This window comes from Schistocerca serialis, chromosome 9 (assembly GCF_023864345.2).
Source record: "Schistocerca serialis cubense isolate TAMUIC-IGC-003099 chromosome 9, iqSchSeri2.2, whole genome shotgun sequence".
Lineage (NCBI taxonomy): Eukaryota > Metazoa > Arthropoda > Insecta > Orthoptera > Acrididae > Schistocerca > Schistocerca serialis.
Window position 1 is genome coordinate 307,018,796 of NC_064646.1, and position 288,358 is coordinate 307,307,153.

Below are 288,358 nucleotides of genomic sequence, written 5' to 3' on the forward strand. Positions count from 1 at the left end.
ATGTTGGAACCTGTTACAGTGCGTCAATGTTCCTTCTATGTCAGACACGCTGAGGATATCTTGCATATGTTGTGCGGGTGGCTAGATGCGTAGTCATCATTTTCTTCTGAGCGGGTACTGTAACCTGATCATTGTTAAATTGGCATCGGCCGACAGCTGTCCGCAAACAGTGCGTCGCTATACTGTGTTTATAGATGATGACAGTAATATGACTGCCAACAGTGTATTATGTCTGCTGTGTATGATACTGATCTCATACTGAATGTGTGTGATTAGTTGGACGGTCGACGGGGTAGATCTTCTTTGTGCATTGTGATTAATGGTGCTGTAAGACTGGTCGTCGGCACTAGGTACAGCAGATGTTACTAATACAATAAGCCAAAGTCGTGTCTTGTTTCTAATGTTGAACTATTCCAGGTTGCTCAGTGGTATTTTCTTGTATCTTGCATGTGCTGAGGTAGACTGATGTTCAAGCACCAAGGTACATGTTTATTGGAGGATCGAATGGCAGAGTCCCCTGTATGACGCATGTTCTAGGAGCTAAGGTTTTGACACTATAATATTTGTCTGTCAATGGTTAAATTATTGAAGAAGCCCTGGTACGGTACAGTAACATGTGCCCATCAGAGTTATGGGGGATTAAATAATCAAAAATCATTCTTCTTATTTTAAATAATTTATTTAAAAAACCAATACAGAAACGCCGATTTTTTTCTTGGGTCCAAATATGGGCTATCTTTAAGATGAAGGAAAATAACGTAAAAAGTAGGTTGAAGTACAGGTTTATTTGCAGTAATCACGAATATAAACTCCATTGTCTATCCTTGCACATTCAGTATGCACCCACATGTGGCACCGGGTACACTGAATCCAAATTTGTCCGTTGGCGTCCGCTGAAATGGGCTGTCGCAGAATATGCACAACACATCTGCCCCAGAAGGTGTGCGATCTTCAGAAAGCTCGAAATCACTTTCCTCGTCGTCTAGGATAGGCTCATACTCATTAGATGATTCGTCAGACGAAGATATGTCTACTTTCTTTTTCTTTCGTAGATTTTTGTTTCTTTTTCTAGCCTTCTATATTTGATTTTTGAGCCGCGAGGTGTAGCCGCGCGGTCCTGGGCGCCTTGCCACGGTTCGCGCGGCTCCCCCTTCGGAGGTTCGAGTCCTCCCTCGGGTATGGGTGTGTGTGTTGTCTTTAGTGTAAGTTAGTTTAATTTAAATTAAATAGTGTATAAGCCTAGGGACCGATGACCTCAGCAGTTTGGTCGCATAGGAATTTACCACAAATTTCCGATTTGATTTTTGAATCTGCTTCAAGTTTTGGTCAGGAAAAGTTGCTATTCTTCTACAGTGACTTGTCCAAGCAAGTTATGAGTTCTTTCTTGTACAGTGATTCTGTAATCAAGCAAGCTTTTGCAAATTTCCGACCTCTATTGCTTGCTTTCTTTGGAATTGTAGGTGTCAAAACGGCTAACAGGAGTCCAAGTTTCTGGTTGTGCAAGTGGCGAGGAAGGAATGAGCAAAGGAAATTTAGAAAATGCTCCTGCCTGAGGAGAGGATAACCTGAATTTGTCGGTAAGTTTACCGTTGGAGGTTCTGTGTTATCCGTTCGCGACGATCCTGGCTGAGGGTCGATCGATAGGCGAGATGAATAACGAGTCAGGAAAAGATCTGCCCAGCTTTTACCAGCTGCGTTAGTGGTGAAAGGTATGTTAATGCCATTCCTCTCCGCTAAAACAAACGTCATTCGTTTCAAATCAGATAAAGTATAACCAAAACACCTTTGTTCCATAGTGGACAAGTAAGAAATAAGTCAAGCTCTTCTTCCAGACGTGGTCCTAAAACAGAAGGCCTACCTAGCGTAGTACTGGTAGCAGCAGTTGGGAGTAAGATCCGTTTTCTTACTTAAAGGCTGCAGGGTAGAGCGATATACATCATATACTTCTGCAGCCTGTAGCGCTACCATTTTCTTCACCCTCACAGCAGTGATGGCTTCAACAATCTTCAAAGGGTCCGACGTCTTCATTATGGCCTTTGATTCGTATTTAGACTTGTTACGAGGCATTCTGAAAAACAAATCTTGAGTAGGTTTCAACTAAAATTATAGGAATATAAACTGGTCCAAAAATGGGCTAACCCAGAATTAGACCCTTCAGGTAGCGCATATTTTGACTACACTATGGTTCCTACAAAATGGCCCTAACGGTCATTACGAAATACAGACGGAACAATGAAAACTGGGAAACAGATACTTTAACGTATCAATAATACAATTCTTCGAACAAACTACATGCAGAGGTGAGTCAAATTTTAAAGAAAATGGTTAAGGGCATACCTGTCGATAGAGTGTAGTCCACAGAACCAAGCTTTTTCACGCGCAAAATCTCACTGCAGCCAAACAATGCCAGGTGGCAGCACTTTATGCATTCTAGGCCTCCAAGTCAATATTTAGACCATTGCCCATATTTGGACCTTCTCTTCTATGTTTGGTAAACACTGATTGTTCCGAAGCTGTATAGATGTGATATAAAGTCATGCGGGAGGCATGCGACCATTATTATAGTAATCAGTAACTCTGCATTCAAGCTGACTGGGTCGCAATGCTAGAAGTCAAGCATCAGGCAAGGAATGACTTTATTGTTCATATGACGCGTTTCGGAATTTTTCTATCTCTAGGTATCCAGTAGCGATTGCCACACTTAGATATAGAGTCTCCAGTTGCATGTGAAACAAACATTGCAGACTAAAGCAATAAAGTCGTTCCTTGCGTGGTGCTTGACTTTCACCTTTGCGATCCAGTTAGCCTTAATGCAGAACTACCAATCATTTCTGAAGTTGGTCTGCACCAACTTCTTATCGTGTTTACGTATCATGATTTTAAAGCTGATTTGTGTTTTAGTTAATTCGATTCCTCAGGAAATAACTGACTGTTGTAACAACGTTTTCTCTGCTATAGTATCTATATCAAACATTTGATCGTTAAACTCAGTATAGTTTGAAATTGCTTGAACTAATTTCTCTATTTGTGCTTGTGATTATTTTATTATTGTACTAAATTCATTTAAATTTTATTGGTTTTGAGTTTTTATTAATATTTGATTGCTGTGCTAAATTACGAATTAAATTGTTACGTTGTCAAAAAATGTTCTACTGATAACGCACACTAGTTTAATCTGTTCCACCCTTTTATTGTAAGGGCACTAGCAGCAGGCAGTGTTACGTGGTCGACGTTGCTGTGTCACAAGTCACAATGGAGCAACATCTGTCAGTCAAATGTTGAAGACATTCTCCAGAATGTTTTCAAGAAGAGAAAAGTGTGTGCAAAGCTTGTCCCACACGCCTCGACTCCCGAAGAAAAACAACGTACATGGAGTCCTGCCGCAACTTGATTGAAATGCGAAAAGCGAACAGTTATTTTCTGAGAAAAATCCTCTCGTGTGGCGAGTCTTGGTATTATCAATGTGGACCTACCGCAAAATGATGAAGTGCCGAAATTCACATAAAGGGTCAACGCTTTGACGATATACCTGACGCGCGATTTGAATAACACAAAGGACTTTTACGAAAGTTTCACATGGTATTATGAACGTTCCGTGGATTGCACTCAAGTGGGGAGACTACGTAGAACACGTGAAGCATAAAAGCCGCCATCTTAACTTTCCTCTATCTTCCATTAATCCCGTCTCGTAACTTTTTGGACTGACCGCCCGAATAGTTGAGACTGAAATTATGATATTTAAAGACAAGCTATGTACATAAGGTATGTAAATGCAGGCGTAAGCTAATGTAGTACTCAAAGAGATCTTCTTATGATAAAAAGCAGAAAAATGTGCTTTCTTCCCTAGATCGTAATCCTTTCACTGAAGAGTTAGATCATACATCAGTTGTGTAAACTGAGAGAAAACAAACTGTGGTTGATGAAAGCAACAGACAAGCTGCAGTGAACTTCTTTCTGTTTTATACACTGCGTGTCCTAATGTCTGTAATTCGTTTGTGTCTTTCTTTCTGACAAGGGAAACTCCCCATCACAGAAGCATGAAAACATGAAGAAGGTGTACTGAACTGTGAAAAGAGAAGCAAAATAGGCACAGTGAACGGTCCAATCTCAGGATATGCATCATCGAGCGAATTTCGAGAATCGCGGGGTCGTGGTTGTATTGGACTGCAAAGCGAGAGGTATGTGTTCAAATCTCCCTCGTGCCCCATATTACTATTATTTTTTCACAAAATTACGAACTTTCCGTCCTGTCATTGACTTGTATGTTCTCTTTATGTAGTCTTCGCAATTGTCATACTATACATTGGTTATAGCAGATGAGTCATGTGATAAGTATATATTATCGTGGCAAGTGAATGTGATGAATAGTGAGAGCAGACGAGATGCCTCATAAGCGTTTCACAGAAATAAAACAACAAATAAACGGTGTAAACTATGTTACAACGAATTCAAGAGTCAAAACTTCCAAAACGGAACATAAGAGTCGTAACATGCGGTACGTGATTAAGAACAAATAGGAGAAATGTACATCTTACACCTCGCTGTTCCTAATGGACATTACACCACGACACACACAAATTTTAATACAGCGAACAGAAACGTCGGTTACCGGACAGACAGTTGATAGTATAGTGAGGAAAAAAAAACAATTGACACAAGGAAGATTAGAACATGGAACTCCCGCATGGTAGTCCAATCCAGCCACCACATAACCACAAGCCGGCCGGAGTGGCCGTGCGGTTCTAGGCGCTACAGTCTGGAGCCGAGCGACCGCTACGGTCGCAGGTTCGAAGCCTGCCTTGAGCATGGATGTGTGTGATGTCCTTAGGTTAGTTAGGTTTAATTAGTTCTAAGTTCTAGACGACTGATGACCTCAGAAGTTAAGTCGCATAGTGCTCAGAGCCATTTCAACCAACATAAACACAACGCCTCGGGTATTTTTGATCGCTCGACGTTGCCCATCTTGAAATTGGACCTTCACGGTTTCGATTTTGCTTCTTTTTTCACAGTTCAGTACACCTTTTTTTCCTTTTTCATTCTCGATCTATGTTAAATTTTTGACGAGCTGTCCACTGCGCCGTCTTACCACCAGATGTGAGAGGGGTGCGATGGGGAGTTTGCCTTGTGAGAGTCACCTGACGCAAAGTTTCGTACTCTGTCAAGAAATCTCATGTGTTTGTGATATTTATGGCGTGTTTGTTTCAGTTATTACATTTTAGCACAGAGCACTTTATATTCTAAGAAGCGGGCATTGGACAGCGACAGATTTAAGAGGACACCTCCGTGGGGGACTGTAACAACATTCATCGCATAGCATTGTAATGTGGGTGCTAAAGACCTTAATATGTACGTCCATTCAAAAACTGATTATTACGTTCTTCATTCAGTCTGGTAACGCATCTTCTTGCATTGCTTGTTTACTACTGTACATCAGCAGAATACGTAGAGTATAGGAAATTATGAACTATTCAGTATGCAAACAATGATGTTCATGAACTGCAACGTATTGCATAGGATGGTATGCGGAACAGATTTAGGGTGTCATTGACATCACCAAAGACATGTAAATGAAACCCTTTTAGAAGACTACAAACTTGGCATAATTTGTTAGAGTAAACTAGTAGACTGAGACGGATAATTCGTGTAGTATGCTAAGCAGCGCTTTAGACACTTACGCGACAACACTTTCATGCCTTCTGGACTTTCAGCTGCAGAACAACAGGATCTCTGAAGTGCACATGTTATAAGGAAAAGTGATATAGGAATAACTCAGAAGTGATATAGGAATAACTTAGCCATCAAGCCATGGATTGGTTTGGCACCACAGCGCTTTACTAGGCATTGTCCTATTGGAGGTGGTATCCCCTATCTTCCGTCGACCTTTGAACTAACTTACTTGGTTTCTTTATAGGGGATCTACAGTTTCATGTGGACTCCTGACTACAGTGCGACTCACGTACACTAATTATGCCAGTGATGATAGAAGCGATAATCCTTGGACAGAGTAAGGATCAAACCCCAGAATTATGGATTTAAGGTCTGACACTTACCCACGACCCAACGAGCCACAAGTTTGGTTTTGTTTGACATGAAAAGGGGAGAAATGATCATGCTGCTTTTCACATTTTTGATCCTGTGTTTATGATTAGGTGTCCGCTACACTATTCATCAGTCTCTGGATAAAACTGTCAGTTTCAGAGCCTGCTACAATGATGTCAAATTTCTCTCACTCTGTATACACAGCAAAATTTGAAGCGGATATTTTAGAGGGAATTATTTCTACAGCCTTACACAATAACTCACACAGTGCCATCACTCTGTAAAGCGAATATTTGATATTGTGATGAGCAGTGCATGAACAGGACAAGCAACCATTCGATTTCCAAAATAAAGAAGAGAGTATCCTCCTATACGAGGAGTTTTGGCAGTGGTTTATACACTGTTACCCCAAACAGAAATATCCTCCCCCTCCCCTGCATCTTGCACCTCGCTGAGGTAGGGTGGCTTGCATGCCTCAACACTACAGATAGCCATATCATAGATGTAACTAAAACAGACAGATATCATATTTTAATATGACGAATAGTCAGCCTGTCCAATAGTTCCAGAGACAACAGTATGGATGATTGACTGCGACAGACGTAGAAGTATCTTTGGGTGTTCCCCATGGAAGTGTGTTGGCACTCTTGCTGTTCATGTTATATATCATTGACATTGCAGACAATAGAAATAATGAGCTCCGAATTTTCGCATATGATGCACTTATCTATAATGAAGCGCTGTCTGAGGCTGCACAAATATTCAGCCAGGTATTGACAAGATTTCAAAGTGATGCAAAGATCGGGAACTTGCTTTAAAAGTTCGGAAATATAAAAATATGCACTCCACAGAACGAAAAAATATACACAAATGCCTGGGTGTAATAGTTTGCAGGTATATGAAATTCAACAATTACGTAGGCTGAGTCGTAGGATATCCTAATGACAGACTTCGATTCGTTCACGAAGCAGACTGCTTACAAATCACTCGTGTGACCCATCCTAGAATATCTCTCAAGTTCGCGAGACACATGCTAAGTACGACTAACAGGGGATATTGAACGTACACAGAGAAGAGCAGCATGGACGGTTACAGGTTTGTTTGAAATGTGGGAGAATATGACAGAGATGCTGGAGAATGTGAACTGGCAGACGCCTGAAGTTAGATGGGAACTGCCCCGAAAAAGCCTACCTGTGGAGTTCCAAGACCCACCTTTAAATAGTGAATCTGGAAATATGAGGCGTGACAATAAAGTAATGAGACTGATTTTCTTTGCAAGATGTGGCAACCCTGCAGGCTTGCGTAGGTACAATATCTTTGACTTTGGTCTATAAGCTGATTCTGAGCTGATTGCTCAATCGTGAGTTATGCTGTAATAAATTAACATGTGTTTGTGTCTCACGGAAATGGAACTTCATAATATTGTGCAACGGTATGCCATTTCTGTTTGCATTAAATTGGGTGTAAACGCGACGACAACTTATGGTAAGCTTCAGAAGGCTTTTGGAGATGAGGTTATGTCAAGCGTTCAAGTTTTTCGTTGGCATAAAATGTTTAGTGAAGGCAGAACGAATGTTGAAGAAGAAGACCGCAGTGGACGACCATCAACCTCATGGATGGATATCAAGTTGGCCACGGTGTATGAACTCGCACGATCTGATCGAAGACTATCCATAAAAATGATTGCAGAAGAACTGAAATTTTAGAAAGACTTCGTAAAACAGTACTTCGTGTCCGTGCCAACATTGCTAATAATTGGATTCTGCATCACGATAATCCGCCATCCCATACTGCTCTATCAGTACAGCAATTTTTAACCTCAAAACAAATTTCTGTACTACCACAGCCACCTTATTCACCAGATATCGTTCCGTGCGACTTTTTTCTATTTTCAAGAGTCAAAAGTACGGTCAAGGGACACCATTTTCAAACAACACAAGATATCCAAATAGCTGTGACTAGGGTCTTGGAGGATATTACAGAAGATGAGTTCCAGAAATGTTGCCATTAATGGCAGAAGCGCTGGAAAAAGTTTGTTCAATAAGAAGGGAACTACTTTGAAGGAGACAACATTAAACTTGACTAAAACGGTAAGCAACATTTTTTTTCACATCAGTCTCATTACCTTACTGTCGCACCTCGTGTACTACAACGCCCTACGTATAGTTCCACTACGGATTGTGAGGACAAGATTTAGTTAATTAAAGCACGCAGAGAAGCATTTAAACAGTCATTTGTCCTGCGCTCTGCACGTTAATGGAATGGGAAAAAGTTCCAATAACTAGTACAGTGGGAAATACCCTCTGCAATGCACTTCACAATGGTTTGAAGAGTGCGGATGTAGATGTAGACCTGCTCTTGTAACATAGGTAACACAGCCTTGCTGTGTCAGTACTGCGAACAGCTGAAATCCAGGGGAAACTACTTCCGTTATTTTCCCGAAGGCGTGCAGCACTACTGTATAGCTTAATGATGATGAGATCCTATCTGGCAAAAAGTTTCGGAGATAATATAATGCCACATCTGGATCTCAGATTGGAGACTACTCAGGAGGATGTTTTCATCGCGAAAAACAAAACTAGCGTTCTACAGATCGGAGCATGCTAAGTTAGATCCCGTAATTGGGGAGGTAGGTTAGAGAATTTTAAAAGAGAAATGGATAGGTTGAAGTTGGATATAGTGTGAATCACTGAAGCGTGGTGGCACAAAGAACAGGTCATTTGAGTACAGGGTTACAAATATGAAATCAAATAAGGGTATTTCAGGAGTAATTCTAATCTGTATCCATACTAATATTATAAATGCGAAAGTAACTCTGTGTGTTAGATTTTCACGGCTAAACTGCTGAACTGAGTTAAATGAAATTTAGTATGGAGATAGCTTGAACGCTAAGGAAGAACATAGGCTACTGTATAAAGTGTGTAACACAAGGCATTTATTGATCTGAAGACTATAACACGAAACGTGAAAGAATTATTAACTTACTCTTTGAAAAAGCTTTTTACCCGTTACCATTGAAACTTTATGCTATTTGTGAAAATGCATTTATCGTTTTTTGTGTTCCACATAACACGATTCAACGTAATGAATATAATCCTTATAGAATCACCAGCGTCTTTACTACGTTCTACCATACCAGTACGTCATAAGACCGTCGAATTTTAGTCACTGAGCCTTACGTCTCTTTGTAGCTTCTAAGACGTATGAAGACTCGCAACGACGACGTCATTACATTAGTGTTCGACAGACAGAGATATATCGTGCCTTTCCATCTAGAACGTGGTAGGCTTTTAGTGAGGCTGCATTTGGTTATGATACGCAAGTACTGCAGCGGGTAATAGGCAGACATAGGAGGACATATGACGTTTTTGTACATATAAATATTATAAAATCTACGCTGCACCGAACTAAAAATTATTTATTTCTTTCCTTCCTCAATTTAATGCTGCTTAATAAATTTAAAAAGTCTACATTTTATTTTATTACTGTCAGCGTCACTCATCATAATAAAATTACTGATATAGGTTAACAGCTTGTGGTCTTCTGGTTAACATTGCTGACCTTGGATCACAGTGTCCCGGGTTCCCTTCCTGAGCGGGTTGTCTTTTCTCCAGTCTGGTATGGGTGCGTGTGTTACACTCATTATCATTTTATCATCAGCAACATGCAAGTCGCTGAAGTGCCATCAAATAAAAAGACCTGCACGAAGCGGCCAAACGTCCTGACCGGGGTCTCCCATCCAATAAAGCAATACATGCATTACATGTCATTTTACTGATATACGACGCAGCCACGGGTAACAAACAGCCAGAAAACAAGTCTTGAGGTGCTTAATCCATGCTAACATTATTAAATGCGAAAGTAGATCAGTCGGTTACATTTTCACGATTAAACTACTAAACCAATGTCGATCCCCTGCCCGCAGCTCGTGGTCTAAAGTCTAGCGTTGCTGCCTCTGGATCACAGGGTCTCGGGTTCAATTCCCGGCTGGGTTAGGGATTTTCTCTGCGCGGGGATTGGGTGTTTGTGTTGTTCTCATCACTTCATCATATCATCATTCGTGACAATTTCTAGATTGGGTGGTGGTGTCTCGACCAGAAACTGTCCGCTTTCGCGTCTGCCCCAGTACTCTCTCTCCGCCCGTCTCTGCCCGCGTTTCCCGCCGAATATCGTCGTTCAACTGTCTAGGGCAGTTTCCTTTCCTGAAGCCGTCCATCTGATTGGATACAGCTTATTCTACATTATTTTATATTTTAACATATTTAAATAATCAAAGCTTGACCACTTTCACGTTCTAAATAAAGTAACAATAATATCCATTACATCATAAACGTTAAATTCTTTTACATAAAACCAATACAATTTCCTTCTTCACTTTGAATGTCACGGCCTTGCACCAATGTGCTTTTTGATAAATAAATAAAGAACAAAAGTAACTATTGCACTAAACTTTACAACAAATATTCTATTACGTAATGATTCAATAAGGTGACATGCTGTCGTTCAATGTGTTTTGTGTGGAGCTGATGCTTAACTGAAAATGCTAACAATTTAAATTTACTATATCTTTTAAACAAATGAAGTTACAGAGTTGATATTTACAACGTTTGTCATTTTAATAACACTCTTCTATATGTAATATCGATCGTTAAGATCGACCAAAGTGTACAGACTTAGTATTCAGGGCTTTGTTACAAAACTTGTTAATTTCACTTTTAACAGTAAATCCTAAACTATTATAGATACGATCAACATTCAAGTTTTGTTGGGATCACCTTGGAAATTTATGGACGATGGCAGATTAAAATTACTGTGGTTTGATTCCCTGCAGTACTACAGAATTAAATGGTTTTCATAAGCGTTTCCCTTTATGGCCGATCTTAGGTCCCCCATATTTAACACTGCTACGTCTCCTCGGCCACAAAAGCCTTCTACTGGGTTTGCCTATGACGTAGGTTCTCGTCCGTCTCACTTGCACACTACAGCGCTTAGGCCTCAACAGACAACATTTCCCCATCTCGTGGTGAATCTGCGCACTTTGTGGCACGCGGTCCTGGATGACAGGGTTCGTTTCACAATTTCTGTAGGCTGACTCTTTCGGCCATGTATTTAAATGAGAGCGCAATGCTCGTTAACTTCCACTATCGGTAGTTCCAGGTGGTCGTCCAGAGTCAGGTCTTCTTGCGACCGCACATTCCCGTGACCACCGCTGCCACCAACCATGTACAGTGCTTACATTCCTGCCAAATATTTCTGCGATACCGCTGAAGGAAAATCAAGTTTCTCGTAACCCTATTACGCGACCTCGTTCAAACTCAGTGAGGTACTGGTAATGGCTTCTTCGTCGCCTTAGAGGCATTCTTGACTAACATCAACTCACCACGCTAATATCAAAGGTAACTAACGATAAAAACCGTTACAGTTTGTACTTGAAGGAAACCTGATTTGCTACCAGCGCCACTGTGATGCGAACTGGTGCGAAATTTGAATAGACATTATCTTTCAGATGTAGAAATACGGCTACCAACTTTCCTTATATTGATGTTGTGTGTATTGATTAATGTCATTTCTTAATATCAGTAATTCTCTTTTTTTTAAGAAAACTTTGAATATCTAGCGTGCAAAACTAGGATCGTAAACAACCTGTACGATGAAACTTCCTGGCAGATTAAAACTGTGTGCCCGGACCGAGACTCGAACTCGGGACCTTTGCCTTTCGCGGGCAAGTGCTCTACCATCTGAGCTACCGAAGCACGACTCACGACCGGTCCTCACAGCTTACTTCTACCAGTATCTCGTCTCCTACCTTCCAAACTTTACTGAAGCTCTCCTGGGAGAGCTTCTGTAAAGTTTGGAAGGTAGGAGACGAGATACTGGTAGAAGTAAAGCTGTGAGGACCGGTCGTGAGTCGTGCTTCGGTAGCTCAGATGGCAGAGCACTTGGGAGAGCTTCTGTAAAGTTTGGAAGGTAGGAGACGAGATACTGGTAGAAGTAAGCTGTGAGGACCGGTAGTGAGTCGTGCTTCGGTAGCTCAGATGGTAGAGCACTTGCCCGCGAAAGGCAAAGGTCCCGAGTTCGAGTATCGGTCGGCCACACAGTTTTAATCTGCCAGGAAGTTTCATATCAGCGCACACTCCGCTGCAGAGTGAAAATCTCATTCTGGAAACCTGTACGATGTCTTCAACGAGTTAGCATAAGTACATAAAGGATGATGACGATGATGATTTGCGGTTTAGGGCGCTAAATAGCGACGTCAGCAACTCAGTCAGATACACACAAGTGTTCAGCTTCGTGTCAGAGCATAAATTAATGTAGCGCAGATAATATGGTAGAGTTTACGACCGAATGAAAGAGCTGTCTGTTGGGCAACTCCTTTCATTCCTCCGGCCGGAGTGGCCGAGCGGTTCTAGGCGCTACAGCCTGGAACCGCGCGACCGCTACGGTCGCAGGTTCGAATCCTGCCTCGGGCATGGATGTGTGTGATGTCCTTACTAGGTTTAAGTAGTTCTAAGTCCTTGGGGACTGATGACCTCAGAGGTTAAGTCCCATACTGTTCATAGCCATTTGAACCATTTGAACCTTTCATTCTACTAACGTTGGACAGCATGCTGTAAAAGCGGCGAGAAAGTGTGTTGACTGTAAGACATTGTGGAGAGTTAGAACAGTATATCCAAGGTATTAGGAGTCCATTTCCGTGTTTACCTTCCTCACACTGCCCACAGTCACTACTCTTGTTCTCATACCACCGCAGACACCAGATGGCATGCACAAGATGGCTGATGCAGGAGACAGTTGTAACGGCTATGACTAACATTAGCATTACAGTGAGTGGAGTAAGTACAGAACAAACAAAACCATTGAGAAACGAGTAGTCAACTTCAGTAGGAAGACGGCCGTCAGTTCTCAGAATGGCACATTCTCAACAGGAGGCGAATGGTTCATAAAAAAAAAGAAATCTATGAGTCCCTGCAAAGGTAAACATCTTAATGAAAGTATGGAGTCCCTCCCGTGCCTTTTCAATAGAGAACTAAGTGTCATAGTGAAATGTTTTCACAATGCTCCTAATCCACATACAAACCGAGCGAGGTAGTGCAGTGCTTAGCACACTGTACTCTCATTCGGGAGGACGACGGTTCAGACCAGGGTCCGGTCATCCTGATTTATGTTGTCCGTGATTTCCCCAAATCCCTTCAGGCAAATGCCGGGATGGTTTCTTTGAAAGGCCACGGCCGACTTCCTTCACCATCCTTCCCTAGTCCGATGAAGACCTCCACACACAACTTGAGTTCACACTTACAATAATCGTTCGCAGCATTATCTAACGCGCTCACACATTTTTGTGTAGCATTATTTTGTCGCAAAAGAGGCTGAGTAGCATCGTGGTGTAGTGGTTATGATACTAAACTGTTGCCTGGATACCGGCACGGTAGCTCAGCGTGCTCGGTCAGAGGGGTAGCTACCCTCTGTAATAAAAAACTGAGTGAACGGATCAACGAACAACCTGAAGGGGTGTCATCGGACGTCCGCCCCGAACAAATTCAACGAACAATGTAGAACAAAATGAGATAAAAAAATAGAATGTTGAGAGTTCAAAACTCACTGGAAGTGTACAATTTTAATTTCTATATTCGGTTCGAGTACATTCTAGATGTATCCACAAATGTCAAGCATCATTGTACCGGAATGTCCTGCAGCTGTATATATACTGTATGTGTTCTGGCCGTTCGCTCCGCGCTCTTGTATGTGCAAGTGCTGAATAAACTTTCGTTAGGTGAAGTGTGTTCGTCATTCATCTAATTACACCTTCTTCTACGTGACAATATCGTTTAATGTTTGTATCTATAAACTACACATTGTGATGTTTTCATGAAAAACTCTCTTTTACGACAAAGAACTATGGAGTACTCAACACTGCACAGCAAAAACATCTACTGATTTTGTGTATACAAGCGGAGACACAAAGGGACTCTTTGAAGATAAATCAGGTTCTCCCACATTTAATAGCTGTCCACTTTTAATCTCGCCTTCTCAATACGAACGAAATTGGCAAAAAAAAAAAAAAAATGCACTACTTATCGAGCGCCCTTCATGTAAATATCGGGTCATCAAAAAGTCAGTATAAATTTGAAAACGTAATAAACCACGGAATAATGTAAATAGAAAGGTGAAAATTGACACACATGCTTGGAATGACATGGGATTTTATTAGAACAAAAAAAAAACCAAAGTTCACAAAATGTCCGACAGATGGTGCTGGACAGCAAAACGTCAGTGACTGCTCATGACAATCGTGTATAAAAGAAGCTGTAATGAGAGAGAATCAGATGTGCCAGCAGTTGCAACATGTTGACCTTACCTGAAAAGGCACTTTTAGTGAAGCTGTATTATCAGAATGGGGAATGTGCTAGGTCAGCGTTACGATCCTATCCGCATAGGAAGGGGATTCGAACGGGTAAAGGTCCATTGACAAATGCAGCTGTGGCGAGAATGATTTCGAAGTTCGAAGCCACGGGTTGTTTAGACGATAGACCCCGTAGTGGCCGACCAAGCACAAGGCGTAATTCTGCTGAGACAGTTCAGGAAGAAATGGAGACTGTAACGGGTTCGTCTATGCACGGGAAGTCAGCGTTCGTGCAATCGCACGTCACACCGGCATTCCATATACTATTGTTTGAATGGCACTGAGGCGTACCCTCCGATGCTATCCGTACAAAATCCTTCGGCATCATGAACTGTTACTTGGCGATTTATTGTAGCGGAGGGCATTTGCGGTGTGGGCGTTTCTAAAGATGGCAGAAGATGACGATTGGTTGAGTAACGTGTTGTGGACCGACGAAGCTCATTTCACACTCCGAGGGTCTGTCAACGCCCACAACTGCAGAAATTGGGCTACCGAAAATCCTAGAACTGTCGTGGAAACTCCATTGCACGACGAGAAAGTCACGGTATGGGTTGGATTTACCGTTAACGGGCCTTTTTTCTTCGAAGAAATGCGTGATTCTGGTTTTGTAACTGCTACCGTGACGAGTGAGAGGTACGCAGATATGTTACAGAATCGCATCATACTCAGCCTGGCTGATAAACAGTAGCTGGAACGTGTGATGTTTATGCAGGATGGCGCTCCACCCCATATTGCTAGACGCGTGAAAGATCTCTTGCGCGCGTCGTTTGGTGATGATCGTGTGCTCAGCCGCCACTTTCCTCATGCTTGGCCTCCCAGGTCCCCAGACCTCAGTCCGTGCGATTATTGGCTTTGGGGTTACCTGAAGTCGCACGTGTATCGTGATCGACCGACATCTCTAGGGATGCTGAAAGACAGCATCCGACGCCAATGCCTCACCATAACTCCGGACATGCTTTACAGTGCTGTTCACAACATTATTCCTCGACTACAGCTATTGTTGTGGAATGATGGTGGACATATTGAACATTTCCTGTAAAGAACATCGTCTTTGCTTTGCCTTATTTTGTTATGCTAATTATTGCTATTCTGATCAGGTGAAGTGCCATCTGTCGGATATTTTTTGAACGTTTGTATTTTTTTGGTTCTAATAAAACCCCATGTCATTCCATGCATGTGTGGCAATTTGTACCACTCTATCTACATTATTCCGTGATTTATTCAGTTTTCAAATTTATACTGACTTTTTGATCACCCGGTATTTACCTTCGATAAATCATTTCCCGGTCTTTTTAACAATACAAACTATTAAATAGCTAATACGAGTAGTACTTTACTAATAAGACATTCTCTATAGCAAAATGATCACCAATTCAATATGCAGAACTTATTCGAGCACGTTTTTCCACTCAAGCGATAAAATCATTTGCCACCCTTCTTCGTACACTTCTACCCGTATCTGTTCTCGCTTCTAAGTGTGATACATCCTGTATAAAAATTTTGCACCTGGTCGTCTGTGACACCCCTATCAGCTCATCACCCGGAGTGACCGCTTGTGTCCCTTGGGCCTTAAACCGGCTCTGTCAGAAGATAACTTGCCTGAAACATTAGTGACCCTTACAAGCACCTTGTGTTATGATATCCCACTTTGCGATCAAACAAATGAAGCGACTTTACCAATCGTACTGAGTCTCATCATATTCATGGAGCCTTAATTGAATGGTAGCCTTCATCGTCTACATTACGAAAGTCGACACTTTCAAATGAACTGCTGCAGTGCAACAACGCCGTGAATTTCCTGTCAGGTACACGTTCCTTTGTAATGTGGAACCCCTTATTTATGGATGTTTGTTTGTGAACAGTCCTTAAAAACACATTTTACGGCGCGTAATCTTCTGCTCGCACTCCTGACTGTATTATTAAAAGTAAAAGACTTGCAGCGTTACGTTTATATTCTAATAGCAGCTGCAGGGCCGGAGGTCGTTAAAGTCGTTATGAAATAACGGATGGATTTAACATGCAAATGGAGCGGCCATAATTTCATGGATATGAAAATGGCGTCCCCTGCAGCCGACACCATCTTGCAAGAACAGATGAGAATCAAGTGGTCTGGAGCGCGGCGGCGCTGCAGGCGTCGGAGGGCGGTCGAGGGAAGGGGGTGCTCGACGCCCGAGCGGCGGTGGGGTGTGGGAGAGGGGGGAGGGAGGGAAAGGGAGCAGCCAGTCCTCGTTCCCTCTGTAACTGCTGCGCGTATAAAATACTAATGAACGCCAAATTTATTCTCTCTCCCAACTAATACGCATCAGGCGTCTCCTGCTCCCCTGTATCGAAGTATTCGTTTTATTTTCGAGGAGGAACTTTCTTCAGAAACCCTTAGCAGACGCAACAGCTCTGTATTCTTATCTAATACTACCAGTGTACGACGGAAATGGAAATTTTGTGTTTAGTATCTTCCAGAAACGAACTGTAGGCCGTTCGTCAGTTTGTTTCTTAAAACAAAAATCACTATTGAACTTTGCATCCTTAGGAATCGATTATTAGCGCAGGAAAAGAACTTTCCTTTCCTGTCTGACTACCACGATGTATCTGATGTTCATTTTATGCTGTAGTTATGAAGGTATATACAAACTGATTCTTGTGACGTTGATGGAACTATAGAGATACTCGAGTTCTTTAACCCGTACATTACTATGTGGTAAATCATATAAATGCCCACCGCGTCACTTTTAGCATTCATAATTCTTGTAACACTTTTTTTTTTCAAGTTTTCAAAGACATGAAGCGGTCAGTGTAATGTGTTGCATGGAAGATGGAGTAAAATGTATTTTACACAACTGTTAAACATTTTTTATTTGAAGTGTACAACTGCGCTGGTTAACTGAATGTAATGAAGATCATGCGAACTCTGCACAAGCACCGACGACTGTTTGTTTATGTGTTAACGAGTGTAAACTTAGCCGGGGGAACATAGATGCTGAGGAGTGCTCCAGTATACGGGGTGTCAAGCCTGATTCCAAAATTAAATACATCTAAAGCTAAGATCGATAGACGAGTGCAACTAAAGGTATGTTTATTGTGAAAATTGTAAGGATTTTATACAAAAGTTATAATGAAGTTTCGAAATAGTTCGAAAAGCTGCTAGTAGATGGTCCTCTACGTTGTGCTTCACGTACAGTATCAGCGTCCATAATTAAACTTGGTCTCTGCAAGCAATTTTTCCAGCCACATCACAGTCTATTTGATACTGAAGTGGCGCAAAAGAATGATGTAATTTGCTATCGCATCTTGTAGAGTCTCAACGGAAGTGGATTCAGATCTCAGACAGATCGCCGATTCAAACTCGTTCAGCGTGGTGCTGTGGTCCGTAGACAGTGTCTTTCAGTGTGCCCCATATAAAGTTGTCACAAGGAGTCAGATCGGGCGAATATGGAGGCCAATCCATCTCTTCGCCATTAAATTTACAATAATCCAACACAGTGCTTCTATTCCCGAAGTATTCTTCAAGAAACACGCATCACCTGTTCGGTGCGATGTTTGGCCGCATCGTGCATGAACCACTTCGTGACTGGTCGGTCCTCAACGCTAGCTGTGTGGCGACAAATTGTACCAAAATTACAACGTAACTTTGACTAGTGATCATTCGTCGCACAAAGTTGGACCAGTAATGTCTCTGCTGCACATTGCAGCCCAAATAGTACCTCTGGGAGAATACAGTGATTTAGCTTTACAGAAACGAGGGTTTCTGGAACCCGCACGAGCACCAGTTTTGTTCATCAGCGTTTTCATTCAAGTGGAATTGTGCTTCATCTGTAAAACAGTTGCAGCCAACATCAGATCCTTCATTATCAGTCTTTGCGAGAATCTCGTTTGCAAAGTCACCTCTCTTTCCCACAGTTAGACAGGTGGCTTTGGACTTTGAATGGAAACGTGCGTAGGCTCTGTCTCAGCATTTTCAGTGTGCTGGAACTAATACTTCAAATCTGTCTCTGCTACCATTCTTCGGACTGATTTCCTTGGACTTTGCTGAATAATTCCAGAAACGGCGGCGATATTTGTCAGGAGTAGCTACATTCCGAACTAAATCATCAGCCGTGCTGCCTGTCCGTTGGAATTTGGTTAAGACCTTCAGAATCGTTTTCTCATCAGGTCCTTCAGGAATATAAAGACATGCTTGGAAACTGCATCTTGTAGCTGTAGGGCTGTGTTCTAACCTGTAGTATTCTATGTGGTGTTCAATAGAAAACATGATTTAAACTTCTTCCTTCAGTACGTTAACCTCCATCGACATTTCAAAGGTGGGGCTAAGCGCTCTGAGCCGTGGTGTACTATTTATATAGGCACTACGTGCTGCGATTACAGCGCTATCTTGTAGCAGTTTTTCGTACTATTTCAAAACCTTTGCATAACTTTTGTATAAAATTCTTACAGCTTTCATAACACACATACCGTTCGTTGCACTTATCTATCGGTCTTGTGTGTGTTGTGTATTGAACCGGGGACCCAGAAACGACGGAGAGGCTTCAATCCGTCATAGCCCTCAGTGGTCCACAGCCCCACAACAGGCCACAGTAGTCCAACCGCGCCACCGAATCCAGGGTTACTGTGCGGTTCGGCCCCCAGTGGATTCAATGATTTTGAGAGAAGGTTTCCACTAAATCTTCATTTTAGACAATCGAGTGAGGTAAACTCACGCAGTGTGTGTTGAATTTCACCTTTCACAGGGTCATAATGGAATAGTTGTCGTCACATCGTTGGAGCTTCGGGGATTTACCCTAAACACGTGCGGGTATTTGCCCCATTTCACCATTTTCTGAAAAATGCTCTATTTTGATTTTGGGGATCATCTGAAACAATTACTTTCACGCGAAAGTGAAGCTTAAACGCAGTAGAGTCACCATATTACTTAATGTTCAAGTAAAACATCAGAAAAGTTACTTGTAAGCAGAAAAAAGCCTTACCTTGTTTCCTCACCTCTGTAGCGACCTGCTGGAACGGAATTACATGAAACAGTAAATCCTGAATGGACTACAGTCAGTTCAAAAACTGGGGAACATGTTTTTATCCCATACGTCCTAGTTAGTATTAACGCAGCTATTTTAAATGTGCACATAGCCATTCAGTCCTCTTCATTGGACTTACATTTCGCCTACGGTCCACTGTTGGAGAATGCACTACATGCATGATGCTACACTGGCGCATTTTTCTGCTTATGGAAGACATTTAACGCGCCAATATAATCTAAGATGGATAGGTCAAGCGGAGCCGATGCCTTGGCCCCTAAGATCATCTGACTTCAATCCATTGGACGTTTCTGTCTGGTGTTATATCTAAAGTGAAGGGTAAAGCACCTGCGTTGATAAGGTTGAAGAAACTGCAACGGCGATGTGTACAGCTTTGCTAATATTTACGAGATGATCCGTGTGCGTTTGAAAAACTCCTAACTCACTGCTGAGACGAGTGCATGTGGTATTATACCTTGCCTCCCCATCGCTTCGTCTAACGCGATCCTTTTTTGCAGGCGTGAATCAGTCACTTTCAAAATGGATCAATCGCAGCTAATCATGGGGATGTAGGTGAACAGTGCATTCATAACAACGGGAAGGGTCCAAATTCGAATCCATAATTGAATGGGAATATCGAAAAACCCCAAATGTCCATTTTTTGACAAAACTGAGCTACCTGTTATTTTGCACATTTAACATACAGGCTGATCATGATATAGAGGAACACCATATGTTCTGGCAATTTCTTTGTTGTTATGCAGCCATTGTATCACTTAAATCGTAGAGAAACCCCTACATGTGCAAAAGATACGGATTCTAAAAGTTTTATGTTTTAAACAGAGAGAACATTCGATATGTGCCTGCAAGCGAAAAAAAAGAGATTTCTACGATTCCTACCAAAAAAAGAAATCATCCTGAACTTCTGCAGTGACATTTGTAGTTGATCAACATAAGTCGAAGAGTGAACCATGTATGGAGTGATATCAAAGAGAATGGAAAATAGGCATGATTTGTTTGATTTTTGTCCATATTAGCAATCAAGTAGACCAATGATTTATACTTATTTATTACAAAATATTGAGAAAGTCCACATGTTCACTAAATAAATAAATAAATAAATTTTAACTTAATAAATTTAACTTAATAAATTTTAACTTAACGTCAAGAAAACTTATAATGATTACCTACAGTCACCGGAATTCTTCCAACTAAATTCATTGTAACAAAAATGAGAAGATAACTGGAATTTTGGCATGATTTTAAGATTTGGAATGTTTCTTACCTCCTGAAAAGTTTAGTGTTTCGGACCTGTGGGGTTCCTCAGTATTCCTACTCTAGTGAGATAGCCTGTACTCAGCTTTTCAGATTTTTAAGGTAACATTATAATAATATTAGTCACAGGAACAGGGAGGAATGAGTGTTCAGTATCAAGTATTCGATAACAAGCTCACGTGCTATCGAGCATCAGTTAGAATCAAAGTTCACAACTGCAATCATTGAAACTCCTAGACTAGTGGGAGACAAGAATGCTAGCAGTGAGCAGCGAGGGTGACGCATGATGCCGTCTTACCTAGCCTGTAGACTTCATCATCTCACCGTGTTGTGGCGACGGCAGCGGGCTTTCGTCTACAGCGTCATCCATGATCAACACGCACGCAACGTATTGACTGCTCCAGGACACCGACCACTGTGAGTCCGAGTGAACCAGATGGGTTCTATTTAAAAACCCGGTGTCAGGAAAAAGGTAGGCACTATTTTCTATTGCCACCTAAATGGCCGTTCGAACAAAAGTCTGTGTGTCTTTTCAGCGAGTTCTGAGGGAAATTATCAGATCTGTTATGTTGCCTTTAAATTTAAAGAAAGCATTACGCAGTATGCTTGCCTTTTGTCTAAAGCACTCGAACCTTTAGAAAGTCTCTAAACTGCCTTTATGAGTTATTCTTGGTGCGTTCAAAAATGATTGGCACTAAAATTTTGTTTGTTCACCGGAACCAGTCACTGAACAAACGAATACAGATTATGTTACAGCCTCTGTGCTCTTTTGCCATCGTTCTGGCAGCTTCCGTATATACTCGTACGTAAGAAAACCTTCTTTGCGGGTATCGGCCCTATTCTGGAGTATTGCTGTGTGATGTGGGATCCGCATCAGATGGGCTGACGGATGACATCGAAAAGGTACAAAGAAGGGGAGCTCGTTTTGTACTACCGCGAAGTAGGGGATATAGTGCCACAGACATGGCACGTGAATTTGAGTGGCAATCATTAAAACAAAGGCGGTTTTCGTTGCGACGGGATCTTCTCATGAAATTTCAATCACCAGTTTTCTCCTCCGATTGCGAAAACATTCTGTTGGCACCCACCTACATAGGGAGAAAAGTTCATCACGATAAAATCTGGGCTCGCACAGAAAAATTTAAGTGCTCGATTTTCCCGCGCGCCGTTCGAGGGTGGAACGGTAGAGAGACAGCTTTAAGGTGGTTCATTGAACTCTCTGCCAGGCACTTTATTGTGAATAGTAAAGTAATCACGTAGATTTAGATGTAGATGTATCCCGGCGCCACTGGTGGACAGCTACATGAATTCGTCATTTGTGGCGAACATCTTACCCCTTTGGCGCAGTGGTTAGCACACTGGACTCGCATTCGGGAGGACGACGGTTCAATCCCGCGTCCGGCCATCCTGATTTAGGTCTTCCGCGATTTCCCTAAATCGTTCCAGGCTAATGCCGGGATGGTTCCTTTGAAAGGGCACGACCGACTTCCTTCCCCGTCCTTCCCTCATTAGATGAGACCGTTGACCTCACTGTTTGGTCTCCTCCCCCAACACCAACCCAACTCTTTGAGTCGTAAAGGCATAGCCGCTAGGTGCCAGATCCGAGGATATGGACGATGTGGTAGCACAATAGAACATAGCTCACGCGTCGTGGCAATGGTCTGGCGACTGGCATATGGCCCCGCATTGTCCTGTTGGAGCGGAACACCTCGGCTCAATTTTCTGTGGAGGCATATATAAACCTGGCAGTGACTTCTTGAGACCAGGGCTCCCAGTACCCTTCCATTCCACTGACTGGCATTTCTTTTCTGGAGTATCGTGGAAGAACCATGATTCGTCGACAGTGACCAGACTCTCAGTAAACTCCGCTGGATCTTCACTGTACTGTTGCACCAACTGTTGGTATATCTCCACGTGCTTCTGATTCTACGCAGTGGTGAAGGAATGGAGCACCCATTGTGTACACACCTTCTTCATTTCAAATCCTCGTGGATGATGGTGTGGAGGGTTCCCCGTGATAGACATATTGCCTTCTCTAGTTCATCAAACGTGATTTGCCAGTGCCCCATTATCAACTCATTGACACGCTGGGCATCTTTTGGGCGGCATGCAGTTGCTGGACGCCAAGTGGTTCAGTGTCCACCGTCAGTGTCCACCGTCTAAGAACTTTGACAGGCAACGAAGTACGGGTCTGCGGCTTCCCATCATGTGTTTCCCACACATGGCTACTAACCTCTTGTGGACGTCTGACGCAGTTACTCCTTCCCTCCAGTGAAACCACAATGTCCACCGTTGTCTATGCTTGTCTGCTTCCTATAATGCGCCACCTATGGGAAACAGCGACACCAAATGGTTCAAATGGCTCTAAGCACTATAGGACTTAACATCTAAGGTCATCAGTCCCCTAGACTTAGAAACTTCTTAAACCTAACTAACCTAAGGACATCACAAACATCTATGCCCGAGGCAGGATTCGAACCTGCGACCGTAGCAGCAGCGCGTTTCCGGACTGAAGTGCTCAGAACCGCTCGGCCACAGCGGCCGGCTGCAACGACACCATCTGGTGGTGGTATACGCTACTATAGTCTGTCTTCACGCATGCATCGACACATATTTGAAACTGATACTTTGCAGGAATTATAGAGGGAGTGCCAATCAGTACTGAACGAACCAAAGAGTTTAGTTTCAAAAGGTCTTCTTCTGACGTAACATGTCGGTTTGCACAAGTCAATAGGAGTCCGTGGAACCTTAACCTTGTAAGGATATGTTTAAGAATTCCTATTACTAGAGACAGAATTAGTGATGTAGAACTGCTGCCTAGGGAGAGGTACCTATTTGAAATCTTGTCAGATGTAATAACTGACGAATTGGCGGATAAGGAAGCAAGAGTGATCAAGTTTTAAATTTGTGGTTGCATAAGTACTACAGTTACAGATTTTCGCACTGTTTGTTTTTGAACGCAACTTTAAAGATATGAGAGTACATCGCATTTCATACAGTACTGAAACATATTAAAATGTTACATCCACACACTATGAAAAGAACACTCCCGAACAGCGTATTTCATTATTTCTACCTGATCGTCGTTGGAAGCGACAGCATATCTTGTGTGGTACACAGGCGACTGATGTCCAGAACCGACAATGGTGGGCACCAATAGAAACAAGTGCCTGATGCTAGTTGTTAAGGTTGCGAACAGTTAAACAGAGGCAGAACGTTCTGTGAAAGTTTGTGATTTAATCCACATATTGCAAAATTACCTTACCGTACCATATGCACCGTTTTCCGTTGCAAAGTGAAGCTGTAAATTAAATTACACTGTTTAATTTTCGTGTCCCGATGTTCATTTGTACCGTTTAATACTTCACATAATAATATCATGTTTTGTGGTTGTGACTGGTCCCTGACGACACATTTTAATTTTCATCGATACGCCGAGGTCACTGTGGCTCAGGAATCCTCTGTGGCCTATACCTAGAACGCAAAATTTTTTGTTGCCTAGCTATTTTGTGAGTTAATTGTTTATTTTTACTTGGCATTTAGACCGTTCTCCACTGTTAATCTTAATAAGTATCGTACACTTTTACACGTTCTGTTACATATTCGTTTTTAATGCAGTCCACATGATGACGTTTATATGTAAGTTCCTCTCCAGGCAGTGCTTGTTCATATTCGATAGACGAGAAGCATTTCGTGAGCATATAACATCGTCCATGGATGGAATGTCTGTCTGCCGGCACTGGGTCGTTACACAGAATAGATAGGAGATATGAGAGGGCAAACCCACTGGTACACACAAACATTGATTGGGAAAGAATGCATGGAGGTAAACACAGTTAAATGAACAAGCTATTCGAGCTGGAAGTGAGACACTCCAGATAGCTCAGAATGGTAATTAGCTTAGAGAAATGCTGTCAGAGAACCAAATGACTCAAATCCGAAGCCATTATTGTCAACGATATGAGCAGCATAAGGTCACAGAAAATCAGCCAAACGATACCAAGTTTTGGTATGGAACGTTCAAAGTACTCTGCCCGGAACAAAAAAATGATTCAAATGGCTCTGGGCACTATGGGACTTAACATCTGTGGTCATCCGTCCCCTAGACCTTAGAACTACTTAAACCTAACTAACCTAAGGACATCACACACATCCATGCCCGAGGCAGGATTCGAACCTGCGACCGTAGCGGTCACGCGGTTCCAGACTGAAGCGCCTAGAACCGCACGGCCACAAGGGCCGGCCTGCCCGGAACATGTTACACATCTTTTAATGTATTTCATTTATTTTCGGAAATGGTAGGGTGCGATGTCTGTAATTCGATTCATAAGACGAATCTCAATGAGCTGGGTATGGTGCGGAGAAGTCACCAGCTAGAATTATTTAGGAGGGTATTACCAGTTCCAGCATTTGCCTTCCGTCCGAGAGAAACCTTCGGAAAGCATGGTCGAAACCTGGTGGTGCTGGAGATATTTCTAATTTTTGTTATCAGAGTTTTTCCCGCATAATAAGTACTTTAAAAGTTCTCGTGACCAGAGTCGGATGGTACAGTGGATTTCAACGAAGCAGCTGCTCGTATCACCTTGCTGTGGTGGGTGCGATAAAATGTATAAATCTGAAGCCCTATGGCTTGTTGTGCGTCCAGTCTGAAAGAATGCAAGTAGCGCTGTCCACCAACTCCCAGGAAATGGTGTCAGACGCGACGACATACGCAGATGAAACGTAAGTAGACCTCCGGGGACACTATCTAATTATTGTTGTGTATAACGAATTCTCGCTCTTACAAGTACCTTTGAATTTATTGTTTCTCTTGGCGGCCACAGAGACTACGTAAGGGGTAAATCTGGTGAATGTTGGTGTAACCTGCTGGTCCCAAAATCTTAATCCGAAGGCTACTTTTTTTTCAACCTCAGATCAGTCATAAAATGGAAACCACAGTGAAAATAAAAATAAAAATGTTTTACTTGCAACTTTTAACTATTATATTGTATGTATTGTATGTTAATGGGGGCCTAGAAACAATGGAGAGGCTCCGTCCCCGCCGCGGCCGCTGTGGTCCATAACCACACGACGACTATCGCAGTTCGCTTCACCCCTCCGTCGCTCCACACCGAACCACTCTTTCAGGGTTATTGTGTGGTTCGGCCCCCGGTGGATCCACCTCCCTCCCCCCCGCCCCCCACGGAACGTCTCACACCAGGTGAGTGTAACTCCTATGTTTGCGTGGTAGAGTAATGGTGGTGTACACATACGTGGAGAACTTGCTTGCGCAGCAATCTCCGACATAGTGTAGTTGAGGCAGAATAAGGGGAACCAGCCCGCATTCGCCGAGGCAGATGGAAAACCACCTAAAAATCATGCACAGAGTGGCCGGCTCGCCAGACATCGACACAAGTCTGCCGGGCGGATTCATACCAGGGACTAGTCGCTCCTTCCCAATCCGGAAAGCCGCGCGTTAGACTGCACGACTAACCGGGCGGGTAACGTTTAAATATACTTTCCAGCTAATTCTCTGCATAGTCCCTGCTCCAGTTGAGACATCTGTCTTATAGTGCTACCAACTTTCCAATATCCTCGGCGAAGAAGTCAGCCACCTATCTCTTCCACCAATTCCCTATGCTCGCCTGCAACTCCCTGTCTGTGCCAAAATATTCTCCTGATAGCCAGCGGTTCATGTGAGCGAAGAGATGAAAATCAGAGGGAGTCAAGTTCGGACTCCATGGTGGGTGATCAGACACTTCGCGTCGAAAACGCTGCAGGGGCGTCTTCATTGCCCCTGCAAAGTGCGATCGAGCATCGTCACGAAGAAGGAAGGTCATGGCAGTTACGTTGTGTTGGCTGCATGAAATCAGGCGAAACTCCTCAGGTGACACTTCACACATGTTGGGAGACTATCCTTCTAGGCATCTTTACATGGTCGCTGTGTGCTCAGAACTAAAAAATGCGATACGGCGCAATCGATGGGTATACCAGAGACATTGCGCAACAAGTCTGCACAAAGCTTAGTCGTATTTTCACTGTCGTTTTAATTTCGCGACCAATTGGAGGTTAAAAAAATTGCCCTTACAAATATATATATATATATATATATATATATATATATATATATATATATATATATATATATATATGTGTGTGTGTGTGTGTGTGTGTGTGTGTGTGTGTGTGTGTGTGTGTGTGTGTGTATTCGTAAGGGACTAAACTGCTTAGATCATCGGTCCCTAGACTTAAACACTACTTAAACTAACTTATGCTAAGAACAAAACACGCACCCATACCCGAGGGAGGACTCGAACCTCCGGCGGGAGGGGCCGTTATAAAAATACTTCTCTACTTTTCTTCTTAGGAAATTTATCCAACTCATGTACGCTTTGGACCACTTCCTGCCAGCAAATGTACAAGGCGCACTGTCTAACATAATCCCTATGTAATAAATGGTTGACAAATTGTCAGGCGTTGACTGTTGTGGAAACTACGTGATTGTTTCAACGAGGCCGCTACCTCTTTGAAAAACTGAGCAGTTTCCAAGACAGCATCTAACACAACACCTGAGAACTAATGAACCTATTTTTTAAATTTACTTCTGGAACAATATAAAGGCCTAGTCTGTATTATGTACAGGATCTGATCCAGAGTATTCAGACGCTTACTAGTTGGCATTAATATGGAGCATGTCCACCTTTCGCCTTTATGACAGCTTGAAACCCGCTGGGGTCACTTTCAATGAGATGTCTCAACGTCTGTGGAGAAATGGCAGCCACTTCTTCCCCAAGAGCCGAAACCAGATAAAGTTGTGATGTTGGAAGCTGGGGTTTGCTGAAGCGAAGTAGAATTTCTAACTCATCCCAAAGATGTTCCATTGGATTCGGGTGGGGGACGAATGTTATGGCTCACACACAATTTCCATAAAAATGCTGCTTTACAGAGTGCATTGTGATGCTGATGCATACAGTCGTCATCTCCGAACTGTTCCTCTACTGGACGCGCTACACACACTGACTGTGAAAAACACTCCAACACCGTAGCACCATCTGCTCCATACTAAACAGTTGCCACTACTCATGATCGCAAGTAACGCTCTTCAAGCATTCGCCAAGCCCAAACTCTTCCATCGCACTGCCACAGGGTTTAGCGTGATTCATCACTCGTCACCAGTTATTCGCAATCCTCTGACGCCGATCTTTACACCACCTCAAGCATCGCTTAGCACTGACTACAGAAATATGTGGCTTACGAAGACATGTTCGACCGTTGTACTCCATTCTTTTGAAGTTCCTAAGAACAGTGACTGCAGTAGTTGGACTACAGTTAGCAGTTTGGAATTCGCGGGTGATTTCTCCCACTGATGTGAGATTTTTTACAATCATCCTCCACACTGTTCGACAGTCCCTGTTCGTCAGTAGATGCGGACTGCCTGGTCTGGGCTTAGCTGGAGTAATTCTTTCGCGTTCCCGGTTCACCAACAGTCGCCTAGGCCGCTTTAGAAGGACTAAAATATCTCTAAGGGCTTCGTTACTCGGGCTATACCCAATGGCTAGTCTATTTTCGAAGTCATAGTTCTCCTGGCCAACCCATTCCACTGTTATTGCTTCTCTGCTGACAACACAATACTCCCCATCTTCTTTTGTACTGACTGGCCAGCCTCTCGTGACATCTAGTGGTCAATTCCGCATCACATAGGGATGTCCGGATACTTTTAATCAGACAATATATGCGTATCTGGGCAACAAACGGTCTTACTCGAAGGGTACTGCTATGAGTGTGTGGTAGAGAGGTTGATTGTGGAATTCTCTGATTTTCTGGAGAGGTACGGCTGCATTTTTCAGGGTAAGTGAATTCACAAATGTGCAACAGTTAGTGCAACACGAAGTACTCGACCAATCTTTTTCCGTCAAACCGTAACTTTTGACACGTTTTCGAATGTTATATTGCCTTTCTTTCTGAATCAGTATAGTTCGGTAGGAGTCCGTCGACTTTGGTATCCGACACTGACAACTTCAGAAACTTACGTTGTTGCCATTGAGAAGTACGAGTACTGTTCAGAAAGTTTCGGTTGCGAAATGAAAATCACAGTGAAAATCAAAAATCTTTTGTTCGCAACAGTTAAATGGTTCACATGGCTCTAAGCACTATGGCACTAAACATCTGAGGATATCAGCCCCTAGACATAGAACTACTTAAATCTAACTAACCTAAGGACATCACACACATCCATGCCCGAGGCAGGATTCGAAACTGTGACTGTAGCAGCAGCGCAGTTCAGGACTGAAGCGCCTAGAACCGCTTGGTCACATCGCTCGGCCGCAACAGTTAGCCACACCTTCCAGCTACCTCTCTAGATAGTCGCTACTCCAACTTAGACATTTGTCGTAGCGTTGCGCAAACTTTCCAATACCCTCGTCACAGAAAGCAGCCGCCTGTGCTTTCCATTAATTCTCTACGCTCGTCTCCCTTTCGTTGTTTGTGCCAAAATGTTGTCTTCGCAGCCAGAGGTTCATGTGAGCAGAGATGAACAATGGAGGGAGCCAGTTAAGGGCTATATTGTGGGTGATCAAACACTTCCTATCGAAAACGCTGCAGGAGCGTTTTCATTGCCCCTGCAGACTGCGGCTGAAAATTCTCTTGAAGAAAGAAACGCATGACTTTTATGTTATGTGGACTGCATGGCTTCAGGCGAAATCTCTCACCAGATCCACACATACTTGGAGGGAGACACTGTTGTTTTAGGCATTTCTACGTGATCATTTTGCGCTCTGAACTGAAAAGAACGACGTGAAACGATCGACAAGGACATTAAAGACACTGTCCAACACATCTGTGCAAAGTTCCATCGGATTTTCACAGTGGTTTCCATTTCGCGCCTGTTCGGACATTACTTTCAGAATATGCCTCGTAAATGGCGCGCTGTGATCATTTTATTGTCAGACTGAAAGTTCTAGTACCATTTTTTTATTTTTTTAAAAAATGTCAGATTTTTTGTGAGAACTGGTATGGAATTAAGAGCAAGAAGTAGCACCACCCAGAGCCACTCGGAACATAAATATTTACCAGTGAGTGTGAGCAAGTAATGCTAGTACTGTGTGACGTAAGCGCGACTTATTCTCCCCTCACCGCTCTGGATTCGTCGACAGTCAATGTGGTGAGAGTCGTTGAGCGGAGCTTGCTACCTCTGCGCATCGAACCTCCGTCAGAATTCATCTTATTGAACAAACTATACGTGATACACCCTATAAACGGGGAGGACAAACATATGAAAACACCAGAAACATAACACAACACCCCACCTAACACGGTGTGCGGAAACTGTTGGCTTTACAAAACAGCTGTCAGTCATGTCCAGTATGGTTTTCAAGTTAATCTTATACCACTCTTCCCGCTAAGTCGTGGTAAGTTCAGGTAACGATGCTGGAGGTCTATATTTTTGTCCAACGCCTGTAATTGATTAAAACATCGGTAATGATACATCGATATCTGTCGTAATCGTTTGCATACAAAAATCATATTCCGGTTTAACAATCCTCTATGAAGCGGAATCGATTGATGTACTCCACGATAACATAGTGTCTGAATTCCATTTTGGCATTTTTCTAGTGACTTTTATTTTTGTGTGTTTTTAGCCCTTCCACCCTGTTTCAGTCAAGACATTATAAACACAGTTTGTAAGTGAGTAGACTCAAAAATTTGTGAGAGACTCCCAATGTTATTTGGATGCACTGAATTATGTACATAGTTGTCCACAAACATAGCTTAAAATTACATGACACTTAATTTCATTAATAAGAGACATAAATTATTCTGACCTAGGGCTAATCTGACACCATTGGAATGATGTGACAAGCGTCTAAGAATATAAGCAGGCAACTTAGTAGCAATTGAGTGAACAGTCTTCGCACCTTGTGGTGGGTGTACCAGGCAGAAGCTTTGACAGACAGAGATGTGTTTTTGTTTTCAAGATTGCGCTGTATTACTTTTGCTTAGCACGAACGTAGGAACTCTGATGCTGGGAGATAGCTGAGTGCATCTCACTAGTGTTGTTGTTTCTGCTTCTTAGCCAAGTAAAGAAACATTATCAGAAGTTTTTCTTCATTATTTATAAAGTTAAAAAACCGTCAATCTGCATATGAAGCCGCGGACCTGCAACACTGGCCAACAAACGACTACAAGATAAGGATAACGACGAGAGTTGTGGGTTTGGGATACTGCATTATCGGTGTGGGCTACCATTAATGTCATTCCTAATAAACTATTAACGTGTAGAGTGGGCTAGCTAACTGATCTAAATGTCAAATTTGGAAAGTAACTTGTTTTACTTCAATAGTTATCTCCCACCGGCGCCTATATAGAACTACACTGCGCAACGGAATTAAAGGATCACTTGTTCCAAACCCTGTAATCGCTCCACACCTTCCTGTATAATGGTGCAAAAGCGTGGCGATCTGCAACGACTCCCCTGGCTCCACTAAGCTTCAAACACCAAGATTTCTGTACATGCGAGAAAAGGTCTAAACTCCGAATTAACGTGGCGTGTAAAGTGGGTCGGTGATGTCACATTGACACCAAATTTTACCACAATTTTGACCAACGCCACCACACTGTGGAAAGGTCGTCACAGCCCCACTTACCGACATTTCACCCCTTATTTTGATACCCCTGCAATGGAGGACAGAACAGCGACCCCAAGTGTTGAAATCTTGCGGTTTTCTTATGACTGCCCGAGAAAAACATTCCAGACACAGTATCACTCATAATTTGCAAGAAAAGGCTCGAGGGTTGTCACAAAGAAGGTTGCCAATGAAACCACTCTCTCCCTAGGACGCTGATTCTCACATATTTAGCTGTCGACAACGACAGTTCGTAGTGCGACGGGCAATGGGGAAGACGTCCTTGACATCCTTTGGCATTGCTGACACACTCGGACGTTTCAGTTCTTCTCTAAGGAGACTGTGGGGTTGCATTCCCATTAAAATTGATCGTAGCCCTTTGGAGTGCAGCGCGACCATAATTTTTGCTCTCAAGTAAGGGTTGGAGCACCACTAGGTACCATTCAAAATCATTCGACGAAATTTCAGCGTGATGCTTATGACTTTCCAACCCTCCTGATCCGCTTCCATCTGTGACGTGATTACGGAAGTGTGCAAGTGTGCAGCATTGACACATGCGCGACTAAAAGGAAAAACGATCCCTCTAACACCCCCTCTCCCCTCCCAATCAGTTCAGCAAAACCCTCGGTGACAGGCGCCCACGATTACTGAGAAGCTTAAAAATGAACGTGTGCGGAGATAGCCTGTTAACTAGTCTGAGGTGATTGCAGGCAGGGAACTGGAGTAGCAGAGATGTCAAGGGGTTGCCTACATGCAGGCGCATCGGACTACTTTACAGATTGTTCTACACTTTCACTGTTAAAATTCTCAATAAAGGAGGGCGGCTACCATCGGGGATTTTGACAAAACTGGGGTGTCTTAAACAAAGACCCTCTGCCATTTTATTCACGCATGTGTCAATATCGCATCCTTCTGTGATCACGCCACAGCAGGACACGAAATAGGATGACTGAAAAAGAATAAACTCCCTTTGCTTTTTCAGATCACGTTCAAATTTCGTCGAATGGTTTTGAACGATCCCTAGTGATTCCAGACTGTGCGCAAGAGTAAAAATTTGAGCCGTGCTGCACTCCAAAGGGGTGTTACCAAATTCAAAGGGGATGCAGCCCCACAAAGTCCTTAGAGAAGAGTTGAAAGTGCGAGTGTTTCAGCAGTGTCAAAGGATGCCAAGAACGACTTCCCTGTTGTCCATCGCACTGAGAACTGTCATTTTCGAGCATGAAATGTGTATGAATCAAAGCCCCAGGAAACAGGTGGTTTAACTGAAACCCTTTATGTCACTCCCCGCAGCCTTTTCGACCCCATTCCGAGCGGCAGTAGGTTTGGAATGTTTTCTTCTGCCACTCATAAGAAAATCGCGTGATTTCAACGCTGAGCGTCGCTGTTCTGTACCCCAACGCGGTGGTGCCAAAAGAAGGAGATAAATGTGGATTGCAGGGGCTGTGACGTCCTTCCCATCGTGTGACACGCTCACGGTGGCGTTGGGCAGAATTGTGGTGAAATTTGGTGCCAGTGTGTCATCACTAATCCACCTTACACGTGACATGAACTTCTCAGCTGTCACTTTTTTTTCGCTTATGTCGACACTTTGGTGTTTGAAGCGTCATCGAGCGTGGGATGACTTCGCAGACCTCTACGCTTTTGCACCGTTGCAGAAGAAGGTTGTACGCACCGTTGAGCCCAATTTCAAACTTTTGCTTTGCAATGCGGGGCAATTACGGGGTTTCGAAAAAGTGAGTCTTTAATTCTGTTGAACAGCGTGTATGATTCAAGTGGGAAGTCGTATCCTTTGGAGACAACACATGTTGTCACCGCTAAGTTCCGCAGTAACTGCAGAGTGAACAGATCTGCCAAGGAAGGGTGCTCAACTGCTGTCACACACATCTTGAATCTATTTAATGAACTGAACAGCCAACATCGAAATATGAATAGCATACAAATTACAACTGCTACGAACAAGAAACATAGGAGCTACTATCGGCCAGATATACACTAGGAGTACATATAAAGACAGGGATCCTCTTTGAAACATCATTCTTCTAAACTACACTCGAAACAGTATTCAGAAGTTGTCTGGAATGGTTCTGGATGTTCATCGGTGTAACCACATTCGAAGAAAGGAAATCGCATGATTTGTTTGCATCTATTTGTCGAAAATTGGAAGTGCACGAGTACTTAATGCGAAGAAATTGTTCTCTTTGCCAGGCTTTAACTGTGGATGATATAGCCACTGTACATGCGATGAACCGTACCATAATTCTGAATGGACAGAAAAAGCAAGCGTCTGCTGGTGTGTACCAATCCAGCATATTTTTCAGGGATCAGCTTTATGTGAAATTCAACGTCTGCAGCAACTGTTTCGTTGTACAGACTACCATCTTTATTTGCTGTCCAAGAATCAACCAGAAGAATTCTATCTCTGCTGTGCAAATCCGGCCGTAACACCTGTTCGCCATGTTTGGTGATTTGCTGGTATATCCTCTCACATTGGGCAATTCAAGTGCGATGCTTGCTGGAAATTTCGCTGGGTTCCGAGATATGAACATACGTGTCTGGAACAAAGATGCCATCCATTACAATAACATGCGTTATCATGTATGAACGTGTGGTTATTGCAGCGGAATCCACGGCACAGTAAATCGTCTTTGCTCCCCTAACGGCAAAAATTCTCTCAGACCGTAAGTCTTCAGTAAATCTTGAATTACCTGCATTAATTATCTGCTCTGGTGGAAAATTATACTTTTCGGTAAAACGCGTTACTCTGCTAACAAACTGATGACTTTTCGTTTCTATATCAGCGGCATCACTATCAAACCTGCTGTGCCAACTTTATGCGTGATAATAGGAGAAACAATCTTGTTTTTTCTTTTGATGCGCTACGGTCATGTTTTGGAAGCTTCGAATGTTAAGGTATTGTTTGGATAAATTTTTGGTTTAATAGCCATCGCTCAGATTCATACGTTCTGTCGTGTAAATTTCCACGTTATTTTCGCATTGGGATGAAATGATCACGTACATTGTTATTATTCATTCTTGTAACACTTGCCTGTTGCTAGCATGTCTTCTCAGCGACTTTTCGCAGTTTTTCAAAACTGTTTTCTTTTTATTTAGGTAGGTAGCGAACTTGACTCTAGGTGAAATGTCTAGTACTACTCCAAGAGGGCACCATCGTGGAGGATCATTTCGTCTTAGCTGCTTCGCCTAGATTTTGTATTCATCAGTCAAGTAACCTGGAGGAAATTTTGTTCTTTTCTTTTTTTGGAGGTGATGGATAATATGAAGAACCACAGCTCTGGCCACTGTCACGTCACAATGGGCCGCCTGCTGATGTCGGTTCATTTTCTAGCTGTGCCGCTGGGTCATCGCCATAATGACTTTCGATATACTACTTGGCCTTTCATCCGAAATATCGAAGAAATCCACTAACAACTTACCGACCAGATTTGTTTCGCTGTGTAACAGCCTATGCATACACCACGTCGCATTCACCTTTTTAATACGTAACTAGCAGATCGATTCTTCTCCTTTCTTTGCGCTCGAAACTCCCTTCCTACCGCTTCTAGCTGTCCATAGCACGTCAGATTGAACCAGATGCCTTTCTTGTGTTCTGAAACTTAAATAAACTGGCCGCGTTCAAACGTCACCGGCTACGTTTCCTTGTGAGTTACGCGGCATTTTCGTCAGCTTGTGTATGCTGATCAAGGAACCACTGCTACGCCATCAAGATCTGATTAGGTACCAGATACGGCAGAACAAAAATCTTTCGATTCTGACTACACTTCAAGAAAATACACAGACACTCGAAGGGTAACAGTAAGGCTTCGTGGCTGCTGATCACAAAAGAGTAGCCAGGAGTCGTTCATTACAACAAAAGCTACAGTAACCTCCTTCAGTAGGACGAAAAGTTTATTCTCAAACTCACTATATATCACGAGAGAGCAGTATAACTCTGGTACTTACCTTCTGTAGCACCCTAGAGTGAAACAAAGTAAAACGACAGTCCTGCTGCACTCTAATTTCTAAAAAAAAAAAACTTGGCGTTCAGTTGAAACTGTCTGTTCGCTTTAGGCATGAACTGTAATACTTTTCTTAAGCATATGTGTTTCAAGTTCGATCTACTACTTTTGTTAAGTCTTTATGTTTCAGTAATGATATTTACCTTCTATCAACGGATTTGGGCACCACATTTTTGCAAGGCATCTAGAAACTGGGTCCTCCACTGACGTGTCTTTAAGAAAATGGTGGCCTCCCACAACTTCCATGAAGAATATGTTAAGTATAAGTTAAAGTTCATGGCAACCCGTTGTAAATTTCATCATTTTAAAATTCGTGCAATGCACAGTATTATTAAGAACAGCAACTTTTTGTTTAGTGGTGTGGTCGGTAACACTCATAAAGGATCTAAAACCTTCAGCGTCCGTTTTAGACTGGAATGCTGAGACCATGGCACGTGAGGGTATGGGGCGCATTCCTTCAAGAGCTTCCAGCTTTTATGAACAAACGGGCGTCAGCATAGCCAGTGAGCATTTCTACAGCAATGAAAATTTGAGTTTTGGGCTCCTATTAAAGTGAAAATCAGAGAAATCGATGAGACAGCTTTCCTCAAATGTTCGTATATACAGCATAGGGGTATAACACTGATAAGGCTGTTTCACCGTAAGATCAACAGATATCAGGAGCATGCATACAGCCTACTGTCTCAAAATCGACGAAGATGTGCTTTGGGCCCTTACGGTTCTCAGTGCCTGAATTAGTGTTTCTCCACTGTACCTGTCCGAGAGGGACCAGTTGAGTTAGGTGTAGCGCTCGAGGCCTTGACTTTCAACATTTCTCACCATTGACTCGATTCTTCCCTGGAGCCGGACAAGGATGTAATAGTCATGCATCTCGTCGAATGAATTAAATTCACTGAAATTAATTGAATGGAAGCAACTGGATTGAAATTAATAAAAGACGACGACCACAAACGATATCCGCGGAATTGTTTCCGAAATACTGAACCTACATTGTAAGAAATATGTCATGAGGAATGAAAATCCATGCCAAAGGGAAACATCAGTGACATTAAAGAGTTCTAAATAGCTACTGTGACTACACACGGTACCCATGCAATGCAGGTTCGTATGAGACTCAGCGTGGGTTTTTGTGTGTCACAACATACCACTACCCATAAAAGGCAAATGATTGTAGGGGAAATGTATAGGGTGTTAGGGGTATAGATACAGATATTGTGATTAATAGCATATATCCACTTCAGTGTGTTAGTTGTTTTTCTCTCTGCGTCTAACAGTCTTCAAGCAAGAACATAATAAATTTTACTAAAAAAATGGTTCATATGGCTCTGAGCACTATGGGACTTAACATCTGAGGTCATCAGTCCCATAGACTTAGACCTACTTAAAACTAACTAACCTAAGGACAGCACACACATCCATGACCGAGGCAGGATTCGAACCTGCGACCGTAGCAGCAGCGCGGTTCCCGACTGAAGCGCCTAGAACTGCTCGGTCACAAAGGTCACAAAGGCCGGCATAAATTTTACTACCTGATGTTTTCTGCACAGTCGTAATTGCGGCAGAAAGTGGACTAAATCTGTCAGTATACACTATTCGTTTTTTATTAATGCGTCCACACATCAGTATCTGCCCAGAGAAAGTAAATATCAATGGCTGGCTTGTGCCACTAGTACTTGGAGGTACTGACCAACTTAAAAACATATTAATTGTCTTAGCTACAATTGTTACTCTGCAAATGGAGTAAATACTGATGAAATGTTGTTCAGTATACTGCCCTCAGTCATCAATAGGAGAATCTGGTCTTACACCCTGACACACTGTATATCCACAATCATGCCACACAGGCAAAGATTCATTTAAAACGGCGACTTGACGAATATGTGACGTAAGGAAGCTGGTAACACACTTTCATATATTAAGACGCATTGGAATATTGGTTTTGGAAATGTTATTTAGTAAACTGAAGCCCCTCCATGCCATTTATTTCTGTGTTTTTTTCTCTTTGATTGTTCTTTATTTTCGTCTACATCTACATTGATACTCCGCAAGCCACCCAACGGTGTGTGGCGGAGGGCACTTTACGTGCCACTGTCATTACCTCCCTTTCCTGTTCCAGTCGCGTATGCTTCGCGGGAAGAACGACTGTCTGAAAGCCTCCGTGCGCGCTCTAATCTCTCTAATTTTACATTCGTGATCTCCTCGGGAGGTATAAGTAGGGGGAAGCAATATATTCGATACCTCATCCAGAAACGCACCCTCTCGAAACCTGGCGAGCAAGCTACACCGCGATGCAGAGCGCCTCTCTTGCAGAGTCTGCCACTTGAGTTCATTAAACATCTCCGTAACGCTATCACGGTTACCAAATAACCCGGTGACGAAACGCGCCGCTCTTCTTCGGATCTTCTCTATCTCCTCCGTCAACCCGACCTGGTACGGATCCCACACTGATGAGCAATACTCAAGTATAGGTCGAACGAGTGTTTTGTAAGCCACCTCCTTTGTTGATGGACTACATTTTCTAAGCACTCTCCCAATGAATCTCAACCTGGTACCCGCCTAACCAACAATTAATTTTACATGATCATTCCACTTCAAATCGTTCCGCACGCATACTCCCAGATATTTTACAGACGTAACTGCTACCAGTGTTTGTTCCGCTATCATATAATCATACAATAAAGGATCCTTCTTTCTATGTATTCGCAATACATTACATTTGTCTATGTTAAGGGTCAGTTGCCACTCCCTGCACCAAGTGCCTATCCGCTGCAGATATTCCTACATTTCGCTACAATTTTCTAATGCTGCAACTTCTCTGTATACTACAGCATCATCCGCGAAAAGCCGCATGGAACTTCCGACACTATCTACTAAGTCATTTATATATATTGCGAAAAGCAATCGTCCCATAACACTCCCCTGTGGCACGCCAGAGGTTACTTTAACGTCTGTAGACGTCTCTCCATTGATAACAACATGCTGTGTTCTGTTTGCTAAAAACTCTTCAATCCAGCCACACAGCTGGTCTGATATTCCGTAGGCTCTTACTTTGTTTATCAGGCGACAGTGCGAAACTGTATCGAACGCCTTCCGGAAGTCAAGAAAAATAGCATCTACCTGGGAGCCTGTATCTAATATTTTCTGGGTCTAATGAACAAATAAGGCGAGTTGGGTCTCACACGATCGCTGTTTCCGGAATCCATGTTGATTCTTACATAGTAGATTCTGGGTTTCCAGAAATGACATGATACGCGAGCAAAAAACATGTTCTAAAATTCTACAAGAGATCGACGTAAGACATATAGGTCTATAGTTTTGCGCATCTGCTCGACGACCCTTCTTGAAGACTGGGACTATCTGTGCTCTTTTCCAATCATTTGGAACCCTCCGTTCCTCTAGAGACTTGCGGTACACGGCTGTTAGAAGGGGGGCAAGTTCTTTCGCGTACTCTGTGTAGAATCGAATTGGTATCCCGTCAGGTCCAGTGGACTTTTCTCTATTGAGTGGTTCCAGTTGCTTTTCTATTCCTTGGACACTTATTTCGATGTCAGCCATTTTTTCGTTTGTGCGAGGATTTAGAGAAGGAACTGCAGTGCGGTCTTCCTCTGTGAAACAGCTTTGGAAAAAGGTGTTTAGTATTTCAGCTCTACGCGTGTCATCCTCTGTTTCAATGCCATCATCATCCCGTAGTGTCTGGATATGCTGTTTCGAGCCACTTACTGATTTAACGTAAGACCAGAACTTCCTAGGATTTTCTGTCAAGTCGGTAAATAGAATTTTACTTTCGAATTCAATGAACGCTTCACTCATAGCCCTCCTTACGCTAACTTTGACATCGTTTAGCTTCTGTTTGTCTGAGAGGTTTTGGCTGCGTTTAAACTTGGAGTGGAGCTCTCTTTGCTTTCGCAGTAGTTTCCTAACTTTGTTTTTGTACCACGGTGGGTTTTTCCCGTCCCTCACAGTTTTACTCGGCACGTACCTGTCTAAAACGCATTTTACGATTGCCTTGAATTTTTTCCATAAACACTCAACATTGTCAGTGTCGGAACAGAAATTTTCGTTTTGATCTGTTAGGTAGTCTGAAATCTGCCTTCTATTACTCTTGCTAAACAGATAAACCTTCCTCCCTTTTTTTATATTCCTATTAACTTCCATATTCAGGGATGCTGCAACGGCCTTATGATAACTGATTCCCTGTTCTGTACATACAGAGTCGAAAAGTTCGGGTCTGTTTGTTATCAGTAGGTCCAAGATGTTATCTCCACGAGCCGGTTCTCTGTTTAATTGCTCGAGGTAATTTTCGGATAGTGCACTCAGTATAATGTCACTCGATGCTCTGTCCCTACCACCCGTCCTAAACATCTGAGTGTCTCAGTCTACATCTGGTAAATTGAGATCTCCACCTAAGACTATAACATGCTGAGAAAATTTATGTGAAATGTATTCCAAATTTTCTCTCAGTTGTTCTGCCACTAATGCTGCTGAGTCGGGAGGTCGGTAAAAGGAGCCAATTATTAACCTAGTTCGGTTGTTTAGTGTAACCTCCACCCATAATAATTCACAGGAACTATCCACTTCTACTTCACTACAGGATAAACTACTACTAACAGCGACGAACACTCCACCACCGGTTGCATGCAATCTATCCTTTCTAAACACCGTCTGTACCTTTGTAAAAATTTCGGCAGAATTTATCTCTGGCTTAAGCCAGCTTTCTGTACCTATAACGATTTCAGCTTCGGTGCTTTCTATCAGCACTTGAAGTTCCGGTACTTTACCAACGCAGCTTCGACAGTTGACAATTACAATACCGATTGCTGCTTGGTCCCCGCATGTCCTGACTTTGCCCCGCACCCGTTGAGGCTGTTGCCCTTTCTGTACTTGCCCAAGGCCATCTAACCTAAAAAACCGCCCAGCCCACGCCACACAACCCCTGCTACCCGTGTAGCCGCTTGTTGCGTGTAGTGGACTCCTGACCTATCCAGCGGAACCCGAAACCCCACCACCCTATGGCGCAAGTCGAGGAATCTGCAGCCCACACGGTCGCAGAACCGTCTCAGCCTCTGATTCAGACCCTCCACTCGGCTCTGTAGCAAAGGTCCGCAGTCAGTCCTCTCGACGATGCTGCAGATGGTGAGCTCTGCTTTCATCCCGCTAGCGAGACTGGCAGTCTTCACCAAATCAGATAGCCGCCGGAAGCCAGAGAGGATTTCCTCCGATCCATAGCGACACACATCATTGGTGCCGACATGAGCGACCACCTGCAGATGGGTGCACCCTGTACCCTTCATGGCATCCGGAAGGACCCTTTCCACGTCTGGAGTGACTCCCCCCGGTATGCACACGGAGTGCACATTGGTTTTCTTCCCCTCTCTTGCTGCCATTTCCCTAAGGGGCCCCATTACGCGCCTGACGTTGGAGCTCCCAACTACCAGTAAGCCCACCCTCTGCAACTGCCCGGATCTTGCAGACTGAGGGGCAACCTCTGGAACAGGACAAGCAGCCATGTCAGGCCGAAGATCAGTATCAGCCTGAGACAGAGCCTGAAACCGGTTCATCAGACAAACTGGAGAGGCTTTCCGTTCAGCCCTCCGGAATGTCTTTCGCCCCCTGCCACACCTTGAAACGACCTCCCACTCTACCACAGGTGAGGGATCAGCCTCAATGCGGGCAGTATCCCGGGTAACCACAGTCGTAGTCCGATCAGGGGATGCGTGGGACGAGCTGGCCTTCCCCGACAAACCCCCATCCGGACCCCCACAGTGATGCCCATTGGCAACAGCCTCAAGCTGTGTGGCCGAAGCCAACACTGCCTGAAGCTGGGAGCAATTGTTCTTCCAATTGCTGTCGTGACACAAAAGCTCATCAACAGGTTCTATGAATTCATTACTAATTGTGTTGTTTTCTTTAATGCATGTTCACTGTGACGCTTTTACCCTTATTGGAATTTAATTTTAGGCCTACTGTCCTTTGTTTAGCTGTTCTATTAGTTGCTGAAGTTTATGTGAACTTGAAAGAGACAGTACAATCTCATGAGGAGAACGACGGTGACATCGACATGTTACATTGACACATACCATACACAGAGTGATTTTTTCCACCGAGTACAAACTCTAGGGATTGATTGATGAGAGGCCACGGAACAGAAAAGGTCTAATGAACTTATGTCCATAAATGCACAGTTTCCATGATAGATACCATTTATTCAGTGATACGTTGTTACAGAGACTGCGGTCTAATACGCGTTGTAACATGCACCCACAGTTACATTATGTGTTGAAAATGGTTCCCATGTGCCTCAACGCAGGCGTGTACGCGCCGTAGCATCTTCTGTCTCACACGTTCACATCGGCCAGGCTGCATCCGAACGGTGTCAAAGGCAGTGTGAACACGCTGCTCAAGTGTCTCCACTCCGCATACACGATACTTCTGAGATGGCCCCATAACCAGAAATCTCACGGGTTGTGATCCGGTAAATGAGCAGGTCATGCAACTGGTCCCCCTCGTCCGTCCGTCGACCAGGGAAGATGCGCCAGACATTGACGGCGTAGTGGGCTGGAGCACCATCATGTAGCAGCCACATAACCCTTCGAATCATGAATAGCATTCCTTTCAGCAGGGGAGGCAAAGTCACCGCAAGAAACGTCTATAGTTCCGGCATGTTAGGTGTCGTGGGAGTACGACTGTTTCAAAATACGGTCGTCAATTATCCCGGCGCACATATTTCACCTGCACCGATGCTGATCATTCGCTATAGCTGGGCTGTCTGCATACTGTCCCACAGATGACTGTTACGAAAGTTGAAGATACCACTCCGCACCAATGTGGCCTCATCTGTGCGTAGGATGGTTGCCTGGTGAAGAAACCAGTGACTAAACTACTCCCGATGTGGAAAGTATGTCGCGAGTAAGGCCTGCACATGCTGTAGCTGATAAGGCTGGTAACAGTTGTCTTGGAGAGCGTGCCCACGGTCATCTGGCTTACCCTGTACTGGCGGGCCAACTATCTGGTACTAACATGGCAGTCGCCTTCTACAGTGTTAATCACATTTTCCACCAAGTCTTGGAAATTTGTGGTAAGTTGCTGTGGGACCAAACTGCTGAGGTCATCGGTCCCTAGGCTTACACACTACTTAATCTAACTTAAACTAACTTACGCTAAGGACAAAAGGTACACCGGTGCCCGATGGAGAACTCGAACCTCCGACGGAGGGAGCCGCGCAAGGCAAGGCGCCTTAAACAGCGAGGGGTTACCGAACTTCTCCCATCGCCTCAAAATATGGTGTTTTCTCTTTTTTCCGCGTGGTTTTCTGGACCGCAAATGGCGCCTACGAGTGGACAGTGAGTTTCAGCATTAACATTTGTTTATACGCGGAAGAGCCAGAGAAACTGATACAACTGCCTAATAACGCGTAGAGCCCCCGCGAGCAAGCGGAAGTGTTGCGCCGGCCGGTGTGGCCGAGCCGTTCTAGGCGCTACAGTCTGGAACCGCGGGACCACTACGGTCACAGGTTGGAATCCTGCCTCGGGCATGGATGTGTGTGGTGTCCTTAGGTTAGTTACGTTTAAGTAGTTCTAAGTTCTAGGGGACAGATGACCTTAGAAGTTAAGTTCCGTAGTGCCCAGAGCCATTTGAACCATTTTTAGAAGTGCCGCAACATGATGTGGCATAGATTCGACTAATGTCTGAAGTACTTCTGGAAAGAACTGACACTATGAATCCTGCAGGGCTATCCATAAATCCGTAAGAGTACGAGGGGATGGAGATCTCTTCTGAACAGCACGTTGCAAGGTATCTCAGATTTGCTCAATAATGTTCATGCCTGTGGAGTTTGGTGGCCAACGGAAGTGTTTAAACTCAAAAGAGTGTTTCTGGAGCCACTCTGTAGCAATTCTGGACGTAGCGGGTATCGCATTGTCCTGCTGAAATTGCTCAAGTCCGTCGTAATGCACAATGGACATAAATGGATGCAGGTGATCAGACATGATACTTACGTACGTGTCACCTGTCAGATTCGTAACTAGACGTATCAGGGGTCCCATATCACTCCAGCTGCTCACATCCCACACCATTAGAGAGCCTCCACCAGCTTCAACAGTTCCCTGCTGACATGCAAGGTCCATGGACTCATGAGGTTGTCTGCCTGCCCGTAGATGTCCATCGGCTCGATACAATTTTGAACGAGATTCACCCAACCAGGCAACATATTTCCAGTCATCAACAGTCCAATGTCGGTGTTGACGGGCCCAGGCAAGGCGTAAAGCTTTGTGTCGTGCAGTATGAAGGGTATAAGGGTGTTCCCTCGGCACCGAAAATTCGTATCGATGACGTTTCGTTGAATGGTTCGCCCGCTGACACTTGTTGATGACTCAGCATTGAAATCCGCGGAAGGGTTGCAGTTCTGTCACGTTGAACGATTCTCTTCAGTCGTCGTTGGTCCCTTTCTTGCTGGATCTTTTTCTTGTGGCAGCGATGTGTATGAGTGAATTTCTAAGGGACCAAACTGCTGATGTCATCGGTCCCTAGACTTACACACTACTTAGACTAACTTACGCTAAGAACAACACACACATCCATGCCCGAGGGAGGACCCGAACCTCCGACGGGAGTGGCCGCACAGTCAGTGACATGGCGCCTCTAACCGCTCGGCCACTCTGCGCGGCCGCAGCGAAGTCGGAGGCTTGATGTTTTACCTGTTCCTGATATTCACGATACACTCGTGAAATGGTCGTACGGGAAAATCCCCACTTCATTGCTTACCTCGGAGATGCTGTGTCCCATTGCTCGTGCGCCGTATATAACACCGCGTTCAAATTCACTTAAATCTTGAGAACCTGCCGGTGTAGCAGCAGTAACAACTGCGCCAGGCACTTGTTACCTTATGTAGGCGTTGCCGACCGCAGCGCCCCATTGTGCCTGTTTAAAAATGTCTGTATTCGAATACGCATGCCTGTACCAATTTCTTTGGCGCTTCAGTGAAAACAGCTGTTTATCCGGGGGCAATGTGTGCAGAAATCACGAGCTTTATATAACACATTCCAGTCTCAATATCAGCTGCTATGCCACCCGTGAATACCTTTGGCTGAAATATAAAGCAAAGAGAGATAGTAATCACGGGAAAAAATTTAAATTACGGTAATGGGTGGATAAAGGGAGGAAACAATGATGTAACAGTAAGGATACTACAAATCGGTGTGGACTATAATTTATTTTTGCGTAAATATACAACACAAGATTAGATTACACTCTGTAACGACAGTACATCAGCGGCTTTGACAGTGTTTTGCAAGACGATCTTCAGCATATGTATCGCCGAATAGTCGGACCTGTGTCCACGGCCACTACTCGAGGAAGCCTGGATGGCATGCGTAACATTAATACGAGCGCAGGCTTACCTTCATAGTTTATATCCACTTGTACTGGACTTGAAAGCCGGAATAACACAGCAGCTTCTATTATTGCACTTGGTTGTCAGAAGAAGATGACAATGGCGTCATTTTCTTGTATTCATCAATAGACAACTGTTGATAGAAGCATTTGTGTGCTTGTAGTATAATATGTGGGACGGACATTTTAGGGTTTGGTAAAATGTGTCTCTTGGCTACTACGTTTAATAGGTCATTGATACAGTACTCTACTCATAGGTAGTTTCGATGCTGCAGTTTTAAAGCACGGAGATACTGGGACGTATACTGAAATACAGCATCTGGCAGAACTAAAATTCTGAGCCAAAAGTTCCTGGAAATGATTGTAATTGAAAGGTTTAAGCTCCGGATACTCAGTTTCATCGCGATGTGGCCTCCAAATAGTGTTACTGAAGCACATATCGCATGTCGACTAAAAAGAACAGCTTACGATAACTCTCTGTTTATTCCTTCCAAACTCAACTTAGCTTCTCCCACGAGGCTGTGGGGCTAACATACAAGTATATTGTAAAGAGTAGGATAGTCCCATTTGAGTAACATTTTTGGAAATGATTATCTGTAAGACAGAGCGAGCCGCTCTTCATTTAATGCATTGGATACGTCCTTTTGATTCAGTGACTGTTGCGAGTACTTAAAATCAGTTGAATAAATGAGGCATTCCAGAGTTTCTATTATAAATTAGGAGTGTCGGTACATAATGAGAAATCTGACCCGTACATCACATATGTTAGTACCTATAACAAAAATGTGCTTATCACCGAAAATATAAACAGCGTTAAATGATTTATTAACCTACCGGAAGGATCAGGTACAAAAATCAGTAGTATTGGTTCACAGAATTACAAAGAAAGAGTCAATTATCCAATAAATAGTATGAAACAGTCTTTCATTTACTCCTATTTTTGGAAAAAAATGGATTTACAGACAACCGAATTTAATCTAAAACACGGAAATTAGTGATTTGTTTCTTTAAAGAGGCAACCGCCTTTCAACATCCGGGAACACGTGGCCACTTTGTCGCAGAAGATATTTTCAGTACTTTTTCAGGCACACCATTGATTCTGCGAGTCTTAAGAACTCGATCCGTATCGCATCTCCCGGTAAAAAAGTCACTGGTATCGAAGGGGTAATGTCAACCTGAAGCGAAGCACTTGTTTTCAACATTCTATCTGATTGTCCCACTAACGATATTGTGTTAGGAAGCCAGTCTGAAAATAGCACTCGCACATTAACAACTGTTAAATTTCTTCTGTGGCGCTGAATGACGTCAGCAATGGAGTCTCGCGAATGTGGGAAGTGTGGGTCGCGTTCGAGGCCTGCGTGTAAACAAAAGAGAACCATCTACAGTCAACAAATTTGCGTTTGCTCCTGTACGCAGCAACAGTTGCTCCAAAAGGAAAAGTGAACATGAGGAGGATTTCTTGCCTTGTTTCCCTCACGACTCGCTATCTCACTAACAGAACAGTTTCACGTGGATCACGTAGCTTACATATACTGAAAGCTGACCAAGTGTCTATAGCAAGGTGAAACATAGCTTTCAGATCATTTATATATTGTTTCCTCTGGCTTATGTACGTGTCCCTTGGTGATGTGAATGGTTGACACCAGCCTGAATCAGTTCGGGAGAGTGACGTCTATTTTTTTTCTTTATTCCACTGCGAGACCTGTACAGTTCTCGGGTGAACGTGTGCTCGTCTGCAGTCTCGTCAACAGCGCTAATACGTCGATTTCAGGAAAATTGAGATACTAACAGCGTTTTTATTGAGGGCGAGGTGTGTCCGATAGCGCCTCTAGGGCGTTTTGGTGCGCGTGCTGTCCGTGGCGGGCTAAGTTGACGCTCGCTCTTGTCACGTGACGTTGATTTCCTCGTCGTCATCGTCGTCTTCCGGGGGCGTGAGTTCCTCGTCCGGGAGCGGCCTGCTGGCCCCCGGCTGCTGCTGTTGCTGCTGCTGCTGCTGCGGGGGCGGCGGGGGCGGCGACAGGTCGAGGCGGGGGCGGTCGGCCTCGGCGTCACTGAGGTCGGGGTGCGGGTTGTTCTTGTTGGGCAGCGTCTGCTCGCGGGAGCCTCCGCTCGCCAGCAGCTCGCGCTCCTTGGAGTTGCGCCACTTCATGCGCCTGTTCTGGAACCAGATCTTCACCTGCAACACAGCACGGCGCGCGCCCCGTCTCAGCGTGGCTCGACTTTAAGGGGGGGGGGGGGGGGTGTTTAAAAAGGGCAGCTGCCAGCATCCATCAAGCATGACACAAAACAAATTTATTATTACACGTCGATTCTTAAAAAGAGTAAAACGTGGTAAACAGTCACTATTAACCATTCTATTTATTATAGCCAAACAAAGCTGCTACCGGTTTTTAACTCCCTGGTTCTTCATCACATAGTTCTTCTCTTTTACAATTTTATTTTGCTTACGTTGAATGCAATATAAAATTTATAGGTCATACAGCCATGATCGTTTTATTGTTATTCGAAACATATTACATGTTTTAGCTGAAAGCTGATGTCACACAAAACAACTGATGGGTATTTCCGACCGAGGATAGTTGCCACTTGCAGGTTTGGACGCAGCATTACAGTTCGGTGACCTCCTCCTTTAAGCCAATGAGGAAACAGTGGACCATTCTATCCCCTGATTGGCTTATAGAGTACGGCTTGTGCGACAAAACATGTAACTTCAATTAAATTTATTAATTATCCTTTTCCCAGAGATTTTGCCCACATATGCATTTTGACACTTACATTGCATACACCTCCTACTCCCATCACACTTGGTCCATCTCCTCATCCCCCTTCCCCTCTGGCCATCTCCTTTTGCCCTCTGTATGCAAAATTCCTCCTTCTCCCTATGTCTCTCCATTTGCTCCTCTCACCATCTCCTCTTCCCATCTTCTCTGGCCCTCTTCTCATCCCATCTTCTACTCCCTTGTCGCTGTCCGTCTCTTCTTCCCCACTCTCTGCCTATCTCCTCCTAACCCAATGTCTGTCAATCTCCTCCTCTCCCCTGTCTGACCATCAGTTTATTTGTTCATTTCTTCCTACCTTTCTCTGTCCATCTACTTCTACCCCCTCTCACTATACCTCTCCTTCTGTCCCCCTCTCCACATCCATCACCTTCTCCTCTCCTTCTTCCTGACCATTTCCCTGATTGGTTACTGGAGCATTAGGTCCTGTGCAAAAGGTTTATGGAGCAGGCCAATACTATCTCCACAACATAACTGTTGTGCAGGGTAGCCTATACATCAGGGAACTGAAAACGGTTTTTTAATCTTGACTTGTAGCCTGCCCTGCAAAGCCAGTCGATAAGTCATGCGAATACATCTGTTGTGCAGGACTCTGTACATCTCTGGCCTGGGAAACCGTTTGTTGCCGGCCGCTGTGGCCGAGCAGTTCTAGGCACTTCAGTCTGGAACCACGCGATTGCTACGGTTGCAGGTCCGAATCCTGCCTTGGGAATGGATGTGTGTGATGTCCTTAGGTTAGTTAGGTTTAAGTAGTTCTACGTTCTAGGGGACTGATGACCTAAGATGTTAAGTCCCATAGTGCTCAGAGCCATTTGAGCCAAACTGTTTGTTGTGCACTGACATGTAGGCTGCCCTTCAGAGCAGGTAGATACACAGGACGATACTACTATTCCAGAAACACATCTGTCATGCAGGATAACTTATATGGCAGGGGCAGAACAACATGTTTTCCCACATCTCCTTTCTTATTGAAGCAACCAGGACCCCACAATGCTGATTCTCATGAGGTTTACTGTTTGTATGCCTGATTTTGTTGTGACCAATCCAGTGGTTTTAGGGGAGATCTCGACATACATACATATACACATACATGCATACAGTCTGTGATATCAAATAAGAATGTGGAAAAGAGTAAAAAGTCTTTCTTAAATGAACTCATTGGAGTGTACTTATTAAAAAAAATCTACGTATAACTTCTGTAAAATAAGAAAAGATATGAACAGCCTAAATCACTTCATGCATTGATTGTCACAAACAAAGCCCCAGGAAGTGGTACACCATGGCAGTAAGTCCAATCAGTCATGGGGTGAGCACCTTATCAGATGCAATGTATTTGCATGTTAGCATGAGTTTGCAAGCAATGCAGATTAATTACTCAGTAGCAAAGTGATTTATTTTCTCATTGTGCATGAACTGTTTGCAGCAAAGCCCGGACATGCAGCCTCTTCTGATAATGTGGCCCTGTTGTTGCGTAATGATCTTAGCGTAGGTGACATATATAACTTACATTCTGACGTCCCTTCGTAATTCAGTCACCAAACAAGTATGTTACAACACTGGTTCGACGCGTTCTTCATTATTGGTCGTCAGTGTAGAATTCTCAACATACAGATAGAAAAAAAAGAGCTACGGATTTCGTCACAGCTTCGCTTAGTATGCGCGAGAGCGTAGCAAACACGCTCATCAAACTGAGAGGCAGGCGAGAGGCGTCGTAAATCGAGGAGAGGTTTAAGGACAGAATGTCGAGACTGTACGTTCAAGAAGAAGGCAACGTGCTACTTCCTCCCACCTATATCTCAGGAAATGAAAACGACGAGAAATTTCATAAATTACAACACATACAGAGGCACGCCGGTAGTCGACCTTGCCAAGCACCATTAGCGAATGGAGCAGGAAGAGGGATTTGAGGATGATAGTGGTAGCGGAAATACACTGCGCCACACACCATAAGGTGCTTCCGGAGTACAGATGTCGATATTTCCTGGTCAGTTAAAATTTAGTGGTAAGTTCCTATGGGACCAAACTGCTGAGGTTATCGGTCCCTAGGCTTACACACTACTTAATCTAACTTGTACTACGTTACGCTAAGGAGAAAACACACAACCATGCCCGAGGGAAGACTCGAACTTCCATCAGGGAGAACCGCGCAAACCGTGGCAAGGCGCCTCTGACGGCGCGGTGCCGGATTGGGGCTCGAATCTGGAACCTTGTATTTTACTTGCAGTGCTCTTATCGTATGAGATATCGAGGCAAGACACACGGTCCTTCCCCAGCTCCAGAATCCTACCGAGGGCTTGACGAATTCACGTCACGCGTCATCACCAGCGTATTGCGCTCCAAAAATGAACCATCAAGATCTTAAACAGGCCGCCATAATGTTTTGAGTCATCAGAGCACGTCAGCTCTCTGTGGGATCTTGCGGCTAGGAGGCCGCTGCCCGCAGAGCACTTGCCAGTGCGACAGTCAGGTACGAAACGGCACGCCGCAGAAGGTGTCGACCCCGCCTTGATTGATGGGGCCGTGTCGGGAGGGAAGTTGGTGGGTTCCGTCGCCCCCACCTTCTGCCTACTTCGCTGCGAGCGCAGGCCGCTATTGACGTGCGTAGAGGCGCTGCCACACCTGCGCCGTAATACCCCTCCACCTCAACTCAGCTCACCTCACCTCACCTTCAGTCACAACGTATGGTGTCGCAACCCCAACGCCTCCCCTTCCTCTTTCCAACACCCGTCCGTTCTCCGTAACTGTCGCTCTCACTAGACGTCTTCCGCATTACTTGCTACAACAGCAATGATTGCACCTAGTATTCTAAATCGATAGTTTCTTTCCTTTTTAAGTGAAACGCCTTTTTACACTGAGGTGTAAAAAGTCGTGGGATAGCAATATAAACGTATACGGATGGCGGTTGTATCGCATACACGAGATATAAAAGGCAGTGTATTGGTAGAGCTGAATTTGTACTCAGATGATTCATGTGAAACCGTTCCCGACGTGATTATGCCGCAAGACGGGAATTAACAGACTCTGAACGCGGAATGGTAGTTGGAGCTAGACGCTGGGACATTTCATTTCGGCATCGTTAGGGAATTCAATATTCCGAGATCCACAGTGTCAAAGAGTATGCCGAGAATATTTCGGTATTACGTCTCATCACGGACAACGGCCGGCCGCGGTGGTCTCGCGGTTCTAGGCGCTCAGTCCGGAACCGTGCGAGTGCTACGGTCGCAGTTTCGAATCCTGCCTCGGGTGTGGATGTGTGTGATGTCCTTAGATTAGTTAGGTTTAAGTAGTTCTAAGTTCTAGGGGACTGATGACCACAGATGTTAAGTCCCGTAGTGCTCAGAGCCATTTGAACCATTTTTGAACGGACAACGCCGTGGCTGACGGCCTTCACCCAACAACCGACAGCAGCGGTCTTTGAGTAGAGTTGTGAATGCTAGCAGACTGCTTGAAATAACCGCAGAAATCAATGTGGGACGTACGACGAATGTATCCGTTTGGACAGTGTAGAGAAATTTGGTGATAATGAACTATGCCAGCAGACGACCGACGCGAGTGCCTTTGCTAAAAGCACGGCAACGCCTGCAGCGCCTATCCTGAACTCGTGACCAAATCGGTTGGACCCTAGACGACTGCAAAACCGTGGCCTGGCCAGATGAGTCCCGATCTCAGTTGGTAAGAGCCGATGGTAGGGTTCGAGTGTGGTGCACACCCCACGAAGCCATGTACCCAAGTTGTCAACAAGGCAACTTGCAAACTGGTGGTGGTTCCATAATGGTGTGAGCTATGTTTACATGGAATGGAAACGGTTACGTTCCGCTACTTGGAGACCATTTGCAGCCACTCATGGACTTCATGGTCGCAAGCAAAGGTGGAATTTTTATGGATGACCGTGTGCCATGTCACCAGGCCACAATTGGCTTGTCTGAAGAACATTCTGGACAATTCGATGAATTTTCATCGTTAGATGTCCGTAAACAGGGTAAACCTGATATCCACCGACAAAATTTCAGGCGTTGTTCAGGGATATTTTCAGAGTAGTTTGGTATATAGTAGTAGCCGTTGTTGGCTCATAGGTTTCACTGAACCCACTGGAAGAGCTGCCCAATGACGATATGTTCGGCTGTTACGGTAACGACGGCAAGCAAATCACAGTAATTTAGCATATGTATATAGTCTATGTTTTTTATTGTTGTATATTATAGGGTTTTCGTTGTTATGAAGGTATTTTCGCAGAAACAAAGGTAACTGGGATAACACACCGCGTAAATCGTAATTATAATTACCTTATTACTCAGTAATGACCGACTGGAGACTACTGGTGCGTTGTACGAAAATAGTCAGCAAATACCATTAACGCTACGAAATTTTGTCGTCGGAATGTGGGTCCACCCTGAAAATATCGTAATTAATCGAAATTCGCATACGTGATCCAAACCAAAATGGCATTCAAGGATTCCTGTTATGGTGTAATCTTTAATGTTACCAGTAATATGTCCGCCCCCGGTAGCTGAGTGGTCAGCGCGACAGACTGTCAATCCAAAGGGCCCGGGTTCGATTCCCGGCTGGGTCGGAGATTTTCTCCGCTCGGGGAATGGGTATTTTGTTGTCCTAATCATCATCATTTCATCCCCATCGACGCGCAAGTCGCCGAAGTGGCGTCAAATCGGAAGACTTGCACCAGGCGAACGGTCTACCCGACGGGAGGCCCTCGTCACACGACATTTCATTACCAGTAATATGTATGCTGTTACGAATTATGTACTGGTCTCCAATGGCTCAGTTTACTGCCTGAATGAGACATTTTTGTTACTCATTTGGGAAGTAATTAACTACACCACGCAATAGAATTAGAGGGTCACTTTTCGAAAGCGTGCAATTACCTTTCGTTGCGATGTATAAGTTTGAAATTTGGCTCAAAGTTACGTATAACCTGCCTATGTAATGGTGCTCAAGTGTGATGCTCTGCGACGGCACCATCGGGCTCGACGACGCTTGAAGCAGGAAGGTGTCGAGACATGTGAAAAAAGGCCAGATCTCAGACGCTCACGTGTCGTGAAAGAGGGTTAATGATGCCCAATTGGCACCTAATTTCGCCATCACTATTCTGCCCAATGCCGCTATGGACGTATTACACGATGGTAAGGACGTCACATCCAGTTTTAGATACATTTCACCCCTTTTTTTGGAGCCTCTGCAGTGGAGATCAGAACCACGAGTTGGAGTCTCAGTTCAGCACGCAGTTTTAATCTGTTCCATATCAGCACTCACTCTGCTGCAGAGTGAAAATTTCATTCAGGAAGGCATGTGTTTCCTTAGTTCAGTTTTTATCTGATGGACAAAATTGAGGACACCATATGTTTCGAAGTTTCCACGTTGCAGCAATTTGACTGAATTGTAGCTCAGATGGTAGAGCACGTGTCCGCGAAAGGGAAAGGTCCTGAGCTCGAGTATCGGTCCGGCACACAGTTTTAATCTGCCAGGAAGTTTCTCATGCCTATCTACTTGGTTGTTGCCGGCTATAGGGCTGTCGTCACGTACGATGGCCAGCCACTCACCTGTTCAGTTTGTGGCCGGAAAGGTCATGTCCGTTCTGAATGCCTCCGGCGTAGAATGGTTCAGACGCCGATCGGAGACGTCGCTTTTCCTGTGGCACCCACTGTGCTACCTCTGTCTTACACGTCTGCGCCGGTGCTGCCTGCTGCGCCCCCTCTGAATCAGTTGGTACCGGCGTCGACTCCTCTCGACGACGTGATGGACGTTTTTCCTGTCTCTCTTACACCCCTATCGGAGGCAATAAAAATGAACGATGACTGTCATCAGGCACAAACTATCTGTCGGACCACATGGTTGTTGATCATGGAGCTATACCGACCTCCGCTTTTCTGCCACCTGGCCACATGTTGGACGATAGCCGCCCGCCATCCGACACGGAACAGCATGTTAGGAAGCAACGGACGCGCGTGTACACAGGATGACGACCCTGCTATGATGGTGCTCTGTCCTCTGACGCCCTGACACCTGAAGACGCGGTGACCTTTCACGGCTACATCTCCAGTCAGTGTCCACCTCCGCCTGCGTCTGATGCGGTTGCCTCCGCTTCCGTGTCTGATGTTACCTGTGGGCGCACCTCTGATAGTGTTCCACTGAAACGGCCTGGTGAGACGTCTGTCTCCTGGGTGGATGACGTCGATGCTATGGGTGGACATTCTGGAGATGTGGAGGGAGATGTACCCTCCTTGGTAGTGTTGGCTCCCTCCCCGTCACAGTGATGTGCCCTTCGACGGGAGCCTAACAGGGAGTTCTCTGTGTTTCCCCCATGTTAAAATCGCCCATCCTCCTGGCGGTTACAGCTTTCCATATCTATCGCATAGCCACAGTCAATGTCAATACCATTCGTGTATGCCACAAGCTGTCTTTACTGCATGATATGCTGTATGCTTCGGACGTTGACTTTGCTCTCTCCAGCAGGTGCACTCCCCATGGTTTTATGGCACATGTCTCTCATACTTCCCCTACTGGTAGTGGGGTGGCGATCCTCTTGCGTGACAGTATCCTAACTAATGCAGTTGCCTGATGCCAGAGGTATGGCTCTCACGTTTAGTTGCGTCAGGATCGTCAATGTCTGTATGCCATCTGGTTCGGTTCAGCGCCGTGAATATTCTACCTTCTTCTCAGAGACATTTATGCCTCTTTTCATGGGTCGGCAGGATGCATTGACCGTGGGAGTCGATTTCATCAGCACCTAAGCACCCAGAGGCCAAATACCATGTCACTCTCTGTGTCCGGCGGTAGCGACAATTCTCCAGCCCCTCAAACTTGTGGATTCTTGGGAGCATGTTCATGGCTATAATCTGGGATTTACGCATTTCACTAGCCAGTCTTCCATCCGCCTCGACCGAGTTTACATCTCCCGGCATATTGTCACTGGGGTGTCGGCTGCTGAAGTCTGGCCCACTGTGTTCTCTGCCCAAGACGTATATATCCGCGCCATCTATCTCTGTCACCAAAAGATGTGGCGTAGCTGTGGACAATGGAAACTGAACACGATCCACCTTACTTCACCCGACCGCTGGCAGCTCATCGAGACCACGTGGACAGCTTGCCGACGGCTCCGTGGTGCCTATCAGTCTGCGCTGTCTTGGTGGGTGCTCTGTGCAAAGCCTGCCCTCCGCAAGGCTATGATTGGTTACGGAAGGGAGGTTTCGGCGTGGCGGCGAAGGACTCAGGAATTCTATTTAACCATTCTCGATGAATCTACCATGATGCCGCATTTACCAGAGCGCCAGGCGACGGTGAATCGTGCCAAGGCACAGCTCACATCCCTCTCTCGCCGCCACCTTGAAGAAGCTATGGCCAGGGCGCACACACTCAACAGATTAGAGCAGGAGCGCCCATTTTTGTATCATGTCATGGCGGAACGATGCCACCGTTGGAAGTCTTTGACTAAAGTTCTTACAACCGATGATGATCGGAATTTTTATACCCAACGGGATATCGCGTGCCCTCCATACACACTATGTTATGCTGTACTCTGAAAAACGTCACCACCCTGCCAACATTATGGCCATATCCACACTTTCCTCTGGCTCAGGTCCCTTGGATGCGACGATAGATCTGCTTGCTAACGTCACAGAGGATGGGTTCCACGAACAGGTCGCCTGGCCCTGATGGTCTCCCACTGGAGTTTTATCCGACATTTCGTCACCTTATGGCGCCAGTGTGGACAGAAATTAGTCAGGACCGTATGTCACCTTTCGTATCGATTCAAGACGGTTTCCTCGATGGCTTCCTCATTCGCATCCACAAGCCTCGGGGTAAATCACGGATTTGCGATTACCGCCCCTTGACGTTACTCAAGAGTGGCACAAAGATCTTTAGCCGGCTGTTGGCTACACAGTTTAAACAGACGGCTTGGTACGTGGTTTCAGACTTCTCTGGGAGGTGCCAGCAATATCCACACTCCCTTCTGTCGCTATCGAACATAATCGCTCTTGCTCACGCTCGTCGTACGCCTGACGTTTGGCAGCTCTTGATTTCAGCCGAACATTCGATCGGGTCGATCATGACTACCTGAAAGAAGTGCTCTGCAATATACACTCCTGGAAATGGAAAAAAGAACACATTGACACCGGTGTGTCAGACCCACCATACTTGCTCCGGACACTGCGAGAGGGCTGTACAAGCAATGATCACACGCACGGCACAGCGGACACACCAGGAACCGCGGTGTTGGCCGTCGAATGGAGCTAGCTGCGCAGCATTTGTGCACCGCCGCCGTCAGTGTCAGCCAGTTTGCCGTGGCATACGGAGCTCCATCGCAGTCTTTAACATTGGTAGCATGCCGCGACAGCGTGGACGTGAACCGTATGTGCGGTTGACGGACTTTGAGCGAGGGCGTATAGTGGGCATGCGGGAGGTCGGGTGGACGTACCGCCGAATTGCTCAACACGTGGGGCGTGAGGTCTCCACAGTACATCGATGTTGTCGCCAGTGGTCGGCGGAAGGTGCACGTGCCCGTCGACCTGGGACCGGACCGCAGCGACGCACGGATGCACGCCAAGACCGTAGGATCCTACACAGTGCCGTAGGGGACCGCACCGCCACTTCCCAGCAAATTAGGGACACTGTTGCTCCTGGGGTATCGGCGAGGACCATTCGCAACCGTCTCCATGAAGCTGGGCTACGGTCCCGCACACCGTTAGGCCGTCTTCCGCTCACGCCCCAACATCGTGCAGCCCGCCTCCAGTGGTGTCGCGACAGGCGTGAATGGAGGGACGAATGGAGACGTGTCGTCTTCAGCGATGAGAGTCGCTTCTGCCTTGGTGCCAATGATGGTCGTATGCGTGTTTGGCGCCGTGCAGGTGAGCGCCACAATCAGGACTGCATACGACCCAGGCACACAGGGCCAACACCCGGCATCATGGTGTGGGGAGCGATCTCCTACACTGGCCGTACACCACTGGTGATCGTCGAGGGGACACTGAATAGTGCACGGTACATCCAAACCGTCATCGAACCCATCGTTCTACCATTCCTAGACCTGCAAGGGAACATGCTGTTCCAACAGGACAATGCACGTCCGCATGTATCCCGTGCCACCCAACGTGCTCTAGAAGGTGTAAGTCAACTACCCTGGCCAGCAAGATCTCCGGATCTGTCCCCCATTGAACATGTTTGGGACTGGATGAAGCGTCGTCTCACGCGGTCTGCACGTCCAGCACGAACGCTGGTCCAACTGAGGCGCCAGGTGGAAATGGCATGGCAAGCCGTTCCACAGGACTACATCCAGCATCTCTACGATCGTCTCCATGGGAGAATAGCAGCCTGCATTGCTGCGAAAGGTGGATATACACTGTACTAGTGCCGACATTGTGCATGCTCTGTTGCCTGTGTCTATGTGCCTGTGGTTCTGTCAGTGTGATCATGTGATGTATCTGACCCCAGGAATGTGTCAATAAAGTTTCCCCTTCCTGGGACAATGAATTCACGGTGTTCTTATTTCAATTTCCAGGAGTGTAGAAAGCCCTGATACTACGGTCGACATCGTGATCCGCCTCCTTCGTAGAGGTACGTCCGTTATACACTACAATGGCCATCTCACTTCTCCATCTCGATCCGTCGATCAGTGCGTCAACGCTGCTCGCTCTTGCAGTGCTGTGTGCTTTCGCTATGGAACCGTTGCTCTGCGCCTCCATCAGCGCCTCTCTGGGATCTCTGTCGGTGATCACGTATTCAGCTGCACTGCTTATGCAGACGATCTCGTCATCGTTCTTCCCAGAGGTGCTGAGTTCACTGGCATGGGTTACCACCTACGGCGAAGCTTCTGGTAGCTGCCTTAACGTCTGCCATGGCTATAGGTGCGGGTATTCCTGCGGAAAGCGCTACTCCTTTGCATATAGCTGATACTATCCAATGCTTATAACTCGATTTTGCAAGTGATCTGCGGCACGATTGCCTTCAACTGCCGGCGCCTACTTTCCCAACTACGAGCTGGGCTCTTAGATCACCGTTTACGAGCACTCGATCTTCTGCAGCGGACGCAATATGTAAATATATATTTCGCGTCACATATCCCCCACTAAGCACAGACGCTTCTTGTTCCGTCGGCCATGGTCCGCCGCATGCTAGCGGCATTGAGTTCATTTGTTTTCCACGGCTTGCTGTTCAAGACAAAGTACGAGGCCGTCACCCTCCGTCGGTGCAGGGGCGGATTAGGTTTGTATCATGTTCCTGACAGACCGCTAACTCTTTTCGTCGGCTCTCACATGGAGTTGTGGCGCGCTTATCCAACGTGCCTTAACAGCCCACTGCTGGAGGCCCTTGCACCACACTCTGCCTCAGCACCTATCCCGCTTTCGGACCTCCAGCCGCCTTTCTTTTCCTTCCGCCACTCTTCCCTCGACCAGAGCTACGTCCATACTGCGATAATGCCAGCGCACTTGACACCCACCAAAGCGATCTATGTTGTTGTTGTTTTTTTTATGTATAGCAGCGCAGGGCGCAGGTCACCGAACGTGGTGAAGGGGAAGCACCCCGACGTCGACTGGTGTGCCGTTTGGCGATCGGTGTACGCTCCTTATCTTGACACTGACGTCGAGTCTGCATGGTACCCTACTGTCAATGGGAAGCAAGTATGCCGGTCACGCCTTCACGGGATTCATTTCGCAGACACCCCGCTGTGTGTCGCCTGTGATGTCGTGGACACGGACGAGCATCCCTTGGTATGCAGACCAGCAAGAGGTGTTTGGTTATTGGTGCGACAGATGTTGTCCCTAATTACCCATACGACTCCTCATCAGATACCTACTCAACTGCTCCTCTTTCCGGACTTCGAATACTTCCTGCAAAGCGAACTCTGTGAAGTGGATTTGTGGACTCACAGCTCACTACTTGTTTGCTGGTGGCGAGAAAACTGTCGTTGATTTTTGGCAATTCCTTAATGAACGCCATTGTGCAGTTGTCCGCAATCCAAAGTACAGACAATTTTTATCCAATTACCTTTGCAGTGTCTTCCATAACACACCCCATTGCTGGGATGCTTGTGTCATGAAGAGTTGATGCCCGCCTCTTTCATACTTAGAAGCGATATATTCTGTGGTCATCGGAATGTTCTTTTCGGAAAAACTAAACGTCGATGAGTCTGACGTCTTGCTGCGCCCTCCTCCTCACGACGCCAATTTCCTGTTTTCTCGGTGGTATTGACGTGAGGGAGGTTTGAACACGGCCCGCCCGCTTGGTAGTCAAACACCGTAAAATACAGGGCTATTACAAATGATTGAAGCGATTTCATAAATTCACTGTAGCTCCATTAATTGACATATGGTCACGACACACTACAGATACGTAGAAAAACTCATAAAGTTTTGTTCGGCTGAAGCCGCACTTCAGGTTTCTGCAGCCAGAGCGCTCGAGAGCGCAGTGAGACAAAATGGCGACAGGAGCCGAGAAAGCGTATGTCGTGCTTGAAATGCACTCACATCAGTCAGTCATAACAGTGCAACGACACTTCAGGACGAAGTTCAACAAAGATCCACCAACTGCTAACTCCATTCGGCGATGGCATGCGCAGTTTAAAGCTTCTCGATGCCTCTGTAAGGGGAAATCAACGGGTCGGCCTGCAGCGAGCGAAGAAACGGTTGAACGCGTGAGGGCAAGTTTCACACGTAGCCCGTGGAAGTCGACGAATAAAGCAAGCAGGAAGCTAAACGTACCACAGCCGACGGTTTGGAAAATCTTACGGAAAAGGCTAAAGCAGAAGCCTTACCGTTTACAATTGCTACAAGCCCTGACACCCGATGACAAAGTCAAACGCTTTGAATTTTCGGCGCGGTTGCAACAGCTCATGGAAGAGGATGCGTTCAGTGCGAAACTTGTTTTCAGTGATGAAGCAACATTTTTTCTTAATGGTGAAGTGAACAGACACAATGTGCGAATCTGGGCGGTAGAGAATCCTCACGCATTCGTGCAGCAAATTCGCAATTCACCAAAAGTTAACGTGTTTTGTACAAATCTCACGGTTTAAAGTTTACGGCCCCTTTTTCTTCTGCGAAAAAAACATTACAGGACACGTGTATCTGTACATTCTGGAAAATTGGCTCATGCCACAACTGGGGACCGGCAGCGCCGACCTCATCTTTCAACAGGATGGTGCTCCAACGCACTTCCATCATGATGTTCGGCATTTCTTAAACAGGAGATTGGAAAACCGATGGATCGGTCGTGGTGGAGATCATGATCAGCCATTCATGTCATGGCCTCCACGCTCTCCCGACTTAACCCCATGCGATTTCTTTCTGTGGGGTTATGTGAAAGATTCAGTGTTTAAACCTCCTCTACCAAGAAACGTGCCAGAACTGCGAGCTCGCATCAACGATGCTTTCGAACTCATTGATGGGGACATGCTGCGCCGAGTGTGGGAGGAACTTGATTATCGGCTTGATGTCTGCCGAATCACTAAAGGGGCACATATCGAACATTTGTGAATGCCCAAAAAAACTTTTTGAGTTTTTGTATGTGTGTGCAAAGCATTGTGAAAATATCTCAAATAATAAAGTTATTGTAGAGCTGTGAAATCGCTTCAATCATTTGTAATAACCCTGTATATATCGGTTACGGTGTTGGATTGCCAAGCGGGCGAGCCGTGTTCAAACCTCCCTCATGTCAATTTTTTTTCTCCGCTGTTCGCTATATTCAAATTTGTGTCTGAGTCGTGGTGTAACGTCCGTTTGTAACAATGAGGTGTAAGGTAGGGACCTATAATGATTGCAGGCTCCACACAGCTACTCTGTTGCCAGCCGAAGCATAGTAGCTTTCGAATGGGAACCGCAAACGTTTGATGACAGGGTGACAAGTCAACAGAATACTCCGTCCGAAAACACGTCTGGTGTCTCATACACGGCGTTCGTGACAGTACGTGTGTCATATGATAGGAATCTCTTATCAAAATACCTAATTTTTACGCCTAATAAGTGAGTGAGATATGCCCCCTTGCCCGATTTCGGTGTGCGTATGAATGTGAATGTGATCATTCGCAAGGAAATGATGAAAACGTAGCAGTTTGTCATATAAGCTGCAACAAATGAACGCAACGGTTTCACAATCACACAGTTCCCCTGTGCTCTGCCAAAAATAAATGAATAAATAACGTTTTTGAAGTTACGCACCGTTTTAGTAGTTCTGACTCTTGAATTCTTTTGTTGCAACATAGTTCACACTCGTTTCTTTGTTGTTTTCATTTCTGTGAGATGTCTTTGTGGTATCTCACCAACTCTCACTATTCGTCACATTCACTTGCTACAACAACATGTTCTTACCACTCGACTCATGTTCTATAACCAATGTGTAGTATAACAACTGCCAAGACTACAGAAAGAGAACAAACATTTCAATGGCCGCACGGACAGTTCATGATGTCGTGGAAATAAATGAATAAATAAATAAATTGCACGACAGAGTGTTGAACACGGCTCGTCCGGTTCACAGTCCAACACCGAGATTACTTAATCACGTCACCACTGCTCTTAAATACCTCTCGATGTCGTGCTTTTTAAGCCTGGACCGTTCACTGTTTCTACCTCGCTTCTTTTTTCACAGCTCAGCACACCTTTTTCCTATTTTCATGCTTGATCTGTATTCAGTTTTTGACGGGATATCTGCTGGGCCATTTAAACGCTAAATCTATTTTGGATGCGATTGGGAGTTTGATAGAGGCTTATTGACCCAAGAACGCCGGAAACGGAATACAATAGACCACGACCTAACCCAGAAATCATTGAATATGTAGAGAACATAGTACACACAATCCACAAAACAAAAATGTGGCTCTTCGCTAAGTGACCTCGAAGAAGCAAACATCAACATACTAGAGACACATAACAGGAATTTGTCTAATGACAAAATTCAGAAAGTGATCATCAGGGACGGACAAGAAGGAAAATGAAAGCCCTATAATATCGAACATCTCTGGAGCAGAGTTCAGAACTTACCTAACGACTGTCGACGAGGAGCGAAAATACATGCAGCAGGAACTGAAATATTGATTTAACGTGCTCCGTATAAGCGCTGTTCGAATAAATAAGAAAATAAAAAAATAACATAATACAATAAATTACTGTTTTATTCAAAACTTTACATCTCCAAGTACGTGGTTTTTCGTGAAACGGTTCAATGATGAGATGTGGCGTCAAATTAAAAGAAAAGCAGAAAAAAAAAGAAAGAGAACGAAATCAGAGGGAAGCTACTCCCTTGCCACAACTTCTCCCTTCGTGCCTCCCGCAGACATGGAAGTAATTTTCATCGTCGTTTCGCCAGTGTGACATCTCAATGGCAAATATTTCCGCATCTCCCAGCAGGGATATTTCATTCCCTGCGAACTGCCGTCAGGGAGGAGTTGCAGGGTATAGGGGAATCAATTTTATGGTAACGACTTTTCTATTGAAAAAAATGAAAAAATTAAATATATATTCCACGAGATTGAGTGGGTGGTGAGAGAATGAGGGGCGAGAGGAGAGGGGTACGGGTGGGGGAGCTCATGTTTAATGCATGCGTCTCGATTCAGCCCCCCATCCGCGGATAATACGATTGTCTATTCATGGTGGACTAATACTGGAGCGCCATCTTGACGCGAAAAAGAATCAAATAAAGAAAAGGGGAGCCCAGCAGGAGGAAGTCGTGGGCGGGCGCGAATCAAAATGAGGAAACTTACACAGTCGGCTCCTCCGCGTATAATTAAATTTTATTCGGCGCTGGGTGCAGTCGACAGCCGAGATAGGCGGCGGCGGCGGCGGCTCTGGGGAGACGGAGACTCGGGTGGGGCCTGGCGCCGGGCTATCGATGAAAGCTGCCGTCTTGCGGAAGGCCGGGCTCCCAGCCATATTGAAAGCCGCGAGCAGGGAGGAACGCCTGGCGGCTAGCTGCTCCTGCCCTGCTCCTTGCCTGCCACTCGAACTCCAAACTACTCCCCTCCAATGGGCAAGTATGTGGTCTCCGACAGCAATATTCCTCTCCTTCTTTTGCACCGTTGGGACTGCACAGTTGCCTCTTCCGCCTTCAGAATATATACAAGATCCTTTTTCCCATTTCTTCGCTCAGATGTGTATTCGATACATAATTAAACACGCCTCCTTCTCCTCATCTCCGAAAAGACAAACCTCCTTCGAATCTTCATACTACAAAATAATGTTGTTGTTGTTGAGGTCTTCAGTCCTGAGACTGATTTGATGCAGCTCTCCATGCTACTCTATCCTGCGCAAGCTTCTTCATCTCCCAGTACCTACTGCAGGCTACATCCTTCTGAATCTGCTTAGTGTATTCGTCTCTTGGTCTCCCTCTACGATTTTTACCCTCCACGCTGCCCTCCAATACTAAATGGATGATCCCTCGATGTCTCAGAACGTGTCCTACCAACCGATCCCTTCTTCTAGTCAAGTTGTGCCACAAGCTCCTCTTCTCCCCAATTCTATTCAATAACTCCTCATTAGTTATGTGATCTACCCATCTAATCTTCAGCATTCTTCTGTAGCACCACATTTCGAAAGCTTCTATTCTCTTCTTGTCTAAACTATTTATCGTCTACGTTTCACTTCCATACATGGCCACACTCCATACAAATACTTTCAGAAACGACTTCCTGACACTTAAATCTACACTCGATGTTAACAAATTTCTCTTCTTCAGAAAAGCTTTCCTTGCCATTGCCAGTCTACATTTTATATCCTCTCTACTTCGACCATCATCAGTTATTTTGCTCCCCAAATAGCAAAACTCCTTTACTACTTTAGGTGTCTCATTTCCTAATCTAATTCCCTCATCATCACCCAACTTAATTCGACTACATTCCATTATCCTCGTTTTGCTTTTGTTGATGTTCATCTTATACCCACCTTTCAAGACACTGTCCATTCCGTTCAACTGCTCTTCCAAGTCCCTTGTTGTCTCTGACATAATTACAATGTCATCAGCGAACCTCAAAGTTTTTATTTCTTCTCCATGGATTTTAATACCTACTCCGAACTTTTCTTTTGTTTCCTTTATTGCTTGCTCAATATACAGATTGAATAACATCGGGGATAGGCTACAACCCTGTCTCACTCCCTTCCCAACCACTGCTTCCCTTTCATACCCCTCGACTCTTATAACTGCCATCTGCTTTCTGTAAAAAAATTGTAAATAGCCTTTAGCTCCCTGTATTTTACCCCTGCCACCTTAAGAATTTGAAAGAGAGTATTCCATTCAAAACAATAATAATAACAATAATAATCAGAGCAGTGACAGGAACTAATAGTAGACATTCATGCAAACCACTATTCGAAAGCCTGGACTTCATGACAATCCCTTCCATCTTCATATATGAAATACTTCTCTTTGAACAGAAGCACTCGCATCTGTTCGAAGGAAATACATTCACAAATGCCTATGAAACTAGACATAAATTGAAATACATGCTACCTTGTCACAGACTCACACTATATGAGAATACTCCATATTACATGGCTCTGTAGATCAGAAATAAGATAAGGTCAATATTTGGGGAATCCACATTGGAGACCATTGGCATATTCCTAAAACGCGAATGTTATTATAGTCTAGAAGAATTTCTAAATGATTAAAAAGCAAATGTTATAGTTAAGAAGCATTTAAAAATAGGAATAGGGAGTACGGATAGAAGTACAAATGGTATACTCTCGAAGCCATATAGATACAAAGTATACACCTGCACTGTATATTCATGTTTATATATAGAATCATAGGTTGAATGGCGGTTTGTATTCCGTTCAGTACATCCATACTTCATGTAGGTGTATGAAGCCTATGGTAATGATTCGATGAGTTACGAAAAGATTTAAAATATAATGTTGTATTTTTATTAAAATAAGCAATGTATGTATTGCGTATTTCCTGTAGTATATAAAATACTATAACAACTTAGGTTAAAGACTGACAAGTCACCAATGTTCTCAATCGAATGTATAAAAACATGTTATGTGACAATACAGTATCTTATCTTATCACATTGTCCTTCCTCTATCTGTCCACCTCATCCTTCCATCTCTATGCGTCTATTTTCTTCTCCCCACTCTCTCTGTCTCTTCGTCTCCTCCTCCCCTTTTCTTCATCCATTTCATCCTCCCATTTTCTCTATATATTCCTCTTCCCTCCCTCTGACGATATCCTCAACCCCTCCTCTTTTTCCATCTCCACTTCCCCTCTTCCTTTTCCATCTGCCACTACCCCTGTTCATATTCAGCCTCCCTCTCTCAGTCCATTTCCTCCTCCCCCTCACTCTATCCATCCCCTGCTCTGTCCATCTCAACATTTACCCAGCCATGCACATCAGGATGTGTAGCTTCTACAATACAGTTCAATAAAACAGATCAATACTACACCCACAACACACCTCTCACGAAGGGTAAGCTAGACTTCAGGGGCATAGAAATAATTTATTTGCCCCTGAAGTACAGGTTTCCATTCTAAGCAGAACGATTAAGCAGCTGATACTGCTCCAACACAACACATCTGTCATACAGGCCAGTCTTTGTTTCAGGGCCTGGAAAACTGTTTCTTGTCCATGACATGTAGACCACCCCGCAAAGCATTTTACTTGGCAGGCTGATACTGTTCCCACACAACATGCCTGCTGTGCAGGTAGCCTATACGCCAAGGGCTGAAAAAATATGTCTTTGCCCGTATCTCCACTACTATTGGAGATAGGAGGTTATAATCGTGAAGCCTGCTGTTTCTGTGTCAAATTTGATTAAAACCAATTCAGGGGTTTGGGAGGAGATCCAGAACATACACATATACTGGGTAGTCCATTGATCGTGATGGGACCTAATATCTCACGAAATAAGCGTCAAACGAAAAAACTACAAAGAACGAAACTTGTTTAGCTTGAAGGGGGAAACCAGATGGAGCTATGGTTGGCCCACTATATGGCGCTGCCATACGTCAAACGGATATCAACTGCGTTTTTTTAAATAGTAACCCCTATTTTTTATTACATATCCATGTAGTACATAAAGAAATATGAATGTTTTAGTTGGACCACTTGAACAGTTGGTAACAGGTAGGTTTTTTAAATTAAAATACAGAACGTAGGTACGTTTGAACATTTTATTTCGGTTGTTCCATTGTGATACACGTAACTTTGTGAACTTATCATTTTTGAGAACGCTTGCTGTTACAGCATGATTACCTGTAAATACCACATTAATGCAATAAATGCTCAAAATGATGTCCGTCAACCTCAATGTATTTGGCAGTACGTGTAACGACATTACTCTCAACAGCATGTAGTTCGCCTTGCGTAATGTTCGCACATTCATTGACAATGCGCTGACGCATGTTGTCAGGCGTTGTCGGTGGATCTCGATAGCAAATATCTTTCAATTTTCCCCACAGAAAGAAATCCAAGGATGTCAGATCCGGTGAACGCGCGGGCCATGGTATGGTGCTTCGACGACCAATCCACCTATCATGAAATATGCTATTCAATACCGCTTCAATCGCACGCGAACTATGTGCCGGACATCCATCATGTTGGAAGTACATCGCCATTCTGTCATGCAGTGAAACATCTTGTAGTAACATCGGTAGAACATTACGTAAGAAATCAGCATACATTGCACCATTTAGATTACCATCGATAAAATTGGGGTCAATTATCCTTCCCCCCATAATGTCGCACAATACATTAAACTGCCAAGGTCGCTGATGTTCCACTTGTCGCAGCTATCGTGGATTTTCCGTTGCCCAACAGTGCATATTATGCCGGTTTACGTTACCGCTGTTGGTGAATGACGCTTCGTCGCTAAATAGCACATGTGCAAAAAATCTGTCATCGTCCCGTAATTTCTCTTGTGCCCAGTGGCAGAACTGTACACGACGTCCAAAGTCGTCGCCATGCAATTCCTGGTGCATAGAAATATCGTACGGGTGCAATAGATGTTGATGTAGCATTCTCAACACCGACGTTTTTGAGATTCCCGATTCTCGCGCAGTTTGTCTGCTAATGGCGTGTGGAGTAGCGGCGACAGCAGCTAAAACACCTACTTGGGCATCGTCATTTGTTGCAGGTCGTGGTTGACATTTCACACGTGGCTGAATACTTCCTGTTTTCTTAAGTAACGTAACTATCCGGCGAACGGTCCGCACACTTGAATGAACTCGTCCAGGATACGGAGCAGCATACACAGCACACGCCCGTTGGGCATTTTGATCACAATATCCATACATCAACACGATATCGACCTTCTTCGCTGGGGGAATGTTACGTGATACCACGTACTTATACCTTTGTGGCTATTACAGCGCCATCCATCAAAAAAGTGGTCCAACTAAAACATTCATATTTCTTTACGCACTACACCAATATGTAATTAAAAATGGGGTTTATTATTTAAAAAAAAACGCCGTTGATATCCGTTTGACCTATGGCAGCGCTATCTAGCGGGCCAACCATAGCGCAATCTGGTTTTCCCCTTCAAGCTAGACGAGTTTCGTTCTTTGTAGTTTTTTCGTTTGATGTTTATTTCGTGAGACATTTGGCCCTATCAGTATCAGTGGACGACCCTGTATATTCTGCTTTGGTGGGATCAAATGCAATGGGATTTTTTTTTAATTTTGTGAGCTTTATACATCCGATTTTCAATTCTTTTTATCCTGCTGGTACACATGTTCCTGATGTATGTTTCTATTTTTAGCTATTTTGAATATTTAGTTTATTGTTGACAGTCGAAAAGATTATACATACTTTTATTTTCGAGTGATCAGCAAATTTTTATTTTCGAAAAAGATGGATCAAAGAATTTGCATCAAATTTTGCTTGAAAAACTGAATAAAGTGCAGCACTGCATTCTAAATCTTGACTGACGCTTTTGGCGAATTTAGTAACAGTAAGACAAGATTTTAGACTGTAAGAAACATATTAAAGAGGGTGGATAAGACGTTGAAAACGGCGACTGCTCTGGTAGCCCTAGCACATCAAGTACTGATGGCAATGTGGAAGAAGTAAGAAAATGGTTCTGTAAAATCGCCGAATCACCATCTCGACATATCTTTTGGCTCATACCAAACAACTTTTTTATGTTTTGGGTATGAAACGTGTAGCAGCAAAGTTTTTCCGAAGTTGCTGAATTTCGACCAAGAACAAAGTCGCGTACAAACTGCTGAATGACAACAATAAAAAAACTTCTAAACAAGGTTATATCAGGTGACGAAACATGGGTGTACGGGTATGACGCCGAAACCAAGGCCCAGTCGCCCCAATGGAAACTACCGGGAGAACCAAGACCGAAAAAGTTCTACAAGTTTGATCACATGTGAAGGTCCTTCCCACTGTTTTCTTTGATTACAATGGGATAGTGCATCATGAGTTCCTGACTTTTCTTCGTGCGATTAGTATGGATTACTACCTGGAAGTTATGCGCCGGCGATCCAGAAGAACAAAGATGACCACAGCAGTTACGAAAAGACTAAGTAACATCAGTATGACCTTATTGTAATGTTGTTTTTGTAATGCCATTTAGCCTGAAGATGTGGTATAACCCTCGATACATGTCGCAAAATAAATAAGTAATACAATAGTTGACAAAGTTTGTGACTCGTAGCGGCAATTTAAAAAAAAAAAACCTTTACATATTTCTTGAGACAGTCACGGTCGAAAAATAGTGAAAATGGCTTCAAATTCTATGGTACCAATTGATGCTGCCTTATGAGAGGTTATAGCTGAGGACGCAAATATGTCTTACGTACCATTGAGCTTCAAGAATCAATAGCAGAGACGATCTGGGGTCATACGCAATGGCTTCTTATATCATAAGATTAGGAGTAACAGCGCATGCTGCCTGTAACATGACAGGATATGTCCCCTCCCCTGCGAGCGACCACTCCCACATGGACGGTCGGGCAGAACCGAGACTCATCACTGAAAATTCTGTGGCACTGCTCGTCAGCCGCCTACGCGTCCCAGATAAGACACCGTTGTAAACGCAACCGTCTGTACCATGATGTTAACGACAAGCTACACAAGGAACGGCGATTCAGTAACACGCCTGCTGTTAGTCTCCAACTGGTGCGGGACGAAACGTACTGTTGTACTGAGTCCATCACTAATGCGCAGATGGTAGTTGGAGATATGAAGCAGCTGTGACGTGTTCAGTGTACAATAGAATGAACCTTCCTTGGTGTTCATTTAAGAAAGAAATTGGCCAAACAGCCGTGCAGGTCGAGAAGTTCTTTTATTTTCTTTTTGCTATCAGTTTCGACAATCCATTATGCCATCTTCAGGTGCCTTCATAATGAAAAGAATATTCATATAGTTCATATCAAGGTGTACCAGGGAAAGCTTTACAGAAAGTGATGGGTAGTAATGAAAGTACTTAAAAGCTATGAAATGCAAGCAGCATGGTCAAGACAAATCACTGTGTGCATAGAGCACTACAGAGTAGAGTGTGTGTGTCGATTTGTTAGAGCTGAAACTATTTTAACATCACAGATCTGTAAGAGAACATGCCAAAAATAAAAAAAGACCAAACATAGGCAATATACAGTCAGAAGCTCCGCCGAACAAAGCTTGCCAATTTTTTTCCTTTTTTAAATATAAAAATCTAAATAATTCTTTAAGATGAAAAAAACCCTAGTCATAATCGGACCTAACCCCATACAAAATAAAACGTCACACTATAATCTATGAAGAACACAATAATGCGCTTATCTACGGCCTAAGAATTATGATCACTGATGAAATATCATAATTATTCTCAATTTTCACCGCTGTTTGGCCAATTTCTTTGTTCTATATTTGACCGGCCGCTGTTCCACATCCACAATGGATCAACAGAGACTTTGTGGTCAGAATTGGCTTACTGGTACCTTAACGATGCATGTGACTTCTCTCACTTTCGCATTCACTGAATATTGCGCGATTCGACCAGTTGTTTACTGCAGATCACCGATGTGGACATTTTCAAAGTCTAATCAAGTGATGGCATCGTTCTCTCAAACAGGCAATTACTTCACAGTAATCACTAAGCATTTGACATTGCTTACATGCCTTATAGGAGATCTCAGACATGATAACACGATCGTGTACACTATAGCCAGGTATTTAGAGATCGAGACTGTTTACTTGCTGCCACAATCAGCAGAACCACATATGCACAGCATGAAGCGAGCACACCGCAATCGGACGGACATGCGCCATCCTTCACCACGTCACTTCCCATGGCACGGGGCCAATGAGTTATATGAACAATGTGGCGTGGGTCGTAGCACGTGGTTCTACAGGTCTTAGGACTTCTAGCGACCGTTTCATACCACTTTGATACCGGATGGTTATAATTAAACTGAGTGCCGCAGTGGGGACTGTATACACCGGAGGATGCTGAAACTTCGCAGGTATGTTCATTAATCGATGCGCTCACAGAGCATTCTGAAAAAAATAATAGTTCGACTTCCCGCCACCAGGTGAAAATATGGCGCTGTGAGCACTCAGAATGTGAAATGTTTCCTGTTTTGATGTCCGTATGCTGTTCGTTACCAGCTGACACGTGTTGATTTATTTTGTGAAGTGAATATAGGTGTAAAATGCTAACAAGGTTGAAGATATCCATACGAAACGCAATGGCTATTGAAAAGAGAGACCATGCACTGCTGGTAAAAGTGTTTGATCACAACAGCGGTAATAGCAGAGCTTAATTGCAGGAATATCGCCAACAGAAATAGCTGCGAGAGGACCAATGTCAATAAATGTGATAAGGAATAGGATCAGTAAACTTGAAGACACACGAATTAGGTGTTGCAGCAGGGAGAAGGAGGCGGCCGATTCCCATGGCAGTTCCTGATGAGGCTACTGTAACTATAGCCGACCGTGCAGCACATGCTTCATATTTTGCAACCAGTGCTCAGCAGGTGTCACGGGAATTGTCCCACCGCCCTGGTCAATTGTATAGAAGATTTTGTGGCGCATTTTTCACTGGTATCCCTACAACATTCAAAATGTGCACCAAATGAAGCCCCAAGACAGGCTACAACACCGTGACCTGACCATTCGTTTTACGGCGTGCATGGATCTGGATGACATGTGGCCGTGGAATATCCCTTGGACAGATGAAGCATATTTTACTCTGCACAGTGCCGTGTATGCACAAAACCGTCACATATGGGGTTCTACTTCGCCGTGTTTTGTGCAAAAACATCCACTGCAGTCAGGTTATGTGACTGTGTGGTTTGGTTCCACAAGTTTCCTCATTCTCGGTCCATTTTTCTTCTAGGAGATGACACCTCGCGAGCCCGCTAGGTGTACAGTGACATCTGCACGTTGTAAGGGCCTCCTTGTGGAACACTTGATTCCAGATTTACAAGAATACAAACCGAGCGAGGTGGCGCAGAGGTTAGCACACTGGACTCGTATTCGTGAGGACGACGGTTCAAACCCGCGTCCGGTCATCCTGGTTAAGGTTTTCCGTGATTTCCGTAAATAGCTTCAGCAAAATGCCGGGATGGTTTCTTTAAAAGGGCACGGCCGACTTTCTTCCCTAATCCGACGGGACCAATGACCTCGCTGTTTGGTCCCTTCCTCAAAAACGACCAACCAGCAAAGAATACAACTGTGTTCACTTCACTATTTTCGTGCAAGATGGGACGACACCAGATGTCACTTGGCAGGTGAAAGATTTGCTTCAACAAGCCTTTGGCAATGACCTCATCATCTGCAGTCAACTTCAAGATGTTTGGCCTTCCAGAGCACCTGACCTGAATCCATGTGCCTTCTAGTTGTGAGGATATCGGAAGGGATATTAGAACATATGATCTGAAGGATAGCTTACTTCGGATATTCTGTGAGCATCTGGCAACCATGTAGCATGCTGTTAAGTCGGGAGACCATATTGAACATACGTTGTAACTTGTGACCATATCCTAATGAATGTGCATCAACCACCGTCATCGTGTGGTTGATCGTTCCTCCACTTTTCCTGCACCTAATTCTGATTACTTACAGTGCCGTATTTTCACCTGTTGGGCAGAAAGTGGAAGATTTATTTTTTTGATCATACTCAGCAAGAGCACCGATTAATGAACGTAGCTAAGATGCTTCAGGGTCAAAAAATGGTTCAAATGGCTCTGAGCACTATGGGACTTAACATCTGTGGTTATCAGTCCCCTAGAACTTAGAACTACTTAAACCTAACTAACCTAAGGACATCACACACACCCATGCCCGAGGCAGGATTCGAACCTGCGACCGTAGCGGTCACGCGGTTCCAGACTAAAGCGCCTAGAACCGCACAGCCACACAGGCCGGCGATGTCTCAGGGTCCTGCGATATATAAAGCCCACACTACAGCACTCGCAACACCGTCGCATCTGACTTTCCACCTGGCCCCGGATGTAGACGAGCGTTCACAATGTATGTATGCAAAGACAATTAGTTTCACGTCAGAAGTACGTTGCGCTGCCCGTAATTCTCGTGGGCCTCGACATGGCATGATCCGCGGACAACGGGAATACAGGCCCCACAGCGAATTTGTGACGTCACACTAGCTGCCTTCCCTGACATACATCGCTAGTGCTCAGCTGCATCCGAGCCCACTGGAAATGACATGTCAGTGAAAAGGTGCCCATTTTGTCATCTGTTATTGAGGGTTTGGATGTATTTAAATGTGCATTTACGAATGATTTAAGTCGTCTGAAGTAACAACTCGCTTCCCGCTGGAGATGGGCACAGTAACTTGTAAGACATGTAGAGTCACGTGCTGTGACGTGTGCAACAGGGCCCGAACATCTCGTTGGCCACAGCGTAACCCCGTGTCCTCCGGACCGAGCTAAAGCTGGCCACACTGTGACATGAGCCAGACTCGTATTTAGTATACATGCCTACAACATATGCATCTGCTGTCACCTTTTTGAGGAGCCATGCAGAAAACCTTGGACGATATCTGATGATCGACTCTGTGCGGCTGGTCCCGGCGGAGGTTCGAGTCCTCCCTCGGGCATGGGTGTGTGTGTTTGCCCTTAGGATAATTTAGGTTAAGGGGCTCCGGAAAGGCTCAAAATCATGAAAAGTTCAATGTTTACTTTCCTGCGTTTTCTGAATCTGCAGACTATTACCTTTTAATAGATATATAATTTATTCAATTCCGAAGACTACAACTATTTTTAAATTTTTTTTGAAATGTGTTCTACATGGGCGTGACCCACTGTGGCGCTGTTAAACTGCTGTCAAATGGTGTTATTATTAACGTCCGTGTTCATCAGGTACATTTTAGTGATGTGTGATAAAGTACGTGTTGTGGCTAACCTGTGATGGTTCAATATATATCGCTGGTGTGATTGTTGATTGTTTCATGTTTATTTACACTGTCGTTATCTCGAAAATATTCGTAATTAATTCTGTTTCTTGAGTCTCTGTTTTGTTGAAGTATAATAATGAGTAAAAGTAAAGTTATTAGAAATCCTCTGAAGACTTTTAAGAAAAGGAGAAATGTTGGAAAGCCAAAGGTATGTGTTATTACTGTAAACAATAAAGACGATAACCAAGTGAGTGAAACTAACCTCTCAAGTACACCTGCCCATAGCAGTCAAAGTGGGAAAGAAAATACTTCACAGAAGAAGCTTGGTTCAATGAGTGAAAACTATGAATGTTTTATGGGCGAATCGGATGTGAATGAAATATTTGATATGTCGGTTCTCAAAGGAATTTTTTCAAACTGTGTAAGATGTATTCATTGTAGTGAAGTTGGTCTGGAACTCTCCATAATAAAGCACGTAGGACTTGCTAGTGAAATACAACTGAAATGTGATAAGTGTTCATACATGACCGCCTTTTGGAACAGTGTTGCAGTAACTGCAACTGAAGAAAATGGTAGCAAAATCTACGAACACAACAACGAGCGATGCTTGCTTTAGACAAGGAACGCCTTTGGGCTGCAGACAGGGCTGTAAAGAGTCTAAAAATACAAGCAAGAGTAAACAGGAGGAGGAATAAGAGGAAGCTGGAGGAGGAGTTTGCAGAGGATGAAGATAATCCATCCTATGGACCTGGAATGCACTAAAAAGTTAATCCAATCTTTGTCGCTCGATTCCCAAAACTTTTATTTTCTCATACTAATTACATGTTTTCTAAGGGGCTTCCAAACATATTTGTTTCAAACTTTCAGTAAATGTTACACAGTACCTTCTGCATAATTTAACACAGCCTTTTTCCAAAAAACTGTATATTTTTGAATATATAAATAAAAAATTGCAAAAAAATGTTGTGAATTTTCATTACAATTGAAAAAAATCATCTTTAATAACTGAACTAAAATTTTGTAAAATCCCTGTGTTAAGTTGTAGACCATATTCCAATAAATTATCTGTAAAAAGTTCAACTTCCTACCTCAAATACTTTGTAAGGAAAGATGTAATTTATAAGCGTTATTTTAACATTGCAAGTATAGGGCGTTCCGGAGCCCCTTAAGTAGTGTGTAAGCTTAGGGACTGATGACCTTAGCAGTTAAGTCTCATAAGATTTCACACACATTTTTTAACATTTTTTGTAAATACCAGGATTGGAAAAACACATCTTTGAGCTGGGTGCTACACTATACGGCAACCAACTCAAGCTGGTGGTAATGAGGTATGTCAGCGTTCTAGAGGGAGAACGGCCTGACGAATAAATCACAATCAGTTTTCAGTCGTACCATGTATTAGAATGTCTTTGAGAATTCTTGATGAAATATTTCAATTGCTCCAACACAGTCAATCATTTCTGGTATACAAAAGACTGCCTTGACTTCCGGGAAATATTCCGCTTTCAAACAAAACACACTCCATATCAGTATCCTCACTACAACTCGTACGCCGGCTACGTCAAATGCGGGAGGTTTTATTGCTGGACCCAGTAAAAAAACTTTACATACAGGCACTGAACATTAAGTTGTAATGTTTATATACTGATATTTCAATTTTAGAATAAGTAATATGTATGGAACTGTGGTTCGTGATACAGTCAAGCGCATGGACTTACGCATATTACAATCTGTTAAATCCAGCCGTTCGCGGGACTTTGTCAGTTTCATAGCACAATAAAAATGTTCGCATCCATGTTTTGAACCTAACATTGAAATAGTTCTAGCGGCTTCTTTGTGCAGTTGAGGATGCTGATTTTGGGGTGACAGTTTAGAAAATTCTTGTAAATACCAGGGCCACGCGGGATTAGCCGAGCGGTTTGGGCGCTGCAGTCATGGACTGTGCGGCTGGTCCCGGCGGAGGTTCGAGTCCTCCCTCGGGCATGGGTGCGTGTGTTTGCCCTTAGGACAATTTAGGTTAAGTAGTGTGTAAGCTTAGGGACCGATGATCTTAGCAGTTAAGTCCCATAAGATTTCACACACATTTGAACATTTTTTTATGATTGACTGTGGCTGAATTTTTGAAATAAATACAATGGAGTCTCAGTTTTTGACAGTGTTTATTTGTTCCGTAACTGCAGCAAATCACGAGTCTGAGTTGTGCACCGAACTTTCAACCTGGACCGAACTCGTAGCTAGTCATTTTATTGAAATAAAGGGAACAGAAGCTCCGCTTCAACAGCGTGGTGACTGTAATAATGCACTCTGATGGTCGTTGTAGTCGCCACAGTTCACTGAAACTGTAATCATTTTCGTACTCGCTGACGGTATGTTCGTATAGGAGATTATGTCGACAGCGGACCGTTTCTTTCAGGAAGTGAATTTTTATTGGCAGTCAGTGTTCGTGAAGATGGTTGGAACCTTAAGTTTTGAGCCTTTCTGCCTATGACAGGTTTGACGACACTATCAACGTATTTGCCCAGTTCCTGAACCTCTGCCCCACCTCACCTGGTATGGTTTTGAGTGACAATGGCAGAGAATACCGTCCTTTAATTTAGCAGCTTCACGCTGGATTAAACAACAAAGAATAACTAGTTACTAATCAGTATTGCCACCGGTATACATTTTTTAATAAAGCCATCACCGTGAATAACAGGGATACCGCTACGCCTGGACTCACATGAAAATAGAGCAGGGACCGAGGGAGGCAAACAGGGAGGGATAGGAGGGTGGGTGGGGGGGGGGGAAGACTATGTTTAGTCAATTGAAGATAACGAGCGCCGGCGGTTGTGTTGTTTGTGGCCCTGAAATCACATGAGGCTAATCTTGGTGCTGCCACCCCTACCCCGCCCCTTTTTTTTATTTTATTATGCCGGAGCGGCGCTGTTTTATTATCGTACTTGACAGAGGCGATCTCTCTCGCTCGCGCTGTCGGCTGAGCGAGTGCAAATGAAACCCAAAAAAGAAGCTGATATATATTTTTTGGCGGACTAAGCTTTGATACGGCTGCCCGGCGGAGCGAGGCTAACGCGCGCGCGCACGCCCAGAGCCGGGCGCTTTTTCTCTTCCGCGACGTGTCATTTCCATACGGCGGCCCGCGCTGCCTTCCGCAAGCCCTCCTCCCTCCCACCCCTCACTATTAAAAGGAAGCCCGGACCGCGCCCTCGCCACCGCCTCGCAGCTTGTTTTTTGGAAAAAATTATTTTATCATTCCTCTCGCTTTTTTAAAAAAGGGCTCAAATTGTGTCCGTTCCGCTAGACGTATTACACTGCAAAGACCTGAAACGAGCCCGGTATTTTTCCGCATGGCGTACTCACCGACGTAATTCCGAGATGGGCTTTTCAACAGTGGCGGCAGCGTGCGAGCAGAAGCGAGCGGGCAGAAATAAAAGCGTAGAGAGAGAGAGAGAGAGGAAAAAAATAGAGAGAGAGAGAGAGAGAGGAGCCGGGCGTGCACCAAAAAGAGCAGAAGCTATGATATATAAATGCATTTCACTTTAATAAAGTTAACTACACGTGTCATTTTATCCTCTGATAAAATTAATTATCTTTATTTGTTGCGTATCCGTTATCCTTTATTTTGCAGCGATGTCATGCCGTTTCGCGTTGAGGTCGTGCAAAAGAGGAGGGACCAGTAGAGGTGTTCTGTCATTAAAAAAAAATTCTGTCGGCCACGTACGCTTTTATTTAATGAGATAAGTTTGACTCGTATTTTATGACCCGACTTTCACATTAGGGAGGAGGCGGCGTCATGCGAGACTTCTGCAGAGAAGGGAACATTAATTTTATTCAGATTTATGTTCCTTCACCACCCAACCGTCCCCGAGAGATAACCGCACTAATTATGCTCCATTTTTATTTGTTTTGTTTACTCGGAGCGTTGTTCTTGCTTTCAGTATGTGGTACCCTCAAAATAACACTCTATGTCTCGATTGCTGCACAACATTGTTCTTCCGCTTTGCTATTAGCAGGTTGCCCCAAATTTTTGGGCCACGTTGACGATAGTTCTTCAAAATGTGAACTACCAAGTCACTCATTCTTACTCGTGTTCTAAGTAGCAAAGCTGTTGCAAAGGCATTCTGTGCCCGGATTATCGACTCCTAAACATACTAGCCTGGTACAATCAATCATTCCTTGACACTCCGTACATGAGCTCGTCTTGATGAGTAGTGCTCACACAAAACTTGTTCATACACAGCTCACTCACACCGTGCGTCTTATAATTGGTGCCATCTGACCTACACCTACTTTCTGGCTACCCATATTGAGACATGTTCCACCTCCATCTCGGCAGCGAGAAAGTGTATTTGTACGGGTGTAGAAAAAACTACAGAAAAACCCTAACATTCCTCTTCACGAAGACATTTCAAGCAATCAGTACAGGTAGGCTTCGAACTCGTTACACACCGCCGGAAATCGGCAGAACGTTACCTGGAAGGAGTTTTAATATTGATAACTGCTGGAAACAGACGCGGCAGATTAATGCTACGACGGAACAACTTTAGATGCCATGCATGTCGACCGCCCCACCTGACTTTGAATTGCCACGCAAGATCTGGTCGGTTCTCAACCAAATGAGAACCAACACTGGAAGGTATGCCGACTCTCTGTACAAGCCGAAGAAAATAACTTCTCGTAGCTGTGACTGTAGCGCTGACAAGCAGGCTGTTCGCTACGTAATTCAAGAATGTCCTCTGAAAGCCTTCCCTGGCGATCCAATAGTGTTCCTGGTGATGACGGAGTGAGGACTGGAAAGTATTCGTGGCCTGGATATTAATTTGTAGTTCGATACAATGGTAATATTATTGTGAGACCTTAACTTTTTCCGGCGAATTGAATGTTCAAATAATTTACGGGTTTGCTGCCGGTTGACGTCCTCGATCACCGCCGATATTTCGACAGGAGCACACCCTGCCATTCAAATGGCTCTGAGCACTATGGGACTTAACGTCTATGGTCATCAGTCCCCTAGAACTTAGAACTACTTAAACCTAACTAACCTAAGGACATCACACAACACTCAGTCATCACGAGGCAGATAAAATCCCTGACCCCGCCGGGAATCGAACCCGGGCATGGGAAGCGAGAACGCTACGGCCTGACCACGAGCTGTGCTCCTATCGAAATATCGGCGGTGCTCGACGACGTCACCCGGCAGCAAATCCGTAAGTTATTTGAACAGTAAAATTATTATTTGTGATGTAGCCATAGGCTAAATAAAAAATAAATAAAATCTTAGCATGTATACTATGACACATCCTTTCTTCTACACACGTTCTGCCATAAAGCTCTTTCATCACCAAGTCGATGCAATACCTCATCATTACTTATTCCATCCACCCACATAATCTTTAGAAATTCTTCTGTAGCACAACATTTCAAAAGTTTCTACTCTCTTGCCGGCCGAAGTGGCCGTGCGGTTAAAGGCGCTGCAGTCTGGAACCGCAAGACCGCTACGGTCGCAGGTTCGAATCCTGCCTCGGGCATGGATGTTTGTGATGTCCTTAGGTTAGTTAGGTTTAACTAGTTCTAAGTTCTAGGGGACTAATGACCTCAGCAGTTGAGTCCCATAGTGCTCAGAGCCATTTGAACCATTTTCTACTCTCTTTTTATCTGAACTGTGTGTCTTCCACGTTTAAGTTCTGTACAATGTTATGCTCCAGAAAATTTCTTTCAAAAAAACACTTTATAACAAATAAATTTATGTACCGTATTAACGAGTTCTCGTTTTAAGAAATGCTTTTCACTAAATCGACTGTATTTTACATCCTCATTACTTCTCCGGTCGTCAGTTATTTTGCTGCCCAAGTAGAATTAGTAGACTACTTTTATGGTCTCATTTGCTAATGTAGTAAGTCCTCAGCATCATGTCATTTAATTCGATTGTGCTCAATTACCGGTAATTTGCTTTTACTGACGTTCGCCTGACAACAGCTTTTCAAAACACTATCCGTTCCATTCAACTGATCTTCCAAGTCCTTTGCCGCCTGTTACAAATGTTCAGAGATATCCTCCAACACTAAAATTTAATTTCTACTCCACCAACTTTAATTCCCTTTTAAATTGCTCCTTGGCTTCCCTCACAGCTTCCACAACGTACTACTTGAATAACGTCTGGGATAGAGTACGCCCCCGTCACACCCCCTTCTCGATTACTGTGTTCCTTTCACGTCCACTGAGCCTCATAATGCTTGTCTGGCTGTGATAACACACACTCATCGGATAGAAAACCCATGTTATCACATCAAAATTAGATTAGTTAGGGATTAACAAGCCTTCGAAGTTAGCCATTATATTAATTCATTTTGACTAAGGTTTGATTTGTGATTTTGTGTTGCGAGCTAGAATGACAGCTCCAAACAGAAAGTAATGATGCTTTGGTTAAGAGTATTACCCATTATTTGTGTTGGGCGTCATAAGCAATTAATTCAAAAGATAGCAGTTTTTGGCAGTATCTCATTTCTCGTTGTAAGGGAACGCTATGTGCCAAGTTTGAGCGGTCCTTCGCATATGAATACACTAGGGAGGGACCAGACAAGCGTTTATGGCCGTTAGAAGAAGTCAGTGTCTGCAAAGTTAACGCAACTGATCAGTCTGCCCAAAAATGTGCAAGCCAGCCTGACTGTGAGAATACTTAGGTTGGCTATGAAAGAGTAATGTTCCCTGCGGGCGTTGACATTTTCTTCGAAACGCGAGGTTTTAAGTAAGCCTCACAGTAAAGGCTCTGCTTCACTATGACCCGAGTTGGTCTGCCCTCAAGGCCCGTTTCCGTGGCTGGTACAGTCAGTCTCCAGACCACATGGTACGTTTTAGGAATCACACAGAGCCATTTCAACTGACTGCTGCAGACACCAAATGGTCCATAAAAGATTGCCGTCAATCAGAGAAAAGTTAATGATCTTGTTCATCACTAGTTGCCCGCATACCACCGCTAAGGCAATCTGCCACGTTCTACTACCATGTGCAGTCATTATACTGTGTCACTCTCGCTCACCAATTAGGTATTTTATTTCTTGATTTTGCACGTGTCCTCAGATTTCTGAGGTGTGTGATTTTTCTCGATTGACTGAGCGTTGTCTGCCAATCTATTAATAGCTCTTCTGAATTCAGACATCTTTGCCGTTTATTTTAGTGTCTTTTTATCTTCTTCAGTCGTGTGAGCTTCACTTCAATATACGAGGGGGTACTAATTAGTAATTCTTAAAACTTTTTAAATAAAGCAAACGTTATTAACATTCTACATCTTTATTCTTCATGCCAACACATTTATTTCTCAACATAGTCACCGTGGAGGCGAAAGCATTTCTCCCAGCGAGAGACCAGTTTGTTGATACTATCTATCACTGTAGAATGTTTGACTTTGTTGACGAAGCCACAACCTCATATCTGCTTGCACCGCTTTATAATTATGAAAGTGAAGTTCTCGAAGATGTTTTTTAGGTTTGGGGAACAGGTGAAAATCGGATGGGGCCAAGTCCGGACTGTATGGAGCACGACCAGTGACAGTGAACCCAAGGCGTCGGATGGTTTCAGATGTAGCAGCGCCCTTGTCTGGTCTGCCACGATCGTGCTGAAGGGGCGGATGCCCCGTTTGTGGACGTTTTCTGCGGTTATAAGCTCGATTACAGCATGCTGTTTCTGACACACCGACATAATTACGTTACATACCGCCTTGTTACACGCAGAAATTCGGAGCCCTCTAGCGGCACGGGGTGGCAACTTGCATCGACGAAGCAGAAAAGTCGACCGACTAATTTGCACAACATGTAATACCTCAACTGATATTGAGAACAGAACAAAAAATTCAGAGCCATTATTCTTCAGTGCGCCAACATATCTGCAGGTCTTTATCAACAAAGTTGTGCTATCCCCTACACTCTTTGTGGTGAAACAAGAGCTGTATCATTTGAGAGATTGGGGGACGAGCGAGTGTGCCGGGACTCGCCCCGGTTCACTGCCACTAGCGCCACGTCATCATAATGCGCCTGTGCGTAACATACAAGAATTGCGCCGTAATTTAAGAATGAAATTAAAAAGTAAAATAACTTTCGCAATTTTTTTCAACATATCCTTTAGTATATACATTTTAAATTATATATTAATTGTATATTGATGTTTAAATTGTCATTGTCAGAGTGATCAGATGAATATCGTTCCCTAAATACATGGTTTTAAATAAAAATCAAGTGGCGCTAAATAATAAAGCAGAAAGCCAAAAAGTGGTCAGAATGTGCAAATGTATGTCAAAATGAACTGTTACAAGTTTCAACTTGATCGGAACAAAATTTTCGTCAGAATCCACGTTTTTATGAAAAATAAGTGGCGTTAAATAATAAATCTAGAAAGCCAAAAATGTGTGTGAAGCCTCAGTTTGATATAAAAGCAATAATTATGTGACCCTATTAAGCTACCTCTAATAGTATTCGAGTAATTTACTAAAAACTAGATTTGGAACAAAAACGTCGTTATTTGTAATAGATTAAATATCGGTAATATTAATGATAGAAAGTTTTGATTTCAGCACCTGATGAAATGCATTGAATAATAGAGCTATAAAAAGTTTCAAGACTTTGATGCACATACCAAACAATACAATGTCTCACAAAGACGTAGTTCAGAGGTCATGTTCTACTGTCAGTTCAGTTCTAAAAATTCTAGACGGCAAAGTTTAAATGCACGCGAGCTAAATCTTTTTCTGTGATTATAGCCAACTTAATTACATTCATACAAAAAGTACGAAGCTTCTAAATTAAAATGCAACAGTGTTATAAAATATTATGTGACCTAGAAAGTAGCCATTTAGATGCTGCTACTTTGGGATAGAGCGGATGACGGCAGATGTTCCCTTGGCCGTCCGCTGCTCACGTACATAAATACGGATGGAGAGGCAGTGAAAGAAATTCACTTCGCATCCAACTACCGTACGGTCTGAATCAGTCAAACGCCGGTGTACGCGCTGCCTCGGGTGACGTCACAGCCACGCTTCAGCTAAACGCATGATTATGGTACAAATAGGAAGTGAACTTGCGAGGATTGAACACCGTCCTGGATCGCTTAGATTTCGTGGAAGTAACTTTTTCTGTGCCGTCCCCCGTAATGATAACAAAACCGCGTGGCAAGTGGTGACTGTATTTTGCACTTTTGTGGCGAGCAATTAACTTTAATTATCAGAAGTCATGCCGAAAGACCATGTAATGGGATCTTACCGTAGAGGTTGCCTCTGAACTATTCATAGTGCTGATTACGACAGAGATATATTTATTATTATTACTGTTATTATTATTATCAGGAATATTACTATGTTGTGTGTGTGAAAGTTTATCAAATATATCTATCAATTAGAATTCAAAATCTTCATTTATAATCATAGCTCCTGGTCCCGCTGAGTAGAGAATAGAAATATTTCTTTCAGTGGGCTAGACAAGAATGTGAACTTGCAGACTGGAAACCATGGTCAGTATGTTCTCCATCCCTGTCTGGCTGACCACAGAAATAGTTTTCATGCTCTCGTAAAGGACGGCGCCTTGTGATGAGATGGTCAAATCACGCCTGTAGCAGGAGATCGGTTCGATGCTTCTTGCACGGTCACGGCGGGGAGTGGCATAGTGTGTGCTCATTTCCTTTTCCACAACTGGAAACGCAGTTCCGACTTTTAATACAGTTTCTGTAGAGATCGTACTTTCTTCCATTTGATTTTGGATTAAGATCGCTTTCTGTGGAAGGTACGAGGTATGGTGTTATGGCTTTCTGTGTCTATACTGCTGTCTGCATCTCTCTTTTTTTTTTTTTTTAAGGCATGATAACTTCAGAATGTAAAAGAGTCAACACTCTCATCTCAGCTTTTCTTAAAATCTACCAATGTTATAAATGTGAGTTGGCTTACGTTTCTTCTAACAAGGGAACCTCCCCATCGCACCCCCCTCAGATTTAGTTATAAGTTGGCACAGTGGACAGGCCTTGAAAAACTGAATACAGATCAATCGAGAAAACAGGAAGAAGTTGTGTGGAACTACGGAAAAAATAAGTAAAATATACAAACTGAGAAGTCCATGTGCAAGATAAGCAACATAAAGCATACTCTCAATTTAGGAGCGTCGTGGTCCCGTGGTTAGCGTGAACAACTGCGGAACGAGAGGTCCTTGGTTCAAGTCTTCCCTCGGGTGAATATTTTACTTTATTTATTTTCGCAAAGTTATGATCTGTCAGTTCGTTCAATGACGTCTCTGTTCACTGTAATAAGTTTAGTGTCTGTGTTTTGCGAGCGCACCGCAAAACCGTGCGATTAGTAGAGGAAAGTACGTTCCTCTCCAATGGGAACCGAAAACATTTGATCGCAAGGTCATAGGTCAACCGATTCCTCCACAGGAAAACACGTCTGATATATTATATACGACACTGGTGACGGCATGTGCGTCACATGACAGGAATATGTTATCGACCCACCTAACTTGTACACTTGGCGAATGGGTAAAAAGATTCTTCTACCTTGCCCGATTTAGGTTCTCTTGTGCATGTGATAATAACGCCCAAAAAAGTGATGAAAACATAAGAGTTTGTCACATAAACTGCAACAAATGAATGCAACAGTTTCACAGTCACACAGTTTTCCCTGTGCTCTGTCAAAACATATGTTTTTAACGTTTTCCAATTTTTTCCGTGTGTAGACCGTCAAATCCTGCATATGTCCAAGCAAATCTGAACATGTCCTGGAATTTTCGAGAGCGAAGTTGATTGTGTGAGTGCCTGAACTTTGATAATTGACACACGTCAATTGCTAGGAAATAAAAAAGTTAAAATTTTTACTCGAGGGAATACTTGAACCTAGGTCCTCTCGTACCGCAGTTGCTTACGCTAACCAAGAGACCACGGCGCTCCTCAGATCACACTGTCCTTGATGTGGCTTATTTTACACATCGACTACTCAATTTGTATATTTTGCTTATTTTTTTCATAGTTCGACAAAACTTCTTCCTGTTTTCTCGATTGATCTGTGTTCAGTTTTTCAAGGCCTATCCACTGTGCCAACTTATAACTAAATCTGAGGGGGTGCGATGGGGAGGTTCCCTTGTAAGCATCGTCATAACGTGTGAATTGCTCCGCGTGTTCCTACCTTACTTCAGAACGTTGTCTGATCTTCACCCATGTCAGTTTGTACCATTCTTTCCACTCTTCTGCCTGCAATTGGTATTAGTGTTTTAGGAACGTGACCTATAAAACTGAAAGTCAGGGTCTACCTATCCTTGGTACTGGGTATGTTACATTCCTCTAGAAGTATTCGAGCATTTCGCCTGTCTTATTTATCCCGCATGACTAATCGAGGTGTTTTGACGTGGTTGGTCGTTTGAAGAATTTTGATAATACTGTTCATGCATGAAACCTAAGGAATAGGAGAGGGTCCCAAAGAGATATCATAGAAGCTCAGCCCTAAAGGCATTCTTCCATTTGATTGTGGATTAAGATCGCTTTCTGTGGAACGTACGAGGTATGGTGTTACAATTGCCTGCATCTACGCTGCTCGAACCAACTTGCGTTTTGGTGGAGGGTGTCTCCTGTACTACTGTCACTTACGCTCTTGCCTATTCCAGGCTCGAATGCGACAGCTATTGGGAAGCCTGAATTTGAGTTGAAATTTCTCCAATTTTACCATAACGGTCTTTTCGTGAGATGTATGTATCAGGAAGCAAAATAGAGGTTGGCGAGGAACGTACGCAATCGGAATGTTAGTCGCACACACATCGTCATGCGCAACGTCTGTCTTGGAGCGTTTGCCACTGGAATTGGAGTCTTCATTTAGCACAGACATGGGTTACCACCTATATCGAAGCTTCTGGTAGCTGCCTTAACGTCCGCAAATCTAGCGCTATGGCTATAGATGTGGAGCTTCCTGTGGACAGCGCTGATCCATTGCGTGTATCTGCTACTATCCGATGCTTAGGGCACTATTTCGCAAGTGATCTGCGGCGTACGATTGCCCTCAACTGCCTGGTGCACGCTGTCCCAACAAGGAGCTGGTCTACTGTGATCACCGGCCGGTGTGGCCGAGCGGTTCTAGGCGTTACAGTCTGGAACCGCGCGACCGCTACAGTTGCAGGTTCGAATCCTGCCTCGGAGATGGCTGTGCGTGATGTCCTTAGGTTAGTTAGGTTTAAGTAGTTCTAAGTTCTAGGGGACTGATGACCTCAGTAGTTAAGTCTCATAGTGCTCAGAGCCATTTGAACCATCTTCTGTGATCACCATTTATGAGCAGTCGATCTTCTGCAATGGACTTAATATGTAAATGTATATTTGACGTCACGTATCCCCCACATGGCACAGATATTTCTTATTACGCCGTCCCGCCACATGCTAGCAGCATTGGGTTCATACACTGATCAGCCAGAACATTATGACCACCGACCTACTAGCGATATAAACCTGTCCAGGCGATAGCAGCGTCACCTGTCGAGGAATGACAGCTAATCAGAGTGCCCCGTTCATCAAAAAACAACATTTTTGGATACGTTTATTAGTTTCAGAAATATAGACTTGCCAATTCGGATGATTCTTTTTGATACACCCTGTAGTATCAGTTAGATTGCTGCCCATGTGTAAAATGGGGAAGGCACGCAATCTATCTGAGTTTGACCAAGAGCAGATTGTGAAGGTCCAGAGGATCGACACGAGCATTTCGGAAACTGCACAACTTGTTGGGTGTTCGAGGAGTGCTGTGGTGAGTGTCTTCAACACCTGACGAAACCAAGGCGAAACCACATCTAGAAGTTGTAGGGTTGGGCGGCAACCCGTCATCGCAGATGTCGCACGCTGTAGGCAAGGCAGAATGGTAAAACAGGACAATCGGTGAACTGTGGTGGAACTTTAATTCTGGGCAGAATATATGTTTGTGAACACACAGTTCGCTAAACACTGCTAACAATGGGTCCCCGCAATCAACGACCCATGAATGTGCAAATGCAACTATGACTGAAATGGGCACGTGATCATTGGAACTGGATGTTGGCGCAGTGACAGAGGGCTACATGGTCTGATGACTCCAGATATCATCATGCCAATGGGAGAGCGCGAATCTGTGTCTTCCAGGGCTACGCTTCTTGACACCTGTACTGCAGGATATAGACAAGCTGGCGGCTGCTCCCTTATGCTCTGGGGAACATTCTCGTGGACATCCATGGGTCCAGCGGAACTTGTGCAAGACACTATGATGGCCGAGAAGAATCTTACAGTGGTTTCAGACCACGTACAGCCCTTCATGACGATAATGTTTCCTAGTGACAGTGGCACTTTTCAACAAGATAATGCGCCATTGCACAAGGCTAGAAGTGTGATGGAGCAGTTCGATGAACACAGTGGAGAGTTCCACTTGATGTGCTGGTCTTCCAAGTCGCGAGATCTGAACCCGATCGAACAATTTGGGACGTGACTGAACGCAGCATCACATCTCATTATCCCCTTTCTCGGAATTTACGGGAATTAGGTGACTTGTGCGTTCAGATGTGGTACCATCTCCTTCCAGCTACCTAGCAGAGCCTCATTGCTTCCTTGGCGCAATGGGTCGCCGCTGTTAATCGTGCCAAAGGTGGATATACCGGCTGTTAGGTGGGTATGTATATATGCATTGAACCGAGGACCTAGAAACGACAGAGAGGCTTCGTCCCGCCGTAGCCCTCAGTGGTTCACAGCCCCACAACAGGCCACAGTAGTCCACCTATCCCACCGCCGCCCCACATCGAACCCAGGGCTATTGTGCGGTTCGGCTCCCAGTGGACCCACCAGGGCCATACTAGACGAGTGAAACCGCAAATGTTTGCATGGTGGTGTAATTATGGTGTACGCATACGTGGAAAATGTGTTTGCGCAGCAATCGCCGACACAGTGTAACTGAGGCGGAGTAATGGGAACCAGCTTGCATTCGCCGAGGTAGATGGAAAACCGCCTCAAAAACCTCGGCGCAAACCCGCAGGGAGGATTCGTGCCAGTGAGCAGCACGCCTTCCCGCTCGGAAAGCAGCGCGTTAGAGAGCGCGGCTAGCTGGGCGGGCTTGTAGGTGGGTGGTCATAATGTTCTGGCTGATCAGTGTATGTTTGCCACGGCTTGTCGTTCAAGATAAGGTACGAGACCCTCATCCTCCCCTGGTACAGTGGCGGTTTAGATATCTATCACGTCCCTGATAGAGTGATATCCCTTTTCAAAAATGGTTCAAATTGCTCTGAGCACTATGGGACTTAACATCTGTGGTCATCAGTCCCCTGAGAACTACTTAAACCTAACTAACCTAAGGACATCACACACATCCATGTCCAAGGCAGCATTCGAACCTGCGACCGTAGTAGTCGAGCGGTTCCGGACTGAGCGCCTAAAACCTTTCGGCCACCGCGGCCGGCTATCCCTCTTCATCAGCTCTCAAATGGTGCAGTGGTGCCATTGTCCTACGGCCCTTACCAGCTTGCTACTGGAGGCGCTTGATCTCTCTTAGCTCCTACACAGCTTTCGGACATCCCGGTGCCCTTCTTACACTGCCACCGTTTTTTTCTCGAACAGAGCTACGCCCGTACTCCGATACTGCCAACGCTCTTGCATCCGCAAAGGCGATCTACAGCTGTCTTCAGCAACACAGATCAGCAAATGTAGTTGAGGGGAAGTATCCTCACGGCGACTGGCGTGCCGTCTGGTGATCGTTAATTATCTTGCCACTGACTTCCAGTCTGCACGGTAACTTCCAGTCAATGCGAAGCATGTATATCGGTCACGCCTTCTCGGGATTCGCCTCGCAGACACCCCGTTATGTATCGCCTCTCATGTTCTGAACACAGACGAGCATCGCCTGGTGTGCGGATCAGTGATAAGTATCTCATTCTTGGTGCGACAGATGCTGGTCTCAATTACCCGTACAACACCTCATCAGGTACCTCCTCAAATGCTCCTCTTTTTGGACTCGTGATACTTCCCTCAAGCGAAGAGGAGCTCCGTGAATTGGACTTGTGATCACAAAGTTCACTACTTGTTTGCTGACAGTGAGAAAACTGTCCTTAATTTTTGGAACTTTCTTAATGAACGCTTTTCTGCAGTTGTCCATAATCCCAAATACAGACTCATTTTCTCCAGTTTCCTTCGTAGTGTCTTTCTTAACATAAACGAACCAGTATATTCTCTGGTCATCGGAATGTTGTTCTCTGAAAAACTATGCATCGACAGCTTCAATGAGTCTGGTGACTCGCCGCCAACTCCTCCTCGCGATATCAGTTACCTGCTATTCTTGGTGGCAATAATAATAATCTAAAAAGGAAATAAATAAATTATTGAAGTTCTTTGTACCTCTTATTCCACATTCCATACCGCTTTCCTTGGTTCTTAGGGGGTGGGAACGGGTCATGGTGGGCAGGCCTCTGGTTGCAAACCCTGCTCACTTTGCCCCAGCTGCTCTCTTTTGGTGCTAGGAAGGTTTTTATGAGGAAAGAAAAAAAGTTGTCAGAGGAACTGCGTAGGAGACTACGGTTCGAATCGTGGTCTGGCACAAATTTCCTATTGCTTCCATTGATTGACATCGAGGCCAACTTGCAGCCAATGTCTGTAATTCATTAGTATCTTATCTCTGGAGAACAACCACTCTCTGCACTTACTCAGTTACAGAGTCAACAAATTGGATCATTGCTAGTAGTTTTTGGGAGACTGATGGAAGCACAACATTCTCAGCAAAGAAAGACGAGTGAAGCGCAGAATGCCAGTGGCAGATGCCGCCTTGTCCACCATCCCGCTCTTTTGATGCAAAGCAAGAGGAATGGACAGAACACCGCCTGCAGCGAGAGCAACACTTCGCTGCGTACAACTTGTCAGGTGGATCACTACGCGCTTTCTTTCTTTCGTGGGTAGAAGCGTACATTTTCCGATTGCGTGGGAGTGTATGTTTTCCAATTGTGTCTCAAGCTGTTTCCTCCGTTAGAGCCCCATACCCTGCCTTATGAAGACATTATCTGAGCATTAAATGACTTGTTCGATGCGCACATTGATTTAACTGCAGGTGGTTTAAAACTTTATCGTACCTGTCGTCATAATAATCAATCTTACAAAGCACTAATTGTTGAACTCAAGGGCCGGCCGCGGTGGCCGAGCGGTTCTAGACGCTACAGTCTGGAACCGCGCGACCGCTACGGTCGCAGGTTCGAATCCTGCCTCGGGCATGGATGTGTGTGATGTCCTTAGGTTAGTTAGGTTTAAGTAGTTCTATGTCTAGGGGACTGATGGCCTCAGAAGTTAAGTCCCATAGTGCTCAGAGCCATTTGAACCATTTTTTTAAACTCAAGGCATGACTAGGAGCTGTAAATTTCACAGTTCTTATGGAGCCTTATTTTAAGAGGAAATGCTTGACGATGCTGTTATTCAGAACGTTGCTGATAACAGGATACAGGCTGAGATTCTGTACCAGGCCTGACCAAGCAGCGGTCGTCGAGCGCGAACGTTCCGGCCGCGCTCCTGCATAGCGCTCCGAGCGCAGCGGCGAGTGGGGCTGAAGGGCGGAGAGAAACTGGAACAGGCTGCAGATGGAGCGAGGCAACCGGCGTCGCACAGTCCGCCAACAATACCAAGTGTGTTAAATTAGATTACGTTCTGGTATACGAGTAACATGTGGTCTATGCACTTATCCAAAAAAAGAAAAAGTGGAGAACACATATCATACAATGCTGAACTGGATTTCTTTACTTTGCATATAGTTTGAATGGCATGCAAAGTCCTTTATAAACTATTGCACAACTACGAGCTGTAAAAACATTCACTGGAACATCATTAGGAAACCAGCCACGAAGACGATATGATGCACTTGGCTTTCTGACAAACGAGAGTGTACGAGGTGCGGCTAGAAAAAAACCGGACTGATGCTGGAAAAAACATTTATTTACAATTATTTACAATTACATGTTACCTCCTTCAATGTACTCTCCTCCTCGGTCTCTACACCGCTCCATACGAATTTTCCACTGTTCATAGCAATGCTGCAGATCATTTTCGGTGAGTCCATACATTACTTCGTCGCTATTTCTTTTACTGCTTCAACAGTCTCAAATCTAGTTCCTTTCAAAGCTGACTTGACTTTAGGGAAAAGAAAAAAGTCACAGGGGGCCAAATCAGGTGAGAAGGGTGGATGATCTAAGATGGGAATGTTGTGTTTTGCCAAAAACGTCTTCACTGACAACGCACTGTGAGCTGGGGCATTGTCTTGGTGAAGGATCCATGACTTTTTTCTCCACAAATCGTTCCGTTTTCTCCGTACTCGCTCACGTAGGGTAGCCAGGACGCTAATGTAGTAATGCTGATTCACTGTTTGTCCCTCTGGTACCCAATCAATGTGCACAATCCCTTTGATGTAAAAAAAAACAATCATCATTGCCTTGAATTTCGATTTTGACATTCGTGCTTTTTTTTGTCGTGGAGAGCCAGGGGTTTTCCAATGCATCGATTGGCGTTTAGTTTCGGGATCGTAAGTAAAAAAACCACGATTCATCGCAAGTAATAACATTTTGTAAGAAAGTGGGATCACTTTCAATGTTTTCCAGGATGTCAGAACAAATCATTCTTCGGCGTTCCTTCTGTTCAATTGTGAGACTCTTTGGAACCATTTTTGAACACACTTTGTTCATGTTGAAACTTTCATGAAGAATCTGCCTAACACTTTCCTTGTCAACTCCTGTTAACTCAGACACTGCTCTGATTGTTAAACGGCGATCTTGTCGAACAAGTTTACCGATTTTTTCAATGTTTGCATCATTTTTTGCTGACAATGGCCTGCCAGTGCGAGTGTCATCACTGGTGTCTTCGCGGCCATCTTTAAATCGTTTAAACCACTCAAACACTTGTGTTCGCGATAAACAATCATCGCCGTACACTTGTTGTAACATTACAAACGTTTCACTTGCAGATTTTCCTAGTTTGAAACAAAATTTGATGTTAACACGCTGTTCTTGCTGTACACTCAACATTTTCCGACGCACAGACAAAACGTCAACTACTTAAAACAGACGCCACGGGCAGACTGAGTGCAGGAGGTAGATGAAACTCGAGCAGTAGGCGGAGCGAGAGTCACGTGACAGGCCACGCGACTTTCAGCCTTATTGCATTCGTTTTATTGTTTCACCAGTACTAGTCCGGCTTTTTCTAGCCACACCTAGTATGCTGGCTGAACTTGTGGCGGTCATTAGGCAAAAAAAAGTTATGGGCAAATAGAGCAGTCAGATAATCTTTTATAGCGTACGTCACCTATTGTTTGATTACATTAAGTCTTGTAACGGAAGGGGAGAATCATCAGATATGATGGAAAAGATTCATATTATCAAATACAAATTACATCTACGGAAACATCACCATCAGCTTCATGACCTGAAGAATTTACCGGAATTTAACGCAGTCATTTGTGTACCAGACACGACTGAATATGTTACAATAGCTGAAACATTTTATCGCGAGTTTTCAGAGATGTTCCAAGACTTTGCACGCTGAAGACTGATTTCGATTTATTTGTCAAATACTGGTTCAAATGGTTGAAATGGCTCTGAGCACTATGGGACTTAACTTCTGAGGACGTCAGTCCCCTAGAACTTAGAACTACTGAAACCTAACTGACCTAAGGACATCACATACATCCATGCCCGAGGCAGGATTCGAACCTGCGAACGTAGCGGTTCCGTGGTTCCACACTGAAGCGCCTAGAACCACTCGGCCACTCCGGCCGGCTCACGATAGTTCAGTCACGTTCTAGTCTCAATATTTTGGCATGGATAATTTTTATTTATTTAGATATTCAGGAAAGTGCGCATGCGGATGTTGCACAGTTTTTCCATGCCGGTATTCAGCAGCTGACTGAAAAATATGGGCATTTGTTCAATAGCATACTGGGACAGGCGAAGAATTTTCCTACCCTTATCACGAGCAAATACAATGAAAAACTAAGTTTTACCGTGCCCGTCCGGTGTCCAATGCCATTCGCGATGAAGCTGCATCCGAACTCAACAGATTATACCAAATCGGTTTTGAAACCCATTCCTATAGGTCAGTGGGCTTCTCCAATTGCCATCACAAGAAAAGCGAACAGGAAGATGAGACTTCGTGCTAACTTTCAAGCTACGGTTACCACTCAAACAGTGATTGGTTTCCACTTCTACGTATTGACGAGCTAATGGATCGCCTAGCAACTGGACCATTCTTTGTAGAAGTTGATTAATCCGATGCTTATGTTCAACTCCCTTGCATGAGGACAGAAATACATTTATGGTGTTTAACACGCACACCCGGCGTGTATCAACATCAGCGCCTAGGCGACAGCGCTTCTGGCTCGGAGCTGTCCTTGAAGTAATCGATTTGTAGCAGTTCGTTGTGTCACTGTTGTGCTACCTGCAGCTCAAATTGCAGATACATACGCCAGACTGATACGCCGAACACGATGGCCTTGCTTTTCAGTAGTACCACATGGCCCTCCAGAACCCGGTCTTCTTTCGACTGTACATTCACGTGACCACCGCTTCTAGCAATCATTCCCGCCAAGTCTTTCTGCAATATCGCAGAATGAACTTCCAGCTTCTCATAGCCCTATTACACTATGTCAGTGAGGTGAAGATAATGGCGTCTTTGTGGCCTTATAGGCATTCTTGATTAACATCAACTCACTGCGTCCAGTTTGAAAGGTAATTAACGCTCAAAATTGTTACAGTGTGTATTTAAAGCAAACCTTATTTCCATCCTTGTAGTGGCGCTACTAGCGCCGTGCTTTTGCGAATGGTGCGAAATTTTACTAGACATCATTTCTCAGATGTAGAAACATGCCTACCAATTTTCGCTTATGTCATACAACTCCTTTCTATCTGTCAGTTCATATCCTCACTCAGTTTCTCGACAGTTCATCGCTTCCGCTTTCTAGGGGAATCTAATAAGAGGCTGATCGCTTACGTAAGCAAAGCGATCGAGATCAGGTAACGCCCGGAAGGTATGCAACACACCTAACGTTCACGTAATACGGGTACGGCCTTAACTGGCCAAAGCTACTAGGAAAAGTTTCGTAGTGTATGCTAACTTACGATTGTCTATGGTAGCCTACGGTAGTTTTACAAAGCTAATCCCACCACACAGCTGGTCTGATATTCATTAGGTCGTACTGTCCTCATTAGGTGACAGTGCAGACTGCACAGAACGCCTTTCTGAAGTAAGGGAGCGCGGTAGGTACCTGGGTGCCAGTATATTCCGCCCTGACACTGGGGAGGTGATAGAAAGCCTACGCGCTGGCGCGGCGTCGCAGACTCGCAAACAACACGCTGTCTGCCGGATATTAATTACAAACACTCGACGCCGCCGCTGGGGTGCGACGACGGTTGAGGGTGTAGGAGGCCGGGTTGGCCCCATAAATTGGGCTCAAACGCCGCCGGCGGGAGCTGACGGCCGTCCCGAGACAAATGAAAAGCGGGAAGGCTTCGCGCCGCTCCGCACCGCAGAATGCCGGCATATGCTTTGGCCCTCCCCTCCCTCCCGTGATAATTGCGTTATGAGCGTAAGCGCCGGGGCTGCCCCCTCGTTCCCCCGCCCTCCCTTGATAGCTGCGTCCCCCGCGCGGACCCGGCCGGCTGGGTGAGGAGGAATTAGTCGAGCCTGGCCGCACTCTCGGCGGGCTCTAAAAACAAATCGCCGACCCCTTCTCCGTGGCACAAAGCCGGCGGGGGGGCCCGGCTAATTCAGGCGCGCCTTCCCACAGATAACACTCATTAGCCCCCAGTGGGCGCCGCCCGAATGGGGCCACGCTATCGTCCAACTTGGGGACGTCTGACCTATTGTGACGCACAAATACGAGTTCCAATCGTGGTCAGTAAACGTCTCAACAAACTGGTGGGAATTTAACGCGGCGATCATTACAACACTATTCAAGATTCTGTATTGGCTGAGGTTGTGATATTCAGAGAGTAAGCTGTGATGATGACTCGTACTTTCTGGTGAAGGTATAAATATGAGAACGATGAAAGCTGGCTATGTTGCGTGAATGTACTGTAATAAACATTCATCGCCCTAACGTTCCCCCCACCAACAATACTTCATCAACTATAAGTAGACGAAATCTTTGTTGAAGCGAAGAGCCTCTCGTAGGATCGATATTTTTGAAGTAGGAAACTCTTTGGGCCCAAGTTCGTCAGAGAATGTAACGGAAGTTCGCGATTGCGCTGAAGTCTATACAGATGATAAAAATGGATGTACATACGTATGTATTTTCCACGTCTCTTCCTGAACCACTGGACCGATTTCAATCTAGCTTGGTACCTCGTATCATTTATTGTCTGGAGAGAGTCACTGTGGGTGTAAGACCCACCTACCTATTAAAGAGGTGGAGGTGAAAACGCAGCGTAGCCCACGACACGACAATACCTATACTTCAGTCATCCAGTACTTAAATATGAGATCACTTAGAGACTTGCAACAAACTTTACACATAATTTCAAATTTTTAAGGCACTTTCTCTCACTGACGACCTCCAGAAAATGATCAAAGGAAAAAAAATTATCGTTTACTACATTTTCGCTATTCATGCAGTAAAGCTATCACCTGAACCATAAGCCACTGGATGTACCTGCAAAAGTGTATCATTATACAGTATGAGGTTCAGGAGACATGACGTCATAAACATTGTGGTAGGTGAAAACGAAACTACAGAGCGAAATTCGCTAGACATGTAGGTGAAATATGTGTACAAATCTGTGTGAAATATGTTAAATATGTGTGAAATGTATTTGAAATGTGTGTATATGAGCAAAACCACAGGTAAAAACCGCACCTAAACCCTAGAAAGATTACATTGAAATTTCGTACATGTATATAAAAAAGTACTGTAGTGGTAAGAACCACCAGCCTCCTATTGAGTGAATGTGAGGACGTGGAGAGAGATAGATAAATAGTGAGGGAAGGAGGAAACAGGCACAGGTAGAAGAACGAGAAGTAGATGGAGAGAGATCAGAGGGATAGGCAGAGAGAGGACAGGAGACGGACAGAGAAAGAAAAGAGGACATGGAGAGAGAAAGGGGGGGAAGAGATACGCAGAGTGATGGGAGAGGGGAAGATGAACACAGAGAGAGGGTGAGGAGGAAATAGACAGAGAGAAGAGTGGGAAGAGATGGTCAGAGAATGGGGCATGGAGGATGTGGACAGATAGAAGGGTGGTCCAGTACGCCTTAGATAAGTTCGTACCGACTAAGGTCCAAAGCGAGGGGAAAGATCCACCGTGGTATAACAATCATGTACGAAAGGTACTACGGAAACAAAGAAAGCTTCATCATAGGTTTAAGAGTAGTCGAATCATAGCTGATAAGGAAAAGCTGAACGAAGCGAAAAAGAGCGTAAAGAGAGCAATGAGAGAAGCATTCAACGAATTCGAACATAAAACATTGGCAAACAATCTAAACAAGAACCCTAAAAAGTTTTGGTCATATGTAAGATCGGTAAGCGGATCTAAATCCCCTATTCAGTCACTCGTTGACCACGATGGCACCGAAACAGAGGACGACCGAAGAAAGGCAGAAATACTGAATTCAGTGTTCCGAAACTGTTTCACTGCGGAAAATCGTAACACGGTCCCTGACTTCAGCCGTCGCACGGACGCCAAAATGGAAAATATTGAAATAAACGATATCGGAATTGAAAAACAACTGCTATCACTTAGTAGCGGAAAAGCATCCGGACCAGACGAGATAACCTTAAGATTCTACAGTGATTATGCTAAAGAACTTGCCCCCTTTCTATCAGCAATTTATCGTAGATCGCTGGAAGAACGTAAAGTACCTAGCGACTGGAAGAAAGCGCAGGTCGTTCCCATTTTCAAGAAGGGTCATAAATCAGATGCGAATAATTATAGGCCTATTTCGCTTACGTCAATCTGTTGTAGAATAATGGAACATGTTTTGTGTTCTCGTATTATGACGTTCTTAGATAATACAAATCTCCTTCATCATAACCAACATGGATTCCGCAAACAGAGATCATGTGAAACTCAGCTCGCCCTACTTGCCCAAGAAATTCACAGTGCCGTAGACACTGGCGAGCAGATTGATGCCGTATTCCTGGACTTCAGGAAGGCATTTGATACGGTTCCGCACTTACGTTTAGTGAAAAAAATACGAGCTTACGGAATATCGGACCAGGTTTGTGATTGGATTCAGGATTTCCTAGAAGAAAGAACACAACATGTCATTCTTAACGGTTCAAAATCTGCAGATGTAGAGGTAATTTCGGGAGTACCGCAGGGAAGCGTGATAGGACCTTTATTGTTTACAATATACATAAATGACTTAGTTGACAACATCGGTAGCTCCGTGAGGCTATTTGCAGATGACACGGTTGTCTACAAGAAAGTAGCAACATCAGAAGACTCGTACGTACTCCAGGAGGACCTGCAGAGGATTAATGCATGGTGCGACAGCTGGCAGCTTTCCCTAAACGTAGATAAATGTAATATAATGCGCATACATAGGGGCAGAAATCCATTCCAGTACGATTATGCCATAGGTGGTAAATCATTGGAAGCGGTAACGACCGTAAAATACTTAGGAGTTACTATCCGGAGCGATCTGAAGTGGAATGATCACATAAAACAAATAGTGGGAAAAGCAGGCGCCAGGTTGAGATTCATAGGAAGAATTCTAAGAAAATGTGACTCATCGACGAAAGAAGTAGCTTACAAAACGCTTGTTCGTCCGATTCTTGAGTATTGCTCATCAGTATGGGACCCTTACCAGGTTGGATTAATAGAAGATATAGACATGATCCAGCGAAAAGCAGCGCGATTCGTCATGGGGACATTTAGTCAGCGCGAGAGCGTTACGGAGATGCTGAACAAGCTCCAGTGGCGGACACTTCAAGAAAGGCGTTACGCAATACGGAGAGGTTTATTATCGAAATTACGAGAGAGCACATTCCGGGAAGAGATGGGCAACATATTACTACCGCCCACATATATCTCGCGTAATGATCACAACGAAAAGATCCGAGAAATTCGAGCAAATACGGAGACTTACAAGCAGTCGTTCTTCCCACGCACAATTCGTGAATGGAACAGGGAAGGGGGGATCAGATAGTGGTACAATAAGTACCCTCCGCCACACACCGTAAGGTGGCTCGCGGAGTATAGATGTAGAGTAGATGTAGAGTAGAGTGGATATGGGCAGAGAGAGGGTGAAGGAAGAGCTGAACCAATAGAAGAATGGAGTGAATACATGCATGGAGAAGTCTGGGTACACAGCCAGTGCAAATATAACTTTCTGTGTGGCCTCGTACTTCCTTGGAGACGGAGTTACAAGAGTGGAGCTATCCCGAACGGGCTATGGTGTAACGAAACCTCTATTGTTCTTATTCATGTTTCTCGAAAGTCCTTTGATCATTTCTATAATATGTGCAACCCATTGAAATCAAGACCATATTCTAAACGTATTGTGGTCGTAAAATCTCGATTAGTTGGTTCGCGACAGTATGCTGACTCACGGCATTTTTCTAGACAATGGTCAGATAGAAACAATTAGCGTGTACCCTGTTGCTATGGACCATCTGATCATGATGCACAATTAAGGGAATTCACAATATGGAACCTTACAGCCCTGAGGCAGGTTCATAAAAAGAATTGAGGCTTATTAATGAGAACAGGATACAATGTTTTTAAGAGTAAGTTAAAAGATGTGGTGTGGCATGAGGTGTATGTAGAAAGAGATGCTAATGTCGAATTCAATTCATTCCATAGTAAATTTGTGTCTATATTTGAAAGCTGATTCCCTAAATCTTATTCAGAAGACCTATGAAAAAACAAACGAAAATAAAGGAACTGAAATTTCATGTAAGAGGAAGAGGGAAATTTATACAAAGGCCAAAATAAGCCAAGAGCTGACATTATATCCATACTACCAAAAAATACTATAAAGTTTAAGGAAATTCACTGAAAAGTCCAGAAGTATGCACCTCCTGACAGAAATAAGTAATGGCAGATAATAAGGTTAAAACTTAATGCTATATTGTCAAATAGGAGATAGGAGAGCCAGTTAGTGCACAACATACCATAACAATTAAATTAAATGATAATGTTATGACTGATAATTCACAAGATGTGAGTACTTTTAACAGTCAATTTCTAAACGTAGCAGCAAAAATAGGATTCAATTGTTCAGTTTAAGAGGCAAAAGAATATGTTAAAAATGCCATTCGACAAAACTCTAATCAACTAGAAGTAGCACCATCATCCTTCACTGGTATTAAGAGAAGTATAAAAATTATAAGAAACAAAAGCTCATATAATGTTGATGGGATTTCGGACAGAATTCTGAAGAGTTGTCTCAACTTAAGTAGTTTTCTTAGTGATGTGTGCAATGCATCACTGACACAGGGAACTTTACCAGGAAGGTTAAAATACGCAATTGTTAATCCTCTTCATAAGGAAGGTGACAAGAGAGACTTAAACAATTATTGCCCAGTTTCCTTAATGACATATTTTTTCCAAAATAATCGAGAAGTTACATACTCAAGAGTAAACTCACACTTAAGTAGAAACAGTTTGCTTAGCATATTAAGCTTGGATTCCAGAATGGTCACTCGATCGAGAATGCTGCGTATACTTTCACTCAACAAATAGTAAAAGCTTTAAATAATAAAATGTCAGTTCGTATTTTTTTTATCTTTCCACGGCATTCGATTATGTAGATCATGGTACTCTCGTAGAAAAATTCAATCTTTATGGAACTGTCATTTTTACACTCAGCTGGTTTGAATCATACTTAACAAATAGAATGCAAAAGGGCGTGCAGGGTAATTCAAACCATTTCTAAAGCGTAAAAATTTTAATGACTGGGAAGAAACCATAAAGGGAGTCCCACAGGGTTCATTCTTGGGTCCACTCCTATACCTTATATACGCGAATGGCCTGCCACTTAACAATCAACAAGGAGAATTAGGCATTTTTGCGGATGATTCTAGTGTTACGATAAATCACAACACAGAGAAAGCAACAGAAGAGCTTATAAACAATGTTTTCCAAAGAACTGTTAAATGGGTCTCAGCAAATTTTGAAAAAAACACTACATTCAGTTCTGTACAACCAACAGAGTCATATCAACAACTGATGCAGCAAATGAGCAGGAATCAGAAAGAAGGGCAGAATCTCCAAGTTTTTGGGTGGGCGTATTGAAGAAAATTTGAAGTGGAAGAAGTGTATTACTGAGCTTCTCAAACAATCAAGTTCAGCTACTTTTGCCCGTTGTATAATTCCTAATCTTGGAAACAAACGAATTAAGCTCGTGACATTTTTGCATATTTCCACTCAATAATGTCATAAAGAATAATTTTCTGGGGCAACGTATCACTTAGAAAGAAGGTATTGATTGCACAAAAGCGAGCAGCGAGAGTAACATGTAGCGTTCATCCACTATAGCCACGTTTGTACCTCTTCAAGGAGCTACGCGTTTTAAATGCGCTGTCACAATACAAGTATTCGCTAAAGAAATTCGTTGTAAATAATCCGTCACAACTTGAGAGGAACAGTTATGTCCATAACAATAACACTAAAGGGAAAAATGACATTTATTACCCAACACTTAAGCTGTCAGTGGCTCATACAGGAGTTCAAAACGCGGCAACAAAAATTTTTAATTATTTCTCCAGTACCATAAAATGTCTGACACGTAGCAAAACAAGTTTTAAATATAACTTAAAATCATTTTTCCTGGACAACTCCTTCTAGTCCACTGACCAGATTCTGTTTTTATGTAAAAAGAGAACATTGGTTTTAGGTGTAGTTGCATGAAAAAAAAATATGTTCATTGATGTTAACACTAATCACACTTCCATATCCTGTAAACTGTCTAGTTCCACATCATTTCAGTATAAGAAACGTTCAAATTATCTATGGTGCATACTCGTACAACTAATTCTTAACGTGCATACCGATCAACCGGTAATTCGACACGTATTCTGGGCCACATGGGTGCTCTTGCTTTCCATATTCTTTATTTGTATTCTCTTATGTCCATTCTCAGTGTCTTTTTAGAACCATAATTATTATAAGAGTTCGTAAGGTTTGCTCTTTCGTTAACAAGCGGTCACACATTATATGCTTTCAGTGTTTGGTCCTCTGTATGCTTACACTGTGATGGAACCCGCATTGTTTTCGTTGTTTTGTATTACAACCACTGCTACTCAGTATATTCATTGCTTAATGAAATATGTTGCAAGCAATATATCTCTGTGTCCAAGCATTAGCTCAATACATAGTATCAATACTACCAATAAGAACAATCTACATAAAGACCTAAAATCACTTGACTTAGTCCAAAAAGGGGTCCAATATTCATGAACACACATTTTCAATAAACTGCCAGCAACCATTAGAAACTTGGTTTCAGATAATGTACGGTTTAAACAGAGTTTGGAAGACTTTTCGATAGGCAAATCCTTCTACTCTATTGATGAATATCTTAACAGAGACTGTCAGCCAGCTTAAGTAAAAATGTCTGTTACATTTTCAATTTTGACAGCACTTTGTCACAACAATCAAGATAGGTGTTTTGTGTATGATAAATTTATTAATAGTGCATAACAATGTTTCATTCTGACAGCGTATTAATTCCGTAAATATTAGCTGTTCCAGTTTTACTGTATTGTATTCACCTATTTTGACAATCTTCTTACAAATGATCAGGGTAGTAAGTATTATATTCAAATGTTTTATGTTTTTTTATGTTATACTTGCTGACGTGCTACACACCCACGAGAATCATCTAATTTTATGGGTCTATGGAACGAAAACTGAATCTAATCTAATCTAATCTCTGTTCGACTCAGTAGAGATTTAAGCGAAACTGTTGTTACTGACTAAACACATCCTCTACCTAATCTTCCGTAATCCACGGCCTGCCTTTTCCATGGTCACAATTCCACATTTTATAACAGACTGAGCAATGTACATTACACCCAGGAAGATGAATGTTCTCTTTCTGCTTATGTTTGATGTTGAGATGAGACCTGGACACTTTGAAAGAACCTGAGGTTGTCGAGAGTTTCTGAGGTAGCATTAGGCAACGACTGACAAGGACAGAGGAATAGAAGATGAAAAGGAAGATCAGAGAGATAAAGCAGTGAAGGCAGCAGAAAGTCAAAAAGGTTAAAAGAAAAGACCTAATAGAAATCCTTGGACAACATAGAAGGTATTGAATTTAACTGACAAAAGAAGAAAATACGAAAATGCAACGAATGAAGCAGGCGGAAGGGAATACAGACGTCTATAGACGTGACCGACGGGACGTGTAAAATGACTCGGCAGGAATGGCTAAGGGACAAATGAAAGGATTTAGAAGCATATATCACCAGGGGAAACATAGATACCGCCTACAGGAAAGTTAAAGAGGCCTTTGGTGAAAAGAGAAGCAGCTATGTGAGTATCAAGACCCTGACCAGTCCTAAGCAAAAAAGAGAAAGCTGAAAGTTGGAAGGAGAATATAGAAGTCCTATACAACGGAGATTTACTTGAAGTTAATATTATAAAAATGGAAGAGAGCGTAGATGAACATGAGATGGAACGAGGATACTGAGAGAAGAATTTGACAGGGCACTGAAGACCTAACTCGAAATAAGCCTCCGGGAGTAGACGGCATTCCGTCAGAGCTACTAATAGCCACTGGAGGGCCAGTTACGACAAAACTCTTCCATCTGGTGAGCAAGATGTATGAGACAGGCGAAATACCCTCGTACATTGAAAAGAGTATAATAATTCCGATTCTAAAGAAAGCAGGTGCTGACAGGGATGAAGATTACTCAACTATCAGTTTAATAAGTCATGGATGAAAAATGCTAACACGAATTTTATACAGAAGAATGGAAAGACTGGTAGAAGCCGACTTCGGGGAACAGCAGTTCGGATTAGGGAGAATTGTAGGAACACGCGGGGCAATACTGGATCCACGATATCTCTTAAATGATCGGTTAAGAGAAGGCAAACCTACATTTACAGCATTTGTAGACTTAGGGAAAGCTTTTGAAAATGCTGACTGGAGTACTCTCTAGCAGAGATAAAAAAAAAAAAAAAAAAAAAAAAACAGGGGACAAAGGCTATTTACAACTTGTGCAGAAACCAGACGGAAGTTATAAGAGTCGAGCGGTATGAAACGGAAACAGTGGCTGAGAAGTGAGTAAGAGAGGGTTCTATCTTATATCAGATGTTATTCAGACTGTACACTTAGCAAGCAGTAAAGCATACCAAAGAAAAATATGGATTATAAATTAAAGTTCAGTTGAGATTTCAAATGTTCAAATGTGTGTGAATTCCTAAGGGACCAAACTGCTTAGGTCATGGTCCCTAGACATACACACTACTTAAACTAACCTATGCTAAGAACAACACACACACCCATGCCCGAGGGAGGACTCGAACCTCCGGCGGGAGTGGCCGCGCAATCCGTGACATGGCGCCTCTATCCGCGCGGCCACTCCACGCGGCCCAGTTAAATGTTAGGAAGTCTATACTGAATCTATTTGTCAGGAGAGTAGCCATGCATGGAAGGGATACATGGATGATAAACAGTTTAGACAAGGAGAGAATAGAGGCTGTTGAAATTTGGTGCCACAGAAGACTGTTGAAATTTGGATGAGTAGATCACGTGAGTAATGAGGAAATACTAAACAGAATTGGGCAGACAAGAAATTTCTGGCACAATCTGACTAGAAAAAGGGATCGGTTGATAGGACACATTCTGAGATCACCAGTGTAGTATTAGAGGGCAGTATGGGGGAGGGAGAGGGGGTAAAAGTCGTTGAGGGAGACCAGGAGATGAATACAGTAAGCTGATTCGGATGGATGTAGGTTGCTGTACTTATTCGGAGGTACAGAGGTTTATACGAGATAGAGTAGCATGATGAGCTGCAGCAACCAGTCCACGAACTGAAGACCATAACAGTAACAACTAAAGACGGTCCAAACGATTCTTTAAAAGACCGCAACAACAACAACAACAACAACAAAAGATGGTCCAAGCGATTTGCTAAAAGAATGTTTATAATTGTTATACACTGCTAAATACAAACAAAGCAGGAAACTCGAACGTAAAAAGTAGTGTTACCTCGCCATCCTCCACTTAAGCCACGCGACGAGAAACTAATAAACACGTAATTTTGAAAGAATCCGTGATTATAAATCAAAAGAATTTGATAAGTTGATTTGTGAAATGGTTGCCATTCAACGCCCCTTGTTTAATCTCGTGGACGGACTCGGATTTCAACTCTTAATGCAATTTTTATGCCTGATTCAGTTAACGGGACGCCTTTTCTTTTTCTTTTCAATATGCGTATTTGCATTGCATTTTGTAGTCATTACTTACGTAAGACGTTTGCGATAAAGTAATTTTGTTATATACCTAAATAAACTGAATATCTGAATAGCTCTGTTGATATGCAGAAAGGATTATTACGTAAATACTACGCTCGCCTCCGAATCCGACTCCGGCAGAACGACTCATGATCAGGAGGGTGGTGGTTCAGATCCCCGTCGGGAAATCCAGGCTTAAGTTTTCCGTGATTTCCCCAAAATCGCTTAAGGGGCTCCGGAACGCCCTATACTTGCAATGATAAAATAACGCTTATAAATTACATCTTTCCTCACAAAGTATTTGAGGTAGGAAGTTGAACTTTTTACAGATTATTTATTGGAATATGGGCTACAACTTAACACAGGGATTTTACAAAATTTTAGTTCAGTTATTAAAGATGATTGTTTTTCAATTGTAATGAAAATTCACAACATTTTTTTCCAATTTTTTATTTATATATTCAAAAATATACAGTTTTTTTGGAAAAAGGCTGTGTTAAATTATGCAGAAGGTACTGTGTAACATTTACTGAAAGTTTGAAACAAATATGTTAGGAAGATCCTTAGAAAACATGTAATTAGTATGAGAAAATAAAAGTTTTGGGAATCGAGCGACAAAGATTGGATTAACTTTTTAGTGCATTCCAGGTCCATAGGATGGATTATCTTCATCCTCTGCAAACTCCTCCTCCAGCTTCCTCTTGTTCCTCCTCCTGTTTACTCTTGCTTGTATTTCTAGACTCTTTACAGCCCTGTCTGCAGCCCGAAGGCGTTCCTTGTCTAAAACAAGCATCGCTCGTTATTGTGTTCGTAGATTTTGCTACCATTTTCTTCAGTTGCAGTTACTGCAACACTGTTCCAAAAGGTGGTCATGTATGAACACTTATCACATTTCAGTTGTATTTCACTAGCAAGTCCTACGTGCTTTATTATGGAGAGTTCCAGACCAACTTCACTACAATGAATACATCTTACACAGTTTGAAAAAATTCCTTTGAGAACCGACATATCAAATATTTCATTCACATCCGATTCGCCCATAAAACATTCATAGTTTTCACTCATTGAACCAAGCTTCTTCTGTGAAGTATTTTCTTTCCCACTTTGACTGCTATGGGCAGGTGTACTTGAGAGGTTAGGTTCACTCACTTGGTTATCGTCTTTATTGTTTACAGTAATAACACATACCTTTGGCTTTCCAACATTTCTCCTTTTCTTAAAAGCCTTCAGAGGATTTCTAATAACTTTACTTTTACTCATTATTATACTTCTACAAAACAGAGACTCAAGAAACAGAATTAATTACGAATATTTTCGAGATAACGACAGAGTAAATAAACATGAAACAATCGACAATCACACCAGCGATATACGAGTATATTGAACCATCACAGGTTAGCCACAACACATACTTTATCTCACGTCACTAAAATGTACCTGATGAACACGGACGTTAATAATAACACCATTTGACAGCAGTTTAACAGCGCCACAGTAGGTCACGCCCATGTAGAACACATTTCAAAAAAAATTTAAAAATAGTTGTAGTCTTCGGAATTGAATAAATTATATATCTATTAAAAGATAATAGTCTGCAGATTCAGAAAACGCAAAAAAGTAAAAATTGAACTTTTCATGATTTTGAGCCTTTTCAGAGCCCCTTAAGACAAATTCAGGAAATATTTGTCTTCGGATGCTGAAGCCCATGCGGTGTATTTGCCTCCACTATAGGTCGTGTGTGAACTGTTAGCTGTTTGCACGTTTCAGTTAGGTGATGGAATCACAGAATTTTTCTGGAAGTGGTATAGCAGCAGTGACAATTTTTGGCCCGTCTCATAGGTCAACCACATTTAAAGTGTTTTTAAAAGTGTAGAAAATTAAAGCAGACCCGCTACAGCTGTTTCTGAGTAAATCTCCGAAATGTACGTCACGCTTAGGTGTTGGACAAAAATATGGAAAGACCGTGAGAAATTGCATGCTTGAACATATGCTACGCAAGCCTGCAGATCGCGCTGTTGTATTTGACCAGGAACGGCACTTGTGCAGTGCCCTCAATACGGTCTAAGTGTCGGTTGTGGTCAGAACAGTGCTCTGTGTAGTTCTGAGTTCATTACGTCGTAGCTAAGTGACAACATGGGAAAATTGTTGGCGGGCGTACGGTGGGTGTTTAATGCAATCAAGGTAGTAGAGGCGTTTGGTGTTTAATGAGGCACCGTATCAAAGATTTATATCTCATACAGGGAAAGCTAAGTCGCAACGCGGACCAAAGGGCTTGTTGAGTGATGTTCAAATGTGTGTGAATTCCTAAGGGACCAAACTGCTGAGGTCATCGGTCCCTAGACTTACACACAACTTAAACTAACTTATGCTAAGAACAACACACACACCCATGCCCGAGGGAGGACTCGAACCTCCGGCGGGAGGGGCCGCGCAAAAAGTGACATGGCGTCGTATTGAGTGATCGTGACACACGATCTTGGAAGAGGACAGTGACGAGCGATTACAGGATGACAGCTGCAAAAGTCAGTGCATAGCTGAATGTCCCACTCACTTGCCACTATTTTGCAGGAAGTATGGTACGAGATTCCTTATAAAATCACATAGGGCTTGTATTTATCCATTCCGCAACGACTGGAAGCTCTTTTGAATGCCAACCGCTTTCGACCACCGTATTAAGCGTGGTACTATGTTGTGTTTGTGATGTTCACAAATGGTTCAAATGGCTCTGAGCACTATGGGACTCAACTTCTGAGGTCATTAGTCCCCTAGAACTTAGAACTAGTTAAACCTAACGAACCTAAGGACATCACATACATCCATGCCCGAGGCAGGATTCGAACCTGCGACCGTAGCGGTCTCGCGGTTCCAGACTGCAGCGCCTAGAGCCGCACGGCCATTTCGGCCGGCTTGTGATGTTCACATACTTTTGTAAACTGCCTCTTTAAGGGATAGTTTTCTCACGTTAGGGCAAGTTAGGTTTGGTTTGCATTCGTATAACGATTTCCATAAAGAACACACACCTAACAATGGCCGCGCAGGGTAGCCGCCTGGTCAGGGACGCCTTGCCACGGTTCGCACGACTCCCCCGTCGCAGGCTCGAGAGCTCCCTCGGGCATGGGTATGTGTGTTGTCCTGAGCGTAAGTTAGTTTAAGTTAGATTAAGTGGTGTGTAAGCCTAGGGACCGATGACCTCAGCAGTTTGGTCCCACAGGAACTTACCACAAATTTTCAAATTTCCTTACTAGGCTCTAGTAAACAATATCCTAACAGAAAGTCACAGATCCTTATGTCGGCCCAGTACGTAGGATTTGGACACAACACTTTTAGAATGATCAGAGATAGGCAGGTCGCTTATCTCGAAGTTTGATAAAAGCCCTATCCGAAAGATACCGGAAAGCAGTCCTGGCGACCAGAATAGTCAACAGTAGGAGCTTGAGGAGACAGCCAGAAATGATATTTTATTCGGCGTACCTTGGAAACACAATAATACTCGCTGGAAGAACCCAGAAGAGATGGCTTGATGATATCAAGTGAATTGCTGGAATACGCCGATACCTGATGACAAAAGTCGGAGTTTAGTCGAAGAACAGTGATGAGAGAACCGATGGCCTTTGTAGTCTAGTACCTTCAACCCCCACAAACCAACCAACCAGTAGTGATGAGCCGTTCACTCAGCAGTGTATGGACAGTGTCTAAAGGAGAAGGAGAGAACTATTGATGAAGCACAGAAAACGCTGTGTTAGTGCTCTCCCAAGGGGCAACATGCCCGGAATGACAGTAGGATGAGTGAGGGCCTGGCAAGCGGCGGAGCACGTGCTGCGAGGAGCCGGCGTGACAGCCGCCGGCGGTGTTTGCCCCCGAGGGCCGCCTGCGACCGCTCAGCTGCGGCCAGACAGCTGCCCCCGGCCGGCCCTTGTGTACCTCCGCTAATTCGCCGCCCGCCTGACGCCGCAGCGGCAAACACTGCACGGGCCCCTATCCAATTTCCGCAAACGGTTAGAGACTGGCGGAGTCGTCCACTTCTTTCCACCGCTTACCGTGGCCGGGGCACCGCGGGGAGTGGCAGGGAGTACCAAAAGAACTGTATTGACTACTGATTATTATGATTATAGTAAAACACTATCGAACCCGACAACGATTCGAAATTGTTAAGTATATATCCAAATTGGATATTCATCCTAATCTCCTCCTCCCTCCTCTCTCTGAACTTGATGAAGATGAGGTCCCATACTCAGAGGACCGTAGGGAACGATGTGGGAGACCCACTCCGCCGACTAGGCAAGGTCGTAGCGGAGGTGGTTTGCCACTGCCTTCCTCCGACCGTAATGGGGATGAATGATGACGATGAAGACAACACAAAAACATCCAGTCATCTCGTAGCAGGGAAAATCCCTGACACAGCCGGGAATAGAACCCGGGACCCCGTGCGCAGGAAGCGAGAACGCTTCCGCAAGACCACGAGCTGCGGACTCCCTGAACTTGAGCCTCACTACTTATTTTTATTGCTTCGTATTCCATAGTACCATTCTGATCATAAGCCATGTACACTGTAAGTAGGCTATTTAGGTTCTTATATTGGTAACGCCACGTAGCGCTCTGAAAATCACTGGCTGTGCTGTGTGCAGTCTGTGGCTGGTTTGCATTGTTGTCTGCCATTGTAGTGTTGGGCAGCGGCTGCTGGATGCGAACAGCGCTTAGCGTTGCGCAGTTGGAGGTGAGCCGCCAGCAGTGGTGGATGTGGGGAGAGAGATGGCGGAGATTTGTAATTTGTCATGAACTGCTATATTTATATATGATGATATCAAGGTAAATACATTGTTTGTTCTCTATTAATAATCTTTCATTTGCTAACTATCCCTATCAGTAGTTAGTGCCTTCCATAGTTTGATTCTTTTATTTAGCTGGCAGTAGTGGCGCTCGCTGTATTGCAGTAGCTTGAGCAGCGAAGATTTTTGTGAGGTAAGTGATTTGTGAAAGGTATAGTTTAATGTTAGTCAGGGCCATTCTTTAGTAGGGAATTTTGAAAGTCAGATTGCGTTGCGCTAAAAATATTGTGTGTCAGTTTAAGCACAGTCACGTATAATTGTTCAAAGGGGACGTTTCATATGTCGACCCTTAGCCTAGGATACCTCACTGGAATCTTCTGATTTTTCTTGTAGTTTGTGTAATTAGTGTAGATTTTGTTTATTGCTAGCGCGTAATTGTAGAGAAAATCTCCTTTGTAGTTGCAGTCTTTCATTGTTGTACAGTAAAACAGTTGTGGCATGCATGTAGATTTGCACCAAGTATTTCGCAGCTGCAATTAACTAGATATTATTTTCAGTGCTATGTTAATGTGTTCTCTTATTTTTGCTCTTCAAATTGTGCTTTTCTGTGTTATCGTGTGAAATATTGTGACAATTATGGCGTGTGAAAAACGTAACACTAGGCTCCAAACTAAACTGAGAAATAATAGTGACGACGAGCGTAGCTTATCAGCGCCGCCGAGTAATGAATTTACTAATGTTCAAAGTAGTAATTTGGTAACTGTGCATAGGGAAATGGAGCGGGCGTCAAACAATGGCGTGGACAGTGAAACAATTAGTGAAGAGGGAAGCATTATCGATCGATCGGTCGGCAATAGCTCGCCTCAGGAAGCCGAAATGACACGACACGATCTCGCAAATACTGTAGATTCAGGTTTTGGATCCTCACCGTTTTCTCAAATAAGTCAAGACACATTTTCTGCTGGTCAAAATGTGAATGTTGCCGGTGCAAATTCACTGCCGAAAAGCACTGAGGAACATGTTTCAGACACCAGTGCATTGTTATTACAATTAATGCAACAAATGGGACAAAAGCTTGAAAAGTTAGACACAATGGAACAACACCAGAGACAAACACAGCAACAGTTAGACGCAATGGAACAAAATCTTCACACCACGCTTGAACAAACACGTGAAGATTTAACTACTGAGTTACATAACATTGAATCGAAATGTCAAAAAGTCTGTAATGATGTAAAAACACAAATTTGTGAGCATTTTCAACCTATTTTTTCGCGGCATGAAAATGCATTACAGAATCACGAAGCAGCCATAAAAGAACTGCAAACCATTGTTCATGAAAATCATGAGACCTTGTGGGCTAAAATTGACTCAGTTGCATCTACCGATTTGGTTACGCAACTTGCAAAAACTCAGGAAAACTTTAAGGACACAGTAGATATTCTGAAACTTGGTTCAGAAAAACACACTGAAGAAATAAGTACACTATCGGAGAAAGTAGCCGAACTTTCGGATCAGGTCACTAACTTATCTACAAAGGTAGATGATGATCTGAATGACACAAGACCCGTAGCCTTCACTGACACAGAAGAGTATGAACAAATCAGAAAATTCAAACAAAATCAGAATCAAATTAATACACAACACCAAAGAGAAATCCGGGAAGTACAAGATCAGCTGACACAGGTAATACAAGAATTACGTATTTCAGAGGACACTCGCGCTCCAACACGGGAAGAGGGACTTAGAAACACGGAAAAGCCGCAAAATAATAACACAGGGCATTTCGGAAGTTATGAAAGAAATTGGCAATGTGCACCGAATTTTGAGATGGAACGGCCGACACGACCTAACAATGACCGATATGCGACTCGCCGACATGACGATTTTGACTATAAGCTGTTCATTACTACACGTAAATTCAAAACATTTAAGAATTCTGGCAACGACATTCATCCACAAGCATGGCTCCATCAATTCTCTCATTGTTTTCCTCCTAACTGGTCGTTGGAACACAGATTAGAATTTATGTGTGGCTACTTAGAGAATGAACCAGCTGTGAGAATGCGATCGGTCATTCACGATTGCCACAGTGAAGGAGAATTTTATCATGCCTTCCTCTCAGCGTATTGGTCTCAAGCCACACAAGACCGCGTAAAACATGGTATCATAATGATGAAACATTTCGAACAATCTGAATTCTCCAGTCTTGTGAAATATTTTGAAGACATGTTGCACAAGAATCAGTACCTGTCAAACCCATACAGCCCCTCAGAACTCATCCGCATTTGCTTAATCAAATTACCTGAACATTTACGGCATATTATTTTAGCAGGACGTTGCAAAGACGACATTGAAGCTTTTCAGGGACTGTTACAAGAACTAGAAATTGACACTGATAATCGCGGAACGCGAAAACAAGGACACAACAATTACAGGTCACATCCGTCACAATTCCGTGACGACAGAAACAATAACCGGACACGACTGGTCTATTCTTACAACGCAAATCGTGACCAAAATAGACACCACCCGTACGACAACCGTTGGCAGAGTAGTAATAATTACAGGGAAAGATCACCTCTCCGCGGTAGTGACTATCACAGAGACAATCAGAGAAACAGACAATATGGGAACCAAAATAATTATTATCAAGGGAGACAGAATAACTTCAGACGCAACAGTTCAGCGCGCAGTTACGATTCAGGGAGAAATTCTCCACCACTTAACCGACAAGAAAGAAACTACAGGAACTACCGACATGACGACAGACGATGTGATCGTAACGACAGACCTGAATTGCATCAGAACTGGCGGGATTCAAACAGAGCAGGGCCCTCTCGAGGAGGTGAATTTGTAGAAGTTAGGTCTCCAAATCCCAATAACGACGCGCGCCAACAAAGAGACAATAGGCAATGACTCACACCACTGGCAGCCACAAAACGTTCTTATGACACTAACGACGCATCTGCCGTAGCTAGTAATTACGTAAAAATGGAAGACATTAGGGACATCTTACTCCAGGAACACGACGTAAAACATAACAACATTGCATATCCTGTGATTCACATTACTGTAAATGACGTAAAATTTACGGCAGTACTTGACTCTGGCAGTCCCATTTCAGTAATCAGTGAAACAGCCTTTAGCAAATGCAACAAATCGAACGATTGCCCCACACTTCCGTTACGTAAGATTAAATTACAAGGTGCAATCTTTGGAAAAAGTGTAGATGTACGCCAACAAACCAATTTAGAATGCTTTTGTCAAAGCCACAGCTTCTCTATGAACTTTCTCATTGTTCCATTATTGTCGACGGAAATTATATTGGGAGTAGACTTTTTGAATGAATACAAAGCAATCTTAAACTTTCACGATGCTGAAATAAGTTTAGAGAAAGAAGGTAAGTCAATAGCTTTGAAATTTGAAGATTGGCTCTCAAACCATGACGAGGAAATTAATCGGCTTTACCTTCTGTTAGACAACAGTTCGGACTTTTCTACGGAACTAGACACTAACAATCACTCTGCAAGTACTGACAGGGATGATATCGACGGCGCATTTGACACTAATGAGTTAATTCAGAATAAAATTCAAACAATTGAGAATTGTAATGACACTGATAGGCAGGACCTTTTTGAGATTTTACAAGCACATTCCACAGTTTTTACTCACAAAACAGGAACAATCAAGGGATTTCAATACCAATTTCGTGTTCGTGAGCATACTAAATTTTGTGTTAGACCATACGTAATTCCGGCGCATTATAGGGACCGTGTTAGAACAGAAATACAATCTATGCTTGACGAGGGCATTATTGAGCCTGCAGTAAGCTCATACAACAATCCGTTACATGTTGTTGAGAAGAAAAATGGATCGATCAGGCTTGTCTTAGATTCGAGACAAATCAATACTATCATTATTCCTGAAACAGACAGGCCGCAGACGATGGAAGAACTTCTTCAAAATTTTAATGGTGTAAAAGTGTTGTCTTCCATTGATCTCAGATCCAGCTTTTATCAGATCGAACTTCATCCAGAATGTAGAAAATACACAGCTTTCCTTTGTTTCGGCGTTTGTTATCAGTTTTGGAAACTTCCCTTTGGTTTGAACATTTCTTCAGCAGTATTCATTCGCGGGCTAAATTCGATATTACCTGAGTTCTTAAAACGTCACATCACCTTATATGTGGACGATATTCTGATAGCAGAAGCTTCATGGGAACAACATAATCGCATCCTCAACAGTTTGTTACGTATTTTTGCAGAATCTGGAATTACAGTTAACTTGGAAAAGTCTGAATTCGGTAGGACAAAGGTGAAGTTTTTGGGTCATATTATTTCTTCTGAAGGGATTCAACCGGATCCTGAAAAGTTAGAAGCAATCAGAGCCATTCCAGTTCCATCCACAAAAAGACAAGTCCGCAGTTTTCTAGGTCTCGTAAATTTTTACCGTCGTTTTCTGAATATGCAAATTCTTGTTACACCAAAACTTTGTTCTCTCACTGGAAAAAATACTATTTGGAACTGGGACGAACAAGCACAGTTGGAATTCAATTCTTTGAAAGAAGCGTTACTTCACGCGCCAATCTTAGCTCATCCAGATCTGTCACAAGATTTCTGCCTTAGCACGGATTCTTCTAAAGTCAGTCTTGGTGCCCATTTATTTCAAGAAGCCATAGAAAATGGCACTACCATTCAGAAAACCATTGCTTTTACTAGCCGAGTGCTAACAAAATCGGAAAAAAATTATTCCGTTACTGAATTAGAAGCTTTAGCTATCGTTTGGGCATTTAACAAATTCCGTTTCCTTCTTTCTGGTAAGCACGTAAAAGTGTACAGTGATCATCGTGCATTACAATTTCTTATGTCTTCAAAATTAAATCATGACAGGTTAAAACGTTGGGCATTGTTTCTGCAAGAATTCCGCTTCACAATAGTCTACATTCCCGGCAAGGAGAACATTGTTGCGGACGCACTGTCACGCGCACCGGCTGGGCTTGAGAAAAGTACCACAGAAGGCAACCTCGAGAAAAATTTCAGTATTCTTTACATTCAGAAAGTCGCCTTTGAAAACTTCATCACCACATCCTTAAAGGACATTGCTCATGAACAAGATAAAGATCCGATTTGGAAAGACATCAAGAGCAAATGGCATGAAAAGACACACACACAGATTCGGCATTATTATCTGGTTAGAAACAACATACTGTTCAAACACTGCACTGTTGATGACAAGCTATGGGTACTTTGCATTCCTGACGATTTTGTTAATAAGCTCATTTGGTACATTCATTTCAGCTACGCACATTTTGGTCCACGAAAATGTTATCATATTCTTCGAACGACTTGTTATTTTAACAATATGGAAAAGAGAATTCGAAGAGTCTTGTCTATTTGTAAACTTTGTCAAAAGGCGAAACCATCTACTGTCTCACATCGTGCTCCATTGTTTCCTATCATTCCTTCTAAATTAAAAGAATTTGCTGCTGTTGATCTCTTGGGACCGCTTGTCAGAACATCTAATGGATTTTCGTACATTCTAGTCGCTGTTGAACTTACTTCAAAATTTGTTTCTTTCACACCGTTACGTAAAGCCACTGGACGGTCTGTATCCAACGCCTTTGTTAAAAATTTCTTACGTGAAGTTGGCCACGTTGCTAAAGTCATTTCAGATAACGGACCGCAATTTAGATCTGCTGTTTGGTCACGCATGCTTCGCAACCATAAAATCAAACCTGTTTTTATTTCATTGTACTCACCACATTGTAACCCCTCCGAACGGATTATGAAAGAAATCAATAAGCTTTGCAGGCTTTATTGTCACAGAAAGCATCAGCATTGGGACAGATATTTACACTTATTTCAAAATGTGCTGAATGAAATGCCTCATGATTCCACTGCTTTACCACCTACTCTTGTACTAAAGAATGAAGAACCACCGAACAGAATCAGAGAGCTTGTACCTTTCCCAAATACACGTAAACTTCGACACAAAGACATAATTGATTTGGCTCTTAAAAATATAAAATCTGCAGCAGACAAAAGGAGAAAACTACACGGTAAAGCAAATGCAAAGAAATTGTATATTGGTCAGAAGGTTCTCATTAAAGCTCATTCATTGTCACATAAGAAGAAACACTTGAGTCACAAATTCTTTCTAGTTTACAATGGACCTTACAGAATCCGACGTATACCACATGATAATTGCGTTGAAGTTGAAACTCTGCGTACTAGGAAGAGTAAAGGTTTACACCACATTTCACAAGTAAAACCGTTTATTGAAAGATAATCTGCTTTTTAACTTAGTCTTTGTCATAAAATTTTTCGCTTCACATTACTAATATGCTTTGTCAGATTTAGAATCTGTTAACATGTAACAATGTTTGAAGTGAAATATCCAGTCAAGAACCAAGAGAACTTATTTAAACAGAAATGACGAATGCATTGTTATAGTGAACAGACGTCACAGTGTTATTGTGTGTGTACATTCTTGCTTGTTTGTTGCACGATTACGTAACGACTATAAGGCTCACATACTTAGAACATTTACCAGTACTGCTAATGAGATTTTAATGCAACATTTTGGTTTATTTGAAAATACATTCTGAATTTAATGTGCTTTCTGAGAGATTTGACTGAAGTGTTATAATGTTATTATTACGACGACGATGTGTATTATGTTGTTGAGGAATGTTTATTATGCTACGTATTTCTCATGATGAAATATTGAAGAAGTGTCGACGAATATGTATATGTATAATGAGGTAAGGAATAATGAGTAGGGGTTAGGGACTCTGATTTATGAAAAGGTTGTTGGAAACCAAGAATCGTACTTTAAGAGTTATGAAATGCGTGTGTATATGCATGAATGTATTACAATGCAGACGAAAATTTTTTGACACTGTTATATCAATAGCATTTTGTTTCTACAGATTTGCAACGCTAATTCTTGACCTGTGAAATATTTTTATGTGAGACTGTCACTGTAGCGGAAACTGCTGCCGTAAATATTTCCGTAAGAAAGTTAAGTGACCACCTGCACGTAATGCGTCGCGGGCACCCACCTGGGCGACAGCCGCCCGAAAAAAAAAAGCCATTAGCCTTTCAGCCGCATAGGTAAAAAAAAAAAAAAAAAGGGGGGGCCATTATACTCGCTACTGACATTTCCTTGTTGAAAGCATACTGTGGAGCTCGTAATTTATGATATTTACTGAAATGCCTAATGAAACGATGAGAAACATTTCACAGCTATTGTCTTGCTAGTTAAGAAAAATGCCATATGGCTTGCTTTATGTATTTATTTACACATTTTGTTTAATATCAAGTTTCTAGCTGCACTGCAGCATTGGTTAAAATAAAATTTAATATATGTACTAATATAAATATTTTATGCCTACAGATCCAGTAAATAATTTTATGATCTATCCAAAACAAATGAGGGAGCACAAAAAGACATTTCCCTTCACAGCAATTGCATAAATAATTTTTTTACGATTTGGTAACTTATCTACTAGCGTAAGTTTTTGTGATGCATCACTCTAATGTTAAGATGTGACATAGGTATTAGACATGGCCATTTTAGTGTAATATTTTTTCTGCTTGCGCTATGTCATGTTTAGGTATAAGTTGCTGCTGTTTGCCAGGCATAGTGTTATTGAATTTGACTTTTGCTCATTTATGCTGCTAGCTTTGCCAATTTGCATTTTTTGCATTGCTGTTTGTGTTGATTTGTTATGTGATGCTGCATTGCCTCGTTCCTTAGTTTAGTATCTGAGCTCAGTAGATTTAAGTTAGCTTAAGAGGAGACTATATAAGAAACTAACTATTATAAATTTATAAGAAATGCATTGAGAAGCTATCAGAAAATGGTCTGGCAAAATAAAAAGGATACTGTACAGTGGAGAAAAACTATTATTGACAGAGGATGTGAACAGAATACAGAAAGCAGAGAGAAAAACTATTTTTGACAGAGGATGTGAACAAAATACAGAAGGCAGGCTTAGATAGGACTTTTGGGAATAATGATGAATGAAGGGAGATCTCCAAGAAGCAAAGAAAGTTTTGTTTGCAAAATACTGCAATGAAACAAACCCTGTCCTTTCCTATTGGTGTTATCCCACTATGTGTGTGTGTACCCTTGTGTATTTGTTTTCTTCCTGTCTCTGTGTAGTTTCATAGAATTTTTTCTTCTTTTAATATTAAGCTACATTCACTATGATGAGGAATACTGTTATCCTCGAATATAATTGGCATTAATAATATGTTATTTACTTTGTAAAGATGTTAGATATTATTAATTCTGTTCTGTTTAATGCTCATGTGTGAAGTTGATGTTTCGAAAGTTACTCTGATCTTTTATGTATGTACCCATGTCATAATTCCACTGATGTATATGTTTATTTCTATTCTTTTGTAAAGCCTGTACTACAAATGTTATCTGTATTATTATGTTTTTAATGATGTATTTTGTACCTTTGTTATTGTATTCTTATGTTATAAAATTGTAATTGTCACCAGTTCATGATATTATTAACTTGTTAGTTACATTTCACTGCACACGTTTCTGTTGGTCATAGTATGTGGACAATATGTGAGAAGTAGGGACTGTTAGTGTTTGCACGTGTGTTGATAATTCAGCAAGGGACTGGATAACAGCATTGCTCGTTCTATGGACAATTCCAAAAAACTTTGTGAGTGCACAAGTGGTGGTTTATGGACTTGCTATATTCTCCGCAAGACTCTTTGATGGTGAATGTGCACCTGCACAATCGCAACAGATGGCTGCTGGCCATCTCTACAAGGACTACAGTGGGTCTGCATCTTTGATGGCCCACCATTACCATTATCTCTACAAGGACTACAGTGGGTCTGCATCTTTGATGGCCCACCATTACCATTATCTCTACAAGGACTACAGTGGGTCTGCACCTCTGGTGGCCCACCAATACCGTAATCTCTACCAGGACTACAGTGGGTCTGCTCTGTGATGACCTACCTACCAATATTCTTCCAAACTTCGAATGACTCTGCTGTGGGTTTGCTCTGTTGTGGCCCATTATCTGTCAGCATGTCAAGAGTCAGCACTGTCTTTCCGTTGGAAGGACAACGCTACTTCTTCAAGACTGCATGGAAATCCACTACTTCTGTGTGCAATTTCTTTTACTAATGAGACTTTGTGAAAAAAACTGTAATTACTATATGATGAATGATTAGGACTATCTTTATGGACTGTGAGAAATTTTTAGCTTTTGACCAACATTGTATCAATAAGTGTGTGCCTTTGATTTCTTTGTTATTGTAATTGTGAAAAAATTTTAACAAATATGTATTGGCCAGTGCCCAAAAAAATTTGCAAAATTTTTTGTGGGGAGCATGGGGGCTATGTAAGTAGGCTGTTTAGGTTCTTATATTGGTAACGCCACGTAGCGCTCTGAAAATCACTGGCTGTGCTGTGTGCAGTCTGTGGCTGGTTTGCATTGTTGTCTGCCATTGTAGTGTTGGGCAGCGGCTGCTGGATGCGAACAGCGCGTAGCGTTGCGCAGTTGGAGGTGAGCCGCCAGCAGTGGTGGATGTGGGGAGAGAGATGGCGGAGATTTGTAATTTGTCATGAACTGCTATATTTATATATGATGATATCAAGGTAAATACATTGTTTGTTCTCTATTAATATCTTTCATTTGCTAACTATCCCTATCAGTAGTTAGTGCCTTCCATAGTTTGATTCTTTTATTTAGCTGGCAGTAGTGGCGCTCGCTGTATTGCAGTAGCTTGAGCAGCGAAGATTTTTGTGAGGTAAGTGATTTGTGAAAGGTATAGTTTAATGTTAGTCAGGGCCATTCTTTAGTAGGGAATTTTGAAAGTCAGATTGCGTTGCGCTAAAAATATTGTGTGTCAGTTTAAGCACAGTCACGTATAATTGTTCAAAGGGGACGTTTCAACACAACCATTCCGGTTTTTTTTTTTTTTTTTTTTTTTTTTTTGAGAAACCAACTGTAAGTTAAGAAAATTGCAGATTATTGTGTACACAATTTTGTAAAATGTATGTATGTAATGAGAAAGAATATATGTGGGAGAAACAATCTGTAAGAAAGAAAACAAAACCTCACATTTTCACAACAGAACACAATACAGGATTTTCTTTCTCGGAGTCAGTTTCAACATAAAACCTGCACACTATTTTTCAGAAATATTTAGCCCACGTCCGTCCGAATGTCTATCAGAATACCGTGTAAAAGTTTAAAGTAAAGCGGTCAATAACTTTTCGAGAATTTTCGCAACAACGTTTCCTGCTTATCTACTACGTATTCACGGCGAACATCAATAAAACCGACTAACTGCAGGGACCAACTCCTCACTGCAAATGGAGGAAGAAAGCTCCTATGAACACGTGTCTGGGAATGGATCGTTGCCAAGGTAGTGGGAGCTAACGAATGAAAGTTTCTCTGACCATCTGACGTGTGTTCCTTGTGTCTTTAAGGCTGTGTGATTGACGCAGCGTGCTGTAAGTAGGAGAATGGTCCGGTATTCGCATAGGGAACAAGCCGAGACGGTGTCAGAATGAGATTTTCACTCTGCAGTGAAGTGTGCGCTGATATGAAACTTCCTGGCAGATTAAAACTGTGTGGCGGGCCGAGACTCGAACTCGGGACCTTTGCCTTTCTCGGGAAAGTGCTCTAACACCTGAGCTACCCAAGCACGACTCACGTCCCTTCCTCACATCTAATTCTGGAAACATCCCCCAGACTGTGGCTAAGCCATGTCTCCGCAATATCCTTTCTTTCAGGAGTGCTAGTTCTGCAAGGTTCGCAGGAGAGATTCTGTAAAGTTTGGAAGGTAGGAGACGAGGTACTGGCAGAAGTAAAACTGTGAGGACGGGGTGTGAGTCGTGCTTGGGTAGCTCAGTTGGTAGAGCACTTGCTCGCGAAAGGCAAACGTCCCGAGTTCGAGTCTCAGTCCGGCACACAGTTTTAATCTGCCAGGAAGTTTCATACGAGACGGTGTCTGTTTACGGCCAAGCAGATGGAAACGGTCGAGAGGCAGCACGGTTATACCAAAACAAGTCTCTCCACAGTCACCAACCGCATCACACAACATTTCAAGCCCTTTCCGAGCCTTTTTTAGGTCATGGGTCCTTGCAGACAGACGAACGTGCAGGGGCGCGGCAATACGACAGGTTATGTGCTGTCTGCATGATGGAGCACCACCCCAATTCTGCATTACAGTTTGCCGACACCTCAATGTCTTCCCCAGGACTCGCACGCTGGGTAGGACGCGGAAGCCTTGTAGCATGGGCTGCCACATCATCGGACTTAAACCCTCTGGATGTTTATCTCTGGGGGCATCTAAAAAGCACTGTGCATGCTGATGTGCACACCCTTCAATACGATGCTTCTGACGCTATTCGGAAACCGGCAGAACATGCGAAAGAGTGCGGAAATCCATGATGCGAGTGTGAAAGGATGCATTACATCCCACAGGGGCCACTTTGAACATATGTTGTGACATGGATGAGCTGCACCTTTGTACTGTTTTCCGATGCGATTTGTTGTCGTTGCACGCACATCATCCATTTCCGGACACATGTTTATAGGACTATTTTTCCTCCATTTCCAACCAGGAATCCGTCCCTGAGGTTTGTCGATTTTATTAATGTCCATCCTGTATATTCATATATCAAAAATATGTAGCCTATATCCATCCGATTGTACATTACAGAATTGTGTAAAAATTTGATGTAAATCGGTCAGAACTTTTCAAGACTTTCGGCAACGAAGTTTCTCCTTTATATACTACATGTGCGTTTATGTATTAAATAAATGTAGACTATGTCTGACCAAATGTTCATTACATTATCCTGTTAAAAACTGAACTAAATTGGCCAAGGAGTTTTGAAGATTTTTGGTAACAACTTTTGCCCTTTGTATATTACGTATATATTAATATATTATATGTATTAAAAATATATGTTCTATGTCAGTGTGAATATGTATTGGAGTTCCGTGTAAAAATTTGAAGTACATCAGCCAAGTAGTTTTCGTGATTTTTGGTAATATATCTCCTTTATATATTGCATACACAGTTACATATTAAAAGATATATAGCCCATATCCGTCCGAACGTTCAGTAGAGTATCACTTACAAATTTGAAATAAAGCAGTCAAAAACTTTTCGAGATTTCTGAGAACTATATTCTCCCTTTATACATTACACGTAGATTTATATATTAGAAATACATAGCCTGTGTCTCTCTGTATGTTTATTAGAATATCGTGAAACAATATGAAGTAAATCGATCAAGAATTTTTCGAGGTTTTTGGCGACAGCTTTGCCCCTTTTTATACTGCATGTGCTTATATAACATATAAATTAAAAATTTTGTGGTATGTGTCTGTGTGATTGCTTTTTAAAGTAGAGCGCAAAAATTTGAATAAATTGGTGAAGAACTCTGGAGATTTTTTGTTACAATCTTTTCCATTTACGTATTATATATACACTGTATATATTTTAGAAAAGTGCAGCCTATGCCTGTCTGCACGTTTATAGAGTATCGTGTAAACATTTGAAGCAGATCGATCTAGAACATGTATTTAAAAAATGTAGCCTATGTCTGTGCGAAGGTTTATTAGAGGATCGTGTGAAAATTTGATTGAAATTAATCGAGCAAGAACTTTCCGAGGTTTTTGTTGATTGATTGACGGAGCGTTCTTGAGACTTTTGGTAAAAACGTTAAACTAGACTTTCCTTTGCATAGTAGTATAGATTTTAAATATTTTATTTTTATTGTGTTTAAAATCCTAGTCATTTACAGCATCCACTACGGTCGCAGGTTCGAATCCTGCCTCGGGCATAGATGTGTGTGATGTCCTTAGGTTAGTTAGGTTTAAGTAGTTCTAAGTTCTAGGGAACTGATGACCTCAGAAGTTAAGTCCCATAGTGATCAGAGCCATTTGAACCATTTACAGCATGTTGAAGGAGATGTAAGTTATACGTAAAAGACAGTGATCCTCCTCTGCCACAACCAAACTCTGGATCTGCGCCTGACCTTGCCCCACTGAGCATTGCAGACGTAAAAATCGTATGGTCGTTTCATTTCCTACTAGTGCCTTGCTGAGACGAGTCATAAGGTTGACGGGACCCTTTAGCATATTGGTGAGGAAAACTTAAGAGTGAAAGTAAGTTTCATATCATCTGTCACTGCCAAGTAGCATAGATGGATGGAACTTGGAGCATACACAGAAAAACTGCTACAGTGTAGTGCAGAAGGTAACAGAAGGAATAACACCATAATACCTGGACCACGAAAACGATTATACTTGATAATGCTGGACGTATCGTCACATGACGACAGACGGGAACGCGTAATGCACATAAGAACAGTGTCGAACATAATCTAAAAACATGCAACAGTCTACATCTCATAAAATATTTCCTTATTTAAGACGACTGGTTTCGACAGACGTTGCTGTCATCTTCAGGTCTTAAAAATGTTTTTGTTGTGAAACATGTTCATTGTACGTTGGACCTCACAACCAAGTTGTCATGTGGATAAAAATTAGGTCCAACGTAAAATGATCACGTTTCACAAGAAAAGGTTTTTAAGGCCTGAAGTCTGTTGAAACCGTTGTCTTAAATAAAGAAATATTTTATGCAATCTAGGCTGTAGTATTTTTTAGTAAGCAAAAAGCGTCGCTCCTTCAGTATTCTGAAAAGGAGAAAATTCAATCGAACGTAAATGTTTTGGTCGTCCAGGTATGTGCATTGGGAGGCCTAACGTTGCAGGTGGCTACTTACCTCCAAATCTTTGAACACGGCAGAGCCTGCGGTCGATGTTATTGTGACACTGTACCCCTTCTTCGTGTGCGTCTTTTCCGTGGTGCATTCGGACCTGGCTTCAAGTTTATGGAGGACAATGTGCGATCGTATAGGACAGTGCAGATTTTGAAGCTCTTGCAACGAGAGTATATTCGGATAATGAACCGGCCTGCCCGTTCCCCGATTTAAATCCCATCGAGCGTTAGTGGGATTCGTTGGGGAGACACATCGCAGAACGTCCACATGTAGCAACGGCCAACCAGCACTTGCCAACTACGCTGGTAGAGGAACGGATCGCCCTACCACAAGAACTCCTTACCGACCTTGGGGCTAAGATGGAAGCACCTTGCAGAGTATGCAACGCCGTGCGGCGTGGCCACACATCCTATTAAGAACCTTTTCCGCCTCATTTAATGTCCAGGGCACCATCATAAATGGCGGTGACTTCAGCGTAATTTTTGTCTTTGAGTGAAAATGTCATTTCTGTTCTTGTTGCGTATTTCTTCCATTTACCTTCTACATGCTTCACAATTCTCTATAATTCCAATCATGCAGAGCGTGGGGAAGGAACGAACACCTATATCTTTCCGTACGAGCTCTGATTTCCCTTATTTTATCGTGGTGATCGTTTCTTCCTATGTACGTGATTGGAATTTTGTGGCACGATTCCTCTGAAACGAAAAACGCCTTTGTTTTAATGATGTCCTGCCCAAATCCTGTATCACTTCAGTGACACTCTCTCCCCTGTATCGCGAAAATACAAAACGTGCTGCCCTTCATTGAACTTTTTCGACGTACTTCGTCAGTCCTGTCTGGTAACGATCCCACACCGCGCAGCACTATTCTAAAAGAGGACAGACAAGCGTAGTGCAGGCAGTCTCTTCAGTAGGTCTCTTAAATTTTCGGAGTGTCGTGCCAATAAAACGCAGTCCTTGGGTAGCCTTTCCCACAACATTTTCTGTGTGTTCCTTCCAATTTAAGTAGTTCGTAATTGTAATACCTAGGTATTTAGTTGAATGTACGGCCTTTAGATTTGACATGATTTACCGTGTAACCGAAGTTTGACGGGTTTCTTTTAGCGCTCATGTGGATAACCTCACACTTTTCGTTATTTTGGGTCAACTGCCAATTTTCGCAACATACATATATCTTTTCTAAATCGTTTTGCAATTTGTTTTGATCTTCTGATGACTTTACTAGTCGATAAACGACAGCGTCATCTGCAAACAACCTAAGACAGCTGCTCAGATTGTCTCCCAAACCGTCTGTATAGATAAGATACAGCAAAGCGCGTATAACACTATCTTACGGAACTCCATAAATCGCTTCTGTTTTAGTCTATGAGTTTCCGTCAGTTACTACGAACTGTGACCTCTCTGATAGGAAATTACAAATCCAGTCACATAACTGGGACGATATTCCACAAGTACGCAATTTCGCTACAAGAGGCTTGTTTGGTACAGTGTCAAAAGCCTTTCGGAGATCCAGGAATTTGGAATCAATTTGAGATGCCTTGTCAGTAGCATTCAACACTTCATGGGAGGACATAGATAGTTGTGTTTCACAAGAACGATGTTTTCTAAATTTGTGTTGACTGTGTATCAATAGACCGTTTTCTTCGAGATAATTCATAATGTTCGAACACAATATATATTCCAAAATCCTGCTGCGTATCGACGTTAATGATACGGGCCTGTAATTTAGTTGATTACTCTTACTACCTTTCTTGAATATTGGTGTGACCTGTGCAACTTTCCAGTCTTTGGGTACGCATCTTTCGTCGAGCGAACGGTTCAATATGATTGTTAAGTACGGAGTTAATGCATCAGCATACTCCGAAAGGTACCTAATTGGTACACAGTCTGGATCAGAAGACTTGCTTTTATTAAGTGATTTAAGTTGCTTCACTACTCCGAGTATATCGACTTCTACGTTACTCAGTTTGGCAGCTATTTTTCATTCGAATTCTGGTATATTTACTTCGTCTTCTTTTGTGAAGACGTTTCGGAAGGCTGTGTTCAGTAACTCTGCTTTGGCAGCACTGTCTTTGACACTATCTCCATTTCTATCGCGCAGAGAAGGCATTGATTGTGTCTCACCGCTAGCAAACTCCACATAAGACCAGAATCTCTTTGGATTTTCTGTCAGGTTTCGAGACAAAGTTTCGTTGTGCAAACTATTATAAGCATCTCGCACTGAAGTCCGCGCTAAATTTCGAGCTTCTATAAAAGATCGCCAATCTTGGGAATTTTTCGTCCTCTTAAATTTGGTGTGTTTTCTTCGTTGTTTCTGCAACAGTGTTCTGACCCGTTTTGTGTACCAATTTATTTGGTATAAATCTCTCAATTGCTGCCGATATTAATTCTTGTCTGCTGTATTGTTGTAATTTTTTCTGCGTATGGTGCAAGTTTCAGCGAGTTATTGGTAGCGGCAACTTGTTCTGAAGGTACTTTAGTTCCTAAGTACTCTACGCCAGTGTACTACACAAGCAGAGGCTTCTTTTAACATGCAGGTTAGAACAGTGGTCGACAAAATCAGTGACCTTAACTAGACACTACTCTGATACCGAGTAACAATGGCCTCACTAAGCAAAGGAAGAGCGCCCACACGTCTCTTCGCATATGCCGCTCAACGGTGATCAGATCCCGTAGATATACAAAAATGCGGAGATGCTGTTCACTACGATTCACCCGCTGTTCCACATACTCTCAGACATGTTCCAGGCCCTATGGGATAAAGGTCGGGTAATTTGAGCAATGAATAATACGTTGGTCCACGTGTGCATCTTATGTAAGCAGTTATTCGGCTTGGCATTGATTAATAGAGTTGTTGGATGTCATCTTGAGGGATATCGTGTCAAGTTCTGTCCAGTTGACACGTTACATCGTCAAAATCCCGAGCTGGTCGGAGGGCCCTGCGCATAATGTCCCAAACATTCTCAATTGTGGAGAGATGCGGCGGCCTTGCTGGTCAAGGTACGATTTGGCAAGCACGAATATAAGCAGTAAAAACTCTAGCCGTGTGCGGGAGGGTATTATCTTGCTGAAATACAAGCCCATGATGGCTTGCTATAAAGGTAACAAAAGGGAGCGTACAATATCGTTGACATACTGCTGTGCTGTAAGAGTGCTAAAAACTAAACTCCTCCCGAACGGGTCCATGAAGGCCCAAAGGTACCGACCGGCCGCCGTGTCATCCTCAGCCCATAGGCGTCACTGGATGCGGATATACAACGGCATGTGGTCAGCACTCCGCTCTCCCGGCCGTATGTCAGTTCCCGGGACCGGAGCCGCTACTTCTCAATCAAGTAGCTCCTCAGTTTGCCTCACACGGGTTGAGTGCACCCCGCTTGTCAACAGCGCTCGGCAGACCGGATAGTCGCCCATCCAAGTGGCTGTAAGAGTGCTGTAGATGACAAGCTAAGGGGTGCTGCTATGAAAGAAATGGCATCACAGCCCCTCACTCCTCGTTATCGAGTCGCATGGCGGGCAACAATCAGGTTGACACTCCACCGCTGTCTGGGGCGAGTCCAGATACGTCTTCGCTGCTCATCAGAGCTCAGTTCGAAGCGGGCCTCATCACTGAAGTTAATTCTACTGACTGTCACCGGCCATGCGGCCTGAAAACCAGCAGTTATGATCCCTGGTGCCATTTCATTTCACAGTAGGACCCTCTTGGTTGTCATTCGCGGCACCCTTCGGCACAGGGCTACGCCGACCATATTGTACGCCCCGTTTTGTTGCCCTTCATAGCAAGCCAACCTGGGCGTACCCGCACACGGTGAGAGTTTCTAACGCTTGTCTTCATGCTTCTCAAACGGTAACTTGACCCGCAAGCTCGCCGGAACTGTCCCCAATTGAGAACATCAAGAGCATTATGGCCAGGGCTCCGCAATTAGTTCAGAATCTTGACTATCCAACGCACCAATAGAACAGAATTTGGTACGATATTCCCTCTGGAGGACACTCAACAACTCTACAAATTAATATCATGCCGAATAACTGCTTTCAGAAAGGAGGTGAACACACAGATTATTGGTTTGCTCAGTTCGTGGCGCTCTTTCTCTTGAGCGAATCATCAAACTTTCTGCAGATTTTATCACTTGTTTGTCTGCTGTACATTTACATCACAAATATCGAGTTCCGACCCATTCTGATAATTTCTTCGTGGTGCGTGTTTTTTTTCTGATTGTATATTCAATTTAAAAGCACCTACCACACCACCCCAACAACTTGGACAGTTCCAGTTTGCAGCAGTTCCAAAATGCTACACCAGGCGGGTGTGAAATGAATGTGGGCAATGGAAAATATTGAACGCGAAAATCAAGATTTGGCCCTGTCTGACAACCCCCTGAAGCAGACCTTAGGATCTCTTAATTGTGATATTATTTCCTCCTTCGTCTCTTTAACATATAAATTACAACCTAAACATAAATGAATAATTAAGGGAACTAGTAACTACTAAATGATAAATGTTGTTTTTGCTTAGACATTTATTTTAGATTAAAACTCCTTTATATATTACAAATTTTTATATTTGTAAATAATAGATTTCAGCTATCAGTCGTCCTTTTTAAATTTTATTGGCAGATCTATATTTCGGCTAGAAACTAGCCACTCTCAATGCACTATCATTTTTCATCAACGCATGTAATGCTTGTTGGTCGGGGTTCGTCCACAGTTCATCGAATACTGTTAATTGCTAGCATTCAATGAACTGTAAACGAAGCCCGACCAACAGGCGTTACATGCATTGATCAAAAATGATAGTGCATTGATAATGGCTAGTTTCTAGCTGAAATCTAGACCTGCCAATAAAATTTAAAAAGAACGACTTATAGTTGAAATCTATTATTTACAAGTCAGAAAACAGTCGCCGTATGCAACAGCCTTCTGAATGGAAGGTAACCTGCCATATATCGATGTCCAATGAGCATAAAGAGATACAAATGAATTTCCTAACTAATCTTACTCATCGATTGCCCAAATCTGTCCCTTTTTATGACTACGCGATCTAATATAAATAATGCGAGATGACTGACATCATCTGCGTACCAAACATTACAAGACACTATTTTCAAAGATGATCTACAGTGGTGTGCAACTTCAGTGGAAATAAAAGTTACGTGATCGCAGCTGTTTAGCTTTATAGCGCTATACGCTGAAGCAATTAGCAATATCACCTTATGAATTGCGTCCGGTGCGTTGGAGTGATGGTTCTCGTACACGCCTGCGACGACGAACGAACTCCAGCCACAAAATATAAAAACATCTCATTCAAACACTAGTACGGCAGAATGTGGTCCTCTGACTAGTGTAATCTAATGCTGTCTTCTCCTCTCTATGTTCTATAGACAAGAAACGCGAACTCCCAGCCACAAGGACCACAAGGACGGAATTCAGATAACGTCTCAACGTGAGTATAGACAGAAGAAGTGCTCTCAATCACTGAACGCTGCACACTCAACGACGACTCCCTAGCCAGAGGCGAAGTCCAGATTCGTGTAAGTTCGCAACAGTAGAATGCCTAACCGTTCTAACTATAAAATCTCCTGAGAACAAAGACCGCAAGTCCGTCTGTACCAACCATACTGAGCGACCGTCAAACTCGGGCCGCTCAAAACGGAAGACCTCATTCTCTCCACCGCTGGCTTCACAGCAAATCTCAGCTCCCCTCCCTAGTAACTGCAGACGGCGAATCATATTCACGAAATCACGTAATACTATCCCTCTCCACAGATTCTTCCGACCAAGCATATTTTAGTCTTTTGTCATTGAGCGCGGAAAGTTTGCGAGGAAATACCTATCCCCATTAATTAGGAATTCAGACAATGGTACGCTTCTCAGAGTAAAAATCCTTGGAAATAACCCAGCCTGCGTGATTTCTGAGGTAACGCTTCCTTGTTGCTCTCTGCTGCGTCCAAGATTGTCAGAGTTTTCGATTACGCTTCCTGCCTAGCTACAATACCGGCCAGCAGCCACCCTATTGTGCTTCAGCGCTCAGGTGCCCCGACCGTCCGGCTAGGGCCACTTCCTGTGTTAAGCAGGACTAACACACCTGTGCGGGCCTTTCCATCCATGGCTTAAGTTACGCCTGCCGTTTCATTTCCGCTGGTTTTCCAACCTCTACTAGTATAAGCAATCATTCATTACGCCGCCGGACACTGAGGACGAGCGATTCTAGGCGCTTCAGTCCGGAACCGCGCTGCTGCTACGGTCGCAGGTTTGAATCCTACGTCGGGCGTCGATGTGTGTGATGTCCTTAGGTTAGTTGAGTTTAAGTAGTTCTAATTCTAGGGGACTGATGGCCTCAGATGTTAAGCCCCAAAGTTCTCACAGCCATTTGAACCATTTGCACCATTCATTACGCCGTTTTGATGGTAAAGACAGTCCATCATCACTTTTCATGCAATCAGCGTTAACAAATATTTACAAGGTGTACGTGACAATGTCAGTCTTCTTTAAATATTCATATATGGGATATACAATCTATCAAATGGTAGCTAATTCCGGTTGTAAATCGCGGCAAAGTGTGCAGATGAGTGCTTGTAAGTTGCGAAATTATAACCACCTTACACAGTATACAGTAAATGACACAATGAAAAGCCACAGCTGCGTCACAACTACAGTGATGCACAGAAGATATGCACTACTGGCCATTAAAATTGTTACACCACGAAGATGATGTGCTTCAGACGCGAAATTTAACCGACAGGAAGAAGATGCTGTGATAGGCAAATGATTAGCTTTTCAGAGCATTCACACAAGATTGGCGCCGGTGGCGACACCTACAACGTGCTGACATGAGGAAAGTTTCCAACCGATTTCTCACACACACACACAGCAGTTCACCGGCGTTGCCTGGTGAAACGTTGTTGTGATGCCTCGTGTAAGGAGGAGATATACGTACCATCACGTTTCCGACTTTGATAAAGGTCGAAATGTAGCCTATCGCGATTGCGCTTTATCGTATCACGTTGGTCAAGCTCCAATGACTGTTAGCAGAATACGGAATCGGTGTGTTCAGGAGGGTAATAGGGAACGTCGTGTTGGATCCCAACGGCCTCGTGTCAGTAGCAGTCGAGATGACAGACATCTTATCCGCATGGCTGTAATGGATCGTGCAGCCACGTCTCGATCTCTGAGTCAACATGTGGGGACGTTTGCAAGACAACAAGCATCGGCACGAACATTTCGACGGCGTTTGCAGCAGCATGGACTATCAGCTCGGAGACGATGGCTGCGGTTACCCTTGACGCTGCATAACAGACAGGAGCGCCTGCGATGGTGTACTCAACGACGAACCTGGGTGCACGAATGGCAAAACGTCATTTTTTCGGTTGAATCCAGGTTGTGTTCACAGCATCGTGATGGTCGCATCCGTGTTTGGCGACATCGCGATGAACGCACATTGGAAGCGTCTATTCGTCATCGCCATATTGGCGTATCACTCGGCGTGATGGAATGGGGTGCCATTGGTTACACGTCTCGGTCACCTCTTGTTCGCATTGACGGCACTTTGAACAGTGGACGTTACATTTCAGATGTGTTACGACCCGTGGCTCTACCCTTCATTCGATCCCTGTGAAACCCTACATTTCAGCATGATAATGCACGACCGCATGTTGCAGGTCCTGTACGGGCCTTTCTGGATACAGAAAATGTTCGACTGCTGCCCTGGCCAGCACATTCTCCCGATCTCTCACCAATTGAAAACGTCTGGTCAATGGTGGCCGAGAAACTGGCTCGTCACAATGCTCCAGTCACTACTCTTGATGAACTGTGGTACCGTGTTGAAGCTGCATGGGCAGCTGTACCTGTGCATGGCATCCAAGCTCTGTTTGACTCAAAGCCCAAGCGTATCAAGGCCGTTATTACGGCCAGAGGTGGTTGTTCTGGGTACTGATTTCTCAGAATCTATGCACCCAAACTGCGTGAAGATGTAATCAAATGTCAGTTCTAGTATAATACATATGTCCAATGAATATCCGTTTATCATCTGCATTCTGCATTTCTTCTTGGTGTAGCAATTTTAATGGCCAGTAGTGTATCTGGATAACTCGTAGCACACGAGTAGGCGTGTGTTCGAAGACGGTGCGCACACATTCATGGGGGAAGGAAGTGGCTCGTCAAGTCGCGCGGCGGCTGATGCGGACGTCGGAGGGAGAGAGGAGGCGGCAGGAGCCGCAGACAGACGGCGGGGGAGGCCCTGCGCCCCCGGATTATCAGCCGCGGCAGCGGGCACGCGCCATCAATTGCAGAAATTGGCTTCCGGCCTGTGGCGGGACTTGCCGACCTATCAACAGCAGCAGGCGGCCGTCGCCCGGCCCGACTGAATAATAAAAGGGGCCCCGCAGCGCGGCGTAGGCGCTACCCTCGCGTTTTACGATCCCGGGCGAGTGCTCCGTGGAACTGCGGGGACGCGGCGTGATGTGCAGGCGCTGTAAGCCGCAAGGGCACGACGCTGAGGTTGGTGGTCAACATTAACTAACAGCTGACGTCCTTCTACTGCTTCGCAAAACGCACCGCCGACTATTCCTCTTTTGCTACTCGCATATCGGCAACACAATGTGTCCGACGCAATGCGAGTGGGCATCGATTTAATTCAATGGACGAAGTTGAAAATATGTGCCGGACTGGGATTCGAACCAGGGTCTCCTGCTTGCTAGGCAGATGCGTTGACCACTACGCCATACAGACATACTGGTCACCACAACCGCACTGACCACCCTAGCACGCCTCCCGTTAGACCCAACTTCTCAACTTACACCCCTGCTCATTAGCCTCATTATTCGCGGCATTTCAATTCACATAAGAGATCGAACTTGGTGTTCATCTGCACTGAATGGATCATTGGCTGTCATCACCCTCATTATATATGTGGTGTCTGTTCTTTCGGACACGTCTTACGGACATAAAATGCTAGGACCAACGCCGGGCCGGCCGATGTGGCCGAGCGGTTCTAGGCGCTTCAGTCTGGAACCGCGTGACCGCTACGGTCGCAGGTTAGAATTTTGCCTCGGGCGTGGATGCCAGTGATGTCCTTAGGTTAGTTGGGTTTAAGTAGTTCTAAGTCTAGGTGACTGATGACCTCAGATGTTCAGTCCCATAGTGCTTAGGGACATTTGAACCATTTTTGCTAGGACCAAAACCGAAAACGACAGCACCGTCACGTAAAATACTCTCCATGTCCTAACCCCATCAACTATGCATTAATGCTCAGTGTATCGTGGATTACCATCGGGCTTCCACTGGCTGAGCACATCTGACCTCTGCGCTGTATTCCTCAGAATCCCTTTTGTCAGTATCATTTCCGCTTCTTCCCATCACCTTATCACACTGCAGGAAGGACGCGAGAAGGAAGTGACCGGATTCCTGTCATCTAAGTATCACGGCCACTAAGCGATATACACTATGTGATCAAAAGTATGCGAACACCGTTATGTAATGTGAAATTGACCGCTAGATGTAATGAGAGGCAGACCCGTCAGTATAAATGAGGCGGGAATGTTACATTGTCAGTGGAGTAGCAGTAACGGCAGAATGGGTCGGTTAGGAGAGCTCGGTGCAGTAGTCACTGTACGTCACGTACGTAACAGATTCACCAGGAACATTTCAACCCTTCTAAAGCTGCCTAAGTCGATTGTTGGTGATGTGGTCGTGAAGTGGAAATGAGAAAAGCAACAACCAGACACACCTCATGTTATGATGGACAGGAACCGTCGAGCGTTGCAGAGGGTGGCTGTAAAAATTCGTAGGAAATCTGCGGAAGAAGTCACTCACGAGTTACAAAGCGCTACCAGGAGTTGGGCCAGCACAATGAGTGCGCATAGGGAGTTAAAAATAATGGGATACAATGGTGGAGGGGCTCTTCATAAGTGACAAATTTCTGCAGTCAGTGCTAAGCGACGCTTGAGCTGATCAACAGAACGACGCCTCTGCGCCATGGATGATTGAAAACGAGTGATTTGGAGTAACGAACCTTGTAGTAATCCGACAGATGTGTGTTTGGCGAATGCCTGGAGAACGCTATCTGCCACCTTTTATACAGCCAAAAGTGAAGAATGGAGGAGGTAGTGCCACAGTATGGGAGCGTTTTCCGTCGTTAGAATGTGATCCCCTCAACGCACTTAATAAAATGCGGAAGAATACGAACAAATTTTTCAGTATTGTACACCGTGTGTAATGGAGGAATAGTTCGGAGATGTTGACAGTTTATATTAGCACGACAATGCACCCTGTCACAAAGCAGCATCTCTAAGGCAATGTTTTGTGGACGATAAAATTCCTGAAGTGGACTGGCCTGTCCAGAATCCCGATCTGAACCCAATGGAACACCTTTGGGATATGTTACAACGTCGACTTGGCTCTACGCCGCAGCGTCCAGCATCACTACCTTCTCTAGAGCGGCGCTTGACGAAGAAGGGGCTGGCATTGCTCCACAGACATTCAGACACTTCATACAAAGGACCCCCTTGCCGTCATGTAAGCCGAGGATGCATTAACAGACGCAGGAGCTTATTTATAGCATTTCTAGTGCGTAAAAAAGCCGTTCCTACGGACGTAGAATGGTGTGACTGTACAATGGCTGATTGGGGTGTCTAACAGTAACGGGATCTTTCAACTGGAGATGGCAACACAGCGTGCCTAGATGACATGCACTTCCAGCTTATCGTCATCTTCCTGACTTTGAGGAACGTCGAAACAATGGCATGACGCACATGGGAGCAGCATACCGGCAGATCACACAGTTCGTTGTAGTGCACTGGCTGTAGAATGAGTAGTGACGTGAAGAACTCAAGACTATAACGTGGGCAGAATAATACGAACGGGCCGTTGCAGAACGACTTCACCGCGAAAAGATCGTGGTGTTCTTCGACGACTAGATGGGCAACGACAGCTAAACATCTAGCAGAGGATACTGGAAAAACGTCTCCACGAACTGTCAGGAACACACACTATCTGTTCAAAGTATCTGGACACCTATTAGATGGAATTAATGACGGATGACCCCACTCTTCACCTTTGTGACGGCTTGGATTGTGCTGAGGATAATCTCCATGAGGTATCTGAGCGTCTGTGGATGAATTGCAGGCCATTCTTCCTCGGGGGTGCAAACCAGAAAACTTAATGATGTCGGAAGCTGGGGTTCGGAGCGATCTCCCAACAGTGAGACGATGTGTGAGGACATTCAAATCATTTTACAGTAGTTCGATTACCTCAAGCTTCATTCTAAAAATATGTATTTTAACGCCAATAAATCTGTTTTCAGTTAACAAAACGACCATCACTGGGCACTTCCTGATTGAAATTAATTCACTTCTCGATTATTAGCATCCTCCCCCACCCCCCACCCCCTGTCCCCACCCGCCTCCATCGACCGCTACGTCAGATATGACAAGGCTTCACTGTATTAATGTTTCCAATGTCTGTCATTTGTTTTGTCACACATTTTATCGAAATAAATCAAAGTAATCGTGACTTGTGTCTCATTTGCTAGTCTTAAGTTTCCTCAGTCATTATTTTGGAGGGCACCCTGATGTTACTGCGGCAACTGTGAGACTTAACTTGCAGTTTTAAAAACGAAGCTACTTAGCACTCACACCTGACTCCAGATGGACCGTACATCTGCCTTTCAGCCTTTAGACGCTTTATACAGTTTGACAGGGTTACAACTGAACCAATAGGGAGCATCATGGCGTATACAGTGGTTAGTGACCAGACGGTCGTTATAGTAAGACTGAATATCGTACATCCAAATCAACCAAAAATAAAAGCAAAGCATATGTATTTAAAAAGCAGATAAAAAATTTGCTTCACGCCTTTCTAAGAGACAGCATCCACTTCCTCCAAACTGTGTAACCATATGCTGGATGTGGCTTAAATTCAAAGAAATTGTTTCATCGGCAGTTGAGAGGTTTATAGCAAATAAATTAATAAAAGTCGGAACTGATCCCCCATGTTATACAAAACAGGTCAGAACATTATTGCAGATAAAAAAAAACACGCCAAATTGAAAAGAATGCAAGTTCTCCAAGACTGACGATGTTTTATTGAAGCTCGAATTTTAGCGCGGACTTCAATGCGAGGTTATTTTAATAGTATCAATAACGAAACTCTGTCTCGATATATGGCAGATGATCCAAAGAGATTGTGATTGTCTGGAAAGTAAAACAGTGGCAAGAAACACTACTATCTTCACTGTGCGATAGCAATGGTAATGTTACCGTTGACAGCACCACTAAAATGGAATTACTAAACAAGATTTTCCGAAATTAATTCACCAAACAAGACGAAGTAAATATTCCACAATTCGGATCAAGAAGAACTGCAAACATGAGAAACTTAGAAGTCGATATCATCCGTGAAAAGAAGAACCTTAAATCATTTAATAAAGGCAAGTCTTTCAGTCCAGATTCTATTCCAGATAGGTTCCTTTCAGAGTGTACTGATAAAATAGCTTCACAGTTATCAATCATACACAACTGAACGGATACAGAAAATATCGTTCTTGTGAAACACAACTGTCTCTTTATTCACATTAAGTAATTAGTGCTATCGACAAGGAATCTCGAACTTATTCCATGGTTTTAGATTTCCATAAGGCGAGCCGGCCGGGGTGGCCGTGCGGTTCTAGGCGCTACAGTCTGGAACCGCGCGACCGCTACGGTCGCAGTTTCGAACGCTGCCTCGGGCATGGATGTGTGTGATGTCCTTAGGTTAGTTAGGTTTAAGTAGTTCTAAGTTCTAGGGAACTGATGACCTCAGAAGTTAAGTACCATAGTGCTCAGAGCGATTTGAACCACTTCCATAAGGCGTTTGACACCATTCCTCACAAGCAGCTACAAATCGAATTGTTTACCTTTGGAGTATCGTCTCAGTTGTGCGACTGTATTCGTAATATCCAGTCAGAAAGATCACAGTTCGTAGCAACTGGCGGAGGACGTCGAAAGATTTCAAAGATGGGCAGCTCGTTTTCTATTAGCGCGAAAGAGGAGGGAGAGAGTCACTGAATGATAAGCGAGATGGTGTGCCAGTCATTGAAACAAGGCGTTTTTCGTTGTGGCGAGATCTTTTTACGAAATTTCAATCACTATCTTTATCCTTCCGGTGCGAAAATATTTCATTTCGCCCACTTACATAGAGAGAAATGATGATCGTAAGAAAATTAGAAAAATCAGAGCTCATACGGAAGATTTAAATGTTCGTTTCGCCCACGCACTCTTCGGAAGTGGGATGGTAGAGAAATTAGTTCGATTAAACCCTCGGCCAGGTAGTTAAGCGTGAATTGCAAAATAGTCTTACAGACGTAGATGTAGACAACAAAACAGTCCAACGCTTCTGGCATTAAAAATCAGAATTGAATCGTCACGCTTGCTTCTTGTCTAGATGCTCTGCTGTGCGCACAGCTCGTGGCTGGCAGAAAGTGCGATGAAACTAGAATTGGCGGGTGAGGATCTGAACCTGGTTCCTTGAGAATACGGCTCAGACCAGTTACGGCGTGCCTCGTCTGTTAATGTTTACGCCTCTGCGGGTAACCCACAGACACCGCAGACGCGTGTGCTGCTTGCTCAACACCAGCAGACACCCCCTCCCCCTCTCCACCACCCCCCCCCCCCCGCACTTACATAGCCGCACCCTGCCAGAGCACTGGAGCGCTAATCCACTGTATGCACTCGAGTGGTTTCCTTAATTGCACACACGACCAGCGCAGGGCTGTTAACGGTGAGCTCAAGCTTACGGTCACCATCCGCTGAAGTCTGTATCCGGTTCCTCACAGTCTCACACTTCTCATGAACGCTACACTTGGCGGATACTACGACATATGTAAAATATTTACATCTATCTCGAACGATATTTCTTCATCTTATAAGCCATCACAGACTCTGGTAATAAAATCTGCTGTCTGAATACAAAATGTGTTTCACTATTAGTTCGTCTATTATTCACGGTCCATTCACATTAACGCGACTACCGCATATATTCGACGCCTACATCTACATGTACATGGTTACTCTGCAATTCACACTTAAGTGCCTGGCAGAGGGTTCATCGAACCATTTTCATACCACTTCTCTACCATTTCACTCTCGAATGGCGCGTGGGAAAAAGGAACTCCTAAATCTTTCCGTTCGAACTCTGATTTCTCTTATTTTATTATGATGATCTTTTCTCCCTACGTAGGTGGGTGATCAATAAAATATTTTCTCATTCTGAAGAGAATGCTGGTGATTGAAATTTCGTGAACAGATCTCGTCGCAAAGAAAACCGCCTTTGTTTCAGTGACTGCCACCCCAACTCGCGTATCATATCAGTGACACTCTCACCCTTACTGCGCGATAACCCGAAACGAGCTGCCCTTCTTTGCACTTTTTCGGTGTCCTCCGTCAATCCTACCTGGTAAGGATTCCACACCGCGCAGCAATATTCCAGCAGAGGACAGAGAAGTGTAATGTAGGCTGTCTCTTTAGTGGGCTTGTCGCATCTTCTAAGTGTTCTGGCAACAAAGCGCAGTCTTTGTTTCGCCTTCCCCACAATATTATCTATGTGGCCTTTCCAATTTAAGTTGCTCGTAATTGTAATTCCTAGGTATTTAGTCGATTTGACAACCCTTAGATTTGTGCAATTATCATATACCCAAAATTTATCGGATTTCTTTTCGTACCCATGTGGATGACCTCGCACTTTTCTTTGTTTAGTGCCAATTGCCACGTCTCGCACCATACAGAAATTCTCTCTAGATCATTTTGTAACTGGAATTGATCGTCTGATGATTTTACTAGACGGCAAATTACAGCGTCATCTGCAAACAATCTAAGGGGATTGCTCAGAATATCACCTAGATTATTTATGTAAATCAGGAACAGCAGACGGCGTATGATACTACCTTGCGGAACCCCAGATATCACTTCTGTTCTACTCGATGATTTACCGTCTGTCACAACGAACTGTGATCTCTCTGAGAGGAAATTACGAATCCAGTTACACAACTGAGACGATACTCCATATGCACGCAATTTGATTAATAGTCGCTCGTGAGGAACGGTGTCAAAAGCCTTCTGGAAATCTAGGAATAAGGAATCGATCTGAGATCCCTTGTCGACAGCACTCATTGCTTCATGGGAATAAAGAGCTAACTGTGTTGCACAAGAACAATATTTTATGAATCGTTGTTGGTTATGTATCAATAAGTCATTTTCTTCAAGGTGATTCATAATGTTCGAGTACAGTATGGGCTCCAAAATCCTACTGCAGATTGAGGTCAGTGATATGGGTCTGTAATTCAATGGGTTACTCTTATTTCCTTTCTTGAATATTGGTGTGACCTGTGCTACTTTCCAGTCTTTAGGAACAGACCTTTCGTCAAGTGAGCGGTTGTATATGATTGCTAAGAAAGTCGCTATTGTGTCTTCATACTCTGAAAGGAACCTGACTGGTATACCATCTGGACCGGAAGACTTACCTTTCTTCAGTGATTTGAGTTGTTTCGCAACACCTAAGGTATCTACTTTTATGTCACTCATGATAACAGCTGTTCTGGTTTCGAATTCTGGAATATTTACTTTGTCTTCTTTCGTGAAGGAATTACGGAAAACTGTATTTAGTAACTCCGCTTTAGCGGCACCGTCATGGGTAACATTTCCATGGCTATCGCGCAACGACGATATTGATTGTTTTTTGCCACTGGTATACTTTACATACGACCTGAATCTCTTTGGGTTTTCTACCATATAACCACTCACAGACGGCAGGTGGCAGCGTAGGCAATGAATGTTATATAAAGCGTGTCACGGGGGCTCGGATAACAGTGCAGTCGTTGTCCTAATGCCGAAATGGAGCTATTAATCTGACGTGCAAAAAGGATTGACCATTGACTTTCGGGCCAAGGACGGGAGCATTTTCGAAACAGCTAAGTTTGTAAAATGTTCGCGCGCCGCCGTGGTTAAAATATACCGTGCATTCTAAAATGGCGCTATCCAAAACTGGCGCTGAGGTAACTGTGGTGCACCACAGGCCATAGGTAACATGGAGGAACAACGGCTGTGGAGATGTGTAAGGACGAATGGACGTGCAACTGTTGAGCAGTTGACCGCTCGTATCAACCAACGAGCGACTAACAGTATCTCCTCAACAACTGTTCAGCGAACGTTATATAATATGGGCGTCCACAGCAGGCACCTGGTTCGTGCACCAACGCTGACTGCTGATCATCGGCGGCGAAGGCTGGAATGTACATGCCAGTACCCCAACTGCTAGACGTCCACTGAGCGGCGACAGGCGGCCGTTCCAGATGACTCATATTTTATGCTCGATTAGGTCTTGTTCGGGCCTGTAACAAGCTTCGGAAGGATCCAGACCGGATAAGTGGGCGTTATGGTCTGGGGAACGTTTTCGTGGCATTCCTGGGTGGTCGTCATTCTGGAAGGCGCAAAAACATCAACAAAAATGTGCATCTACCGTTGAGAATTATGTCCAACAATACAGGCAATTAGTTATTTCCTCGGCATAATGACATCTGCTAGCAGAACAATGTAAGGTGTCACAGAGCTCGCAGTGTCTGTGCGCGGTCCGAAAAGCACCAGGATGAGTTCACCGTGCTCAACTGTCCGCCCCAATAGCTGAGTGGTCAGCGTGACGGATTGCCGTCCAACGGACCCGGCTTCGATTTCCGGCTAGGTCGGCGACTTACCCCGCTCAGGGACTGGGTGTGTTGTCTTCATCATCATTTCATCTCCATCCGGCGCGCCGGTCGCCCAATGTAGCGTCGAATGTAATAATGTAATAAGATCTGCACCAAGGCGGCCGGACGTGCCCCGTAAGGGGCCCCCCGGCCAATGACGCCAAACGCTCATTTCCATTTACCATACTCAACTGGAGCTCCCCGGATTTAAATCCAATCGAGACTATGTGGAACCATCTCGATCGGACTGTTCACGCCATGGATCCTCATCCTAGAAATCTGGCGCAGCTGGCCACAGCACTGGAGTCAGCGTGGCCCCACATGCCTATCAGTTCCTTCCAGTACCTCGCCGATTCTCTTTGAAAACGTCCGCGCTCCTAAAAGTGGTTATTCAGGCTTTTGACAGTGGTCACATTAATGGACTGGGCAGTGTAGATGCAAATGAAAAAGCCGAGCAGAGTACAATGAAACTAATAAACATAGGTCCGGAAACCAACGGCTTCCCCTATACTGCGTATCACAACACAGTTATGTTATGTTAACCGGGGACCCAGAAACGACGGAGTGGCTCCGACTCCGCCGCAGCCGCAGTGGTCCGCAGCCCCACGACGACTACCGCAGTCCACTTCACCCCTCCGCCGCCCCACACCGAACCCAGGGTTATTGTGCGGTTCGGCCCCCGGTGGACCGCCCAGGGAACGTCTCATACCAGACGAGTGTAACCCCTTTGCGCAGCAATCGCCGACATAGTGTAGCTGAGGCGGAATAAGGGGAAGCAGCCCGCATTTGCCGAGGCAGATGGAAAACCGCCTAAAAACTGGGCGGGCCTATCACAACACAGTACATGATCATGTTGCAACAGCTTCTCCAAGGACTCAGACTGAAGATATGCATTTGTGAACAAACACATCATAGGAAGTGTTCCATGTGACCACTGTTCATGTGAAAGCAGTCTTCAACCCGACTCTTCGTCGACGCCCTTACACGTTCAACAATCCCAGGCGTGTTCCGAGTGCATTGACAACCATCCTCAATGTGTTCCCGGAGTTCATCGGCGCCAGCAAGAGGGCTAGAATGCACCAAAGATTTCAAATACCACCTTAGAAAGAAAAAAAACCAACAATTTAAAAAAGGGGTATCTGGGAGGCCATTGTATTGGCGAGCCACGTCCGATATATATACTTGTTGTCAAAACGCCGCTTGCCAGAACTTATGTATCCACAAACAAGATAATATCAAAAGACGGCAGTTTATCACTTGGTAAGTTACGTCTCACTCGCGGCGTCTCGAAATAAACGTGGCCTTATACATTAACAGCATTGTAACATTGCACTTGTCCATGATTGTTATCGGGGAAACAATTGTTTTCCGGACCTGTGTTTATTAGGACTATTTACATGTTTCACTATTCGCTTCTCACCCTTTACGTTGTACCACAACAGTGAGACATCCTCTACAGGGTGATTCACGAAGGTAAGCAAATCTAAAGAAAAAAATCATCGCAAAACTGTACGAGGTTAAAGTAATGCACGATTTCCATTTATTTTGTTGTTATGGGTGTGGTGAATCTAATAAAACATGTCCAGACGTGTACCTGCAGTAGTTTTCCAGAACATCCAGAGAAGCAAATATTATTATACAGGTAAATTTGTTTGCTTTCCATTAAGAACGTAGAAACGTTTATGTCATTGTTGGCATAGTTAGTGACTTGTTTCAGTCGTTTCCTAACCTTGAAACGAGTTAGTTTTCTGTATTGTTCAGTGAAAGAACATAATAACAACAGCGTCTCTAAGTCAAGCCACACAGTAACTGTTGTAGTGTGCAAATTATTTATGAAATAGGGAGCCTTTCAAATTTACGACAGAGGAATACACCGATATGGTGTTTATTTATCCCAAATGTGATGGTAATGCTACGACTGCAGTTAACGAATATTGCGTACGTTATCAAACTCGGAGAGCCGGCCGGTGTGGCCAAGCGGTTAAAGCCGCTTCAGTCTGGAACCGCGAGACCGCTACGGTCGCAGGTTCGAATCCTGCCTCAGGCATGGAAGTGTGTGATGTCCTTAGGTTAGTTAGGCTTAAGTAGTTCTAAGTTCTAGGGGACTGATGACCTCGGATGTTTAGTCCCATAGTGCTCAGAGCCATTTGAACCAACTCGGGGGATTCCGAATGCACGAACCATTAGCGGAGTATTTCTAATGTTAGGGGAGACAGGTTCTCTACCTAGCGTTCATAATCAGTACGAGCGCTCGATACGTGGAGACGATGATGAGGATATTATGGATACTGTTCAACGTAGCCAGAGTACCAGTACACGACGTATCTCTCAACGATTAGGCATTCCACAGCCTATGTTATGGCGTACACGGACGTACAATAATCTGTAACCTTACGACAGACAAAAAGTGGGTCATTTACATACGGGAGATCCTGCTCTTCGCTTGTAGTTGTGCAACTGGTTAAATACTAATCGTCAGTTACACAAATGATTTTCAATTACTCATGAGGCACAGTTTATTCAAGATGGTATAAACAATTTACACAACGAGCACGTATGGTCTGAAGCAAACCCACATGCAACAGCGCAGCGCAATTTCGAGCAGAGATTTACCATGAATGTGTGGTGTGGTATAATCAACATACACTTTATTGGACCATTCATTTTCCCAAGACGTCTAACTGGCGAGACGTACTTACAATTCCTTCAAGAAGGAATGCCCCGCTTGCTTGAAGATGCGATTCCAAATGTATTTTCAACATGACGGCGCGCCTCCACATTTCACCAGCGCGATTACTACACATTTAAATGAACATTTCCCCCAGAAATGGAATGGTCGTGGTGCTACACGTCTGTGGCCACCCCAACCGCCCGATTTAACACCAATGAATTTTTGTGTATGGGGATGGATGACAGACATAGTTTATGATGACAAAGTCAATGCACGTGAGGATTTACTTGAGTGCGTTATGAACGCAATAGACGAAATTAAGACGATGATGATGATGATATTTGGTTTGTGAGGCGCTCAATAGTGCGGTTATCAGCGGCAGTACAAATGCGCAATCTTCACACAGTCCAATCTCGCCACTTTCACAAATGATGATGAAATTATGAGGACAACACAAACACCCAGTTCCGAACGGAGAAAATCCCCAACCCGGCGGGGAATCGAACCCAGGACTCCGTGATCCAAAGGCAGCAACGCTATCCACTAGAAACGAGCTGCAGACATGAAATTAAGAACAACGCTGTGAAACTGAAACGAGCAACAAAATCTGTTCATACACTTGCAGCTAAATGCATTGAACTAGGTGGAGATATTTTTGTACATTTGTTGTGAAAGTATTGTGAAATTGTAACTACACTGTACAACTTCATTAACACTGAGCTTTGTATTTTTCGGTTTAACATGAATTCACCTGTGCTATGGTATTAATAAAGGCAGATTATATGACACAGTTAACGTTATTACCATCATTTTTCCAAAATTAAATTCTCTACAACTTCTGTTGAAAACTTTGTGCAATTGTCTGGAATTTACAAAACGAACTGGGTCAAGTAGTTAATAAATTAAAAATTTTATGAAATTACATCTTTGCTTCTCTGGATCTTCTGGAAATACTGCAGATACGCGTCTGGCACATGTTTTATTAGATTCACCAGATCAACAACAACAAAGTAAATGGAAATCGTGCTTTACTTTAACCTCTCATAGTTTTTCGATGGCTTTATAGTAGGGAAGTTGCTAAATTTCAGGCAAAATCTTTTATCAGCGATAACCCCGTGACTTAACATTTGCGGACCTATGTTTATAAGAACTTTTTTCTTTGGTTTTACTTGTAGGATAACATATTAAAATATTTGCCTATCTTACTGAATTACCCTTCATATGCGTATACCTACGTTGGTCCCTATGCGCAACACCCTATGTACGTGGAGATGGTGCTGACTGAAAATACGGTTACGTAATCTGCATACAGATTCTTCACAGTTTTTATTACAAGCCTCCAAGGATTGAAAAGAGACATAGTAGTTCAAGTTTTGATAAAGGACTTATGTCCGAAAATGCAGCGTTTGGATGTAAAATTGCTTTGAACATGTGATCACTTCCAAATCTCCCACTTCCAGATAAGTAGTGATAACACTTAATCACACAATGATTGAATTCGTCCTCGCATATTTCCAGAAACGTAGCAAATGTGGCAGCGTGCCGTTTTCCTAATCACTGGACAATACTCCAAAGGATAATGAATATGTACAGTGAAAGGCGGCACGAATGCTCACAGCTTTGTTTGACCCGTAGAAAAGTGTCATGTGTCACGAAGATGCAGAAAAAACTGAACTGGCAAACGCTTGAAGATAGGCACAAACTATACTGAGGAAGCCTGCTAACAAATTTTCAAGAAGTAGCTTGAAATGACAAATCCAGCAATATATCACAACTCCTTACTTATCGCTCCCGTACGTATCGCGAGGACAAGGTTACATCGTTTATAGCGCGCACAGAAGCGTTTAAGCGGCCATTCTTCCCGCGCTCCATACATGAATGGAACAGGAAAAAGTCCTAATAACAGGTACAATAGGAAGTACCCTCTGTCTTGCACTTCATAGTGGTTTACAGAGAATTTATGTGCCTGTAAATGCTGTTGTAAGCGATTTCTCTCCTGGATTTGATTGTTTAAACGAGAGGACAATAAAGGAGGTATAAGATATCTATGTTACTACGAACATGTTAACAGTCTTCGTGTCATCAACAGTGATATAAATATCAAGGTACATACCGATTGAGATCGTGTAAGGGTTATGGCGCTGGATTCAGGTTAAAAGCAGTAGGTTTATCTCTGTGCAGCCAACCAAATACAGGGTTATCATTGCTTCCCTAAATCATTGTATAATTCTAGGGTAGTTTTACTTAGGTCGTGATCGATTAAAGATATCGAAGGGAAGTTAATCTGTAACCTCCCTTTTCCGTACACTCCTTATACCTGTAATGTACCTATCACAATTGCTCACACTCTGCATGTATCATTTGCACATTACGTACAGCATTATACGCGCGGATGAGCTTCCAAAACGCGTGAGCCACAAGTAACATTTATTCTCGGCAATTTAATTACTCTCAGGGACGTTCATGTTGCCCATGCTACACCTGGGGGAACAGTGAGCATAATTTGTACAGTAATGTTTAGCATAATCAAAACTCGCGTTATAACAATGTGACAGTGTCTGTTCCAATTGAATAATTTCATTTGTCCGACTAATACAACTTCCTGCATGGTGCCTCATAATATGCCGAGCCTCATCGTCCATTCGATGCTAGCAGGAGATCGCATTTCGATTGCAATAAAGTTTATTACTCTCAGGGATGTCTGAGGCTATACTGAAATGTCAGATTACCGTTTTATGCGGTAATTTTTTTTAGCTTCTGCGGATGAGGTCTGACCTTTATAACTGTGTGATGTATTCATTTGATCACTGCATCACTCACTGTTGAATGTGCTATCTATAATTTCACGGATGGAGTGACTGATTCGGTGGGAATCGATAACCGATAGTCATATCTCTTTCGCCACACCCGTCTCTCACCGTACGTCCATTTAGAGCGGTGTAGCCCGTAAACATTTCTGTTGGGCCCACCGGCCGGGAAGCTGAGTGACGCATGTGATCAGTCTGTTAGGCCTTCAGTGGAACTTCATAACATATTTGAATCTTAATATGGCATCGAAAGTTCATTCTAAACTGTAGAAGTGACATATTGTAACATGCGGAGCTAATGAAAAATTTATTTTTAATTGTAAAACCGGTTTCTGTCAGAGAACTTTTCCCAGTACCTGTTGTACAACGTTATGGATGAAGGGAAAGTTGATTTGCATCTCTATAACATCTCTAATGCATTGTCTTGTCAACTAGCAATACTTGGCCTTTGAAGAGCTTATTTTCTTCATGGTCAAGAAAAAGTTGAGTAATGTTCCTGCAAGGTTACAGTCCGTGGTTAAGTCTTTAACTGGCAAGTAAATGTATTAGGGGCATTATTTAGATAACACGATTATTTTGTTCAATGCAACACGTCATCGGAAATTCAAAGAACTTCACAAAAACATACAATATATCACTGAATATGAAAAAGAGGAGAGCATTAACTTTTAAATGTCATTATCTACAATGTAAATGGAACTCATATTGCATCTAATGTTTTCCGAAAACCAATCACGTTTAATGGGATAATTCATAATACTTATAATACTTCATGTCCTCCTACGACACATAAAAAAAGCGTTTTTTATCATTCCATGACAGATAGAATAACCCGCTCATCACTATCTAATAAGAACACTGATATTAAGTTAAATAAATTGAAACACATAGCCACAGAAAAAGGATACAACCCTGATTCAATTAATAAAATCTATAGCAATAAGAAAAATAAGCGCTATAAGACAGCTAAGCGATATAAAGCCTTAATAAATGAGGAGAAAAAACAGAAACAAAAATATGCAGTTTTTCCAAATATCGGACAAATACCTGACAAAATTCGCTATATATTTCGTATAACAGAAATAAAAAATTGTTTTCGGACTGGTAATACAATGCAATCCAATATAGGACATAAATTTTACTCCATACCCCATTGCGACCCATCTGACATATATAAAATACAGTGTAACAACTACAATAAATTTTACATTGGGCGAACAGGTAGAAAACATGTACACAATATAAATAATGTTGTAACACTGATAAAAGCAATCCATTGACCTAGTCACACAAACGGAGGAAAAGGATGTAGCAGAGAAAACTGAAACCAGTGTTACTATTCTACACAAAATAGAGACAGATAGGTATATAAATGTCATGGAAGAGATTGGAATTTTTTCGCATTATGCTAAAGATTCCAACTTTATTTTAAATGAACAACTTGAATTGAAAAACAAACAAAAATGTCCAAACTTAATTTTAAGCGAACAACTTGAATCGATAAACAAAAAAAGTATTCAAAAATTTCGTCATATTGTACTACGAACAATAATACTACTAAAAAAGTATCGCGGTCCGGCACACAGTTTTAATCTGCCAGGAAGTTTCATATCAGCGCACACTCCGCTGCAGAGTGAAAATCTCATTCCGGAATAATACTATTCATAATAGCAATTCTTTGTCATTTCATTTGATGTATTCTCTGGATGGTTGTGTAATGGACACACTATGCATCTACCACTCCATTACAAAATATTATTTGCAAATGCTACATTCTGACAACTGTTTTATGGGATATATGTAACACCTGTTATTAACAAAGACTGTATATATTCTGTGTATCTTAGTATAGTGTTCAAGTATCTTTTGAGCACTATGCATGTTCTGTATTCATTACGTTGTACAACGGATACTGTAAAATGGTCTCTGACACCAAACCAGTCGTTCAACTAAAAATAAATTGTTCAGCAGCTTCACGTGTTACGATATGAAATTTCTACAATTTAACAAAGCTCAGGAGCAGAAACAACAAAAACTATTTTGACTCTGGACTAATTATTCTTGTGAAGTTGTGCGTTTCACAATTTATATACGCATGTTTGTGAATAGCCTGATTACGAATATACATATTAAACTACTTTTCAGTATGCCAGTATGTGGTCATCCATAAAGTGAAAATGTTCTTGTATATAGTTGCGGCGAATACAATAATCAGCATACACCTCACAACTGAAAGCACAGAAGGCTGTACTTCAGCCTACTATCAGCAATGAAGTCACGAGAGAAGCAGAAGTTTAGATGCAAAAGGATATGCGCTATGAAAGGAATCACCCAGGCAGTCGCCTGGAGTGATTACCGAAAATCTAAATCAGGATTACTCATCAGGAATTTGAAACTCGCTCCTCCTGTATACAAAACGAAGATTTTAATCGCGGCACTATTTCGGACATCTCCAGAACCAACTGTGACCAACTGGTAGGAATGCCTTTAGGCGAAGTAGACTTCAATACCAGGAAAATTCTCTAGATACTGTAAGCAGTTTTCCTCTCTACAAAGGTGATCCACCGATAACTATCTCGCTTGTCCATGTTATTTTTATCTTCACATAACCGTGCCAACTTCTGTTCCTAGACATCGCACACATTAAGAATTCAGTGGCCATAGCCTAGTCTGCCCAGAGTATTTGAAGAGAATATTCAATAGGGCCACGTTTTACATTTTCCCTTGTTATGAGACTATACATGGTGTTCCAGTCTTTGGATCAAACGTGTAAGGGTGACACATCATGTCATGGGAAACAACTTTCGTTTGAGACAAAATGTTCGCTGGCGCTTTCCGGAAGCGCCAGGCGGGCTTTAGTATTCGCCGGTCCTGGAAGACGAGATTTCACCGAAATAGGAGGGTGTACTGACCAGATGTGCAGGATATTACCTATCTCAGTAGATTGAAAGAGTGATTGTTTAACAAGGAAACATAACAACAAGTGTCTGTGAGAGGAGAAAGATATTTTAAAAGCGAATCAGGAACGTTAATTTTGCTATGGCTAGCCTCTTTCATATGGAGCACCTGACTGTATTATAGGCAACGCACAATGCATACGCACGTCGCAGAGTACCTACACCTTGTCGTCCCTCAGGGGCATAACCAATGCAAAAGAACGCCTAACGTCGTTGGTAAGCGTCATCGAACAGTTTGCCTCTAACAGAATTTGCCCCATTGTCAATGTCAATGAAATTCACTGACAGTTGTGTAACTTAAAATGTTATTTTATTTTGAAGTCTACCAGTTTCAGCATTTCACTATGCCATTTTCAGGTTCCTGCAAAATAAAAGAGAAAATATGCTGTGTATATCAGGGTGTACAAAGCAAGTTTACAAAAAGTGACGGGTAATCATAACAGCGCTTAAAGCTACAATTGAATGTAGTGGCGTTAAACCAAATCTCTGTGCACATCCAGCACAATAGACTAAAACATGTGTACACATTTGTTAGTCATAAAGCTATTGAACACCACAGATTTACAAGAGAACATGCAGAAACATTAAAAAGATTAGAACTATCAGGAGCTTCGCTGAAACAAAGCTTGTCTTTTCATAAAATTTTTGTCGACGAGAAAACGCCTAGTATATTTGAGGACCTATCTTCATTTAAAGTAAAATGTCACACAGTAATCTATGAAGGACAATGGTATGCATATTTACGGGTTAGGTACTATCACAACTGGTGATATAATTAGTTATCACAGCATCAAAAAACAACTTGACGCAAAATCCAGCGGCAGTCGACATATTAAGAGAAAAATATGTATACATGTTTTATTCTACTGTGTTGGATGTACGCAGAGATTTGGTTTAACGCCACTACTTTCATTTTTAAGCTTTAAGCGCTGTTGTAATTACCTGTCACTTTCTGTAAGCTTTCATTGTACATCCTGACATACATTACATGTATACTCTTTCATTATGCAGCGGTCTGAAGATGGCATAGTGTACTGAAACTGGTAGCCTTCAAAATAAAATAAAATAACATCTTAAGTTACGTGGCTGTTGGTGAATTTCATTAATATGCCCAAAATGTTCAAATGTGTATGAAATCTAAGGGGACTTAACTGCTAAGCTTATCAGTCTCTAAGCTTACACACTACTTAACCTAAAGTATCCTAAGGACAAACACACACACCCATGTCCGAGGGAGGACTCGAACCTCCACGGGGACCAGCCGCACAGTCCATGACTGCAGCGCCTTAGAGAGTGTCATTAATATTGACAAGCATTTATCCAGTCCATGTCCCCCGTCTATGACGAACCAACAGAGATTTTCCCCATGTCGTGACCTCTCACCCCTAGGTATTTGATGCAAAGTTTTTGAATCACCCTGTATGTCTTTTTAGGCGCTGTCATATACTCTGACAGCCACAACTGTATAAACCATCGATTTTAAGGAGTCCAGACAGTTAACATTTATGTCGTCTAGAACGAGAATTTACTGACTGTCAGAACACAGTACTGAGTTGTAGTTTGCAATGACACAAAACTCCTATACAGCTATATAAACTACAGATGTAAGGAACTTGATTCTTTGCGTTGGGTTTGCTGTGCGCTTGCTAGGGCAGAAGGTGCGGGGGCGTGCTTACAGGACAAAACTATCATGTATACACTCTGAATTCACTGGAACGTGCCCCAGGAGATCTGAATTTTGGCACCGACGGGCATAGGTCAGTGGCTATGACACTTTGTGGTGGTCCCACCCGTGGCTAGGCGAGAGTGCGCGCCAAATCACAAAAACAGATGTAATGAACCATACACTAATTATTACATACAAAGCTTATGAGAGAAAATACACGGATAAGATCGTGAGAAACTTGTCTGACATAAGAAAACAGAAATTTAATATAAGTAAATAGTAAAAGTAGGTTTAGTGTAAGAGATATGTGTTATTACTAGCAACGTATTAAACATGCTGAAGTTGATAATACAGTTCAAATGTTTGCTAAAAGCATTATCAAGGTTTTATTAATAACAACAAATGTAATTAATCACTTGTTGATGTTGGAGTGTTCACACGCCTGCGACCCGATAATGATATACAGGGTGTTTAACAATTCCTATTACAGGCTTCTAAGGATACTAGAGGGGATTTAGTAGGTAAAGTTTTGACAAGGAAACCATGCTCGGAAATGCAAATTTTGTATGTAAAACAATTTTGATGAAAGCATAACTCTTAGTTTCTTACAATGACGTCCTAGCGAAAGCGCTTAAGAGTTACCGGCTCCTACTAGCGCAAGTTGATCTCATAAGCATACTTCTCTGTGCAGCTGCCCAGATCAGAGAGTGTGCGCGAGTCGTCCACCCAGGTTTCAGGTCTGGAGATTTCAGTTCGCCCTATGTCTTCGTGTCGACGTCAGAGAAATTCGAAAGTGAGGCCTATCGCTGTTTACATGATGTTACTCTGGTATGTTGATAGTAATGTCCTTTGTGTTTGAAGTAGTGTGGTCGTTTCCTAACATGGAAAGTCGTGAAAGGAACGCGATGGAGATACTCGCTGAACTTTATAAATCGGAAACCACTTTGTTGTTGTTGTTGTGGTCTTCAGTCCTGAGACTGGTTTGATGCAGCTCTCCATGCTACTCTATCTTGTGCAAGCTTCTTCATCTCCCAGTACCTACTGCAACCTACATCCTTCTGAATCTGCTTACTGTATTCATCTCTTGGTCTCCCTCTACGATTTTTACCCTCCACGCTGCCCTCCAATGCTAAATTTGTGATCCCTTGATGCATCAAAACATGTCCTACCAACCGATCCCTTCTTCTAGTCAAGTTGTGCCACAAACTTCTCTTCTCCCCAATCCTATTCAATACCTCCTCATTAGTTACGTGATCTACCCACCTTATCTTCAGCATTCTTCTGTAGCACCACATTTCGAAAGCTTCTATTCTCTTCTTGTCCAAACTGGTTATCATCCATGTTTCACTTCCATACATGGCTACACTCCATACAAATACTTCCAGAAACGACTTCCTGACACTTAAATCTATACTCGATGTTAACAAATTTCTCTTCTTCAGAAATGATTTCCTTGCCATTGCCAGTGTACATTTTATATCCTCTCTACTTCGACCATCATCAGTTATTTTACTCCCTAAATAGCAAAACTCCTTTACTACTTTAAGTGTCTCATTTCCTAATCTAATCCCCTCAGCATCACCCGATTTAATTTGACTACACTCCATTATCCTCGTTTTGCTTTTGTTGATGTTCATCTTATATCCTCCTTTCAAGACACTGTCCATTCCGTTCATCTGCTCTTCCAAGTCCTTTGCTGTCTCTGACAGAATTACAATGTCATCGGCAAATCTCAAAGTTTTTACTTCTTCTCCATGAATTTTAATACCTACTCCGAATTTTTCTTTTGTTTCCTTTACTGCTTGCTCAATATACAGATTGAATAACATTGGGGAGAGGCTACAACCCTGTATCACTCCTTTCCCAACCACTGCTTCCCTTTCATGCCCCTCGACTCTTATAACTGCCATCTGGTTTCTGTACAAATTGTAAATAGCCTTTCGCTCCCTGTATTTTACCCCTGCCACCTTCAGAATTTGAAAGAGAGTATTCCAGTTAACGTTGTCAAAAGCTTTCTCTAAGTCTACAAATGCTAGAAACATTCCTACTACGGCCAATGCTTTTCCTTCAGTCGAAGCCATTGTCAAGAGAGGTTGAATACATCACAGATGTGTCGTAGCGCCTGTCGGCTACTACATCTTTGCAGGAAAGCTTGATCGAGTGTGAGGTCCTTGACGGCCTTATGATCAGGACTCGTCCTCATTGCAGATCGCCGTGCCCCCATGAACCCAGCGCCTCCATCCCGAACGGTTACCGGTTTCTCTTAGAACCTACTGGAGAAGCAGACCGGAGATATTCTTCATTTGATCTACTCACCTGCTCGACATTCTTCCTCTCTGTCTCCTGCCCTAGATCTTTCCATCCATGATTACATCCTCTAGGTTTCCTCCACTTCTTCCCACAGTATCGCCAAAGAACTAAAGAATTTTTTGATTGACACTAGAGACGAATGTGGATACTGGGTTGCTCAATAATGAACACGTTTCTTCTTCTTTCACTTCATTTTTGAGCAGCATCCTGCACCAGCGCCATAGCTCAAACGCATCAGTACACTGCTTGTCTCTGGCTTTAAAGAACTACGTTTCGCAACCAAAAAGAAGAGGGAAAACACGACTGTTTCAAGAAGCCAAGTCTTTGTGCTGCTCGTTATCCCTCTGTTCCACCAGCCATTCGCCGTAACGTGATGTGTCTTCTTATCTCACCTTCGTAGATTCCCGTGTCACAGACAGTTGACCCAAGACAGATGAAAGAATGCACGATTTCGAGTTCCTCTAATCGACCCGCGCTTTGTGCTGCCCTGAACATATCAAGATTCTGGACTAGCTGAGATTGTTGTCTAATCCATCTAAATAATGCGGTGAGGACAGTGGCAGGAACTTTCACATCCATACCAGTACCTTGACTGTCAGTACTCGCCAATATTGCTCTCCAAATCTAATATGACAATAAGCAGCAACACGTGAATGGATGAAACTCGATAAATCCAGAAATTTATCAATTCGTGAAATATTAAGCAACTTACCACGGATCCAACGAAAATCAAGACACCCACCTTGGGTAAACAATGGCCAACTCTCTGCACAAAGCTGTAATCTAAAAGAGGGATGGAGGACTTCCTTGCATGCTCATAAGAAGTTAGGTAAAATAGATCCGTCCATCCAACACCCGAGAGCGAACCAATCAAGAAAAACATGGGGCTGCCTCAACCGCATCAGAAATCTACTCGCCATGACCAAGAATATCCAACAGTGATGGGAAATGGGTATCTCAACCTCTTTCAGCTACTGCCTGTTCTCCAGCTTTCAATACTACCTGATATATGCGTAAGGAATATATACACAGCCCAACAGAATTAAGGAATAACTTTTTCACACTGCGACACAGAAGCTTTAAATTTGGATCAGAAATGCCTACAACCTTCCTCTGTAACGATTTAAAAGCGTGACGCTCTGCGATGTCATTGTCAGGCTCGACGACGCTTCAAACACCAAGGTGCGAAAAAAAGGCCGGAGCTCAGAAGTTTGTGTGACGTCTAAAGTGGGTTAACGATGTCACATCGGCACCAGATTTCACAAAAAAATTCTGCCAAATCCCACCGTGGACATGTAACATGATGGGAAGGTCGTCACAGTCTCTCTTACCCGTAATTCACCCATTCTTTTTATGCCTCTGCGATGGAGGTCAGAACCATGACGCATGGCATTGAAATCACGCAGTATTCTTGAGAGTAACAGAGGAAAACATTCCAAAGACGCCGCCACTCAGAATCTACACGGAAGCCCTCAGGAGGGGGCATAAAGGGCGTCTATGGAACCACCCCTTTCCTTGGGACGTTGATTCTCAAATATTTAGCGTTCGAGAACGACAGTTTGCAGGGCGGCGAACCATAGGAAAAAGTTCTTGACAATCTTTGACACTGTTGACATCTCCCTGATGCGTCAACGCTTTTCTAAGGACATCGTGGGTTAGCAACACTATTGAACGTGATACAACCTCTTTGGAGTGTAGTGCGACCTCAATTTTTGCTCTGGCGAACATGGCAGAACCACTAGAGACCGTTCAAAACCATTCAACGAAATGCGGACGTGATTCGAAGCAGCGAGAGGTACTATGCTTCTTCAGTGCGCATGTGCCATGCCCACCCTTGGTGTGATCATGGTTGACGTGGCCAGGATGTAGATGGTAATGCCAGTTGCGCAGGAAAACGATAGGTTTCTATTGCCTTCTAGAGCAATTTCAGTGTAGTAATCCATTCCAATATCAGAAAGATCGCGGGGTTGAGGGGAACCAACCCTGTAGAATTTCGATGGCGATATAACGAGATATCGGCGTCGAGAGAAAATAGTCCCAATGGTTTTTAACACTTTAGGTTAAGAAAAATATATTTTAAATGTAATCTAAAGCACATTCCAGCATTCGGTTTAGTCATAATGGTTATCAGATGGAAGAAATCTCAGAGTAATAAACTGCTCCATCGACCCTTATAACTTTCAAGGGTAGTCCTAAGCACCTGTAGGCAGGTACACTATCTGATCAAAAGTATTCGGACACCTCCAAAAACATACGTTTTTCATATTAGGTGCGTTGTGCTGCTACCTACTGCCGGGTACTCCATATTACCGACCTCAGTAGTCATTAGACATTGTGAGAGAGCGGAATGGGGCGCTCCACGGAACTCACAGACTTCGAACGTGGTCAGGTGATTGGGTGTCACTTTTGTCATACGTCTGTACGCGAGATTTGCACACTCCTAAACATCTCTAGGTCCACTGTTTCCGATATGATAGTGGAGTGGAAGCGTGAAGTGACAAGTACAGCACAAAAGCGTACAGGGCGACCTCGTCTGTTGACTGACGGAGACCGCCGACAGTTGAAGAGGGTTGTAATGTGTAATAGGCAGACATCTATCCAGATCATCACACAGGAACTCAAAACTGCATCAGGATCCACTGCAAATACTATGACAGTTAGGCAGGAGATGAGAAAACTTGGATTTCATGGTCGAGCGTCTGCTCATAAGCCGCACATCACGCCGGTAAATCGCTTGGTGTAAGGAGCATAAACATTGGACGATTGAACAGTGGGAAAACGTTATGTGGAGTGACGAATCACGGTACACAATGTGGCGATCCGATGTCAGGGTGTGAGTATGGCCAATGCCCGGTGATCGTCATATGCCAGAGTGTGTAGTGCCGCAGGCTGGAGTGGCCAGCGGTTCTAGGCGCTACAGTCTGGAACCGCGCGACCGCTACGGTCGCAGGTTCGAATCCTGCCAAGGGCATGGACGTGTGTGATGTCCTTAGGTTAGTTTGGTTTAAGTAGTTCTAAGTTCTAGGGGACTGATGACCTCAGATGTTAAGTCCCATAGTGCTCAGAGCCATTTGAACCATTTTTTGTGTAGTGCCAACAGTAAAATTCGGTGGCGGTGGTGTTATGGTGTGGTCGTGTTTTTCATGGAGGGGGCTTGCACCTCTTTTTGTTTTGCGTGGCACTATCACAGCACAGGCCTACATTGATGTTTCAAGGTCTAGGTGCTCAGTCCGGAACCGCGCGACTGCTACGGTCGCAGGTTCGAATCCTGCCTCGGGCATGGATGTGTGTGATGTCCTTAGGTTAGTTAGGTTTAAGTAGTTCTAAGTTCTAGGGGACTGATAACCACAGACGTTAAGTCCCATAGTGCTCAGAGCCATTTGAACCATTTTTTTAATGTTTCAAGCACCTAATTGCTTCCCACTGTTGAAGAGAAATTCGGGGATGGCGATTGCATGTTTCAACACGGTCGAGCACCTGTTCATAATTCACGGCCTGTGGCGGAGTGGTTACACGATAATAACATCCCTGTAATGGACAAGCCTGCACAGACTCATGACCTGAATCCTATAGAACGTCTTTGGCATGTTTTGGAACACCGACTCCATGCCTGGCCTCACCGACCGACATCGATACCTCTCCTCAGTGCAGCACTCCGTGAAGAATGGGCTGTCATTCCCCAAGAAACCTTCCAGCACCTGACAGAAAGTATGTCTGCGAGAGTGGAAGATGTCATTAAGGCTAAGGGTGCGCCAAAACAATATTGAATACCAGCATTACCGATGGAGGGCGCCACGAACTTGTAAGTCATTTTCAGCCAGGTGTTCGGATACTTTTGATCACATAGTGTATCTGGTATCGGGAATGTGTCAAATGGCTGCTTACCTGCAGGCACCTAGGTCTACTTCACATGTTTTCTATGTGCAGGCACACTTTTAAAATTCTGAATAAATGTAGGCAGGTGCCATCGAGGGTTTTGCCAAACTGGGGATCTTAGAGGGAACCTCTGTCGTTTTGCTCACAGTTACCTGTGTCAATGTCGCATCTGTCTATGACCGCGCCACAGGACGACGAGGCACAGAGCAGTGAAAAAACGTAAACAGCCTTTGTCGCTTCGAATAACGTTTAAATGGTTTGGAAACGATCCATAATTGTTCTATGCTCTACGCCAGGGCCAAAATCGAGGTCGCACTGCAGTCCAAATGAGTGAGCTCCATTCAAGGAGAGTTGCTAGCCTATGATGTCCTTAGAGAAGCGTTGGCGCATCAGGAAGATGTAAGCAGTATCAAAGATCGTCAGGTAAGTCTGTTGTTCAGCGTTCTGGAAACCGTTGTTTCCGACCGCGAAATGTGTAGGAATCAGTTTCCCAAGGAAAGTGGTGGTTTCATTAACAATAGTCCATCTCACACACGATTAGAGTAGGAATGGAGAGAAATATGGGGTCTCACGCAGTTTTTTTTTAAATAATAATCTTTACTACAAATTTATAATAATTATACAGTCTTAACTCAAATGATTAGTGGGTCCTAATTTCATCCAACATTAATTGCAGCTAGATACAGATTTTATTAATTAGTGAGCTACAGCTAAGTAGATAACAACTAGTTAAACAAATTTATTTGTTACTATTAATATTAACTTTATATGACCTAGGTTTGACTGAACTCTACTGCCTGCAGCGTCACAGTTGTGTCAGTAGTTTATAAACCCACTTTTTAGAGCCTTGCTCATCGAGCTAATCCCGGTGAGCGTGCCCCTGACACTGGGGAGACCAAGGATGTTATTCGCTGCAGGTTCCTAAATAAATAATTTCCTAAATAACTAATTTCCTAGTCTAACTAGTTCTAATCTAAGTCAAGTCCGGTGCTTTGTCCTGTATTGGTGGTGTCGTACCCCACTTCCCCTAGTCCTGTCCGCGGCTGATTCCAGACTGGGAGGAAAGTCGGCCTGTCCACGCACAGGCGGTAAGGGAATAGGGGGCTAGATTCAGTGTTTGGTGTGTCTCAATTGTTAATTTAATTTATTCTTTTAACACTTTGCGTGATACCTCATCCGCCAATTGGTCAAGAGTTTTCGTCTAAGTGAGTGGTATGCGTCATGGTCAGGTAATTGGTCACGTAATGTGGATGCTACATCATTGAAAAGGGGGCACTCGTTGACCACATGATCGGGCGTACCCTCTGGTATACCTTATTCACACGCGGGTGTGGCCCTTTTCCCGAACCGACATAAATATGTTGGGTATGGCCCATGACCAGTGAGAAAATGGATCAGTCCTCGGGTAGGTTCAAAGTATTTCATGCCCAGTCCTTCCCCGACGTTAGGAAGAAGTTCAAATGTTCTGTGACCTGTTTCTTCTGCTCCCCATAATTCTTGCCACAATTGCTCGCCTCTTCACCTTATCTCACCCTCATCCTCAACTCCAATGCCTAATATATCTTCTATCTTCGCGGTATTCCTTTTTTTAGCCCAAAACCACGCAGCCTGTTCTCGACTTTTAATGTCCAGGGGGCAGAGCCCCATTATTACTAATAGGGCTCCCCTGGGGATGTTCTGTTGGCCCCCACAGATCTCAGTATCATGTTTCTCTGAACCCTTCTCACTGTCATGGCGGGCACAACCCTCGTGAGACTGTGTGCCCAGACTCCCGTGCCGTAACCCGGCTACTTACAGTGCGCCAGGCCTATAAAACTTTGTCCACACCATACACACCTGCACACCATACCGTTGCTCGGCTTCCTCTGGCACGGCTATTTCATAACCGGCAACGTGCGATGCAGCCGTATGGGATTCGCGCACAGGATTACCTCGCTGCGATGTCTATGGCTGGTCTTCGTGTTTTACGTCGCGGTTGGAGCAGATTTCCACCTTGGCTCCTCCGGAGACCCAAACTTTTTTAGATTTGACTACTTTTAAGAAAGATAGCACACCATATTTTAGATTCCAATCTCTGTTTTTTAACATCTTAGATGTGCATCACGGTTTCACCGTCGTTTACACTGATGGCTCCAAAGAGGAGAATTTCCTTGGCTGTTCTGTGGTGTTCCCTGATCATGTTACCCGGCTTCGCCTCCCTGATGAATATACCGTTTTCGCAGCGGAGCTCCACGCGATCCTGAAGGCACTGGAGCAGATGAATCGTATTCGGGGCAACCGATTTCTTCTCTGCTCCGATTCTCTTAGTGCCTTACAATCACTCCAGAATGTGTGCCCAACTGAGGAGATGGTCCAGCTGATATATGACCAACTGTACTTGCTCCAACGGCGGGGTAAGGAGGTGTCCTTCTGCTGGGTGCCTGGTCATGTCGGAATATGGGGCGATGAACAGGCCGATCGGGCTGCCAAGGAGGCCTGCAGAGAGCAGGATGTGGTCCAGTGTCCTATTCCCTTGCAGTCTCTCATCTCTGCACTCCACAGGAAGTGCATGGAGTTGTGGGAGGAAGAATTGCTGGCGATGACGGCCAATAAACTGCGGTTGGTGAAGTCCACAACTCGGCCATGGCGTTCCTCCTGCCGGTTGCTCAGGCGGGAAGAGGTGGCCCTCACACGTCTTCGGATCGGGCACTGTCCTCTCACACATAGCCTTTTATTACGGCGGGAGGATCCTCCGTATTGTGATGCTTGTGGTGTGCCCATTTGTGTCCGACACATTTTAACAGACTGCATTTTATACCGTGACGCAAGGGCAGAAGCACAAGTTGATGAGGATCTGCCTTGTGTTTTAGCTAACGATGAGACGTGTGTGACTAGGGTTTTAAAGTTTTGTGATGTGTGATGTGTCTGGACTTTGGCCTAAACTTTTAGGCTGGAGTTTTAGTGTATTGCAGAGTGGCTGACTCCTCTCTTTTTTCCTTGCGGTCAACCAGCCCCTTCCATCTGCTACATTGTTTTAGCTTCCTCTACCACTTTCTTTCTGTGTTGTCCATGTTTTACTGCTGACGCCCTGCTTCATCCCACGCTTCGGTGTGGGTAGGCACATATTTTTCACAGCTTGTTACCTTTGTTTTATGTTCTGTTCTAAATTACTGTTCTGAGTTTTCTTCTTGACACCCGTCTCACTATGTTACTGAGCGGGCGCTGAAGACCTTGCTGTCGTGCGCCCAAAAAACAACCCTCTTCTACTACTACTACTACTACTACTACTACTACTACTACGGTTGATTTTAGGATACCGTTGTGATATAGTTTTATGAAGTGAGGGGGAAGATAAAATACTTTATGTCCGATGCAGATGAGATTGTTTAGTGTTTGGAGGGCTTTCTGGGTTAAGGTGTCAATGTGTTTCCCGAAGTTCCACCTTTTGTCAATGATGATTCCCATGTAGCGTGTCTCACGTCGCCGAAGAACCGGTGAGCCCTCGATTCTTACAGTTGGGTTTCTAATTAACTGTCCTTTTAGTAATAGGTATGTTGACACGTGAGGCAATACTGACCCTACGACTTATCTTAGAAGAAAGATTAAGGAAAGGCAAACCTACGTTTCTAGCATTTGTAGATTTAGAGAAAGCTTTTGACAATGTTGATTGGAATACTCTCTTTCAAATTCTGAAGGTGGCAGGGGTAAAATACAGGGAGCGAAAGGCTATTTACAATTTGTTCAGAAACCAGACGGCAGTTATAAGAAACGAGGGGTATGAAAGGGAAGAAGTGGTTGGGAAGGGAGTGAGACAGGGTTGTAGCCTATCCCTGATGTTATTAAATCTGTATATTGAGCAAGCAATAAAGGAAACAAAAGAAAAGTTCGGAGTAGGTATTAAAATCCATGGAGAAGAAATAAAAACTTTGAGGTTCGCCGATGACATTGTAATTCTGTCAGAGACAGCAAAGGACTTGGAAGAGCAGCTGAACGGAATGGACAGCGTCTTGAAAGGAGGGTATAAGATGAACATCAACAAAAGCAAAACGAGCATAATGGAATGTAGTCGAATTAAGTTGGGTGATGCTGAGGGAATTAGATTAGGAAATGAGACACTTAAAGTCGTAAAGGATTTTGCTATTTGGGGAGCAAAATAACTGATGACGGTCGAAGTAGAGAGGATATGGCTGGCTCTGAGCACTATGCGACTTAACTTCTGAGGTCATCAGTCGCCTAGAACTTAGAACTAATTAAACCTAATTAACCTAAGGACATCGCACACATCCATGCCCGAGGCAGGATTCGAACCTGCGCCCGTAGCGGTCGCTCGGCTCCAGACTGCAGCGCCTAGAACCGCACGGCCACTCCGGCCGGCTGAGAGGATATAAAATGTAGAATGGCAATGGCAAGGAAAGCGTTTCTGAAGAGGGAATATTTGTTAACATCGAGTATAAATTTAAATGTCAGGAAGTCGTTTCTGAAAGTTCAAATGGTTCAAATGGCTCTGAGCACTATGCGACTTAACAGCTATGGTCATCAGTCCCCTAGAACTTAGAACTACTTAAACCAACTAACCTAAGGACATCACACAACACCCAGTCATCACGAGGCAGAGAAAATCCCTGACCCCGCCGGGAATCGAACCCAGGAACCCGGGCGCGGGAAGCGAGAACGCTACCACACGACCACGAGTTGCGGACGTTTCTGAAAGTATTTGTATGGAGTGTAGCCATGTATTGAAGTGAAACGTGGACGATAAATAGTTTAGACAAGAATGGAAGCTTTCAAAATGTGGAGCTACAGAAGAATGCTGAAGATTAGATGGGTAGATCACATAACTAATGAGGAGGTATTGAATAGAATTAGGGAGAAGAGGAGCTTGTGGCACATCTTGACTAGAAGAAGGAATGAGTAGGTAGGACATGTTCTGAGAAATCGAGGGATCACCAATTTAGTGTTGGAGGGCAGCGTGGAGGGTAAAAATCGTAGAGAGAGACCAAGAGATGAATACACTAAGCAGATTCAGAAGGATGTAGGCTACAGTAGGTACTAGGAGATGAAGCTTGCACAGGATAAAGTAGCGTGGAGAGTTGCATCAAACCAGTCTCAGGACTAAAGACCACAACAACAACAACAACATGTTGACTTACTTGGTGATATTTTCATTTTGGCGTTTTGGCACCATAGTGGCAATTTATTCATTGTCCTTTCTATTTTTGGCTCTACATCCTCGGGACTACGCCCGCCAACCGACAGGAGGAGGTCATCTGCGTAGGCTATCACCTCTAACACTTCTTCACTTTTTATCTGTCTACGACATCGGCGTTCGACCCCGACGTCGTGTAATTGTTTGGCGCCGGCGTGGCGCGGAGGAGTCGCAGAGGGAGGGCGCGGCGACTTGCGGGCCAGGCTGTGTCCAGATGTGGCGTGCGGGTGACAGCGCCGGCGTATCGGCGCCGGGAGCGGCCGCCGCCGTGAATCAGCGCCAGGCCGCGCCGGGCCGGGCCTTTGTGCGACGCCCCGGAAGGAAGGGCTGCCGGCCCCGGCCAGCCACGGCCTCCAAGGCGGCCGCGCCCCGGGGGCGGGCATGACGCTACAGCACAAGCACGGCGGTATACTGTCGCACGTCAACAGCCGTAGTAGTCGTCGTCTATCCGCGAACCGTTTTTCTGACCCATCCGGGACGAGTCTCAGTCAAGGAAAAAGAGGTCACTCCGGTATTCTTTCTCGTTCTCCTAAAGACGGTATTACAGAGCACACCTATAGTACATAAGTCAGCATCAGGCCCCGGGGGTATAATTTTGGATTTGGCAACTTTTTCGTCAGCGCTATAGGTAAGTATGCGATCTAAAATACACTACTGGCCATTAAAATTGCTACACCAAGAAGAAATGAAGGTGATAAACGGGTATTCATTGGACAAATATATTATACTAGAACTGACATGTGATTACATTTTCACGCAATTTGGGTGCATAGATCCTGAGAAATCAGTACCCAGAAGAACCACCTCTGGCTGTAATAACGGCCTTGATACGTCTGGGCATTGAGTCAAACAGAGCTTGGATGGCGTGTACAGGTACAGCTGCCCATGCAGCTTCAACACGATACCACAGTTCATCAAGAGTAGTGACTGGAGCATTGTGACGAGCCAGTTGCTCGGCCACCATTGACAAGACGTTTTCAATTGGTGAGAGCATGTGCTGGCCAGGGCAGCAGCCGAACATTTTCTGTACCCAGAAAAGCCCGTACAGGACCTGCAACATGCGGTCGTGCATTATCCTGCTGAATTGTAGGGTTTCGCAAGGATCGAATGAAGGGTAGAGCCACGGGTCGTAACACTTCTGAAATGTAACGTCCACTGTTCAAAGAGCCGTCAATGCGAACAAGAGATGACCGAGACGAGTAACCAGTGCACCCCATACCATCATGCCGGGTTATACGCCAGTATGGCGATGACGAATACTTGCTTCCAATGTGCGTTCACCGCGATGTAGGCAAACACGGACGCTACCATCATGATGCTGTACATATATCCTGGATTCATCCGAAAAAATGACGTTTTACCATTCGTGCACCCAGGTTGGTCGTTGAGTACACCATCGCAGGCGCTCCTGTCTGTGATGCAGCGTCAAGGGTAACCGCAGCCACTGTCTCCGAGCTGGTAGTTCACGCTGCTGCAAACGTCGTCGAACTGTTGGTGCAGATGGTTGTTGTCTCGCAAACGTCCCCATCTGTTGACTCAGGGATCCAGACGTAGCTGCACGGTCCGTTGCAACCATGGGATAAGATGCCTGTCATCTCGGCTGATAGTGATACGAGGCCGTTGGGATCCAGCAGGGGGTTCCGTATTATCCTCCTGAACCCACCGATTCCATATTCTGCTAACAGTCATTGGATCTCGACCAACGCGAACAGAATTGTCGCAATGCGATAGACCGCAATTGCAATAGGCTACAATCCGACCTTTATCAAAGTCGGAAACGTGATGGTACGCATTTCTCCTCCTTACACGAGGCATCACAACAGCGTTTCACCAGGCAACGCCAGTCAACTGCTGCTTGTGTATGAGAAATCGGTTGGAAACTTTCCTCATGTCAGAACGTTGTAGGTGTCGACACCGTCGCCAACCTTGTGTGAATGCTCTGAAAAGCTAATCATTTGCATATCACAGCATCTTCTTCCTGTCGGTTAAATTTCGCTTCTGTAGCACGTCATCTTCGTGGTGTAGCAATTTTAATAGCCAGTAGTGTATTCGAAAACGCCACTTACAGAAACGGGACTCTTGCGGGGCTCATACCTCGAGCTCTAACGGTGATGAAAATGTAGGCTCAAATGTTTTAGATAGCTCTTGCGTAAGGGACCATACGCGTACCCAACAGAAGTATCGTCTTACTTTAACTATCCCACAGTACAGGGTCAAAGTTTGAATATTACACACTTGCTCCAGCTTAAGCAAATGGAGGAAGTCGGTTGGTTCTTTCTGCATTAGATATGGTCCATGGGACGTCTAAAATGCTTATGGAAACTGATTTAGTTCATGGTTTTTGGCTACCAAAACCGATCCGCGGATTCCAAGACGGCTGGGAACAGAAAATGGCTGTAATTTCTACGATATATTCCTAAGATGCTGATCTCGAACAACCTTGAAAATTTTCTTGATATCTTTATCCGTCTCTGAAGTACACAGGTTCAAATTTACCCTACGTGCACATGTAAAATACGCACGTAAAATCCAGTTTTGTGGGGTTCAAATGGCTCTAAGCACTATGGGACTCAACATCTGAGGTCATCAGGCCCCTAGAACTTAGAACTACTTAAACCTAACCAATCTAAGGACATCACACACATCCATGCCCGAGGCAGGATTCGAACCTCCGACTGAAGCAGTCGCGCTGTTCCGGACTGAAGCGCCTAGAACCGCTCGGCCACCGCGGCCGGCTTTTGTGGGGAAAACGTAGTTTATGAAGTGACCTAGCACGGAGAGGTATGCTGTGAAGGGTCCCCGTCGTCATCAGAAGGATTCTCGAAACCTCATGTTGTAGAACACTGAAGCACATGCAATATTTTTGTGCACATAAAATCCGATTTGAGGTGTAAAATTAGTTTTGCATTACTTCAGTTTCACATAAGAAAACTATCAAAATTTCCCTGACCCATAAAATTTCTTATCATAATGAGCGATATACCCTGCTGTAGCAGGGGAAAGAAGGCAACCAGCGGCAAAATGTTCCTGTCGCAGCAGAAGAAGGACTAATACGCTCCTGTTATAAAAGATTGACTGAAAAGTGGGATACCAGCTGCCACATTCTACTTACCTCAGCACCTCTAAAAACTTCGCTATACATTTTGCAATGCGAATATATTCGCGCGTTTTTAATGTGAGAACGAAGGAGGCAGTTAATTGCTGCCAGTGTTTTCTCTACAAATTCTTTCCAGGTGACCATGCATTTTCACTTTCGGCTGGTGTGCAAAATGTAGTCCAGTGTTTGTCCCGAAAGAGACGGAAAATTAATAAATATCAGGAGACAGTATACCGTGATCGTGTTATAAAAATATAGAACGAGACAATGGCAGTGTGAGAGAAAGAGAGGGGTATAGTGGCAGTGGAACATAATTGACTGTGAGAGAACAGTAATAGAAAAAGAGACAAGTGCCAGTGGAAGAGAGCCAGGAGTAAGTGCGAGTGGGTGAGAACCAGTGATAATGAAAGACAATGTCTATGACAATGACAACGAGGAAGAGAGATATAGCAACAGTGTGAGAAGACATCAGCATTGGGAGGGAATGAATGAGGAAATAGCTGTAAGATAGATCAAAGAGAGACATGAGAGTGAGAGGAAACAGTATTAGTAGGAGAGAGCAAAGGAGATTTTGGCTGTAAGACAGGGTACAGTAACAGAAAGGCGCAAAGAGACAGTAATAATGAGTTGGCTACCCCGCGCGGCAATTACTTTCTTCCATTGCTCCAAAGTCCAGGTTTTATGGCATCGGCATCACGTTCTCCAGTTAATGGCATTTGTATCACTGCTGGGTGTTTTTGGAATTCCAGCTCGCCCTGCAATTCCCTGCTTCTGGAGCTTCCTTGGTGCTGTTTTGTTGGTGACATGGTTAGCGAGTGCGACATTCAGTTCTCCAATGACTTTTCCAGCTGTCATCCTCATATTTTACGTCACAATCGTCTTCAATGACCGTCTGTCATGATCACTGACAACAAACTTCGGTCGCATTGTGACGTAGTGGATGATATTTTTCCACTTTCTCTGTGTGCAGTATAAATCTCTGATGCGGTGCCTCTTGAAACGCACACATACACAAAAAGAAAAACCTTCGGTAACCTTGTTCATGGAAAGAGCCCCCCATACAAGTACCAACAATTTGTTCACGTTCGAATTCACTTACCTGCGACACGATGCACTCGTAACTACGCATACCGAGCGAGGTGGCGCAGTGGCTAGCACACTGGACTCGCATTCGGGACGACGATGGTTCAATCCCGCGTCCGGCCATCCTGATTTAGGTTTTCCTTGATTTCCCTAAATCGCTCCAGGCAAATGCTGGGATGGTTCCTTTGAAACGGCACGGCCAACTTCCTTCCATATCCTTGTCTAATCTGATGAGACTCATGACCTCGCTGTTTGGTCTCCTCCCCCAAACAACCCAACCCAACTCATAACTACGCAGACCACTGCTCTGATCGCATACATTTCCGCTCGAGCCCATGGTTTTCGAGTTATTCAAGAAAAATTTTAGAAATTGGCCTTCAAACACACCTCCACCCATCCATATCCTTCAGCAATCAGTATTTCTAGTATGTTCTTTGTTGTACTCCCTGACTGGTGGGGACCAGGCGTGGAAATGAGGGTATGTTCGAAGCTTCTTTTGTACGTTTTTCCTGAATAACTCGAAAACTACGATGTCTATCGAAAACGTATATCAGAAGAAAATTTAAGCGCATTCAGCGTAAAAATGTGAAGAGCACCGTACCATCAGTCTAATTTCTCATGCAGCTAAAGTCTTGCTGTGAGTGTTGAATAGAAGGTTATATGGCAAGCTGGATAGAGGGATTGCAGAGGAGCAGTTCGGAAAAGGAACAAGAGATGCTATTGGCCTGCTAAGAACTATAGGGGAAAGATATATGGAAAAGGGTAGAGAAATCTTGGCTGTTTTTTATAGATTTAGAAAAGGCTTTTGACAGAGTTCAGTGGAACAAGCTGATGGATATTTTGAAGAGGAAAGGAGTAGATTGGAAAGAGAGACGACTGATACAGAATCTATATTTACCCCAGAAAGTAAGGATAAGGATTGGAACTGAAATGTCAGAAGGAAGCAGCATTGGACGAGGTGTTAGACAAGGTTGTTGCTTTCCCCACCGTTGTTTAACGTATACCTTGAAGAGATTATTGCGAAAAGCTTAGATGGGAAAAGAGGAATATGTATTGGTGGAAAGAGCATAGAATGTATAAAATTTGCTGATGACATGGTATTAGTGGCAGAAAGTGAGCGGACAGTGAATAACATGCTCAAAGATCTGAATGAAGCTCGTGCGGAATATGGAATGCAAATAAACACAGCAAAAACAAAGAGTATGGTCATAAGTACAAGACGCAGACTGTCCAATATTAAAATAGGACAATCTACCATTAGCCAAGTAAGTGAATTTAAATATCTCGGAAGCACAATAACTGAAGACTTGAGATGTCACCAGGAGGTGAAAACTCGAACTGCCATAGCGAAGGAGGCATTCAACAGAAAGAGGAGAGTCTTATGTGGCAAATTAGATAAAAGACTAAGGAAAAGGCTTGGAAAATATTTTGTCTGGAGTGTGGCAGTATATGGAGCAGCAACATGGGCGCTGAGACGAGAGGATGAAAAAAGGTAGAAGCATTTGAGATGTGGATGTGGAGAAGAATGGAGAGAATAAGCTGGATGGAAAAAGTGAGTAATGAAAGAGTATTGGAAAGGGTTGGTCAGAGAAGATGTCTGCTGAAGGTTGTGAGAGAAAGGAAAAAGAACTGGTTGGGACATTCATTGAGAAGGGAGTGCTTGCTAGTAGATGCTTTGGAAGGATTAGTTTGTGGGAGAAGACTGAGAGGAAGAAGGAGATACAAGGTGATAGACGACATAAAGGGAAGAGGAAATTATGCAGACCTGAAGAGGATGGTAGTAGACCAGACAGTCTGGAGAACTACCATGTGAAAACCTGCCTTTAGGCAGAACACTCATGACGATGAGCGTATTGAGGACACTACACAGAAGCTGTTCATCGTCACATACAACAGCGCAACCTGCAGGTTTGGCTAGCATCTTCATTTATGTTCAAGCAAGCATTATTCGCCTTTTTTCCATATTTTTGTCCAACGCCTGCAAGATAAGCTGCGTGGTCCGTTGCATACTTCCATGGTATCACATAAAACTACGTTGCATAGCACTAATGGATTATTCTAGTCACTCGTCTCTATTCCTTCGTATGTACGGATCCAAAGCTGCTATGAATTTCTTGATAGAATTCAGTTTCTATCGTAGTGTTGTATCATTATGAAATAACCAATTGATGTAATATTTTTTCAATTAGCTAATTTTTGTGAGGCTACATCGTGGTAAAAACAGTAACAAAAGTTATAGTAGCTTCAAGAAGAAAACTAAATAAAAACAAAAGACACACTTATCAAAAATTACACGCCTTTGTTACCTACAACACAGTAAAAAAAAAAACATAATACATAGTGTGATACAGCTGCCCCTACCGATGTTGTTTCATGCAACGGGGAGTTTATATCCAATCTTCGAAAACCATGTGCGGTATTTTCATACTCTCTCGCTCGCTACGCGAAAACTGTTAGCCCTACAGAAAAAACAAACAGAACCGTTTTGTAGAAATTTAATGTAAATACGTTTTGTACTCGCATACATTTCCGCTCGAGCCCATGGTTTTCGAGTTATTCAAGAAAAATGTTAGAAACTGGCCGTCAAACACACCTCCACCCATCCACATCCTTCAGCAGTCAGTATTTCTAGTACGTTCTTCGTTGCACTCCCTGACTGGTGGGGACGAGGCGTGGAAATGAGGGTATGTTCGAAGCATTTTTTATACGTTTTTCCTGAATAACTCGAAAACTACGACCTCTATCGAAAACGTATCTCAGAAGAAAATTTAAATTTGCTGCAATAAGATCCTGTTCATTTTTCTCTGTGGGGCGAATAGCTTGTCCGTAGCAAAAATGGTTCAAATGGCTCTGAGCACTATGGGACTCAACTGCTGAGGTCATTAGTCCCCTAGAACTTAGAACTAGTTAAACCTAACTAACCTAAGGACATCACAAACATCCATGCCCGAGGCAGGATTCGAACCTGCGACCGTAGCGGTCTTGCGGTTCCAGACTGCAGCGCCTTTAACCGCATGGCCACTTCGGCCGACGCTTGTCCGTAGCCTCCGAGAGAATATGAAAATATCGCTTGAGGTTTCTGAAGGCTATATGTTGAACTGAGGGTCGCTTAAAATGACACCTGTAGGAGCAGCTAAATCACCTTCGACAGCGTTTGTACTGATAAGGCAAAACATTATGACCACTACCTACCGCAACGTTGGATGCTTCTTGGTGGCGTTGCGGGCCCGTGATGTGATATTAAAAGTATGTAAGCTGAGCAGACACGGACGGGGATCACCCTCGCGAAGATATGGGCTGAAAGTGGATAAATCCATTGAGGTAACCGACTTTGACAAAGGACAGATTATTATTATGTGGAGCCTTTGAACGAGTATCTCGAAAACACCGAATCTAGTCGAAAGTCACGTGCCACTGTCGTAAGCGTCTACGGAAAGATGCAGAAGGACAGTGAAACTACCAATAGGCGCTAAATGGTTGGACGTCCACGACTCTCCACAGAACTTCGGACTTGGAGGTTTGTTTGCTCTGTAAAGTAGGACTGGTGATGTGTGGCATCTCTACCGAAAGAGCACAATGCTCGTGTACGCACAAGTGTTTCGGAGCGGAGCACACCGTTCATCATACATTGTTGAACATGGAACTCCGCACAGACGTCCCCCCTACGTGTTTCCATGTTGAGCCAACGACATCGTCAGTTACGACTGCAATAGGTACGGAACCAACGGCATCAGACCGTCGATAAATGGGAAGGTGTTGGCTCTTCGGGCGAATCACATTTTTGCTGCTTTAGGTCGATGGTCGTCTCCGCAAACGCTGTCACCGAGGTGAGCGGCGGATCAAAACGTTAAGCGCGCCTCAGACGCAAGATGGTGGGAGCAGCATTATGCTATGGGAGACATTCTCCTGCGCTTGTATGGGACCTGTATGGTAGTAATCGAAGACACAGTGACAGCTGCGAACCCCCTGCATTCGTTCATGCTAGATCTCTTCCCCGACGGTGATGTCATCTTTAAGCAGTATAATCGGCCGTGTGTCTGAGCCAAAACCGTACTAAAGTGGTTTGAGCCACATTATAGTGAACTCACGTTGATGTCTCGTCGACCAAATTCACCTGATGTAAATCGTATGTAACCCATTTGGATCGATATCGGGCGCCATCGCAGCATACGTAAATCAGCGACCCGTTATTTACGCGAATTACATGAGCTGTTCGTCGACATCTAATGCCACATACCTCTACAAATCTACCAAAAATCTGTCGGGTACTTGATATACATAGTCAATGATGTATTTCGTTCCAAAGATGGACTTAAAAGCCATTAAGCTGGTGGTCATAATGTTTTGGCTCATCAATGTAAAATCTGACGACCTTAACATTAGTAATAATGAATGTTTCTAAAACGTTTTCATGCTTATTGTCACACAGTCTTCGTACTTCAAGGTTGCTCGTTTTCCATCGTGCAACAAAACCCCGGCCTTTGTAAACAGTTTTTATGTTGCTGAGCAACAGTTATACAATAATTTTTAAATGTACACACCGCCATTTGACTGTTTTGTCGTTTATTTAATTACGACGCAGGTTTCGACATTTTATGCCATTTTAAAGTGACTGAGTTTATGTTATTAACATATATTGCAGGACGTCATGCTCATAATTGGGCATAAATTAGGAAAATAGTCACTCTCCACAAAATGTCAACTGTAAAATCAACATCTTGTAAAAACATCAGTAAATAATAGTGTAACATGCAGTCAATATGCATTCGCAATCAATAGGAATTCGACAATGTTGGCTTTCTACATAATGGCCCACTTAACAATTCTAAATACACTGAAGAGCCAAAGAAACTGGTACACCTGCCTAATATCGTATAGGGCCGCGGAAGCAGGCACAAGTGCTTCAACACGACGTGCCATGGACACGATTAACGTCTGAAGTAGTCCTGGAGGGACACCATGAATCCTGCAGGGTTGTCCATAAATCCGTAAGAGAACGATTGGGTGGAGACCTCTTCCGAACAGCACGTTGCAAGGCATCCCAGATATGCTCAATAATGAACGTGTCTGGGGAGTTTGGTGGCCAGTGAAGGTGTTTAGCCTCAGAAGAGTGTTCCTGGAGCCACTCTATAGCAATTCTGGATGTGTGAGATGTCGCATTGTCCTGCTGGAACTGCCCACGTCCGTCCGAATGCACAGTGTACGTGAATGGATGCAGGAGATCAGACAGGATGCTTACGTAAGTGTCACCTGTCAGAGTCGTATCTAGATGTATCAGGGGTCCCATATCATTCGAACTGCACACGCCTCACATCGTTACAAAGCCTCCACCAGCTTGAACAGCGCTTGCTGACAAGCAGGGTCCATGGATTCATGAGGTTGTCTTCATACCTGTACTCGTCCATGCGCTCCATACAACTTGAAACGAGACTTTTCCTACCAGGCAACATGTTCTCAGTCACCAACAGTCCATTGTCGGTGTTGATATGCCCACACGAGGCATAAAACTTTGTGTCATGTAGTCATCAAGGGTACACGAGTGGGCCTTCAGCTCGGGAAGGCCTTATCGATGATATTTCGTTGAATGGTTTGCACGCTGACACTTGTTGATGTCCCAGCATCAAAATCGGCATGAATTTGCGGAATTGTTGCACTTCTGTCACGTTGAACGATTGTTTTCAGTCGTCGTTGGTTCCGTTCTTGCACAATTTTTTTCCGTCCGCAGCGATGTCGGAGATTTGATATTTTACTGGATTCCTGATAGTCACGGTACACTCGTGACATGGTCGTAAAGAAAAATCGCCACTTCGTCGTTACCTCGGAGATGCTGTGTTTCTTTGGCAGTTCAGTGTATTTGCTGTGTGGAATATAGTACTGTTATCGGAACGATTTCCGATTAGTCCCGGTGCAATGTAGGTGTCCTGCACATAACCATTTACAGTGAAAGTGGTTACTGTCTTGTGGTGTATGAAGAATTTATGGATTTATCTGAGTGCATGTAATGTGCTCAAGAGTTAATTTTGTTGATGTAGCAGGGAGTAACTTCATATAAACGGGTAGTTAGAGTTGTTACTGAGTTACTTTGCACGAGTTGCTTTGACCCAGTAGTAGTGGAGATACATATAAAAATGTGGTCTTTTAAGTCCCTGGTATATATTCTGCCCTGCAGAACATACATATTGTGTGGGAACAGTATTGGCCCACCAACTCAAGATGGTTTGCAGAGCTGTCTACATACCAGGTGTAAGAAACAGTTTTCTGGGTCCTGACATGTTGGCTACCCTGTATGACAGGTGTGTTGTCTTGGAGTAGTTGTCAGCCTGTTTTATCAACCTGCTTTGAATGGAGAGGCAAATAAATGGCTTTCAAACTCCTGACGTGCAGTGTGCCCTGCATAACATGCATGTTGTGGGAGTAGTGCCAACATGCTTTACTGAACTGTATTGCAGGGACTTTACATATTGATGTGTATGTATGGTGGCAGGTTGAGATGGAAAGAGGAGAGGATAGACAGAGGGAGGGAGAGGAGAAAGTCGACAAAGAGACGGGAGGAGGTGGAGTTGCATGAGGCAGGTGGAAGGTGTTGAGGGGTATTGGACATGTGGAGAAGGAAGATTGGAAGGTGGATATGGAAAGAGAGAGTGAGGGGATGGTATAGTCAGAGGGGGCGTTTGAGGAAATGGAATAAAGAGAGGGAAGGAGGAGATGAAGAGAAAGAGAGAGTTGAGATGAGTAGATAGACAGATGGCGGTGGCAGGATGAGGTGTACAGACAAAGGGAGGAAGTGTTTATCACAGAGAAGGGGCAGAAGAGGTAGATTCAGTAAATTTATCGAATGCACATGTGGGTGAAGCCACAGATAAAATGTTAGTAATAATAATAAAATGGATTAACTATTTGGAAAAGTTGATTATAGTCAGAATATAACCAGCTACCTTGCGATTACCAGGACTGGCAGTTGTGTAGACCACTCCGTTAACAGAGGCAAGAAATTTTTTGCAGTTAAATACGAGTGGAAATAAAAATCGAGTTTTTTGGTTATTTTTGAGAAGTTCATCTTCTGGTTGTAGGAAACTTATGCCCGCGATCTGACTACGAGTTCCAGAAATGTGAAGAAAATAGAAGAGGACCAGTGCATAAGTTCTCCTTTTAGGTATCAACTTGAACTCACATGATGGCAGCAAGCTTAGTGAGTCTGTCGCGCATGCGAGCACGTGCAGAGAAGCAGGAGCAGTGTGCGTGCGCGACTGACCTGCGAGTCCTTGAGGCCGAGCTTCTCGGCGAGCTTCTTGCGGTCAGGCTTGGAGATGTACTTCTGGATCTGGAAGCGCTTCTCGAGGCCCTTGCGCTGCAGGTCGGAGAAGACGGCGCGCCGCATCATGCCGCGGCGCGGCTTGCCCCTGGAGCTGTTGGCCCAGGGGAAGGAGCCGGGCAGCGGGAAGACCGCGGTGGGCGCGCCGCCGCCGCCGCCCGCGCCCGCCCCGCCGGCCGTCGACACTGCGGCACACACGGACACACGTGCACTGCTCCTGCGGCCGTCCACACACCAGTCAAACGGGGCACTGGGTAACGAGCGAGCTCTGGGGCTGCCCGACTGCGTCCACGTTTGGATTCTCTTTTTGTTACACAATTCTACTACTCTAAGAGAGTTAAAAATTACTTCTATATCAAATAAGGTGGCAGGGTTAAAATACAGGGAGCGCAAGGCTATTTGCAATTTGTACAGAAACCAGATGGCAGTTATAAGAGTCGAGGGGCGTGAAAGGGAAGCAGTGGTTTGGAAGGGAGTGAGACAGGGTTGTAGCCTCTCCCCGATGTTATTCAATCTGTATATCGAGCAAGCGATAAAGGAAACAAAAGAAAAGTTCGGAGTAGGTATTAAAATCCATGGAGAAGAAATAAAACCTTTGAGGTTCGCCGATGACATTGTAATACGGTCAGAGACAGCAAAGGACTTGGAAGAGCAGTTGAACGGAATGGACAGTGTCTTGAAAGGAGGATATAAGGTGACAATCAACAAAAGCAAAACGAGGATAATGGAATGTAGTTGAATTAAATCGGGTGATTCTGAGGCAATTAGATTAGGAAATGAGACATTTAAAGTAGTAAAGGAGTTTTGCTATTTGGGGAGCAAAATAACTGATGATGGTCGAAGTAGAGAGGATATAAAATGTAGACTGGCAATGCCAAGGAAAGCGTTTCTGAAGAAGAGAGATTTGTTAACATCGAGTATAGATTTACGTCTCAGGCAGTCGTTTCTGAAAGTATTTGTATGGAGTGTAGCCGTGTATGAAAGTGAAACATGGACGATAAATAGTTCGGACAAGAAGAGAATAGAAGACCAAGAGCTGAATACACTAAACAGATTCAGAAGGGTGTAGATTGCAGTAGGTACTGGGAGATGAAGAAGCTTGCACGGGATAGAGTAGTATGGAGAGCTGCATCAAACCAGTCTCAGGACTGAAGACCACAACAACAACAACAACAACATATCTTTATTTATTTCTCTTTTTATTTGATGTTGTTTTTATGGTCTTCAGTCCTGAGACTGGTTTGAGCAGCTCTCCATCTACTCTATCCTGTGCAAGCTTCTTCATCTCCCAGCACCTACTGCAACCTACATCCTTCTGAATCTGCTTAGTGTTTTCATCTCTTGGTCTCCCTCTACGATTCTTACCCTCCACGCTGCCCTCCAATGCCAAATTTGTGATCCCTTGATGCCTCAGAACATGTCCTACCAACCGGTCCCTTCGTCTCGTCAAGTTGCGCCACAAACTCTTCTTCTCCCCAATTCTATTCAATACCTCCTCATTAGTTGTGTGATCTATCCATCTACTCTTCACCATTCATCTGTAGCACCACATTTCGAAAGCTTCTATTCTCTTCTTGTCCAAACTATTTATCGTCCGTGTTTTACTTCCATACATGGCTACACTCCATACTAATACTTTCAGAAACGACTTCCTGACACTTGAATCTATACTCGATGTTAACAAATTTCTCTTCTTTAGAAACGCTTTCCTTGCCATTGCCAGTCTACATTTTATATCCTCTCTACTTCGACCATCATCAGTTATTTTGCTTCCCAAATAGCAAACTCATTTACTACTTTAAGTGTCTCATTTCCTAATCTAATACCCGCAGCATCGCCCGATTTAATTCGACTACATTCCATTAACCTCGTTTTGCTTTTGCTGATGTTCATCTTATATCCTCCTTTCAAGACACTGTCCGCTGCGTTCAACTGCTCTTCCAAGTCTTATGCTGTCTGACAGAATTACAATGTCATCGGCGAACATCAAAGTTTTTATTTCTTCTCTATGGATTTTAATACCCACTCCGAATTTTTCTTTTGTTTCCTTTACTGCTTGCTCAATATACAGAGTGAATAATATCGGGGAGAGGCTACAACCCTGTCCCACTTCCTTCCCAACCACTGCTTCCCTTTCATGCCCCTCAACTCTTATAACTGCCATCTGGTTTCTGTACAAATTGTAAATAGCCTTTCGCTCCCTGTATTTTACCCCTGCCACCTTTAGAATTTGAAAGAGAGTATTCCAGTCAACATTGTCAAAAGCTTTCTTTAAGTCTACAAATGATAGAAGCGTAGGTTTGCCTTTCCTTAATCTTTGAATGGTAAACATTTTACACACCTGTAGTGGGTAAGTATGATATGCCAGATTGGATGTGTGCTTTGCGCACTGCATTCACAAGGGGCATAAATTTGTCATTGCCGAAACAAGGGCAAAAGAAAACGGGAAGAGGGACGCCGAAGTAAGAGGTGGAAAAAGAGCTAGAAATAGACAAAAACAATTATTTGCAAATGAAACTGTCGTTTACTGCCTCATAAAGTCATCACAAGATAAAATCGATTGACAGCATACTTGTGGGGGGGTCTTACATTTTTCTTTACTGCCTGAATCGTCGTGTTTAACTGGCATTTCTACAACTGGTTCTCCTAACTCTTCTTGTAGGTATGATGGTTCAAACGAGAAGACAACTGTGTTCTTAGCATTGTGGAGCACCTGTACAGTTTTCACTAGAAGTGACAGGTTTCTGGAAGACTAGGCACTCAGGACCTTCGATAGTACCTAACGGACATGTAAACTGCCCTGCAAAATCACCCAAACTCAAGTCTCTTCAAATTTATCTCTGTGGGTTCATGAAGTATCAGGAAATCATTTACAGAGAGGAATAACTCGAAACTATTCTAGCCAAGATCAAGCAACTTTATCAACGCGTAGCGGTCCATGATTCGACGGTTTCAGGTAAGCGGTCAAGTCAACGACGTACACGACGATAATTTATTCCAACTGAAAGTCAAGTGGAACCAATCTAATCACATATTAAATAGTTTATAATCGTTATATGCGTATTCCCTAAGCGGGAAGATTCCTTTCGACACCGACCTGCATCCTATGAGTCGAAGATTCCATAATCTTAATGTAATTTTAGTTTGCCGGATATAGACTGGGAGACTCAAACGTTCATAACGGGTGGCAGGGACAAAGATTCCAGTGAAATTTTTTAAGTGCTTTATCTAAAAACTACCTTGAGCAGTTAAAGAGAGAACCGACTCGTGGCGATAACATATTAGACCTTCTGGTAACAAACAGACCCGGACTATTTGAAACAGTTAACGCAGAACAGGAAATCAGCGATCATAAAGCGATTACGGCATCGATGATATCAGCCGTAAATAGAAATATTAAAAAAGGTAGGATGATTTTTCTGTTTAGCAAAAGTGACAAAAAGCAGATTACAGAGTACCTGACGGCTCAACACAAAAGTTTTGTCTCGAGTTAGATAGTGTTGAGGATCAGTGGACAAAGTTCAAAACCATCGTACAATATGCGTTAGATGAGTATGTTCCAAGCAAGATCGTAAGAGATGGAAAAGAGCCACCGTGGTACAACAACCGAGTTAGAAAACTGCTGCGGAAGCAAAGGAAACTTCACAGCAAACATAAACATAGCCAAAGCCTTGCAGACAAAGAAAAATTACGCGAAGCGAAATGTAGTGTGAGGAGGGCTATGCGAGAGGCGTTCAATGAATTCGAAAGTAAAGTTCTATGTACTGACTTGGCAGAAAATCCTAATAAATTTTGGTCTTATGTCAAAGCGGTAGGTGGATCAAAACAAAATGTCCAGACACTCTGTCACCAAAATGGTACTGAAACAGAGGATGACAGACTAAAGGCCAAAATACTAAATGTCTTTTTCCAAAGCTGTTTCACAGAGGAAGACTGCACTGTAGTTCCTTCTCTAGATTGTCGTACAGGTGACAAAATGGTAGATATCGAAATAGACGACAGAGGGATAGAGAAACAATTAAAATCGCTCAAGAGAGGAAAGGCCTCTGGACCTGATGGGATACCAGTACGATTTTACACAGAGTACGCGAAGGAATTTGCCCCTCTTCTTGCAGCGGTGTACCGTAGAACTCTAGAAGAGCGTAGCGTTCCAAAGGAATGGAAAAGGGCACAGGTCATCCCCGTTTTCAAGAAGGGACGTCGAACAGATGTGCAGAACTATAGACCTATATCTCTAGTGTCAATCAGTTGTAGAATTTTGGAACACGTATTATGTTCGAGTATAATGACTTTTCTGGAGACTAGAAATCTACTCTGTAGGAATCAGCATGGGTTTCGAAAAAGGCGGTCGTGTGAAACCCAGCTCGCGCTATTCGTCCACGAGACTCAGAGGGCCATAGACAAGGGTTCACAGGTAGATGCTGTGTTTCTTGACTCCCGCAAGGCGTTCGATAGAGTTCCACACAGTCGCTTAATGAACAAAGTAAGAGCATATGGACTATCAGACCAATTGCGTGATTGGATTGAAGATTTCCTAGATAACAGAACGCAGCATGTCATTCTCAATGGAGAGAAGTCTTCCGAAGTAAGAGTGATTTCAGGTGTGCCACAGGGGAGTGTCATAGGACCGTTGCTATTCACAATATACATAAATGACCTTGTGGATGACATCGGAAGTTCACTGAGGCTTTTAGCGGATGATGCTGTGGTGTATCGAGAGGTTGTAACAATGGAAAATTGTACTGAAATGCAGGAGGATCTGCAGCGAATTGACGCATGGTGCAGGGAATGGCAATTGAATCGCAATGTAGGCGAGTGTAATGTGCTGCGAATACATAGAAAGATAGATCCCTTATCATTTAGCTACAAAATAGCATGTCAGCAACTGGAAGCAGTTAATTCCATAAATTATCTGGGAGTACGCATTAGGAGTGATTTAAAATGGAATGATCATATAAAGTTGATCGTCGGTAAATCAGATGTCAGACTGAGATTCATTGGAAGAATCCTAAGGAAATGCAATCCGAAAACAAAGGAAGTAGGTTACAGTACGCTTGTTCGCCCACTGCTTGAATACTGCTCAGCAGTGTGGGATCTGTACCAGATAGGGTTGATAGAAGAGATAGAGGAGATCCAACGGAGATCAGCGCGCTTCGTTACAGGATCATTTAGCAATCGCGAAAGCGTTACGGAGATGATAGATAAACTCCAGTGGAAGACTCTGCAGGAGAGACACTCAGTAGCTCGGTACGGGCTTTTGTTAAAGTTTCGAGAACATACCTTCACCGAAGAGTCAAGCAGTATATTGCTCCCTCCTACGTATATCTCGCGCAGAGACCATGAGGATAAAATCAGAGAGATTAGAGCCCACACAGAAGCATACCGACAATCCTTCTTTCCACGAACAATACGAGATTGGAATAGAAGGGAGAACCGATAGAGGTACTCAGGGTACCCTCCGCCACATACCGTCAGGTGGCCTGCGGAGTATGGATGTAGATGTAGATGTACTTTAAACTATCGTCTAAGCGTGATACATCCCCCATCCAAAATTTTGAAACTGATTCTGCAATACACTGTATAGTTCTACCTTCTGGTCTGTAGCGTCAGCAGCCAATGCCCATCTTGCCAGATTCTGGCTGATGCGTTGCGGCATGTAGGCGGTGTGGAAACGGCTCAGTTCGGCACAGGGTGTGGGGTGGCTTCTATATATCCTGCAACTAGCCGGTGGCTGTTGATCGTACGGCTTCTCATCAGTTGCTGCCTTCCAGCACTCAAAAGCCAGTGGCTTGCTGCAATGTGCCCCGTCTGTCCCCTATTGCGACCATTGTCATCAACACGTTGTTTTCCACTCCGGTCGACTGTGGTGGTGGTTGTTTTACTCACATGGAAGTACCAATAATATATTCTTGCTAAGATGGGACGAGAAAGATTCAAATGTAGTTGTTAATGAATAACAGAAACATATTTTGTATAAGTTCCACGAAGTACTGAAGCGATGTTTGATATATTTTGTTTTGCCTTTTTTTGTTTTACCTTTTAATGGAGAAATTGTGATTTCTGGCACTCTGTGATATATCTGTATTGTTTTATTCATATTTACCACAACATCCATCTGTTCCTCGTTGCAGATCAACAATTTTCGAATATAGCCTGAATTAAACATTGCCTATTACAATCTTGCTATAAATCCTGCTTACTTTTAAGTAACACGCAGGAGGATAACTCTGTAGACCAAAAATGTTCTGTAGGATACTCTACCAGTTACACTGAGGCTAGAGAAGGCATGGGATGGCGGCAGTGTCGTGAACACAAGGTATGAAAGGGCAGTGCATTGGCGTAGCAGTCATTTGTACTCCGGTGATCCCTGTGCATGGGTTTCCGACGTCATTATGATCGCACGACGGGAATTAAAAGACTTTGAACGCGGAATGGTAGTTGGAACTGAACGTCTGGAACATTCCATTTCGGAAACCGTTAGAGGATTCAAAATACTGCTACATCCACAGTGTCAAGAGTGTGCTGAGAACACCAAATTTTAGGAATTACCTCTCACCACGGAGAACGCAGAGGCGACTGGAAAACCATAGCCTGATCAAATGAGCCCCGATTTCAGCTGGTAAGAGCTGATGGTAGGGTTCGAGTGTGGTTCATACCCCACAAAACTATGGACCCAAATCATGATCAAGGGACTATACCAGCTGGTGGTGGCTCCATTATGGTGTGGACTGTTTTTATGTGGAATGGACTTGGTCCTCTGGTCCAAATGAACCGCTCGTTGACAGAAAATGGTTATTTTCAGCAACTTGGAGAACTTTTGCAGCCATTCATGAACTTCATGTTCCCAAACAACGATGGGATTTTTATCAATGAAAATGCATCACATAACCGGATCGCAACTATTTGTGATTATTTTGGAGAACATGCTAGACAATTCGAGTGCATGATTTGATCACCCTAATCGCCCGAAATGAATTCCATCGTAATAGGACATAATCGAAAGGTCAGACCATACACAAATTCCTGCACCGGCCATACTTTCGCAATTATGGACGGCTATAGATGCAGCATGGCTCAATATTTCTGCACTTGTCGAGTCCATACAACCGCCGAATTGCTTCACTACACGGAGCATAAGGTGTTCTGAGATGGTATTAGGAGGCACCCCACAACTTTTGTCACTTCAGTGCATATATCCTCTCTCAGTGTCCACACAGTCCACCGCTTCCGATTTTTACGGGTATCTAGTAAGACTCTGATCGCATATGTAAAGAAAGTGATCGTTATGAGGTGACGCCTGATAGGTATGCAGCACAACTAACAGACCAAAGCTTCTAGGTCAACTATGGTGGTCTACGCTTACTCGTGATAAGCCTGCGGCGGCTACAGTAGTTTTACAACTCTAGTATGGAGACACCTCAGTCACATAAGACATCAAATTATTCCATTCGTTGTGACGACTAGAGTGCTGTGTCTCAAATACTAACACTCCCACTGCACAAAATATTGGTCACCGCATTAAATAAGCACATTAGTAGCTGTAGAGCGCTGTGGATTGTGTAAAACTGTTACCAACACCTCATGTGACCCCTACAGTTGACGCAAGTCATTGAGATGAAATGGTGTAAGTTATACGTGCAAGTCGGTTTATGGAATCAGCGCACTAAGATGGATCGACGTACAGACCTGGCAGAATAGCAGAGAGGACCTAACCAGTATGGTTGTCCATGACCGCACCGTAAAGTTGCCTGACTTGTTGGTGTATGAATGTGTCTATAAGGATTGGTGTACCATTATACACGGCGTAAGAACAGTGTCGTAAAATGGTGTAGTAGTTCAGGATCGGAGACAAGCATCTCTTTCAAATCCGGTAGGAATCGCTCTGTCCCTGAATGCAGATCCATCTAGCACAGTTTATGAATGATCGTTCCGAAGTGAACTGCAGGCAGTGGACATTTGAGAGGGGTACTTCACAGAAGAGGATCGTTCACAGCAGCACATCAAGCTGTACGTCTTCAGTGGGCCAAACTACACAGAAACTAAGCAATAGCTACCTGGAGACGTTTAGTGTGGCCCGAAGTGTCTTTTCAAACTATGCACGGCGTCGAATACACAGACAGTCCAATGAGGCGCTAAGTCAGCGGTATGTAGAAGATGTAGTTCAGACTGGAAGTGCTCCTGTAAAGTTTTGGGTTTTTCTATTCCGTACCGCAGCTTGGGTCCACACATTCAGGTTATCGTGTTCATTGTCACTCCTATATGTTCATATGCCGCGCGTGGTAGCCGTGCGCTCTAGGGCGCCAGCCGCGCGGGATTAGCCGAGCGGTCTAGGCGCTGCAATCATGGACTGTGCGGCTGGTCCCGGCGGAGGTTCGAGTCCTCCCTCGGGCATGGGTGTGTGTGTTTGTCCTTAGGATAATTTAGGTTAAGTAGTGTGTAAGCTTAGGGACTGATGACCTTAGCAGTTAAGTCCCATAAGATTTCACACAAATTTGAACATTTTTTTCTAGGGCGCCTTGCCACGGTTCGCGCAGTTACCTCCGTCGGAGGTTCGAGTCCTCCCTCGGGTATGTGTGTGTGTGTTGTCCTTAGCGTAAGTTAGCTTAAGTTCGATTAAGTAGTGTATAAGCCTAGGGACCGATGACCTTAGCAGTTTACTCCCACAGGAACTTACCACTATTTTCCAACTTTCTATATGTTCACGATAAGTATGCCGTGATCACACCCTCTTAAAAAACGGCAACAGCTGTATTCACGGCGATGGACACGTATGTTCCTGGTTTAACGTATACTCAGACATCTTATCTAGCCGTAAGTGGCGCACTGCTTCCCGTGATCTTAACTCCATAGAAAATGTGTGGCGTCGTTTAGAACAGAGGGTGAAACGTATCAGTCACCACTGCCGCGGTTCGCTTCCTCTACTGGATTTAATCATCAATGAGTTACTCCTTACCTCCTTTACGACGTCAGCAGGGCCAACAAATATCGCCTTCCTAATTGCCATCTGGTTTAAATACGGAAGTTCCATGCTATTTGGAATTTGTAAAATTCACGAGTACTCGCAAATGCGTATATGTACCAGATATCTGTATATATGTATATTTCTCTACATATTGCACTCTAATAGTTGTAGACGCAAGACGAATCATGTCACCATGTCTGAATGGTACGTTTAATCTACGTTAATATATGTTGGTTTTTAATAGCATTAACAACATGTTATATACATGACATGTGTATGAATGCCCTTATAAGTGACAATTATAATTCTAGTATTTAATTTTACAATGTCTTTTCTAAATTATTTTAATAACCAGTTATGTTTTTCAGACTCGTATGCGTGAACGCCCGAAAAAAGTGGCGGATATTTGGCCATAATTTAGTGACATCAGTGTTTTTTGTATTAGATTGTTTTACATTAGCCTTCATGAAGTAGTTTCAGTTACAGCGCATATCCACAGGGCTTTGACTCGCTCAACAAGAAATGATATAGGTCTTACTGTTTAATCTTAGAATGTACCTGACCATAGAGTTACGTTAACTGTGCACAAGCAACTTACTCCATTTTATATATATGACGGCGGCGCTATACACAGCCTGATATTACTAACGTGTGGCCCGCTAATACGTACAGTAGTTTAAGTTGTCACATCGTAAGTTGAATCTGTGAATTCATATCATTGTATTTTCACAGTTGGGAAGATGCTCAAGATGTTCGAGTGATACAAGGACAAAAGTTAAATTCGACTTCTCACTGCTCTACAGTTTTAATCCCTAACAGTCGCTGTTCCGCTGCAGGCAAATTCTTGCACTCGCTGGAGTTAGTTTTCATTTTACTTCTTCTACTGCCTATATTTATTTGAATTACATATTATATACAGGTTGTTGTGTGAGCGAGGGCCTTTTTGTAAACACATGTAAAGCTAGAATTAAGCTTACCCTGTAATTTAAATTATCCACACAAGACTCTCATAATTACCAGTGCTATGTAAACATCTAGATACTGGTAATGAGTGTTTGTTAATATATGGAAGTGATACTTTCAAAATCACGATGCTCTAGTGTGAGAGTGGATAGTGTGACGCACAGACAACTGGCCAGTGTCACTCTTTACTTCTGCGTCTAGTTATCGCGTCAACGTATCACTCGGGCTCCCAGGAAGTTCCTGTTGCCATATTATTCTCTCACCTGCTCCTTCGCTTCCTTCTTCTCCCCTTCCGTAGCCCCCCCCCCCCCAAATCACCACCTCCCTCATCCCGTCCCGCACCCCTTCCCAGCACCGCCTTCTCCCTTACTCTCGCCGCAGCACTGGTTCGATAAGGCTGCCAGCTCAAGTTCTACCGCGTTCTGCGTTTCCTTTCCAAACCCGTCCTCCATATAAGCGGTCATAGGTTCCCGGTTACTCCATTTCTACTGTCCGACATAAGACCACCCCTTTCATACGCAATACAAAATTAAACCACTTATATCTAATCACTTAACGGTCTACCCGACGGGAGGCCCTAGCCACACGACATTTTACTTAAACCTTTACCCAGAATTCACAAAGTGAAGGTGATCAGTCAGTTCTTGGTATGAACTCTAGTACTCCAAAAATGTAATTCAGAGTATCAGTTTTCATAGTTCAGTTACGTAAAAGAACACAACCTGCCCATTGTCAGTCATACCTCCCCGAACAGTCAATGCTGCCGGCATGTGTTGATATCACTATGTGAGCGCTTGTTAGTTTTTTATTTACTGGCTCTGGATGATACTGTACACATTTTGTACAGTTTAATTTGTGATTCTCAAAACGCGACATATGCTATAGTTGACCCAAGTGACCAAGTATTGTTCGGAGACACGTGCGTCACACCCACATACAAACATTGTATCCAAATTGAGTGTTTTTCATTATCTTCCACAAATGTAAGCAAAACATCGGAGAGGCGATGCCAGTTAGAGCAGTCTCTTCAAAATACTCGTACGTCAGCTTTTCTTGACGCGGAGTAGTTGTCAGTCAAATGTCATACGTTTTTGCTGTATACGAGTTTCAGTCTCTCTCTCTCTCTCTCTCTCTCTCTCTCTCTCTCTCTCTCTCTCTCTCTCTCTCTCTCTCTGTCGGACGCTAGTTTTGATGTAACGTGATTAATTCAATTACGGTGGAGCAGAAAAAATTTCATATTTCAACTGAAAATGTCTTTTCATACTATTTTGTGTAGCGTCTCGTTGAGCAGTGCCGTGCAACATGAAGGTATCGTCATCTTTAACAGTACATAATGAGTAAACTGACGTTTAAAAACATGCTACCAAATGAAAACTATATTACCTAGGTCAGCGAGGAAGGAGAAAAGAATTTAATTTTACAAATTATTGGCTGCATAAGTTTTGATCTACGTCTGAAAACATGGGTAATGTATACTTAACTCGTTAGTATAGATCAAACATTGGAAACGAGATTCCTCAGTTGCATGAAGGACTGCGCAAACCCGCTTCATTTTTAAAAATGGCAATGGGTGCAAGAAAGGAATATTTTTAAAACAGAAGACAGAAGCAAAGAAAGTTAAGACAGATGGCTCTCTCACGCCAGAACAGAATGTAAGAAGGGGGGGATACCAAAAGAAGTTTGGGTGTGCGGTAGATGTTACATCAGAAGACCGATGAAACAATAGTTAGGCCGGCCGTTGTGGCCGAGCGGTTCTAGGCGCTTCAGTCCGGAACCGCAGCTGCTACGGTTGCAGGTTCGAGGTTCGAATCCCGCCTTGGGCATGGATGTGTGTGATGTCCTTAGGTTAGTTAGGTTTAAGTAGTTCTAAGTCTAGGGGACTGATGGCCTTAGATGTTAAGTCCCATAGTGCTCAGAGCCATTTGAACCAAACAATAGTTACAATTTCCTGTATGACCGGAAGAGGCGAATCGCCTTCTCCTTGGAAGGAGACACAGAAGATCTGATAACTAGGAGCAAAAAGCATTGTGACGCGATACTCATCAGATGGTGTAGCATCTGCTAAGGACTACTGCTGTTATTGATTTTTACGTCATGTAGATTATTTACTTCAGCGAGGTATGACTGTAAAGACATAGAAATGTCATCAAACCAAACTAACGAAATAGTCGATTAATATATCTGATTGTACGGTTGTAGCTCCTTTATGGATAGGGAAAGATAATTTCAGATAGATATGTACCTCTGCTTTATTTATTAGTCTAAAGCCTTTGACTGTGTCACCCACTATAAATTATGGTAAGTATTCAAACACATAGGAGTACCATATCACCTCATTTATCTGACACGGATTTTATTCTCTAAACAAAAAGCCACGGTGAACCCTATACAGAACAAATAAATGGGTCAAGAGTCAGAAAAGAGCACGGCAAGATTTCATATTCTCACCTTATTTATGCAGAGGGAACTGTGTGGAATGCCGTGTTAGATAAGGAAGTAACCGGAATTAAAATAGGTAGTTTAAATATAAATAACCTTAGATATGAAAATGATTCCATCTTGATGGCACAAAGTAAAGAAGAGTTAAAGGTCGTGTTACCGAAGATGAAAGAAGAAAGTGCAAAGACTGTTCTAATGCTGAATGTCAAGAAAACCAAAATTGTGGCATCTACACCTACCACTTCATAGCCTATAGGAGGAGTAGCAAGCCGGCCGCTGTGGCCGAGCGGCTAGAGGCGCTTCAGTCCGGAACCACGCGGCTGCTACGGTCGCAGGTTCGAATCCTGCCACGGGCATGGATGTGTGTGATGTCTTTAGGTTAGTTAGGTTTACCTAGTTCTAAGTCTAGGGGACTGATGACCTAAGCAGTTAAGTCCCATAGTGCTGAGAGCCATTTGAACCATTTGAACCAACCATTTTTAAGGAGTAGCAATGGAAGTAGTTTTAATGTTCAGTTACAGTATATCGGCTCCCAGATTTCAGCTGATGGTGACTGCAGCCACGAAATCAAGAGACGCTTGTTACTTGGTAGAAAAGCATTGTCCAACCTCGACAATGTTTTAAGGAATAGACACTTTTATAAGGCTGATCCATGTGGTAAGGACTGTGGTCTTTTCGGTTGTAATCTACGGATGTGAGAAGTGGACCATGAGGAAGCCTTAACGCGGAGAATAGACTCCTTTAAGCTGTGATGTCGGAAGAAACTCCTTTAAGTCCCATGCACCGCAAAGAGAACGAACAGATCAGTATTACAGCAAATGAAACCATATTGCTCCTTTGAAGGTGTGATACTGAAACAAAAATTGATCTACTTTTTGCGCATCATGAGAATACATGATTCGCTGGGAAAGACCTTAATGTCGATGAAGATCAAAAGCATAAGAAAAAAAGGTGACAAAGGATGAGGTGGTACCACAGAGACAATGAATTCCAACCTGCAAAGTCTGCGGGAGGTAGTGCAGGTCAGAAGAATTGGCGTCACAGAGAATCGCAATTGACTAAACTACTAGAGAGAGAGAAATAGGGAGAGAGAGAGAGAGAGAGAGAGAGAGAGAGAGAGAGAGAGAGAGAGAAAGCCTCTTTACCCACAACGCGTTCTGCTCGTTGGTCATATTGAAAGCGAGCCTAGTGCCTGTTTGTACGGAATGTCTCAATTAGCTAAATTTATGAGTTGATGAGTTATTAAATCAATTAAGATTACTCTGAATCACTGGAAACGTATCTCCAAAATATGAATAAATTCAAATTAAAAACTCTCAAATTTACACACAAAATATGAAACATAAAGTCTGGCTGGATTGCACTGAATAACGTTAGCACTCCGTCTTCAGGCCACAAGTGGCCCATCGAGACCATCCGACCGCTGTCATCCACAGCTGAGGATGGGGATAGGAGGGGCGTGTGGTGAACACACCGCTCTCCTGGTCGTTACGATGGTTTTCTGTGACCGGAGCCGATATTATTCGGTCGAGTAACTCCTCAATTGGCATCACGAGGCTGACTGCACCACGAAAAACGGCAACAGCGCATGCCGGCCCGGATGGTCACCCATCCAAGTGCCGGCAACACCCGACAACGCCTAACTTAGGTGATCTGACGGGAACCGGTGTATCCACTGCGGCAAGGCCGTTGCCCCGGATAACGTTAGGATGTACTATTATTTACTATTTAACATTTATTTACGACTTAAATTACAAAACAGCATCAACTAAAAATCACAATCGCAAGGAATGCCTGATATACATTACGTTACAGTACCCACTTCATAGATCGCATCTCAACACATGGATAGAATGTGAGATGAGTAAACCAGACAGATTCCTCAATTCGCACGTATAAGCACATTCGTACCAATAAGATACACACACACAGAAGAAGCCATAAAGTAAATTCCGTAAGGCAAATTTACAAGCCATGTTCCAGAGAACTTTACTGGTCAACCGCGTGGTCAGTAACTCGCTTACACGTTCTCCGTTTCGGGAATCCGAAAAATACAGAAACATTTAGAATTAAACTAAATTACAACACGATTTGAAATGTAGGCTTAATAACGAACCTGAACAATAATAGTGTTGAACTAAGGACTAACAAAGTGGTGGGAATGAACGTGGTCTGAATCAGATAAACACGATGTAAATCACAGAACTCACGAATGATATTGGAATGAAATAAAATTACACTCCAACAGTAAGTTATTAAAAGAAGCCACAGTAAGAGAAGTTAAGTTTGTAGAGCTGAAGATTCAATATACCACATGAGAAGGATGTTGTTACTATCACCATCTCACATGACACAAGAAACCCGAAATACGAGAAATGAAATAAAATTGAACCACAGAAAGGGAATCTTAACACGAACATAGAGAAAACACACAGTACATTCACACGTAAGAGACTCGTACTAACAGAAATGGCAGACTGTTGAAGACACTCTCAAACCGCTTAGTTGCGGTAGGTCAGATAATCAAGTTAAAAGAAAGGAAACATTAATAAGTATGATAGCACTCTCTAATTGAAATAAGTTCTACAGTACGTTATATCATGGCTGTGCCTGAAAGAAACGCTTTAGCATCTCAAAGTAACAAGTTTTACACATTCCAACTTCTTAACTTTCATTACTAGGGATGACTTGAACAAACACTGTCACTTACAGAAGTCCCACAGTACAGGGCCGTCCCACGCAACCAGATCGATGTCGACAGGTAGAAGCGGAAATGGTCAGAGAAAATACATCCCGACTCCCTGTACCAACCTATAAAATAGCTACTGTCTCTTTCGCCTACCAGAATACCACTTAAGGTCTGCACGAAAGTTGGCTAAACTGCTACGCATTCAAAGAACTCGTGCCCATCAAACAAGGTATGTGGAATTACTACAAACTGACACTCATACACTGTCTCAAGCAGACGAAATAAGGAGTAGAAAAAGGAGCACACAAATTTAGCATGGGACACAGAATAAGTGGATACGTGATACACGGAGTTATGGGGGAATGTATACGTTTAATATACCCACAGACGTGTGAAACGTCAAATATAAGTTGAGAAATCACAATACCTGAATGTTAAAGTGTCTGTGCCTGTCTAACGCAACATTCTACTGTTCATCCTACTCGTCAGAATCAAAGGCACAGATGCACCGACAAATAGTGGTACTACAAAGTATAGAAAGGCAGAAGGTAGCTCAGTACAGCCAATGGAACTGAGCCCAGCGGTTCTAGGCGCTACAGTCTGGAACCGCGCGACCGCTACGGTCGCAGGTTCGAGTCCTGCCTCGGGCATGGATGTGTGTGATGTCCTTAGGTTAGTTACATTTAAGCAGTTCTAAGTTCTAGGGGACTGATGACCTCAGAAGTTAAGTCCCATAGTGCTCAGAGGCATTTGAGACAATGGAAATGATCACATTAAGACGCTTCACGTCATCACCATAAGGACCCGCCCTTTACTTCAAACTAGGTTTGCTGTTCGATACACAACACGATCATGTCTGATTCGCGTAACCAGTATTTTGGACAATAAAGGTTACTTTTCACACATTTCATGGCTTGTGGCTGCACCCTACTTTCGAAGTCTACCTGTCCTTATTTTTAACAACATAACCGAAACACCGCATGTTGCTCCTCCTGTACAAAGAATCTCGATACAGAGGATGTTCGGCTGTTGTCTTGGTAAACTCGTTCTTCAGGTTTCTCAACCACAAAAAACACTTGGGTGTAGGCTGCTGTGACACTGTGGAAACCCACTAGGTATCCGCTATGTTCGACGAAATCTGGTATAAAAGTCAAGGCAGCATGAAATACGCAGTCGTATCTGCAACCAATGCTCAGCGGCTCTACGCCCAGCCGGGTTGTAACCATTGTTGCTGCCAGAAGTGACAGCTGTGTGTACCAAATTTCGCAGCCTCATACCCCCAAATAAACTGCAAATTTAATAGTGGATTATTGCCAATACACTGTATACCTACAACAAGTAAACTTTCGCCATCTGTCTTCGCTCCTGGTGCCACACTTGTAATAGCTAGCCTGTGAGATAATCTGTTCCGCCCATTTGAGACGATACACTCGACCTCCACGGTGTACCTGCAGCGGCGGCTGTCGTTTTGCGTTGAGCAGTTGGAGGCGCGCGGCATTTGACAGCCAGACAGCGCGGGCCGCGCAGATCCGCAAGGGAATGCGGCGCGCCCGACGCCGGCCGGGCTGTTTGTCGGCGCGGCCCGGCTCGGGCGCCCGGGGCGTTTTTTCCGCTGGTTTTGCCGCGTTTGCCGTCCCTCTCCCCCGACTGCGCATTTCACGCCAGGCTGCCGCCGAGGGGCCGGTAGCGCGCCGGCACGCTCCTCTTAAATAGCGGCCTGCCCTACCCTGCGCTGTCCGCGCCTCTTCCGTCAAATGCCCCACATTCCTCTCCGGCAGTGCGAGCGGCCGCACGCTGATGCCTCTACTACGCCATCAGCAGCTGACGGCTAGTAATTCGTCACGCTCGCTCAGCTGCGGATCCATTGTTCGGTTCTGATTGGGCGGTTGGTTTGGGAGGACGGGACCAAACAGCGAGGTTATCGGTCCCATCGGGTTAGCGAAAGATGGGGAAGGAAATCGGCCGAGCCCTTTCAAAGGAACCATCCCGGCATTTGCCTGAAGCGATTTAGGGAAATCACGGAAAATATAAATAAGGATGGCCGGACGCGGGTTTCAACCGTCGTCCTCCCGAACGAGAGTCTAGTGAGCTAACCACTGCGCCACCGCTCTCGGTCGATTCTGGGGAAGGTCACAGTTCGTTAGTGTGTCACCTGCATCCCCACCGAGTGGGCAGCGTAGCTGTTAGCACATTGGAAGACGACCGTTCAAATCGCCGTCCGGTCATCGTGATTTGGGTTTTCTGTAATAAATCGTTTACGGAAAATGCTGGCATGGTTTCCTTGAAAAGGCACGGGCGATTTCTTTCTCCGTCCTTCCTTAATCCAAGTTTGTACTCCGTCTCTACTGATCATGTTGTCAGTGGGACGTAAGAACACCAATCTTCTTCGTGTATTTAATTCTTTTTAGTTTTGTTTTACTAAGCCCTTTCTCAAGGAACCTAAGTTCTTATCACGCCAACGTTTAAAGTTGCAGAAATAGCTACCATTTTAATATTAATAACAATAAGATATATAGTATGGTTTAATGTAACAATAATAAATTCTTTATTTACAGTAAATACATAATGTTGTTGTTGTTGTTGTTGTTGTTGTGGTCTTCAGTCCTGAGACTGGTTTGATGCAGCTCTCCATGCTACTCTATCCTGTGCAAGTTTCTTCATCTCCCAGTACCTACTGCAACCTACATCCTTCTGAATCTGCTTACTGTATTCATCTCTTGGTCTCTCTCTACGATTTTTACCCTCCACGCTGCCCTCCAATGCCAAATTTGTGATCCCTTGATGCCTCAGAACATGTCCTACCAACCGGTCCCTTCTTCTCGTCAAGTTGTGCCACAAACTCCTATTCTCCCCAATTCTATTCAATCCCTCCTCATTAGTTATGTGATCTACCCATCTAATCTTCAGCATTCTTCTGTAGCACCACATTTCGAAAGCTTCTATTCTCTTCCTGTGCAAACTATTTATCGTCCATGTTTCACTTCCATACATGGCTACACTCTATACAAATACTTTCAGAAACGACTTCCTGACACTTAAGTCTATACTCGATGTTAACACATTTCTCTTCTTCAGAAACGCTTTCCTTGCCATTGCCAGTCTACATTTTATATCCTCGCTACTTCGACCATCATCAGTTATTTTGCTCCCCAAATAGCAAAAGTCCTTTACTACTTTAAGTCTCTCATTTCCTAATCTAGTTCCGTCAGCATCACCCCACTTAATTCGACTACATTCCATTATCCTCGTTTTGCTTTTGTTAATGTTGATCTTATATCCTCCTTTCAAGACACTGTCCTTTCCGTTCAACTGCTCTTCCAAGTCCTCTGCTGTCTCTGACAGAATTACAATGTCATCGGCGAACCTCAAAGCTGTTATTTCTTCTCCATGGATTTTAACGCCTACTCCGAATTTTTCTTTTGTTTCCTTTACTGCTTGCTCCATATTTTTTTTTCGGTCATCAGTCTACTGACTGGTTTGATGCGGCCCGCCACGAATTCCTTTCCTGTGCTAACCTCTTCATCTCAGAGTAGCACTTGCAACCTACGTCCGCAATTATTTGCTTGACGTATTCCAATCTCTGTCTTCCTCTACAGTTTTTGCCCTCTACAGCTCCCTCTAGTACCATGGGTGTCATTCCCTCAGGTCTTAGCAGATGTCCTATCATCCTGTCCCTTCTCCTTATCAGTGTTTTCCACATATTCCTTTCCTCTCCGATTCTGCGTAGAACCTCCTCATTCCTTACCTTATCAGTCCACCTAATTTTCAACATTCGTCTATAGCACCACATCTCAAATGCTTCGATTCTCTTCTGTTCCGGTTTTCCCACAGTCCATGTTTCACTACCATATAATGCTGGACTCCAGATGTACATCCTCAGAAATTTCTTCCTCAAATTAAGGCCGCTATTTGATATTAGTAGACTTCTCTTGGCCAGAAATGCCTTTTTTGCCATAGCGAGTCTGCTTTTGATGTCCTCCTTGCTCCGTCCGTCATTGGTTATTTTACTGCCTAGGTAGCAGAATTCCTTAACTTCATTGACTTCGTGACCATCAATCCTGATGTTAAGTTTCTCGCTGTCTCATTTCTACTACTTCTCATTACCTTCGTCTTTCTCCGATTTACTCTCAGACCATATTGTGTACTCATTGGACATTCATTCCGTTCAGCAGATCATTTAATTCTTTTTCACTTTCACTCAGGATAGCAATGTCATCAGCGAATCGTATCATTGATATCCTTTCACCTTGTATTTTAATTCCACTCCTGAACCTTTCTTTTATTTCCATCATTGCTTCCTCGATGTACAGATTGAAGAGTAGGGGCGAAAGGCTATAGCCTTGTCTTACACCGTTCTTAATACGAGCACTTCGTTCTTGATCGTCCACTCTTATTATTCCCTCTTGGTTGTTGTACATATTGTATATGAGCCGTCTCTCCCTATAGCTTACCCCTTCTTTTTTCAGAATCTCGAACAGCTTGCACCATTTTAAATTGTCGAACGCTTTTTCCAGGTCGACAAATCCTATGAAAGTGTCTTGATTTTTCTTTAGCCTTGCATCCATTATTAGCCGTAACGTCAGAATTGCCTCTCTCGTCCCTTTACTTTTCCTAAAGCCAAACTGATCGTCACCTAGCGCATTCTCAATTTTCTTTTCCATTCTTCTGTATATTATTCTTGTAAGCAGCTTCGATGCATGAGCTGTTAAGCTGATTGTGCGATAATTCTCGCACTTGTCAGCTCTTGCCGTCTTCGGAATTGTGTGGATGATGCTTTTCCGAAAGTCAGATGGTATATCGCCAGACTCATATATTCTAGACACCAACGTGAATAGTCGTTTTGTTGCCACTTCCCCCAATGATTTTAGAAATTCTGATGGAATGTTATCTATCCCTTCTGCCTCATTTGACCGTAAGTCCTCCAAAGCTCTTTTAAATTCCGATTCTAATACTGGATCCCCTATCTCTTCTAAATCGACTCCTGTTTCTTCTTCTATCACATCAGACAAATCTTCACCCTCATAGAGGCTTTCAATGTATTCTTTCCACCTATCTGCTCTCTCCTCTGCATTTAACAGTGGAATTCCCGTTGCACTCTTAATGTTACCACCGTTGCTTTTAATGTCACCAAAGGTTGTGTTGACTTTCCTGTATGCTGAGTCTGTCCTTCCGACAGTCATATTGTTTTTGATGTCTTCACATTTTTCCTGCAGCCATTTCGACTTAGCTTCCCTGCACTTCCTATTTATTTCATTCCTCAGCGACTTGTGTTTCTGTATTCCTGATTTTCCCGGAACATGTCTGTACTTCCTCCTTTCACCAATCAACTGAAGTATTTTTTCTGTTACCCATGGTTTCTTCGCAGCTACCTTCTTTGTACCTATGTTTTCCTTCCGAACTTCTGTGATGGCTCTTTTTAGAGATGTCCATTCCGCTTCAACTGTACTGCCTACTGCGCTATTCCTTATTGCTGTATCTATAGCGTTAGAGAACTTCAAACGTATCTCGTCATTCCTTAGTGCTTCCGTATCCCACTTCTTTGCGTATTGATTCTTTCTGACTAATGTCTTGAACTTCAGCCTACTCTTCATCACTACTATATTGTGATCTGAGTCTATATCTGCTGCTGGGTACGCCTTACAATCCAGTATCTGATTTCGGAATCTCTGTCTGACCATGATGTAATCTAATTGAAATCTTCCTGTATCTCGCGGCCTTTTCCAAGTATACCTGCTCCTCCTGTGATTCTTGAACAGGGTACTCGCTATTACTAGCTGAAACTTGTTACAGAACTCAATTAGTCTTTCTCCTCTTTCATTCCTTGTCCCAAGCCCATATTCTCCTGTAACCTTTTCTTCTACTCCTTCCCCTACAACTGCATTCCAGTCGCCCATGACTATTAGATTTTCGTCCCCCTTTACATACTGCATTACCCTTTCAATATCCTCATACACTTTCTCTATCTGTTCATCTTCAGCTTGCGATGTCGGCATGTATACCTGAACTATCGTTGTCGGTGTTGGTCTGCTGTCGATTACGATTAGAACAACCCGGTCACAGAACTGTTCACAGTAACACACCCTCTGCCCTACCTTCCTATTCATAACGAATCCTACACCTGTTATACCATTTTATGCTGCTGTTGATATTACCCGATACTCATCGAATCCAGAAATCCTTGTCTTCCTTCCACTTCACTTCACTGACACCTACTATATCTAGATTGAGCCTTTGCACTTCCCTTTTCAGATTTTCTAGTTTCCCTACCACGTTCAAGCTTCTGACATTCCACGCCCCGACTCGTAGAACGTTATCCTTTCGTTGATTATTAAATCTTTTTCTCATGGTAACCTCCCCCTTGGCAGTCCCCTCCCGGAGATCCGAATGGGAGACTATTCCGGAATCTTTTGCCAATGGAGAGATCATCATGACACTTCTTCAATTACAGGCCACATGTCCTGTGGATACACGTTACGTGTCTTTAATGCAGTGGTTTCCATTGCCTTCTGCATCCTCATGTCGTTGATCATTGCTGATTCTTCCGCCTTTAGGGGCAATTACCCACCCCTAGGACAAGAGAGTGCCCTGAACCTCTATCCGCCCCTCCGCCCTCTTTGACAAGGCCGTTGGCAGAATGAGGCTGACTTCTTATGCCGGAAGACTTCGGCCGCCAATGCTGATTATTTATCAAAATTTAGGCAGTGGCGGGGATCGAACCCGGGACCGAAAACGTTTTTGATTACAAATCAAAGACGCTACCCGTGGACCACAGATTGAATAACTTTGGGGAGTGGCTACAACCCTGTCTCACTCCCTTCCCAACCACTGCTTCCCTTTCATACCCCTCGACTCTTATAGCTGCCATCTGGTTTCTGTACAAATTGTAAATAGCCTATCGCTCCCTGTATTTTACCCCTGCCACCTTTACAATTTGAAAGAAAGTATTCCAGTCAACATTGTCAAAAGTTTTCTCTAAGTCTACAAATGCTAGAAACGTAGGTTTGCCTTTCCTTAATCTTTCTTCTAAGATAAGTCGTAAGGTCAGTATTGCCTCACGTATTCCAATATTTCTACGGAATCCAAACTGATCTTCCCCGAGGTCGGCTTCTACCAGTTTTTCCATTCGTCTGTAAAGAATTCGCGTTAGTATTTTGCAGCTGTGACTTATTAAACCTATGGTTCGGTAATTTTCACATCTGTCAACACCTGCTTTCTTTGAGATTGGAATTATTATAGTCTTTTTGAAGTCTGAGGGTACTTCACCTGTCTCATACATCTTGCTCACCAGATGGTAGAGTTTTGTCAGGACTGGCTCTCCCAAGACCGTCAGTAGTTCTAATGGAATGATGTCTACCCCGGGGCCTTGTTTCGGCTCAGGTCTTTCAGTGCTCTGTCAAACTCTTCACGCAGTATCATATCTCCCATTTCATCTTCATCTACATTCTCTTCCATTTCTATAATACATCGCCCTTGTATAGACCCTCTATATATTCCTTCCAGCTTTCTGATTTCCCTTCTTTGGTTAGGACTGGGTTTCCATCTGAGCTCTTGATATTCATACAAGTGGTTCTCTTTTCTCCAAAGGTCTCTTTAATTTTCCTGTAGGCAGTATCTATCTTACCCCTAGTGAGATAAGCCTCTACATCCTTACATTTGTCCTCTAGCCATCCCTGCTTAGCCATTTTGCACTTCCTATCGATCTCATTTTTGAGACGTTTGTATTCCTTTTTGCCTGCTTCATTTACTGCATTTTTGTATTTTCTCCTTTCATCAATTAAATTCAATATTTCTTCTGTTACCCAAGGATTTCTACTAGCCCTCATTTTTTTACCTACTTGATCCTCTGCTGCCTTCACTACTTCATCCCTCAGAGCTACCCATTCTTCTTCTACTGTACTTCTTTCCCCCACTGCTGCCAATTGTTCCCTAATGCTCTCCCTGAAACTCTGTACAACATCTGGTTTAGTCAATTTATCCAGGTCCCATCTCCTTAAATTCCCACCTTTTTGCAGTTTCTTCAATTTTAATCTGCAGTTCATAACCAATAGATTGTGGTCAGAGTCCACATCTCCCCCTGGAAATGTCTTACAATTTAAAACCTGATTCCTAAATCTCTGTCTTACCATTATATAATCTATCTGATACCTTTTAGTACCTCCGGGATTCTTCCATGTATACAACCTTCTATGTTTTAATAAATAGTAACTATAATTTGTTTCCTTCAGTCCCTATTACATTGCTTTAGTGGCCGATTTAGCAGCTATAACAGTAACAAACTTGAACATCTTTGATAACTTCATAGTTTACATAAATTCAGTCCACAATCCCTAACGGTAACATCAGTACCGATCGACTGCCACGTCTTCCTCCGCCAGTGGCATCATTGGATGCCGTATGCAGAGGCGGAGGATTCAACATACGCTCTCCCTGTCGTTGTTAGCTTTCGTGACCTCGAACCGCTACTGATCGGTCAAGCAGTTCCTCAGCTGCCATCACGAAAATGATTGCACCCCGTTCCAGTCCTCCTACCGCAGAATAATCCCTGGCAGTACCAGGAATCGAACCCGAATCCTCCACATGGTCCTGACGACTCAGCTACGGAGGCGACACGTCATTGTGTAAAACCGCTGTGTGCACTGAAGATTATCAATTTTTCACTCAGCATTACGACTGTGAAGACAGCCCTGCAGACTACGGTTACGCGAGCGTGAAAATGAGCGAATGCTGTTTCTTTCGATCGCTTTCATGTGTATTTGGGTTTTTTGTTACTCTTAGCGGAGGGGTTTTCTCTCCATTCCTTGCTTAACTGAACTTCCTGCGGTTTGCCATTTCTGCTTGTGCGTGCACTCACCATTTGCTTTGGATTTGTGGTTGAAAGCACATACGGTCAGCCTCTGAATGGGCGCCTTTCGCTGTCCTCTGGTCAGGCCACAAATCCACCCACGTGGGCAGGCCGCCATGCAAGCAACAGCTAATAATCGAGATAGCTTATAATTGCAACAATTCCTCACCGTTTTAGAGGTTATTATCTTTCATGTTACATTACTCACCGAAAGCTAACAGAGAAATTTCGAAATTTGATTATGTAAAAATGCAAATGCTTTTACTTCTTTGCCTGCCATCGGGACATGCGAGTCCCAAGATAGACTATGAGAGAGCCGTGGGGATTTGCTGCATTTTATTGATATGTATTAATATCCTTACTGGTAAAGAGAAACCTACTAATCGTTTGCAAAATTCTTATAATTACAGACTGCACTTGCAGGATGTGTTGTCTCAGCCCAGTAGACAGATTTGTAAAGCGGGCTGCTGCTTTGCCTCCTCGGACACTTTGTGTCAAGGATAGCACGCACGTACTGTGTATCTGTTTTCTCTGTTTCATGCAGTTTTGGTGAAGTCGGCTTTTGAAACCGTGGAGGTACTTACGAATAACTATGTTTGTCACATCACTCCCCGAGATGGAAAATAAAACAATGGGAAACTTTTTTTTTCAAATTGTTACCTCTGACTACGACAATGATTGAAACAACAATAAACTAATGCCTTTCATTCTGAAAATAATTGGTAGCCCTCTGCCCCTCCTTTGGATATTGGTAATCGTTATTTCCACAGGCAAAAACATCATGTTATTGTCCATATGACATTTCTCGATTTTTGTACCCTGCATGTCATTACGGAGTTTGCAGCAGAGAGACTTCTTGCGTTTGCACCATATATCGGGGTTTCTTCTCGTTCCACACTCAGATGGAGCGCAGGAACAATGACTGCTCGTAGACTTCTGAGAGAGACAATATTTGTCTATATGGTTGTGCAGGCTTTCGTGGGCGTTGTAACTGTATGTATTATCCTATGGTTGATTAAACTGCGTATATTCCTCAACTTGTTTTCCAAACTCGATGTTTCATCCGCTCTGCTGGTACCTTCAGTGTTCAGACACTAGAAAACAGTTCTGAGGAAGGTTTTACCTTCATCCTTCTAATTATATATTCATGATCTCTAATGGTCCGACAATCAAGCGGCTAGAGATTGAATGTTTTCTGTTGCTTCGACTTGATACGCATACCACTCACCTCAACAGTATTCCATTACAGGCTTCAAAACATTTTGTATGCAATTTCTTTTTTAGACAAACAGTAGTTTCCCTGTATCTTACCAATGAATCGATGATGACAACTGAGTCCTTGAGATAGATCTACGGAACTATCATGCGTGTGTGTGTGTGTGTGTGTGTGTGTGTGTGTGTGTGTGTGTGTGTGTGTGTTGGGGCGCTCAACGACGAGGTTATCAGCGGCCATGCGAAATTATTAGATACAAATGCGGTAAAATCGGAGAAAATGCGATAAAAGAGAGAAAAAGCAATCTGAGGTAAAACCGTATTCACTCTACGTAACTGTCTCTTCCCATTGTTACTCAAGTTATTTGTATAACATGACTCATACTAGTCGTGACTTAATAATCGTAAAGTCTAATGCTAAATCATTTTCACGTATAATGACGTGCGCACCTTAGTTATTTTGTTTTTAATTGTGAAGGAAATGAAGTAAGAGTCGAGTTCAGCGTCCCGTCAATGCCGATGTCATTAGGGCCGATGCAAAACCTAAAATTTATGAAGGAAATTATCCATTCCCCTTCAGAGGGACCATCGGACTATTCGCCTAAAATGATTTAGGGAAATCTGGACGCTGTAACCAGGATATGAACCACCATCCTCCTGAGTACGAGTACAGAGTCTCAACACTGCTCACCAAGCTCTGTTATATTTAAAGAGCCAGGTGCTAGTCTCTGCACCAAGCTGATACTTTGCCAACATCTGACTGACTCTTGAAACAAAGAAGTGTGCGGCGTTGGGTCATTTAAGAAATTTTCAATCGCGTCATAAACCTGACCAAGCATGACGTACAAACCTGTTCTCTGTAGTAGACGCAGTCGTAGAACCGAACTGAATGCGTTACTATAACCACCGCAACCAACTTGTTATCTTTGTCAGTAGCGAGTACACATAGTAGTGTACAATGACTGGTCCAAACATAAGGACTCCACTGGTTGCTGCACTGTGTTACCTGGATATGTACACAATATTCATATAACAAAGGAGTAGGCAGAGCTGGTTATCATCCAGAAGGCGCTAGAATGGACTGACTACATTCTGCGAAGAAATTCTTCGTCTATTTTGCTCCCAGAGGAACCTTCTACATCTAGGTCTACATGGATGCTCTGCAAATCACATTTAAGTGCCTGGCGGAGGGTTCATCGAACCACCTGCATAATTCTCTATTATTGCAATCTCGTATAGCGCGTGGAAAGAACGAACACCCATATTTTTCCGTACGAGATGAGTTCCCTTATGTTATCGTGGTGAGCGTTTCTCCCTGCGTAGGTCATTTAACCTCAAGTAACGCTGAAAACCAGCAGGTTACTTGGTATAATTTACCTAGGGCAATTTTTGTAGCATCAATTGAAGTTCTTTCATTGTTTAATATGTGTTTTTAATTTGAATAAATTAATATGTTGTTTAAAACATGTTCCATTAATATCAAACTTAATACTGTGCTATTTTCCACTTTAGGTTTCACAGCTAGGAACATAAATTCTTCACTTTAGTCATTCCATTGTGCACAACAATTTCAGTTTGCGTCTTAACGGCGTTTTAAACATGCACGGGGTTTTTCGTAGTGGTCTTAATCTTCTTGCTCATCAGATAATACATAAGTACATATTTCGGTAAGTGCCTAAACACTTGCAACTAGTGCGCTGAACAATTATTTCTTGCCATGCAACTGACTGTGAAGTTTCGTAAGACGACCAACGACCCACTATTGCCTCTCTGAACTGATGAGTTCATTGAATCTGATTTAGGTATTCTATGTACTCATATATTTGAAACCAGCCTCACTGCCCAATAAAAGAAAGTTTTGCTGCATCCTGCAAACAGCCACTGTGATAAATTATAGCGTACTATTTTCGTTTCTGTTCCAAGTTCGAACCAAATTGGTTAAAAAGTAAGACTTAGGTTGTTCATAAGGCTCGTTTTTGCCAACTGACCTTTCACACTGTGTGGTGCTTTACACAGTTGTTACCCTTACTGGTGCACTTGTTTTCTCGCGTTTCAACAAGCGCCTTATACAGTTGTTCTACAGTTTATGTTTAATTTTCCATTACTTGGTCATCATTGATGCTGCGCTGCTAGCGACATCACTGTCGTGCTCTCTAAGCAAAACTACACGATCATCAACGGCGATATCAAGGTAATAGGTTGAAATGGCGCCCCGTTGAGCTTGCTTTCATAAGTGGAAGCACATTACAAGAGACTGCAGCGGCGTATCGCTTGATGGCTTCGATAAACAAACCGGTTAGTGAGCGGGGAGCGGTACACAAAGCGGCGGCGGTGATTTCGCGGGCGCGCGCAATAAACACGCTGCCACTCGACGGCAGTTATTGTGTCGACGTGAGCTATGACGTCATCTGTCAGCGGCGGCACTCCACGTCACGTCAGGCGGCACCGGCGGCGCAAATTGGCTGCCCGCCGCGTTGTCAACAGGGGCTTCAGCCGCGGCTGCAGCTGCGGCGGGCGCTTTCCTACCACTCGGCGTCTGATTCCTTACGCAGAGACAGCCAGTACTACAGTAGCCTCATCAGGAAAAGTCGCTACGTAATACATCACAGATACAAAACGTACGTTTACACACGGTCCAGTCACAGTACTGTGACGACCGCCATATTCGAGTTCAAGACTCACAGACGGCAGGTGGCAGCACTAGCAGAGGAGGGTATTTAAAGCTTATGGAGGGACGCAGGTAACAATGCAGCCGATGTTGTAATGCGGAAACGGAGTGATTCATCTGACATCCAAAATGGCATGCTCACTGACTTTCGAAATGGCGAAGATTGTAGACCGTTCATGTGACGCCATGGTTAAAGTACATGGCAAAATAGCGCTATCGAAAACCAGCACCGAAGCATCCATGGTGCACCACTGGCCATATAAGGCAGGCTTGAACGGCGGCTGCGGAGGTGTGAATGTGCGAGTAGACTTGCAATTGTTGAGCAACTGACCGCTCAGAAGAACCAGGAGGTTACCAAGTGTCTCCTCAGCAATCTTTCAGCGAACGTTGCTGCGTATCGGCCTTTGCAGCAGGTGCCTGGTTCATGCACCCATGCTGACTACTGTTCAACGGCGACGAAGACTGGAATTTACGCGCAGCTGCAACTGAGCGTCCACTGAGTGGCAACAACTATTGGCCTTTTCAGATGATCACGTTTTATGCTCCATCAAAGAGTTCGCCGTCGGCGTGGACGGCCCTGCATCAATCGTCGGAAGGGTCCAGACTGGAGAAGAGAGCGTTATGGTCTGGGGAATGTTTTCGTGGCTTTCTGTGGAAGGCACATTGGATCAACACAAGGAGTCATTTGTCCTTCTGGACCATGTCCACCTCATGAATGCAGTTTATTTTTCCTCGGCATCTGCCAGCAGGACAATGCGACGTGCTACACAGCTCGCAGTGCACGTGCGTTGTTCGAAGAGCAACAGGATGAGGTTACCATATTCCCGTGGCCACCAGATCCACCGGATATGTACCAAATCGAGAATCTGTGGCACCCTGTCTATGGGGCTGTTCGCTCAGACGTGAAATCTAGAGCAGCTGGCCACTACACATCCCTGTCAGTACGGTCCAGAATCTTACTGACTCTCTTCCTGCACGCCCGTGCTGCTAAAGTTGGTTATTCAGGCTTTTGGCGGGTGTTGACTTTAATGTGACTCGACAGTGTTTAAGCACTTTTAGTGTAACTCTACGTATGACGAAACCTCTCAAAACCACCACGTGCCGACACGTGCGATAACGCCCGACCCCACTCTGCTAACCGGACAAAGGATATGCTTCAACGATTTGGCTGGGAAACCCAGCAACGGCCTCTGTACAGCACAGATCTTTCATCGTGTGGTTTTTATATCTTCGGCGTCCTGTAGAAAGACATTCATAAACATCGCTTTCAGTCGGACGACTAAGTGGAAGAGCAGGTGTGGTTGTGAATCCGTCAGCGACCAACAGCTTTCTACGGAACGGGAGTTGATCTTCTCGTCTCCCAGTGTAAATGCCCTAAGGCGTACAGTGATTATTTTTGAATGGGACCATTGCATGGTCCGGTTGTGGCGAGTGTGCGGTCTCCATTTGACTGCCCCTTCATTTTCGGCACTACACATTATGGCGGGTAACGTAATGCAGGAATTCACCAAACCCAAACCCTTCCAGCAATTTGTCACAAGGCATAGAGTGATTCATCACTCCAAACTCGTTCCCAGTCACCCACAGTCCAGGGGCGTTCTGAACACTACCTCAAGCGCCACATAGTACTGATGCGGCATATGAGGAGCTCAGCAACCATTGTACGCCATTCTTTCTGACCCTCTAAACACAGTCAATGTGTTATCAGGACTGTTGGTATTACTTCGGAACTCAAAACTGAGTCTTTCCGCTGATTTCACATGATTTGTTACGACCACTCTCCAGAGTGCACGATGATCTCTGTCAGTGAGACCTGCCTGGTCTTGGTTCAATTGTGGTTGTCCCTTCGGGTTTCCACTCCTAAAATGGTCCAAATGGCTCTGAGCACTATGAGACTTAACATCTGAGGTCATCAGTCCCCTAGACTTAGAACTACTTAAACCTAACTAACCTAAGGACATCACACACATCATGTCCGAGGCAAGATTCGAACCTGCGACTGTAGTAGCAGCTCAGTTCCAGACTGAAGAGCCTAGAACCGCTCGGCTACATCGGCCGTTTTTCCACTCATAATTCGCATCACCAGCAGCCGATCTTGACAGCTTCAGAAGCTTTGCAATCTGCTGATGTATTTGTTAGTAAGGTGGCATCCAATGGCTGGATCACATTCGAAGTTACTGAGCTCTTCTGACCGAACTATTCTGTTGTTGGCTCTGCGCACTATGGGGCTTAACGTCTATGGTCATCAGTCCCCTAGAACTTAGAACTACTTAAACCTAACTAACCTAAGGACATCACACAACACCCAGTCATCACGAGGCAGAGAAAATCCCTGACCCCGCTGGGAATCGAACCCGGGAACCCGAGCGCGGGAAGCGAGAACGCTACCGCACGACCACGAGCTGCGGACTATTCTGTTGTTACTGCTCCTCTACTTCCCTGTTTCATTTTATATTGGCCTCCCTTCAGATCTAACGGTCAATTCCGCATTACCTAGGGATGTCTGGAGGGTATTGATCAGACAGTGTATGAAAATCTACGAACTGAGAACAAGAAGGTGCACAAAGGACGAGAAGAAAGAAGCGTATTACCGATAAGAGAGAGAAGACGTTGATATTGTGGCTTACCGGTGAGGTAGGGGTGCCGGCAGGCGAGCAGCGTGTGGAGGTGGGGGCTGAAGACGGCGGCGGCGGCGGCTGCGGCGGTGGCGGGCCTCGCGATCGGCTTGGCGATGCCGTGCGAGCCCGACAGCCCGTAGCCGAACAGCGGCGGGCCCGCCTGCAGCGACGACTCTGCGCAACACACCACACCACGCCGTCACACGGCTGCCGCGCGGCGCATCCACGTACCTTACGCTATGTACACATGATAGCGTTGCATCGCGCGTTGCAACGCGCGTCAGAGAAAGTGGCGTGTACACACGAACGGCGTTGCGCCGTGTTGAATCCCATAACGCTCGTTGCAACGCTATCATGTGTACAAGGCCTTACACGTTATGGTGCTGCGCTAAAGAGTCTTTCCCAGGGCGAGGAAAAGACTACACACCAAGGTCTACGATCCATTTTCTTACACCACAACACATCATCTGCTAGGATATTGCCCCAATTTAATTCTCGCACCGTTGCAAAAATGAGTGATATACAGGGTATTCCAGAAACGATGCGTCACACTTCGAGAGCCTGCCTTGAGGAATAGTTAGAGGATACGAATCCATGTCCAGTAAAATCATCAAACAACGCTACAGAGTGCTGAAGTTACACTGCGCTGGTTCCTGCCAAGAGGCCACCCCTTCGGCAGCAAACGTGACTTTGTACGCTGATGGAGCATAGGCGGAACATTTCGCAATGTGTTTGTTATTCAGTGATCGCTACTGATTGCCGCGATTGCCAGTGGAGAAGATGGGAAGATAGCTGCCGCGTAGACAGGCCTTGTCTCCTATGAATGCGATGCTCTCTTGCCTTGGTGGACAACGGTTTCAGACATGGGTTTCCATTTGCAGTTCATTTTTCTCCTACATACTCGAAAAACACTGGGGATTTTAGAGGGTTCCAGGAGACACGTAAACTGCGTATGGAAACCTATGTCCGAAACTGTCATGCTCCGAGGCAACAAAGCATTCATAGGAGACAAGGCCTTTCTGTGCAGCAGCATCTTCTTCACTGGCGATCGTGGCAATCAGTCGCGATCACTGAATAACAAACAACATTGCGAGACGTTCTGCCCATGGACCGTCAGCGCACTAAGTCACGTTTCCTACCGAATGTCGGCCTATTGGCAGGCGTGGGAGTCTGTAAATTCGACGCTTTGTAGTGTCGTTGGATGACGTTCCACGACACGGGTTCTTATCCTCGACTTTGCCGGCCGCTGTGGCCGTGCGGTTCTAGGCGCTCCAGTCCGGAGCCGCGCTGCTGCTACGGTCGCAGGTTCGAATCCTGCCTCGGGCATGGGTGTGTGAGATGTCCTTAGGTTAGTTAGGCTTAAGTAGTTCTAAGTTCTAGGGGACTAATGACCACAGCGGTTGAGTCCCATAGTGCTCAGAGCCATTTGAACCATTTTTTATCCTCGACTTTTTGCTTAAGACATCCTCTACAATCCTTCGAAGTCGCAACATTTCTGGGACACCCTGTAGATATTAGTGTCAGTGGTATTGAGAAACAGCCAAAATCGATAAAATCGAGGAACCGCCAGGACCCGATAGAATCCCTATCAGATCCTATACCGAACTTGCGGCTTTTAACCATAATCTGCCGTAGATTTCTCGAACAAAAACCCGTTCCCAGTAGTTGGAAGCAAGTCCAGGTCACAAGAAGTGTGGCAGAAGTGATCCACATAACTATCGTACAATACCCTTGACATCAGTTTGTTATACAATCTTAAAACATGATAAAATGTTCTCGGGTTGGCAGCCGAACAACACATTGACTCGGCTGTCAACCCGAGAAGATTTTATCATCGAGATTCGCCGAGAAAGCCTGCATTCTCATATAATCTTAAAACATATTTTGAACTCAAATGTAATTCGGTATCTCGAACAGAATGACCTGCTCCATGTCAGCTATCACAGATCCCGGAATCATCTGTCATGTGTAATTCAAATCCCCTTTTTTTCAGATGATATGGATCAAGGCAGTCAAGTGGGTATAGCATTTCTTGATTCCCGAAAATCATTTAACTCAGTAGCACATGTACACTTGCTATCGAAAGTACGATCGTATGCGTTATCAAGCGCAATTTGTGACTGGATTTGGAATTTCTTGCTGTTGGTGTTGTACGTGGGGCTACTCCCGGATAGCCCTCATATATTAAATGCCTTGCAGATAATATTAATAGCAATGTCAGACTCTTCACAGAGTTTGTTCTTATCTATGATGAATCTTTGCTTGAAAAAACCTGCAGTTTAAGAAGATTTCTGTGTAGTGCAAAAAATGGTAACTTGCTTTAAACCTTTTGAAATAGGAAATCCTGCACTTCACAAATCGAAAAACGAACATAGTATCCTATAAGTCACAAATGGAATCGGTCAACCGGGTATAGTAATTTGTAAGAATATGGAATGGAACGCTGACATAGGCTCAGTCTTACCAGCTGGTAGACTTCGGTTCATCCGTAAGATGAAATGCAGTCTGTCTTCAAACGAGGTTGCTTACAAATCACTAGTGCGAACTATCGCAAAATATTGCACAGTTTTCTGGGCCCCTACCGGATACGACTAATGGGGGGTATTGAACTTATACAGAGGTGGACAGTACGCATGGTCACTGGTTTGAACCATAAGAGTGTTACAGAGAAGCTGTAGGAACTGAACTGGCAGCATTTTAAGATAAATGTAAATTATTCCGAAAAATCCTACCTACAAAGTTTCAAGAACCAGCTGTAAATAATGAAAATAGAGATATAGGACAACTCACAACCTATCGCATCTGTAAGAATCATGAGGACAAGATTAATTACGAGGTGCACAGAGACGTTTAAGTAAACATTCTTCCCACGCTTTATACGTGAATCGAGGTACCATGCATTTCAAATTGTTTTGCAGGAGTGGATATAGATGTAGACACCAGGTCCAGTTTCCGGTAGCAAGGGTAAGAGGGGTCTGATCCAGCCCACTTTTTCCCCAATCATCCTAAATGGGTGGTAGCCTGAGCTTACTTGGACGATTTCGAGGGCGAGTAATTGTCCCGCGATGACCGATTTTTCCAGCACCCGATAGAAACAAATTTCTGTAACTTTTGTCACGAATCAGTATCTTCCAGAGAAGTCCTACTAGTGGCCCACATTCTGTTCTGAAGACTGATTGGTTCACAGCCTTGAACGTTAAAACAGTTTTGTTTGGAGCTCGGGAAATCGAGGCAGTTGATAGGCAGCATTGCTGGGTGTTGGAGTCTTGAGATCTCCGGAGTGAAGGTGCTAATTCAAAATAATTACTAGTTTTTGAGTTCAGAAATTTAATGATCCACCATGAAACACGAAGTATTTCTTCCCATACCGAAAACTGAAAGATTTGGCAGATGCGTTTCCCTTGCATGTGTGTGAAGTGCTCAGCGGTATTCCGGTTTTCGAGAGCAAGGAAGCGGTTCGTGAAGTGCGCACATGGTTAGTAGGAAGAGGCCGGTATAAGTACGTGGAGTCATTAGCTAGCTGGATGTGAGATTTTATGCAATAGAGGGACTTGGCGAAGTCCACTTGAAAAAAAAAAAATACAAAGAGAGAGAGAGAGAGAGAGAGAGAAAGAGACTGTATTGATGTTTTACCTTTGTGAAGATCATCGGCGGTGACTCCTAGGAGCCAAAAGGAGGTGACGTTAGAACTGTTAGCGGTGTACATATTCCAGTCCAGTGATGGGATTTCAGGATCCTTCTGAGAGTATTTAGGTAGTCATAGTAAAAGGGTTTTAGCTGTCGACTTTGGAACAGTGGGAAGATTAACCCTGTCTGGCGGGTCAAAGCAATGTTGGCGACCCCTGCCTAGGCTGATTTTATAAGTACAGCGGTACAGAGAATTGATCTGGGTCCAAATAAACCACTGATGCCAATTCTTGGCGCGGGAAAATTACCGCAGCGGTAGCCGTGCGGTTTCATCAGGAACCCCACACTGCAGCGAAATTTCGGCGGCGGTACCAGAACATGAAGACCCGTGCACGCTATTGTGAAAGATCTTCTGCAATAAATCGTAATCACACGTCACCTGACAAATGCCAGACTCTTCTATTAAATTGGTCAACAGCATTTTTGTCACAAAGAGTACAAATGATTTTTTGGTGCAGTTGTGAGGCCTGTATTCAAACACGAAATCAGTTTCTATTTATCGAGCTAATTTCTCTTCTGACATGTTACCTCTATCTATCAAAATCCATTCAAACACTGTGCTCTGGGTATCCTGTTAGGGCTTAGTTGAATAGTTTCTGCAGGTGTAACGCTTGAAAGAAATTGCGTTACGTATTACGAATTCTCATGCTCAGTTTGTAAATGCATGTCTACAAAATGGTGGAGGAACTTGATTTGGAGTGTAAGGCTGAAAACCGGGAGAAGAAATGGTCTACCAACTAAGCTGTTTCACATGTGTTAGATCATGACAGGCGCGTTTAAGGGATAACTTCTTCAATCATTTCCTGTTCCCATGGATCATCCAACATGTTTTTGTTTTTTGATTTATGGAAATAGTTGGAATCATCTCAAAAACAAAAAAAAATCGTACAATGTCCCAATTTCCCGTGCGCTATAAAGTCTGTTCGTCATAATGAATAATTTCCGGTACTGGTGACTCCTAAGAATATAACAGTGACTGATGATGAATACGGTGAAGAACACGCAGAAGGCAGATACGGATATATACATTTTCATCCAAAATACCAAAACCACTGCTGTCTACTGATACGTACGAGGCCACAAATATAGGCAAAAATGGCAGACTAGGAATGAACTAATGTCGTTTCACAAGAATTAATATTATTAACTGTAGTTAATAATGAAGGAAAGAATTTGGATGGACCTATTTATAATGGAGATGTTTCAGCCTCATATCAGAAACAGAAACCACTAACTTCAAAGTTTTCCAATTAATGCTGACATATGGAAATATATCAGTACAAAAAAAGTACGTTCACAGTGCTTGTTTATCCAGATTAGAAATGGTTAGAATAAATTTCCCTGAACTTAATCGAAAGCTGAATTGATCTTACGTAAACGACGTCATAAAATAAGAAAACTGTCCCACACGTTCCTAAACTTTAATATTGCCTTTCCCTTTTAAATTAGGCTGCTCTTATACGTAACACTGCTAATCTCGTCTGTACTTATTCCTCCTTTTACTACCAATAATAATTACTAGTTGTTGTTTTGTGAACAAAGCGCTGCAGACAATAAAACAGAGTACCTTCCGTATAAATACCACCACGCAAATCACAACCAGTCTCTGTAGCCTGGAGTGCAAAGCGACGTTTCTTATCTACACTATTTAAAATCTATTTAGCTCAGATTGGAAATAGATATGACTCTTTTTTTAGCAAGGGCACAGAAGAAAGAGACATTTAGGCAAATAGCAAAAGTTTTTGACTAGGTACAATGGATTTCTTCTTTCGCACACATTGGCACCTTTCTCTAATGAAAAAGGAAGGTGTAGTCAAGTGCCAGCACATAACTTATGACTGCCCAACAATAAGTCACTCTGACTGTAGTAATTCCTACATCTGTAACCAAATAATGCCAACTGCTCACTGCTAATGTAGTAGAGCAACTAGATGCGAACCACCACTACAGGAAGATACAGGGTGTTTCAAAAATGACCGGTATATTTGAAACGGCAATAAAAACTAAACGAGCAGCGATAGAAATACACCGTTTGTTGCAATATGCTTGGGACAACAGTACATTTTCAGGCAGACAAACTTTCGAAATTACAGTAGTTACAATTTTCAACAACAGATGGCGCTGCGGTCTGGGAAACTCTATAGTACGATATTTTCCACATATCCACCATGCGTAGCAATAATATGGCGTAGTCTCTGAATGAAATTACCCGAAACCTTTGACAACGTGTCTGGCGGAATGGCTTCACATGCAGATGAGATGTACTGTTTCAGCTGTTCAATTGTTTCTGGATTCTGGCGGTACACCTGGTCTTTCAAGTGTCCCCACAGAAAGAAGTCACAGGGGTTCATGTCTGGCGAATAGGGAAGCCAATCCACGCCGCCTCCTGTATGTTTCGGATAGCCCAAAGCAATCACACGATCATCGAAATATTCATTCAGGAAATTAAAGACGTCGGCCTTGCGATGTGGCCGGGCACCATCTTGCATAAACCACGAGATGTTCGCAGTGTCGTCTAAGGCAGTTTGTACCGCCACAAATTCACGAAGAATGTCCAGATAGCGTGATGCAGTAATCGTTTCGGATCTTAAAAATGGGCCAATGATTCCTTTGGAAGAAATGGGGGCCCAGACCAGTACTTTTTGAGGATGCAGGGACGATGGGTCTGCAACATGGGGCTTTTCGGTTCCCCATATGCGCCAGTTCTGTTTATTGACGAAGCCGTCCAGGTAAAAATAAGCTTCGTCAGTAAACCAAATGCTGCCCACATGCATATCGCCGTCATCAATCCTGTGCACTATATCGGTAGCGAATGTCTCTCGTGCAGCAATGGTAGCGGCGCTGAGGGGTTGCCGCGTTTGAATTTTGTATGGATAGAGGTGTAAACTCTGGCGCATGAGACGATACGTGGACGTTGGCGTCATTTGGACTGCAGCTGCAACACGGCGAACGGAAACCCGAGGCCGCTGTTGGATCACCTGCTGCACTAGCTGCGCGTTGCCCTCTGTGGTTGCTGTACGCGGTCGCCCTACCTTTCCAGCACGTTCATCCATCACGTTCCCAGTCCGTTGAAATTTTTCAAACAGATCCTTTATTGTATCGCTTTTCGGTCCTTTGGTTACATTAAACCTCCGTTGAAAACTTCGTCTTGTTGCAACAACACTGTGTTCTAGGCGGTGGAATTCCAACACCAGAAAAATCCTCTGTTCTGAGGAATAAACCATGTTGTCTACAGCACACTTGCACGTTGTGAACAGCACACGCTTACAGCAGAAAGACGACGTACAGAATGGCGCACCCACAGACTGCGTTGTCTTCTATATCTTTCACATCACTTGCAGCGCCATCTGTTGTTGAAAATTGTAACTACTGTAATTTCGAAAGTTTGTCCGCCTGAAAATGTACTGTTGTCCCAAGCATATTGCAACAAACGGTGTATTTCTATCGCTGCTCGTTTAGTTTTTATTGCCGTTTCAAATATACCGGTCATTTTTGAAACACCCTGTATATGCAGTATGTAATATGACATGAACAGTCTTCACTTCTAGGTACACTGATGTGAGAAAAGTCATAGAATTATCTTAACATCGCGTCGGATCCCCCTTTTATCGGCGTAGTGCGGCAATTCGATGCGGCATTGACTCAATGAGTGTTTGGATGTCCTCTGCAGAGATGATGAGCCATACTGCTTCCATGGCCGTCCATAATTGCGAAGGTGTTGCCGGTACAGGCTATCGTACACGAACTGATTAATCGATTATGTCCCATAAATGTTCGATGGGATTCACGTCGGGCGTTGTGGCTGGCCAAATAATTCACTCGTATGTTCCTGACAGTTATCCAAATCAGCCGCGAACAATAGTGGCCAGGTGACATGACTTCTACATCTACATCTACATTTATACTCCGCAAGCCACCCAACGGTGGGTGGCGGAGGGCACTTTACGTGCCACTGTCATTACCTCCCTTTCCTGTTCCAGTCGCGTATGGTTCGCGGGAAGAACGACTGTCTGAAAGCCTCCCTGCGCGCTCTAATCTCTCTAATTTTACATTCGTGCTCTCCTCGGGAGGTATAAGTAGGGGGAAGCAATATATTCGATACCTCATCCAGAAACGCACCCTCTCGAAACCAGGCGAGCAATCTACACCGCGATGCAGAGCGCCTCTCTTGCAGAGTCTGCCACTTGAGTTTATTACACATCTCCGTAACGCTATCACACTTACCAAATAACCCTGTGACGAAACGCGCCGCTCTTCTTTGGATCTTCTCTATCTCCTCCGTCAAACCGATCTGGTACGGATCCCACACTGATGAGCAATACTCAAGTATAGGTCGAACGAGTGTTTTGTAAGCCACCTCCTTTGTTGATGGACTACATTTTCTAAGCACTCTCCCAATGAATCTCAACCTGGTACCCGCCTTACCAACAATTAATTTTATATGATCATTCCACTTCAAATCGTTCCGCACGCATACTCCCAGATATTTTACAGAACTAACTGCTACCAGAGTTTGTTCCGCTATCATATAATCATACAATAAAGGATCCTTCTTTCTATGTATTCGCAATACATTACATTTGTCTATGTTAAGGGACAGTTGCCACTCCCTGCACCAAGTGCCTATCCGCTGCAGATCTTCCTGCATTTCGCTACAATTTTCTAATGCTGCAACTTCTCTGTATACTACAGCATCATCCGCGAAAAGCCGCATGGAACTTCCGACACTATCTACTAGGTCATTTATATATATTGTGAAAAGCAATGGTCCCATAACACTCCCCTGTGGCACGCCAGAGGTTACTTTAACGTCTGTAGACGTCTCTCCATTGATAACAACATGCTGTGTTCTGTTTGCTAAAAACTCTTCAATCCAGCCACACAGCTGGTCTGATATTCCGTAGGCTCTTACTTTGTTTATCAGGCGACAGTGCGGAACTGTATCGAACGCCTTCCGGAAGTCAAGAAAAATAGCATCTACCTGGGAGCCTGTATCTAATATTTTCTGGGTCTCATGAACAAATAAAGCGAGTTGGGTCTCACACGATCGCTGTTTCCGGAATCCATGTTGATTCCTACATAGTAGATTATGGGTTTCCAAAAACGACATGATACCCGAGCAAAAAACATGTTCTAAAATTCTACAACAGATCGACGTCAGAGATATAGGTCTATAGTTTTGCGCATCTGCTCGACTACCCTTCTTGAAGACTGGGACTACCTGTGCTCTTTTCCAATCATTTGGAACCCTCCGTTCCTCTAGAGACTTGCGGTACACGACTGTTAGAAGGGGGGCAAGTTCTTTCGCGTACTCTGTGTAGAATCGAATTGGTATCCCGCCAGGTCCAGTGGACTTTCCTCTATTGAGTGATTCCAGTTGCTTTTCTATTCCTTGGACACATATTTCGATGTCAGCCATTTTTTCGTTTGTGCGAGGATTTCGCGGTTTGGGAACATAAAGTCCATGAATGACTGCAAATGATCTCCAATAATCGAAAATAACCATTTCTAATCAATGATCGATTCAATTGGTCCAGAGCACCCAGTCCATTCCATGTAAACACGGCCCACACCATTATGGGACCACCACCAGGTTGCACAGTGCCTTATTCACAACTCGGGTCCATGGCTTCGTGGGGTCTGCGCCACACTCGAACTCTACCATCAGCTCTCACCAACTGAAATCGGGACTCATCTGACCAGGTCACATTTCTCCAGTCGTCTAGGGTCCAACGAATATGGTCACAAGCCCAGGAGAGGCACTGAGTCGGTCGTCTGCTGCCATAGCCCATTAACGCCATATTTCGCTGCACAGTCCTAATTGATACTTTCGTCGTACGCCCTAGACTGATTTCTGCGGTTATTTGACGCAGTGTTGCTTGTCTGTTAGCTTTGACTACTCTATGCTTCTCTCAGTAGTAAAGTGAAGGGCCTCGGCCACTTTGCTGTCCGTGGTGAGAAGTAATGCCTGAAATTTGGTAATCTCGGCACACCTTTGACACTATGGATCTCGGAATATTGAATCCCGTAACGCTTTCCGAAATGGAATGCCCCACACGTTTAGCTCCAACTACCATTCCACGTTCGAAGTCAGTAACTTCCAGTCGGAAAGCTTTTCACATGAATCACGTGAGTACAAGTAACGGTTCCGCCGATGCACTGCCCTTTTATACCTTCTGTACGATGTGCTGCTGCCATATGTACACGTGCATATCGCTATCCCAGGACTTTTCTCACCTCAGTATACCTTCGTAGTGCACATAGCCACTGTATTAGTTACCTCGTCGTAACTGTATACTGCCACCAATAACGAAAAAGAGTTTTTCACGCTAGTTACTGGAGTTTCGAAACAGCTCGTATTCCGAAGTGGATCCTGATTCCAGTCAGTACCTCTCGGGTCCCTCTAAATTCAATAATATTTAGGCAAGTAGTTACGAAACGGCCTGTATATGCCTTTTATATGTGTATATCACTTTATATTTCGTCCGCCCACTCGAATTAGGGCTGAAGCAACTGTTCACGAGAACCATAAGGATGGTTTTTGATTGTTGTAGTTTTATATAACTACGCAGGCTCATAATGTGTGTAGTAGTTCTAGACCAGACTGCAGGCCTTGTCTTAATGCAATGTGTATATGCGTACCTGCTTGTGTGTGGACGCGCGTGCGCGCACCTGTGTGTGTATGTGTGTGTGTGACCGCGTACCGGATCAGAGAAAAAAAATCCAGGAAAGGGTCATCAAAATAAAATTTGGTCATCAAGGAAACAGATTACAATTGGTGAGCTAAATAATTTGAACGCAAAATATCATGGTTGAGAGCAGAATTAGTAATGTAGTGTCAATAGTAATTTTTTTCTTTCGTTTTATGAAGTTCGCATCATTTATTTCACTTTGTGAGTTCTGACATCTGTCTATACATCATCTCTCTCTACAAATTATTTTCGAAAGTTCACATACATGTTCTTTTAATTGTTTTACCAATGAAATTGCACACACCCAATGAAACAACTACGGAAGAATTATGGAGAATATAAATCACTGAGTGAAAAACAGTACTGTTACATCTTTCAGCTAGCAGGGAAATTTTGTTTCAGTTATGCCTTTATTTTTCATATTTTATTCCACATATCACGAGAAAACAAAATATTATTACCTTAACATTCGACAGTTCTCTCCAATAACTGACATTCAAATGAATATACGCGTAGTTGTTGATCAGTGTGCACTCGTTTTGTTCATCTGACGTTTACCAAATATAATAAAATATTTCAGCCGGAGGCAGTATAAATGTGCCCTTGCACTATTCGTCTTAACGTTACCTAACGTAATAAAATATTTTAACCAGAGGTAGTACAAGTGCAAAGATTCGATTTACAATATTTCTGTGTTCAGAAAAAATACAGTTTCAAAATTTGTAGTTGTGGGATTGCTGGATATGAGGTCCTTAAACTGCAGACGCATGCATAGGTGTGTGATAGCATTATTAATTGTTATATTCTGTTCTATGATTAATTCTTTATTTATCTTTTACTACCGTCTTTTTCTGTGCAATGACTTCGTTACCGGGAGTACATTAGTTGGAAATATATTCCGAACGCTACGGTTGTTGCGTTTTGTGTAACACCTTCCGCGTTCTTCCACTGCACACTGTAGGTAGATATTTTCCATTTGTCGTTCCAAAACGTTAATCGCAAGTACGTAAGAGAACTGTTAAGAAGCCGAGCCATGAATAGTCGTTTGTATATGAGTTATTAATCGTTTGTGGCGTAGACAGATTGATATTTAATAAATACTGCACAAACGTTACAGTTTATAACCTAATGGAGGTCTGTACCAGACAACATAGTTTTTGTGTTTAAAACAGTAGTACTCCATTCGTTACAGGGTTGAAGAATAAGCGTTAACTACTTCCTTCAGACCAACCTAGTATAATTTCCATGGACTAGTTAATTTGGAGGGACTTCGCTGCAGGCCATCACTTCCCACCGTAAGTTTTTGAAAGGAAATTCCCAATAAGCAGAAAATAGCATGTCGTATAAGTGGATCAAAATGTCACAGAGTACACTTTCGTGGGACTGTGAATACTTATGCTGGTAAAACGAAGCAACGCCACGTACATAATCTAGTAAATGACTACGATAAAGAGCACAGTGCTAAAACATAAATAAAGAATCAACCATAGAACAGAGGCTGTCAGTCAATAACCACACATCTGTGCTTCCATCTGCAGTCTGATGGGCCTGATATAGAGGTGCAATGATATGCTTTTCAACAGCGATAACTGTTTGAAGCAGCGTAGCATTGTAAGTCGTATCTTTGCATGTCTAATATCTCTAGTGGATATCTAAGCTATATAAATTATTACAGAACAGAAGACTGTATGTAGCTCCTTATACGCTTCTCCTCTCCATGATAATTACGGTTTTTTTCCCGTAAACTGAGAATAAAGTACACAGCGATTACATGGTGAAACAAAGACCAATAGCGTTTAGGACTGCAGGAAATATGAACGCTAAAAATGACGAAATAACTCAACTGTCTACTTCCTACGTAAAAATTGAACGGCTGCTCTTTAACAGTTTTTACGTAAGTCTAGTTTAGTTCGTTGTTGTGAGTTACACACGAAGCTTCGCCGCTGATACAACACTTGGAAAAAAGTGAGCGCCTATAAGCAAGTAAATCAGCGCGTACTCTTTGTTGTATTTAACTTGGTATTACCAGCAATTCTAAATGCACAGCATACAGAAAGAAAACACTTATGCGTTTTGTAACAAGAACTAATTAAAAAATAGTAACAGAATGTAATTTTCACTATTAGAAAAAACGTTAACACAACAGATACTAAAGATAACTTCGTAAGCATGTATTTGGTTAGATGGAAAATAAGTTTACAAGTTGTCCAACAAGACTTAGTAACATGTGACGATTTTTACCTGTTCGATATATTCCAAAGGAGTAAACGAAATTTCAGTGACTGTTTTAACTACACCGCAGCATTCTGAAAGAACAACACACATTTCGCACAAGAAAGTTCTTAGGATAAACATTTTTATAAGGATTTACTGGAAACGTTTATTATACCGGTCGTGAGTGCGTGGAAAAAGTGAAAACCACACAATGCGGTTCAGTGAATCAAAAATCCGCTATCACGGCAATATTACCAGATTCATGAAAAGCTCTTACATTCACTGAGAATATAATCAATGAGCCCATGAAAAAAGGCAACTATTTTTTACTGTCAGGTATTTTAGCTTGTTGTTATTCGAGTGCTTACAAACAAAAGACCATTATCAAAACATCTGGAGTCTGGGCTAAGTACCGCCCACACACAAAAGTGTCGTAAAATGTTATTTCAAAAAACTATCTTACACTAGCTAAAACATCTTTTATGCATTATTAGCAATACAAATTATTGACAGAAAAAGTCAGCAAGCACCTAGTTGGAACTAACGCCGTCAGCAACGTTCCAAGGTGTAAAAAAATGTATTTTGTAATTTTTTTTCAACGATATGGTGTGAAACGAAGCAAAAGACAAAGGTTTCAAACAGCATAAAATGGTTTCATCATATACATTTTTTACACATTTGGAAAGTTGCTGACTGCATTAATCGTAGCTAGGTGCTCGCTGTTTTCTTCTATAAACAATTTATATTGCTCATAGTGCATAAAAGAAGTTTTATCTAGTGTAAGATAGTTTCTGAAAATTACGTTTTACGACAGGTTTGAAAGCGCATGGGCGTCGCATGTCCTAGAATCCAAACTTTTTGTTAAGTCTTCAGTAAGAACAGATTAAAGCATCAGGCAGTATAAAATAAATGCAATTTTTTTTGTCACGGGCTACCGGACTGTATAAGATGCAAGTGTGAGACGAAACCCGTAATCGGTAGCGAATCTTATGACTGTCACTTTGCTGACGCCACAGACCGTAGCTCCTTCTCTGGAGCTGCAGGCCAAACTTCTTGCACAGTGTCTCCTGGATTCCCTCGGGATACATAAAAGAGGCATCTCTTTAGCATCTGATGCCGTGTCGGCAGATGCAGCAACTTTGCCCATCGACACAACATAAATAAAACAAAACGGGCCGCCGCTTGCAGCGCCAGGTGTAACGCAGACCTCTCCAGTAATGGGAAAAGTTGCTAGCGAACGCGCCTTCTCAAAATTCTCCTTCCGCTCTGCCACAAGAAAAGCAAGTGGTTTTCCGCAAGGCTACAGTCTCCGTCATACGAGTCACACGTTCAACCTCAAGGTCTGGATTCTACGAATGCAATGACCTTGGCAAGCAAATCAAGGTGATGATAACGGACTAACGAAAGCCGGGAAAAGAAAGAAATTGCTGTTCACGGTAACGGTATAGTCATGTGACTCCCATTGTCCTTACAAATCAATACCAAAACAAAATGACGATAAAAGGTGGACGTTGTAATGTAAATATTTTAGGTTATGGCGGCAAAATATACTTCTTACTAGAGCAACAGAAGTATTGCATACTTGAAAAAGGTCTAACTGAAATTTCCTACGAGACCATTGTCACTATGTCAGTAATGATCGAATTTTTTAAGTGACAGAAAGCGACAGAGTGCTGGGAAACCAAGTAATATTATCCTCTTTTGTAGCTTTCATATCGTCTAAGATCTAAGTCCAAGGTTACGAGTAAAATATCTATACATCTACTTGAGTACTCCAGAGGGCGCAGAATGAAGTAGTGTCACTTTGTCTCTTACTTTTTATTCGCGGGACAGGACTAACGGTATACCTCCGTGTTGTGTCTAGACAAGACAGCCTAGACACAATGAGAGGAAGCCGAAAGGCACGCGCTAAGTTAAAGTAGGATTGCGTGAGGTCTGAAACAGGATACGTAATGAGTGCTATAAAGAAAAGTACGTAGCTTCTGGAATACTTAACTTTAATCCATCCTTTTGGTACATCTGGAGATTGTGGCGATACAAGTAAGACTCTTTAGATACTTGCAACGTTACTAATGACGCCTTGCTAGGTCGTAGCCATTGACTTAGCTGAAGGCTATTCTAACTATTGGCTCGGCTAATGAGCGAGGCTTCGTCAGTGTGCATCGCTAACTACGTCGTCCGTACAACTGGGGCGAGTGCCAGTCCGTATCTTGAGACCTGCCTTGTGGTGGCGCTCGGTCTGCGATCACACAGTGGCGACACGCGGGTCCGACATGTACTAATGGACCGCGGCCGATTTAAAGCTACCACCTAGCAAGTGTGGTGTCTGGCGGTGACACCACACTCCGTACAAACCCTAATGCCTCCAAAGTGAGGAACAAAGAACGCTTGGGTTTAACATCCTATCAGCGAAGGGATAATTTCAGGAGATGCAAAAGCTCCGAATTGAGGAGAAACTTCGCCGTCTCGTTTAGCTGCGCATACACTATGCTTTCTGGTACTAAAGTTACACCATATTAAACTCACATTTCTTCCTCTAATTTGTGGTGATCTGGCAGTCTCTGGAGATAATCCACCCTAGAAACCGCATTATCGCTCCCAGCATAATGTGTTCTTGGAATTTCCGCATTGTGTTACAAGAAATAAGAGGAAGACGTAACATCAGAATTTCCAGCCGCTTCTGTGGATTCTAACCACTCAAATGTGAAAAATTTTAGGACGACTTATAACAAGAAGATCAGCGGTAATAAGAATGAACAGCACACGAAGCAGTCAGTTGTTCAGCACAGATAAGCATACTTACAATATTTCTAATAGTTGTTATCATAATGAGTAAGTGGTTGTGTGGAATAATTATCAGTGCTATCAGTCACATTTACAATTATTTTCTGTTTAACTTAACATAATGCTACTCATTTCGTGCTTCTCTTCAGACATGCATACATTATCTTATCAAAAGTAAGTGGACACACCAATGTAATGCAGAACTGGCCGCTAGATGTCAGGGGCGCACCAGTATTAAACGAGGAAGCAGAAATAGCAGAATGGATCGATTAGGAGAGAGATCAATAGTGACTTCGAAAGTGGATCACTTATTTGATGTCATCACAGTAACGAAACCACCAGAGGTATTTCAACCCTTGTAAAGCACCCAAATTTACTGCTGGTGATGTGATTATGAAATGGAAACGCAAAGGAACAACCACGGCTACACCAAGACCAGAGAGGTCACACGTACTGAACGAAAGGCACCGTAGAACATTGCGGAGCGTGATTGTAAAAATAACCACATGAAACCAGCCGAAGGAATCACCTATGAGTCCCAAAGCGCTACCTGCAGCCCAGCTAACACAATGGCTACGTTAAGAGAGTTAATAAGAATGAGGGTACAATGACTGGGCTCAGATCACCAAAGTTAAGGTACTGTTGGGCTGGGCTAACACTTGCATGGCTGACCATCCGGTGTGCCGAGTGCTGTTGGCAAGCGGGATGCACTCAGCCCTTGTGAGGCCAATTGAGGAGCTACTTGACTGGGAAGTAGCGGCTCCGGTCACGAAAACTGACAATGGCCAGGAGAGCGTGTGCTGATCACATGCCCCTCCACGTCCGCATCCAGTGATGCCTGTGGGCTGAGGAAGACACAGCGACATGGCGGTACCGTTGGGGCTTCACGGCCTGTTCGGAAGGGGTTTAGTTTAGCGTTTTTACAATGACTGAGCAGTTCCTGACGAGCCACACATTTTTGTAGTCGAAACTAAGCGACACTTGTGGAGGTGTACAGAGCGACGAGAAGTTGACGTCCAGTGGTTATTATATTGATGTGTAGTTCTGCAAGATGTATCATATTGCCTGTTGGGTTGGAAATACAGCCTGTGTGGGATGAATGCAGCTAACTTAGCATCACTTGCTATCGTGCATTACTGGTGTGATAAAACAAGCTGTGCATATTGTAAGGCGTCCGGATTTTACGGACCTTACATGAGCTCGGTCCATAACGACAGTACGATACAGTATGAGATCCTCAGAAAGCTATATTATCAGCAAAAAGCAATTGCAGTAATCTCATGTACCGAAAACTAACAAAACAACATCTACCAATATAAGGACAGGGCCATGCATAAATAAGTTAAAGTGAAACGCATTTTGGGGAAGAACTGAAGAGGTGGTTAATGGCATTCGAAAACCCCACTTAACAAGAGAACGCTGAGCTTCAGCGCAGAGATGGATAAGGCCAGAACAATACAGTATTCCGTTTAATGTAAATACGGCCGGGACCGAGGGTAAGTGCCTGTATGGCTTTAACAGGGCTAGCGGCGACCCAGCAAGAAAAATAAAATTCACTTCTAACGAGACAGCGGTTGGCTGAAGCCATACTGGGCGACGCAAACGCGACATGGTGGGGAGATCTCCACTACATAAAAGCATTTTGAGAACTAAGAATTTCTAGATCTCTCTCGTCTCGCGGCGGACCGCTCAAGTGTATGGAAAATAGCGAGGGCATTTAGAGCTTTGCATCTGCGAAGTGTGGACGATATGCTTCACTTATCGTGGTAACAGATAGCAAAGAGGTAGTTAATTATTCCTGCGGGAATTTTTGTGGGCAACGAAATTGTGCACGTTACTTCAACCCTTAGCGAGTGTGCAATAGCCATTATTTCGACTAGGGAAACATTAACGTTCTACGGAACACATTAAAGTTGGCACTGACTGAATTCAGTCATGGCCAAAGTACGGAATTAGCGTTTCAGATCCAGCACAGAGACAACGCCGTTGCAGATCCCGATGATAAAGTACTATCGCGCATTAGGCCACAGTAAATGTTGAGTCGGGATTTTGCCCATGCCAACCTGTGTACGCTTTGACCATTGAATATCAAAAGCTAGGATGCTAGCCTGCCCTCACATTGAGTACATGAGAGTTTTTTCATAGGTTTAAAAGGTAAATTTATTCCCACCAACTTAGTGCATTGACCAGCTACAATATCATAGAAGTAAATTTAATAGACGAAGATTTTTGATCATTCTTGTCTGTGATAACATTTTCATTTGCAGACATAACGATTTAATAATTGCCAATTCAACATGTCCAAGAGTTAAATATTTTGTTATTGAGTGTTGAAAGTAATTGAACATTACCGTTGTGTATCACTTGACCCCTGGCAGCACAGCTGATAAATTATATGTAGAATGAAAAAGGGAACAGCTGTTTTGTCTTTCTAGAATATATCCCAAATTTTCACTTTTATTAATTCATGCATTCTAGTTACGCGACAGCAGCATTTGTAATTAATTTGTTTCGATCCGCACCTAATATTAGCTACCTTACAGGGCCAGATTCACATTTATGTAGAATGACTGTTTAACACCCTGGGCTTGAGAAGACAGTTCAGATGTTTTATCCACTTGCGCGCGTATCTTAGAATATTTCTATCAGAGTGTAACGCTTACTTCCAACTAAAAACAATATATGCTGCGAAATACACCCAACGCAGTGTCAGTACAAGAGTGTAATGTTACACAACAGTATCGCTTTAATTCCAGAAGAAAATACATGGTGAATGAAGCTATAGGACGCCAAACTCGTAAGTGAACAACTGTTACAATTGAGTCACACATGCAATGCACCATAGCAACAGATGCAAAACTATCTGCATGCATCCCACACAGGCTGCGTTTTCCAACTCTACAGACGACATGCATCTTGCTCAGATCCATATAAAAGTTATAACTGCAGCATATAACACTGGACATAGATATCCGCCCCCACCCCATCCCCTCAAACCCCCTTCCGATTATCCCAAAATAGTCACTTTATCTGCAGAAGAGTGCATAAATTGTAGCCCTAACATTTGTGTGTCAGTTTAATTAAAACATTTTATCATTAAGCAACACATATTTCTGTTCGTACACACGTCTGAAAATTAGCTTTGTAGATAGCTAAAAAGAAAATAAAAATATATATGTGACTTGTAGCAGCATAACACAGATCATCAGTATTTCTAAATGGAACTACGCCGAGAATCTACATCTCACATTGTAAACCTGTATTGTAAAATTACTTTCTTTCGTTAATATTGCCCACCTGTTTATTTAAATTGCATTTATGGTATTATCAGGCTCGAGGTAATTATTTGAAAAAACTGTTTATTTTTGTTCTTTGAGATACACGTTCTACAAGACTCCCAAATTGCCGGAACGTTTACTATTTCCCGTAATCATGTTCACTTGCGCTCCTGCGAGACATCACATTTTTCGTTCTCTTGTAGACAAATTTTATCCATAAATAAATAAATAAATTACAGTTTACTTTTGAATAAGCTCCCGGGTGGCAGAGACCTAATGCCGCCTCCACGGGAATTTAAACATGGCCGGTACATCTGATGTGGTGTTAGCAGTAAGGTGAACGACTGCATGTCTCCGTTCCTTGCCTGCTGTACTTGCCTGCTTGTGAACTGTGGACGTCAGACCATAGCGACCTCCCAGCTTCTCGGCACAGGATGATACTCCCCCACTGCTTTCGGAGTGCCGTACCCGCTTCTACACAGAAAAATAGAGCGTCGTAACTGAAGGGGCGCTGTTTGCTACGTCTTGTAAGGTTGTACAATAACAAAGAGAAATTATTATTTATCTATAAATTAAAGAAATAAAGTAGAAAATATTTCCAAAGCACTTTATTTTCGTTATAAGGCGTTGAATGTTTAGCACATTCCTTCAATAACTTTGAAGTTTAGTAATCATTTGATGTCAATGCCTTACGATAGAGTTGATAGAACATAAATGATGCTCTCCCAAACACATTAGCACCGTTGTTACTTCAACAAAGTAAACAAGTGATATTCAGTAGGTGCAGTGTCGTAGCGTTTTTCCATAAGTTTAACAAACACAACAGATACACATAGCAGAGATATATACAATATATTCTCCTTCACTCTTTACAACAGTCTGCCAACGCTACGGTAACTTTTAGATTTCGCGACTGTAGAAATCACGTAGTTTTGAGACGGAGCGCATTTTCATCCGGAAAGGAACCTCCTTGAAAGCTGTTCGATAGAGAGCGGAAGAGATGAAAATCTGAGGGCGCAGGATCAAGTGAACAATGCGGGAGTGGTATGATTTCCGAAGGCAAGTCCCGCAAAGCGTTTTTTGTCTGTCCAGCAGAATGCGGCAGCGGGCGTTATCATGGAGTAACATCACTTAGCGCAGTCTTCCTGGTCGTTGTTCTTGGATTCCGTCGCCAAACCGTCTCAGTTGTTATCAATAAAAGTCAGTAGTGATGGTTACACCTCGGAGAAGAAATTCGTAGTACATCACAACGTCGTTGTTCCACCGGATTCATAACATTATCTTTTCCGGATGCGCACAAATTTCTGTATGGGGATTTGTGGCTTTTTCTTGCGGTTAGCAATTCCTTTCTTTTCCTTATGTTAACATAAAGCAACATTTCTCGTCAACTGTATCTATATAAGATAGGAATGTTCATTGTTGTCACAAGCCAATGGGTAACGAGTAAGCAGAGACGCACTTATGGCCAACGGCTGATATTAGAAACTTTTGTTTAGAGCATGCTGTACTCGTACACCCGGCATTTGAACCTTTCACATTGCATGGAAACGCCGCACAATGGTGGAATGATCACAGTTCATCACATTTGTCAGTTCTCAAATACACTAACACGAATCATTGTGAATGAATGGATCCAAACGAATTTCTTCAAACACGGAAGGTATTGCTGAACATAGACAGTCACTAATATCAAAACGATCCCCCTTAAAACCAGAAAACCATTTTCACGTCGTGCTTCGTCCAATGGCATCATCACCATACACGCGCAAAGGCTTCTGGCTGACTCCGCTGCTGCCAACTTTCTACTGAACTCAAACAGAAGGATATGTCGGAAATGTCCCAATTTCAGCACCACGGAGTCCATTTTCTAACGTTCATAGCTTCACTCACTATCTCCAAATGGCAATATGTTTACTCAAATAGCAACAGTGAACTACACTGCTGGCCATTAAAATTGCTACACCAAGAAGAAATGCATATGATAAACGGGTATTCATTGGACAGATGTATTATACTAGAACTGACATGTGATTACATTTTCACGCAGTTGGGGTGCATAGATCCTGAGAAATCAGAACCCAGAACAACCACCTCTGGCCGTAATAAAAGCCTTGATACGCCTGGGCATTGAGTCAAACAGAGTTTGGATGCCATGTACAGGTACAGCTGCCCATGCAGCTTCAACACGATACCACAGTTCATCAAGAGTAATGACTGGCGTATTGTGACGAGCCAGTTGCTCGGCCACCATTGACCAGACGTTTTCAGTTGGTGAGAAATCTGGAGAATGTGCTGGCCAGGACAGCAGTCAAACATTTTCTGTATCCAGAAAGGCAAGTACAGGACATGCAACATGCGGTCGTGCATTATTCTGCAGAAATGTAGGATTTCGCAGGGATCGAATGAAGGGTAGAGCCACTGGTCGTAACACATCTGAAATGTAATGTCCACTGTTCAAAGTGCCGTCAATGTGAACAAGAGGTGACCGAGACGTGTAGCCAATGGCACCCCATACCATCACGCTGGGTAGTACGCCAGTATGGCGATGACGAATACACGCTTCCAATGTGCGTTAACCTGATGCGACCATCCTGATGCTGTAAACAGAACCTGGATTCATCCAAAAAAAATGACGTTTCGCCATTCGTGCTCCCAGGTTCGTCCTCCAGTACACAATCGCAGGCGCTCATGTCTGTAATGCAGCGTCAAGGGTAACCGCAGCCATGGTCTCCGAGCTGATAGTCCATGCTGCTGCAAACGTCGTCGAACTGTTCGTGCAGACGGTTGTTGCCTTGCAAAGGTCCCCATCTGTTGACTCAGGGATCGAGACGTGGCTGCAGGATCCGTTACAGCCATGCGGAGAAATTGCCTGTCATCTCGACTGCTAGCGACACGAGGCCGTGGGGAGCCAGCACGGCGTTCCGTGTTACCCTCTTGAACCCACCGATCCCATATTCGGCTAACAGTCATTGGATCTCGGCCAACGCGACCAGCAATGCCGCGATACGATAAACCGCAATCGCAATAGGCTACAATCCGACCCTTATCAATGTCGGAAACGTGATGGTACGCATGTCTTCTCCTTACGCGATGGATCACAACAACGATTCACTAGGCAACGCCGGTCAACTGCTGTTTGTGTATGAGAAATCGGTTGGAAACTTTGCTGATGTCAGCACGTTGTAGGTGTCGCCACTGGCGCCAACCTTGTGTAAATGCTCTGAAAAGCTAATCATTTGCATATCACAGCATCTTCTTCCTGTCGGTTAAATTTTGCGTCTGTAGCACGTCATCTTCATGGTGTAGCAATTTTAATGGCCAGGAGTGTACAAATGAAAAACGACAATCGAAAAATAAATCTATAGTAACCGAAAAACCAACATGATCAACAAAAATGCTACAAACTTATGCACCAGGTAGGCACTTACTAGCTGGTCTTATAATTTAGGCAGCAATGAAATTAAGTGAATCATTTGTCCACGTTATTGTCATTTCGTCCTACGTTGTTGTGAAGTTTCAAAATTCACATACAGAACCTACAACCAAGCAGTGATGCAACAGCTTTCGCTGCTTTGCTTGACACAATTTTGACAGCGTCTCACAGTAAACATCAGAAACAGAATACGAAATTTAAAAACTATTGCTATTATATTTCAAATTGAATCCTTTCTGCTCATATATATGATTCAGTCTTTTGAACGATCACCGGTGACAATGTACGGCCTTCTACGCCTTCTCTCATCACAAACAGCACTTCGAATCCCTCGATGACGAGGCCAAATAGCCCATTTAGCCTACATGACGGAATCGTCAGTAAATGCGGAGTTATCACAAAGAAATACAGTTCATACAAGAAAGAGGCTGTTTTCCATTTAGTAAAAATAGTTCGTGAGTCTAGGAGCCGTGCGAAGTTTCATGAACAGAAGAGGCACATACAAGTCACAGAAGAACTGTCAGAATTTTGTTCAGTCAGCACGACAGCTTTTCAGGAATTCTCAATAGTCGTCTATGGGAGATATTACAGGAAACGCACACAGAAGAGACAAAACATTATGACTACCTGATTAATGGCGTGTTGGTTCATCTGTGGAACGTACCATAGCAACAATTCTACGTGAGATGGATTCGACAAGTCCGTGGTACGTTCGTGGAGGTATGTGGCACCAGATATCTATGGGCAAGTCATAAAATCCCCTCAAGTTATGGGACTGTTGTATGTCAGCGTGAAGCTAGCGCCCCTTACCGTCGCAGACGTGTTCCGTCGGGTTCAAAGCAGGCGAATTTGGTAGCCAAGACATCACCGTGTATTAACTACTACTCAGATCATAGCAGCACAATACGGTCAGTTATCCTGCTGGAAAATGACATCATCGCCAGGGAGGAAATGAAGTGTGAAGGTGGTCTGCAATAATGATCACGTAGACCATAGTTGTTTTTGGAAATCTGTGGTAAGATCTCATGGGACCAAACTGCTAAGGTCATCGTTCCCTAAGTCTACACATTAGTTAATCTAACTTTAACTTGCGCTATGAACAACACACACATCCATGCCCGAGGGAGGACTCGAACCTCCACCGGGCGCAGCCGAACGGACCGTGACAAGGCGCCCTAGCTGTCATGATGCCTTCGATTACTACCACTAGCCCCATGGAAGCCCAGGTGAATGCCTGCCATGGCATTATACTGCCTCCGCCGGCCCATGTCCAAGGCGCGCTGCAACTACACTCCTGGAAATTGAAATAAGAACACCGTGAATTCATTGTCCCAGGAAGGGGAAACTTTATTGACATATTCCTGGGGTCAGATACATCACATGATCACACTGACAGAACCACAGGCACATAGACACAGGCAACAGAGCATGCACAATGTCGGCACTAGTACAGTGTATATCCACCTTTCGCAGCAATGCAGGCTGCTATTGACGATCGTAGAGATGCTGGATGTAGTCCTGTGGAACGGCTTGCCATGCCATTTCCACCTGGCGCCTCAGTTGGACCAGCGTTCGTGCTGGACGTGCAGACCGCGTGAGACGACGCTTCATCCAGTCCCAAACATGCTCAATGGGGGACAGATCCGGAGATCTTGCTGGCCAGGCTAGTTGACTTACACCTTCTAGAGCACGTTGGGTGGCACGGGATACATGCGGAAGTGCATTGCCCTGTTGGAACAGCAAGTTCCCTTGCCGGTCTAGGAATGGTAGAACGATGGGTTCGATGACGGTTTGGATGTACCGTGCACTATTCAGTGTCCCCTCGACGATCACCAGTGGTGTACGGCCAGTGTAGGAGATCGCTCCCCACACCATGATGCCGGGTGTTGGCCCTGTGTGCCTTGGTCGTATGCAGTCCTGATTGTGGCGCTCACCTGCACGGCGCCAAACACGCATACGACCATCATTGGCACCAAGGCAGAAGCGACTCTCATCGCTGAAGACGACACGTCTCCATTCGTCCCTCCATTCACGCCTGTCGCGACACCACTGGAGGCGGGCTGCACGATGTTGGGGCGTGAGCGGAAGACGGCCTAACGGTGTGCGGGACCGTAGCCCAGCTTCATGGAGACGGTTGCGAATGGTCCTCGCCGATACCCCAGGAGCAACAGTGTCCCTAATTTGCTGGGAAGTGGCGGTGCGGTCCCCTACGGCACTGCGTAGGATCCTATGGTCTTGGCGTGCATCCGTGCGTCGCTGCGGTCCGGTCCCAGGTCGACGGGCACGTGCACCTTCCGCCGACCACTGGCGACAACATCGATGTACTGTGGAGACCTCACGCCCCACGTGTTGAGCAATTCGGCGGTACGTCCACCCGGCCTCCCGCATGCCCACTATACGCCCTGGCTCAAAGTCCGTCAACTGCACATACGGTTCACGTCCACGCTGTCGCGGCATGCTACCAGTATTAAAGACTGCGATGGAGCTCCGTATGCCACGGCAAACTGGCTGACACTGACGGCGGCGGTGCACAAATGCTGCGCAGCTAGCGCCATTCGACGGCCAACACCGCGGTTCCTGGTGTGTCCGCTGTGCCGTGCGTGTGATCATTGCTTGTACAGCCCTCTCGCAGTGTCCGGAGCAAGTATGGTGGGTCTGACACACCGGTGTCAATGTGTTCTTTTTTCCATTTCCAGGAGTGTATATCCCTGGATGACGGTGTATATGGGCAGGACCATAAACCTGGTGTAACAAGAAAGTGTTTCATCCGACCAGGTGACACGTTTTCAATCTCGATAATGCGGTAATAGTAACTGACGGTGTTGCGTCAACATGCAGAGCCTCTTATTCAATAATGTTTGCTGAGTAATGTGCTACGTTACACTTGTGCCTACACCGGCATTGTACTCTGTTGTCAGATCTGCCACAAACTGCCGCCTGTCCTTAGTAAAGCGGGCAAGTATCCGGTCTGCACGTCCTTTCAACTATCTTCCGTGGATACTCGCGAGAATAGCACGAGAACATCCAGCCAGTTGTGCCGTGTAGATACGCTCGTTGCTATGCACTGGGCCGTAATAATCTGCCCTTTGTGAAAGCTGTTTATGTCAGTTAGTTTCGCCATTTGCGGACCGTATTGTTGCTAGAAAAACTCCCAATCCTCTTTGCTCCAGTTGTGTACTTTTCTTCCACGTTACGACACCTTAACGTCACCAAGCCGCCTTAGAATCGCAATCTGCGGTGGTCATAATGTTTTTGAAGAATCTGTGTACTGTGCGTCGTGTAAGAGAATATTCTTGAAATTCGTAGAGGACACTCTATAAGTCGAATGAACAATATATTTTACTTCTTGTTAATGATATTCTCGCGTAATGAACACTTTGGAAAAATTTGAAAAATTGGATTTAGATGGAGACGTAGCGATAATCATTTTGGCCCAAACTAGAGGAAACTGATACTTCTGCGCCATGTACTCTCCGCTACATATTATATTGGCGGCTTACGGAGGAACAAATACAGATGTAATCGACTGTTCGAGCCAAACGAACCAGCTCCGGATAAATCTAAAAGGAGCCCTTAAACAGCTGGTTGAGCTTTTGAAACTGCTCCGCAGAACACTAAATAGAAGCATAACATTTCCCACCAGAAATAAAGATGACCTGATAGACTTTTGCAACCGTTTCCAACTTAGTGTACAGAACATTACTTGCTTAAGGGGCTCCGGAAAGGCTCAAAATCATGAAAAGTTCAATTTTTACTTTTTTGCGTTTTCTGAATCTGCAGACTATTACCTTTTAATAGATATATAATTTATTCAATTCCGAAGACTACAACTATTTTTAAATGTTTTTTGAAATGTGTTCTACATGGGCGTGACCCACTGTGGCGCTGTTAAACTGCTGTCAAATGGTGTTATTATTAACGTCCGTGTTCATCAGGTACATTTTAGTGATGTGAGATAAAGTATGTGTTGTGGCTAACCTGTGATGGTTCAATATATATCGCTGGTGTGATTGTCGATTGTTTCATGTTTATTTACTCTGTCGTTATCTCGAAAATATTCGTAATTAATTCTGTTTCTTGAGTCTCTGTTTTGTTGAAGTATAATAATGAGTAAAAGTAAAGTTATTAGAAATCCTCTGAAGGCTTTTAACAAAAGGAGAAATGTTGGAAAGCCAAAGGTATGTGTTATTACTGTAAACAATATAGACGATAACCAAGTGAGTGAACCTAACCTCTCAAGTACACCTGCCCATAGCAGTCAAAGTGGGAAAGAAAATACTTCACAGAAGAAGCTTGGTTCAATGAGTGAAAACTATGAATGTTTTATGGGCGAATCGGATGTGAATGAAATATTTGATATGTCGGTTCTCAAAGGAATTTTTTCAAACTGTGTAAGATGTATTCATTGTAGTGAAGTTGGTCTGGAACTCTCCATAATAAAGCACGTAGGACTTGCTAGTGAAATACAACTGAAATGTGATAAGTGTTCATACATGACCACCTTTTGGAACAGTGTTGCAACTGAAGAAAATGGTAGCAAAATCTTCGAACACAACAACGAGCGATGCTTGCTTTAGACAAGGAACGCCTTCGGGCTGCAGACAGGGCTGTAAAGAGTCTAGAAATACAAGCAAGAGTAAACAGGAGGAGGAACAAGAGGAAGCTGGAGGAGGAGTTTGCAGCGGATGAAGATAATCCATCCTATGGACCTGGAATGCACTAAAAAGTTAATCCAATCTTTGTCGCTCGATTCCCAAAACTTTTATTTTCTCATACTAATTACATGTTTTCTAAGGATCTTCCAAACATATTTGTTTCAAACTTTCAGTAAATGTTACACAGTACCTTCTGCATAATTTAAGACAGCCTTTTTCCAAAAAACTGTATATTTTTGAATATATAAATAAAAAATTGCAAAAAAATGTTGTAAATTTTCATTACAATTGAAAAAAATCATCTTTAATAACTGAACTAAAATTTTGTAAAATCCCTGTGTTAAGTTGTAGCCCATATTCCAATAAATAATCTGTAAAAAGTTCAACTTCCTACCTCAAATACTTTGTGAGGAAAGATGTAATTTATAAGCGTTATTTTAACATTGCAAGTATAGGGCGTTCCGGAGCCCCTTAAATAACTTCGTGCTTTGCTGGATATGGTAACCTAAAGCCATTTGGACCACGTTTTTCGCATACAAGTGAGGTATGATGAATTGTGAAATGTCGTGCATGCCAAAGAAGGAACGGATATGCTCCCAACTGTAAAGAAATACGAGGGCGTGCTAAAAAGTAATGCCTCGGAATATTTTATGTGAAAACCCTTAAAGCCTTTTCAAACGAAACAAACGTTATTAAAGTTCCATATCTTTATTCTTCATGTGTAAATATTTATTTCTAAACATAGTCATACTGGCGACGAACAAATTTCTCCCAACGAGAGGCCAGTTTGTTGATGCTATCACTGTAGAATGTTTGCCTTTCTTGGCGCAGCCACAATTTTACATTTGCTTGCATCGCTTCATCGCTGGCAAAGTCTTGGAAACAAATGAAAATTCGATGGTACCAGGACAGTACTATCTGGAGAACGATCGATGACAGTGAAGATTGTCGCAGCGCTTGCACATGTGTGGATGAACTCTACGAATTCGAAACACGATTACAGCACGCTGTTCCTAACGCACCGTCATAGTTACATTACACTGCGCCATGTAGCACGCTACAGTTCGGAGCCTTCTAGTGGGGAGACGGCTGCAAATATGCCGAAATGAAGAATAAAGATGTAGAATGTTAATAAAGTTTGCTTTATTAATAAAAAGCTTTAAGAGTTTTCAGATGTAAAATTCGGAGCCTTTACTTTCCAGCACGCGCTCGTAACCTCTTGCGTTTTCATTACATTTGGATGCTTATCTTCCGGTTGGTCCTCGTGTTAAAGACCATAGCGGCAGCTGAAACTGGTCTCACGATGCGCCGTCTGTGCATTACTCTGGTACAATATTGGTTAACACATTTTTGAAAGTTTTACAGCATAGTATATGATTCGATTTGGCAGATTTAAAGCAACTAGTACTATTAATGTAGGTTAATTCTTACAAAGAAGAAGACAGCAGCCAGCCACCATTAATACTGCTATTTATTTAGGTAAATAGCGCCGTTAATGGTTTAGAACTGGCAAGTTCATCATCAGACAGCTGTTCACATGATTTACAAGATACACTTTACATTATCGTCAGTTTTCGATTTTTATTCTTCCACCGCGGCGAAATATTTTTGGTGTGTTGGTGCTGTCGAAAATTCCGCGCGATTTTGTTGCGAAGTTTCAGGATTGTATTTTTCGAATATTCCAAAATATAAAAGCACCACACACTCACAAAAGCACCACACACACACATGCGTGTGTGTGTGGTGCTTTGCACAGTATGGTGATGTACAAATTACATCAGTGCTGGATATATTTTGGAATATTCGAAAAAAACCATCCTGCAACTTCGCAACAAAATCGCACGGAGTTTTCGACGGCACTAACACACCAAAAATATTTCGCCGCGGTGGATGAATAAAAATCGAAAACTCACGATAATGTAAAGTGTATCTTGTAAATCATGTGAACAGCCGTTGCCAGTTCGAAACCGGTAACGGCGCTATTTACCTAAATAAATAGCAGTATTAATAGTGGCTGGTTGCTGTCTTCTTCTTTGTAAGAATTAACCTACATTAATTGTACACAGCCACGGTTTCACCATGTCAGTTTTAGACAAAATAGCAACTAGTACCAAACTGATTTAAACTGCAGATTCGTTTTGATGAGTGGCAGTTTATTATAGATCTTTACAAATGTATTATCAATTGCAAGGTCTGTAAGACAATCACTGACGCAAGTAATGCGTCTAGGTAAACCATACGCCAGCCCATCAAGGATTAGTAACAGGCGCAGTACACATCAAGAGTCTGACCTCTAGACACAATCTGCAAAATGAAAAAGCTTACCGTCTACGACTGCACTAACCACAGTAGCTGGTGAGTAGGGCAATAAGATGACAGTGTTGGCTCAGTTTACACGTCAGTTATTGTGCCTAGTATTGCAGTTTTCAGTTTTTGTCCCATGTGGTCCGATGCGTTACCTATATTTTATTTCATTAGGTAACGCTGCAGCTAACGGCTGAATTGTTTACAGCTTGTTTGCACGACCACCAAAGGGATCCACGTGGAGACTTCAATGCTCGGGTGGGAAAGCAGCTGACGCAAGTAACGTGCCAACGCGCGAATGTGCCTCAGCAAGGACACAACAGTTTTTCAGGAAAATTGGCTATAGGATTGAATATTTTTATGTGTCTGCGATAACATATGTGTTTAGAATTAGCGGGCTACTCGTCTATTGCGGAGAAAGCTATGACACTGCGCCCTGACTGATGAGATCGATGAATTCAAGTGCATGTGGGCATATTTCACCCAGAAGAAAAATAGCGTCACACTTTTTCCGAGGGTGGCAGAACGTGTTGATATCCAGTATTGACTATCAAAAAAGTGGTGCGTGCGGCGATGTGTTGCAAGGCTTCACACAACGAGCAAAGCTTTTTGCTTCTCGAGTGATCACAATTTCCAGAGCTGCACAACGTAATAAATGCTGCGATAATAAAGAACAAACTCTATTTGGGTGGCGGATATCTTACGTAAGATTGATGTTCCGTTGTATTCAGCAATGTCTTTTCCAGACGATATTTTATAAGTGAAAACCAGTGATGCATATCTATCACTTTAAAATTCATGGAATTCTTCGTTGATATAACAGTAGGTAATCCAATTTTTAGATGTTTTTACGTACGGTATGATATGTAAGGTGCAGAACGGAATAAAATGTATGTAGCAAATACTTAAATATTACTTTCTGACAGTAGTATATGTAATAATATGTGTGGGCAACGTTAACGCGAAAGTGGCATTCATTCAAAAATTAACGGCTAGGTAATTTCGTTTAATGTGTGAGACAGAGCCTTCAGTTGTATTACATTATGTATTAACATCGTTACTCAGTACTGGTATTTTGTGAAATGTACAGGCTAATCAAATACACTGGAAAACAATATTAAAACACTGAGTCACTCGATGTTATGAGTCTGAAACAGGGGAAGTACCCAATTCAGTTGCATAGGACCGAGTTCTAGCGCACTTTTTCTTTAAATTCGAAAACAGCATGTTTGAGAGTCCATGGCAGTGGCGAGAGACTTTCGAAACAGCGTTAATTTAGAAAGGTTATGGAAGGGTTCAGACGAGGACTATATAGGTGTGCACATACCGTTCCTCAGGAAGTACTGAGGAAGCTTAACCTAATTAAATATTTCCGAAACTGTCACATTCTGAAAGAGGACAGTTCATGTATTGCACATTCGCTACTCAGACAACACGAGCTAAAATCTCATTGTTAACAGCTTCAGTGGCAGTTTGCCTCGGGAACGGCAGCGTATTAAGTCAGTCGAAAAACTGCTTGCGGATGATGATAAGGTGCCCCGCTGAATTCTCAATAGCTTCATTTTTTTTAAGCAGGAGATTCTCAAAAATGGTTCAAATGGCTCTGAGCACTATGGGACTCAACATCTTAGGTCATAAGTCCCCTAGAACTTAGAACTACTTAAACCTAACTAACCTAAGGACATCACACACACCCATGCCCGAGGCAGGATTCGAACCTGCGACCGTAGTAGTCCCGCGGCTCCGGATTGCAGCGCCAGAACCGCTAGACCACCGCGGCCGGCGGGAGATTCTCAAACAGTGCGTGACAGTAGATTCCACTGCCACGAAAATATTTTTCTTTATGAAGTAAATTGCTGGCAATCGAGGGCACTGTGAAACGAGAAGTCTGGAAATGTTTTGCAGAATAAAGTGCAAACTGCAGCATTCAGGAGGGCGGAACTGTTGGGTTGTGCGTGCCTTGTGTGTGGACTAACATTCGCAAAAGTCTTGCGTCTCTACAAAAGCGCCGAAGACGTTCCACGGGGGGAATTGATGGAAACATACCACGCAGAAGATATACCGAGACAGCTACAAAAACCTGGGAGGACCGTGCAGCAGGAAAAGAGAGAAATAAAGCGGCCGATTGGAGCGTTAAGCCGCGTGCGGGCAAATGTTTGCTCAGCGACCGCAGCGGCGGCCGCCCAGTCTATAGCACAGAGCGGGGAGTTTATTATACGGGTTTGCGCAAAGTCTAATCCGGCCCGCGCCCCCAGGGGCGTGTTGGCCGCGTTTAACTGGCTACTTTACCTGTGTCGCGGCTGAATAGGGCCGGCCCATTCAACGCCGGCTCAGGGCCCTCGCAACAACAACAGACGCGCTCAGGGTGTCGGCCCCCCGGCCTCAGTGAGGCAGCATCGACCTCGGTATGCGTCCGCCTCGAGCCTGAGAAAGGGCAGTCTGTTTGCAGGACAGACTGGCTTGCCGCGGCGCGCGTTCACGGCTCGTGCCTCGCAAGCGTGGCCCTTCTCTGTAAACGTCTTGCCTGAATACTGCCTGAACTCATTCTAAACATGAAACGTCGTTCAAGCATAAGCATTATTCCTTCTGTGACCGTAGCTGTAAAAATGTGAAAAATGTGCTTACAGACGTCAGCCTTGGTCATAAAGTAACATGATTGTACGATATCCACAATGGCGTTTCGAACTCTTCGCGTTCATCTTCATATGCTACGATGCTTGAAGTACCCAAACATGTTTTTCGTAATCGTCTCCATTCTTGCATAGCAAACTGCTCAAGAACCACAGGTGATAATATTTCAGGAAATAAATCTTCTGCAGCTACAACTGACTTCTTCATTTATTTCGTAATAAGAACTTTGAGGCTAAAGCTTCATTGTCAACCGTTCTTAATCACAGTCTCAATAACTGTAAAGAGGTCACAAAATACGAAAAGAAATGCGGAACTCTTAGACCTGTATGAAGATGAACTTTCCATACCGAGGCTTCAGCCACTAAACTGAAGAAGTCAGCTGGTACTGAAGAAGTCAGTTGGTATATGGAAGTTTTATTCTGCGAAATAGCCAAACATGTGTTGTTAGGCTCTGTAGCTGCAGAACGTTGACTGATAGCGTGTGAAGTGCGATTATGCATTATTTACAGTAAAGACGTGTTCTGGATTTTATGAAGGTTATTCAAACTTTTTTTTGTCATCAGTTTTCTGACTGGTTTCATGCAATCGCCACGAATTCCTCTGCTGTGCCAACCTATTCATCTAGCAGTAGCGCTTGCGACCTATCTCCTCAATTATTAGCTTGGTGTATTCCAGTCTCTTGCTTCCCTTACAGTTTTCACTCTCTGCAGCTCCCTCTAGTACCATAAGGTTATTCACTAATGTCGTAACAGATGTCCTACCCTGACGCTTCAAAAAAAAAAAAAAAAAAAAAAAAAAAACGGCTCTCAGCACTATGGGACTTAACATCTGATGTCATCAGTCCCCTATAACTTATAACTACTTAAACCTAACTAACCTAAGGACATTACACACATCCATGCCCGAGGCAGGATTCGACCGTAGCGGTAGCGCGGTTCCAGACTAAAGCGCCTAGAACCTCGCGGCCACTCCGGCCGGCTGTCCCTTCTTCTTGTTGGTTTTTTCCACATGTTCCTTTCCTCGCCGATTTTGCAGAGAACTTCCTCATTCTTTACGTTATCAATCCATCTAATTTTCAACATTACTCTGTAGCACCACATCTCAAATGCTTTGATTCTCTTCTTTTCCGGTTTGACCACAGTTCAAATTTCACTAGCTTACAATACTGTGCTCCAAACTTACATTCTCAGAAATTTCTTCCTCAGTTTAATACCTATGTTTGAAACTAGTAGACTCCTCTTGGTCCGAAATGTCCTTTTCCAGTACTAGTCTGCTTTTTACGTCCTGCTTGCTGCGTCCGTCTTTGGTTATTTTGCTCCCTTGCTAGCAGACTTCCTTAAGTTCATCTACTTCGTGATCACCAATACTGATGTTAAGTTTCTCGCTGCTCTCATTTCTGCTACTTCTCATTACTTTCGTCTCTCTTCCACTTACTCTCAATCCATATTTTGTACTCATTAGCCCGTTCATTCCATTCAGAAGATTCTGTAATTCCTCTTCACTTTCACTGAGGATAGCAATGTCATCAAAGAATCTTATCTTGACATCCTACACCTTGAATTTTAATTCCAGTCTTGAACTTTTCTTTTATTTCCCTCATTGCTTCTTCGATGTATAGATTGAACAGTAGTGGTGGAAGACTACACCCCTGTCTTACACCCTTTTTAATCCCAGAACTTCGTTCTTGGTCTTCCACTTTTACTGTTCCCTCTTGGTTCTAGTACATATTATATATTACCCGTTATTTCCTACAGCTTACCCCTATTTTTCTTCAGAATTTCGAACATCCTGCACCATTTGATACTGTCGAACGCTTATTCCAGGTCGACAAGTCCTATGAAAGTGTCTCGGTTTTTATTTAATCTTGCTTCGATTACCAGCCGCAATGTCAGAATTGCCTCCCTGCTTCCTTGACCTTTCCTAAGCCAAACTGATCGTTGCCTAACAGATCCTTGATTTTCTTCTCCATTCATCTGTATATCATTCTTGTCAGCAACTTGGATGCGTGAGCTGTTAAGATGATTGTGCAATAATTTTCGCACTTGTCGGCTCTTGCTATATTCGGAACTGTGTGGAAGATGTTGTTCCGTAAGTCAAATAGTATATCGCCAGACTCATACATTCTACACACCAACGAGAATAGTCGTTTTGTTGCCACTTACACCAATGATTCTAAAAGTTCAGATGAAATGTTATCTACCCATCTTGCCTTATTTAATTTTAAGTCTTCCAGTGTTTTCTAAAGTTCTGTTTCTAATACTGGATCCCCTAGCTCTTCTATACCGACTACTTTTCGCATTCAACCAGTGTCATGTGATGTAGTGAGTTGAACTGTAACAGGCGTCTAGTAAATGATGTTGCAGTGTCATTTTCGGGGAAAGACGTAATTCTAAACTCATTACAGAAAATAATGGAACATAAAATTGAGAATCCAAAACTTATGCCACACAGGAAATATTACGTTTCTGTCTGCAGGAAAAATGGTGAAACATGTACCTGTGGGGAATTGGCATGACAGAGTCTCGTTGCAGCGATTTCTGTGCAGCTTACCCCAGAGATGTTGCGACAGACTTCTAGAGGTTGTAGAACGTGTCTTCAGGAAAAAATCGTGGATAGGAGCCCGTGTCCAGAAACGTCACCCAACGACCCTCTAAAGCGTCGAAATTATAGGCTCCAGCGCCTGTCTCTAGACCACTCTTCTGGTAGCGGTCGTGGCTATACTCTAATGGACCATAGGCGGAACGTCTCGCCCTGTTTATTATTATTCAGTAATAGAGACTGATTTTCACGATCGCCTATGGAGAAGATGGAGCTAGCTGTTGCGTAGAAAGGCAAATTCTCCAATGAATCCTATGCACTGTTGCCCCAGTGGATGACTGTTTGGGACACAGGTTTCCATCTGCAGTTTATTTTTCTCCTGTAACCCTCTAAAGTCTCCAATGTTTTTCGGCATAAGCAGCAGCGATAGTAACAATCAGTCGTGATCACTCAACAAACAACATCCCGAGACATACTGTCTACGATCAGTGAACTTACAGTGTACGTTTGCTGGCAAAGGGGTAGCCTTGCAGCAGGGGCGAGTGCCTATAACTTCGAAGCTCTGTAGCGTCGTTGGGTGATGTTTCCAGACAAGGGTTCCCGTCCTAAATTTGTTCCTCAGGACACCCTCTAATGGCCTTCGAAGTTTGTCGCAACATTTCTGGGACAACTTGTATATTTCACAGTCTTATAGATTCATACGTTATATGAAACTTTAAGATGTAGGAAACGATTGCAGGAAGTTTAAAGTGCAAGAATGGAACACAAGGAGAATGAAGGTACAAAATTCGAGTTATAATTATTGAGGAACTAGCCAGAAATATTTCCTTTGTGTAGAAGGCCCCCTTTACTCCAAAATGAACACAAGCTAACGCGCATTTGCAAACAATGCACAGTGGATTCGCTAGTGCACACAATCATTGGCTTGAACTTGCGAATAAATATTTATACTGAAGACAACGGAAGAGTTCGCAAGGGAACAAACATCCAAGCGTACGCAGTGTATTGCTTTTTTTTTTCGCTACCTTTGTCGCGGTAAAGGTGCTAGGAGTATATTCCGCATCACGCTTTATATCGCGTTGGAGAACAGAAACGAAGGAAACGGGGCATCTAGGTGGCTAAATTTCTACGTAAAAATGAAACGCATCGAGGTGCTGCTCTCATCGCTCAATTACAGCTCCAGCTTTCCTTAACATTAGTCCAAATCTTAGCACATATGTAAGCAGAACTTTAATTACCGACAACAAACGTAACTAGAAGAAAGGCTAGCAATTTCACTGTGGTTACTAGCAACTAGAGACATTTATGAGGGGCGTACAATAAGTAATACAACACTTTTTTTGTGAGAGCAGGTTGGTTTCATTTAGGATTCCTTTACACCATATTATTCCTCACTAGTCTGGCTATAAAACCCTGTTTTCAACATAATCGCCGTTCAATGCGACGACCTTATTCCACTTTACTGGGAGGGCCTGTATACTGTCATGATCCTACTCTGCTGGTCGTTGTCGGAGGTAATGTCTTACTGTGACGATGTTCGACAAAAAATTGGCACGACCAGACTCGTAACGCGCAAGCAACTACGCACAGATGGTCCTTCGTTACGCTTTATCCTCTTCTGTTAGGCTGCGGGGGAGGCTTAGTGCCGCCACCTATCGGAAGTTCATGAAACTATAGAGGGGGGGGGGGAGGGTGAAGCAGGAATATTCCACGATGTCCCACAGCAAATTTCTCATTTTTTCAACCGAAACTGGCCGAGAAAAAAACGTGTTGCATTACTAACTGAACGACCCTCGTACGTTAGTCATTGTTTCAAATTTAAATGGGGGCTCTGTATCATAGAGTTTCTGGTGTCTGCAGTGACTCATTCGAAGCAAGAACTTTCAGCATAGCAGCGCGTTAGCAATCGCAAGTAACAAAATAATTATAAAATCCGCCTCGACTGCACAAAGTACGTGGTGTTTACCTAGGTTTCAGCGTGGGTAATCACGCCTTCTTCAGAACAATTTTATAAAACAGCTTGCCTAAATGGGCATAGTCAAAGGCTAAAATAAACACCTACAGGGGAAGACCCCATAAATTTTTTTAACAAATACACGGTACGTATGTACCAAGTCAATAATATTACTTATCTCTGTGTGTGCTGCCTCGCCCCAGCCAACGTACGATGGTCACAGGCTCTCCACCGAACTCAATGGGGTCTTGCCCCTGTAGGTGTTTATTTCAGCCTTTGACTATGACCATTTAGGCAAGCTGTTTTATCAAATTGTTCTGAAGAAGGCGCCGTTGCCCACGCTGAAACCTAGGTAAACACCAGGTACTTTGTGCAATCGAGGCGGATTTTTATAATTATTACATTCGAAGCACTTCAAAAACTTCGTTACACTACGTATAAGGAAGATAATGTGAATAGAATCAGTAACGTGATTATATGCACTGTGTCACTGTGAACAGTCAGGAACAGAACAGTTGTGACTTCGAATTGTCATGCGTCATTATCACTGACAACATATCACAGCCGTCATTTGCAAGGTGTAGAGCCAGTCAACTAGGACGTTCAGAGGCATTCCATGTTGGTCCTTCTGATCTGTTAGGTTTTGTTGCCCTGATTAATTAATGGTGTAATTTCAGGTATACAGCCAAGTTGTTGACTTCATTTTATGCAATAGTATCTCGACGATCGTCAAGTCATCTCTTTCAACTGCTGTGACTTGTACTCGCTGCCTTCTCTCCATCCAGACAGCTAGGATGCATAACAGCACAGCTCGCAGCGTTTGAGCAAAGTCGGTCATCGAAGTTGCGTGTATGAGAATGGAAACAGCAACTGGGTTGAAAACCCAACGGCACACCATTAGCTTCGCTTCTGTTTGTGGTGGTCAGATCTACGCCGACATGTACATAGACGGCCTGGGGGAAGGCACAGAAGGTAACCCAGACTTCTGCTCCTGGAATAAATCGGTGGGGAGCCTCTGGATATGACAGCAGAACTTATTTGGTAATTGTAGAGGGGATGCTACGTGGTCGGCAATACATGGCGGGTATGGTAAACTCTGTTGCCGTACTCTTCATGACCAGAGTACCAAACAGCACATTCCAACAGCATAATCCTAGATCCCACACCGCAGTTCACAGAACAGACGCCTTGAAGAATGTAAGGACCGTTGACTGATCTGTCCGGTCCCCTGATTTGTTGTCTATAGAGCAAATCTCGAAAGTGATAAGAAGATGTATCACATTCATACCCGCTTCCAGCCACCCATTTCTATGGAATGACGAACCGTATCTACATCTACATATATTTCAGCAATTGCGAGAAATGCTTCAAGATGACATTCAGAGCCTGTTTGCTTCCCGTAACAAATATAAGGGTGCTTTCGTGTCCGTGTGTGTAACACCACATACTAATGTTGGTAATTGGTATCGGTCACAAATAGAATGACATTTTAATCATTTAATACCCATCATGTGAGGAACATCTTCACGAATTTTGATAAATTTAGGACTGCTACTTCATGATGTAACACTTCCCATTTCCGTAATCATGCCGATATTCGTTTAAATTTTTTGAAATTGTTGTTCCACAGACTAAGTGAATACACTCGATTTTTTGGTTGACTGAACTACGCAGTTGAAATGGGCGGCCTCTGCACCTTCAGCTCACCTGAACTATTTGGTTGCAAATGTACGTATAAAATCAGCTTGTTGCGATAGTGACTTTCCTACATCTGTTCTTGTGCGTACGCAATGCTGTGCCAAATGCTTCTGTAAACATCCCATAATCAGCGACACATTCTAAACTGAAAATGTTACACGTTACATTTCGATCTGCTCAACTATCCATTAATGTTTTCCCACCACTGCATGTAACCAAAGATTTTGTCATTTTGTAAGAAATCATACTGGGTCACATATATAGGCTCATCCATTTGTCTATTGCGGACGCTGGAGCCATTTTGTGAAATCTGGGGGATGGGGCTTTGTCCAGCCTGGAGAAGATGGAACGCTCTTACTGTAATCCTTCAAAATTGGATGTGGTCAGGACCTGTGACGCTGGTCTTCTCTTTCGCATGAGAGCGGGTGTTTTCCAGTACCTGCTAGAAATAAACTTACGAAAAACCCTACCAAGATCTATGCGACCGTTTTTCCAAACTGTCCCTTGGCTGGCATAAAACCCGAAATAAAAATACAAATCAAATCGGAACAATTAATCCCCACCGATAAATGAAATGTCCATCAATCTACTAATGCAGATTACATTTCCATACTGAATTACATGTTCACCTGATTAAGAGACCACTATGAAAGCGTCTTGCAATGGGCTACGAGCGACCGGACGTGCAGTAGGCCATCACAGCCGACACGGGGACTGCGTGAGGAGAATCTGCAGAAGGGACTCTTGGACACCTGCAAAAGCCAGTCAAACTGGCCTGTGCTTTGAGGAAACAAAAAAAAAAAAAGGCTGATCTCTCTCCTTGCTGACACACCAGAGTCTTTAACGAGCTGTGTTTGGTAGGAGTGTAGGAGTTATTGCCATTTTTGGCAAAGACATGAAAGAGCACTTCTGTGGACAGATCAGTAGAAAGCTGGACTTCGTCGAAATGCACAGACCTCTTTAGATAACACCATAAAAAGAAATGGGAAACAGCACAGATTATGACACCTAAGTCGTGGCAGAGGTTCTCCGAGCGTAGACCCTGCAATATAATTTAATACGAGGTGTGTTTTTTAAGCACCGTTTTGAAATTAAAAAAGACGTGCTAAGATATCTCAATAATTTTATTTTTACATGAAAGCCTGTACCTTAATCTACGCACTGACGCCATTACAGTCTCATTCTTCCTTGTTTACGTTGTGTACTGAGTGTTTAAGATGCCTCCGATAATCGTGAGTCCCGCCGACTGTGAAGTACGGGCTGTTATAAGATTTCTTAGTGCTAAAAGCCTAAAAGCGATCGATATTCATCGTGAGATCTGTGCAGTTTACGGAGAAAACATTATGAGTGATGGAATGGTAAGAAAGTGGATGAGAGCATTTAAAAGTGGCCGCACAAATGTGCATGATGAACAACGGAGTGGGCGTCCTTCGGTCGTTAATGAAAGTTTGGTGCAGGAAGTGGACAATAAGGTGAGAGAAAAAGGACACTTTACGATTTCCTCCTTGCTGGATGCCTTTCCTAATGTTTCTCGTAGTGTTTTATATTGCATTGTGACCGAGCACGTGAATTACCGAAAATTGTGCGGACGTTGGGTACCGAAAATGTTGACGGATGTGCACAAAACCAAACGCTTAGACAGTGCATTGACTTTCCTTAAGCGGTGGTGATTTCTTAAGCCAAACTGTTACGGGCGATGAAACATGGGTGGCCTACGTCACACCAGAATCAAAGCAACAGTCCATGGAAGTTGAGCAAGGGCATCGTTTTGCTGCAAGACAATGACTGTCCGCACGTGACGAATCAGACCAAAGATCTCATCACATCTTTTCGATGGGAAACTCTAGATCATCCACCGTACAGCCCCGATCTTGCGCCCAGTGACTACCATCTGTTCCTGCACGTGAAGAAACACCTGGGCGGTCAGCGTCTTCAAGACGATGTCAAAACAGTGGTGATGCAGTGGTTAACAAGTCAGGCGGCCGGCTTCTATGAGGAGGGTATTCAAAAACTGATACAACGTTATGACAAGTGCCTCAATATTGACGGAAATTATGTAGAAAAGTAGATTAAGGTACAGGCTTTCATGTAAAAATAAAATTATTGAGATATCTTAGCATGTCTTTTTTTAATCTCAAAACGGTACTTACTTAAAAAAACACGCCTCGTACGATATAAAAACCACTACGATTGGGTAACGGAAATAGTTTAGAAATGAGAAAGAGAAACACGGCTGTCTTTACAGATGTCCATCCTCACTGATCATAGACAGCGACAGAAAGAGAATATGACAACGTTTTTCAGGCCCAAGTGTTAGGTAGTATGTTAGTGGTTGAAGATCTGAAATTAGAGTAAGGTAAGGAGACCAGCGTCTTTTAAGACAACTTTTCAGTGATCGGCACTCGGAACATTCATAGTTCAGCCAATCAGAGTGGTGTGAGAACAGAAAAACGGAGAGACACGAGCCTTTCTTGTAGGAAGCAGATGGCACGAAATTACTCTGCAGCCAGGAGCCATCATGGAACGATCTCTATAGACGAGCGCCTCTCCAACCACGAGCCTCTTTGAGCAGACCTGATGAGCTGGCGACTTTGGCATTTTCCCGGATCATTTGAACTTAGGCGCAGATGCAAGTTGTTGCTACGAAAGAAACGAAAGTTTTCATAGCCACTTCAGCATCTGTCTGCAGACTAACCTGGCGAGATCTAGCAGCAACAGCGAGATGAACAATAGGGAAAATCGAGTCATTTTTAATGGAATTCAATAATTTCAAGAAAGTGTGAATGTCGTCACCAAACGCGTTTCATTTTATTGATATGAAACATCATCTCTAGTGGTACTTTATGTCCCATTTTTGCTCACATCAGGCAGTGTCGTTTGCTAGCATATTTTTGAGGCATTAATTCCTTTTTCATTGCTACTTTTTGTCTAATTCCATAGTCATTTGCAGAACAACACATTTATTGATGTTAAATACGAGACGATGTAGCACTACTATAATTCTTTTTGCATGCTTCTGGCTGAAAAGCAACTACGGACAGTTTGGTAACAGAAGTGTAGCTGGTTATGTATTTATGCCTTTGAAACGGATATCAATAGTTGTACCGCAACTTCTGTCCTGATCTTCATCACAATTATTAGCATCCGATTTTCAGTGCTGGTTAATTCCGACCTTCCATCATGTGGTGGTCGCCTCGGTTTTTTGTGTTCTTTTGGAATCCAGCAAAGAACATCTTTGATCCATCTACAGTCCACTTGTCTGGCTAACTCTCATGTCCAATGACGACCAATCCACCTGTCATGAAATATGCATTCAATACCGGTTCAAACGCACGCGAACTATGTGCCGGACGTCCATCATGTTGGAAGTACATCGCCATTCTGTCATACAGTGAAACATCTTGTAGTAACATCGGTAGAACATTACGTCGGAAATCAGCATACATCGCACAATTTAGATTGCCATCGATAAAATGGGGGCCAATTATCCTTCCTCCCATAATGCCGCACCACACATTAACACGCCAATGTCGCTGATGTTCCACTTGTCGCAGCCATCGTGGATTTTTCGTTGCCCAATAGTGCATATTATGCCGGTTTACTTTACCGCTGTTGGTGAATGACGCTTCGTCGCTAAATAGAACGCGTGCAAAAAATCTGTCATCGTCCAGTAATTGCTCTTGTGCCCAGTGGCAGAACTGTACACGACGTTCAAAGTCATCACCATGCAATTCCTGGTCATAGAAATACGGTACGGGTGCAATCGATGTTGATGTAGCATTCTCATCACCGACGTTTTTGACATTTCCGATTCTCGCGCAGTATCTCTGCTACTGATGTGCGGATTACCCGCGACTGCAGCTAAAACATCTACTTGAGCATTATCATTTGTTGCAGGTCGTGGTTGACGTTTCAAATGTGGCTGAACACTTCCTGTTTCCTTAAATGATGTAACTATCCGGCAACGGTCCGGACACTTGGATGATGTCGTCCAGGATACCGAGCAGCACCCGCCCGTTGGGCATTTTGATCACTTAAGCCATACATCAACACGATATCGACCTTTTCTGCATTAACACGGGTAATGTATCACGAGGCAAATATCGTCCGCAATTGCGGAATGTTACGTGATACCACGTATTTATACGTTTGTGACTATTATAGCGCCATCTATTACAAAGCGAAACAGTGGTCCAACTAAAACATTCATATTTCTTTACGTACTACACGAACATGTAATAAAAATGGGCGTTCCTGTTTAAAAAGAACGCATTCGATATAAGCTTGACCTGTGGCAGCGGCATCTAGCGGGCCAACCATAGCGCCATCTGGTTTCTCCCTTCAAGCTAGACGAGTTTCGTTCATTGTAGTTTTTTCGTTTGATGCTTAGTTAGTGAGATATTTGGCCCGGTCACTATCAATGAACCACCCTGTGTGTGTATATATATATATATATATATATATATATATATATATATATATATATATATATATTTGTGTGTGTGTGTGTGCCCGAGATTTGGAAAGGTCTCTGGAATCATATAATTACATCAGCCACTCCAGTCAGGTCCCTGATCCTTTTGTCTCTTTTGCTGCCTTTCACTGCAATTCTCAAAATAAATCTCTCTACTGTTCGATATGCCTGCTTCAAGTTTTCAAATGTCCATACCTCACTGCCATAAATAAAGACTGTTAATAACCTTTCCTTTTCAGAGACAGTGGACGTCTGGTTTCGAAGACCGTTTTTAGTTCACCAAAACAACTCCATGTCACTTTTACTGTTCTGTTTGTTTCATTCCCGATCCATTCAGGCCTTGCCTTCAACAGGCCTCAGTACAAAAGCTCATCCAATGCTTCTATGAATTCTCTTCGTTTTACAAGTTCGTTTTCACTGAACTGTTAGATATTATTTTAGCGCTATTAGCACTGATTTTCATGCTTTCTTAAAAATTCACTCTGTGAAGTGTTACATTAATTAATACAGTATATCAACTCTATGCAAACTTTATAATATAATGAGCAAAATGAAAGTGATTCATATGTCTTCAGTCAATATGTATTTCTTGTTCGTTTTTGCAGTTTAGAGACCTGAAAACTTAACGTATGGTTACAGAGAATAATTTCAGTGGTATTAAATCTCTTTATGTAACTCTTCCTTCAATTATGGATATCCCACTTACATTATAAAGTCCAACACCGCAACAGCATTGAGACACATATGTTTCTGCATAATCTAGCAATCCCACACAAAGCAATAATTAATATTCTATCATTAATAGGCGCTGCAGGACTGACACAATTTTGTTATGGATAGCCTAGTAATCCCAATAATTAATATTCTACAATGTAGTCCATTTTGCTATATCATTGTCTAGGCAGCTTGTTCTTCTCTTGGTCAAAATGCAGCGTTTTTTTCTAAAGGGCTGGTGGTAATTTTAGTAAATATTATGGACATTACAGAAAGAAAGCTAGTAGGTTTAATGTACAGGGTGATTCAAAAAGAATACAACTTTAAAAATGTGTATTTAATGAAAGAAACATAATATAACCTTCTGTTATACATCATTACAAAGAGTATTTAAAAAGGTTTTTTTTCACTCAAAAACAAGTTCAGAGATGTTCAATATGGCCCCGTCCAGACACTCGAGCAATATCAACCCGATACTCCAACTCGTTCCACACTCTCTGTAGCATATCAGGCGTAACAGTTTGGATAGCTGCTGTTATTTCTCGTTTCAAATCATCAATGGTGGCTGGGAGAGGCGGCCGAAACACCATACCCTTAACATACCCCCATAAGAAAAAATCGCAGGGGGTAAGATCAGGGCTTCTTGGAGGCCAGTGATGAAGTGCTCTGTCACGGGCTGCCTGGCGGCCGATCCATCGCCTCGGGTAGTTGACGTTCAGGTAGTTATGGACAGATAAGTGCCAATGTGGTGGCGCTCCATCCTGCTGAAATATGAATTGTTGTGCTTCTTGTTCGAGCTGAGGGAACAGCCAATTCTCTAACATCTCCAGATACTGTAGTCCAGTTACAGTAGCACCTTCGAAGAAAAAGGGACCAAAAACTTTATTGGCTGAAATGGCACAGAAAACGTTCACCTTAGGCGAGTCACGTTCATACTGAGTTGTTTCCCGCGGATTCTCAGTGCCCCACGCTGAACAACTGTCGTCGATTCACTTCTGCCGTACTCAATAACATAAAAAGCTTTCTGTTGAGCGGTCGCCATCTTAGCATCAGCTGACGCTGACGCCTAGTCAACAGCGCCTCAAGCGAACAAATGTACAACTAAATGAAACTTTATAGCTCCCTTAATTCGCCGACAGATAGTGCTTAGCTCTGCCTTTTGTCGTTGAAGAGTTTTAAATTCCTAAAGTTGTGGTATTCTTTTTGAATCACCCTGTATTTTTAAATCCCTTAGCTTCTCTTCGATCGAAGATATTCTCATTTTTATTTGACAATTTTCTGAAAAAAAAACTGACTGCATGCGTATTCCAGCCATTTTGTACAACTATGATGGGCTCATAGCAGACGACTGTATTTAAACTATTTATTACTATAATAAGCTAAACTTGCAACGTTTTATTTCAGGTTCTCCTTCGACCTTTGGCGAGTCTATACGATCGGTCGAAGACTTGTGATGAATGTTTGCCCCGTCCCATCACGCAGTGACAGCCGCTATAAGACTGCATCCACGGCTGAACTGACAGTCGCCAGAGGTGTTACGCTATGTCAGTAGTTTAGTCTCACAATACACATCGGCACATTCGCTCGATTTCCGAGCTTATTAGGGTAGAGCCGTTTCTCTTCGGCTCACGTCTCTGCCACGCACGTCGCAGTTACAGTACCCACCGCACCTTCACGATAGAAAAACTGCATTCATGGAAACGAACGATTCCCAACCGTGCCCGTTCAAAGGAATCATCTTGGCATTTGCGTGAAGCGATTTAGGGAAATCACGGAAAACCTAAATGAGGATGACCAGACGTGGGTTTGAACCTACGTCTTCACGAAAGCGAGTCCAGTGTGCTAACCTGTGCTCTATCTCGCGCTGTAGTTAGGAGGTGAACTGCCCATGCATCAGTTATATATTACATGAGTTCCAAGTTTTTCGTCTTAAATTCATAAGTATTTTCATAGCTATTAAAAATTCACAAGAACAAATTTTCAGAACTATGTGTATAGGGTTTAGGAATCTGTATGGGACTAGGAGGAATTATTTTATACTTTTCAGTCCGTTTTAAATACGTGTTATATTGAAAAAAATATTTAAATAATTTTTTCTGGTTTTTAGTCTCGTGTGTGTAAAATTTTCAATCGCTTTCAAACATGTTGATGAGATTACAACAGAGACCTGTGGTAAATGTCAGGATTGTTTCAATTTTTGTTCCACTGAGTCAGCCAGTACATTGCTTCCTCCTACGATTATCTCACTAAAAGACCTCGAAGTGAAAACATAATGCGAATCTAACTCATAGGGAGATTTGCCAGCAACCGTTCTTACCACGAAATATTCGCAGCTGCAACAGGAAAAGGGGGAAATAGCAGTGGTACACAGAGTACCCTCCGCCACACACTAGACACGAAGCGGATTAATATTGCATGCTCATCGAGTTCTGAGCTATGTTGAAAGTTTCAAGTATGTAACTCACTGGAAAACGATAGTCGTAAAGAAAGTACCCTCCACGACTCATCAGACAAGAAAGCGAGTCAGTATTGCATTGTCATCCAGTTCTGAGCTATATTGAAAGTCTTAAGTATCTAACTCATCAGGAAGTTTACTTAAAATAACTGCAAATTTGTGCCGAACCAACAGACAAGAAACCGACCTAATAAAAACGTGTAAAAAACACGCTCCTCTTTACCTATTTCGACAGATAAGATGTTTTGCCTCTGAGATATGATACTTTTATGGACACATATCGATCCGCTAAACAGAAATCCGTGGGTTCATTTCGTGAGAACGTAGTCGACAACGTCTGGCAGCCAAGAATATCGCTGTGGTAGTGGCACAAACATTTATCCTTAAAGACCAAGATGGTAGCCATATACCTATTTTTAATCAAATGAGTGACGTTTGGAACTGGTTCGAGAGAAGCTGTCGCTCAGTTGCCAAATCTCCTCAGAAGCGGCATCGATTGTTATGACGTTTTACGTCGAAAGATGTACCAATATGAAAACACAGCTAAGCGTATATGGTGGACAAGTAAAACAGAGGGAAACTTGGCTCAACAGTTCTTCTTCCCCCACAGTGATAGCGGCGAGTTGTACAACTACGAGTAAAGTAGTAAATACCACAACCGCAATTTCCCTGTGACATATCTGTATTACGCCCTATTATTTAACACCTTATATGAATGTGACGTGGAGTAGGAAGTGGTACATGAGAAAAGATGTGAGCTGTTGAATAGGAGTTGCAGCGCTGTGTTTTAGCGTGAAAAGTAGCGACGCGCCACCCTGTGAACTGGCTGCAGCGGCGGTGTCTGGAACCGCACCGCTGCAACACGCAATACTCAGAGGGGACTGCTTAGCAGCTGCCAGCCCGTGAAGCTGCAACTGGCTCTCCCGTACGCAATAGGCAGCTGGCTGGTTGCTCAGTGCTCGTTTTGAACTTACCAATCAGCGGCCATCTTGCCTCTCTGGTGGCGCCGAGTCTCCGTTGGAGTGCGTTGCTCTTTTACACCGTGTCCCCGCATGTCAGTGATGCCCAAGCTGCGGGTAATTACCTCCTCAGGGGTAAAATGATATTTTCTGAGGGGTAAAAACTAAACGATTCGCTACTGTTTCGGTCACGAAACTAAATTATTTTGAAAAGATCATTACTACTGTCACAGTTCGGTAAGATTGTAATATTGATTACCTAAGTTATCAATAATTATTTTTTCTCAATTAGTAGCATTAACGCGATGGAGGTTACAGGTTCCTCACACAGTTCACTCACTACACACATATAATGTGCTTTGTCCCTACATCACTGATGTGAGACATATACTTAATAAATGAAAAGTATCTCAAGAAAATGTCTTCTGGAGATATTGATAGCCCCTGCAGTAGTCCAGTAATTGCTTCATTATTCGCTTCGATACAGATAAAAGAATTAATTGACAGTGCGACACAGCAGTAACTGCATAAAGGGTACTATTGTGCTGCACACAATATAATTATTGTTAATTCTATTACTACGAGGGTTGTTCAGAAATTATTATAACAGTACGATGGCTACGCGTATAGATGTGGTAGTAAATCGGTCCATAAATTGCGAGTATTTAGCGTCTATAAGGTGCAAGTTATGCGACAAAATTGTATCAAGTGGCATTAGAATTTGTTCAGTGTTGCATACTTGGTATCATTCGCATTGCTTCGCGAAAATAAATCAAGAAAACATTTCGTGTACGTGTGAAACAAAGTGTAACTGACGTCTGGCAGCGAGTGAAATGTGCCGTGCAAATTGTGAAATCATAGTACTCGAATCACTGCAGAAAGAACTGAAAGCCACAAGAGAACATGCTCTGTTGTTGGAAAACATTATTAAAAGCCTATCTGACCCATCACATAAAGAACTCGGTCAACTTCAGGAGTACAGTGAACCAAAGAAATGTGCAAAACCTAAATTTGTTTCCAGTGAGTTAAACGTTCCGTTAAGAAATCGATTTCAACATCTTATGACGGATTGTGAATTTAAAAATGTTGAAACAAGCAACTCACACCAAGACTACTAATCGGAATCGGCGGGCAGGAAATTTACAAAGCGTAATAAGTCAGTAAAACGTAACTGTCTCAATGTTGCAAACAAAGTCACTCCTAAAAATTTTAGTCCGCCTACAGTTTTGCTTGCTGGCAACCACGGAACAGTAATTGCAGCAATTCTTCGTTTCCAGCAGGACCTCAATATTACAAGTGTTGTGAAACCTGGAGCAGGCCTAAAGAAAAGTTTTGAAAGACTATAAAAACAATAATTACGTGACACAAAGTGAAGACATTGTAATATTGGGCGGCGCAAACGATGTGCATAAGAATGAACTATAAGTAGCAAACAGGGTGCTAAGAGATGCGCTATGTACAACAGAGGATCAAAAAGTTATTGTTGTAGCCATACCACACAGACATGACCTTACTGAATCTTCTTGTGTGAACTGAGAAAACCAAAAAGCAAACAGGAAAGTAGGGAACGATCGGTCGCGAAATGGAAACCACAATGAAAATAAAAACTGTTTTCTTTGCACATTTAGCTACACCTTCCAGGTACTTCTCTACAGAGTCGCCGCTCCGACTTAGACATTTGTCGGAGCGTTATACCAAATTTCCAACACCGTCGTCATAGAAGGCAGCCGCCTGTGCTTTCTGATAATTCTCTACGCTGGTATATAGCGCGTAGCCTACGCCCAAGTGTTTTCTTCGTATCCAGCGTTTCATGTGAACAGAGATGATAGTCAGGACGAGCCAATTAGGGCTGTGTTGTGGGTGATCGAACACTTCCCATCGAAAAGGCTGCAAGAGCGTCTTCAGTGCCCCTGCAGAGTGCGAATGAGAATTGCCATGAAGAAGGAAGTGCGTGGCAGTTGTGTTAGGTGGGCTGCATTCATTAAGGCGAAGCCTCTCAGCCGGCCCTCCTACTTGGCAGGAGACATTGTTGTTCTAGGCACCTTTACTTGCTCACAACTGAAAAGTGCGTCTTGATGCGATCGACAGACATTCTAGAGACACTGCACAAAACGTCTGTGAAAAGCCTCATCGGATTTTCACAGTGGTTTCCATTTCGCGACCGATCGTTCCTCACTTTCCGAATAGCCCTAGAATTACTGGCTGTGGTCACACACAAAGCTTTACCAGCCTAAAGTCTTCCAATTTCTGTAAATTCAGAAGTAAGGAGTGCAGTAATCGAGATAGCGATTTATGAACAGTAAGTATAGCGCAAGCATTTTAACTTGGTTGATTTTAAATGGGATTGCAGTGTGCAGATCAAGCAAGTCCCGCAGTGGAAAGGAGCAAAGCAGGGTAAGTATGTTTTGTAATCATTCATATTTCATCATTTTAAAAATAAAAGTGTTCCAAAAATGTCTTTCATCCTATGGTTTAGTTAGGTGTTGAAGTTGGTGATAACGTGGGAGAGGGAAGCGCAACAGACGGTAGGAGGTAATGTCTAATCGCACTCAGACGTAATGGTCTAAGAAAGGATGGGAACCACTGAATGCTATACCGTTCGAACCTCAGATACCGCCCGGAAGAGCATGCAAGGCTTACTGACAAAACTAGCTGAACTTCTGTTATGCAGCGACGAAGTGCCAAAACACCTAGCTTTTGGTAACGCTACATCCTTCACAAGCATAAGAGGAACCATTCACATTTTTTATGTCCTGTTTAGCTTCTGAGATACGGTTACTTGCGGCAAAACTGGTACTGCGATCGTGACAATCAGTGTAATCTCCGATTTGTGACAGCGACGACGAGTCTGGATCCACCTCCCCATTTCATCAGAAACGGAACAATGTGAAATTTATGACTGTACAAATGCTCTTGAATGACGGAGGAACTGAAACAGAGGGTAGTAAAGCAAAATCAGAAAACTTAAATTCAGTTTTCAAATGTCCCTGCTCCCATACGACTGTCACTGTCTCAGAGTTTGGTTGTGTCGTTCATGTGTAACAGTAGACACGTAGTCTGTCTTATCAATGAGAGTACTTGTCGCCCTACAATTTCCTGCTTCTGGATCTCCCTTCGTGTTGTTTTGGCGCTGACAAGGTTCGCAGGTGCGACATTCAGCTCTGCAGTGACTTACGCAAGTGCCGTCCGCTTACTTTTTGTCACTATTCTCTTCAGTTGGCGTCTGTCACGATCACTCAGTGACTCAACACATAATTTCATCTGCGTTGTCACTTAGCGGACGACGTTTCTCCGCCTTCCCTGCTCGCGGTATAAATCTGCGATATGGTACCTCTTGAAACACACCTAACACTTTTAGCTGCCTTGGTTATGGAAGCAGTCACTATAAGAGCACCAACAATTTGCCCACGCTCGAATTCACTTAGCTCTGACATAATTCACTCATAATGACACAGAACATTGTTCTGACCACGTCTGACATTTGCAACGCATTGAGGACTTTGCACAGGGGCTGTTCGTCTTCAAATACAACTGCGGAACCTACAGGCTTGGCTGACATCTCCATTAATGTTCAAGCATGCATTTCTCGCGGTGTTTCCATATTTATGTTCAATCCCTGTGTATGCTTGTAACAGTTTTTGCGGATATGAAATGTAAACATAGGATCAGGCGCAGGTAAAGCACGTGGAAGACTTCGGTTCATTGGTTCAAATGGCTCTGAGCACTATGGGACTCAACTTCTAAGGTCATCAGTCCCCTAGAACTTAGAACTACTTAAACCCAACTAACCTAAGGACATCACACACATTCATGCCCGAGGCAGGATTCGAACCTGCGACCATAGCCGTCGCGCGGTTGCAGACTGAAGCGCCTAGAACCGCTCGGCCACACCATCCGGTTCCGTTCATTGGTAGGAGACGGAAAAACGGAATCAGTCTACAATGGGGATTGCTTGCAAAACTGTCGTGCAGCCCATCCTAGAACGTTGAGTGTGAGACCCATACGAAACAGCAGTAACAAGGTATACTGAACGCACAGAAACAACTGCAACAAGGATGACCATGAGTTTGTCTGACCCACGGGACAGCCTAACAGAAATACCGAAATACTGGCAGGTGCTTTAGAACTGACGCAACAATCTGGCAAAAGCCTGTGTACAAAGTTTCGAGTACTGTTATAAAGTGTTGACTCTAGGACTACACAACAGACTCTCCCATAACCACCGTGAAGACAAGATTAGGTTTACTACAGCGTGCACAGAGACGTTTAAGTAATCATTCTTCCTGCGGGCTGTACGCGAATGAGCCGGGAAGAAATCTTTGTACATCCATGGAATTCGCTGTGGTGTGCTGAATATGGATGTAGCTGAACATATAGAAATATTGCGTGAAATTGGGGAAACTGCTTACGGAAACGCTTTAAGTAAGTTTAAGGAGATAATGGAGTAGATCGGACGCAGCATGATTTTTTGAGATTCAGTTGCGTTCGTCTGTCAATGAAGATGACCCCAACAAGGTAGGCCTTCGACTTCAAGCAGTGTCGTTCATTCTCGCAACAACAAGAACGTCGTCTGCATTAACCATCACCTTCCAAAGAAAAACCAGAAGACACTGAAATCTCAGTTGGTTTGCGTCAAAAGATTTAGGTTATAAACTGAACATGCATCGATTTGCTAAAAAGTCTGATACTCGTATAACAATCGAACAAAAGTGGAACAAGGGCACATAAAATGTAGGATACGAGTTTTGCTATTTGGGCAGCAAAATAACTGATGATGACCGAAGTGGAGAGGATATAAAATGCAGTTTGACAGTAGAAAGCGGTTCTAAAAAAGAGAAACCTGTTAACAGCGAATATAAATTTAAACGTTAGGAAGTCTGTGCTGAAGGTATCTGACCGCAAAGTACGCAACTGAAACGGACGATAAGCAGTTCAAGCAAGAAGAAAATATCAGCTTTTAAAATGTGGTGCTACAAAATATCGCTGAAAATTCCACGCGTAGATCGATTAACTAATGAAGAAGTATTGATCGAATTAGATGAAGAAAGTTATTTGTAGCACAACTAGGCTGAAAGAATGGATCGGTTGATAGAACACATCCTGAGGTATCAAGGAACCGTCATTTTAGTACTGAAGGGAAGCATGCAACAATTATGTAGGAAGAACTGGGGTGAATACAGTAAGCAAATTGAAATGGATGGGGGTTGTGTTAGTTATACACAGATGAACAGGTTTGCACAGGATAGACTAGCGTAGAGGGCTTTATCATGCCAGTCTTCGGACTAAAGGCCACAACAATAACAGCAAGAATGACAACGTAGCCTGAAGAATGTGGCTGATGGTTCCATGCTTATTAAGTTTCATGATACAGTGTTTTCCTGGTACTGGGATCGATCGAGGTGGTGCGATATATACCGCGCTGGACTCGCACTCGGGAGAACGACGGTTCAAATACCGGTCCAGTCATCCATATTTAAGTATTTTGTGACTTCCCTAAAGCGCTGAGGGCAAATGCTCGGATGGTTCTTTTCAAAAGGGCACGGGTAATTACCTTCTCCATCCTTCCCTAAACCGAGCGTATTCAAAATGGCTCTGAGCACAATGCGAGTTAACTTCTGAGGTCATCAGTCGCCTAGAACGTAGAACTAATTAAACCCAACTAACCGAAGGACATCACACACATCCATGCCCGAGCCAGGATTCGAACCTGCGACCGTAGCTGTCGCTCGGTTCCAGACTGTAGCGCCTAGAACCGCTCGGCCACTCCGGCTGGCAAACCGAGCGTGCGTTCCGTCTCTAGTGGCCTCGTTGCTGACGAGACATTGAAGTCCATGACATTCCTTCTTTCCGTAGTCAGGAAATCTTCTGATCATTCTTTAGGGTCAACAAAAGTTTTGCTCGGACGCAGTCTTGAAACACTCGTGGCTTTCCATCGATGAGATCAATAAGCCAGACCTGGTCCAAATTGTCTCACTCTTCAATGACGATTACGCGTAAGTCGCGCAGAGTGCGTGTTCGTTATCGACGTCCAAAAATAGCTCGTGGGGATCGATCCCACACATCTTCGACTGGGCTCTTGTCCGGAGAACAGGCGGTCCACTCCATTCCGGATATCTTAGCTCGTCGAAGGAATGTGTTCGCGAGCACAGCACAATGAGCCATCGCCACGATATTTTCACAAAAATACTGTTAAATAAATAAATGTGGTGTGTCTAGGGCCTCCCGTCGGGTAGACCGTTCGCCGGATGCAAGTCTTTCGATTTGACACCACTTCGGCGACTTGCGCGTCAATGGGGATGAAATTATGATGATTAGGACAACACAACACCCAGTCCCTGCTCGGAGAAAATCTCCGGCCCAACCGGGAATCGAACCCGGGCCCTTAGGATTGACGTTCTGTCGCGCTGACCAATCAGCTACCGGGGGCGGACAAAATGTTGTTGATACTGACCCATTATTGGTTGAAGAACTTCGACCTTGTACTGTAGAACAGTGAGCATTGAGACTCCGCTCAACAACCACGAGAGGTGTGAGGTGGTCCCATGTAATGCCATACCAGAACATCACTCCTCCACCACCTTGATGCCTTCATGCGGGACGCAGTGTTGGAGGCGTGCGATATTATCTGAATGTCTACAAACACTTTGTATGCGATTATTAGGGGACAAACAGATCTGACGCCGATCCTGTAGCATCCATTCTGTATGATGTCTTGCCCATCTGTAAGAGAGTCCACGGTGTTGTGACGTACGACGAGGTGTTCGTTATGGTCGTCTGGAATGGGGATTCGCATCACTTGTTTGATGCGATACGTGACGTCCTGTAGTCTCTTCGTAGGCCGAATTCAATGCTGGACCACACAGCACACGGTTCCTTGGACTTAAAAGTCATACATATCGATTATCCTGTGTACCTGTAGAACGTAGACGGCCCGTGCGGGGTAAGTCTTCAGCATCACACGTCAAATGAAACCGATTTCATGGCAGCATCATATCACTTTGGATTGGATTCACATGTCGAGCAACTTCTCTGGTGCACAAGCCTTCTACGCGCAACATGATGATGCGGACACGATCATTGGTCGTGATTCTACTTCGTCGCATGGTGGATGTTCACCCTGTTCCACAGACGTCTCTAATGCGTGCCCGTTGGTGTTCCCCTTTCAAGTGAAATGCTACAAGCCATTCAAGTGCATCATTCGGCCGTAGGAAGTGCTCATGGTAAACGTGTGTATGTTTGCAAGCAACGTTAGCGGTGATATTCTGACTGGTGGAGGAACAGTCACAGTAGGAGTAGCGGCTCATCCAAAATTTTATATAAAAAAAGGAACTCCAACTGAACAGGCCATGAGGGCCCAACGGTAGCAACCTTCCGCAGTGACATCTTCAGCCCACAGTCATGACTGGATGCGAATATGGAGCGGCAAGCGGTCAGCACACCGCTCTCCCGGCCGTATGTCAGTTTATGAGACCGGAGCCGCTACTTCTCAGTCAAGTAGCTCCTCAGTTTGCCGCATAAGGGCTGAGTGCACCCCGCTTGCCAACAGCGCTTAGCAGGACGGATGGTCACCCATCCAAGTGCTAGCACAGTCTGTCAGCGCTTAACTTTAGTGATCTGACGGGACCCGGTGTTGCCACTACGACAAGGCTGTTGGCTCCAAAATTTTATCAGTGAGCGTAAATGGGGTAGCCAAAGTCTTTTCACTTACAACTAAACTGAATAGATTAATGTTACACATATGAACTGAACTGTTGAAACATCATTAAACTTTGTAATTAATCATTTAAGACTACGAGGAATAAAATAAAACGAAGAAAATGATGGCTGCTGTGGAAATTGAGATCGAGTCAACAAACTGCTATTCCATGTACTTAACCAGTAGGCTATGGAACTGATATGTGTACTGCTATTCGAAAATCTCTCATATTCTCTGCTTGGAGAACGTAACCACTACTGGCTTGTTCATGGATCCAGCTCCACTGACTCTCTCATTGCTGCAGACGTGTTACTTCCATTCTTACTGAATAAAAAAGTTTCAAGTTCTTATCATGAAGTATACGTGCCTCTTTGGGTGCTATCATTTGCAAAATAGCACGTTTCGGTATCTCGAATGGTTTATGAAATATGACGATTACTGTGACCACATAGTTCCCAGTGCGCAGGGACAGAAATGGGCGTATCGTGTGCGACTGTCTGACGGATATAAAAATCAAAAACTCGAGAAAGAAATGATATATCGTTCTGCTCTCAATTTTAAATAAAATTTCAATATCTCGTCTACATTTCATACATAGAAATGTATGAGGTATTATCAACCATACGCAAAGTGTAAACAGTGTATTTCTACCTCTGCAAACTCTTCAAAATTTCATGCTAACCTTTACTTAATGTGATGCAGCACCGTAACTGTAACGAATAACGAACAGAAAATCAGTTCTTTATCGAACGAAGATATCAAACTGTAAGATGTATAAAAATCAAATTTCTTCACTGAATAGTTTTCTTAAAATCGGATGATAAGGTTTTCATGGCGGCCAGAATGCCGTTTGCCAGTACAGATAGGAGGAGCATGAGGCGAGTAGCTCAGAGGCAACGAAGCTGCTCTCAGCACAAAATATAAGGAGCAAGTCTGTAGCACGCAAAGGATTAAGTTTTATAATACATAGGTTAACATAAACAGGAAGAAAATAAAATGAAAAAATGGCATAATTTTAGTGCGATATTTACAGTGTGCTGTAGCATATTAATACATGATCACTGGCCGCCACAACAGTACAGGAAAGTACCTGTACGACATATCAATGTGATGCAACACAGTCAGGTGATAAAAGCCATCGTGTCAAACTTCCTTTTTCCAGGCGTAGTGCAGCAACTCGACACGGCATGGACTCAACAACTCGTTGGAAGCCCCTGCAAAATATTGACCCATGCTGTCTCTATAGACGTCCATAAAGGCGACAGTATTGCCAGTGCAGGATTTTGTTCACGAACTGACCAGTCGATTAAGTCCCATAGATGTCGAATGAAATGGTTCAAATGGCTCTAAGCACTATGGGATTTAACATCTGAGGTCATCGGTCCGCTAGACTTAGAACTACTTAAGCCTAACTAACCGAAGGACATCACACACATCCATGCCCGAGGCAGGATTCGAACCTGCAAACGTAGCAGCAGCGCGGTTCAAGACTGGAGCGTCTAGAACCGCTCGGCCACAGCGGACGGCTGATGTCGAATGAGGTGCACGTCCGGCCACCTAGGTGGCCAATCATTTGCTGGAACTGTCCAGAATATTCTTCAAACTAATGCCGGCCGCGGTGGTCTCGCGGTTAAGGCGCTCAGTCCGGAACCGCGCTACTGCTACGGTCGCAGGTTCGAATCCTGCCTCGGGCATGGATGTGTGTGATGTCCTTAGGTTAGTTAGGTTTAAGTAGTTCTAAGTTCTAGGGGACTGATGACCATAGAAGTTAAGTCCCATAGTGCTCAGAGCCATTTGAATCATTTTTTCAAACTAATCACGAACAATTGTGGACCGGTGACATGACGCATCGACACCCATAAAAATTGCATCGTTGTTTGAAAACATGAAGTCCTTGAATGGCTGCGAAATGGTGTCCCAAGTAGCTGAACATAACCATTTCCAGTCAATGATCGGTTCAGGTGGACCTGAGGACGCAGTTCGTCACATGTAAACACAGCCCACACCATTATGGACCAACCATGAGCTTGCACAATGTCTTGTTGACAAGTTGGGCACATGACTCCGCGGCACTCTCGAAATCTACCCTCAGACCTCACCAACTGTAATCGGGACTCACGGTTTTCCAGTCGTCTAGGGTCCAAGTTTTATGGTCACGAGCGCAGGAGAGGCGCTGCAGGCGATGGCGTGTGTTAGCAAAGCCACTCGTGTAGGTCGTCTGCTGCCATGGCTCATCGACATCAGATTTCGCCGCACTGTCCTAACAGATAAGTTCGTCGTACGTCCCAAATTGATTTCTTCACTTATTTCACGCTGTGTTGCTTGTCTGTTAGCACTGCTAACTCTACACAAAAACCGCTTCTCTCGGTCGTTAAGTGAAAGCCATCGGCCACTGCGTTGTCCGTGGTGAGAGGCAATAGCCGAAATTTTGAATTGTCGGAAGTCTTTACACTGTGGATCTCGGAGTGCCGAATTGCTAACGATATTGAAATAAAATTTCCCATGAGTTTAGATCCAAGTACCATTCTTCGTGCTAAGTCTGTTTATTCCCGTAGTGTGGCATACTCACTTCGTAAACCTATTCACATCAGTACAAATAACAGTTCTGCTCCGATACCAGCGCCATTGTATAGGTGCATATCGCCATCCCGTGACTTTGCCACTTGAGTGTACGTTTGATGATGTGTGTACACTACAAGCCATTAAAATTGCTACACCAAGAAGAAATGCAGATGATAAACGGGTATTCATTGCACAAATTATTATACTACAACTGACATGTGATTACATTTTCACGCAATTTGGTTGCATAGATCCTGAGAAATCAGTACCCAGAATAACCACCTCTGGCCGTAATAACGGCCTTGATACGCCTGAGCATTGAGTGAAACAGAGCTTGTATGGCGTGTACAGGTACAACTGCCCATGCAGCTTCAACACGATACCACAGTTCATCAAGAGTAGTGACTGGCGTATTGTGACGAGCCAGTTGCTCGGACACCATTTACCAGACGTTTTCAATTGGTGAGACATCTGGCGAATGTGCTGGCCAGGGCAGCAGTCGAACATTTTCTGTACCCAGAAAGGCCCGGACAGGACCTGCAACATGCGGTCGTGCATTGTCCTGCTGAAATGTAGGGTTTCCCAGGGACCGAATTGAGGGTAGAGCCACGGGTCGTAACACATCTGAAACGAAACGTCCACTGTTCAAGGTGCCGTCAATGCGAACAAGAGGTGACCGAGACGTGTAACCAATGGCACCCCATACCCTCACGCTGGGTAATACGCCAGTATGGCGATGACGAATACACGCTTAGAATGTGCGTTCACCGCGATGTCGCCAAACACGGATGCGACCATCATGACGCTGTAAACAGAAACTGGATTCATCCGAAAAGATGACTTTTGCCATTCGTGCACCCAGGTTCGTCGATGAGTACACCATCGCAGGTGCTCCTGTCTGTGATGCAGCGTCAAGGGTAACCGCAGGCATGGTCTCCGAGCTGATAGTCCGTGCTGCTGCAAACGTCGTCGAAGTGTTCGTGCAGATGGTTGTTGTCTTAAAAAGGTCCCCATCTCTTGACTCAGGGATCGAGACGTGGCTGCACGATCCGTTACAGCCATGCGGATAAGATGCCTGTCATCTCGACTGCTAGTGATACGAGGCCGTTGGGATCCAGCACGGCGTTCCGTATTACCCTCCTGAATCCGCCGATTCGATATTCTGCTAGCAGTCATTGGATCTCGACCAACGCGAGCACCAATGTCGGGATACGATAAACCGCAATCGCGATAGGCTACAATACGACCTTTATCAATTTCGGAAACGTGATGGTACGCATTTCTCCTCCTTACACGAGGCATCACAACAACGTTTGACCAGGCAACGCCGGCCAACAGCAGTTTGTGTATGAGAAATCGGTTGGAAACTTTCCTCATGTCAGCACGTTGTAGGTGTCGCCACAGGCGCCAACCTTCTGTGAATGCTCTGAAAAGCTAATGGTTTTCATATCAGAGCATCTTCTTCCTGTCGGCTAAATTTCGCGTTTTTAGCACGTCATCTTCGTGGTGCAGCAATTTTAATGGCCAGTAGTGTATTTCAGTGATTAGTCGCACAATTTCACTTGCATTCCATTGCAATAATGACCCTGCGCGACGCATGTTTACGCGCGGAACGCCCAGCACACAACGTCCTGCCATTGTTACTGAGAATGAGCTCCCGTAGGCGATGTATTCAGAAGTTCGTTCCGCGCACGCGGTCGGCCTGGACGCAGGAAGCGCCCTCTTATTGCCGGTGGCCGCTGCGGGCGGGACTTGCCGGGCAGGGTGTGGGTGCAAATTGCCGTGTAGTTTGCTAAATCAATTCAGGGGGCGGCCGGCCGGCCTCAAGGCGGCGCGTCAGCTGCGGCGCCACTTAGCTGACCCTCCACCAGAGCCGGCCGCGCGTGAACGAGAACGCGTGAGTGTGCGTGTGCGTGTGCCGGGGTGCGTGTGGCTGAATGCGTGCCGCCACCGCCGCCTCCGCCGCCCCCTCAGTCGGCCAGCGCGCACTTGCCTACCCAAAAGTTGCGCGGGGACCGGCTGCTGCTGCTACAGTGTGTCACCACAGCGGCCCGCCCCTAACACGCTGTCCGCATTAGCGGCCGCAGCTCACGATTACGTATTCTCTCGGGGCGTAACCTGTGCCCTTACGACATCCTCGTAAGCAGTGGAAAACAGGGAGGTCGTTATCGGTTCGTACTTATGAACCACGCTATTGGCAGCTTTCTGCCCCTTTCTTACTTCTTACCAGACATCGCAAGTAGTTCAGCAGCGTAACACAGTAACAGTCGCGTTAAACGTAACACCTCTCTTATGTCGCGAACGATTCAAGAGATCGGGACGTCGTTTTCGGCAAATGATAGTACACAACGCTCTGTTGTTTGTATGTTGAATCCTCTTTTTTACAAACTTAATTACTGAATCACAATTTTTTTTAAATGGACGATACATTTTTAACGAAAGGCTCTTCAAAAAATGAGAGCTCTTTTTAATAGTGAGATAAAACTTTTCGCAAAAGCATCAGAGAAACGTGATAAAACTGACAGGCAAATGAGACCGGAATATGATGTTGTGCTTTTAGGAGAAACCCCTTCAAGCTCATCCTCTTACAGTTACACCTCCTGCAGTGACTATAGTTGATTCGCTCTGTTTCCTTTCAGTGATCCATCTTCGGATCGGACAATCACGAGGCCAAGTTAGTTCATAAAGGCTTAGTTATAAATGAAACACAAATCAATGAAAAACACAATATGACACGTATAAAAATACATCCTAATTGTTGGTAAGATTATTAAAGTGGCCGGCCGCGGTGGTCTAGCGGTTCTGGCGCTGCAGTCCGTAACCGCGGGACTGCTACGGTCGCAGGTTCGAATCCTGCCTCGGGCATGGGTGTGTGTGATGTCCTTAGGTTAGTTAGGTTTAAGTAGTTCTAAGTTCTAGGGGACTTATGACCTAAGATGTTGGGTCCCATAGTGGTCAGAGCCATTTGAACCATTTGAACCATTATTAAAGTGGAGAGAAGCTACACTGTCTGTATCCAAACACCAATTTGTGCAGGCTGCGGTGGCCGTGCGGTTCTAGGGGCTCCAGTCCGGAGCCGCGCTGCTGCTACGGTCGCAGGTTCGAATCCTGCCTCGGGCATGGGTGTGTGTGATGTCCTTAGGTTAGTTAGGTTTAAGTAGTTCTAAGTTATAGGGGACTAATGACCACAGCAGTTGAGTCCCATAGTGCTCAGAGCCATTTGAACCATTTTGAACCAATTTGTGGACTTTAAATGGGGTGTGTCATCCTTCACCATTAAGACGGTTAGAACTCCGCTTGGGACACTTTCAATCAGGTAAATGAATGTCTCTGGGCAATGTCAGACCATTCCTCATCAACAGCTTCAAAATGTTCTAATGTGTGTGAAATCTTATGGGACTTAACTGCTAAGGTCAACAGTCCCTAAGCTTACACACTACTTAACGTAAATTAACCTAAGGACAAACACACACACCCATGCCCGAGGGAGGACTCGAACCTCCGCCGGGACCAGCTGCACAGTCCATGACTGCAGCGCCCTGGACCGCTCGGTTAATCCCGCGCGGCTCATCAACAGCTGAAAGAAGTAAACGAAGTGATGTTGGGCGTTGTCTTTTAAGCGAAGTCAGCGTTATAACTTATTCCAAACGTGTTCCGTTCGGCTCACGTTGGGATTCCAGGCAGACCAATATATTTCGACAATGTCATTGTCCACAAACAATTGTCTCACAATTGCTGCTTTACACTGAGGCTCCAGAATTCATGCAATAGCGACGTGCACATATGCAGATAGCGCTAGCATCGAGTCTCCTAGGTATAAAAGGACAATACATTGGCAGAGCTGCCATTTGCGCTCAGGTGATTCACCTGAAAAGGTTTCCGACGTGATTATGGGCGAACGACGGGAAATAACAGACTCTGAAAGCGAATGGTAGTTGGAGCCAGACGCATGGGACATTCCGTTTCGGAAATTGTTAGGGAATTCAGTATTTCCAGATCCACAGTGTGAAGAATGTGTGATAATACCAAATTTCACCCATTACCTCTCACATTGACAACGCATTGGCCGACGGCCTTCACTTAACGTCCCAGAGCGGCGGCATTTGCGTAAGTTGTCAGTGCTAGCAGGCAAGCACCACTGCGTGAAATAAACCGCAGAAGTCAATGTGGGACGCTTGGTGAACGAGTCCGTGCGATATTTGGGCCATGGCAGGAGACGACCGACGCAAGTGCATTTCCTCTACTGAGCTCGTGACCATATCGGCAGGATCACAGCTACAGGAAAACAGTGGCCTGGTCAGATATGTCCTGATTTAAGTTGGTAACGGCGCAGACCCCAGGTTGTGAACGAAGACCTGTGCAAGCTGGTGGTGTCTCCATAATGCTGTGGGTTATGTTTACATGGAATGAAATGGGGTCCTCTGGTCCAACTGAACCGAGCATTAACTGGAAATAGTTATGTTTATCTACCTGGAGACCATTTGCAGCAATTCGTGGACTTCATATTCCCAAACAATGCTAAAATTTTTATGCGCCATGTCACCGTGCTACAACTGTTCGCGACTGGTCTGAAGAACGTTCCGGAAAATTCGACCGAATGATTTGGCCACCTAGATTTCCCGGCATGGATTTCATCGAATATTTATCGCACGTGATCGAGAGGTCAGTTCGTGCATAATATCATGTGTTGGCAACACGTTCGCAATTATGGACAACAGTAAATGCAGCATGGGTCAATATTTCTACAAGGTACTTCCTACGACATGTTGAGTGCATGCTACATCGAGCTGCTCCACTGTGCAGCGCAAAAGGAGGTCCGATACGATATTAGGAGGTATCCCATGACTTTGTCACCTCAGTGTGCGACAGGGTGCAGAGTCATGATGATACAATCATTATCTCCGAACTGTGTCTGTACTGTACGCAGTACTCAGTGCTGCGAAACACGTGCATATCCTTCGGCATACAGCGCTTGCTTAAGCGTCATAAGCGGAATTCACCCAAAGTGATACACCCCCGTACTGTATTAACAGCTATTCTGTACTTCACTGTTGGCACTACACCTGAAGGCAGATAATGTTCTCCAGGCATCCGTCACACCCAATCCCTTCCATCGGATTGCCTCAGGGTGCAGCGTGATTCATCAATCCATATCCCTCGTTTACTGTCATCTTCTGTCCAGTGCCATCGCTCTTTATACCAGCTTGAGAGTCGCTTAGCGTTCAGTGCGGTGTGTGTGAGCCAGAGGAAGTACTGGGACCACTGTTCAACATTCTTTTCTTAATTCCCTACGCGCAGCCGCAATGCTAGTTGGATTTCCGTTAGGACTACGTGTCTGCAGTGGGGCGAAGCCACTGACACACAACCAGTGCGTACGAGGTTTAAAAACTGTACGTTCAGAAGGCCATAACTGCCTACTATGAGAATTATGGTCAAATTTTCGAGCGAGATTGTTTGTTTTTTCTCCTTAATATATGAGGTCAAGTTAGTGATGTTTCCTTAGTTTCACTAATAGTTTGAATGCTTACCCCCCTATTACCAGGATTGTATTCTCTCAGTGAGTATCACTAGGGTCATGCAGACCACAATGGGTAAATTGGCAACACTTTAATGAACTAATACGGACATCAAAAAAAGTTTTGCATCACCTCGGTTCCGAGAGTTTCGGGACCTGTACAGAATATTGGAATGCAGATCAACATAAACATCATTTCCGCCCTTTTTATTGCTCATGAAAACCACACATTGCATTTGTACCACAATACAGCGAGACCTTCAGAGGTGGTGGTCCAGATTGCTGTACACACCGGTACCTCTAATAGCTAGTAGCACGTCCTCTTGCATTGATGCATACCTGTATTCGTTGTGGCATACTACCCAGAAGTTCATCAAGGCACGTTTGGTCCAGATTGTCCCACTTATCAACGGTGATTCGGCGTATATCCCTCAGAGTGGTTGATGTGTCACGTCGTTTTCAGTCAATCCCAGGCATGTTCGATAGGTTTCGTGTCTGGAGAACATGTTGGCCACTCTAGTCGAGCGATGTCGTTATCCTGAAGGAAATCATTCACAAGATGTGCACGATGGGAGCGCGAATGGCTCATCAGTATGCTGCCGATATGGTTGCACTATCGGTCGAAGGATGGCATTCTCGTATCGTACAGCCGTTAAGGCGCCTTCCGTGACAGCCAGCGGCGTACATCGGCCCCACATAATGCCACCTCAACACAGCAGGGAACCTCTATCTTGCTACACTCGCTGGACAGTGTGTCTAAGGCATTCAGCCTGACAGGGTTGCCTCCAAGCACATCTCCGACAATTCTCTGGTTGAAAGCATATGCGACACTCATCGGTGAAGTGAACGTGATGCCAATCCTGAGCCGTCCATTCGACGTGTTGTTGGGTCCACCTATACCGCGCTGCTTGGTTTCGTGGTTGCAAAGATGGACCTCGCCATGGACGACGGGAGTGAACTTGCGCATCATGCAACCTATTGCGCACAATTTGAGTCGTAACACGACGTCCTGTGGCTGCACGAAAAGCATTATTCAACATGATGGCGTTGCTGTCCTCCAAGCCATAATCCATAGGTATCGGTCATCCATTGTAGTAGCAGCCCTTGGGGGCGGCCTGTGCGAGGCATGTCATCGACTGATCCTGTCTAACTGTATCTCCTCCATGTAGGAACAACATCGCTTTGGCTCCTCCGAGACGCCTGGACACTTCACTTGTTGAGAGACCCTCCTGGCACAAAGTAACAATGTGGACGCGATCGAACCGCGGTATTGACCGTCTAGGCATGGTTGAACTGCAGACAACACGAGCCGTGTGCCTTCTTCCTGGTGGAATGGCTGGAGCTCATCGGCTGTTGGACCACTTCCGTCTAATAGGCGCTGCTCATGCATGGTTGTTTACATCTTTGGGCAGATTTGGTTCAAATGGTTCAAATGGCTCTGAGCATGGTTGTTTACATCTTTGGGCAGGTTTGGTTCAAATGGTTCAAATGGCTCTGAGCGGCGCCCCCGCGGCCGGCGGGCAGGTTTAGTGACAACTCTGAACAGTCAAAGGGACTGTGTCTGTGGTCATCAGTTCCCTAGAACTTAGAACTACTTAAACCTAACTAACCTAAGGACATCACACACATCCATGCCCGAGGCAGGATTCGAACCTGCGACCGTAGCAGTCGCGGGGTTCCGGACTGAGCGCCTAGATCCGCTAGACCACCGCGGCCGGCGGGCAGGTTTAGTGACAACTCTGTACAGTCAAAGGGACTGTGTCTGTGATACAATATTCACAGTCAACGTCTATTTTCCGGAGTTCTGGGAACCGGAGTGATGCAAAACCTTTTTTGAAGTGTCTATAAAGAAATACTACAGTTTTTCAATGTAACAGTAATGATTCTCTTTTCATAGCTATTAATTTAATGATTCAAGAAACAAAATGATATTTAAACTAAGGTCACATTGACACTAGTGGTACAAGGAGGCTTAAGGGCCAAAATACCGCATTATGGACTTTCCTACTCCATTTACTTAAGTCGCAAGCCGACTTTCGGCTAAAAATATTTCCTCTGTTATAACATAAACTCTCATTATCGAATGAAGCATATTGTAGAAGAATATACGCTTCATGTATTCGTCGTTATGTATGAATTCCGTTTGCCAACAACGGCAGACTCGTCAGACTGATATGCATGTCTTTATGTTCCTCTGGCCCGAGATCGAGATGAAGTTTTCTAATCGTTTTGATTAAGGTAATGTACGGTTTATGGCACTTGACTCGTATAAGGAGGTAAGGGAGTCAAATAGACACCCGAACACCCTGATTACGACGTTTCCAAGTCACATAGCAAATTATTGGGTCCTTCAAGAAACGCACAGCCCATTTCCTCGGCAATACCTGCCGACCCTAATTACATAGTTGCCATCAGGAAAATAAAATGTAACTCTACTTGAAAGATTGTGATTGCGCGATCAAAGCGGACGACAGAAAAGTCAGAGAAAAAATATTGCAGTAAATGCTGTACAGTTACGGGCTGACGAAAAAAAACTGAACGAAGAACACGACGTTGAGCACAAATCTTAAAGCCTAGTGCTTGAAACTAGCAGATACGGTATAAAGTACACCGCATGGAACAGTAATACAGCTGTGAAAAACTCGATAGCGGAGGACGTAACGACCCTTGCACGTAAATGAATCATGGACGATAAACAGTTCAGGCAAGAAGAGAGTAAAAGCCTTTGAAAAGTAATGTTACGGTAGAATGCTAAAATTAAATGAGCTGATGGAATAACTAATGAGGAGATACTGAATCAAAATGGGGAAAAAGAAATTTATGTCACAAGCTGACTAAAAAAGAAATCAGTTATAGAACACACTTCCTGAGGCATCAAGGAAATCTGCTAATGAAGGGAAGAGTATGCATGGGGTTAGAGTTAAGGGTCGTGGAGGCTACAAACTGTAGAGGAGACCAAGCCTGAATAAAGTAAGCAGGTTCAAATGGATATGGGCTGAAGTAGTTACGCCGAGATGGAGGGGCTACCACAGGGTAGTAAAGGCTGGAAATCGGCGTCGGACCAGTCTTTGGACTGAAGACCACGACCACAACAACAACAACGATGACAAATCGCTGCCAGTAACTGCTACATGAGATGGAAGAAACAGGCACGTGGAATAGGATTTCATGAGCAGACGTCGGACACAGAAGAATATCACTTTGCAAGAGTTAAAGCTACTGCTGACAGCGAAAAGAAGAAGCTATGAAGTAGTCGTTAGGTGGGCTTTTTATCACGCAGCCTAGCGCCTGAGTGATATTCAGTAAAACAGTTTCGATACTGAAGATGTGGCGAGGGCAACACTCAAGGATAGAGACTCTGCTTCTATGCTTAGCGGGCTACTGTCACCTCCCTCATTTCCAGTTCCAGTCAGAATTTATCCGCGGGGAAAAACGACTGTGGTAAGCATCCCTGTGATCTCGAATCTCTCTGATTTTACCTTCAGGGTCTTCTAATTGGAGAAAGAAACAAATTGACATTTCTAGGATCGTAGGCACTTGGAATTTTAAGAGTAATGGACAATGTCTGTCTGTAGCGTCTGCCATTGAAGCTGGTTGAACATTTCCGTGATTTTGTGCGCTTACTAAATGAACCTCTAAGAAACGCGCTGCTCTTCTTTGGATCTTGCGTATTTTCTCCATCAGTCCTACCTGGTACGTTTTCCAAGCTGATGATCAATATTCAAGTGCTGATCGAACGAGGGTTTTGTATGTTGTTTCCTTTTTGGGTGTATGGTGACGAAGACACTGCAGCAGTAGTATAACATCCGTATGGACTCCCTCCTGTTCGCTCCTGTACAGTAGCTTACCTGCTCTTCGTGGAGAGCATTTTGAGTCTCCAAAGAGGCCCTCCTGCATATCCTTTACAGTTTGTCTAACTGGAGTGTTTTGAGTTGGCTCATAGGGCGTGTGTAAGTGGCATTCGTCATACAGCTTTCCGTACTGAAGTCGAAAACTCGAATGCGAGTTCGCGTCAAACATATATTCCATTTCTATGGTGAATGCTAGCGCCACCCACCGTCCTTCGTTTACTTCTCGGATAGCCTTTCGCCACGGACAGCCCGGCCTCGACTCTCCCCGAACAGATAACGGCACAGCAACAGACACCTCCATGAGATGATATCTGCATTATACTCAGTCCATGCTCTCACCTTCGAGAGCCTCGCAGTAAAGTCCGATCCAAATGCAAGTACGATACTAAATACAAAAATTGAAAATTCTGTACAAAGATCACCACTGTGCAATCGTAGGTCAATATACATCTTTGCACATCTTATCCACAGCTTCTGCTTGGTAACGAAATATATGAAGTGCGCAAAGCCCAATAAGGAATAGTGTAATCAAGACCCCCCTCGTAGATTCAAGTTGTACCAAACCTGAATGGTCCTACGCATCTACCATGTATGTATTTCTCGACCAAGTAACAGGACATTGCTATGCTTGGTGAAAGTGAAGAATAATTACAGCGCCTTTTGAATGGAATACACAGTCTTAGTGTAGAATATGGTGTGAGATTAAATCGAAGAAATGCGAAAGTAATGAGAAGTACCAGAAATGAGAACTATACTAACCGATCAAAGGTATGCAGATTCTTATTAGTGAATATTAATATGCAGTGTGTCCACCCTAAGTCTATATGGCAGCTTGAACGCCGCTGGGATATTTGAATGGGATGTATAAATGTGTGGGGGAGGAGTGGCCGCCCGTTGTACCTCAATAGCCGAAGGCAGAGAGGGTACTGAAGTTGGACGCTAGGGACTGTAGCGCCGTCAACAATCCTACTCATCTCAAACGTGTTCCATTTGGTTTGGGTCGGAACTCTGGCAAGGACAGACCATTCCAGGAATGTTATTGTCCACAGACCAGTAGTCTCGTAGACACTGCTTTGTGACAATGTGCACTGTCATGATGATACAATCAATCATCGTCTCAAAACAGTTCCTTCTCTGCATCTTCCCGCATTTAGGGTTTTCTTGGGCGCAGTAAGGGGAAAACATCCTAACCACGAAATACACTCTCGTACTGTAACACCACCTCCTGTGTACTTCATTATTTTGGCAATACACGAGACGGCAGGTTATGTTCTCCAGGCATTCGCCAAACCCAAACACTTCATCGGATTTCATCAGTACAAGTCAATCATGTCCAGTCATCCACTACCCAGTAGCGTCGCCCTGTACACCTCTTCAAGTCTCGCTAGGCACTGACTGTACAAATGTGTCGTTTACGAGGAGCTGCTAGACCACTGTACCTCGTTGTTTTTGAGTCCCTGCGCACAGATATTGTCGTATCTGGACTGCTGGTAGCACTCTGAAACTGATGTTTGTTTCCTTTCGCTCATTCACGCAATTTTTTACAGTGACCGTCTGCAATACACGACGCTCCCTGTCCGTCAGTACGTGATGTCTGCCTAGTCTCGGTATGGCTTTTGGTGTTGCTGGTTTCATTTCACAGTCACATCACTGACAGTCGACATGGGCAGCTTTAGAAGTGTTGAAATATTCGTGATGGATTTGTCACTCAGCTGATACCCAATGATTAATCTGCGTTCGAAGTCACTGAGCTGTCCTTACCGGCACACTTTGCTGTTACTGCTACTATACTGACTCTCCACCTCCTTTCATACTGATGGGCCCGTCTATTGTGGCATCTACACGGTCAATTTCGTATTACATAGGGATTTCCAAATACTTTCGAACATACAGTGTACAAATTTTAATTTGGGAGCGAAGTTCAGAGTTTCTGTTACTGCTTCCGTTGTTTCAGGAAGTCTGCATGTAACAAGAGGCACCATCCTATTAGACCCGGTACCTTTTCGAAAACTCTGGACGCGCAAGGGTCGAGGTGATGGAGAAACTCGATACCCAGAACGTCTCGCTGGAGCTTGGTGCTTGGCGGTGCGTGCTGCGGTCAGCCAGTCAGTCAGTGAGGGCGTCCGGGGGAGGGGACACCCTCGCTTCCCACGCCAGCGCTAATGGAGCGTCTCCTGGGGTGAGGTGGGCCACCCCACACTCACTGCTGATACGGCACTGGTGTGGGACCGCGGTATTGTGCCGCGCGTGGCGTCTGGACCGAGGGTGGTATGATTTTGTAGTTAATTTTCCATACACAGGAGACGGAGACGCTGACAGCTCCAGTTACCATTTGTGAGCAGTAGCATAGGCAAAAAGAAGCATTTCTCTGAAACATACGCCAATAGCCTTGCCTCGTTGAGTACACCGGAGTTGATCTTTTATTTAGCGTATGGCTAATACAGACATATCATAAAATTAAATTACATATACAGGGTGAAAAGTATTTAAACCGACAAACTCTGGGAGGTTGTAGGGGACATCAAAACAAATATTTTTCCCTAATGTCATTTTTTCCTATGAGTATTTAAACCGGTAGAGGAAGATTTCTCTGGTCGCAAATTAATTAAACCAACAAACACGTTTCCATTTTTTTATGACCAAGAGACAACACATTAACACAACCCAATTTCAATTACATTAGATTTTCAGAAATGCCTCCATTGACACGTAAACAAAGGTTACACCGTCAGATCATGTTCTGTCTGACGCGGGCAGAAACCCCAGGAGTATCCTGAATTGTTCCTGCTGCTGCTACTATCCGGGCAACCAGATCCTCTTCTGATGCAACAGGAGTTGAGTAAACAGGATTACGCATATAACCCCACAGAAAGAAGTTCAGAGGGGACATATCTGGGGATCGAGCAGGCCATTGTACCACCTCTGCCAATCCACGTTTCTGGGAACCGTTGGTCCAGGAATCGACGCAGACGGCGACCGAAATGTGCCGGCGTCCCGTCATGTTGGAACCACATGCGTTGTCTTGTAGGGAGCGGCAATTCTGGCAATGCTCTGGCGAGAAAATTGTAATAGTGCCTGCCATTTAATGGCGTAGGTAGCAGATACGGCCAAATTAAACAGTCCCCAACAACACCGATCCACACATTAATGAAGAACCGCACTTATTGAAGGATCCCGCTCCACATGCTGCAAGACAGTTTCCCCAAATTGCAGCGTTCTTACCGTGCGACGGCGTCCCTGTCCAGGTAATCTGCTAAATGACCCGGTCTCACGCAGACGTTGGCACACAGCAGCAAAGGTCGTATGACGCGGGATACGGCGATTAGGATATTGTTGTTGATAAACCCGCTGTGCAGCTCGTCCGTTGTGGTGCGTTACGTAGTACGCACCAACCATATCAGTGTACTCACTCCAGGTGTATCGCTCCATTAGTAGACAGAGACAATGCACTACTACACTAGTGGACAGCAGTTGCCTACAACTGAAGAGCGTAATACACCCTCTAACAAATGAAGATCGTAATACGGCCTCTAACAACTGATGAGCGTAATATGGCCTCCACCGGTTTAAATAATCCTCATAGGAAAAAATTACATTAGGGAAAAATGTTTGTTTTGATGTCCCCTACAACCTCCCAGAGTTTGTCGGTTTAAATACTTTTCACCCTGTTCATACGTACATATTGACACACAAGAAACTTAAGTTTGTCGTTACAACTGAATATCCAATCCTTCAATCCAGCGCACTGCATCTGGAGTTGTTAGCAGGAGGATGTTGTTTCGAGCTCTCAACTTTTAAGCTAAGTTAAGAAGGTATTGTTTGAAGCATAGTGTACGGTCCAGGATGACACCAAGGTATTTTGGGTTCCAATTATGACGAAGAATTCTGCCTCTGAAACTTACTTCCGGTTTTACGTTCGCCAACCGATTATTTAAAAATGGAAGCAACACACTTCTGTTTTACTCACAATGGGTTGGAGTCTCCAGATTCTGAAGTAATTATCTAATCCAGACAGGTCATTGGTTACAATCTCTTCTGTTGTCTTCTTTTCCGGGTGTCGTACAGCTAGAGCCAGGTCATCGGCATAGCAGTATTTTCTGGACGAAGTGTGAGGTAGATCAGATAGATATAGTTTGAACAGTAATGGTGAGAGAACTGATCCTTGAGACAATCCGTTGTTCAGCTTCCTCTCCTTACTTATGCTGCTTCCAATGATTATCTGGAACTTCCGATCGCTTAGCATGCTATTAATCAGTCGAGCCATTGTTCTGCAGTGTATGATGCGGAGAAATTTGCAGATGAGGCCTTCCGTCCACAGTGTCGAACGCGGTAGTTAGGTCAACAAACGCCACAGATGTTTTCTGCTTCATTTGGTAACCTGACTCTATGAAGGATGTGAGAGACAGTACTTGATCTTGATGTCGTTTGATGGAACGAAGATATAGAACTTGAGGTTTAATATTCCATTGGTAATAAGATCATTAGTGCAGAGGAAGAAAGATTTGGGTTCAAAGTCCCGTTGGCGACGATGTTTTTAATAAGGGCGAAGGGAGGAAGCAAGCCAGGAGTATTAGGGTTTAACGTCCTATCGATGATGGGGTCATTAGTACGAAGGAAGGAATGGAAAATTAAAGTTCTGTTGGCTATAATTTCATCACAGACGGAGCACAAGCTTCGAAAGGACTAGCGTGAGGAAAGTTATCAGCTACATTATTTTCGAATATTAATTGCTTCTTGGATTTGTGGGACTCTGGTCGAAATTACCCGTCTGGTTGATAAGCTCGTCGAATAAATTATGTCACCCGCTTAAAAAGCACATTTGTCGCTTTCGATGATGTAGAACAGGTAGCAGGCAGTGATGTGGCTCTCTGTCGCTGGTTTAAGTCAGAGCAGCAAAGTGGACCGTCCGACGTGCCTACAAAGAATGGTGTACCACTCCAACACGCGTAACACGGTGTAAGAAAAGTGGTTGTAAAAACATCCTAACCGACAAGCACTGGAAACGACTGTCACGCTATATCAGCAACAGTCGTTTCAAACCACACAGGCATTGCTGCTGTCAATTAGTGCAAGTCCACTTGAACCAGTTTCGAACTAAAATTGCTGATGTAACTGCGCGTAATGGATATTTGGAGTCGAGTACTTCTGACGAGATAATGCTCACAGCAGCACCCCTAAAACTGCACGTAGTCAATGAAGCAAATAACTGGACAGTAGCTGACTGGTGACTGAAGGTGCATACTGTAATCCGACGAGTCGTGAGTGAACCTACGGTCCAGTGAGGAGTGGGTGTAGTTCAGAGCTGATTCTGTAAAGTTTTGTACGTGTTTCTCGCACCATGTCTTACGCCTACTCGTCCTGGTCGTTGTGAACCTGAACTAGCATGTTTCAACAAGCTCAGTAATCAAGTGTTGTCCTCTCTTCTACATCTTCATGATGAATATGCTGCGAACAATCAATCTTCTAATAGGAAAATAGCCGTTTCCACAAGGCTGCATGCATGCGTTCCTGTTTAACCGAAAATTCGCGAATCCTACCCCAACTCGACCAGCCCATCAAATCACTCGACCTTAATTCCTTAGGAAATGTCGAAGACCACATGAAAAAGCTGGTAAAACGTACCAATCAACATCTCCACAATTTGGTAGCTTTATGGGACGTAATCATCAAAATGGCTCTGAGCACTATGGGACTTAACATTTGAGGTCATCAGTCCCCTAGAACTCAGAACTACTTCAACCTAACTAACCTAAGGACCTCACACACATCCATGCCCGAGGCAGGATCCGAACCTGCGACCGTAGCAGTCACGCGGTTCCGGACTGAAGCGCCTAGAACCACTCGGCCACCACGGCTGGCACGTAATCATCAATGAGTGGCTTCTGCCAGTTATGGAGTAGCTGAGGAACTTCTGACATTCTTCTTCACTGAAATGGGACCTTTATCAAAGCTACAAACGGTGTAACACGGTAGTGTCAAGACTCCTAGGAGTGACCAATTTTCAGTCTGTTGTACGTACTCACGTCCTTGTGCCCGTTGGCCCGATATTAAGGTTAAATTCACATATCCTTGTGTACTGGTAAAAGTGGGGCATTGGTTATCACACTAGACTCGTATTCAGGAGGGAAGAGTTTCAAATCCCTATTCAGTGAGCGTGATTTAGATTTCAGTGGTGTAAATATATCACATCAACGAGTAAGAGTTTCTATTTTCAACAATGGTATGACCGATTTCCTTACCAGTGCTTAACGATCCGTGGTAATGTCCTGTCTCTCATTATCTCGTTGCCGACTGGTCGTTAAACTCTAACCTTTCATCGTGGCACAGTACAAAATCGCTAGTGAATAACTATCGCAGAAAATGCTGTAAAATACTGATATTGTCCTACGAGGGAGTGATACCTGTCCTCCTCTGTTAACTAGATTCCTGGCTAAAATACTGAGTACATCTCGTCAAGTATATGTCTTACTATAACTGTGTAGATGGGCTCTGACAATCGCTTTGCTGTATCTAGGCGTGATATTGAAGTGGCCTACTTAACATCGTAAACTACGCTACAATTACAAAGCGTGTGAACCATTTTCGCTTCGGTCACGAAATGCTCTAAGCTAAGCTGCTTCTATTCGCGAAGCACAGCTCGTTTTGTGTCGCTTATTTGTCATTCCTCCGCAAGCGCTTTTCCTCTTTCTTTTCTCTCACTTTAGCATTCCTTCCGCCAAAGTTCCTTTATTTCCTTCGCTTTCTGTCGTTGCATCACGTTCTTAATTATCTCTTCCCTGTATAGCTCACTTTAGCATTTTTGGCACGCAAAAATATACGTACCACATACTTCCTCATTTTTCTTGAAAGAGTAAATAATACTCGGCAACTCAGACACTCTGCCGATTCACGAGTTATGTGGCAGTCACAGTTCTTTTTTAGTTTTAATTTTCTTTTAATAGACATCAAGTTTAATCATTTCAACGTTCTTTCGTTATCTTTTTGTTTACAATCGTTCTACCTTCGCTCGAATATTACGAAAGTCCACAGTAACTGCTGTAATTCTTCTTTTAACCACAGTAAGAAATTAAAGTTTTGACTATGTTAAAAGGAATACCAGTATTTTAATTTCATTATTCTTATTCAGTTATTGTCGATCAAATTTTTAAATTTTAGCGTCTACTAATATTTCCAGTGTAATATTGTTTGTAGAGAAGATAATAATGAACAGATGCTTGGATGTAAAAGAGAACATGTAGGACTGAATTAAATTATCACACCATATAACATGAATAATGTGAATGGACACTTGTTGGCTAATTGTGTTTCAGATTAGCATAACAAGGTCTTAAGTAAGAAACGACGCTGCATTATGCTGATCAGTGAAGAAAACCGGAGAATAAGAATCGTCAATGTGTCAATAGATAAAATAAGAGATATTTTCTTAAGCAAAAGTAACCAGAACATCCGAGAAGAAGCCTTATTTATGCGCCTTCTTATAGCATACTGTTCAGTCTTTTGGCACATAGCTTCCTGCTGAGTCGTGAAGACCTACAATAGCTTCCAGTTCATTATGTTTCACATGACTATATTTGATTTTGTGATGTAAGAACTATTGATAATTTTCATGTCTTGTTCATGTTTATTCTTTATTTCAATTGGTGCTGTCTTTATTTTGAAACAATTGAAAGAAATGGCTCAGTAGCAGTTTAGTTTTGTGTGAGTGTGTGTGTGTGGGGGGGGGGGGGGGAGGGGAGTGAGTCTTAGTGAGTGAGTGAGTGCTCGAATATTTTACCTATTTCGTGTACAGAATACATTTTTGTAATCCAATTTCAACCGTCGTATAATATTTCAGAATGACTATAAACGATACCTTCACTTGCCCTTAACATTAAAATTCATCAACTGGTTTTAAATCTGTAGAATATTATTTTCTACCTGTTGATTACAGATTATGTATTGTTACAAGGGGTGTTCCGCAAGTAGTTAAAGAAAAAATGGTTCAAATGGCTCTGAGCACTATGGGACTTAACTTCTGAGGTCATCAGTCCCCTAGAACTTACATCCATGCCCGAGGGAGGATTCGAACCTGTAACCGTAGCGGTCTCGCGGTTCCAGACTGTAGCGCCTAGAACCGCACGGCCACTCCAGCCAGCGTTCCGCAAGTAGTGCAACACTTATTTTTCTGTAAGTAGGGTGGTTTTATCCAGGATTCCTACACATGTTATTATTCCCCACTCTTTTGGCTACAAAACCCTGGATTTCAACATAATCTCCGTTCGATGCGATGGACTTACGTCACCGTACTGGGAGGGCCTGTATGCCGACTCTACAGGTCGACGTCGGAAGCACCGTGTTGCTGCGTCAGTATCCTCCCCATCACCCGAGTACTGGTTTCCGCGGAGTGCATCTTTCATTGGACCAGGTAGGTGTGAAATCTGAGATGTAGGGTGAATGAGGAAGAACAGTCCAGTGAAGTTTATGAGCTCCTCTCGTGTGCGCAGACTTGTCTGAGGCCTTGCGTTGTCATGGAAAAGGAGAAGCTCGTTTGCATTTTCGTGGCGACAACTACACTGAAGTTTTTCTTTTTTTTTATTTCCTGGCGTAGTACATTACGCTTCACGGTTGATCGTTGCACCGTCAGGGAGGACATCAAACAGGGTAATATTCCTTCGCAGGATATTTCCCACATCTCCAACAGAGAAAATAGCACTACCACGATAACGTCAAGTTCAAGTGTAGAACTGCTACTGCACATCTACCTTCTCAACATACACTGTTGCGGCTTTGTCTTCAACTAATGATTTTAGGAACTTTCAGCGCTGTTGCAGAAGTCTCCTTCTAGATCATTCTTCTCTTTTTCTTTAAAGTCTAAAGTAATTCTATCAAATGGACCATTGAAAGCGTATATTGTTCAAATGGTTCAAATGGCTCTGTGCACTATGGGACTTAACAACTATGGTCATCAGTCCCCTAGAACGTAGATCTACTTAAACATAACTAACCTAAGGACATCACACAACACCCAGTCATCACGAGGCAGAGAAAATCCCTGAGCCCGCCGGGAATCGAACCCGGGAACCCGGGCGCGGAAAGCGAGAACGCTACCGCACGACCACGAGCTGCGGACGCGTATATTGTTAATAGGCTGGATGAAATATCAAATTACAGAACGGACTGCATTTTTTAGGGCGTTATAGTAATCTATTGATAACAACCAGTAACCCCTATATCCCCGATTCCCTAAATGATCAAACTGCCATGTATATGACTTATATCTCCTGAACTATGTATCGTACGTGATATAATTCCCCAGGTACATTCAGTAGTACAATGGATACTGTCTGCAAAACATGTTGCGAACAGAGTTAGTAGTCAAGAAGCAATGAATTAAAACGCCATACCTGATCCTGAAGTCTTATTGTATGAAGAGGGAAAACGTAGTAAGCGATAAACTTTTTTTTTCCTTTTATTGTTTTGCTGGGCGTGTCAGGGACAAAAAGTTTCATACAGGTGTGAAATTATGGGTAAAGTTCGTTGGAAGTCGTTAAGTCATTGAATGAATATAGTCCGGGTAATACGTTCGTCGTAAATTACATTGCCTCAAGGCATAGACACAGTTCCTAGATTCAAAACGAGGTCCTCCTGCAATAGCTGAATGCCCAAGGGATTGAACCGGCCGCCATGTCATCCTGTGCCACGCGGTGCTATGCGCGTGGTGGGCATATCGTCAGCACATCACTCTCCCGATCCTTTTGCCAAATTTCCAGAGCTTGCCGCCGCAACTTTTCAATGAAGTAGATCCTCAGCTGGAATCCTGAGGCTGACTGCACCCTGTACCGGTCCTCCCACCAACGAACATTCCCTGGCATTACCGGAAATCGAACCCATGTCTTCTGCGTGGCAGCATGTACACTGATTGCTCAGCTACGGACACGGACTTTTTAACTGTAGCACATGTGTTACTGCTTTAAATCTTTAAAATAAGATTTTAAATTTTTACATTCGGTCAGTAATTATACTAAACACTGGCAATCAAGCTTTTATTCTATTTTGTCTAAAACTGACATGGTGAGATCGTGGCTCTGTACAATTAATGTAGGTTAATTCTTACAAAGAAGCAAACAGCAACCAGCCACTATTAATACTGCTATTTATTTAGGTAAATAGCGCCGTTACCGGTTTCCAACTGGCAAGTTCACCATCAGACGGCTGTTCACATGATTTTCAACATACACTTAAATACATTATCGTCCGTTTTCGATTTTTATTATTCCACTGTGGCGATGTATTTTTGGTATGGTTTTACCCTGCGGTATTTTCACATAGGGCGCGTCTAACACTGTTTCTCTACCGTAGGGCAACAACACACCAAAAATACTTCGCCACGGTCGAATAATAAAAATCGAAAGCGGACGATAATGTATTTAAGTGTATCTTGAAAATCATGTGAACAGCCGTCTGATGATGAACTTGCCAGTTCGAGACCGGTTATGGCGCTATTTACCTAAATAAATAGCAGTGTTAATAGTGGCTGGTTGCTGTTTTCTTCTTTGTAAAAATTAACCTACATTAAACTTTTATTCTTTGTGGAAGCCATTAGACAGGCAACCTGCAATTGGAACTTTATGACTGGTTGTTCAATTTATGCATGTGCTAGGCCAACAATCAATCTGCACGAGTTAGTTGATGGGTGTGGCTTCGCACTGTAATGTTGGTCTGTGTGTGATACAAAGTAGAACAAGAAAATTTATTTTCTTCATTAATGAAGCACAGTAGGCTGCAGATCAATTTCATACACCTCACCTCCAACAAAGACACCAAAAAGCTATGTGTATTGTCTTCTGATAATTTTGATGACACCACACGCGCTTTTGAATGCGCTGAGGCTGACCCTAGAAACGTGCTCAACGTTAAAACAACGATAGTAATAGAAAGGAAAGTGTGGAACCAGACGTGGCCAAACAGCACTCTGCGAGCGCGATCGCTGCGGCCGCACTCCTGGCTAGCGCTCAGAGCGCGGAGGCGAACTGGACTGAGGGATGAGGAGGGGTGAGGAGAGAGAAACAGGGAAGCCGCAGTCGGACGCCGCTAGGGCAACGCAGTTGCGTCGTCAGACGCCAAGCACTTTGCTGGCAGTACTACTTGCGTCAAATTAGAATGGTTCAAATGGCTCTGAGCACTATGGGACTCAACTGCTGTGGTCATAAGTCCCCTAGAACTTAGAACTACTAAAACCTATCTAACCTAAGGACATCACACACATCCATGCCCGAGGCAGGATTCGAACCTGCGACCGTAGCGGTCGTGCGGTTCCAGACTGTAGCGCCTTTAACCGCTCGGCCACTCCGGCCGGCTGTCAAATTAGATTTACGTTCTGCATTAGGAGTACTATAGCGTCCTTGCACTTGTCCAAAAAAGATAAAGTGGAGATGCCACATCGTTTAGTGCCGGAGATGAATTGCTTTACGTTCCGTATCCTCCGAAGGCCATCCAAAGCATTTAATACGCCATCGCACTATTATGAGCAGCAGAAGACATGTACTAGAAAGTCATTACAACAACAGCCACAAGGACATTATGATGCACTTGTCCTCTGATATACGACATTGAATGCAGGCTGAACGGCGAGAACTTAGTTACAAGTAAGTAGAGAGGTGAAAAAAATCTTTTATGGTCGACACTACTAATTATTTGAATTAATTGCTTTAATGCAAGGCGAAGATATCTGATAACAAATATGTTGGACCAGGCAACGGCCTTGCCGCAGTGGATACACCGTTACACATATAGCGCATATCCAGGTAGCGTTCATACAAATGTGCGAAACATCACTCGCTACGCCGAAGATGACTATGTGAGTGGACTAACAAAAGAAACATCTCTCTGCAATTCCTATTTAATCATGTTAAGCGTACCTAGAATATGTTTGTCCACTTATAGAATTATTCTTTAATTATGTCTCAAATGTGTTCCATATCGCCCTCTCACACTACTTCTCTCTCTCTCTCTCTCTCTCTCTCTCTCTCTCTCTCTCTCTCTCCCTCTCTCGCTCTCGCTCTCTTTCCCTCAACCACCATCTCGTGGACACCTCGCTATATATATATAATATTCATTCATACATATTTGTCATTGTCCTTTGTCTCCTAGATGTAAGCCTTAGCCAATAAGACAACTCTAATAATAGTTACATGCCATATAATGGCACCAGACCAATAACTCTACCTAAAGGCTAGAACTTAGAAGTGTATGAATCAACAAACCATAAAATTAACAAAAATGCAAACAAAACTGAAAAATGAAATATTTTTGTCCCACTGAATTACAAATCAGTGCAACAGTGTAAATCAACCTGCAAACGTACAACATACAACGAAAGAGACAATTGCAACAAAGTTACATATCACAAAAGAAAAGAAAAAGACTCGATAACTAACAGAAATAGAAATTGAAAGTACATTCGAATATCATCACTGTATTTGTTTATTTTGTAAATAAAAGTTTATTACGTTAAAAAAAAAATTCCCTTGAGATCACTGAAGTTAAGCGCTGTCGGGTGTGGACGGCACTTGGATGGGTCACCATCCAGCCGCCATCCGCTGTTGCCATTTTTCGGGGTGCACTCAGCCTCGTGATGCCAATTGAGGAGCTACTCGACCGAATAGTAGCGGCTCCGGTCAAAGAAAACCATCATAATGACCGGGAGAGCGGTGTGCTGACCACACGCCCCTCCTATCCTCATCCTCAGCTAGGGGTGACATGGCGGTCAGATGGTCCCTATGGGCCACTTGTGGCCTGAAGACGGAGTGCTTAAATATGTTGGACCAGATTGACGCAATCAATCAAAAATTAATCATATAGAGAAACTAGCACCAAGATCGTGGTACGGAACATTTCCCGGAAGTCAAGGCAGTCATTTGTATACCAGAAATGACTGACTGTGTTGGAGCAACTGACATATTTCATGAAGAGTTCTCAAAGATGTTCTAATACATGGCACGACTGAAAACTGATTGTGATTTGTCAGGACGTTCTCCCTCTAGAATGCTGACTTACCTCATTACATCATTGAAGCAGGGACATAGACTACTTTGGAAATAGAGTGCTCCTGTCATCGTAGATAATGGAATAGCCTAAACATCACGAACGTGATTGCCATGTAGCGAGTTTCTCACTGATCACCTGAATGACACAGGACGAGCAACGCGGTTGGTTGCCGTATAGTGTAGCACCCAGCTCAAATACGTTATTTTCCAATCCTGGTATTTACTGCACAGAGAAGCCGCTAAAATTGTTTTAATGTTAGGTTCAAAACATGTATGAGAACATTTTTATTGTGCTATGGAACTGACAAAGTCCCGCGAACGGTGGGATTTAACAGATTGTAATATGCGTAAGTCTCTGCGCTTGACTGTATCACGAAACACGGTTCCAGACATATTACTTATTCTAAAATTGAAATATGAATATATAAATATCACAACTTAGTGTTCAGTGCCTGTATGTAAAGTTTTCTTACAGGATCTGACAATAAAACCTTCCGCATTTGAAGTACCCGGCGTACGAGTTGCAGTGAGGATACTGATATGGAGTGTGTTTTGTTTGAAAGCGGTGTACGTGCCATTTTTAGTGTACGCCATGGCGTGGCTTGGTGACCATCGTGCGTTTGTTGTGGAGGAATGTAATCGTAACGGTGGTTCTGTAATTAATACTCAGCGAGCGCTTCGGAGACGATACGAAATTGGCTGACATGAACGTGTCCCGTTAGAAAAACTATTCAACTTTGGTATCAAACTTTATAAAGACAGGTTCAGCGCTGAAAAGAAAACCTACCTGCCGTCTTCGGTCTTCTACAACACTGTAAAATGTGGCGTGTGTGTGTGTGTCTGTGCAACAAACACCATTACGTTCAGCACTTAAACGTGCAGCTGCCCTGGGATTATCTGATAGGAGTGTAAGAAGAATTCTTCGTAGAGAACTTCAAATGCTCTCCTTCAGAATGATGGTTACCTAGGAATTAAGTGAAAGAGATTTTGAAACTCGCAGAGCTGCATGTGAGGAAATTCTTCAAAACACTCCACCTGGCGCTTTGTTTATTTCTTCGGATGAGCCCATTTCCATTTATTAGGAACTGTAAACAGAAATTCCCCTATCGGGCTGCTGCGAACCAGCATGAAGTTCGTCAGCGACCACTACACAGCCCTCATGTGACAGTTTAGTGCGCCGTCGCAGAATTTTTTGTGTGGAGGCCGTATTTTTTCGAAGAAGGTGTCCATATGGTAACGGTTAATTCAAACCGTTATTGTCACACGCTAGAGACCTTCCTCCATTCTATGCTAATTCAGTTTACTGCAGATAATGAAGATCAAGAAGCGTGGTTCCAGCAAGACGAACAACATCCTACACCTCTCGGCGTTCTATGGAAATGTTATGCGAGTTGGTTCCTGGTCATCTTGTCCCTTTGCGAGAAGACATCGCGTGGCCCTCAAGTTCGCCTGATTTATCGCCTTGTGATTTTTTTTTCTTTGGGGACACTTAAAGGCTGTAGTGTACAAACATCGTCCCACACCACTGCAAGCACTTAAAGAGGCCATTACCCAAGAAGTGGCAGCCATTCCAAGAGAAATGACACGAAGATGTATGGAGGACTTTCGGAATAGACTTCGTCATTGTGTCAACACTGGAGGACGTGATTTAGCAAATATAATTTTTAAAACCAAATAATGAAAAATGGCAGACTATGTATTTTTCATAAATAAAAGTAGTTTTTCTCTATCATATTTAATTTTTCTGTGACAAGCTATTACAATGAGAAAGGTTTTATTGCCGGACCCTGTAGTTCCGCTCACCGTATTACCACTGTCTAATCTACTTATTAAATAATAAACGTTATTGCGTTGGCTGAAACATAAAAATTTTAAAATTGAAACATGTCATAAAATCCTGCTTATGAAAGTACGCCGCAACATTCGCCTCTTAGAAGTAGTCGCACTGCGTCGCAAACACGTCTTCGTAAGTCTCCCGCACGTGAAGCCTTCAGCATAAGGCGTCTCACTCACACACCTTGTCGGAATAGCGCTGTGGAGGGGGAAACGGGCGCCCTGAGCAAACTCGACTGCGCTATCAGAACGCGAACGGGCTCCGGGAGCACAAATCCTGGCAAGCCTCGGACTCTTTTAGTTTACGCGACGACACTAGGTTGCAGGCAACTGCGCTACAGGCCACTGCGCATGCGCACCGCACGTTTGCTCAGCTCGTCGGTGAAACTAAACACTTTCGACGTCTTCCAACTTTGGCGACACTAGTTGCATGAGTTTTGAGGTTATGTGCGTTCGTAGAGTGTAAGCCAACTAAAATATGCTGTGAGGAACGGAGAATAATGTTCGCTTTTTGGCTATCTATGCTTTGCATAGGTGTTTGTGGGATTTCAGTGATGCTAATTACAAAAATAACCAATAGATAGCTTCTCCTGAGACCTTCACGTGCGATCAGAACAGAGATAGTTTGACAACATCTCAGCTGCAAGGCCAAATTTATTGAATTACAAGCAAATATACAACTGAATTAAGAAAAATAGAAGCAAATGTAATTCTAGCTGTGGAAATGCTTAAAATGGTTCAAATGGCTCTGAGCACTATGGGACTTCTAAGGTCATCAGTCCCCTAGGACTTAGAACTACTTAAACCTAGCTAACCTAAGGACATCACACACATCCATGCCCGAGGCAGGATTCGAACCTGCGACCGTAGCGGTCACGCGGTTCCAGACTGTAGCGCCTAGAACCGCTCGGCCACTCAGGCCGGCTGTGGAAATGCTCTCGTCTACAAGACTAAAATCCCGTCGCTCGAGCTGGCCGATTCTTTTTTTTTAAGGAATATTGTTGACAGGAGGGAAGGCTACACATATCAAGAAGCTGCATTTTTTATTCAGTATTCATCTATTTAAAACGTCGCAGCAGTGCTCGCCATTCACATATCTTTGAATTTTGAAATATTGCCACTGTACAGATGTATCTTCAAGAGAGCAGTTCCTTAACCATTCTCTCATTAATGCGGCCTGATTCGAATAATTATTCGTGTTAATGTTAATAATTAATACTGCTGATGTTAATAATTATTGGTGTTAATGAAAAAGCGTCATCACCAACTAAATCCGCATGTTATAGCATGCCGAGTGTTCTCGATTGTAATGCACGCAATGTGATATGTAATTTCAGTTCCGGCGACAGTGCTCCATGCAGTACAGTATCTTTATCCCTTATCGCATAGTGAACTCTATTTCGAAGAAATGTGAACAGTTCTGGTGACATTCTAAGGTAATTAAAAGAACTTCCTTGGTGTTCCTTTACAAATTATTTCAGCAAGGATGCTGGGCAACCGAGCTGACGTATTTTCTTCATCAAGTCACGAATCGAAACACGTTTCTTATTTTTTTCTTATGCAGCGATTCCACGCAGCAAGCTTTAACTCCATGACAACTCGTGCGACGTGCAGCTGCCAAAGCTTTCATTTCAGACACGACTCAGGAACCCACAAAACGACGAAACTGAAGTGTATAAATGGTTTCGCCGTGTCTAGAGTCAAATATGAAACCATTTGCGTGCAACTCATTCGACGCGGCGAGTGGCGCAACCCAATGTCGTCGTGTAAACTAGGCTTTAGGGTCGGCAGTGTACCTCTGCTATGTGGCAGGCGTACCACGTAGGCGCTAGGGCGCTCCCGGCGACAAGTTGTTTACGCCCGCGCGTCACACCGTGTGGGGTGACGTCGCAGCGCGGGGTCTGCCGGCTGGCCGCGGGAACGCTTCGCCCCGGGCGGGACACGGGCTATTTGTGGGCAGCGGCCGCGAATGCCTGGCTGTGGAAGGCCAACACTGAAAAGGTGTGCGGCGTCACCGTGAGAAATGGCTCTGAGCACTATGGGACTTAACTACTGAGGTCATCAGTCCCCTAGAACTTAGAACTACTTAAACCTAACTAACCTAAGGACATCACACACATCCATGCCCGAGGCAGGATTCGAACCTGCGACCGTAGCGGTCACGCGGTTCCAAACTGAAGCGCTTAGAACCGCACGGCCACACCGGCCGGCGTCACCGTGAGATGTGAGGCACTTCGACTGTACACCAGAGATCAGAAATTACCTCCGTATACTCGCTTTAAACTCGCCACCGGTTCCTATGACGTTATCTCGGAAACCGCGTGGCCTACGAGAAAGACAGGCCGCGGCGCTTGGGTCACTGGGGTAGGTCTGAGCTCAGCAGACGAAATGCGTTTCTGATAGAGTTAACTCGTAACAGGATGTTTGCGCACTAACGAGCATTGCATATTGTACTGAAATCTGCTTTTATAGAGTCTTACTGATTACTAGTACTAACTAAAACACACAGCTGTGCGGTAGCTGTAACTTAAGATCTATGGTCTGCATAAGTGGTATAACAGCTCGTTCATAGCATTTAGTCTCTACTGCTTAAAAGTCCTCATTTCATACAAGACGTAGTGCCTCATCGAATCGATGAAATTTTATTGTAGCCATGTAAGCGTGTTGTCATGTCGCTGGCTTAGTTGTGGAGTATCTTTGCGGGCAACCGCGTCTGTAGTGAGTCGAGCGCGGGACACGGAACTGTTATGTTGTGTAGTGTGTAGCTCTGCATGTGAGAGGCATTGTTACTATGGAAATTGAAGTGTTGCTACAAGTGCTATGATAGTAACGTGATAAAATAAATAAATGATTCAGAGGAAAGTGCGTCAAGAAGTAATTTAAAAAGTGAGCAGTGCTGCTGATAACGTATTTGTGTATCCTCTCGTTGCTTGTCGTACCGTACAGTATCAACCATCCGCGCCGTGTTCGGTCTCCAAGAATGAACTAATGTGAATCAGTAATACTATTTACCATAAACGAGTGCAGTCAAGTGCCAGTGTCTTGTATCGAGCGTGACGCCGTGAGGACGTGCGTTCGATCATCGCGTTTCCGCTTCATCAACAATCAGCCGCGCCGCGACGGCTACGCGCACGCTCGTACAAGTGAGAACTGAGAACTGAAAAATTAACTTTACGAACAGTGTTATATCATTACTAGTGACAAGGAGGACTGTTACCAGGTATCTGTATGTGTGACGAGCGTAAGAACTTTCGTTCGATCATTCGGCTTCCGCGTCATCAACAATCACCCGCGTCGTGTCGGTTACGCGTAGGCTCGTCCGAATGATATTTTGGACTGTTAACTATCAAGATTGGCTAAATGGTTCAAATGGCTCTGAGCACTATGCGACTTAACTTCTGAGGTCATCAGTCGCCTAGAACTTAGAACTAATTAAACCTAACTAACCTAAGGACATCACACACATCCATGCCCGAGGCGGGATTCGAACCTGCGACCGTAGCGGTCGCTCGGCTCCAGACTGTAGCGCCTAGAACCGCACGGCCACTCCGGCCGGCAATTATCAAGATTGTTAATTGGGATAACATTTACGATTTAGAGTGTAAACAGTGCAACCTGTGGTTTCCATATCATTTCAGAATACGGATGTTCATACCAGACATAGGACAGTGTTGTGTTTTAACGTTGAGTGGCTCCCCTAAACCCGCTTGCATATTTCGATAGATAATTTCAGTCAAGCCAGCAGCAGTGTGGAGCAGAACAGCACGAGCGCCGCGGGATTACCAGGTACGTGGTGTGGACAGGGCGCACGGTCACGAAACGACAAACAGTTTAAAAAGGTACGCCCCACCCATTCGTACTCCCGGGCGTGTTACAGCCAGTACAACCGTAACAAATTTTTACTAGGCATTTGGACTTTCGCTGGTTGTAGGACTAATAAACAATAAGACTCCATAATAGCGGATACCAGTACTCCCTCTCCACCCATGAAGGCCCAAAGGTACCGACTTCCCGCCGTGTCATCCTCAACCCACACGCGTCACAGGATGCGGATATGGAGGAGTATGTGGTCAGCACACCGTTCTCCCGGCCGTATGTCAGTTTCCGAGACCGGAGCCGCTACTTCTCAATCAAGTAGATCCTCAGTTTGTCTCACAAGGGCTGACTGAGTGCACCCCGCTTGCGAACAGCGCCCGGCAGATCGAATGGTCACCCATCCAAGTGCTAGCCCAGCCCGAAAGTGCTTAACTTCGGTGATCTGACGGGAACCGGTGTTTCCACTGCGGCAAGCCCGTTGGCGGATTCCATTAGAAGATGCAATTCTCATTTGTACGTAAACGCGAAATTACGTGTTAACAGGTACAGAGGCGTAGCTTGTCTGCTGAGCTAAGCGAACGAGTCTGGCCTACCTTCGTGACGTATGCGCCGCCGTCTGTCTTTCTCGTGGGCCTCGCGAAACCGCCTCTTCTGTACGCTCGGTGTATCGACTCACTTGTCTCCACTTCTGCCAGTTTAACTGACAACTCGTTGTTGAAGTCTGTTTTATGACACAAGTGGACTATACCTGCTTAGAAAGGTGAGCGAGTACACTAATTCGCAAATGCAACAGAGAAGTCGCTTAATTGCCACGGCATACAGAACTCTTGTGTATGACTATTATTTACCAATACATTAACCAATCGTTTAGAAGTGACTATAGTACTATTTATATATGCGTGTATATATATCTATGGTTCAAATGGCTCTGAGCACTATGGGACTTAACATCTATGGTCATCAGTCCCCTAGAACTTAGAACTACTTAAACCTAACTAACCTAAGGACAGCACACAACACCCAGCCATCACGAGGCAGAGAAAATCCCTGACCCCGCCGGGAATCGAACCCGGGAACCCGGGCGTGGGAAGCGAGAACGCTACCGCACGACCACGAGATGCGGGCTATATATATCTGTATCTATGTATATATGTATAAGTATCTATGTATTGCGTGCATTTTATGTATGTAACTATGTTTATTTGTATATGTACATGCACATATCTACGTATGTGTATGTATAGATGTATACACAGGGTGGGCCATTAAGTCAGTTGTCAGTAGATATCGTTGGCGTAGCTTAGCGGTTGTTAATTGCGAACTTGACTAGTGCGTAGTACCCATAAGTCAGCTGACGCGAGCAGTTTGAGGCTTGTTGTTTGCTATTACTTAAGAAAAAAAGAATAGACTGTTAACTACAGATATTTGTGAAACGTTTTCCAAATATCCATCCTCCGTATCCACGATGTATTCGCAAATTAAAGATTTGAGGAGACAGAGTTGCCAGCCGAACTTCCTCGTTCAGCTAATCCAAAGTCTGTTACTAAGCCCTAATCTTGTCGCGCAATGTTTTGTGCAATCACCGACTAAATTTCAAACGGAAGTATCCAAGGAGAATGTCATAGTCAGAACAAGCCTGTGGTGGATTCAGAAAAAGCTAGAATCGAGATCGTATACGCCTACTTTACTTCAAGGCAAATGTGAAGATCCTGACAGCATCCCCACAACTATTGTCCATGATGCATGTCATTAATAAGCGATAGAATGTGAAAGGAAAAACAACAGAAGAGTCTCTTAAATCATTATAGC

At 43.7% G+C, this 288,358-nt stretch overlaps 1 protein-coding gene across 1 annotated transcript; it reads right to left on the reverse strand.

The window, feature by feature from the left end:
• Positions 1-46,604: 46,604 nt before the first annotated feature.
• Positions 46,605-181,777, reverse strand: LOC126419567 (homeobox protein DBX1-like). The gene is made up of 4 exons (XM_050086754.1): positions 181,684-181,777; positions 171,329-171,573; positions 46,761-46,895; positions 46,605-46,709 (listed from the first exon to the last, which is right to left on the reverse strand). The coding sequence occupies exons 1-4, from the start codon at positions 181,775-181,777 to the stop codon at positions 46,605-46,607; spliced, it is 579 nt and encodes a 192-aa protein (XP_049942711.1).
• Positions 181,778-288,358: the final 106,581 nt, after the last annotated feature.

Bases quoted from the DNA above. Each gene is read 5' to 3' on its own strand.
- LOC126419567 (XM_050086754.1), bottom strand. From the start codon at position 181,777: ATGACCGCTTATATGGAGGACGGGTTTGGAAAGGAAACGCAGAACGCG. The intron at 171,574-181,683 runs GTAAGGGAGAAG...TGTGTGCCGCAG, and splicing joins GAACCAGTGCTGCGGCGAGA to TGTCGACGGCCGGCGGGGCG. The intron at 46,896-171,328 runs GTCAGTCGCGCA...GCTGTGTTGCAG, and splicing joins TCGGCCTCAAGGACTCGCAG to GTGAAGATCTGGTTCCAGAA.